We start from the raw sequence: 276,203 nt of genomic DNA, 5'->3' as shown, positions 1-276,203 counted from the left end.
GTGAAAAGAAAAGTGCCCCGATGAGTCAACGGGTGCTGGAATGTGTGTGGTGTGTCTCTGACGGGCGTCCGAGTTTACCCGAGAACCAGAGCAAGAACTGCTCGACCAGGGTGTTGTACAAGAATTAGACCATTCATCAAGCGTCGGGAGAAGCGTCCTGCATCGAAGTCACCCGCCGGAATGCACCGGTCAACGGCAACGGAGGTCGTCCTCGAGCCCACTTTACCATTCCCGTTCGCGGTCGATCGCGGCGCAAGTAAGATATCACTATCAGAAAGCTATAAATATGGTCCGAAGCGGCGAGTGGACGATCGCTCTTAAATGCGTCCTCGCATCCTCGGGGACACGCGTGTTATCTAACCAATTTTACATGGGTTTTTGTGCGCCCCGGAGTCCGGAGCGTGTAATTCCGAGGAAGTGGCCTTTTTTCTTTTTTTTGGTGGGCAGTTTTCCACCGACCTTGTTAAAGACATGGTTTGAGAGGGCGCCATGGGCAGATGCGCGATCCGTGTTACGCGTGTTTGTCCGAGATGGCAGGTGCTCGAGATGCGAGAGTGGTCGAAAAGTGAACCTTCTTGTCACCAAAAACTGACGCAACGACACGGCAAATTAAGCACGGCGGTAGAGCAAAGAAAAGCTGGCACATCTTTCCAACGTTCCTGAGCGTTTCATTCGTCAAACGCACGGAACAAAGCCGGTGTTTAGTGGGCAAATTGCGCTTCATTTAACGCTAAATTGCATCCGAAACCAGCTCAATGTTCCCTAATTGTGGCTGTAAACGCCACCAGCTTCATTCTGCTCCAATTCCGCTCTCATTTCTCGGCTCAAGACTCGGGCCGGGAGAAAAACCAAAAAAAAAGGCCCCAGGGAAAAAAAGTATCCTTCCACCCTCGACGCAACCTTGACCGTGGCTGGCGCAATAAACCTGGCCACCTTGCGCGTCCAGCCAATCCTTCCTGGGTTCGGGAAGGATCAACCGCCCGTAAGGCGCCACCATTATGGTTATTGCGTCTTTCTGGTGCCATCGTACCCGAGCTTGACCTCGAACCTGTAGGTTTTTTTTTGCGCCCTCACCCTTACAGGACTTTGGGCCAAAAGCTGGGCACAATTTCAAACACACACACACATTCCCACTGAGCCATTCACGTGTTCATTCGGTGGTGATTTATGGCGCAGCTAAGTGGCAAGATGGCGCAACATCGAAGGTTAGCTCAAAGGAACGGTTCTTTCACCGCACGATGCACGTCGTTAGTTTTCCCGAAACTTCCTGTGCCCGTTTTTCCGGCGTCCGGAGTCGGTTTTTCGCAGTTCCATCAGTGCCCCAGTGCCGAAAGCAAAACAAACGCACCACAACATATCGGCGAGTTTTATCGTTTTCACTACACACACACACACACACCACATTCAGGACTCCTTTTCGAAGATTACCCAATCCCGGCGATAGGGCTATCGATGCACACCCACGATAACCATCTGCCGGCCGGAGGCCCCGTGGGATCGGCCGATAAAACAGCAAAAAAAAAGCAGCGCGGTTCTTTTTTTATCTCCTCCCAGCACCCGGTGGGAAGCTGCTGATACCGAGTCCTATCACGCCTATCGCTGAGACACACGCTGGCGTGGTGTACCTTCGCGATGCGTACCTTAAGCGTAGCATCACCGGACGCATCCTCGCTGGTTTCTGGCCGCGGGAGTGACACGGGCATCGTGGAGGTACCGGTGGTGACCACGGCCGAACCCTGCACCGTACCCGTCAGGGGTCCACTCACCGCGACTCCGACGTTTTTCGCCTCCGACGACACCACCATCCTTCACCTGAGGTGAGTTTTTCTTTTTTTGGGTGTGTGTGTTCCTTTTTTGCTCCTGATTGCGCTGACACGCGGTGCGCACAAACAAACGAAATGTCCTAACCGCTAGAGGGCGCTTTTCACCACACTGCACCCGGCACGCACTGATCGAACGCCTCGCACAAAGCGACAATGATGACGACGACCGATTGGCGATTGACGACAACGTACGAACGACCGATCACACCAGAAGGAGCATCTCGATGCGACTGCGAAGGACGCGGTACCGTGCGACATGTGGCGACTACCGCACCGCACAAATTATGTACATATTGCACGAAATTGATGGAGAAAAATCGAGCGCGCGGTGTGAACCACACACGTACATGCGTGTGTGTGTGTGTGTATATAGGTGTATCGAAGCCCCATCGACCGGGGCTCCCGATCCCTTTCGCTGGGAGTCGCTCCCAGGACCGTGCTTATCTTATCACAACTCCGATGTTGCGCTGCTAACAGTAAAATCTCGCACCGCCCTGTGCTACTCTGGAGCCGCCAACTCGCGCACATAAACGCACGCAACGCGAGCGCATCACCAGCGCCTACTCCGGTGGCTGATGATGATGGTTGACGTGTGTTGATCGCCCAGCCACAACAGCCCATCAATCAACCGCAGCAGCAGGCAGGCTCTGTCTCTCACTCACCGGACCATTTCCCGCCCAAAACCACACTAAACGGGCCGATTCGAGCGTACTTACCGTAGACCGATCCGACCGATCCGACCGGACAGATTCACGGGCTGGCCTGGCCCGCGCAAGTTCCGGCGCAACACACCCCCGTCGGCCAACGTTCGCCTGCAAATGCTCCGTGGAACCGCACCGAAGGGCGAGAACGTACCACAATGCACACACACGCACGCACACACACACACGAGTGTGGAACCCAAAGTCAACACCGGCCGTCGTTCCGTCCATCCGGCGACCGGGGAAGGAAATAAGCCCTCGTCGCCGGTCTGTTGCTCTGTTTGTCCTCGAGGGTGCCGAGATCGCCAAAGCCGCCCCATTGCCCCGAGGGGTTGACTCTCGTGGTGACGTACGTGCCCGCGGGTCCGCCATAAACCCGCGCGTGTGTGTGTGTGTGGGTGTGTGTGGTTTTTTTTTTCTGCCTCCTCCCGACTGTTCTGTTTGTCCATGGGGCGTTTAGGTTTCGGGCTATTTCGGCGTTTTTTTTCCTATAATTTTTTTTTGACTCAACTACAAAAATCCGGAACCAGCGCATCGCGACGAAGCAAAGAGAGCCAAAAAAAACCATCCCGAAGCATCCCAAAAGCTGCCAAAAATGGCACGGCATCCACCAGCCCAAAGCAGCCGTCTTGTTTTGTCTTTATGCTTTTATTTTTTTTGCTTGCCTTCTTCCAACTGCCTTTGTTTGCTGGCCGCGTCCTTTCCGGTCACAGGTTTCGGCTCGTGCCAGCTGCGACAAATTTGTTATTTGCTCGTAAATTGCTCACCACCCCGTGGGCTCGATCGGCGTGCCAGCGATCGACCACCTCAGTGATCATCACGATCTGCAGCGGCATATTCGGCTAGCGGAAAAGCGCCCAAAGTGGGAGCGAACCTTTTTTTTTTTTGGGCACAAAAACCCCCTCCAAATACACACACACACACACCGCACGTACAGCGATCGATTTTTCGGCAGGTTGTGTTCGGTGGTTCGCTTATCTTATCTCTAGAGAGCGAGCGAGACACCACCACCAGGTAGGTGCAGGACATCCAAAAGCGTAACACGGTGGTTTTACTAGCCCTCTAAACCCTAAAAAAAACTAGCCACCTAGGCGTAAACACCCCCATGGCGGTTGAGCGCCATAAACGAGCCGGGTTTGATCGCAAAATAAGCACACACCAAAAAACGGACGAAAAACACCCCAAATCTGAGGCGCCCCCGTTTTTTTATCAGGCGCAGTTTTTCCGGCTGATTGATTAGTCACGTTAATCCACTCTTCGAGCCCGGCGGTGCGATGGCAGGATTAGCATCTCCTCTAACTTTTTTTTTGGGGCAAATACAGTGGCCATTGTGAGGCACCCCAACCCCGAAACAATTGCAACCAACTGTCGCCACTCACGCGGAACTGTTGATCGATTGTCTGATCGAATTCGCGCGAATTTCAATCTCGCTCGTGGCATCGACAAAAAACCGCAAGCGCATCAATTAGCACAAAAGCCCGTCCACCTTGGGGGGGACAGGTGCATGGTGCGAAACCGAAACCAAAAACCCATGCCCTGCTGAGGGGTGGTTATGTCCCCCCCCCACCCCTTGAGGGAGATTAAATTCTCTTCAACCATCCCCCCCAGGCACCACCTGCAGAAACTGCGCAACTTGTTTGTGCTGCCAGGCCCGGGGGATGTTTTGCTACAATTGCTTCATTTAAGGTGTCCCCCGTCGGGTGCCTTATCGCGGCTTCGGGCTTCCATTGCAACACATGCAAGGTGCTGGATGCACACACACGCACACGCACACACACACACGTACGCTCATTAGGAAGGGTAAACAGACGATAAAATGGCGGTACCTGGGAGGGTTTGGAATGATGGGGCTCTCGCTTGAAACCGTGATAACGCGCGCCGCGCGATATTACCTGTGCCGTACGGTGTGCGCTTTTTCGTTCTTCTTCTTTTTCGTGTTGCTTTTTTTTCCCCCTCTCTCTCTCTCCCGACCAGGGACAGCTCCACTTATCGGGCGGTTTCATCGCAGAACTCCAGGCCGTGACTCGACATAAGTGCTCCAATTCCAAATGGCCACAGCGACGTTTCTTCCCTGATTTGATCACTCCCTCCCGAGGGGGGGGGGGGGGAGGTGGGAAGGTAGTGGGGAGGAAGGCCCCTTGTCCCACCCACTCACCCACCGGGCAATCAATCGAACTCAGTGGGCATCGAGCGATAAGGCAACCAACACCGTCGAAGGACACCGGGAGGAGGACCTTTTGGGAGTCACACAGAAGGGGGTACACGGAGCACACACACGCATACACATACACACCTGCACACGGGTTCCACGTCACCAAACGTTGGCCACAAATGGAAGGGTGAAGGGCACCAGGGAGCCCGACGTGGCGCGTTATACGACACCGTCATAAATTTCGATCCTCGCAGGCAGGCGATTCCGCAAGACCACATCATGGCACGTCTATCGGCGGACGCCATCTTGGGCCGGATCTTTCCAGTGGCTGGCCCCATTTTGTGGCCATATGGACACGTACGATCACGTGGCTACCTGACCGCCTTCCGGTTCACGAATTTTCCACACTACTTTTTTCCCCATTTTTTGTTTGTTTGTCACTTAATTCACCACAAGAAAGGACACGCTCACGAACACCCACCCACACACATGCACACGTGCACTTTTCCAAAGGAGCCACGGGTGCGCACTTGCGCGAGGTTCGGCGCGATCGACGCAAGCCCGCCCGCGGTCGAGTGATGCCTCAAATATTGTGATAATATAATATAATATTAAATTTTTGCACTCGCCCGGTGGGTTTCGTTTCGTTTCGAAAACGTTATATCGCACCGCAGATAGTGAAGCGTGGCGTTGGTGATAAGTTAACATATCAATTTGCTGCACGTTTGATTTGCACGCGCGCGCGCGCGCGCCCCCAGTTGGGTCGACCATTTTCCGGGTGGCCTGGGCGGCGGGCCGTTTCGGCCGGTTTTTCACTCGCGTACGGATCGCCCCCATTCGGGAGAGAATGTGTCCCGGGAATGTCGCACAAAATGGCCCCTAGGCAGCACGGGGCCCGAACGCAATGAGCCAAACCATTCGAAAGCGATACCTTCCTCCGGCCTCCGGCCAGTTATCTCCTATCGTACTAACCTTATTATTTCTTACATGCAAAAGGATGATAACTCCCTATCTCTGACAACAGTTTTATCAACCTATATCTGGGTGGGCGAAGTGGCCAGATAGGCGGAATAACTATATATGCTGCCCTTCGAATGCGCCCAACGCCCACGCTAGTGCATCGGTCGAGCCGGCCCGGGCCGCAACAGGATGCGGAAGTGGGTGAGCACCCGGCGTGCAGCGTGGGATAAAGACCCACCCGAGGTGATCCCATCATGCTTTTGCTGTCGGTACACGCCGGAAGAAGTACACGTCTTCGTCGGCAACTCGAAGGGACCGAACGGCACACAGTGAAGGGCAATCATCATCGATCAGGAGTGAGGTTTTGTTTGCTAAAAGAAGTGAATCCTTTCATCAATCATGTAAGGCTCTAGGTGCTGATGAAATGAATGTTCATGAGCTGTGTGAATGAGGTACACACAGGTTCCACCTACAATGGTGGGCAATTTCGAACAAACAATCTACTTGGCATCCCCGGTATCAAACGTACCAAGGCAAGCTGCCGTAAGCTCCTTATTTAATAATTAATATTCTCATTAATCGTTATTGCTTCTATTTTTTTTAAATATGCAGCTTTATACCCCAATGGCATGCTATTCAAATGCAGCTTGCGAGACACAATCAAATCTTTTTTCCGTTGCGGGGAAGAGAGCTCTACTACGATGTAGGAACATGAAGTGTACTATCTCGTACACTCACAGGTTATCACAGACATAAACTTCTCTTCTTTAGGTTTTCTACTTCCTTTCTTATTCTTCTACTTTATTAGCCATTTTATTTTCCTCCAATTTTCCTCTTTTTCTATAGGCTTTCTATTTTTAACACATGGTGTTCAAGCCCGGTATATCACATAAGCCAAAAAACAATACGAAAATTGCTTGCTAAGCCAAATATGCATATTCCGACCAATTCAGAAAAGAGAATTGATCCTTTTGTATCAGTAGAGTGGCCAGGACAAAATATAACAGCTCATATCGCGGTTGACACGGGATATAGCACAACGTATTTAAACAACAATTAGCTGCTTTACTAGAGCACGATCTGTTCAGCATTATGATCGCCTCACAAATCAAAAGCACCCAACACTTGTAAGCAATGCTAGCATAATTTGACGATCAATAAACAAATAACAAACAACCAATTGCAGAGATTTCGTAAAGGTTTTAAAGAACGAAATCGAAAATTATTAGCAAAGAGTATCGTGCTAAACAGATCGTTTACAGATACCAAGTGATCAGAGAGATGATCGTATTTTTTTAGGCTAGTAAATATGAAACATCGGTTCATAAAAAAGCGTACCAACAGTTAATAGCTTTGTTATCGGTTTAAAAACAAAAACAAGCTTCTTATTAGCTCTAGAAGAATAATTGAAGAAATTAAAACACATTGTGCAGGGCATGGATGTAAACTAAATCATTTACTCTAAGTTGCACAGCCAATTAACCAAACGATCCCTTCCAATTATCAATCGCTTCAATTTCTGAGTTTATCTGATTGTTTGTTCAATTTTTTTCTGATATTGATCTATCGAAAAAGCTTCTAGTGCGTCTCTCATTTTCCGTCCATTCACTTGGCAGGCGAATTGAGTGAAATAGGCTTAGAAATCTGCATTGCCCGCGCCATCCTTTGAATTTCTTTGAGATTCACAACTGCCTGCAACTATGAAACAACAATCAACACGAATTTCATTTAAAAATGTGCAACATTCCATAGGCACCATTATGCTTGTGCTTATGGAAAATCAATAGAATAATTCATAGTGTATTTGAGAACCCTTTGATACTTTCTCTCTACAGCGATATAATTTCATTTCCTCGCAAAGCCATACATAAAGCAAGAAACAGCACGGCAAGCCGCCGTTTTTCGGTTGATTACCATTCTCGGAATAACGTGGAATTGCATGTGTAATTCTTATCTCCCCCACAGTAATCTCACCTAACGAATCTCACCCACCGAGAAACACCAGTGATATTGTACCATGCATACGCTGCCTTCTATTTCAGGCACATTTGCAGCATTTTTCGTAATAAAAACCAACAACCAACCCCAAAACGGCAAAGTACGAAAACAAATTAATCATACCGTTTTTCATCGCTGTAAGATCACGAAACGTCGCTCGCGCCGTTTGGCCTCCAATTTAGAGCGACTTTTTTTCTTCCTTACGACGCCCAAGTACGTGCCCTCGCGTTTGTGTGCGCAGCGCGTGAAAATATGAGCTTGCATCCGAGCTCCGGTTCGGCGTGGTGTAATCTGAGTTCAAATATTTATCGTGCCGGAATGGAAGGCTGGTTATTTTTTTCCAAACCCCCGACAACCCTCGGTTTGCTCGAGAAGAACCTCGAGCCTCGGAGCAAGGAGTTAGTCAACATAAACGCGCACGATAAACCGTGCCTGATGCACGTTCAAACCGGGTCCCCGCTCAAATGTCGAACGGATTCATCCCTTTGGACGCGATCGCTGGGGGTGTTTTCCCGCCGAAAAGCCTCGCCGGCCTTTCTTCGCAACAACCCAGAACGCTGTGCTCTTTCACTCGTCACCTTAACCCGCGAGATATAGACAATCAGTACGATTGTGCCAGATAACCTGGCAGATAGAAACTTTCATATCTGGCAGATACGGCACCCGGCCCAAAGGAAACTCCCGGCGGGCCCACTCGAGGCATTTTGTCGCCTGTGCAAACAGATAAAATCGCACGCGGACACCCGGCCGGCCGGCTAAGACGCGGGCGCGGGTTAGTTTCAGCCCTGGCCGCGGTGCAGCCTGCGGCCAAGGTATGCTATAGTAAATAACATTATCAAACTTATTATCTTATAATATGATTATCGCAGATATTCATTACATTTTCCTACACCTACTTCCTGGGGGCCTATCGGGCTGGAGGCCCTTTTTAGTATCTGGCCATCCGATTTGAGCCGCGCGTGTCAGTTCGATCACGGCGAGAGACCCAGGAAGATCGCGCGCCTCTACGTGTGCTGGAATTCGGTCCAATCCGGTCACAGCGCACATTTTCTAAGTTTCCCACCTCCATGTGAAGTGTCCACCGCCAGTGCCGGCCAGCGTTGGAACCACGCAGCATGGCAACATGCGGGCGCGCGCGTGTCTGAAAATGCGCAGGGAGAGTAGTGCATACGTGACAAATTCATGGTTCGCCCAGGTGTGGGAGAGCAATGGTTTTTGTGTGTGATTTATTGCGGTTCCACCGGCGTACGGGACGGGCTGGAAGAATGTTTTTTAAGCACTCCAAATCGGGCTGAAAATCGATCTCAAATCGACCCCGCTCGATCGGACGTTCAATAAAGCGAACACAAGAGCAACAACACCAACAACAAAAAAACACATCCCCCCTGCTTTATTGAGCCTTCAGGCTTCAGAGTGATTACACCACCGTCACCGGGGCGGTTGGGTCTTGCGAGAGCAAGGGTTTTTTTTTTGGTCTGGCCGTTGGCAGTTGATGGAAAAGAAAAATGGAAGAATGCCCCGTACATAAGCGTTATCTATATCACGCCCCATATCAAAAACGCCTTTACACGAACGGGTGTGTAATTCGGGCTCACGAACACCACCGCCTGATGATGATGATGATGATTCAGGGAAAAACGGCCGATGATGGTGTGGTGACGAATGTAGTGATGATTAATAATGCGCGGAGGTCAAACAAAACATTACAAAACTGCAGCTACCCTCGCGTGTGGGGTTATGAGTTGGCAGCATAAGCATTTCGTCGGCGAAAAACCCTGCAATGATGGAAAACTAGCCTTCGCCATAAGCGTGAACAGACACGTGTCTGCAGTGTAAAACCATCCCCTAGACTTCGAGGCAGGCGTTGGGTTTTAGTCTCGTTGATCGAGACAAAAAGGACGAAGAAAAGCATGCCATGCGATGTCGCAGTAAAACTTACGTTTATTCATATCTAGTTCAAAAAAAAAATTTGTAATCCTAATTGTCGAGTTGTCAACATTTCCTAACCAAGAAAAACGGCGCGATACGTTTACGTTTTTTTTTAAAAGCCCAATCAAACATATATGATACAATTTTCCACTTTCCCGCCGAAATGTGGGGTACCAGATTTGGTGTCTGCGTCCAAATCCGGTACAACTGCTATCTCTCTCTCTCTCTCTCTCTCTCTCTCTCTCTCTCTCTCTCTCTCTCTCTCTCTCTCTCTCTCTCTCTCTAGCCTAGATGCTTAAAAAATTTGGAACGATTGCGAAGTATGCAGAGAGCTGATCGAGTCTGTACATTTGATACACCATCTCTTTCCCTTAGCCTAAAACCTTTCCCTTACAAATGTACTATGTTGCTTTGTATGTTGTCGTGTTCTTTTTTTTTTTTTTTGTTCGCATTAACATTATTTACAACTAATGCTCTGGCGGGCGGTAGCCTGCGAACAGATCCGAGATATGTTACATTACCGCTGATGGAGGCAAAACGTTTGCCCAACACCTACACTCTACGGTCGATTTCGCGTGATTAGATGATACACTCGTTCCATCTTTCCTTATCCCTTAATCGAACAAAATTAGCGTCCAAACTGCCACGTTTGGCTAGCTGGTGGTTTCACCCAGCTGAGTGAGATGGCTGAATTTGGAGATTCGCTAGGTTTTATTCTTTTACCAGCAGAATAAGCGATCCAGCGATGTGCTCCAGCGCTTGGCGTGTGAAACGTACGTGCTCAAAAACTACGACCTAAAATCTACATCCTTAACGTGTTAAACATTCGAATCGAGTCTTTTGCGTAAATCAGTTCATTTTGGTATCATAAGCTTCCTCGGAAAATGCGACCGCCCAAGGAAAGTCGTATGAGATTCGTGCATGCTGCAGCAGTGGCCGAAACCGTCCACACCACCGTCAACAGCTCCATTCCATTCCCGTCTATCGAGACAAGGACACCACCGTGGGACGGTTGATGTTGTGCTTGCTCTCGATGATGTCCTGTTGCGCGTGAGCCACCGCCACCGATTCGTTCTCATCGTCCGCCACCGAAGGACTGCGGCTGTGATGATGTGCTCCACCTGCTGCTCCGTGCTGGTTATGCATCAACCCTCCAACAATACCACCCTCCGAGTGGTGCAAACCTTGCTGATACGCACCGTAGTGATTTCCGCCCAGTGGTTCCATTTTCACGATCGTCGCCAAAGGATGCTGATCTACGCCACCGTGCACGTCGGCGGGCAGCATATCGTAGTACAGCATGTCCTCGGGTGACTGTGGGGGGCTTTGTTGGTACTTCGAGCCCCCGTTGTTGGCCCCATGGCCACCACCAACCCCCGGCAACCCATAACCTACGGGACTGAGCGGTCCGCCCGAAGATTGATGGTGATGGTTCTGTCCCGAAACGCCTCCCGTAGGGCTTCCGCTGAACATGTTCATCGGTGTCGGTGATGAGAGCATGTACGAGTTGCTCTTCGGTTGCTGATTGTACTTGCTGTTGCTGACGATGGCCCCGCTGGTTGGCGTGCTGGTGATCGGTGAAGGTACCTGCTGCGTGTAGCAGATCGGTGACATGTGGCTGTGATGCGATGGGGACTGATTGCTGCCCTCGCTCGATGGAGACGACGGCAGTAGCTTCTCAAAGCTCGAGCTATCGCCAACGTTCATCAGCTTGATTCCTGCTAGCGTGGGGGAGGAAAAAATCACAATAAATGTCTCGTTCGATCAACAAAACTTGCGCCGGACACATTGCGCGCCTAAATGTATGCAATCTGCGTACCATCTGCTTTCTTCGGTGTCTCGGATACGCTGTTACTGCTCGAATTGTTCTGCCGATTGCTCGCAGCGTTACTGTTCTTGCCCGTCGTGCCGTCACTGTTTTTGCTTCCCTTTGGTTTGCGCTTGCGGGACTGCAAAAATAAAACCATTTACAAAACGATGCTTCGCGTGCTGCAGTCGCTGCCAAAACCGCTGCGGTGGCACAACACTTACCTGTATGTTATCTTTCTTCATCGCCAGCGGACGGTTCACGTTGTGCAGCTTGTAGTACAAACCGCAGGCATTGCACACCGGTTCACCGACCTGGTTGCGGCGCCAGAGCGATGTGTTGGTCGTGTTGCAGTTCGAGCACTGCAAGCCCACGCGCCTTGCCGAGCTCTGGAGAACAGAAAACAGGCATTAGTTTCTCGGTGTCATTGCGAACCTATCACGCGTAATGTACCAGGCCTAACTACGGGGCTAGCTTGAAGTCGATAGAGTATTAGCCGGATGAAGTATTAGCCGAGAAAGCGTTAGTGCAACGGGGTGTGTAGCTGGATGCTGACGGTGTTAGAGCAAGCGTATCGAAATCGAGCAAGCGATTAGGTATGAGGTGGTATTTTGGGGGTGGAAAGGGTCTACCAGAGTCGGAAGCAACACAGCACCAGGCAAAACTCTATGAAATCCGTTCCAAAGGAAAAGTCAGAAGAAAAAAACCTACCATCCGTCGACTTTGCTTCTCCTCGGTGGTGCGAGTGGTCAAGTTACTGAAGGCATAGTTGTTCTTATAGAGATCCCCGCCCTGTTCTGCGGCCACTGGAATTACAATTTTGGATATGGTAGACTTTGATTAGTTCCTCACGAAATGGGACGAGGTGTGGGACACGGAGTTTGGGGGCGTGTGGAGGTGGGGGGGCAGTATGCACAACAAAAAAAAAACACCCATTCGAAACAGCGGCAAGAGCAAGAGCAGCAACATCATGAGAGATCGAAACGTCATGAGCTGTAAGCTTGGCGAAGCCTGGAAATTAAGCAAACTTCGCCTACGGTTTTGCTAAGGTTGGCCGGGGGAGGGCGGGGGGGCGGGGTACATTTGAATGGGTGTTCCTACAGCAGTGGCGATGCATCCGATCACCCGGAAAAAAAAAAGAAAAACAACAAAAACTTTCGACGACGAGCCTTTCTGAACCTTCCTAATACCTTTCCCGTTTTGGAATGGATTTCATCGAGAGCGCAGGATGCGATGCCTTTCGCGTAACCCCTGGCAACCCCAAACACTCGTAAGCGCACACACACATGGATACACATGGACACACAGGACAATGCGAATGTTGTTAACGCTCAGCCAACTGAGTCAACCGCCGAGCACGAGCATGATGAACACCGTTTTGAAAAGGGATACTGCTGCCGTACTGTGCTGATCGTCCTCGAACCCGAGCCTCGGCGACCTTATGAGAGTGGGCTTGAACTGGAGGGTGTTTTGGAGGGGTGGGTGGTTGGAACCGGGAACAAATGACGGGGGAGAGAGGTGTGTGTATGTGTGTGTGTGTGTTACAGTAAGGTAGCGTAGAGTAGAGTGAGAAAAAGCTCTGGTTTACAGGATCTTTTACCAAGCGTCTTGGCTGTTTCACCAGGGGACGATTCATGCCGTTCATCTTGTGATAGAGTCCGCACGCGTTACACAAATAGTGGCCAGTTCCGTCGCGGCGCCACAGAGGCGTCTGAATTGCGCCACAGTTGACGCACTCTCGTCCCTCCGTAAACAGGTCCGCATCGAGCCCGACTGAGGGGTGAATCGAAACACAGAGTTACTTTCACAGTTGAGTGTAGAATTGGGTACGGATCGCGCCGCTTGTGTGTGTGTGTGTGTGTGTTTATTTGTGTGTGTGCATGTTCGCCACCTGCATGCTGCAGTTCTTCGTGCACGTTGCACCTAATCAATAGAGAGAGAGAGAGAGAGAAAGAGAGAGAGAGAGAAAGAGAGAGAGACGGATGCGGTTTGCCACACGCCAGAAAACGTTAGCGTTACACGCAATTGCCGCCCTCTCCGGAGAACCCACCCCATTGGTTTATGGTTTATTATAGAAAGGAGAAGAAAACTAAAACACGTTGATTCGTTCGACAACCCCGGGCACGTTTTCCGCAGCATAAATTACGTCAAACTCCTTCAGCGCCACCATATGCCACCCATTGCGCCCATGGGCCCACATCTTCGCTTTCCCGCCAGGCGGACATGCTCTCTGTCCGGGACGCTTTTTCCGCCCCCATAGCACCCGGTTCCAGGTTGAGTAATTGGAACCACACGCAAGAACTCACCCAAACCCGTCATGCTCCACAGCGAACGCCGGTCTTCCGACTCACGCGGGTTGACAAAAAGGCGTCACCACCGTCGCGGTCAAGTCGCAGTTCCCAAACGGCCCCTCTTTTTTTTCCACTGCTTAGCCCATTTCCGATAAAGTCGCACCGCGCAAGGAAGCGCGACCGGAACCGGAAGTCCACCGAGCGCGCACGGGACGTAAGTAAGCGGCTGGGACGGCGCTTCCGGTTGCCAACTTTTGCGAGAGTGCCCCACCGGCTGGGGGTGGGTCAATTTTCCGGTGCGATTCGTTAGGCGACAAAAAAACAGGGGGCACAGCCCGCATTGTGCTGTAACGTGAGACGACACCCGCGATCACATATCGGTGCCAGGTCGAAAGGAATGCCACCGCCTCGACGTGCCAGATACGGGAACCCGAAAGAGGGGGCGTATGAATCTGTCGCTTCGTGATCTAGCTCCCTCGGTTGCATAGGCGCGAATGTGCGTGTGTTTGTGGGGCTGCTTTTACAATTATCGTGAGTTAACATTACGGCTCGAGCCGTACGTGCAGAATGCCACAAATACGGTTCATGCAACCACGTAGAGCCCTCCCGTAAGTCATGGTGACAAAACGATGCCCAAGCATGTAGTGGGACTGCTATTTTTCCCACCTGCAAGTTAGAGACGATCAAGTGGCCAAACGTAAGCCAGCTTCATGTATGCTCTGACATTCATTTTCATGGAGGATCCGATCAACCCATCCAAAACCCCCATCGGGAAGCTGAACCCAAAACAGTGTACAGACAATCCCACGGAAAGGAACGCGTCCAATGTAGCTGCGTAAACCTCCTCGAAGCAGGGGGCTTGATCCACAAGCAGCACGAAAAACACACAAGAAAATAACACTTCCGTTGGCAGTAACCGCGAACGGAGCGCGAAGCGAAACCGCGGCTATTACGTGATGATTAAGTATCGAGCGAAATTCAGGTTTCGCGGCTTATCACACGGCCAAAATCATAATAATAAAAAAAAGTGTCCCACCCATGGGGAGGGGGTTTCAAGAGTGTGTGTTTTTGTTTGGGGTCAGGAAGAGAAAAAAAAACGAAACATAAACACGTACACGCACCGCATCGCATTCCGTGTGCACGTAACAACCTGCGCTGGGAAGGTGGTCGTGTGAAATTGACGCTTTTGGAAAAGGGATACGCCACGCCAAACTGCAAGCTTTGGGGAAAATGCAACATTCACACGCAATCCCAACTCCCGGTTTGAAAGGGTACCTGGCGATATGTGACGCTTGTGATAAGGAAAATCCCATTCTCTCTCTCTCTCTCTCGCGGTCGTTTTCCCCACACACACACACTCACACGTATCCTTCTGATAGAGACCGAAAGAAGGACGATGGGTTCGTTTGTCCTTTAAATGACCTTGAGATCGTTGGGCTTGTCCCGTGCAGAGGATCGCACCGCTCTCGCCGAGATACACTAAAGGTTTGGTATGCTTACGTGCTGTGAGTGATGCCGCAGCCGGAAAATGCGTTGTGGCGGTTGTGGCCACCGTCGCGCGCCTATTCACCGTCACCGGGGTCGTGCTGGACGTGGCCACACTATACGCGATGCTGCTGGAGTCGTAATGCTGCGGCCAAGTGTCACTCTGCGTGAAGAGAGAGAGAGAGAGAGAGAAAAGGACACGTTTCGCCGTTACACAGGCTGACTGGAAACCGAGTCGATCGATCGATCTGTGGCAATCGAACCCTACCTGCTGGGCGTAGGACGTCGAAACGGCACTGTAGGGATTGGCACGCGTCGGGTTCGTACCGGAAACGATCCGCTGGAAACCGGGCAGGGCACCCTTCATGTAATCGCTATCGAGACCGGAAACACCGCTCGACCAGAGGTGGTCCGTCGAGCTTCCGTTGAAGTACTGCATGCTCGGGAACGAGCAGCGACCGTACGAAGGGCTGATGGAGAGACAAATAAACGCATGCATTAAACTAAGGACCATGGACCAGGGATCGCTCATCCGCATTCCGGTAGGCTTGTGGGCTTGGAAGAAGTACTGCTGCTGTCGTTCGCCCATTCCATTTGATCTCCCAATTCCCGGTTCGCTCCCGCCTTTAGGGCCCCTATTCTCATTCACAAACTGTGCCTTATTTGTTTGTTCTTTGCCGTCGCCGATCCCCAAGTCAACGCGATGGTTTGGGGCAGAAGCAAAAATTGCTGAATAAAGCAAAACACTCCCCGAACCGAAGCATCCTCCACTCGGCGAGTGCACTGGGATATGGGAGCACATCTTGGTGGACAAAATTCTCCTCCACGGTGTAATAAACTTCATCTCAGGCGTAGATCGATTCGACCTGTTTCCACGAACCATTCGTCACCACCGCAACAATAGCAGCAGCAACAACAAAAATAGGCTGCGTTTGCCTTTGCACTGAGCCCGGTTCCCGGTTTTGCGCGTGTTTACAAAATTCCTAAACGTTTACACTCCCCCTCACAAAGGGCTCGGTTTCTTTAGCTTCTCTCTTTTTTTTTTTGCGGAAGCTCGGCGACATGCCTGCCTATCTCTGCGCCGCAAAAGAATCCAAAGAATGCGGTCGTTGAGGTATTGTCCGCTCACGGCCAAGGTGTGTATGTGTTGTTTTCCACTTGAAGCCCCTATCGAGTGAGGTTTCGAATTTCTCCACGATCAACATCGACCCTGGAAATCGATCGGAAAAACCCTGCCTCGATCACACATCCACCCGAACGAGCTCGTGCTCGTGCGGGCTGTTTATTTAAGACCCCGCTAATGAGTGCAACAAATCGCCTCACCACCCACAAAGCAGCTCCCCACAGACCTACAGACTCGACTTACATGCGGTAGTTCATCTCGCCTCGTCGTTGAAGGATCACGTTCGTCTTCAACACTGCTTTCGGCCCACCATGCCGTGCTCACTAAACACGCTCCAAAAATGGTAAAACACTGCACGTTGGGAAAGCGATCACACCAAAGCGATCCCCATCTACGTCTTCGTCCTTTGGCAATTCGCACACACAAACACACACACACACACGCCACCTGGCTTTTTACACCGTGAAAAGGGCTGTCCGTCCGAAGAGCCCCACCACCTATCGAAGTCGAACGTCGGCGAGTGAATATCAAGCCAACGGCCGGTTTCACTGAACAAAACTCGCTCGACTCACTCGACTCAGACCAGGCAGGGGCATTGTTTTGTGATACGAAAAATGAAAAAAAAAAGAAATACGCTAGAGCTGACCACGGACGGACTTTCGCCGGACGGGCGCGCGATAAAGCGCCCTTAAGCGGTGGGACGAGCGTGACCGAACGCCCGTTTCTTTGTACCCATGCACCAGGTGGTTGGGTGGGTGGTGTAATTTGCGTAAGGGATGGCTCGAGAACCACCCCTCGGAAGCGCACCCCCTTATGGGGGGGGTGGGGGTTGGGAATCGCTGGTGCACCGATACGGCACGGGTGGCATCGCGTAACGATTACACGCGCGGTGTAACGCACGAATTTTGCGAGCCAAGCTCTTCTAGAGCCCGCTTTTCTAGAGGTTCTTCCCGCACCTGCGTTAGGGTGACGCTGATGAAGAAGAAGAAGAAGAAGAAGAAGAAGCAAAAACACAAGCCCCCACCCCGGCCATGGGGTGCGCTACCCCTAAAAACGCACCACGCGAAACGGGGCAACTCAGTAACACACGTCCGAACCAAAACAGAGCGACCGTGACATTAAATAACCCGCGACAAGGCGACTCCCGGGGAACCGGGCGTATCTTACTTAACCGCCATTGCGCGAGCACGTGACCTGTGGGACGGACGAGCGAAGTTCTTGAAGTTCCCAATGCGCGGGCTTTTGGAGAAAAAATCGAGCCACCTTGCTTGGGGCACCCTTGGAGAGGTGCATTTTTTCACATTTTTGTAGGCATCGGCGAAATCCGTTTTGGAAAAGGGAGTAAACGTACACATCTGTCACCGATCGATCGAGGTTCTGCCATGACATTTGCAGGTTCTCTCTCTCTCTCATTCTCTTTCTCGATCTCTATTTCCAACCCATCGATTTGACCGATCTCCTTAATGCGCCTAGATTTGATCCCAATATGATCGCTCTTCTGATTTGACCTTTTTATTCCTTTCTATCACTCTCTTTTTCTCTCTCTCTCACTCTCTTTTTCTCTCTCGCTCTCACTCACTCGCTCACAAATCCATCGATATGAACGATCTCCTAATGGGCATCGATAAAATCTAATCCAATCCAATTGATCTCCTGATGAGCCTGTTTTGTTTCTTTTGCTCACTCTATCAATCTTTCTTGCTTTCTATCCCTCTCGCTTTCCCTCTATCTTTCTCTTTTTCTCTTTCTTCCTGTTCTTTCCACCTAACCTCCAAACCAACGATCAGATCGATCTCTTGATATCCATCGATCCGATCCAATTCATTCCTATCGATCTGCGATCAATCCGATCTGCCCTTTTTTCCATTCTCTCTCTCTCTCTCTCTCTCCTGCACTCCGATTCTCTCACCCACCCACCTGCCCACGGGTGGTTACGTAATCGCTAGTACACCCCATCACCGGACCCTTAGACCCCCGGCAAACACCGCACAAAAGGCACGATCGCGAATCCATCGCGGTTCGAAGTCGTGCTCGAGCAGAGCCCAATTTTTGCCACACAAAACCAAACCCTCCCCAGACGAGCCGGAACGCATCATCGCGTCACCGACCGGATGGAAGGGCACCACGAGAAAAAAACCGGATGGGCAGCAAGAGTGGCAGGGTGAGGAGAGAACGGCCCCCAACCGGCCAACACACACGTGTCGCCAGCAAGAGCGGGTTTGGTTTTGCCTCGCGAAATGTCCCAAGGCACGTTTGTGGCGTGTTTCGTTTTGCAGCCCTGCCGTATATTTTCCGTTGTTGGCTCTCGCGCTGTTGACAGTAGAGGATCGAGTAGGGCAAGGAGAGAGGGAGGAAGGGGGGGGGGAAGTGGAAATGCTTACCCTACACTGACATCCCCCCCCGATTCGTTAAGGGAGGTGTTTTTTTGCTTCAGCTCCCCACTTTTCATTTTGTGCACCATTTCGAAGCGATAAAGCAAGCAGAAGCGCTGACTTTTTTCGCCGGGAAGAAAGTGACACACGCCTAATGATACCGGTATGGTGGGATCGTGTGACTAAGCGATCGCGATATGTCGCGATCGAGTTCGATTCGAACACCACCACAAGAGGGTTGATGCCCACACCGGCATTCGAAGCCGTGCTTCATATTCATACCCACGCAACGATGATTGCGCACACATTTTGCTACAAAGCCTGTAACTTAGAACCGCAACGTGTGCGGACGTTTCTTGTACGCAAAAGCTCAATCTTCACCTTGCACGTCCGTCAGCAAATTTTGAGCGCGATAAGCGCCTGGTCCTGATTGTGTCTATTTATGCACCGCGATTTGCGCCCGTTGAGCAATCGGGATCAACTCCACGATCGACCTCCAAACCGGCGTACTGTCGTCGTTATCAAATTCGGCACAAGTCCCGTGGTTGCGTCTACGATGGGTGATGGGTGGCCATCGCTAACGATCAAGAACAGAGATCGGCTAGGACGGTCACGTACGCAACAAAACGTCCCGCAACGTGGATCCTGTGGCGCAATCATCCAACCAAACACGCACCGGGAGATGGTGATTTTTGCCTCTAAAGACATTCAATCAACGTTGACGATCAGCTGAATTTGAAGAACGTCTGCAACATGACCATACGCCGGTTTTCTGGACGTCTGCGTAATGTTGCTCAAGCGCTCCCTCGCGAAACCAACAAAGAGGCGCATTGTTTGCGCTGATCTGTCACCCGCGAATCGAGCGAGTTGTCAACTCTTCGCGATTTTCGAGTCCCCCAAAGATCTAGACGCAGTCGCAGACAAGATCTTGTTACACGATCTCCCGGTCCCACGCAGCTCATTTCCGGCAGTGAACTTACCCGCTCGAGAGAACACCCGACTGCAGCGTGTCGTAGAGAGACAGCCCGCCATCGGGAACACCCGGTCCAACGCCTGCTTCAGCGTGCAGCGCACTTCCGGCGGATGGAACACCGCCAAGGCTCAGGTGCTCCGAGGGTCCTGGCGAGGACGTCGTTGTGGTCGGTGTTTGAGCGCCGTTTGGCGCTGTTGCGGACGCCGTACCAGCCACCACGGCTGCTGCAGCTTCGGCCGACATCTGGTGACGGTGGTACATCGCCTGCGCCGTATCACTCGCTCGAGGCACATTCAGCAACTGAGTGAAGCTCTGCAGCCCGCTATCGTACTCATCGTGCGCGTGCGAATACTCCGGACTGCGCGATTCACTGCTCGTGGTGTGCGTGTGGTGGTTGGTGTGTTGCTGTTGGTGCTGCTGTTGCTGCTGGTGGTGATGATGCGCCGCATGGTTGTAGTTGATGACGCTCTTGTCGTTGTTGTTATGATAAATGCCGGTGTATTCCTTCGACTCGTGCAACCCACCGTGTCCGTGTTGCAGTCCATGATGTTGTCCTAGCGGCTGTTGCTGGTGTGTCGGCGAGTCCCCCAGCTGGTGATGGTGGTGGTGGTGATGATGATGATGATCGGACACCAGCGTGGGTGTAAGGTAGCTCTCCACGATCGCACACTGCTCGTCCTTGAGCGTATCGGCGATCATTTCGTCGATGCTGTGTTGCTGCCCAACCTGCTGCACCTCGTGGTGGTGTTGCTGCTGGTGATGGTGCTGCTGCTGTTGCTGCTGCTGCTGCTGTTGGTGTTGAGCCTGCTGATGCAGGTGATGGTGGATGGCAGACAGTTCGTCCTCTGCGCGCAAATGTGCGTCCTGTGCCTGCACGTGATGTTGCAAAGCTGCCGCCTCGTCCAGGTGATCGTGATGATGTGAACCTCCTCCACCTGTGTACGAGGAGTACATCGGAAGCAGGCTTCCACGCATGCTGCTGATCAATGCAGGATCGTTTGAGCTCACCAGCGGGTTTAGGTGGCTGACCACGGTTAGGTGACTGGAACCGGACGGTGGATGATCACCGATGTACACGGCCCTAGGTGGGGTCGGTTGTTGGCGCGATAGCTCACCCACGGAAGAGGGCTCACTCGAGGGTGAGGTGGCCCGGTGCTCTACAGGTTTGTAGGTCAGATCGCACGGCCACTGGTGGTGATGGTGCTGGTACGGTGCGTACCCACCACTGCTGTTGATCACGGTCTGGAGCGTTGAAAAGCGCGGCGGTGATGCGGAACCCGAGCCCGGATCCTGCAACCCGTACGAGGGCACCTTCACCGGGTCCGATCCTAGTAGGGCCTTCGAGCAGGACGTTATCACCGATGGGGTGTTGCCACTGGATGGCGTCCCGGCGTCTGACGATGATCTTGCCGTGGCACGATCGATATCAACTCCACTATCACGCCCGTCACTATCACCGATCTCGCGCCCTTCACGATCGCCACTGTCACTTTCTGCGCGCTCCACTCGAAATCGATCGCTCACTGGCACTGGTGCGGTCTCTAAGGACGTGGTGTCTTGATCACGCGAACAGGACTCCTGCTTTGCGCCGTTATCGATCCCGTGCTGCTGCTGCTGCTGATGGTGTTGTTGCTCCGGTTGCTGATGCGGTTGCGCACTCGCTTGCGGTGACACGACAAATGGCGACTTGTATGCACCCACGATCGCACCACAACTCGTCTCGGCTGGGCAAGAGTTGGTGGCAGGGCGAGAGCAAAAGGGAGAGAAAATATCATGAACACAAATCAGCGGGTATTGCCTTGCCTGGGGGTATGCATGCCAGCAGAGGGAGAAAGAGAGAGAGCGAGAGTAAGGAAAAAGCGAACGCGTGCGAAAGAGCGCTAGCGACCAGGAAGATCGATCATGAACGATCGCGTCTCAGTTAGAGCGAGAGACAAACAACAACAACAAAGCGGAACACGGTGGAAAAGGGAACCGACTGGAACGGCTCGAATCGAACGAATACGAGAAGCATGGTGAGAGAAAGCGAAAGAGCATTAAATTAATGGGTTTATTGGCGGTAGCTGAGGCGACTGCGACAGAGAAAGGAGGCAAGCGATCGTACGCAGCGGGTGAAACGAGACAGCGCAACGATCGTGATCGAAAGGAACGACAAAACACGATAAAGTAAATAAAGCAACAACAGCTCGATTCGCGCTTCGATGCTGCCCTTTTGCATGCTTCGCTGGGCTACCAGTCCGGGTAGAAGAAATGAAAGGGCAACATCATCTCCTTGCGAGCTACCGACCGATAGGCAGGCTGTGACAAGAGCAAACAAGTGTGCCACAAAGGGTAGAGAAATTTCACTACCCCCGTTTCGAGCAGTCGAACCACTCGAAAACTGGCTACCCTGGGTGGCATGAATCATCGCTACCGAACGGGATCGATGCCTCCTGCCGTAGTATCGCTATCAGTGTCATCTTGACGTTGCGATTGTCAGTGATAAAAACAACCGTGAGTAAACGTTCAACCCATGCGGAGCGAATTTATAACCGAACGACACCAAACAGCCCGTACAAATCCCCGGGCGCTGGAAATCTACTCGAATTCAACCGCCTTAGCTCCGCCCCTTTATAATGGACTCTTGATTAAATTACACGTATTAAATGGCGCCGGCTGGCTCTTTCCATCTCCGTTCGCACTGGAACGCGGGCATTACATCGCTGTTATTGCTGCTGTTGCTGCTGCCGTCGGTTTGTGTTCGATGCTCATTCAAAATAGTTTTCCACGATCACGAGCGCTATTCGCGTATCAATTTTACGGTTTCTATCAGCGAAACGGGCCGTGCCACGATTCACCACGCGTCCAATTTGGCTATAAAATGGGTGTCCTTTTAGCGAACAGGATCTGCACCAGCTTCGTTTGTGCACGATCTTCCAAACGTAAGGTTATCTAGGATCATCCGTAACGTGAGCGTGTGGTTTCCAGCACCGAATTTATTGCTTTTTCGGTACCGGTGCATTTTGATTTCTTTTTGCATAACAACCTTTCGCCATCGCCATCGTACATCTCATGGGTTGTTGAAATTTTAACCTCTGACCAGCCGATCGTTACCATGCTTGTCAGCAATATGCTGCATATTGCAAATCATCCCCCTCCTAGTGTTGAGAAGCATTTCTTTTATTTCCCTGCTCGCACCCAGCTTGAGTTATAGTATCACCTCGCGTTATGCTTTCATTGCTGTATATTTCATGCACATGTGTGTGTATTTTTCGTAGTCCTGCCGTCGATCATTCACGAGCCGACAGGAGCCACTACATGAAAATTGTCTAATAACTACTTCATTTATTTTTCTCGAACGAATCGGTCCACGAACATGAAGCGTTCCGCTTTGCTACCTCAATACAAGTCAACAACCTCTCGAACCGTCCGACTCGGCGTAAGTGTTCTTGCCAACTTGTGTAGAGCACGATAAGCGTGAAAGAAAATGCAGCCCCAACACCTTGTGGAAGAACAAAGTTTCTAACCGGTTTTATAATGGAGTGATTTTCATGCTCCACTTACATAAATTACGGTATGGTACAAGCCGTTTGCTCACAACTGCTACCACAGGTGCTGGTGACCCCCCAGCAAGAAAATTCACCCTCCCCAGCTCAAAACGGGGAAACGACTAACAAGCTACCCCATTAGGTTTGCCAGAACCCAGCCTAGTCGGTGGAGAACCCCATCCCTATCGAGCGGACCTTAATTCGGTTCGCGCGAATGGGTCGTGCAAAATAATGACTAGGAGTGAAGGCAGAACGCACTCGATCGGTGAAAGTGTGTGCCAGCAGTAGCACCTCAGCGAAACCACGCACAATGCTAATGCTTTAACGACGACAGGCAAACAGCCTGGGTAGAATGGGTAGGCCGGCAACATGCAATAACACCCCTGAGAACCGGTGATCGTCATTACATTAACAGGGAGTAAGTTATGGGAACAAATTTTTCAATCCCACAACAAGCGCACCAACTGTGGCAATTTGTAGCTGCCTGCACCGTGCACGATCACACGGCAATACAACCCGAACAGTGCATTTAGGATGCAATTTATCAAACCAAGTCCCACCGGAGCGATGGAGTGCTTATGCCAAACAAAAAAAAAAGAAGGGCCAATTTATGTAAACCACACGACAAAAAACATACCACGTTGTGTAGCGACCGTACAACTTTCACACCAGCCACCATCGGTTTGGGCGCAAGTCCTCGCAAGTCCGTTCTTCTGCCTTCCGAATGTCAACGTACTATGCCCGGAGTGGGTCGAATTACACTCCCAAACGTAAAACAAGCGGTCGCGAGAGCCGGAGGCCAGGACTTTCTCCCGAAGATCCTGAAGATCATGTCATGTGGCTCTTGGACCGCAAAGGATTCGATTTTTTTTTGTGTTCTTTACTTTCTTTACAGAAGAAAGGCGAGCAGAAGAAAAAAATACTACGAGCGCACACAAAAAACGTGCGATCGCATTCACACGCACCACAGGAAGGATAACTAACGAAATATTTACGAGCACAATTTTTGGCGGCTTACGACAAGTGTTTCTCGTGTTTTGGGCGGTCCTTGCTTTCACACTCTTCCGCTCGCAAGCGCACAGACGAAATAAGAGACGACCCAGTACGGCTGCGATCGCCTTCCGTCAGGACGAGAGATTTATTTCCCCGGGAAGTGATAATTTTCTGGATGAATTGGGTTCTGTTGCGCATCACCGTAAGCTCAGATTAAGTGATCGTAATGCGACGTGTACGGACACCGGCGGGATGTTGCTGGTGCCGTCATAATTGACCATAAAATGCGTGCTTAACTTTTTACAGCTCTGCTACAAAAAGTCTCACTTCGTTTCGTTCGACCGATCGGGCAATTAAATGTGCCACGAAAACTTGTTCTACGACGTTCCGTGTTCCGTGTTACTTGAAGGGTTTTTTTTATGGCAGACGATAGAGAAAGTTCTGTGCTGCGCTAGTACAACCGCTCGGTTTTGCCGTCGCAATATTCTCCAAACCCAAAGCCGGTATCACCGACAAACGCGTAATTTACGACGGATCTTAGGGTCAAGATCGTCCGTCGCTGGAAAAGCATTAAAATATATTCTCGCATTTCAAAAGCTGCCACTTCGTTACACTAACCAGTGACGCCCTAAAGGGAACATAAACACGCGAACACGGTGATGTCACACTGTTTTACGCACGTTAAGAAATGTGCAACCTAAGCACTGCGCGATCGCTGTTGAGGAAAATGCGCGTTAAGGAAAATTGAGAGGAAATGGGATCGTTTTGCGTCGTTCCAACGATACGCATCATTTGGTGGTCAAAACAAATAAAAACCCAAACACCACCAGCCTTCTCGAGCGGGTTATTGATCGCCAGTTCGTAGTGGCCACCAGGGATCGAAGAAAAACAGTGCTGCGCTGTTTTATGCTGCACGGGAAAGAGTTACGGATCGGTCCCAAAGGAGTATAATCTTGCTCAAAACCATTGCCAGCGATAGTATGGGCGAACGTGATAAGAACGTAGAAGATTTACGATCATTAGATGCGATCGTACGGAGAAGCATAGCTCAGCGGCAAACGCTAATCACTTTTGAGCTTGTAATTTTTTCAACAAGTGTTCTGCTATGTGTCCTGCCTTATCACACATTAATGACGTTCGTTGACTAATTAAGAGGCAACGTATCCCGCGGTCGAATTTCACTGCCGAAGATTCCGTTTTCGTGTAATCCTTTTTTTTGTCATTAACCACACTAACGCGAGAATTAATTCCCTCCAAGTGCTCGGTAAGATTACATCGTTCGTACAGTACTTTTACCACCAGTGTTGCATCTGGTACGAACTCGTTCAATGTTTCTCACTCGCAGCCCTATGATTCACGACCCAGCGGGACAAACGATAAGAAATTTGGTTGTTTTATCACCAGCCAAAGTTTCTTCAAGGACCGCCTGCCTTTGTTTTGGCAAACTCTTACCACCCGAAAGCCCGTTAACCTGTGTACGAGTGACCCTTAACCGGCTACCCGTAAGGAAGCGGTTCAGCCTCCGGCTAAGAGTCCTTTCACCAACGCGACCCACGTGAGTCACGTTTTGGTAGGCACGAATGGTTGCGCTTTTCTCAAAAATTTCCCTACCCCGATAACGCGTTCCGAAATGTGGGTAAACTCGAGAAAAATGTGGCCCAACACGAAACCCTATCAGACGGACGATAAGCGACGAAAGGAACAAAAAACTGCGCCGGTTTATCAGGATGCTGCAGCCAATTCCGACATCTGGACAGGAATGGAACGAGAACCATTTTGGGGGGCGTACAACGGATGGCTCCACGTAAGCGCCTGACCACGCCGGACCGGAATCCCGATACATCCGCAAGCTCATTTGCATTCCCCCTTGCAGATCGTCGGTGTCCTGCTGTTTCGCTCCACCCATTCAACCACGCTCGTATCACATTTCGAGTACAGCTGGTTGACGCCAGCACGCCAGGATCGTAGCAAACCCCGGGACCGTTTCTGTCAGCGATACGCGGACCAAAACTCACGCTGTGAGCGGTTCGATCATCGCCTTGTCGAGTTACATATCCGCAAGAGGTTGCAGTAGGAAGTCACCCAACGGACGCCCTCGGTTGCCTTTCATCATTCGTTATGTTTTGTGCCCAATTTTCTAGAGGCGTTTTTCGTGTGCGAATCGTTTGGCGTCGCTGGGTTCGAGAGTTAAGCCACTTTGAATAATCCACAGAACGGATGTTTTGGCAAACCACACGTTACCCTACGCCCACGGGATGTGTTAACATGCGTGTTGGCAGTTCCAACCCCGCCAGGTTGGCATAACACACACACATCACACGGTACGGGCACAGTGAGCTATAAATCATTGTAGCTGCAGACGGTGATTATTATGTTTACGGCGGCGCATGTGCAACAGGCTCCGTTGAATACTCCATACGAAAAGGCCCGAACTGGAGGTTCTCCTAACTCACGCTTCTAAGCGAGTGCACCGATTAGTAGAAATTAAATCGAATCGAATCATTACATTACATTCGTGTGTTTTCTACACGCCATAAAACAAGCTAGGAGCTCGCAGAAAACCGATGCTAGAGGTGATGAAAAAAAAACGCTAAATTCTTTTCCATACTTCTGGCAATGTGTGGCTAAATCTTTTCCCGAAACTTTACACTTTTTGGCCTTTCAGACACACGCCGCCCTTTTTTGAGGATTGAGTACACTACTTTTCGATCGAGAAGGGCTTCCACTTGAGGCTGTGTTTGCTCGATCGAAGACGATCGAGTTTCCTCTCATGTCCCGACGCGTTGCCCGCTGGGCTGAGAATGTTTATTTTGCGCTGAAGTGAGTGCACAGTTTGATTTCATTTCAACTGTTGCACAAACCTTCAGCCAAAGCAAAAGCACGTGTCAATTTCATGACTTTTTCGTGAATGCTGTGATTTTTCACGGGTACGTGTCTATATGGTTCCGTGAGCTAATGGATCATTTGTTTCAGAGATCACTAGCTATTGCCAGTAAGCGAAAAGCAGAGCATGCGTAACAACCGCAAAATATCGCCAATAGCCTCAGCATGCCATGCAGCTATAGCTTTTAGAAGCTCCATAAAATATGACGCACTTTCACCGTGTGCCGGTAAAAACTTCCCAAACTAGCCTCAGACCAAAAACGAAGGTGAAGCATCCGTGACAAATCGCTGTCGCAAATCGACGGCAAGAAGGAGACAAGCTCGATATTCGTACACAAAAAAAAACGAGCCAAAACAGGAAGTTGCTGACCGGTAATGTGCATCGCGTGTTTCTTTCTTTCCGTTCCTTCGCGTGTACCTTTCCGGCCTCGAAAGGTCCGGAGCTTCTTTGGCTTTATTGCCCGTTTATTGCAACTATTTGCGTGTCCATCCCAGCGGGGAATGCACGGCGCACGAAGAATTCCTTACGCTTTGTTGCTGTTCAAGTTCCCAGTCGAGACCCAAACTAAACAAAAAAACTAAGTTCAAGTCCCGCTTGGCAAACCAACAAATGGCTTACAAATTTTAATACGCTTTTGCGCCCATTTTTGAACCGCTTCTCTACCTGCGTGGCTCATCTAATATTTGCTCCCTGTCCATTCGTCCTGTGTCAACACGGATCGAGCTTCAAACTCTCGATGTTTGCTTCATCGGGCACAGTTTCGCAGCACAGCCACCACACGGTTTTAACACAACGTGTCCTAAAAAGTGTCGCGTGGCTGTTTGATCGTAAATGCCTTCCTACGATCGAGATCAACTCCTGAGAGCCACTCGATCGATGGCTTTATGCTTTAAACAAGCAGCGTGCTTTTCTTTCATTCATTCAGCGTTCTTTTTTTTACACCAAAAAACACCAAAACAGCCCCGGGAATGTAACATTTCGATGCTGCGTAACGTTCAACAGCAACGCAATAAGCACGGCGTAGAAAGTGAGAACACAAGCCGTGCACATCTACCGGCCAAATCCCCCGACAAATCCTGCCCCGCAAAACGTCTGGATCTGGCGGCTTTGGAGGCTGGAAAATCGCATGATGCATAACAACAAAAAAATGCATACCAAACGCTTGGATGCGTCTCATTGCGTCGTCATCGTCGTTTAGCTGTTCTTTGCTTCTTGGACGTTTTTTTTTGTCTATTCTCACATCTCGTCACTCGCCACATGAGCCACCATCACATTTTTATGACCCCACCAACGGCTAAAACAGCCCGCCACCCCAGCCGGTCAGGTTTCGTGCCGTCTCGAACATCGGCTTTGCGGAGGAAAGCCTTCCGTTTCCGCCACATCTTGCCAACTTCCAGACCGACCGTCACCGACCAAAAAGAGCCAAACCGTGACGGTCAACTCGGCATTTATGGCGGTTCCCCGTGTGCCACCCTACTGAGGGGGGGGGGGGGAAACCCTTCCAACAAGCAGCAGCAGCAGCAGCAACAGGAGTACTCTCCACCATACATCAACAAAACGAGCTGGCCTCTGAGGGAACCTGTGAGGCCTGCATGGCTGTGAACTTTTTCGATTCGACACACCGCACCCGGAACCGTTGCCAATCGCGCTTAGTGCGGCTCTAATTGCTGCCCTGCGCAAACATCGTTCCAGCGAAGGGAAAAACGTCCTCCACCACAGCAACTACTCCCGGCGCAACCGGCTCTTTATCCCCCAGGTTGGGCTTGGGTGGTTAATTCTCGAGCCCTTCGAACACTCCGCTCGATTGAATCACCGGCACTTGGAGCAACGGAAAAACGAAAAAAAAAATATAATTCGCACCTTAATCCACACAAAAAAACGATTCCGATATATGCCTGGCCAAAACAAATAAAACCGGAGGGTGTAAGATCACCCCACGGATCGTGAGACCGCACCGGGGCACGTTGAGATCGTCACTGGTCACCGGCAGCAGGGTTTTTGGGTACGGTTAGTGGCCGGTTTTCTGTTTTTGCTGATATCAACCGCCGGTGTTATCAGGCAACCGGTGGCGCATAATCGGAAGGAATTCCCTTTTTTTTCCACCCCGAGATACGAAACCGTCATCGCCGGTCGTCATCGGGTCCGTTTTGGCGCGTATCATACGTACCATAACAATCCTTTCCCGGCATTTTTTGTTACTGTCGTTGTTGTTATCCCTCCCTGAGCAGCCACAGGTGGCACGGTGTTGATCTACACACGATCACTGAGGCGTTGCGAGCACTGCAGCACACAAAATGTTCACGCAATCCACACGAACACGAGGTTGTTCCTGGTCGTAAGGATAGCAACCGACACCACAGAGAACAAAACGATCGCCGCAGGAAAGCTCTCACTCACGGATCACCCTAATCGTACACTAACGGAACTGATCAACACGGCCGGTAGTGCCAGCTTGAATCGACTGTACGAGGCGATCGTTTCCAATGTACACAACACCCTGGCTCACCAACAACGACGTCGACAACGACGACGACGACAACCGCGAACGGAACAGCCACGACGACTACGACGAATCGCGTGTGCTCGAATAGCACGCATGCTCCCCACCCTCGGCCTCAAGCTGACCGCTGTCCTGCTCTCGCTCTCACCAGTACGATCGGTTGGTTATGTCTGGGCAACGTGCTCTCTCTCTCGCTCTCGCTTGCTCCACCGTCTGGGGGAGCATGACCGAGTGCGCGTCACTCGGTCCGGCTTCAAGGACTTCCAACCGCTCAGCAAGGAGCTTAAGCCTTGTGTGGTTCTGTCGAGCTCGAGCAGGTTCTTGGTGGGAAGATCGTTGAGCTTGGGGGACTGTAAGGGGTGACTAGGACTGGCAGGACGAACAGGATGAACAAGTTCAAACCATGCAGCTTGGCGAGCAACCGTTTCAAGGACACCGAGTTCCGATTTTGAACCAAGCCGTTTGGCTGCTGCTGCTGCTGCGATCGAACCGACGACAAGGTGGATTTTTATGCAACGAGAAGCATTTTATGTTTTCGACCAAAATCACCAACTCAACCGATGAGTAATGAGTTACATGATGCGCGATCTGCGGCTCGAAAAACGGAGTGCTCCCGTGATAGGAGCAACACAGCGAGAAGAAGAAAACATATCACCGAACGATGTCAAGCGAGAGAGAGAGAGAAAGAGAGAAAGAAGAAAAAAAATCCGATCATTTGAAATGAAAAACTCTCAGCCACAACAGTGCACTGAAGCAGATTGATAAGCGATTTAATGGTTTCAAATTTCGACATCCACGAGCGCGTGATTTTCTTGTTTTCGTGCCGCGTGTTTCGTTTCCCTTTTTTTTTTCATTTATTTCCGTTTTATTTTTGTTGCTCCCCTCAACTCATCGGGCGACCTTTCCATAAACCTTCGCCTATCGCCACCACCCGAGCGGTTCGACGGTGGTTTGAATATTTAAACACAAAATCCCTCCGTCTAGCCATGGAGGTCCATGCGTCCAATTAACGTGCTTCCAGGACCGCTGCTGCTGCTGCTGCTGCATGCTGTTCACAAGCCGCTGGTCATTAAGATAGGCCGTATGATCCACGCGGGATGGGTTCCTTTTTTCATTCTCTCCCAACCACCCACCGCCACCGCCCTGGAATAAAACAACCGCAACGAATGTTTTGAAAATCATCGACCCCTCTCTCTCTTTCTCCTTCGCGGTAAGATCAGATTCGGTTTGATCAGAACGCATCCTTGGCGGAGCTGCCAACATGGCCGACCGGATTCAAATCCAACGTCAGCCATCTTGTTTTTGAAATTAAAATGCGTTACGCAGCGAAACAAATCGAACAGTGATGGATCGCCTAATCGAAGACACAATAACCGGCCATCGAAGCAGGCGCACGGGGGGCAGCTCTGACCTGCAAACAATGGCCTACTATTCGCACACTACTACCTTCCCCGTACCATGTATGTGTTTTTTTTTTCGTTGGTTTGTATACTCCCCGCGGGAGTTGTTTGATACGACCCACGCTGCTGATAGCGGCAAAACAGGTGTGATAAGCTATCGGTTGCATAACCGGCCGGCCAACCGCCGGTCGTATGATAATAGTCAAATGTTGAACTTGAGCCTAGTGCCCTGATAACTCGCAACCCGACCAGGCCCTCCTGCTCCCCCTCAAGGCTGCCTAGAGGTCGCAACAACCCGGTAGCAGGCGAACCGGGTTGACAGAATCGATAACCACCCTGGTTAGAGGTGGCGAATTTTCCTCACTCACACACACACACGCGGACACGTGTGTGCATCCCGGTACGTCACCGAACAGCTGGTTGGTTGATAGCCGACATTCCTGGTCCTGGTGATACCGCCCTATCATTCGGTTCGGTCGGTGCATCGTCCTAGCCCGAGCGTCCCCAAAGTCCAGGGTACAGGAAACCGGTACCGGGTTTGGTCCGTGTGGCTGATTAGTAACCGGGCGGGTGTATGCGTCCGCGGACATGACCAAGCGCGCGCGCGTGTGTGTGTGTGTGGCTGGGTGGTGGTGTGGACGCGCGAAAGGGAAAAGCGTGTCCGCGTGCACTGATAAGATAAAATATTTAATTTACAAACTAATTTGATAGTACCGCCTCAATTCAACCAGCTATCAACCGGAGGGGGCGCCAGTTTTGTCGGCGGCTCTTGTGCAGTTCAGTCTTGCGCCGTTCGCAGAAACGACAGGATCTGGACAGGAGTCTCGTCGGTGGGAAGCAACGCGTGAATGCCTTAGGACATGGCCAGCAGCGAACCTTCGGTGGGTGTGCTCCTGGCGCACCGGGAGGATGTTATCGTGCGAGCAACACGCAAGGACGACCTACCGGAAGTGATCGCCATGATACAGGTACGCGAGCGGTGTGACGTCCTTAAGCGCCGTACTAAGCACGTCTCGTTCTCGTCCTGCGATAGGAGCTGGCAGACTTCGAGAAGATGCCCGACGGTCCGCGGCTTACCGTCGACGACCTGATACGGGATGGTGGCTTCGACGAGCGGCACTCGCAGGATGGTGCGCCAGTGTTCCACAGCTTTGTGCTGGAAGCGCAACTCGACCCACAGGGTGACGCTAATCAGCACCAGTCCACGTCAATGCGAGCAGAAGGACCTCTGACCCGGTAAGACGTTATTTATAAATACGCTAGCGGTGGCAGCTCATTCGCAGTGGTGGCTTCATTTCATTCCTCGATCGGTCCTCGGTGGCATGGGCTGGTTGCCAGTGTTCCAAGCTGGCATCTTTCATTCGTTTTTTTTATTTTTTACATTTATTTATGAGCCTCCAAACAACGAGCTCCAGATCGCGGATTCTCGCGATGCCCAAAGCAAAAAACCCTCAGTCTCGGCCCGTTCCGCGCCCAATGAAGCTGAGACCACACTGATAAGGACCCTCCCCTTCATCCTCACCCGGTTCACCCACCGCCGGCGACCGGCGTCTCGGACCGTTTGCGATGGTGTTTTGATTTCCGAGCTTCAGCCGCTGTTTCTTCCTCGAGATTCACATCTTTCACATGTCGGGCACACAGTCAGCACAAACCCCGAGGGGCTTCTCGGTTTCTCGCCCCGGTCAAGCACCACTATCAGTTGGGCGCGTTTGTTTATTTTCTATTTTGTCCCTTCTACCCGAGCGCGATCAGCGCAACCTTCGATCCTTACGGAACACCAACCACCACGCATGGACGGATGTTCGGATGTTCGGACGCTGAAGCGCAGTGAAGCATCAGCGCCAGAAGTATATGCTCCTATGTACACAATCGCGCGACCGTAGCGTTAGTGGACCGTGTTCCGCGTGTTTGCCCAACGGCCGGCCGGTTGCGCCAACGATCCGCCTTTCGGGCTTCTGGCAACGGCATTCTCCGGCTCCAGGGAAACCGCACAGCTGTAGATAACAAGTTTGCCCGAGCTTGGGCGTTTTGGGGCGTCACAGGGTGTCTCAGCATATGCTCACCCCACGCAGAATGGTACGGGCATGGTACGGAGCGGGTTGCACTTCTTATCTTATCGCTAAACATATTTAACCGCGATTCCCGCCCATTATTCATGTTCTCGCATATAAAATGCGTGAGTTTCCGATCGGCCCCCGGCGATGGCAGGGTTGCAGTTGGAATGTCAATCATGGCCGCTGAGGGATGATTTCATCATTCGACAGATTCATATGACATCCCATAATTGCCCCGCTTCACAGCGCGGACATGCTGCGTTTATGCGAACACGAATGCGTTCCTTGTGGGCCTATCAAGTTATGCACTTTGTTGCTTTGTTGCACTTCTTTTCGCGCAGGAAACTGATCGGATACGCTATCTGCTACTACTCGTACTCAACGTGGAGGGGTAAATCGCTCGCTCTGGAGGATATTTATATCCGACCGGAGTTCCGTGGCAACGGGTACGGGGAGCTGTTCTTTCGTGCCTTAGCGCGACATGCCCGCGAAAGCCGCTGCTCAAGGATTGATTTTCACGTGCTCAGTTGGAACCCGGCCACAAGATTCTACCATCGTATGGGGGCGCAGGACCTAACGCAAGCGGAAAGCTGGCATTTCTTCAGGCTACAGCAAGACGCCATCGATCGTTTGATAGAGGAGTGAGACTGTAATGCGTATCCGTGGGAGAGCGATTGCACGGCAACTTACAGAAGAGTATTAACAAACAACTAGGTGAAACGTGTTTATTGATTAAACTATTGGCTGCGATCGAGGCTCAACGGTGTGTTCTTTGACTCACTAATATATTGGCATCTAGTAAAAAGCAATACCTTTGTATCCGAGTTTTATTTGAGTATCAATCTATTTACATGGTCTACTTATGGATGGGTTGGCAAAATTTGAAACAATGCATTCATATATTGGCAAAGAAATCGCGTTTCGATTGAAATACTGCATGCTCACAATTCAATATCAGCTGTTTATTTTATGATCCATTTTCTACACCTTGAGGATGTTGTGGTGAATCCGTTGCGAAGGACATAAACGATCTGCTATGTTCCAACATAAGTTGGCACTTATTTTCTGCTTCCTTTAGCATCAGCACATTCCCGATAAGGTTTACGAGGTAAACGAGAACGACCATGAACATGGAAGCGTTGTACAAAAAATTAAAACAGCCAACGGGCAGAGGCTTGCTGCATCGTAGTCTTCCACACAGCCCCATAATTCCGTGCAAAAACTACAAATATACAGTGTTGTACGTCACGGCTACTTGAATACTTACAATATAACATACTTACCAGCAATATGAGCGACGCTCCAAACAGTCCCAGCAAAAAATAATACAACCATCCCATTGCAGGACCGACCTTAAGGATGTAGCATATTTGGCAAAAGTTAATCGTTATTAGCGTCATGTCGAACATGCTCTGCACGAACATGTTTCCCTGAGAGCGCCTTGGTCTGGCCTCCACGTTTGGTGACGCATTTTCCTTGATCTGGCGCAAACAAAATCGATCCATCATTGGTGCAACTATTCGACAGCTGTTTGATTAAGGTTGACTCTCACCTCGGCTTGTTCCATTTGTGGAACCGTACGGTACAGCTCCGAATTCCACTCGTTATCCATGTCGTTGCTATTACTCATTTACCACGCCCTATAGACAAGATGCACTTGCGACTTTCGCACATCGAGGTTTCTGCCGAACTACCGAGAATCGACATAACCTTGTAAACTTATCGGTGATGATTAGAAAGATAACACCGCTGAATGGAGAGATAACATATTGTTTTATTCACATCGCGCGCTTACGATATGAAGGTAGAGTTTAGTTTATTTGTCAGCTTTATTTTGCGATATTTCATAGTACTTTCCATACTAGGTTAAAGCTCGAAGACATTAATTTCTTTTTGTTCACAATACTGGAAGGCCATGCTTTTCCGTCAAGTGTTTTACTAAAACTATTTTCTGTTTGAATACTTGATCGCATTCGGTGCATTGGTAAGATCGCATCACACGCCGCACGACTCCTTGGTGTACTTTTAAATGTTGAACCATATTATACCTGAATGCGCGATAAAAGAAAACAAGATACATTCTGATCGAGATTCTGGGGTTCATCATGGAAACGGATCAGTTGAACATACCTTTGAGAAAATGTTTGTCCGCATTCCGGGCACGAGAAGGGTCTTTCCCCGGAGTGGGTCTAGAAGAGATGAAACGAAATTTTCGATTACAAACATCCAATTCCAAGGACCTTGGTTTGCGATCTCAACACTTACCCGCATGTGACGCTTTAGATGTGATGTTGACCGCAACGAATACCCGCAAAGTTCGCACTTCTTTGCACGAATGTTTTTGTGCGCCAGTTGGTGCATGTAATAGGACGAATAATGCACGTACTGTTTTCCGCACAAATGGCACTGGTACGCCTTTTCGCCCGTATGCATTGCGATGTGTCGCAACATGGCGCTTTTATGAATAAACGACTTGTTGCAATACTGGCATTTTAGTTGAGATTCCCGAGTGTGCTTACCAAAATGGCTAGCTAGAGCAGCGCGAGTCTTCGCAACGAAGCCACAGATTTTGCACCTGTGCACAGTCGGATGCACTGTATGCTTCTTGTGTAGATGTTCCTGTAACAATAGGCAGCTGTTAAAGGTCAAACCAGTGTACTCATGTGTGCAATCATGCCCAACGACCAATTTTACTACGTATTTACTCTACCTTAAAGAGCACTCTGTCTCCAAAGCTTTCTTCACAGTAAAAACATTCTGACAGCGTAACAGATTTTTCTTCCAGTACTTTTTCGTCCGCCTTGGGTGCAATATATTTGTCCACCCATTCTTCTTCTTCGCCGTTATGGTACGATTCATCTAAAGATTCTACACAATGTTCGCTAACATCTATGTGGCTAACATCTTCATCAGCACTGGGCACATAATTTTTGACGGGTTCGATAAAAAGATTAGACGTTGCAACACGTAATTGTTCGGGCTGTGTTTGAGAGCGTAACGGGAACTTTTTTGATTTCTTATGCGAATGTTGCCTCATTTCCTTAATGTTGTTAAATATGGCCTCGCATAAGTTACATTTCATGGAAACTTTGACAGTGGACAGATCCTCGAAGGACATCGAGGACGTCTTGATGTCTGATAGCTTTGCTTCACCCTTTTCATGTACATAGGGCGTCCAACTAATTACATCTTCCTTGCACTCGGTTTCGTTCTCCTCGTTTTGTTCAGCGTTCTGCTGCTGTTTAGCGTTCAATATACACAAAGTGCCTTTCTCCAACAAGTCCGTCAATTCCTGTTGAATGATGATTGCCTTCGTATGTGCTGCATCATAGTCATTAAACTTAACTAAACAATCGCCACAACAGCTGGACTTCTCGAACTCGGAGGACTGATCGGAGAGTTCCCGCTCCAAAAAACGTTCAAGCAATTCAAACACAGGTGTGCTTGAAAATTTTGTTTTAAGCTTCATCAGATTGCGATGGTATCTATCTGCCTCTTGACCACAAATTCCACACTCAGTTACTATTGACGAATCCATTGTGTACAGTGTTCTCTTTTTGCCAATTAAAACACCAAGAAACTAGCGTGGATATAAAGCTTCCAATTGAGTCTCTATAACGTCACGAACTTCCATCCATCTGAAGAAATAAAACATTGATTGTTTTATAAATACGCCAATGTTACGATGATCTTTCGATTTCTCAGTTAATTTGCAAGATAGTATGAAAAAGATTTTAATTTTAATTTTCATCGAAAATATATACACAATACCTTCCGGCGTTGATCTGTTGTGAATAACAATCCCAAAAACAGTTTGTTACAATGACGCCATATTGAATTCAGTTTTGACAGCTATCATAACAAACTTTAACTCGTTTCCATACATTATTTTCTTTATGTTGTTAGCTTCCAGACAAAAAACAGAAAAATAAGTAAAAATCAAACAAGCATTTTCAAACACTAGGTATTCACTATTCATAAAAAAATGCAGCTTTCTGGTAACAATTTTGCATTCATTGTAACGCTTCCACTGTCCTTCAATGCGCTCTTCGGCATCTGTCAAAACAAACTTCTGGTTGAACCTGGCGTCTCATCTAAACCCTGGTGAAAGCAATGCAGTTTGTTGGTGGTTTATTTACATCTGCAAATATTAAAAATAGTGAAAGTGGATTAAAGATGCTTGAGCAACTGTGTTGTTAATATTGTTTAACTGATTGCGCTTGTAGAAAAGTTTTGTTTCTCTGTGGGAAACGAATAAAGGCGCATTAAATAGGTAGCACAATATGAACTGCAAACCAATTTTGACGTGTAAGTTCGACGATACATTGCATTTGACCACGTAAACAGTACAGAGAATCGTATCGTTAACAACAATGTTATCTTCTGTTTCCACCCACCAAAGATTCTGGCGATGTGCGAATGTTCAAAACGCTCGAGCCCCACATAGTAGCTGCTCTTCCTGCCGACACTGCAGAATGGAAACGATCCTACGGGCGACCGGTGAAAAATGTTCGTGTCGAGGCTACATTTCAACCATTCGAACAGAATGCCCTTGAAAAGTACAAGGATGGCAGGTGGAACATCGTTGAGCACCCGGTGCTGCATATATATGTTACGGAATGCAGTGACATAGAAGCATACAGGGCCTCAGTAAAGGAGGAAATAGACCAATGGCTCAAGGTGCTAAACAATTTCAACGTGACCGACTGGATGATATTGCTGGTAGAGACGCTAGATGTAAAAAAATCGAAAAATATCTTACCGCGCACGACGGTACTAGATAAGATACGACTTGATTTTGCATCGAAAAATGGTGATCGTTGTCTATCGATTTTGAATTCTGCTAAATTCGAGATGAAAACGACTGAATCCTTTCGCTGCTTGCTGCAACGCATTCGCCACCTGATGCTAACGGGCTACAACAAGACAATAGTAAAGTACGAAGAACTTATTCGTACTAACAGGGAAAACCGTATACAGGAGAACTGGAGCTTTATCGACTATTTCGTGCTACAAGAGCAGCTGGCGTTTGTTCTGGAAATGCTCGGCCAATACCCAGAAGCATTGGTGCAGTACGACGAACTGGACGCAATGTTCTCCCAGTTCATCCTTAACTCCGTGTTCGGCGAAAAGCAAAAATGGCTTCTCATTTTCGACCAGCCCCTGTACGCGTTTCACGGCATATCACTAAACCATGCAAAAATGATGGAAACACGTGAAAAGATCATCTGCGGTAAAGTGACGCTACTGGAGTTTCGCAGCTACCTCTTCGAACGCCAATGCGTTCTTCTAGATGCAGCCCAAAAACCATGGGAAATCGCCGAGAGATTGCTTCCTTTTCTGTTTTCAACGCTTCGAGAAATCGAGGCTCTGAAGCTTGACACGCCCCAAGGAGCCCTTGCATGTTGGGAGTTTGTTTGCGCTCTTGAGGTGCTCAATTTATGCGATACGGTGCAGGAATCGAAAGATATCTACAAATGCTCGCAATTTTCTGCCCCCATCTGGAATTTGGCCAAAGAGAAACTATACCTCCTCGGGAAGCAGTGCGGGTTGCTGCCCGGTTTTGTACCCACGTCGGAGCAGCTGCATACGGTCGTGCACTTGTCGGCGGGCATGGGAGACAGTTTGCCAGAAATGACCACCAACGGAACATCACGAAGGCTTGAAACAGAGAAAAGCGATCGTGGTAATAAATCGGCCAATTCGCCAGCGAGGAAGCCGAAGAAATCAGCCACCGACACATTGAAGGAAGCGCTGGGCTCGAATCAGGCATTCACGAAGCTTTACCTCGAGCTAAGCGAACTTGCTATCAGCACGTACAAGCACGTATCGCGCTTGCGATCGGCCCGGTTAGTGGGGCTGGATCTCGGTAACTTCTACATCACATTGAATGAACCGCAAAAGGCAGTGAATTTCTTCACGGACGTGCTGCGTGAACTGAAGAACGAAAACTGGCACTATCTCGCGAGCCAAACGCTACTGGATTTGGCCTCGTGTTACCGGAAGATGGAGGATAACGTGAACTACACAAAAACCTGTAGCACGATCGCATGCTGCCACGATCTAGAGTTGCTTGTGCGGACATTTTACTTCGACGAATTTATGAAATCACTCAAAACACTCCAATCGATCCGCAATGTGGATATTAATGCGCTTAATGTGATCAGCACGCTCGAAGATCATTTCAGCGTAGTGAACGTCGTCCTGGACAGTACGTCGATCGTGCAAGATGACTACATCACCGTACTGCTCGAGCTGGATAGTAACTTTCCGCGTGAGCTGCTCGTAGAACAAGTGTTGCTTTCGTTTGAAATGAACGCAAAGCAGACCCTGGATCCCGTGGCTTCTGGAAATGTCGCGACCAAGGAAGTCGGATCACAATTGCCGATAATACTCCACCTAGACTACAAGCAGGATAATACTCTGGCCGGTTCCTCGGTAGCGTGTGATAATCGCGCAAAGCAACCGGTGCGCCGCAGCAGCAGCACGCGACGCAAGATTTCTCCGACACAGCGGTCAGACTTTACCAACTGCGTGAGTAGTGAGTCAAGACTCGTGTTACAGCCGGGCCTCAACGTGATCGCGCTTAAAACCAAAGCCACCCGTGTCGGCACCTGGAGCTTTCGGCAACTGTCGGTTCAGGTTGAAACGGTAGAATTTTTATCGGAATCCCTCCCAGTGAAGACGATGAACTTTGAAACGATAACAAAAGCGTCTGTGGCATCGTTAAATTTCGTCAATCTCGTCGCTGGTGTCGAGCAGCCAGTCGAGCTGGTAATTTCAGCCGGAAGTTTCCGTTTCCCAAAGGATGCCACTGCCACGATACGGTGCTCAAAGAATCTCAAAATGAGAATATCAGGATCTGAGGAGCAGAAACAACCGTTTGAAAGAGAGCTGGTTGTACAGTTGGCCGACTTTACACCATTCGAAAAACGAACCATTGCTTTAGAAGCGATTTGTGACCTTCCCGGCAAACGAGAGGAACGTGCTATCGAGCAAAAGGTCTCCCTGCAGGTCCCCTGGAGTCGAAACGAGATCTCGATTCCGTTACACTTCATGCCTGCGTTAATAGCGTCCTGTCGATTGCACTCCTCCGGAGCACGAAAGTTTCTGCAAGTTGTTCTCAAGGGTGTAAGCGACTATCGTCTCATGTTACGAGACGCCCGCATGACCTGTTCGGCCGAGGGCGTCACAATAATCGATATTAATCCGACAGAACAGCGGGAAACAGTGATGAGCAAATCACTTTCAATATCTTATCTGTACGAGTTTCAAGTGGAAGCGCTGAAGGCCGAAACTGAGCTACCGGTTGTGCATGTGGATTTTCGCATGCGCTTCGCGGATGTCACCGTGCCAGAAGACCAGCGGTCCTACCTGCCGTACAGTGTTACGTTCGACGTAATGGACTATACGACCCTGTTCACGATCTGCGCCAAAGTGGAACCGCAGGAATTGTGTCGTGTTAACTCCGTCTGCCATCTTAACTTACGCATCTCGAAAGTTCATGACAATCCGTATGCGGACCTAATGTACGAGGTGCTCGCGGACCAAAATATGTGGGCAGTTGTGGGTCGTACCGCAGGTAAACAGCTGAATGACAACAAGCTTTTAGACGATCTCTTTAATGTTATGTTTCTTTGCTCCACTCTCCACAGGAGTCATATCGATGGAAGAAGTTGAAAGTCACAGCATCACGCTTGACGTGCTCCCGCTTACGGCTGGTTTTCTGCCTCTGCCAAACATCCGTCTGTCGAAGTATATCTCGGCGAATAAGCTGAAAAATGACACCCACTCACGACTGCAACCGTTCCCGCCGGGACAGATTTATAACTCAACCAAAAGCATGCAAATCCATGTCCTTGCCAGCACAAATAACGATCAGCCACAGTAGGCGAGTGAACACGCGTTAAGATCCGCTGGTCGCGCCGTATCGCGACATGCTGCATAACTAATAGCGATTTGAAAAGCTCAACATGACGCATTCCATTCAGCTCAGTTTGTTAAATGTGTTGCTATTTATTTTCAGTCAAATGTTTGGGCTTTTTTTAGCATAAATACCATGTTGATCGAGAAAATAAATGAAGCATTTTTTTTGCGAAAGAACAGAAAATCAGTGGCTTTTTCGAATTTGAAAAAGTATCGTTGGTGGGGGCCTCATGAGTCAATCCGCAACAAATATATCTGAGCTGCGATAAGGAATTACCCGCCATGAAATAATGACCTTAGGTTGGTTTGGTTTAAAACCTAAATGGCGAACATCAAAGGGTTCCGAAAATGAGCAATTCTCAAGAACTGTTACGTTTCATTCAATTAGAATCGTCGCAAAGGGTCTATAATATTATGCCATGTGGGCATCGTGATCGGTATATCTGCATTCCACTATAAGATGGCAGAAACAATGGGCAAGATAATCTTTATTGCTAATTTACTGGTCGGAGCAATTGTTTTTCTCATATTACTCCAATTTAAACCTGCATCGCGCTACGTAAATCATCAGCAATCTGCTTAGGCTGTGATAAAACGTTGCGTTTTGAATTGGAGATCTGTCAAAATCTCGGTTGATAGGAGCTGTCACTTTTGCTCGTGATAGCCGTAAAAACGGTGATTGTGTTTTCTCATTCGCCACTAACGAGTGTGTGCCTCATAAATCTAACCATGTTATTATGGTGAATCCGGCACTCTAGTGTAAATATTCGCTTTAGCTGCCTTCTTTTGTTCCATCGGTATCGGATCTACGCCACATCATCCCTACACAACAGGAAACTAGCGCTGTCTCATTGTGTACTGAAACGCCGAAACGATGGGTAAGCGGAATGTACCAACTGAACTGATTTGTAGACTACTTATGGTTGATGACCAGTATTCCAGTTGCATTCCTCCTAGTGCATAGAATGTCAGTGTTCCCAACCAAAGTGAACAATGCCCTAAAGGTAACCTTGCATACTTCACTGGTTCTGGCTGTGTATCCAAATTCCAGTAAAACAGATCATTGCACAGCAAATGCATGTATTGATGTAAAATAGCGTCATGGTATCATCCGCTAATCATTTTTCCAATTGGCGATGTGGCAGAGAAGAAGCAAATCGCAATCAACAAGCATAGCCTTACCAATTTTCGATTGTGTCCATACTCATCAAGGTTCTTCAGAGGTGAAGGAACATGAGGGGGGAGTAATAAGGGCGTTAGAGCAGCCAAATTAACCCCGACGATCACTTGGTGTTATCAAATGAATAAACAAATGAAGAAAGCGCCACGGGCGGATGTATGTGCAACTACTGTGATATGAGCGATCTCCACTTTTGAATTTAGGGAACTTGTTGGCAAGAAATTCAATTTTGACCAAACACATGCACCACAATTATATACTGGTCTCGGTTTCTTCCATTACAGCTGCCAATAGTGAAACTGTTAAGCTGGAGAAACATCTTAAGCTGCTGAAAGAAGAGTACACCAAACTTCAAAGGAGTTACGCTGAACTTGAGCGTAAGTACAGCCAGGCTGCCGCGACGAACGAAGACCATGATCTGTCCGGGGAGTTTAGCAGTTTCATATCCCGGTTGGTCATGACCGTGGCTACTCTTTACGGTAGAACGACGTATTCGGACATCACGATCCGGCTGAAGGATAAATCCATGCCTGCTCACAAGTTTGTGTTAAATGCTCGAAGCGAGGAATGGCGCGAGGAGGTTTTGATGGACAAAAGTGAACTAGGTATGCATTCGAACTTTCTCTGCCCATATGCACGCACAACGTACAATGTACATCGGTAATAATGGGTGATTTTTTCTTATGCTTTTCGTTGTAGATTGGTCCGATATGGATGCAGATGTTGGATATGCCTTGATTCGGTGGATTTACACCGATGTGGTTGATCTGCAACATGATTCGCTCGCACTTGAGCTTCTGAAAACCTCACATCGTTTCAAGCTACCCGGCCTAATGGGGCTCTGCGAACGCGCACTCGTTTCATCTGTATCAGTGCGTTCCTGTGTACGGTTCTACTGCGTGGCGGAGGAGGTCGGTGCCGCCAACCTGTTAGAATACTGTTCCGGTCTCATTTCTACACACTGGGACGATCTAACACCGCAAGATTTCGAGCACATGTCCGGAGCGCTGCTATATAAAATGCTCAAAAGCAAAACCAAATATCCACTCCATGCCGCCGTCCGATTGCTGCGTGAAGACGTCGTGTTCTTATGCCTGGTTGAAAACAACGGTGCGGTAAGTGTTTCCACTTTTGTCTCAGACGTTCATTTGTACAATACCCACACGATCATTTCTTTCACCAACGAATGGAAGAGTAATTGTTTGACTCCACATTTAGAAAACTGCTGATAACAGTAGAAAAACGCGATTTATTTTTGCCGCACTTAAAATCAAAAAGCATTTTCTTTTTCGAAGAGTATCGCTTTGGACAGCACTTCAATATCACATTCAGATCAGATCTTGAAACCTGTCGATTACTTGCTATGGTGTCGACCCCGCACAAAGCTCAATGCTCCATGCAGCGGATGTACTTCATCACGTTGAACACGAAGATGACCGCCATCGCGTCCGCATGGTAGTTGCTTCTGTCCGTGGTTTTCGTAGCCGAGTTGCACAGGGATCCCCGGCAGAAACAATACGTAGAATCGTCTATCGTTTGGCATCCCTCCGAGTACGGTTCCTCGATGTTGTGCTGTGGCGTCCAGGCACCAGATTTGTAGACCTTTCGGGAGAAAGTTATGTTTACTTCGAGCAGTCTTTCTATGTTAAGTTCGGCCATGCTGCAAGCATACCTGTTCTGTGTTCTTTTGTTGGGCACAACCGCGACTTACGGTCTCCTGTTCGCCCTTGAGCAACTGCAGCTTAAAGATGCGTTTCATACACATGGTGGACCATGGACAATCCACCTCATAATAGCTTGATTCGTCAAATTTGGAGCATAGTTGCGTTTTGGTGTTGTTCTGATGCCGACTCGGTGGTGCTACCGTGCAGTGATAACATTTTAGCGCCGAAGCATTGTGTATTTCTAAGGACGAAATTAGGTGCAATAGACAGTTTATTTGTGAACGTTATGTCGGACGTTATGGCGAAATATCCGCCGAACCAATAAACTCAAATAATTTGAGTTATCATTTGTTACTGGCACAGATTTCTTCCTTTTTTATTTTCATAACGTACGTACTCTTACAATACGTAAATAGCGTAATTTACTCTCTGCACATAAATAACGAAAAATATTCTCGACATTCAAAGATAACATGTCCAAACCAAATTCAGTTGACCCGTTTTTGAAATTCCTCTCTTATCACTCTTAACCAGAACTCGTAACTTGAAACATACGCCCCACTACGTACAATCCGTTATAAGAGCTGTCTGATTTGACTGGCTCACTTGAGTTTAGTGAAAACGAAAAAAAAAATAGATTGAAAATTGTTGTACTTGATTACATGGGACACAAGTACAAGCGGGTAGGCACGACCGGCAAACCCTTTGTGGTTCCATCGACGATACGTTGTCTGTCACGTGCTTGATCGTGCATGAAGCAGCTTTAACCGTGGTTTGGGCGGAAGATGGTCCAAAAATCACTTCACCACAAAAAGGGAGTGCCGACGAGAAGTGCGTCTGAGCGTGAATGGGGAATAAAAATTCACTGAATGACGATTGCATTCACTTCTCTGTCACGCACCCAACACAACGACCATCGCAACCATGCTACAGCTGATTTTTTGGCTCTATTACACCGAGAACATTGGGAGAGCACATGTCGCTCCGCTTAGCTGTGATAATATCAACATTTCCGCCCGTAGCACTTTGGTCGTTTAGCATAGCTCAAGTGTTTCCAGCACGTTCGCGTTCCCCGGTCGATTTGCCTGTGGCTTGGGCCACGTATTCGATTCATTCATGGACTTCTGACGCAAATGCGCTATTCGTCATCTTTATGCATGCGGTTAGTGCATTACTGCAGCAAAAAAAAAGAATAGAAAAGAAATGGTTACATCCATTCTCTCGTGCCAATAAAGACACTGCTCTCGTTACGACTACTCCGGGGAGTACTCCTAACATTTCCGGTCTCACAAAGAGAAGAGACGGGGACTCCTTCTTGTTCCTCATCGCGTGTGCAGCATAGCACTTTCTCAGTCGGCGACAGCACACGGACCTGCTGCTGGAGTGCAATCAAGGATAAAGCACGCAACATAGCCAGACAGGCGACACAAAAAGCACTTTGCCGTTCCGACGGTTATTAAATGTAGCCGTGACGTCATTGGTGGGCGCCCGCTCTCCCAAAAATAGGCAGGTACCATTGGGTGGTGGTTAACCAAACGAAGCCATATGGCGATAGAGCAACAGTGAAATTTTGTGTGATCACGAACGTTAAAAGCCCGACTTTAAGTAGTTGAACTACTGGGCTAACTTTTAAACAATTCCCCCTGGATATGACGGACCACACAGTGATTTTTTTGTATTTAATTAAGTTTCATACCATACTGTTGAGTGTGATCGACCAATTTGGATATACAAACTAAACAAAATAGTACGTTATCGTTAAGAACTAACTTAAATTGACGGCGTGCTCGGTGCTCATGCGTTGATCTAGGTCGTCACTAAGCTTGCTTGCCAGGAAAATTTCTATTTTAAGCGTTCCTCCGTTTTTTAAACGCATACAAGATGCAATTCTACGCGCGTTCAGCAAATGTTCGCGCATATGAGAACGAGCAGTTTCGCGTTGCTGTAACAAATATGTGCCAAACTAAAACAAGATTCGTGTCAGTACTGCGCCATTTTTTTCAATTAATATCAATTTCTAGCACTGCTGTTAATAAACAGCGTGTCTTCGCCAGTTACCAAACTCACAAATGAAGCTGATGCTAAAGGCAATGCAATGTGACGTGACGTTGACCATTCTGGACTCGCACGCCCTTTAGCAACGAAGGGTTTGCTCGATTGGAGGCACTTTCACCATGGGATGATGGTTGGGCCTGTTCCCGGGTCTTGCATTTGTCCTAATCGTGGCGGCGCCTGAATATAAACATTGAACTAGGTAATGGGTCACAAATAACCCGGGCACCTCCTCGACACCGCAATCCCAATCTTTGTTGCCCTAGTCCACTGAGCCTAGCCGCACACAAACAGGTTATGACCCAGTTCCCTAATTGTCCCAGTTGAAGCATGCCAACTAAGGAAGAATGCACCCAGCCAAGCCAAATGGGATCGTCTTTGCGATCTCATGGTGCCTTCAAATAGTTCTACGTCCAGGAATATCGAATCAAGTGTAGCTCAGTGTTCGCTTTATGCGTGAAAACATTTATTATACCCAGGGTCATCGTCCACTTCATCGTGACAAGCGTAAATGGGGTCGTGTGAGAAAGAATGCATTTCTTTTCAAGTACTGATAACTTGTAAAGCTGTGAAACGTTCGTAGCGTTCTCAATCACTGCAATAACACGGCGGAGAGTCGAATCGCAGAAAAAAAAACCTGTTTCCATGAGGCGGAGAAAATTGAATTTCTTTTCGCGGCTGTTTGTTAATTTCATATATTGATTATGCAGCAGCATGCCCTCTAACAGTGTCAATCGAACTTTCTTCCAAAAAATCATTCAGAATGATTCTCGTTTGGTAGTGTTGGCTCGTTTGAGCACCAAATCCATAGCTTATGGGAAGCGAATGAGTAGCTGGGGTTGAGTGAGACTATGTCTTTTTATGGAAGCAGGTCTTCCCACGGGCACATTTGAATTTGCTTCGGTTTGAGCCATATGACACATCCCACATCCCTCAAAATATTGGTTGACTCATGAGAAACCAGTAATTATCGTGTGCGAATATTACCACCATGGTCATTATTTTGTTTGTCGTACTATATTCGAGTATTTAAACTTTTTGCTAAAGCGTCATGTGTAAAAGTTACTCCTCGAAGCGTTTGTTCCCAAGTGTCGTCTAGTAGATGTTGAAACAATTATTTCCAGTAACTCGAACTGATTGGTCCCGGGTGACTCATCGTGTTGTATTTCTTTGTATTTCAAATGTGGATCTAGAAATCACGCTCGCCCCCGGAAGCTTTCTTACCAACAGTCTGACCAACAGTGGGTTTGTCCGATAGAGTTTTACGATTATTCTGATTGTTTGTTTTTTTTTGCTGTTGCTGTTGTTACTCTCCAACAATTATGACTCGAAACCTCACACATGCGATAGAGGGAACACGCACGAACGAGCATCGGAAAATGCTCTCGCTGGTGGCCACATGGTTAAATAGGTCTTTTTTGCACACCAACTTTGAACTCGCTCCGGTACGTGTTTGTTTCTTCTTTATCGCCTCGTGCCGTCAGCGTTTGGGTGTTTTGTTAGGACACGCAAATGACTGGATGGTTCATTAATTATTGGCCACTCCTCGGTGCACATGGACTTGGTTTGCCAAGAATGACCTCAACCGAAGTTCTCAAAGCAAATGTTTAGCGTTATCCTTTTGGAGATATGATAACGATAACTTTACTACAAACCCGATCAATCGCTACACACTTTGAACCACAAACCTCGCGTTAGGTGCGTTTGCTTTTGAGAACATTGAACGAGAAACGTTCGAGAAAAGATGACGATACCGTGCGAAAAGAGGGAATGAAAATTACCTGCAATTAATAATAGAAGCAACACTATTACAACCACCATTCGACTGCTGCTATTGCTGCTCAGCCAGTCCATTTGGAGTTCTTGCTTTGATCGCGAAAACGCTCGTTTCAACTGGAACCTGCTGCTGGAACGTGTGAGATTCTCTCAAGTGCCCTCACGAACTGCAACGACCGAGTAAGAAGCAGATTCCTTGGAGTCCGGTCAATGATCATCCGTAGCTTAGAATGGGACGACTCCCCTGTAGATCTGCACCTTTGGGGGTTTGCCTTCTCGGTGAGCAGAGCACTGCGAAAGCACCCAACCGTCAGAAAGAGCCGCTGTAGAAGCGCAAGTAAAGCAGCTGGGCGGATCTGTTGGGTGGTGGGTTAACGCTTTCCTCAGTTCCCGCAAAAGGCGAACCACCCCAGGGATGAAAGTGTGTGGTGTGGACCGAACAAGAAGTCCCCCTCTCCGTATTCCCGTTACATCGATCGCGCAAAGGCAGTGCAGGCTAACCGGTAAAACAAAGCTGCATACTGTATTTCCCGAGAGCTGGTCCAATTTTCTTCCTTTCCTTTCTCTTTGTGCGCGCTTGAAAGTGTGTATATTTTTTTACTTTCCGCAACGAAGTTTGCGTTGTGCAACGAACGGCGAAGGTTTTCCAGCCGGACGGGATACGGTTTTTCGGTGAAACTCCAACCGGACGCCAACGTCTCGCAGCAGATCCTGCTTCTCTTGCGGCCGTGCGTTTTGCGAGGCGAACTTTCTAAACTCGGCGGCGACGATAAGTTCCGTCAAATTTCGTTCGAATATTCGCGGCAAAGGTCATCAGTTTGGGGCACCCCAAATTCCTGCTCCAATTGAGCGCGCTGCAACGTTGACACACACCGATGAAGAAATCGACTTTCGCGGGGGGTTTCGAGGAAGACCCCCGTGTGTGTGTGTGTGTGAGTGTTTGTGCGAGGGAAATGGGGAAAACATACGCCTGAACAAGGTCACGGTCGCTGTGCCCCGACTCGTCGTCGTTGTCGTCGGATGGGCGATAGACTAAAACACAAACGACCAAATAACAACCACTTGGCGAAGTTGTTGGTTGGAAGTCGTGGTTTTTTTTTTGCGCTTTTGGTTTTTTTAATTTTAGATCCGCATCATCCGACACGCCGCACTAGCGTGCTCAAAAAATTGGGCTGATTTTTTTTTTAAACAGAACAAAAAAGCATGACACTAATCGTTGCTGCTGCTGCCCTTAGTTCAATATGCACTGAAATCAGTCACGCTTCGAGCTATCGCCGGACTTTCTATCACGTAAACACAACGATCTGCATGGGAAGGAACTGAGTAATGACTGCTGATCGACCGCGATTCGGTTCCACTTCGTTCCGATGCCGCGATCCAACCGACACGAGAGGCAACAAGAAACTGTCGGCCGGTATGCCGGTTGGTATCCGCGGTGTAGAGCACCGGCCACACACACATTCGAGGTCCACGGAGAGTCTGTTTCTGGTTTCGTCCGACGTTACGAGGAGCGCACGGTTCCCGAGAGCATTCGTATGCTCTGGAAACCGAGCATGCGATAGTGCCAATGAACACATCAAAACCCCTGTTCGGTTGGGATGTTGGGAAGCCGGCAAATGCATCACTCCGACGATGGGTGTGGAATGCTGCTGAGAAAGCTCTCTTATTTTCTTCTGGCTCAGCTTCAGCTCGACCCATGTGCAGTGCAGTTTTAGAGCTTGAACGGCACTGAAGCCTCCGTTTTGGTGATGTTATGCTGTGTTTGTTCCTGTTTCCCGAAGATCGCATCATGGCTCGCTTCAAGGCACCGTTAGGCGGGTCACCGTGAATCTCCTTGACCCTATGTTGCCTTCCGGTAGAAAGCCATTATGCAAATGACGATAGCGCCGGCCTTGTAATCGAGAAAAAAAAATCGTTCCTATGCCGCAGTTTTCATGATTTTGTATTATTTTTTTCTCTCACAATTTATTTGATATCAATAATACCACCAATATTGTTTTAGTAATAACATTTGTTGACGCGTATACGCCTAGTACGGCAGGTCGCAAACTTCCTCTCGTGTGTGGCGTTTTATGCTAATGAACGTAAATTGATCGCTTTCGTGATATTCAAACGCAGTGCGATCGACCGCTTTGTCGCGAATAACCGGATCTGGTCGAATGAATAGGAAATAGAAATCTGTTTTCAGATGCTGTTGATTTCCGCACAAAAAACAGATTAGTGTGATGCATTATGTGATTTTATTACATGTTTGTTGGTGATGAAAGTCACATGCATATTTATGCGGGAAACCGGCCCGTTAGCCTTTTAAAGAAAGGCCAACAGTTTATGTACACATTAGAATCCATCGAAATTTGAGCGTGGTTTTGACCCTTTTCCTTACACGTGCATAAAAAAAAGCGAACCCATTTCACGCCACGAGCACGTGTGAAAGCGTAACGCACGCTTTCGAATAAACGAGCGTGCGTGATGTTACAATAGTTCCCGCTCATTATTTAGCGCTCAATTGGAAAATCTATCCCCCAATGCTCGGGATGCGTACATGCGTCACCAAGGAAAATGCATAAGCATGCGGGGGAGACACTTGCTTGTGGCGTAAGCGTCCCATTCGTATCTTCGTCTACTTTCTTCTATTATATCTTATTTTATTAAATGAAAACGAATGTTTGTATATATATGTTCACATATATTTGCGACCGTAATCGCGTATCACTCGAAACGAAGCTAACCGATTTATATCAAATTTGGCACATCGTTCTGCGATGGGGGTCGGGTTAGAAACTTGGATTTTTACATTTTATTTGTGATCCCCATAACGATAAGGGCTCCTATAGAACTCCAATGAGCAAATATCTACCAAAAAAAATTCAAGTCCTTTATGCAATTTGCACCATAGCATAATTTTGAGTGCGAAATATAAAGAGTGTTGATGTTTCAACTCGCTAGGTAAGGCAACAATGGGTGGCTTTGATATACTTTCTACCTCTTTTATATAATATCAAAAAATGCAGTACAAAAACACAAATGACGTCTGGTTTAATTTAATTAATGCACAGAAGCTTTTTCTTTCTTCATATCAATAACGGCGAGATTTCAGAGCTACTGATGGGGAGCAAATATGGGGACTCTCAGACAACCCCCCCTGAATGAAAAAACGAAAAAATGTTCAAAAGTACAATTCACAGCCGTTTCAATTGGAATTTTACACATATTCTTCTTCTTATGCAATTCATAAAGTGCGTTTTTCAAGTTTCACCTCTTGATAATAAGTAAAGGGGGGCTCGTATGCACACTCCCGAAAGTTCAATAAATATATCGCATAACGCTCCGCAACATTTTAGGTGAAATTTGAAAACTATCTTGAAAGCGGTCAATAAAACCCAAGGGGTGGTTCGTCAGCAGTAAGATTTTTTTAAAAAAAGTACTGGAGAATTTCTAAATTAAGATGTAGCAAGTGGTTTATCCTATTCGGAAAACCTTGAAATAAAACATCGGTTGTGTGCAAATAATCACAGCATAACAATTGCAAAAAACAGATCAGCTAAATTATAAAAGATTGGAACAATCGTTCCTGAATACATGATTCATGGAAGGAAGAAACAATAATTTGCTAAAACAACATCAACGCGAATGAAATCGGGTAAATCAGCTCGTTATGAATATGAATGAGAAGTTCATGTTCCACGTGCTCGAAGTGAAACGTTACATTAAATATATATATATATATATATTCATCAACTTTTTTTCTTCTTTAAATTTACAGCTTCAAGAAATTGTGAACAGTCTCTCGCCTCAAGGGCAACTACCGCTAGGATTAGCCCTAATGGGACGCAGCACGGCCATTGCACAGACGCTGCTGGAAACTGGCGGTGCCGACATAAATGCGTACACCACAGAGGTACTAATGGGCGCCCAGATTGCTCCAGAGCTGTGCTCGATCGAATCACAATTTCCAATGGTTTTCTTTTCGACCAGGGAAACACACTACTCATCGATGCGATTAAACGCGGCGACAGCTTTTCGGCACAGTTTTTGCTGGAAAAAGGCACCAACGTCGATCTGGTGACAAGGGACACATCCGATACGGCATTGCATCTCGTGTGCACGTACTCGGAGCGAAGCACGGACGCGGAAACGCATCGTGAAATGTTCAGTATCGGTCAGCAGCTACTGAAGCAGAACGCCGATCCAAACATGCAAAACAGCAAGGGCTAGTAAGGGGAAAAAAGCTTTCTTTTCTATCTTTTCTTCGGTACCAGTTTTTAATACGGTATTTTCTTTTGCGTACCCCTTTTCGGTACATTTTAGTACATCGCTGCACGTGGCCATCATGTCCCAGCACACGGAAATGATCGACGAGTTGTTGGGTGAAGCTGACGGTCTGGACGTAGATACAAACGTGCGGACGAAGGATGAAAAATGTGCCTTACAGTTGGCACTCACGCCACCGCATACCGATGGGCCACCGTTCGAGTTAGCCCGCAGACTGTTGGACCGTGGTGCACGCCCGAATGTCATCCATCCGGAAACAGGGGATAGCTTGCTGCATTGCCTCGCGAAACAGCAGCTAGAGGATGCGGCCGTCTTTCTCTCCGATCACTGCAACCTTAGTCATATCAACCGTTCCGGATTGACCGTGCTGCATGTCGCTGCGTCGCAAGGATTAGCGAACCTAACGCGTGCCTTGCTGGAAAAAGGAGCACCGCCAAACGTGCAGTCGGGTGTGACAGAGCTGAAGTCGGCGCTGCACTATGCCGTCGAAGAGGATCACACCCAGGTCGTGGATGCTTTCATCGAGTACAAAGAGGCGAATCCCTCTGCGGCAGTAGATTTCAATATGAAGAACGCATTTGGCGATTCGCCGCTCAGTTTAGCGCTCAGCCTCGGCTACAACGAGCTTGTGCCGATGCTTATCAAAGGTGGAGCGGATGTGAACGCACGCAACGGCCAGGACATGACGCTGCTCCATCAGGCGATTCTGAAGGAGGACGCGAAGACGGCCGTCTTTCTGTTGAACCAGGGTGCCGACATGAATGCTCTGACGGCGGATCAGGAATCACCGTTGCAGCTGTCCATACACTGCCGCCTGGTGGATGTCGTGGACGCTCTCTGCTCGCGTGGAGTGTCGCTAAGTGCACCCGATAATAAGGGAGATTGTCCGCTCTGGAGCGCTCTGGAGTCGGAACAGTTGGAAATAGCGTCCGTACTAGTGCGCCACGGTGTGGACACAGATTGCTGGGGCTCGGGACCGGACGGTTGTCTACAAACTCTGCTGCATCGGGCGATTGATGAGAACAAGGAACAAGCGGCCGCGTTTCTCATCAAGAGCGGTTGCGATCTGGACTCTCCGCGCCAACCGGGACCGCAGGGACAGGGCGGAGACGAGGCGAAGGACAAAGCGTCACCTCTGCACCTGTGCTGCCAGTGGGGTCTTCGAAACGTGCTGCACACCCTCATCGGCCACGGGGCCAACGTGAATGCGGTCGATTGTGACCTAAAGACGCCATTGCACATTGCGATCGAGAATCAGCACGAAGAGATCATCGGCATACTGTTGTGTCACCCGGGTATTGACCTAAAGATTCGTGACAAAACCGGAAACACACCGTTTGCCGCAGCACTGCAGGTGCGCAACAACAAAGCCGCACAGAACATCCTTGAACGGTTGCCGAACGCGGCCGAGCAGATCGATCAACGGGGGCGCAATTTTCTGCATCTTGCGATCATGCGCGATGATCTGGAATCGGTGCTGTTCCTGCTATCGATCCAGGTGGACGTTAACTCGCGTGTGCACGACGTCAATCAGACGCCACCGCTCCATCTGGCCGCCGCATCGGAGAAGGAGATGCTTATTCGCAACCTCATCTTGGCCGGTGCTCGGTTAAACGATCGAGATGCCACACAAAAGACGGCGCTTCACGTAGCAGCGGAGCGGGGCACGGTCGGTGCGGTGTCGGCCCTCCTACAGAACGGCGCCGACTTCGACGCGGTCGATGGGGACGGCAATAACGCGTTACATATAGCGGTTCGCGAGGGACATATTGCGGTCGTGCGGGAGCTGCTAACGGAGTCCGAGCTAAACGCAGAGATCGCCAACATGAAGGGACGCAATCCACTGCATGAGCTGTGTCGCTGCGGGAAGGACAATACGGCAGCCACCATTCTCGAGCTGTTCATCGAATGTATGCCAAGGTATCCGATTAACAATCCTGACCTGCAGGGCAACACGCCACTGCTGCTGGCGTACATGCGTGGGCAGGCGCAACTGTGCCGGATTTTGGTGAAAAACGGCGCCTGTCTGGGAGCCGAGAATAAAGAAGGCTTAACGATATTCAATTTCAAGCTGGCAACGAACCAGCTGCTGCATCGTTTGCTAGACGAACTGCCACAAGAATCACCGTGGGCTTCGTCGGAGTTATGCCAAGAGTGTGGCACCAAATTTACCATAACCATGCGGAAACACCACTGGTAAGCGATGGAACGCACGATGGACTTTGTGCAGGTGCTGGGTCTTGAACGAAGTGCTTTTTTTCTTTCGTTTTCTTTTTAGCCGTCACTGTGGGCGAAATCTGTGCAGTCGATGCTCGAACAACGATGTGCCAATAATTAAATTTGGCATCAACAAACCAGTTCGCGTTTGTTCGGTATGCTTTGAGGTTCTACAGATCGGTAGCGGGATCGTGTAGAATCTTCCGAACGTTATTGGTGGTTATTGGATCGATGCTAGAGGTCCGTTTCAAAAGAAACGTGCAGTTAAAATTCGTTTTCGAATCGAGCTCATTACCGTCATCTCGTGGACCATTCTTCAAGCGTATTCTAATTCACCTCATTTGTAAAATACTGAACGTAACGCTGGCAAGGACACAGGATGTTCCCCTCCAGAGTATTTGATGTGGTGATTCAAATTCCAGAACATTCGTTTTTTGCTTTTCTTCTATTAGTTAGCTTACATTTATTTTTTTCGTTATTATTATGAAAAGAAGATTATTTATATACATGTAACGAACAAGAATGGATACGTTCCAACCATTGAAAGCAACTAAAACTTGATCACTACGGTGTGTTTACTTGCTATCCCATGATGACACTCCACAAGGAAATCGTCAACATGAATAAAGGTTTACAAGAGGTTGAACTACAATGAAAACTTTTAAATCCCATCTATTTTCGTGTCATTCAACTAGCGTATCTTACCAAAACACGAGAGAGCTGGGAAACACTGTGGTCAGTTTTTAAAACACAATTTTATTTACTAATTGCCTTTCTTCGAACATCGTTTGACGAGGCCTTAGCGAATGCGTGCGATCTTGGTTGCATACAGAAGTACAGAGCAGTCGATTATGTGGCAGAAACGCAGGATGCACAGGACAATAACCTTCATACATATCGGCACATGATTGAGACTGTGCGGTACTGCTCGTTAATGGTACGTCTCATCGTAAATTTGTTTCTCTATGTAACAACGCACGTGTTACTTCAGCTTCGAAAACAGAGTCTTTGTGACGCAGTGATCCAGCTCGTGTAGGTAATCGAACAGCTCTTCGACACAGGTCTCCGTAGTTTGGGAGCGGCCACTGACGCGTTCATTGCACGCCTGGTACTTGTCCCACAGTTGGGTGGTGTGACCCTGCTGAGCACACTTTTCCTGTAACATAATCATAACAATCATTGGAATGAATTTGGTCTGTCGTTCTTTTCTCATCACACGCTGACGCGTATGCTACACGTACCCGTAGCACGGTTTGTGGGTCAACGATATCTTCCTCTTCCTGAGCCTTCACCGATGGGAAAAAGGACGAGAACCATTTGCGGGCAGCCATCGTCGGTTTTTCGATCGTGTGCGGAGGGTTCGCTACGATGTCACCGGGAGAATCTGGGAAGGACAAACAAACCGATTCTCAGTCTTGGAATGTTTCAACAACCCGCTTATAAAAATCTTGTAAGCAAGTTGTTTAACAGGGATATGGCACTGATTAAATGATTCGTCAAATTTATTATAAAATCGCGATATTTACCAAAAATTGCCCGTGAAAGCTACTATCTGGCGATGATATAACTTTTGACAAACTTTTGACAACTGACTTAAGGTCAATAGAAAAAGAAGGATTCAAAGAAGTAGAACAAACGGCAAGTATTTAGACATTTAGAGTTCATTTTGAGTCAGAGGGGTTAGCTCATAGCTGTTTTTGCCACAAAATGGATTACGCATCTTCAATTTAGTAGAAATAATCTATCTATTACTCTATTGTTCACTATGTTTTCTGTAAAACAGCTTAGTTTTTTGCCATAACATATCATTAGCAGATGTCAATAATAATTCCATCCAGTAGAGCTTTCGAATTCATTCTATTCAAACCATAATCACTTCATACCCGTTGGTTCGTCATAAGGTTGCATAAATTAATATACGCTCATGTTATTAATCTATCTCAAGCTTATTTATTATACGACTTCATTTTCAATTTTAATGTGATATAAGATGTCCAAATTAAGCAATTACGTCACATTTTTATAAGTCAAAAAGTCTTATGGATATCGGATCGGATCCATTGTTCCGAAGCGTACACCACTAGTGCAAAAAAAAAATTGACGTACCTAAAGCGAGTGTGTAAATATTTCGGATTTCAAGAAGTACTTGTGCGTTTTGTTCACGTAAAATTTTGCCGTTTTAATCGGTAAAACATCTTTCAGTGAGTATCGTTAAAGAACAGCTGGTTATAGCAATAAACAGGGCTAATATTTGTCAGTCAATTTTCTTATTTTCAGCACTGCAAAATGGTTGTTTTGATATGGAGCATGTTTGCTCGATGCTGAATCGGGTTTCCGTATTAACGGCTAATCGCAGTACATTGCTGGTGTAATCCGGTACTAGGGAACAAAAAATCCACGTCGTTTCGAGTTCTGATAGGTTGTAAGGTAAAATTGAGCAAAATATTAAGGATTGTTGGCAAACATTTTGTGGGCAGTACCTTGGGGTTGATATGCTTAGGCTCATTTTGACATTTGCTCTTTTGAGGTTATGAGGCGGATGGTGTTTGCAATGTATATGCTCGAAGGGTGGTTGTCAATGAATGTTATTCGCGCGTTTCGTTGTAGCAAGGTGTCACTGGGGGATAAAACCATAAACAAATCGCCCTTCACTGTCGGTTGAATTTTGCTGTGCTAATGAGTGCATTTTATCGCAGCAATGAATGGAACGGTGGAAAACAATCCCATGGCAAATGCCCCGCCAGTTCCAGGAGCATCGGCTACGCCCAACAACTCCGTACAACAAAAAGCAGTGCGGAACTTCAAGCTGCTAGTCGATCCATTTCTGCACAGGGGCGCCCCGAAAGTGTATCGCTACGATGGAGTCGTACCGGGAGATCCCAACCATCCCACGGTTATTCCGCGAGATCCCCGAAACCCGCTAGCTCGCATACGATCCCGCGTAGAACCGTTGGATATTCCCGTGCCAAGGTAACATGGCTTGTTATGACGAAAGCTTTGGTTTCGAAGCAGCTCTTAAAGTGCATTTTGTTGTTTTTTCTCACCATAGGTTTAAAATCGATCAGCACTATGTCGGCGAGCCACCGGCTATAGAAATCACAATAACGAATCTAAACGATAATATCGATAAGCCATTCCTGTCGGACATGCTAACAAAGTGCGGAATCTTCACCGAGCTATACATTTACTACCACCCGGTCTCAAACAAACACCTCGGATTGGCGCGAATTGTATTCGAGCAGGTTCGCTCTGCGCTGCTGTGTGTGGAGAAACTGAACGGGACCTCCGTTATGGGTAAAGTGTTGAATGTGTTTAAGGATCCCTTTGGGGAGCAGTGTAAACGGTTGCTTGAAGAAAAAACGTCCGAGAAGAAACCCCCACTGCCACAGCCCCCTGCGCCATCGTTACCACCAGCTAGTTCAAATCATCATTCCCTGGCAAGCTTACCACCTTCTGCAAACGAACGCCATCCGTTGAAGACATACCGAAAAGCACCTCCCGAACCGGATCACCCCCCAGAGCCATGGGAGAAGAAAGCAGCCTCAGCGATTGGAGAAGATTCGGAGCTCTGGGATGGCGATGAATTTTCAGGAAGTGCAGGGAATAGCCAGGATTCGAGTTACTACGGCAAAGAAAAAAGCATCAATCGCAATCATTTCAGCGGCGAGTGGGAGGACGATGGACGCAGCCACGATCCCAAGTACTACGAGGACAAGGATCGTAAGCATCACCGTCATCATCACAAGAGTGAACGTGCGCGAGACCGAGAACACGAGAAAGACCGCGATAGGTATCGCGACCGGGATAAAGATCGGGAACGAGAACGCGATCGAGATCGGGATCGTGATCGGACACGTGAAAGACACCGGGATCGAGAGAGAACGCGCGATCGTGACCGGGAACGCGTTCGGGATCGCGAGTATCGTGAACGTGAATGGGACGCGAAAAAGAGAGGGGGGAAAGGCTACCGGGATGCGTGGTATGGTGAATCCGAAGCCTACACCGCAGCTAGTCGGTACGATGGTGGTTATGAGTACTATTCTTCGTCGTACACGGGAAACTCGGAGTACGGTTCGTTTGGTTATCAGTCGTCCGAGAGCAGCTACGGAACTGCTTCATCCTCCTCTAAATGGGCTCCCACACATCCGGCACCGCCGCCTCCACCTCCTCCACCAGAAGACAGTTGGGATGGTAGTTCCAAACCTCCAGCACCACCACCGGTTCCGAGTAGCAGCAACAGCAGCAGTACTACTCGCCCTATAATAGATGATGGTGATCTGTGGGATACTGATTCGAATCCAATGGCTCCGGGAACGAATACGGTGCCCACAGTGACTGCCTCGTCCAGCTCGCCCAAGGAACCAAAAGCAACGAAAGTACCGGCCGCAAATGATGACGACAGTGGCAGCATACTCGATCTAGACACACGAATAGCGATGCTCTTCAAAGAAAAAACGTTTGGTGGAGCCTTTCTGCAGCTGAGCGACGACGACGAAGAAGATCGTAAGCCTGATCATGTTACTGCTGTCGCCGCTGCTTCTGGCTCTGCTGATGGTTCTCCCACCGTTGACTCTAGTCGGCTGAAGGAAGAAGATATGGATATCGAGATGGAAGAGATGGTGAGCGTGCGACGACCGCCAAGTCCTCCACCACCGGTTGAAGCTGTCCAGCCGCCTCCACCACTGTTACCACCGGATGAGGAATCAAACGAAGCGAAGCCACCGAAACGGGAGCCTAAAATTGAGTGCTTGAAGGAGGAAGGAGCTAGTGATATTTCTTCCAGTGATGATGAGATTCTCGCGAAAGACGAAGAAGCAAGCCGTAGTTCACTGCTTCTGGACGACATCAAGCGTGAACCGATTGAAAAGCCGTCTCTCTCTGGCTCGGATGACTCGAAGCAGCTGGGCGGTCACAAGCCAGAAGCACCGCCATTACCCAGTGAACCTGCGCCTCCGATCCCTCCGCCACCTGAACCGACGGAAGGAGGCAATTTCTCCTTCCTCTATCCTACCAGTGGCTACTACAACTATGGCCCACAAACGTCCACGGGCGCTGGGTATTACCATGGGTATCCTACGGGTTTCCCGGGTGCGCCCATCTTCAATGCGTATGGAATGCCCACGTCCACGGGGCTACCGTACTATCCTTCGGGAAAAAAACCGGGCTCGTACGGGCCTGACGATGGGCAGGGCCACATCTTAGAGGTTAGCGGCAGCACGAGCATGAAAGATCGCGCCCGTGGAGCGAAGCGGAATCGCTACGAAATAGCCATCGATTCCGTCGTGGAGCGCGTGGTGGCGGAACTGAAGCAAATTTTGAAGAAAGATTTCAACAAAAAAATGATAGAAAACACCGCCTTCAAGAAGTACGAGGCGTGGTGGGACGAAGAAGAGCGCAAGAGCAAAGGTGGTGAACAGAAAGGTGCCGCGTTTGGGGCCGAAATAGCGAATCAGGCCGGTCCAAGTAGTGCTGCGGTCAGTGGGACAGCATTGAAGGTTGACAAAGCTCCCGATATAAACCATTTGCTGAATCAGACCTACGACAACCTGGACGCCAGCGGGGGAAGCTTTGTGGGGTTGGGTTTACGGGCTACCATCCCGAAGATGCCCAGTTTTCGGCGCATCCGCAAGCAACCTAGTCCGGTGCCGCAAGACGAAGATTCCCGCAAAAGTGACCAAGATGACATGGTCCGTGGGTCGGATTCGGAGAAGGAGTCATCCAGCGGTCCGACAACGAGCTCCTCCACTGCTGCCGGGCCAGTGTCGTCTTCCAGTAAAGGCGATGCAGAAGTATCGTCGCCCTCTACCGTTGCCGTCAGCAGGACACCAGGCGGATCGACAGGTTTGGCCGGAATCACGGCCCATCCCACTCGAACGAGCGAGAAACGAATGCCCAGCGTGTCCTCGTTTACGTCCAGCAGTGAAGACGACGAATCCAGCGCGAGTGAATCGGATGACAGCTTGGAATCGGGTTCGCTGTCGGATGTGGACGCGGTGGCTGGTTACACTGCGAAACGGGTGCGCGATCGCCGCGAACGGGATAACCGTATTTACTCCGATTCCGACAGTGACGCCGTCGAGCATCCGGTCAAGCAACGTGCCAGCGGTAGCTTTGGTGCGCGCCGCATCAAGGAAGCAGGAAAAGTTGGCAAGATTTACTCGGATTCGGATTCGGACGACGCGCATTTGCCACCGCGCAAAGAAGTGCTCCCGTCGGTGTCGACGGAGAGACGGAAAAGCCGAAGCCGCAGTCGCAGCCCGCTCGGTGGCACATCCACCGACAAGGTGCCGGTGCCGGGAGTCACTAAAAAAGCGGTCGTCGATCCATCGCAACTGCCCCAGCTCTCGCTGGAGGAACTGCACGAAGATTTCTCTGCCAGTTCCGGGGACGAAATGTTGCTGGTGGAGGATGACCAAGACGCAAAACCACCGCGGACACCGGGCCGAGAATCGCCAAAGAAGGCGGCTAACAATACGGCCGTCAGTAGCAGCGCGGCCGACACCAGCGACAGTACACAGCAAAATCACCAACCATCCTTGTACGGCGTCTCGGACAGGATTTACAGTGACTCGGACGAGGAGCGCGAGTACCAGGAAAAGCGGCGCCGCAAGGCCGAATACCTACAGCAGATCGAGCTCGAGTTTCAGGAAGAGTTGGAGCGGATGGCCAAGGAGAAAGCCGCCCGGAAACCGTCCGAACGGGGGACACCGCTGGGTGGCCACAAGAAACTGGCAACGCTGGACGACAAGAAAGCGGTACCGTTGGCATTCACGAGCGGGAAAATGTCTAGTCTGGATGAGCCGCTTACACCGAGCCTCTCGCAACCACCGCCCACTCCGGGTGCAAGTTTGGGCGATTTGCGCAAGAACCCTCTGGGTGCGCTGTTTCCGATGGGCGATGGGTCCAGGGATACCACATCCGGCAGTAGCTCGACTCAGGAGATCCTGCGAGACGACCAACCAACCGAATCGTCGACGACGACGGCTTCGAAGAAAAGGAAGAATTCCGCTGGCACCGGTAAGGGAGCTTCATCGGCCAAGGTTCCGAAGGCGAGTCGGAAGTCCGAATCCAAAGACGGACTCAACGGGTCGGAACATGAAACCGAACACACAGCGGTCCACACCGATCAGCCGGTACGGACCGGTTTGTCGGGAGAACCCGTTCGGCCTTCGTTGGCTTCCGGCGGGTCAGAAGACTTTTTCCTCGGAGTGGACGAAAACGTCCGAAGATCCTCCAAAGCATCACCGGCGTCGTCAGATGGTGGCTCGAGTCAAGCCAGTCAGGTGGCCCTGGATCACTGCTACTCGTTACCACCATCCGCTTCCCCATCGTCCTCGTCACCCCACCAGCAGTCGGATTCGTCGACAGCCAACGCGCAAACCATCAAATATGCTCCCTCGTCCGAGAATGTGCTCGCGCACGATCACGGTTACACCAACAATAAAAACAGCACTACCAACAACGTCGAAAGCCAACGGACAGGTGCTGCGATCGCTGGTAATGGTGTCCTTGCGGGTGTTAGCAACGCGATGCCCGCCAACATCTCCGCCGTTGCCAGCAACAGTGTACCTGGCAAGGATGTCGCTATGATGAAGCCACCGTTGCAGATGAAGCAACGGAACGATCGCAAACGGGTTGATAAGCTGCCGTACGGGATTGTCGAGTCCACGCCGGAGAGTGGTGTGCTGGAGCGGTTCGTACCGGTGCCAAAGTATCGACCGCGCGAACTGTCCTACGAGATGGGCATACTGTTCGATTTCCTGACGCGTGGCATCGACAACGAGGACATCCGGTACATCCAGCAGAGCTACGAGTTGCTGTTGCTCGATGACGCCAGCAGCTACTGGCTGAACGCGACGCACTGGGTCGACCATTGTGCGACGGATCGCAGCTTCGAACCGGCGCTGTTAGCCGTCCCACCTGGGAAGAGGCGAAAGAAGGACAAACTGGGCGGCGGTGGCAGCTCGCTGGCCGACATCAAGCTGCACCGTACGGGGAGCGCGCGCACGGAAGGTTACTACAAGATTGACCCGCGCGAAAAAGCCAAATACAAGTACCATCATCTGAAGGGTACGGCGGCCGCGAACCATCTGAGCAATCTAGAGCTGGCCAAGGCGGTCACCAAGATGCAGGGCATATCGCGGGAGGCCCGCTCGAACCAGCGCCGGTTGCTGAATGCGTTCGGAGCGAGCACGGAATCGGAGCTGCTCAAGTTTAACCAGCTCAAGTTCCGCAAAAAGCAGCTCAAGTTTGCCAAATCGGCCATCCACGATTGGGGTCTGTTCGCGATGGAACCGATCGCGGCCGACGAGATGGTGATCGAGTACGTTGGCCAGATGGTGCGACCGTCGGTTGCCGATTTGCGCGAGACGAAGTACGAAGCGATCGGCATCGGTAGCTCCTATCTGTTCCGCATCGACATGGAAACGATCATCGATGCGACCAAGTGCGGCAACTTGGCGCGATTCATCAACCACAGCTGCAACGTAAGTAGCTCCGCACCGTCCACCGGTCGCACGTGTAACGATTTGTTTGCATCCTTTTTATTTTTATTTTTTTTTGCATTGTAGCCCAACTGCTATGCGAAGGTGATAACAATCGAATCGGAAAAGAAGATTGTCATATACTCAAAGCAACCGATCGGCGTGAACGAGGAGATTACGTACGACTATAAATTCCCGCTCGAGGACGAGAAAATCCCTTGTCTGTGCGGTGCTCCCGGGTGTCGTGGCACTCTTAACTAAATTCTGGCAACTGGCTAACACGTTGCTTTGTTTGCTATTGTACATTACGACGGCTGTATATATATATGTTTGATTAGAGAAAATGCTCATCGGATAGTTTCGGAAACTGCACTGCTCCAGCTGTGCCGTGCTTTTCTTCCTCTCAGCAAGCGTGTTTCTGCCTATTGTTTCAGTTCCACGGACGCACGATAACGGTGTATCTTTTAGTTAATTTTATCGCTGTTGTGTCTTGTTTTCTATTTTTTTATTTTCACGCGCTTTACACGGCTGCAAATCCGGCAACAAAATTGAAGAATTATTGTGTGCCGCAAAGAGAGAAAGAGGGGCGATTGGACAGTTAGTTTGTAACAACATAATACGTAGGAGAAGATAATGCATACTAACAGGAGATTTAATCTTGATTCTAGTTTAGGTAACGAAAGGTAAGATTAGTGAATTATTATTAAAACATCAGGAACAAACACACACACACGACGACTAGTACGTATGTTGAGTTGGCTCGTTTATCTTTTATAATTTGAGAAATATGGCCATGAGGCTGAGTATGCAATTGAAAGACAAAGCTTTGACGGCAAAGCGAGCGGCTGGAAACGTGAAAACCCACAGCACGGTTTTGAAACAAGCTTTGGGTTTCGTAGCGGTTTATCTATGCGTGGCATCATGAGAAGAGTTTGCAGGTTCAGCTAGTGTTCGTATAAAAGCTGTACCATCCAACTCCTGCTGATTTCTGCGAACTCATTTCTTGAAGCGCAATACTCTGTACATCCTTTCTATCTATCTGTATAGCTCATCTTGAAAGGTTGTTCTTGATTTGTAAAAAAAGTCGCTACTATCGCTGAAATAGATAACACTGGGATTAGTGTAGTAGACGTGTACTTTCGCGCTTGCCTGTCATCGATATTTGTAACAGCGCCAGTTCCTGCATATCATACTCAACGAGTCCGTTTCACCATAGGCACCTTCAGTAGATGCAACGGGACGCGGTCTATAGCAATATTGTCCAACCATTTACAAAGTAGGGGTTCCAATTATCCTCCAATAAACATGATAACGGTGATTGGATATAATTCCCAAGCGAAAAACGATGATAACGATTATAAATATAATGGGTTTGCTTATTTTATTTATATGATAAAAAAACAGACAGAAACAAGGTTGTAAAACCTGCCGTGTTTTACGAAACTTTTGGTGGCTGCACTTAGCTTGAGCGTGTTGCTTTTCACTGAGGTTCGCCGTCGAAAGGGGCAGGTGGTTCTATTTTCAACACAGAAACGACGACGGGCCTAAACGGCTTTTTCCCCCCCACAACGCCCTGTGGGGTGCACTGTATTTTGGCACCCTTTCTGATCATTCTGCCGCAGTCCACTCGCAAAACCGAGTGAGAGAGATGGTAACTGGCACGACGGTGTATTTACGACGAATACTGCATGTCCAGCTGGGACTGCGCTATATCACTGAGGGCTGCTTGAATTTTCTCCAGCAACAGTTCGCCCTTGCGGACGATTTCTTCCAGCTTTTCGGCTGACTCTTTGTTTTCGGTTTCGAGCCGTTGCAGCGACTGCACTTGCAGCTCGATGGAGCTTTCCTCGCTGGGTAGAGATTCGATAAGGGTATCGATGTCTTTGGCACATCGAGAGATCAGGGTTGAGAATAGCTGTGGGTAGTCCTCCTGCTGCTGTTGCTGCACCTGCTGTTGAGGCGTTTGGGATCCGGTACGCTCAAAACCGGCAAACTTGCTCGGAACCGAGCACTGCTGTAGGATACCGATGCTGTTACAAAAGTGTTCCGCTTGCTGCCGAAAGATCAAAGCACGGAATTGTTGCATTAGCAGGGGGAAGGGTTGTGTTAAGAGGGTTTTTTTGCAATGGGCAGCCACTTACTTGGTTCACCGTGTCCTGTAGCTGAGTTAGTCGGTCAGCCATCGCTTCGAAGACTATTGAATAATCCAGCTTTCCGACGGTTTTGAAGAAAAGAAAAAGGGGAAAAAGAAAAAAAACCAAAGGAGGCACACAACACAACACCAGCGAGGAGAACGGCAGCACCCAGATCTTCGATGGTAGTTTTCAGGGGGTGAAATGTGAGAAGCCACTCAGGACTAAGTTCGTCTTAACGTTGGTGCCGTGAGTTCAGGCAGCAGAAGATTGAGCAGGGAACGTGCAATCAATCACGTTGGGGCGAAACGAAATCAGCCTTCTTGTTTCCTCGGTGTCGCCTGGTAGGGGGGGCTGGCTCTCGTAGGGCCGTGGTATCACTGTTCAACGACAGCCGAGCCTACCACGGTTGCCTCACCATAACTTGGCTTACGGTCTCGGATGGTGCGAATGCGGACGGATCCCGCAACGCCAAGCGAGATAGGTGATCAAAGAACACTTTGTGGTTCGTTATAGATGGGAATGAAGCACGAGCAATATGTTTTGCGTCCACACACAACAAATCTGGTTTGCTTCTAGTTCTTCCTCGTCCTCTTTTGCGAGGTTGTACGACAATCGGATAGAGGATCCCGCCTTCCTGGATTTTTCCTCCGTTATCCGGGGATCTCTACTGGTATGAAGGCCGGCAAAAGCAGGCCATACTTTCTGCTGTTAAGCCGCAGATGGGTGTTTGCAACTATAATTTATAGTTTAATATAATCCCAATCTGTAAGTTTGTTTGGAATCCTGGAACATTGTCATTCTGTCAACTGACGTTTACTTTTTTTTCACCAATGTCAGTCGTAAAGTGTACAGGACGAAAGTGTTCAATATTCGTTTGATGCTCGTTTAGGTACAACTTTTCCCCATTGCATTATTTAAAACATCGACATTATCGCTTTACTAGTGTGGATTGGTAGTAACTGCGCTCTTTTATGTACGAGTTTTGTGATTCTATTCGAAGTTTTTTCCTGCACCTCCGGATTGAGACGTTTAATGAAATATTTCATCGGTTCCAAATTGTTTTCGTTTCGAGCAGATGGCGTCATGGTTAGCTCGACTTTTACGAGTACCGTTCAAAACGTAACTGAAACTGCGCTTATTTTAGTGTCAAAGACGTTGAAAACAAACGCAGCAAGCACCAACGAACGTTAGCGTACTGATAAGTGTTGCGGTGTGAAAAACGAATAATAATACCTATTCTCTTGGCGATTTCTCCATTCACTCGCCTGATTTTATTTTTCTGCTCAAAATCCAGTCATCGAAAGTATAAAAAAAAGAAAGCAATCCGAATGTTCGACATGGAATCGAAAATACCGAAACCATCGTTCCTTAAGAAACCTACAGGACCGCTCAGTTTACCGGGCAATGCTCGTCTACCGTTAAGCAGAGATCTGCTAAATCTTCCGTCAGCAAATTCAACGATGTTTGTGAAAATGCGTGCCAACTCGCCGGTCACCAAAAGCAATGCAGGTGCCCTGAATCGAACCAAACTTCGCCGCAGCCGATCGGCAACCGATCTGAACCGGCCAGATTTTCACCGTCCCAAATACGTGTCAACTCTGGCGGGAATTCCTTCGAAGGGAGAAAACATTAATGCCGCCACGATAGCGATGATGGCAAACAGCGACCTCATTAAACCACTGACCATCACAAACGGTGCTCGATCTGGAATGCACCATCTCCGGAGAAGTCGGTCGGCTTGCGACATCGCCGTGAAATCGAATGTCTCTACCGTGTCGTCGACAAACTCATCCTCGGCTAGTGGGATATCATCGCTGGCCGGAACTAAACGGCAACCGCTACCGGTACCCGTAGTCTCCCGTACCGGTGTACCAGCAAAAGTTGCCAAGATGACTTCCGTGCCTCCGAAACTGAAGGCTGGAACGTTTCCCAAACCGTTATCACAGAAGGCGGCCAGCAACACCATATCTGTTGCTATGACTGCATCGAAGAAGGCAGTTCCAAGTGCAAAAACCACCACTGGCGCCAAAACCGGTAGTGCTGCGTCGATTGTTAAAACGACTGGCTCGGATGCATCGAAAGTTGGCGGGGTCGGAGCGAAATTGGCTGGTAAAACGATGAACAAACGCATCCCACCGTACGATTATAAGGCGCGTTTTGCTAACCTTCAAGAAAAGCACAAGGCGTTGGTTGAGAAGCACGAGAAACTACTGAACACAAATGCCAGCCGGGAAACGCTACAGGAGCTGTACGATCAGTGCAGCAGAGAGCTCCAGGTATTGAAACAGCAACACGTGGAGGTACAGGCGGATTTGCGTGCGTCTCGTGAGAGTTGCGATGAACTAAAGCAAAGCACTTTGACGCTTTCCACCGCCCTAGAGCAAACGGAAACAGATTTGAGGAATTATCGGGAAAAATTCACTGTCACAAATCAGGAAAATGTTGAACTCCGGAAGCAGTTGAAAGAAATTGAGGAACGGGCAGCCTTTCTGGAGGAGGAAAACGTTACGTTGCAGGACGTGAACCAGCGCAATGCCGAGCTGCTGTTCCAAGCCAATATCGAGCGGAAAGACCTTCACAACATGGTCATGGATCTGCGTGGTAACATACGCGTGTTTTGTCGCGTGAGGCCTCCGCTGCCCTCGGAGAGTCACAGAATCGAGTGTGGCTGGAAGTATCTGGACGAGCAGTCGATCGAGCTAATTGCGATGGACAATTCCAGCAAGCGGATGGACTTTAGCTTCGACCATGTGTTCCATCCACGTACGACCCAGCAAGACATTTTCGACAACGTGTCGCCCCTGATACAGTCGGCCCTGGACGGGTACAATGTTTGCATATTTGCCTATGGCCAGACAGGAAGTGGTAAGACATACACCATGGATGGTGTCTCGGATAGTTTGGGAGTCATCCCGCGCACCATCGATCTAATCTTCAATGCTGTGAACGATTACAAGCGTTTCGGATGGGAGTACGAGGTACGGCCGCATGGTCTGTTGGAGTGAATGTGCCCTTACCTTACCAATGTGCCCTTTCCTTTTCAGATTCGAGTGACATTCCTAGAGATCTATAATGAGATACTGTACGATCTGCTGGACACATCCGGAACAACGAAAGATTTGGAGATTCGCATGGCCAATGCCAAGAACAAAACGGAGGTGTACGTGTCGAACATAATCGAGGAAACGGTCGAATCCACCGGTCGATTACACCAGTTGATGAACATTGCAAAAATGAACCGTGCCACGGCTGCTACGGCTGGGAACGAGCGGTCCTCGCGGTCACATGCGGTGACGAAAATAACACTGCTTGGAACGCATGCAGAAAAGTGTGAAACGTGCATCGGTTCGGTGAATCTAGTCGATCTGGCCGGATCCGAGAGTCCAAAAACGAGCACACGGATGGACGAGACTAAGAACATAAACCGATCGCTGAGCGAGCTGAGTAACGTCATACTAGCGCTGGTGCAACGAAATGAGCACATTCCGTACCGAAATTCGAAGCTGACTCACCTGCTGATGCCCAGTCTCGGAGGGAACTCGAAAACACTGATGTTCGTCAATGTGGCTCCGTTTCAGGATTGCTTTACGGAAACGGTAAAATCCCTTCGCTTCGCATCGCAAGTGAACTCGTGTAAAATGCAGAAAGTGAAGAAAAATAAGGTTCTCAACAGCTTCGCGGGTGTTTAATGGCCTGAACGTCGTCCTGAGCTATAGGGTGTTATATGTAACATGCTTTTTTCTTTCTAACAACTAACATACGCGTGATCGTTTGGAATTATGCATTTATTTTAAAGATAAATCAGGCTCCATGAATTCATGTAACGTCGAAGCATATCATAAGGACACAACGCAATCTATACGGATCACTATTGCGCATACTATGACCAATTACGATGAAGTGCGCCAAATAACAAGGTTTAGATAATATTTTAAATAGCGGACAATAAATGCATGTGTTTTGTCTATATTAGGTCTCTACTTTTTGCATGCAAACGAAAACTATATGGCCAAAAGCAACTCACATAACAGTGAGGTATTTTCGAAAACTTTAATGATTAGGTTGAGCAAGAACAGTACGAATTGCAACTCCAGACTGTTCGTAATCCAATCGAGCGTACGAACTTGCCAGATCTGGTTGCTTCGTTGCCGCCATAATTGCATTACGTTTGCCACCACCAACAATCCAGCAAGTACGATCGACAACACAACAAATATGAACATTGCGACAAGAACATTTGGAACAGTGCCGCTCGCGTTGGAGGTTTTCACATAAGTAATCAATTGCGCTATGTTGATCGTAAGTATGGTCGAAAACTTCCCGATAAAGAAAAACGGCGTAGGTTTTTGAGAAGAAGAAGGTATAGAATTTTTATCAACGCTACGGGCGCTGTGTACAGTCGTCATCGCAAACGAGTAAACCGATTAATTTTAAATGTTGAGCAGGTTCGAGTTAGATGTGAATTCACTGCTCCGTCGCTTTGCAGAGCAATTTGCATACGATTGTGATTAAATAGGCGGAAGTGGCTGATTCATAAGAACTGTGCACTGGCCCTTCAGATCGGTAGTAATCTGCAGTGCCAGATTCGACAAGAATACGAAAAAGATTAACACCCCAATCACCCAATCTCTGTATGAGCCGAAACAATTGCTACGCTCTCCTGTTTTCGGTGGAAGGTGTTTGAGGAAGATTAGTGCACACTGTGGAGAAAAAAAAACGGCTATCATTCGTACATGGCTCATCGTCAGATGGGAACCAATCACACTTACCGCAAAACAAATCGAAACGCTCACGAAAACAATATTCAAATAAAATTTATAGCCCAGATCCGGTCCGACGTTGATAAGCGTTTCCAACTGGTGAAAATTGACCGTTAGGATCGTAATTAAACCTGATAGGCTGTTCACGTCTATCGACGATGTAGGACCCTCGAATGGATCCTCACGCCTAGTTTGCTGCTCTTCGTTATTTTGTCCTATTCTGTTCAGTGGGATGCCTTCGTCTCCCGCCATAATAAAATGAAATCTCGTGTCGAGCTACACTAACCGGGTGCAAATTACGCAGGATTCATTCACAACTTCAGCCACACCCTAGAACTTAGCTCAACGGACGATAATAGACTAAACTTAGAGCTTGAATTAATCAAAAAGGTGCATTTGTGCAATGCAACAGGTGCAGTTGTAACGAATTTTGGCAATGATAAGATAAAGGCTTTACCTGCCCCGCGTATAGACTATATCTAAATAAAATGCATTTGGGGAGATAACAATATCAATAGTATTGATGTTGAAATATGCGCTTATATGCAGGTCATACTACAGCCGGTGGAAACATCTACATTTAAGTCACCTGTCGCGATGGCTCAAGCTAGAATTTGACAAAACATTCACAGTTCCAGTACCCCTACACATATGCTCCTGTGAGATCGATGATTTTAAAAGCTCACGAGAGCCTCTTAGTCGCGTTCGTGAGAAGAATATTTTGAAGAATATTTTAAGCGCCCGTTTGTGTGGAGGGACGATGGAGGCGCCCTTACCATGAGGCGCTTTTTGAGCTGTACGAGATCAGAAGTACTAGGTCGGAACACGTCCGTTACCCCCGATGACCGAGCTAAGAGACTCTTTCTCTCTCTAGAGGGACCACTAATCCGTCCTCTATCCAAGGACCCGATCGGTCACTCAGGTGTGTCGCACTCACAGTCGACATGAACGATGAACCGGCTGCGTCCGTTGATATTGAAGTCGGCTGCGTGCTCACAATAATGACCGTTGCACAAATATAAAGTGACATGCTAACTGACTCAAGAAAAACAATATATCTATGTTACTACATAAGCTGGATATATCAAACTATATTTAAGCATAAATAAAGTCAATCTTAACCTGTGCAGATGCTGAAGACGGGTAGAAAAAGAACGCGCTAGACCATATGGCTAATCTAACTCTTGGAGTTTTCAATTCAAAAGGTAATGCCTCAAAGTCTCCCAGGTTCCAGTAAGGGAAATCTTTTCTAGATTTCCAAAGCTCGCCTGGACGATCAAACCCTCCGGTATAAGAAATGTGCCCTTCTCAGTGACTGGCCTACACGAGACCGCGAAAGTATGCTTGAACAGAGTACAGTTGCATTTTTATATTACAATATCTTCCAAATGCTATGGGTGCTGTATACATGATGGCGCTACTATTTTCGTGGTAAAAATGGGAATGAGGTGGCTTATTTTGCGTTTTTACCGAAATATCAAATACATTTGTTTATCACGCACAACAATTTTAACGGCAGCCAATATTTCATATAGACAACAGTTTGAAAGATAATAACACAACGCGTTTGACGTTTGCAAATCCATAGCATATTGCGTTGTTTGAGCACATTGTGTTGTTTCGCATTGTTGTTGATGGCGGTAAACGTTGTGAAATACCTAAAAAGTGAACGTCGTTACAGTGTTTAACAAAACAAGGGTTAAATCCTTAAGCAAAAGAAATGTGTGTTGTGATTTCAAACTGCAAATTTGCCATGCACGCCAATATTTAGCATCACTAAATGCACAATTTCACGGCGCTTACTGAATCATGCTGGCTAGTGGCTATTCAAAAGTAAATTCGCGATTAAAACTGTTTGTTGCGCCTCATAAAGTGTAAAAATGAGTGATGAATACATGTCGGAAAGTGAAGCTGAGGACTTTTCAGTTAGCGAAGATGAATGGTTACCGGGTAAAAAGAAAGGCCAATCGAAACAAAATGGATCGGAGGATAGTGATGTTTCAAATGATTCCGAATCCCTTTCCGAGGAAGAAAGCAATAATCGAAGAGGCAAACACCGAATGATCCCGAAGAACGTTGATCCAAAAAAGTAACTAAATAAGCACATGCTCACATGGTGCTACAATTGATTTTAGTTCATGCTTTTAGTTTCCCGCCTACCTCATCCTTTGAGAAAGAATCTCATATCGTTCATGCTGAAGAATGTATTTTCTTAAATGTTCTTCCACAGAATTATAAAAAAGACACTGAAAACAACCCAGAGAACGAGTAAAAATAACGCAGTATTCAAAGGCGAGCCGTTGAAACGACCGCGTGTAGATTCTGAGAGTAGCGGCGATGAATACCTTGTCGATCCGAACAATCTAGACCTCGGTTCGAAATTTTTCGATGCCGTTGCTTCTAACCCATCCATAAGCAGTTCGCTGAGAAAAGATGCTCCATTATTTGATTGTAATGCTGGATTGGGACAACTTTCCGATAGCTCCGACGACGAGAACAAAACCATAGAAGCAGGCGACATCACTGTGAAACAGAACATTGCAAAAAGTAACGATGGAAAAAGGTTGGTTACAAAGCTTAACGAAATGTCGCAGGCGTACGTAAATTTTCAGGACTATACAAAAACACTCGAGAAAGCCAAGGATCAGCTGAATAGCATCACAAAAAAACCACAACCCCCTGACAATGGGGAAACGCTAGATGTTTCGCATCTTTTAGCTTTGGGTGAGACGGTCTCTAGTGCAGACAAAAAGCATGCGAATGTTTCCTCCAAACTGTCTGCTAAACAGTCCCGAAAAGGTGCGGTAAAACCAGTTGACTCCGATTCTGATTGGGAAGAAGTAGAGGAGACCGCTAGGTCCGGCCCTTCTGGTGGCCAATCAGTGCAGATAACGTTGAAACCGGAATTGACGGCACAGAAGAAGAAAAAGAAATGTACTGAATTTGACGTCGAAGCGTGTATAAAGCGCATGATCAACAGGGAGAAGCGGGACGCACAGTTAGTTCTGCATCAGATGACGATCATCATGGGTATAGCGCATGGTAACTACACGAATGGGGTACTAAACCATCCTTCCTTGCTTAAAATTGCAAATGGTCTCATACCGTCCAACCGATGCTATCCCAAGGGGAGAACTAATCTACAATATTTTGAACAGATCATGAAATATTTCCGCGAAATTGTAGACCTCAAGGATAGGCGTATGTTCGTGCACAGTTGGAAGCGGTTATCGTTGGAAATGGTTCTTGGGCTACAATTTCTTTCTCAGATGGCAAACTGCAAGCGGGATTACATTTTACTCTTCATCGTGCTGCTTCGTTCTATCGGCATCCCGTGTCGCATGGTAATGTCTCTGCAAGTGGTTCCAAAGGAGGTGCCGAATTCAGAGCTACTGAAAGTGGTACCTTCCACTGGAAAAATGAAGGTAGGCGAGGATAAGAAGGAGAACGTTAAACAAGACCATGATTATGGTGTGGGCGAATCGAAAACTACCTCATCAAACAGAAAGCGAAAAAGTACCCACACCGCAATTCCACAGCTAGATGGAGCGGACGACGATACAAAGGGGAAAAAACGGCTCAAACAGGAAAAACCAACTACTGTTTTCGCGGTGGAAGGAACAATCACACAAAAGAAAAGGACTCACAGAGAGAATAGTGGTGATTTAAAATCTCAACCTATTATTAGTATTTCTCCTAGAAAGACACGCAATCAGCGGTTAAACGATCAAGCACAGTCCAATGCTAAATGCAAAAAAGAGGTATTTAACTGCAAAAACGAGGATAAAGCACGAGTGAAAGCTAATAAATCTTCAAATAATTGCTCAGAATCGCCGAGCACGTCAAAAATGATTCGGAAAGACTACGGTGACAAGAAAAAAATGGCTATTGCAAGCACCAAAACGAAGTCATCGTCGACCAAAGATGATCAAAATAGTCTCAATATCAGCAGCAGCGCTTCTTCGAGTAAAAAAATCGTGAAAATAGAGAGATTCGGTCCTAAAACAAGAAACGTTCTGGATCGTCGCGTTTTGTCGACAGATGATGAAGGCCAATCCAAGAAGGGTGCTTCCTCAGATAGTGCCAAACCTAAACCGGACAAAAAGGTTAACCTTTGGATCGAAGTATTCTCCGAGGAAGAAGAACAATGGCTGCCATTAGATGTAACGCGCGGAATGATGGGATGTGTTGAACAAATCGTTCAACAGGCGTCCAGCCCGATGTTATACGTGCTGGCGTGGAATAATGACGGGTCAATAAAGGATGTTTCTGCTCGCTACATTGCGGAATACTTAACTGTAACCCAGAAACTTCGTATCATGCAACAGTGGATGGACAACACATTGCTTCAGTTCCGCGGGGACCGCACTGCGAGGGATATTGCTGAGGATCGCGAGTTGAACCGGATCCTTGAAGAACGACCATTACCGAGAACGATCTCAGAGTACAAAAACCATCCATACTTTGCACTAAAAAGACACCTGCTAAAATTCGAAGCCATTTATCCACCCGACGCACCGACGCTGGGGTTCACACCCGGTAAAGAACCGGTATACGCTCGAGAATGTGTGCATACGTTGCACGCGCGAGAAGTGTGGCTAAAGCAAGCTCGGACCGTCAAGTTGTACGAAACGGCGTATAAAATTGTTTCTGGACGTCCAAAGTACGATAGAGTGAGTGCGCAATGATCCTTGAAATGATTGCTCTTGTTAATTTAAACTTTTTTTAAGGCTTCCGGTCAAATGTTACCCTCACAACCGCTGGAGTTATTTGGTCATTGGCAAACGGAAGAGTACGATCCACCGACAGCGGAAGGAGGAATCGTACCTCGTAACGCATACGGCAACGTTGAGCTTTTTAAACCATGCATGTTACCCAAGAAAACGGTTCATTTACGATGTAGGTGTACATTGGCCAGCAAGCTATGGCAAAAAACGGAATTGCTTATACGCATATTTTTCTCTTCCTAAAGTGCCAGCGCTTAACAGGATCTGTAAAAAATTGCACATTGACTGTGCCCATGCTGTCACCGGGTTTGACTTTCACGGGGGCAGCAGCCACCCGGTGTACGACGGGTTTGTGGTTTGCGAAGAGTTCCGCGACGTGGTCGTCGATGCATGGCACGAGGAGCAGGCGGCAGAGGCGCAAAGGGCGCGTGAAAAGTACGAAAAACGTGTGTACGGCAACTGGAAGCGGCTGATCAAGGGACTTTTGATACGTCGCAAGCTTCAACACAAGTACAACTTCGATAATCTCACCCAGTAGCAGTAACACCGTAAATCGCGAGGTCCCTGTATTCGCTCATTTTGATTGTTCGGTTCGGTTGATCAATATATTTGAGGCTCTTTTTTTCTAAAATAAAAGCTCGTAGCTTGTGTGATTTATTTATATTCTTTTTTGCATCTGATATAGCACATGAGCTAGTCACTGAAGATAGAATGGAGTAAAAATGCAGAACGTAGACTATAGAAATGGGACAATGTCTGGTTTATATTATTGTTTTCATCTATGCAAGTGGTTTAAAATCAATCCAAATGCTTCCCTTGGGACTCAACATGAACTGAGCCGGATCCATTTCAAATGGTTCGATGGTTTTTCCGCTAACAGAAAGCGAAAAGTGATCCACGATCTCTATGATGGCACGTTTTACTTGTGCCAGAGCGAACCGCATGCCCAAACACATGCGTGGGCCCTCACCGAATGGAAAATAAACCCCTCGTTCGCGGTATGCTTTGCTTCCTCCATTTTCTGCGGAAAATCGCGTAGGATCGTACTTGTGCGGCTCGGCGAAATGGTTTGGATCAAAGCTGATCGAATAGTAGGGCAGCACAACCGTAGTGCCCGTCTTGACAACGAATTTACGATCCTTTGGACCAACCAACGTCGTATCGGATGTGCAGCGCTTAGCCATGACGGCAATAAGGGGATGAATGCGCATCGATTCGCAAATAATCTGCTCAAGCAAAGCCATCTCCATCAGCTGTTCGTACGATATAGCACCATTTTCTTTCGCTTTGTGGATGTCAGTTCGCAGAGTCGCTTGAATTTCTGGATTTTTTGCCAGATCATACAGGCAGTATGTCAGCACGATGCTGGACGTTTCGAAACCGTCAGCGAAAAAAGATACACCGTGTCCTGCGATGTCGATGTCCGTGATTTGCTTGCGATCCTGCAACTGCAACAAGTGGTCTAGATAGTCGGTCCGAACGATGTTGTTCTCCTTGCGATAGCGGATCGCGTCCTGCATAATGCGAATGAAAAATTGTTCCGCATCCTTCGGGATAAAGTTAAACTTATAGAATTTTTTCACTGATGGAAAGAAAGTCGTAATCAACAGAACGAGTTGGACGACGAAGTTGAAGTTCATGATGCGCTTGCCCATGGCGCGGATTTCAGGATTTTCTTTTACAAACGATTGAGCATCGATGGCAAAAATACAGCTGGCTACTACATCCGTCGTATACTTCGCCATTAGCTTTGAAATGAGAACGAACGCATGGATTTGTAAATGCTGTTAGTTCAAAAAGTGTGTGAACAAAATTTACCTCTTTTGCGTCGAGAGTTGCAGTACCGGCTTTTGAATCAACATTTTCCTTTACATATTTAGTCATTCGATCACAGACTTCATCCATCAGAAAGGTCATTGCTTTAATCTATTACAGAATTATAAAAAATAATGCGCCCGTTAAGAAAGCTGATCAATGAATATGTAAAGTTTGTATTGTACCCGATTATTAGTAAACGCTGGAGTAATTTCTGCTCGTCTTTTTTTCCATTTTTCACCACTCAAGCTGAACGGATTACGGGCTAGCAGTGGATCGGATTTTTCATCCACGGTGTCGGAAAAATCATTTGCAGCAAAATTTTGAAAACCCTTGATAAGTACTTCTTTGATTAGGTCTGGATCCCTTATCATCAGTTGAGGAGTTCTAACGCTGTAATATCCAACGACTGGCTCGTTATTGTAGTCACTGAAATATAAATCAAATATAGTTTTAAATTAAGTTTATTGATATATTTTATATATAAATATTATTTTACTATTTTTCGTGGTCGGCATTAAAGTTATTTCTGTAACGGATTTTCAATCTGAACAATTTTCAAATATTTACGCTGTTGTCATTCGATTGCCGACTCGTTCAGAGATGTCATATAGTTGCGGTATTGTCACATTTAGCCAAAACAAGCCGGACCCGCTCGTTCACGATGTTTAAGAAGTAAGTAATAAAAATTGTGTTTGCAGTGAATTTAAGGCGAACTTTGAATTGAAACGTTGAATTTACGTAGGTTTGATGAAAAGGAAAGCGTCTCAGGAGTACAGCAGCTGAAATCATCGGTCCAAAAGGGTATTCGAGCGAAGCTGATCGAGCAGTTTCCGACCATCGAAAGCCATATCGACTTAGTTTTACCGAAAAAAGATGCATTTCGGATAGTGAAATGGTTAGTAGTAATACATTTCCATTGTTTCATGACCGTTGTGTCGATGTGTGCCATATGACGCAACTATATTCTATACTTTCTGTTCCTTAATCAAGCCACGACCACATTGAAATTCTCATCAACGGTGCCGGAGAACAGGTGTTTTTCCGACATAGGGACGGTCAATGGATGCCGACCCTGAAATTGTTCCACCGGTTTCCTTTTTTTCTGCCAATGGAACAGGTGGACAAAGGCGCCATCCGATTTGTGTTGAGTGGAGCTAACATAATGTGCCCTGGATTAACTTCGCCGGGAGCATGCATGACCAAGGTTGAAAAGGGAACGGTGGTTGCGATAATGGCCGAAGGAAAACAACACGCTTTGGCTATTGGATTGACATCCTTATCCACGGATGATATGTAAGAGAACCTACGTTTAATCGCCGTTGAATGGTGTTTGTACTAATTCATGCTTTTCTTCCGTCAACAGTGCCAAAGTGAACAAGGGTGTTGGAGTGGAAAATTGCCATTATCTCAACGATGGACTATGGCAAATGAAACCTATAAAATAAACTACGTCTGATTGGACGTTCACTCTTCGTGGTGTACTACACTATTTATGGTGAGTTTTTCAGGAAAACACACGTTTTATCAGAATTTTGAAAGAAAATTCTATTAACATCATATTCCGTTCTCTCGTAATACTGTAACCGAGGTAGCACATACAACAAATCTTGTCTAAAGAAGCAAATTCTCTTAACCTAAAGAAAATACACGTCTTTCTGATATACGAACCCCTTGATTTTGGTTCAGGGGTGAACACATTTTATAGTGTAGGATTGTCCTTATCACATAAATACTCACTTATAAATTTGATCATAGTTGTATACCATGTGTCGCTTCTGTGTAAGCAAATAAGGTATGTTGCCTAGAAGAAGCTTCGGTTTCGGTCCTTTTACGCCTTGTTTCACCCAGAAATTAAATTCCCACGTTAGAAACAGATACACAACAGCGAGGGTGACCGCCACGGAGCCTAACAAAATGAGTAACATCTTTGCTGGTTTGTCTTCACGTCCGTTAATTACTGTAAAGTTTGCTACTTTCGATCACAAGGAACCGTTCGCAATCAAATGCTTCCGATCGACGCAATCGTCTGATCAGAACTGATCATGTTAGACGCATTCGCAGTGCTGACAAATTTTGAAACGCAGCTATATATGAAATCCTCTTACTGATCGGTTCCATCTCATGCAGCCAGCTTGTCCAATTCTGGGTAAGTGATAACATTGTGTGGGCCTTCTGCGATGCCATGTGTTAGTGAAATAACTCTAACCAAGGGTAATGTGCAAATAGTACTTTTATGAGATGCATTTGTCAAGTGGCAAATAGAATGCATTTACGCTTGAGTTTGAGCGAAAATCTGCATTTCATTCGCTTGCAATATTCTCTTCCCTTGAATTCAATCGGGATCCGATTCGCAGAATCTAAAAGGTCAAATATGATTGAGAAAATTTGCAAAATCATACGGTGGAAACTATAGGAGCACACTTTGATCAATTTACTTAGACATTTTTCATATGATTATCATATGTTGGATGAAGAGTAAACGCTTTATTCAAACTTACTAAATGAACTTTGCCTTTATTGCGACTTGGTTTAAAAAACCTTTGACTTTAGTCAATTTGATGTGGTGTTGATGCGTGATAATAAAGCGCGCCACATGGTAAAGGTGATAAATTACCTCATTTTTAGATGGTATTTTTCCCATTGACATTCACCCTTATCGCGAGAGTCCATCGTCTCCCAACGCGTCCCATCGTCTCTGATATGCTTTCGATCCAAGGTCATATTCATATGAGCGATTCTCGCCACAAGCGACGCTGCGGAACAGCAGCTGCTGGACCGAACTTAAAATCAGCGAATTATCAACGCACCCTTCGTTCTCTGCAGTGTTTGTTTAAGTCATGCGTGTATTCGATTTCTTTTCTAATATTCGATCATTGAGTATGGTTCTCTTCTTGCACCAGTTGGTGGATTTAATTGTATGCTAGTTTGTGGATTTTTCGTGTAGATTTAGCGTAGTTATCATCAGCCCAAGCTGGCATGATCGAAAGCAAACGTGTCTAATAGGCATTCAACCGATTGGGAAGTTTTTTTGTTTTACAGCAAACAATCGCCATTTGATGCGAATTCCACCAGACTTAATTATTCTAGAAAGTTTATTTGAATACCGATGATCGATTAAACTATAATACCTTTCGGTAGTATTCTTTAATTTGAGGGCTCATAGATGATATACACTAAGAACGGCGTAAAATGAAACAAACAGCCTTTTTTAAAGCTAAATCCTTGCTCGATCCTCCTTGTTTGAGGAAATGTTTGCAATGCAGAAAAACTAAAAAGAAACGTATACTCTTCGGCTCTCGTAACTATATCTAAATTACGGCAGAAAATTGCAACATCATCACAAGCAGCTCAATTGAGTTCAATTAATGCGACACCATAGCTGTGGTTGCTGATCAAACAGTAAGCTGAAGGGAAAGTCCCTCACTGACTGCATTGGGTATACCTGACAAGTAAGTTCATACCATGCCTGATGTTCTATTTTAGACATTTAAATCCTATTATATTTTTTAAAAATATAATATATATAAGCTTTTCTCGCGACAAGTACGATCATCAACCACACGCAATTACCGTCTTTACCATTGTTACCTGAAGTTTGCATAATGCGTAAACTGGTTGCGTCAGAACCCTCGGTAAAAATATCGTTATTCAAAAATTTGGAACGATGTTCTAACAAGTATATTTTTGAACACCAGGGATACACTAATACGGTGAGGATGTGTGTTTACTTGAACGTAAAGCTTTTTTTTAATTGTGGCCTCTAAATTGTTACCTCATTTTGATAGTAACGTTCATTACAAATCAAACCCATGCACATTTCACAATGAACAAAACGAAATGAATCTCAATTTGGTTGCTAAGCGATGATAAGTAGATATGATTTTTGTTCATTTTAATCTCGCGTGATACTAATAGCATATCGATAAGAAAAAAATCAATTCCAGATTACATTTTTCACGGTTCCTTTTTATAGATAACCCTGCAAAAGTGTGACAAACTGGGTTCGTATTGATCTTACACTACTCCCATTTATCTTACGTGTGGATTGGTTTATAGTCTAGCCAGATACCCCCTAGTGGACAAATGATGAATGCCTTTGGATCCAGCTGGAGCGGTTGCATGGTCTTGGAGTTAAGCGAGATTTCGTACTTGGTGATAACTTCGAAAATACCGCGTTTAACCTGCATTAGCGCGAACCGCATGCCAAGGCACTGGCGTGGTCCTTCGCCAAATGGCAAGAAGCATCCCTTGTCTCGGTACTGTTTAGTACCACCGACTTCTGGGGCGAAGCGGTCCGGATTGAACAGCTCTGGTTCTTCGAAATTTTCCGGATCGTGGTGTGCGTCCCAGACAGGGATCATCACCGGAATGCCGCGCTCGACCAGTACTGTCTTGCCGTTTGTCACTTCCAATTCCGTCGGTACGGTGCAAACCTTGGAGAGGAATGCTGCCGGTGGCCATAGTCGCAAGGATTCTACGAGAGAGTATCAAGATCCGTTCTTGTTAAGGTACGTTCCGCAACGAGTCGAGTAACACCACCACTTACCATAGAGCACCTGATCGAGGAAGGATAGCTCAAGCAGAGCATCGTAATTGATCGAACCGTCCTCGTTACATGCGCCCATCAGTTCATCCCTCAGCGTCTTCTGATGTACCGGATGTCGTGCCAGCTCGTACAGCGCGTAACACATTGCTAGGCTGGACGTTTCGAAGCCGTCGATGAAGAAGGTTACACCGTGTGCGGCCATATCGAGCGACGTTAGATGTTTCTTGTCTCTCAGGCTGATCAGATGATCCAGGTAGTCGACACGTTTTACTTTGTTCTGCTCCCGGATTGCCACCGCGTTCTCCATGAGACTGGTAAAGAACTCTTCGATCGGTTTCGGCACGAACGCGATTGGAATGAACTTTTTGAGAGCGGGCACCAACCCGATCAGCATGAACATGATCACGACTTTGAAGTTAGGTTCCAGCAGCTTCCGGCCCATCTCGCGTATTTCGGCCTTTTCCTTGGTGAACGATTGTGCGTCCGCCGCGAAAATACAACTCGACACGACATCGGTCGTGTACTTTGCGCAGAGCTCACGTGTTTCTAGTGGTCCCGCGTTGGAGTTCTGCGATATATACTGCTTCATGCGCTGCGATACATCCTCCACGAACGGAAACAGTGCCTTCATCTGCGGATCGTGGAAAACAAACAATGATTCAACAACACGTGCAACCGGAGAGGCACCAATTTTGAACTATACCCGGGACGTAGTGAAGGCCGGCGTCACCTCGGCGCGTTTTTCCTTCCACTCCTCGCCTTTCAACATGAATGGATTGCGGCCAAAGATTGGGTCGTTTTCCTTGTTGATCGAGTCGGCGAACTCGTTGTCCTGGAACTGCTTGAAGTTCTTGATCAGCACATCCTTGATGAGCTCCGGTTTCATTACCATAATCGCCGGCTGGCGACCGTTAAAGACTCCCACCAGATTGGCTTGAGGGCGATACTTGCTATGGAAACGAAAAACGCATCAATACTATGTCGTTGTTTGGGATTATTGCTGAAATGCAGGCGAAACTCACTCGTAGATTGCTTTAAAGTCCTCAATGAACGGTCGATTACGCAGGATGAAGCTGGGGAAGTTGCCGAACAGTAGACGCGGGGCAGGTCCCGGCACACCCCGTTTCGTCCAGTAGTCACCGTACCATCCGAGGTAGACGTACACAAACGTGAGCACTGCCACCAGCAGGCTGATGGTAACGAACATGATGCCAGACGATCGTTACTTTGCGTCAGGTGTCGGTTGATGTTATCGCGTTGAACTGTCCCAGGCGAGGGTGCGAATGCGTATGAACGCTTCGGGTGATGTACGGAAAGAATCTGGCGCGCACCACCACGCACGCTTTCAAATATCATGCCGCCGAGCTCTCGAGACTCTACCAACAATGGCGTCATCGTCTAACGCGTTTCGCGGCGTATTGGTGCGAGCACGTTAAACCACTCGAGATAATGCTTTTTTTCATTTTTCATAGCCGAAATTTAAGATTTCGTCGACTGTTTCAGTGCTATCTTGCTACGGAAGCCAAAACCATTCCATACCCGGCTTGTAATTTCGATCTGCATAAATGCGCATTATGATTGAGGCTAACTTATTTGGCTATCTTGCTTACAGGCATTTTTTATGGATCTGAATTTGAAAAGATGTGATAACGTACCGTTGGCTTCCGACTCGAGGACAGCACTTGATTTGATTTGTGTCACACTCTTATATGGCTATCACTTCCTGGTGTATCTCGATAACGCTACCATGATATTTATAGCTGGGTGTGTGAGGCACATATGTTGATTCCATTCTGTTCAGCAATGGATTTTGGAACCAGCACAATTTTCGATTCTTTCTCTTCGATTGAAACGATCGGTTCGTTCGGAAAACACCGACACATTTATTTACGTATAAAAACATGAGTATAAAAACTTTAAACACTATTTCAAAAGGTACATATTGTTTGTAAGGTAAAACAGTTTTACGTTTAATACTACTGTGCCAAATTATCGAAATTGTACTTGTTCTGCAGCTTGCGTCGAACTAGCAACCCTTTGATCAAACGCTTCCAATTGCCGTAGATGCGCTTTTCCAGCTTTTCTTGCTCCCGGCGCTCTTCTTCCTCCATCTCCTTGTACCACTCCTCGACCAGCTGATCGGCAAACTCCTGGCACACGACAAATCCATCGTAAACCGGAATCATGCGCATTTTTGCCATTTCGAACCCGGTCACTGCCGATGCACAATCGATTTGAAGCCGTTTGCATACTTTATTGAGCCCCGGCACTGCAAAGGAGGAAAACCGATGGAAAATTAGATATTAGAAACTGAAAAAAAAAATATAACCTGAGCGTAGATACGTACGTTTAAGATGGACTGTGCCCTTAGGGAGCATCTTGTCGGTGAAGAGCTCCACATTGCCGTACTCGTTCCGGGGCACGAGCCCATTCTCAGCCGTCGGAGGATCGTATTCGTCGGTCTGCCAGTGGCCGAATAACTCGCACCGCTGGTCCTTCAGCCATGTGTTATTTGGGCGATCGTACTTCCAGCATTTTACTACTTTGTATGTTGTTTCGAATGGACGCACGACTCGGCCCTGCTTGTACCACTTCTCACGTGTCTGCAGCGTGTGGACGCACTCACGAGGATAAATGGCTTCACCCCGGACGAAACCGAATGTTAGCGGTTCTGCCGGATAGAGCGCTTCGAACTTGAGCAAGTGTCGGCGCAGCGCGTACAGCGGATGATTCTTAAGCTCTCCGATTGTTTGCGGGACCGGTTTTTCGGTGTCCAGCAGCTTGTCCAGTTCTTTCTCTTCGAGGAGGTCCCGCTCCGTAGGTTCATGGGCAAATGGCCGTAGAGCCTTATCTAGCCAGCTCTGCTCGACGCGCAGCATCCGGCAGGTAGTGTTCCATTTTTTGACGTAACGAGCGGTAACGTCCTTCAGGCGTGCCTCGTTATCCCAGGCAAAGACGTAAGATATGGGATTAGTTGCGTTTCGCTGCAAGAGAGAACAATAGTTCGTTTAAGTCGTAGATATTTCAAACACGAAGAAATATCCTTACCACAATGAGGTCTACACAGTCGGTGAGGCCTCGGGCTAGGTCGAATGTAATCCATCGTTTCTCCTTTTGGCTGAAAAACTCTATCCAAAGATCGACCTTTTTATCAACGTTTTGTTCCCCAGCCTTTCTGCGTCCGGCGTGTGGAGATTTATTTGCTTTCGACACAGAGCTGCTTGCCTTTTTGGCCGTTTTCTTACGATTACTAGAGGTTGCTTCCGATTTGTGTAGCTCAAAATCACTGTCGCTGTCGTCACTGGTGTCAGTGATCGGGCGAGTTTTCTTCTGCAAAGTCGCCTTTGGCTGCTTCCTTCGCACTGGTGTCGCTTTTTTCGAGCTTGAAGGGATGGAAGATTTTTCATTATCCTTCTCGTATGTCTTCAAATTAATTTTGTTGACTAAAACAATCGGAACTTGGGTCTTCATAACAGCATTCGATTGTTTCGCATGTTTGGGAGCTTCAAAAGCATCATCATCGTCTGTCGGTGGATCTGGCCGAAGAGTTCTTCGTTTCACCTTAGGTTCTTTCGTTTCGGTCGTCATTTTACGTCTAGTTTGTTTTTGTTCCACTGGTTTCATTGTCGTCGTTGAGCGCCGAGTAACAGGAGCCGTTTGTGTCTCGGTCGATGCTGCAAAAAGTTTTCTCTTACGAGCTGCATTGGTTAGGGATTTTGCTGGAATCTTATCAACCACAGTAGGGGTGGTATTTGATTGTCGTTTTGCAAATGGCGACACATCGGACGTCACTGCTTTGGTCTTGGCCGTGGACCGCAGAACACGTCTCAAGGGAATTATTTTTTTTGTCGCGCAATCGTTTTCGAGCTGGTCGTCTCCACCATCAAGTTGTGGAATATTCAGTGTGGTTAAGGCTCTCCGGGTTACCCGTTCGGTGTGGACTTTTGGCGCCGTGCTGCTTCGAAGAGATCTTCTGACAGATTCCGCCGGGTTCTCCTTGGTGGCTGCAGATTTTGGAGTTTTTTCATCCGGTATTTTACCCACAGGTACATTGGGAATGTTTTGTTTTGGCGGCGGTAGTTTTTTCTTTAGATCTTCGTTATGATTTTGTACAATTTTGGCGGTTGTTTTATCGAAGGAATCCCGCTTGACAGGTTCATTGCTTGTTACATGCTTCTCGTGATTTTCCTTTATCTTGCGTTCGGTTATGGGACAGAGGTCGCTCATAGCTGGCCTTTTGGGTGGTACATTAGCGGATAACACGAGCCGTGCCTGAACGCCGGCCAATCGAAGGCATACCAAAAACAACAGAATATAATCTCTCTGGCAGGCCACCTTTCGTGTGTACAAGGCAAGCGAAAGCATAAAGTTTAAGCTACATCCTGTGGGGGGAGCTAAGAAATCGGAAGTTTTCAATGTAAACTCTGCCTTAAACCAATCGACCAATTTTTGCATTTTCTTGTTGTCCCAGTTGGCATTAGCCCTAGTGCTGCAAAAGTTGTTCTGCATAATCGACATCATCTGTGCCCGGATACGGTCGAAGTTGATAATGCGATTCAAATGCTGGCCGATACTAATTGCACACAGAATGCTAGTTTTGTGATAGTTGAGCTGATTATGACGCTTTACCTTGTTGATTTGTCGCTTAATGAACAGCTCCATTTCGAGCTCTTCCCTACGCTTTCTCCTGCTTTGTGCGGTATCCATCTCAATCGTAACCTGCCAATTGGCAGAGTCTGCAGGTGGTTTAGAATTTGTTTCTTGTTGCTCATCATTCTGGTTGTCGCCTGTGTGCACTTCTTCCCATTCCGAGTCTGAACTTGCTTCTGTACAAACATTGTGCTCCTTATTTCCAGGCGAGGTTCCTGCATCCATCTCTCCCTTCGCCAACAAACTAGATACGCTTTCCACGAGCGCACTGGATGAAGCAGCATTATCACCCGACGACTCATTAGCGTTGGTTGCCTTTTGCTGGTAGTTTTTGAGTACCCTTTTCGCTTCCTCCACCTTCGCCGTGAACTGATCGAGATTGGTAAAATTCATGTATTCACTCGATTGCTGATTGATATGGCAGATTAACTTGGCAGCGGCCTGCTTCGGAATCGAGGCCGGCAAATATTCCTCACCGATATGTTGTTCCTCTTCGCCGTCCGAGCTGTCGGAAAGACGCATTCCAGCATTAACGTCGAATTCAGGCGGCCCATCTGCACTTCCGGATGCTTTAGGTTCACTTTTGCTGAAGAATGTGGCTCCCAAATCCAACTTTTCCGGGTCAATCAAATGATCGTCACCGCTGCTATCAGAATCAACAGCTGTGCTTTTGCTAGCTGTTGATGTTTTTCGTTGGAATTTACATTTTTCCAAGATATCCGCAACGCTAGTGTTTAGCGGAGTCCTAGCTGGAGCTCTTTCTTTCAGCAAATCTTTTTTGTACTGTTGATACAGCCTGTCTCGTAGCCCTGGAGACAGACGTTTCCTTTTTCCCGATTGTTTTTCCTGCTTTGGTGATGCTTTGGGTGCTGATCTGAAAGTACCAGATACATGTACGTACACGTACGCTCGGATTACGTGCGGTTTCATAGAATCTTTTTTGATGACACAAACCTTTTGCGAGCCGCTTTATTTCCTTTATTTTTGATAGCTCTCCTTTCGAAGTCTTCCAAATCATCGCTATCTATCTCCGAAACCGATCCGGCATCATCACCAGAACTGCTTCCTAGCTTCGACTTTCTGTTGCCTTTTTTCTTGGATTTCTTTTCAGGCAGCCATTCTTCCTCACTAACCGAAAAATCATCCTCCTCTTTTTCACTCTCTGATTTAAAATCCTCTTCATCGCTCATCGTTGTAAAACGAAAATAATAAACCCACGAAACACACGCTTTCAATGGAAACCAGAAAGCAAGTGACGAAATTTCACAACACACGCGGTTCGTAACTCCCGCCAAAGTTTGACAGTTCAGTACGCAAATAAATGCAACCCAAGAAGCATTAGTTTTCATTGTTTTTTAATCTGATTTTTCTTGAGTGCCAGTAATATAATTTTAAAACCACACTTGTCACGCAATTAGCATTGTTTTTAGTAATTTTTGGTGGAATATAATTCCATTTAGAAATATTAAAGAGCAGCATTATGAGGCATAAACGAAAACAGCATGAAAAGATACAATCTGAACGAATAGCGCGATAGGTAAAGTTGTTTGAAACAATAAATTGTACGAAACAATAGTTTAGTAATAAAGATCAACATAAGACATCTAATAATTAGATTCAAAATTTTACTTTGCAATATTATTAAAACACATCGATTTTCATTGAATATCTGTGTGACTCTTTTCAACATACTAGTATAGACACAACTGCGAAGGGGGTGATCCTGTTGTCAAAGAAGAAGAGGTCGAGCGGCTTTCGTTCTCTCTCTCGCGCTTGCTTAATATTCCGTCAACTTTTTCATGACTTCGGACGCGTTTGTTGTCGCCCGCGCTGTTTTGAGCATTTTCCAGTGTGAATTTTTCTATTGTGTATGCGATAAGCTGTGTCTGGTAAGCTCGCAAAACATAGCATACTCGTGTGGCTGTTTATTTAAATGTTCGCTCTCGTAGAAACGAATAGGGTATTGTTGATAAATTAGTTCCACCTGTGTAGCTTTGGGTGTGTGTTAAATCGAATGTGCGGAATGTTGTTACCAGACTCCCACTCGCGTGTTCACTAGTGCCATAGGAAGTGAGTTGCAATCCAAACAGATTTGTATTCAATTTTCTTATGTCTATGCGATTTCATAAAACAGGATCTTGTGAATGATTCCACACCTAGAAGTAATACTACCGCAGTACTATACTTAAAACATCTTTGTTAATCGTGGATCAACTTAATTCTAATCAGTGCAAATGGAGCACAACTCCATATCCAGACATCGTCGATAACACAAAACTCCACAGGAAGTGTTGGTAAATTGTTAACCTTATAGTAGCTGTGCCGTCCGTCATGTTCTTCGAACAGTGCGATTCCAATAAATTATTATTGGAATGCCAAACTCACCCCTTACTGGTTGTGTAAGGTATGCTAGTGGTACTTTTACCCTGCACTGACGAGTCGCACTCGTTAGTAACCTATAATAGGTGACAAGCGAAATTCAATCTCGTAACCGTACCAATAAGGTCGAACTATTGGCCAGCAAATCGTGCGATTGGTTGAACAGAGCGTCAATTTGCATAACCGGAATTTCGACATTACGTACGTTCCATCTGCGTTGTAATCGCCATCCTTACAACAGCTGCCGGTCAGAGACATAGATGACGTAGACATTATTTTATCCTTCCACCACCGCGTCGGTTCCGCATTCATGGTCGTTCATTAGCTTGTGTTGTTTGTTAACGTTAATGCGAGAACAACAAGCCAGATAAGATAAACAGGATTGGTGTTGCCACAACGAACGGACGAGCATGGTAGAGTTCGGCAGCCTGAATTGCTATTGAATGGCCAATGTCGCCAACAAAATAGTACCACCGGAGTAAAATTGCCTGATATCTACAGCTGTTGCAGAGACCGTACTGAGGGGGATGATACGTGAGCTAAACCTAGCAAGGCAGGTTCGCCACAAAAAAATCGCTGTGCCACTAATGATCATCACATATCATCATCGTTCGTGTGTGTGACCAAGAGGATATTTCGGGGCGAATACTTGTTTAAGACTTACTATCATGCCACATGATTCGTCAGAGTCGCCAAGGTGTAGTATGGAGTATGTTTCATTTCAATCAAGGATACCACCTGCTTGCATCCTGACCGGCATTTATGGTTTGTCGAGCAAACGAATGGTGTGCAGCACCCGTAGCGCTTGTTTTTCAACCATGGAAGCGTGTGGAAACTTTCACGCATCTCGCCTTGGACATCTGTTGGTTGACCGAACCGAGTCTTGGTACATACGCCCTGGAAATATGAGGTTTGCGACCCTTCAAGATGATGGATGTGATTGGTTATGCTACGGTTCGTCTGCCTGGCTGGTCGTGCAATCGCCCGAGGCGCTGCTCTGTCGCCATCGTTTGCTGATTTTCTGGTTCAATGAGATATATAAGTGTGTAATTAATGGCTTTGAAAATTAAACGTACACAAGCCTTTACAGGTAACATTAAAGAGATAACAGATGATATGTATACCTGCTTAGTGCAAGCAAGGCGATTTAAATGTACGTTATCGCCCACACACTCTTTCCTAATCCTTTTCTTTTATCCTAATTTCATTGCAATGTTAATCAACCCATTGCATAATGGATATGACCGGTTCAGTTACTAGGTTTTTTTCTTGCCAACCGTCTGCGATTTATTTTTTCCGCATCGTGGCAGTCAAGGTTACTACTGCATGATAATGCTGCAGACTACACGCTGGACGTATGGTTAACCAATTTCAAACTCGGCCACATTGCAGTCGGTCATGTACGACGCCAGTTTGGCATACGTGGGTAACTCTCACGGTCCGGCGACTTAGTGTAAGACAACAATAAAATCGAAATGAATGGAAGAAACGTGCGAATCGCGCCAAACCGAGGCAGTAAATAACTTCGGCACCGCTTTGTTGATACGGAAGCGAAAGTGCTGCCGTGCGGCGTTGTGTCACGCCATGCCGTTGGCACAGTGCCATATGCCTCGGCAGTTTTGACCGCTTACCAGCATCCGTCAAACCGGGAATCTCATTTCAGCATGAGAAACAAGGAGGACACTTTTAACTCCCAAAATATCCCATGATCGCTTGGAGCAGGGAACGAGTTACGCTACAGCAATGCACTAAATTACATTTTGCTTTCGGAGAGCGTAGATGGCAAGCGAAAATTACATTACAAAATCCTTGGTCAGAAACGATAACGTCGGTCACGCAACTCTTTTGGCTCTGGCAACTTGCAAATGGTAGATAAAGCGACAAACGGAAGAGAGAACGGTTGTTCACACGGAGTGGAAATAATTTACGCCCCCTGCTTGAAACAAATGTCGCCTAATACATGAATAATGAATGGGTTTTTATCCATCTGGAATCGAGTCTTTAACAAATTCCAGTCTCGGCTCGACGTATCATACCATTTTCCACGTATGCAGCAGCATCATGCAGTATATTGAATTACAATCCATTCCGCTGTAATAAAGTATATCGGTTTAATGTTTTTTTCTGTTAATATAGGTATGAAGTGAATAAGAATACCTAATCCGTACACGGCTAAAATTCATCAAAAATAATTAACAATCAACATCTACCTCGGATTAATCGTTTTGTAGGAAGGAAAAATGTTTCGAAATGTGCAAAAGTGCAGAGTGAACAATGTTTCCAATTTTGATGAAATTTTTGTTTCTTTTTAGATTGTGGTAGGCATTTTCAATCCCGTTTCCCCAGTACTACCTCTTCCGGTGGTTCCATTTTCCACCGAGTGCGCAAAAAGGCCCATTCGGTGGTCCTGGAGGCGCTCTCTGGTATCCCTGGTTGGATGGGAAAATGTACCAGCGAGCGATGCTGACGAATCCTGCGAAAGCCACGACAGAATTCCTTTCAACCTGCGTCATTTTAGTACCTAAGCAACTAAAGCAACTAGTGGGCCGCGACTGCCCATGCTCGTCCGTCCATGACCAGATACGATCGATACAAAGTGTCCTCGGAGCAGCAGCAGGAGCAGCAGAAGCCCACAGTTGTGATCGAAGTGCAACGACAGGAGCAGAAAGACGCGGCCACCCGTGGTGTGACGATGATTGACGAGGAGTCGCTGCTGCTGGAGCGGGCCAACTCCGAGAGAGATGAGATCTTCCTACGGTACGATCAGGGTCGCAAGAGTGAAAACATTGATGCCTGGGAGGATCCCTCTTCCAAGGAGTACACACAGAATGATCGATACGGATTTTTACACCCCGTTGGACCGAACCCTCCCGTTGCACCGTCCCACGATGCCAAGAATATACAGAGCAAGCTGGAAATAGAGCGGTCGAAGAAATGGGTCAAAATGCACAAAAACTGGAACAGCACTGCAACGAAGGAGAATCTCCGAAGGCGCATAATGAAGGGCATTCCGAATCACATGCGAATGGCGATCTGGAAAAATCTGCTCGACCTCGATCGACTGGTGAAGGAAAATGTGGGAGTGTATAAGCGGATGCTGCAATGTGCCCGGCAACGTAGTCCAGACATACGGCAAATCGATTTTGACGTGAACCGACAGTTTCGGAATCATGTGTTTTACCGAGAGCGATATAGCGTAAAACAACAGAGTCTTTTTCGTGTGCTAGCCGCTTATAGTATGTTCAACACCGAAATAGGTTACTGCCAGGGTATGTCCACTGTTGCCGCAGTTTTACTGATGTATTTAGATGAAGAGGAAACGTTTTGGGCTTTGGATGTACTGATGATAAATCCTCGCTACGCTATGCATGGCCTGTACATTGTGGGCTTCCCGAAACTGATGCGCTTTCTGGCGCACCACGACAAGATCCTGTCCCGGTGCTTGCCCAAGCTAAAGAAACACCTAGACAAGCACGAGGTACATTCCGTGCTATATTCGTTGAAGTGGTTTTTTGTTATCTTCCTCGAACGGGTAAGTAATGAAGCGCTGTGTGTCCAGAACAAAACTAAACTATGTATTGCTAACCTTCCCAATTCGTTGCCTATGTACCATAGATACCATTTAGCTTGTGCCTACGAGTGTGGGACATTTATTTGATGTTTGGTGAGCGTGTACTTACAGCAATGGCTTATACAATACTTAAGATCCATAAATCGAAGCTCTGTCGTATGAAGGATATGGACCAGGTAACAGATTTCCTGCAGGTTAGTATGGCGCTTGAAGGGAACTGCTAGCTCTTGATAATAATTGTTAGCTATGGAGCATATGTCTGATGGTTCACACTCTGTTATCCTGTTTCTCATCTTCGTAGACCTCGCTGCACAAACATTTTGGTAAAGAAGACGATTATGTGATAAAAGCTCTTCAGAGTTCGATGGACGAACTGAAGAAACTGAAGCTGCTTAACTTACCACCTGCTGCAGCCAACGAACTGCCTACCTTGCCTAGGGGACAATTGGTCGAGCCATCGACAAAAACTAGGGTATGTCTATTATTCCGACATTTAGAGAGTGAATATGTATATCAATATACGACTTTGTGTTTTTCAGATCGGTCATCGGAATGATGAGTTTTCAGAGCGGGAGATAGTATTGAAAGAAAAGGTGTTGTTTCGCAGTGAATCGAAGGAGTGTGAGGATGAACAGTACAATAATGGTGACGCTCAAGAACGGACTGCAGCTGGTGAGGATGAAGATGATGAGCGTACGGAAAAAGATTACGATGATATTACGGAAGATACAATCAGCCAACTGCATACAGGTTCGTTTGTTATTGATTGTTTCATTTGATTTGATAATTCATTTTAATGAACCGAAGTAGTAAACAATTCGGCTAGCTTTCCATTATTAATCGTAGACTCATTTACATTATTGCTTTTGGTGGTTTAATTACAAAATCATATTTTTCGCTGTTCATGTGCCTTGCGCTTGCTTGTTGCGTTATGTAGATATGATCGTTTATTGCTAGATTAGATACGAAAATTCTTTGAATTAAATTATTCTTGATTGTAAAATCTTGATAACTAATCTTAGATTCGTTTCGAAAAAGCCGTGTTGTGCAAGCACTTCATAAATTTATCATCAGCCTTTTAAATTGTGTATAACATAAGGTCATCGCAAAGCTAGAGGTGTTACTTGTAATGGTTTGAACTAATGAATGTATTTATCTTCTAATGTTGCGGAAACTCTAATTTGGCTGATGCTGGGCAAACTGTACAGGCTTAATAAGGTTGCCAAAGAATTCGCGTATGGTCAAAGGTAACGGTTAACCCATTTTCCATGCAAAAAAATTGATGATTGAATCACCTGCATTCCGCGATTTCCATCCGACTACATGCGTATTTTTGTTTCTGTTATTTATTTTTATGTTTTATCTCTTACCTCGACGTGCTGTGAATACCCCTGAACCAACCAACTATATTCTCAACGACTTCAATCATCACTGGCAATCGCCATCCCATTCCGTCCACAACGTGTACGCAAACATGTTTTTACACGACCTGCCAGGTGTTAGTACCAGTTCGCTGAGAACGATCCAGAGCTTCACTACATTCGATACCGGCACCTCCCTGGCCACCAGCCTTAATTCCCTCGTCATCATCGACTCGTTTGATGATTATTGTGATAACGATAGAATTATCGAAGAAAGCACTCGTTTGTAAGAATTTAGCGTTAAAAGAACAACTATTTCACAATTCCCTTCCCACAGTTTAGTATGCTAAACGGAAGGCTTCGAAGCTGTGCGATGCAAATACTCAAAATAAACTGCTCGAAATACATCTTGCGCAAAATTTATCAATTGTGCTCAGTTGTGTTTTCTCTATCCTAGTAATCATCGGTTCTTAGCCAGTATAGATCTGCGCTGCTTAAATCATTTGATCTTGGCCTATCGTTCAGGACGGAAGTAAAATTTGAAGTTAACGCTAAATTTTCGAAAAAATTACCTGTGAGGAACAATTCTTAGTCGAACAATATCAAGAATAAAATGCATCGTTTCGTTAAGGAAGCCGTCGGTCACTTCGCAATGCTGCCCAAGCCACGGCCGATGTCTGCCAAGAGCACCCAAAATCGGCCCGGTAGCTCAAACAACTGCAAGCAGAAAATTTGCGAAGACAAAGCGCGTGATCTGGGAATGTTCGAAGGAGCCGTACCGGGAAGGCTTCAGGTCGCGAGCCCGCAGATGTGGCGCCCATGTCCGGATCCTCCAAAGCCCCGCGAGTTTTCCTGCGAAGATGCGGGTCTGTTGAATATTGCACGCCGCAGGCGCGAACCGGTGCTGAAAAAGACGAGCTGCACGAGCCCCGCTCCTAGTGTTGAAGCACCGGAGTGCATCAAAATTAAGGAAGACCTTTGCATGCGCGTACAGGTGCCAGGATGCGGCAAGGTAAAGTTTCCACCGAAATGCGAGATTCCGGTGCCGATACGAGATTGTGTCAAGACGAAGGCACCAGTGCCATCATTTTCCGAAGCATATAAAAACCCATTTCCGCCGCTACCGATTTCGGAATGCTTGTGCTATGAGTCTACGAAAATATGCTGATATGTTGGAATACATGACTGGAGTGGTTTTACAACATTATTAATCCCGGCTGAACTAGTGGAAGAAGTCACTGATTTTTGTTCAATATTCTTTGCATTTCTTTAATTTGTGGAATGCAAATTAAAAGAAAAATTAAACGTTGTTTAAAAAATTAAAATATTTGTTAAATATTTATGGATTGCTTTTTTTATGCAAATTATTGTAGTTTTATAGTTTAAAATAGTAGTGCATGTTTTTTCCCCATAGCTTACAGATAACTAATTGAAAGCCACACGTAGTTCATTTTTTTGTTTAATAATATAACTATTTCAAAGTAACTGTTCATATTTTTCCTTTCGAGAATTTAGCGATTTGAGCTTGTTGTGCATTTGAATTGTTATCCTGTAAATCTAATTGCTGGGCTTGTGAAGGATTAATCGTAATATGGTTTCACACAGTTTCGGACATCGATGGGGGAAGCATAACGAAGCATTCGTTGACGGGAACATCGATTACATCAACGAACGACATCAGTTTAACCTCGTACGATCGAACAAGTGATATCTTTCGGCTGCCAGCATCTGGGCAGCATCAAATTAATTGCGATAGTCCAGCAACTTCTTCGGCGGTTCGTTTGCTCGATCAGTTGGCCGCGCAGCTGTCGGACGAAGAGCTGTCCTCTTACGGGGTAACCGTGGATTTAATACTCGACGATGACAATATCGGCAAGTCTACGATGGCAAAAGTAGCCGACTTCGACAAGGATAACGTAGAAAACCTACCTGCGGTTCACGAGCAAGCAATGGAAGAGTTTAAATGGGTGTCACAGAGCCGTGCCGATCATGAGACTAACGATACGATCATGCAGACAACTCCAGCAGACTCGATTATTGTACAATCATCAACGCAACAAGATAATGACGAAGAGGAGGAAGATGAACTGACCGAAAAGCAGTTATCATTTTAGGCGCACGTACGCAATGAGGTCCTATTGAGGCTCACTTTGCGAAAGTGCGGATGATCAACTGCTTACATTGCTCACTGCCGAAAGTACTGCAGGAGGGAACGTACACGTACTTTTTCAGGGTTTTCACAATTATCTGTTGCTCAGTTTTAAAATCGACCTAGTGTAAGGGGGTCTAGAAAGGCGTAGGGTTTGTATTGTAAGATAACTTGCTGATCATTTCAACCTTTACAAAATGTGAGCAAACAAGTTTTTGTGAATAAAAATAAATACCAATAAATGTGGTAAAACATTTGAATCATACAGCAGATGAGTTGACCGGATATGGTGCACTTATTTCCCCAACAAATCTTTAACAGCTTAAGTATTACACAATTTTCTCTTTTTTTATTTCAAAATCTATAATTCCAAAAAACTTTTCCAAATCACACATTCACACAATTTGTTTATGAGTCGTTCATTGCGATTCCAACCAAAAAACTATTTACTGTCCTATTAAGAAATCTGATTTGTGAGAGTTGCTTCGAGATCGATGTGTGCCAGAAGTTGTTCCCAGTTGACTAGCTTGCCGGTCACACGGTACGGTGTAAAATTGCACACATCATGTTTAATGTTCAGTGGTTGTATCGGTTTGCTTGGCAAAGCAGAAGGATCTAGCATTGTCAAGAAGTCCTCCATCGAAATTAGGCCTTGGTCATTTTTAGCCAACCTGCAGAAAAGAGAAATCACAAAACATGCTTATGAACTGCTCTCTCTCTCTCTCGTTCGAATGACGGTATCCTTACACTTGTAACATTTTGTCTACCAGCGCATAGTCCAGCGGTATCCGACAGGCTTTCGCGATGGTGCGGAGCCGCTGTGGAGTTAGCCACGCTGGGTTGGTCGGTTCCAGGTGATAAATATGTTCTTTAGTGCGTTCCAGATCGCTCCACAAGGCGCGGTTCAGCTCGGCATGCACGGCCGACCGAACCAGCTCTTTGTCGCATTGATCCGGTTGTTCCGATTCGGCCGAAAACAACCGACACAGGGTCACAATCTCTTGATCAACGATACGATCACCGAGCAGTTCGACGAGCATTTCTCGCAAGGCTTCGTACGTGACGGTGCTGACCGTGCGACCATCGATTTTGGATTGCGTCACCTTGGCCATGTGCTTCGCAACGTACTCCTTGTACTGAGGTCGCAAGGCGTCCCGTAGCTTTTGTACGATCTTGCCTACGTTCGAAAGCGGGAACTCTTCGCAGTGCAGCTCCATGAAGCGCAGCGCGTAAATGTCGGCATTTGTCACGTGAAACCGGTGGTCCTGCAAGCGTACGCTTGCACCGAGATAAAAATGCTCGGGTCCGTAACATACAGGCTTTTCCGCCCCGAACGGATCCTGTCGGGGCAGTGGCAATTTGCGCCGCTTAATGAACTCGCCGCCCTGGAAGCCGGAATTGCGTATCGGTATCTCGTACACCGACACCGTGTCATCGCTGAGATAGTAGCTGATGACGAAAAAGCGGTCATTGTTCTCGCGAATGTTCGAGATCATCCTCGCTCCGAATCGAAGGTTGCACCGGTCGTACACGACAAATTTGCGGAAGTTAATCTTGGGTGGTTTCGGTTCCAGCGTCAAACAGTTTCCTTCGGAATCTTCGTGAGTACCCCAGCCGTTGAAAGGCGGCAATTCCCGCTCAGGCCGTCTGCCATGCACAAACTGCTCCTGAGACGCGGTGTATCCGTGGAGGGACGTAAAGTCCTCCAGGCCATACACCGCGCGATAGTAATCCTCGGTGAAGCGATCACACCCCGTCAGGAGTACCATCCGGCCGTACACGTTGATTCGGGCACCGATGCGCAAATCACCGTCGCGGTAATAATTCTCGTTCGATTTGCCAATGCCCACGCAGTCCGTAAGGTAGCGACCTCCCTTTAGGCCACCGCCGATGACGTTCAGTACGGTCACCGGAGTGCTTTCGCCCATCGTTGGCAGATGGTCGAACGTTTTGGGCAACCGGCCGCGACGAAGGAACATTCCATTTGAATCGCGCCCCGAATTAACCGGCAGCTTCTCCTTAACTTCGAACGAATCGTCGCTGAGATGATACAGGATCTCGAGCTCGTGGACGTCACCGAACACGCTGGTGCGATCATCCCAGACACCCTTGAACCGGAGCACCTTCCGATCGTACTGCAGAAACTTACCCAACGTGTCGATTTTGTAAGCGGGCCGTTTGGCCATTTTGGCGGAATCCTGTTGCTTGCGTAGTTCCGTGGCTGGATCGCTGCGAACGGGAAGCAGTAACGAACATCACGTGTGGCGCAATTAGGGATCTTTCACGTTCCCATACCTCGGTTGGTCACTCGATCCTGGAACGGACACTCCCAAACGATTAAGAAAGCGGCGCGTGAAATCGTCACACCCGGTAACGGTGTAGACTCGATCGAACAGCTGCACCGTGTGGTTGATATTTAAATCCAGCAGTGAGGTAAATTCACCGTCGTACGGTGCTGGCCGTGGGATTCGTTGTCGCGTTACCAAACAACCCTGGGGAATGCCGGAGTTGAGCGTGCGTGGCTCGCTCACTTGCATGGTATCGTCCTCCAGATAGTACAGTATACGCACCTTCCGGATTTGATACGGTATGCGGTCGACGTCGGTGAGCGATTCCTGAAAGAAACCGTAGAAACAAAGCACCTGCCGGTCGTATTCTAGCCACGATGGGCGGCTCGGGCCATATTTGGGAGGATACAGCGAAGGAAGCGTGTACTCGGGACTGTCGGTCGGCAGCAATGGCTTGCCTCCGATACCGGGACGTTTGGTATCGACCAGCATGCATACTTGGTTGCGCTGATCAAAATGGTGCGATTTATGGAACTTCCATCGACCGATCTTTTGGTGCCAGGGGAGGAAAGAAACAGTATTGGCAGGATTAGGAAAGCATCGGCACCAAACTTAGGTAAACAACTTAAATCGTTTTCTCTCAAGGATAAGCAAAAAAACTCACATCTTGAAATGTGTTACCGGGCAGGAATGGCAAACCAGAACACCGCAACATTGTGAAAATATTACTATAAAACTCGGGCCAATGTGGAAAGGTACAAAATATATATATATATATGCATATGCTTCACGAGACGACAGGACGACTAAATGGATGTACAAGCATTTCTATCGGTAAACAGCGTAACCCGTAGTAACGGGTAAGCATCCTGGTTACTAGGTTTTGCGCAGACATGCGTGTGGCAGTCTATAAGGTGGAATTGGTGCAAAATCAGACAACTCAGTAGTAACTGTGTTTCTTAAAACACGCAACCTTTCAAGTGCTCGTTTTTCCGTATATTTGTCGTTCGTTATTCGTAAAATAAAATCGTTTCACCTGGTGTTTCTCTTACTGAAAATAATAAAATCGATCACTGTACATCACAATGCCTACTATAGAGGAGAAATGGTATTTTCGTGGCGTTGGACCACAAAACCAATGCACACTTTGTTTTGTCACACATCTTCCAATTTGTCTTATAGAGTCATTTTTAACATGTATTTCGCACGAACAGATGGGATTTGAGGATGCCAAAAACCTGCGTAAGCCGCCATGTAAATATACAATTACCTAGCAGCCTACAATATATTGTTCATGGTCAAACTCGCATCACAAATGTATGTGCGTTAGTGTAGTACGTTCGTGTCGCTCGTTTTTAAAACACTAGATCATTAGGATGCCTTTTTCTTTGTCAGTTTCCCAATTAAATTTTCGATCATATTCGCATCGACGAGACCGATGAATTTGTCTACTACCACACCATTTCGGAAGGCAAGTATTGCAGGCACTGCTTTCACTTCGAACGTTTGCACCAACTCGGCATTATCGTCCACGTCCACGATCGCCAGATCGATCTCTTCGGACGGTTCCAGCAGTTCCGTCATCTTGGGTGTAAGGATTTTGCATGGATCGCACCATTCGGCGTGGAAATTTACGATCACCGGGTTGTCGCTGTTTATGACCTGCAACAAACAAAGTTTTCGTGACATTCGTCCTATAATCAAAGGTCGTACGAAAAGGTACATGAACCGCACAAGGCTGTTCTAGCCTGTTCATCAGCTGTTCTACCCAGTGGCCTTCAAAATGAGCCGTTGTTTACCTTCTGATCGAACTCGTAGTGGTCTTTTATGACAAAGCGCTTCGCCGCCACAGCCGAGAAGGAAAACGTCTTGCGTATGATACGTTTGTCCAAAATGAATTTGCGGAAGATACCGAGCATTGTGTGTTATCTCGCTGCGGGATAGTGAGACACATAAGATAGATAGTAAATGTTATGGCACATGCGTTGTACCGCACAGTCTCATTTGGTGACCGCGATGCGATTCCTTTTTTACTACTTCTATATTATATAAAGGCATGCAATAACAGATATATAGCTTTGTTCTATAGTATGACATTATTAAAAATCTCAATGCAGAGAATTGATAACGTACCTTTTCTATATGGCGGCTGTTTTTTTTTTGTAGATCGTATGAATAGCTTAACACTGACACCAAATGAAAGGGTTTTTAACAGAAAACAAACAACGGAGAAAACGACTTATCGAGTAAATAACAACAGGTAGATGCAACTTATAAAAACGCAATTAGGATAGAAAGCTTACGGTAGCCAAAACATTAACACACAAATTTGAGCAGCGAACAATTTTAGCTACTATTTTTGCTGCTTGAGCACTGTTTTTTGTTGTTTTTATTGGGGTTTGAGGTTGCGTGTTTGACAATTCTTGGGCCGAGAAAATTTCAAATGTCAACTCATGTGAGTTCAAAGTATAATTTTAAATTATTTGAAATATATAATAAATTAGGATTTGGGAATTATCCGGTTAATCGTAATTAGCTGTTGATAAGTGCATTTTTTTGTCATTTTTCAAACCATTTAGCATAAATTAAACATTTTTGAAAAGAAAAAAAGAATGGATGACAAAATAAGTGAAGGGAGCATTGCAGATGTTCTGGCCGGCCGGTACTCCCAGTAGGGCGAATTATAATGTCAAATGATTTGGCTATTTGTAAATAGAATGTTTCCTTAGGAAATCAGCTGTTCTCGCGTTATCATGTAATCTGATAAGCGCTGCATTCTTTCTACAATACTTTGAGTTGTGAAACAATCGTTATTTTTTTTCAGACATACTATATTTATTACTGTTGTTACATAGTTCTTAAATAAGTACAATTTGGCGCTACATCTTCTAAGTTAGATATATTATTTTAGAAAAATAGCTTAGGTTGGTATTATTTAAATTGCTAATTATATTATACGCTGATAAAAATAAGTGTAGATGCGTGAAACAACAAGTTACAAAGAAACATTATTTGGTTTTTTCAATTCCTTTGCTGTTTTACGCAACTAAGGATTAGCTATGATTTTTTGTCTATCTTAAATTTTCTTATCTCCCTTTTGATGCCTGAAATGTAATGTAGAACCATGATAAACGTATGATTTTCGACCACATTCAATAAGTAACGACATGTGCATTGGATGTTTGTGGTGGTCCATTCAGCAACGAAATCAATTTTTTATTTTACTTTTCGTTTAGCGTTTCGTCTATCATGAAGCAGCTCATCGACGGGCTGCGACGAGCATCAGTCTTGCTGATAATTCCATACAGGGCAAGTTTTCCTAAGCGCTCGATCGCTAACAGTGTAGCAGCGTACATAAAGACAAACACAACCTGTTCTATCTTGCAAACATCAGTGACCTCGCGGTGTGTGAAAATGTTGGATCAAAGGAAGATCTTTACTGCTGATTTCTTCTTCAGGCAGGTATGTTGACCTACAGATTTTGTTGTGATCTGCATATCCAAAATGCCCAAAATCTCAATTATCCGTTTAGTTGGCGGGATTAGAGGCATGAGGTAGAGAGAGCTAAAATTTTGTTTTATTGCGAAATTCATATAGATGTTGAATATTGGATGTCAAATGGGACTGTAAGATTTGTCACATGAGTTTTTGTTGACTCATTTGTAGTAATTACTAAAGTGGCCTTAGCTATAAACGGTGATCAAAAAGCAAAAAAAAAATCCTCGAAATCACAGACTCATCTTTTAAAAACAGATTATATGTAACATAAATCCCTATCACAAATTACTTGCATAGATTGCATAGATGTAAATGCATCGTGAAACCGTACTGATCAAAAAATATAAATTTCTTGCTATGTAATAACTTTTTTTCAGCTGTTTGATGAACAATCGCATACCTACTCGTACCTGCTAGCGGATATTGATACGAAACAGGCCATTTTGATTGATCCAGTTTTGGAACAAGCAAAGAGGGATGCCCAGTTGATTGAGGAGCTTGGATTCACGTTAAAATATGCATGTAAGCCATGGTTCAAAGACATCAGTATATGAATAAGGAAACCATACAAAATTCATCCTCAACCTACTTACAGTGAACACCCACATGCACGCGGATCATGTCACCGGCACGGGTTACTTGAAGCAACTGCTCCCGGGCACTGTCAGTGTAATATCGCAAAACAGCGGAGCGAAGGCCGACAAACATTTGGAAGACAATGAAACGATCATGTTTGGGCGGCATGAGCTACGTGCTTTGTGCACACCCGGTCATACTAATGGCTGCATGACGTTCGTGATCGACGAGCAGGGCATCGCTTTTACTGGAGATACACTACTCATACGCGGCTGTGGACGAACGGACTTTCAAGAGGGTGATTCAAGAACGCTCTATCATTCCGTACATGACCGTATTTTTGCACTTCCGGATAATTATCGACTCTTCCCTGCTCATGATTATAAGTGAGTAGAGACTCCCGAAAAGGGTGTCGTTGTACGCGGATAGAACAGTTCTAATTGAATTTGTTATTACTGTTATTCCTCTAGAGGCAACATGGAAACAACAGTCGCTGAAGAAAAAAAGTTCAATCCACGACTGACAAAGGATGTTGACGCATTTGTAGAATTGATGAACAATCTGAACTTGCCTTATCCCAAAATGATCGGTAAGCATCCGTTAAAGTTGGCCTATAATTCATCCTAATTGTCTGTTTTGACTTTCACTTCGATTTAGATAAAGCGGTACCTGCAAATCGTGAATGCGGCTTGTACGATATACCGAAGGCAGTTTAAAATGTCTATGAATGCGGCCATTGCTGTGTCCGTTTGAAAGATAAACGTATTAGAAGAACAAGCATGGAAATGGGTTACATCGAGAATATTTTATTTTGCTACAATGTATTTGAATATTATACGATTGTTTGTTATCATAATGTACACACAAATTTTCCTAAATACGGCCTGGCCGTCCCTCAATAAATAATAATAAAAATACACACAAATTTGGTTTATTATGAGTTTTATTTTTCTCACATAGAACAAAATCAGTAGCAATACGACAGGAAAGGTTACGTGTTTTTTCCCTATGCACAGGAAGCTGTGGCAACCTCATAATAAGCGTTTAACAAAATCCACCATTTATCACATTTGCTGCCCGCGTCATTGTTTTGCATTTTGATTGAAGTTTATCGAATACGAGCCCGTCTGGGGGTCCTGTTGCATCTGGAAGTTCTGCGTCGATAATCCGAAAGGTCGCAAGATCATGTTACCCAAGTCCTTAAGCTTGCCCATCATCTCATCCTTTAGACGCTCGTTGCGTTCTGCTATTTTAGGAGGCAGCCTGATTTGAGCTGCCTTGGCTTCGATATTCGAGGAATCCAATTCGAGCACTTTGCGAAAATCTTCTAGACTTTCGTCCATTTTATCAGTCTCTTCATACAGACTAGCTCGTCTGGAAATAAAAATAAAAGTTATTATCATGCGAACCGCAGCAGTTTTCTCTTATTTACCTTAGTAACGCTTTCAGATATTTTGGATTATACTCTAACGCTTTAGAACAGTCGTCAATAGCGGAAGGTTTCAAATCTAGCTTAGCCTTGGCTGCTGCACGGTTTGCGTACAGTATAGCTCGATTTTCCGCATAATCTAATGGGCACAGCCTTAGAGCACTCGTGTAAATTTCCACCGAACGACGATGTTCGCCCTGTTTGAAAAATTCATTGCCTTGCTGCTTCAGTTCGTTGGATTCGGCTTTATTGGCTTCCTTTTCCTGCTCTGTTAGGTTGCTTTCGTAGTCCCGTTGCGAGTCTTCGTCTATCACGTCATCATTGAATGGGTCATCGTTAGACTGGCTGGTGGTAGGTTTATCTTCTGGATTTCGTGCAATGTTGTTATCGGATCCGTCGACAGGCAGGTCGTTTACGCAATCAACAAACTCTTCCGGTTCCGTTTTGCAGATTCGTTCCATGGGCATTCCGGTGAACTTTTCGATGATTTCATCAACAGAACGTTCGTTAAAATCCTCCTTTGAAAGTGCATCCTCAAACTGTTCATCGTCACTTTTGGAAGTGTCAGGAAAAGTCGGATCACTCATTTGGCTGATGCCGCGATAAACGTGTAGAATCGAAATGTGTGCTGCAACAACTTCTTGTGATTTTTAATAAGCTACACGGGACTTTTTTGCTTGAAACAGGGTAGGGATACTTTCAAGTTTGAACAGTACAACAATGTTATCTTTATTGAATTATAGAAATCAACCAAATTTGCACCATTGCTTGCTTTGTGAAGAAAGTAAACAAACATTGGCTCGTGTTTATTGACTTGACAGATACTTCGGCATCAACACGTCATTTGTAAAGCGTCAAATCAATTTTCAAATATGTTGCTTGAAATTTTCGCCCGTATGTGAAAATTTATTGGATTTAATTAGCCAGTTGCCACTAGAAAAATCGTCGCTTTTTCTTATAGGTAGTAGATTGGCTAAGCTAAGCAACCGAATGTATCCATTTACCCAATTGGTTCGAACCCAATTGGTTCGAAGTAGATAGATAAAAGCGCAAACACATGGTCTCGAACTGCGTTTAGCTCTGATTATTTTTCCTTGAGTTGGGTCTCAACGACTGCAAAAAGCTGATAATATACAATATAAAATTGTAAGTAGAATCAATATTTGCATAAAGATTTTATGAGTTGTATTGTTAATTAATGGACCTAACATCTATTTTTTCAATTTTATTATTCTTACTTTTTGAAATTGATCTGTTGCATGAACATTCAAAATTATGCTTTTAAATACATAGAGAAAGACTTTAACATTTGTGGCAAGAGTTAAACGCAAGTAACAAGCGACGTGAACACTTCCAGCAATAATACAAAACTTCAAATAAATGTTTAAAAAACAAATCTCAACATTACAAACGAGCCGAACGAAAGCTTCTGCTAACATAAGATTCTCGTTGCAATAGAAAACTATAACAACAGCCGCGTGGGCTGATATCCAAAGTAAAATTTTAAATTTTTTTTTTCTCTTTTTATTGTTCATTTTTGTATTACATTTATAAACATGTTCCGTTCCATATCGATGCGGGTGCACGCTACGTACGGTACTCCTATTCGTCTTCACAATATGCATTCGCTTGTTCACTTCAAATCCAGTCCGACAGTTAAGTGTCGGAAATAACCGCCATCGAACCAACCCACGGAAGGCTTCAATCTCGACTTCGATGCAATTCTTATGCATTTGTATTGCATCACGTGCTTTTCTAACCACGGATCTTGCAGCACGTGCTCCGAATGTAGCACTTTCCGTTAACTCATTACCTGCACACATTTTTGGTTTCTTCTACGGTTCTTTGTGATCATTTGCCAAGCCATTTTTCAGGCGCTAACTCCCATCCCATACACTCTCCCTCGAGTATTCTGATGCTTCCATCTATCGTCTATAGAACAGCCAATGGCACCCAAATTCTTGTCGCAATCTTTATTGTACGAAGTACATTATATTATTGATAATCTCAAAAACCGTACCTTTTCCTTGCGTGCTGTTAGCGAAACTGTGAAAGAAAAATAATACAAAAAAAAACATAACGGAAACCAGATCCAACTGGGCCCTCAAATATGCTGCGTAGCCTCCTCCCCTGTTCTGTCTAGCAATCAGTCTAATGTGTGGACACGTCCTTGCGCGGTGATAGTGTTCGGTTTCGTTGTTCCTTGCTACCGTGCTCGATTCAACCCTCACTCGGATCTGATCCCTTTGCCATCACCGATCCTGACCAGCACCTTGATATAGTACATGTGTGTATGTGTGGTTGTATATTTGTTTTTACTTTTATTTAAATAACTGGCTCGAATATGATATAGATCGGTTTGCTGCAGGCATGTTGCACTGGTTGCACGTTGGTACACTTGTATCGAGTAAACATTCAAATTTCTTCCAACGTCCAAGTAACTTCACCCAACCACGCATCGATGCAGCTTCGCCACCATCTCTGCTGTAATACTCGCTATGCACCAGCGATCCCTGGCCGGCCACGTGCACGCTTCACGATCGAAACTCGAGTTTTGCTGCTTTGTTTGTACACTGTTTGTGGTTACCGTCATGCAGGAGATTATGCGTGATGTGTAGATAAGTTATGTTCGCGAAGCCATCCATTGTGGTTCGCTTTTTTTTTTTTACATTGCTTAGTTCAAATCCAACTGGCACGATGCTGAACGTACGCGCACTGAGCGGCACGGAGTCTCTCGCGCAGCACAAATAAGGACACGCGTCCTCGCTGGTCCGCGTGTCCACTACCTCGAGAAGCTCGCTAATATTCTGCCCATGGTATGCAATTGCGCTCTACCTGCTCCAGCCCAAATATCCTTCCAATGGTGCGCTTCTAACTTTCTGTTCTAATGCTGCTCGCTTTATCAATACACACTAACACACGAGTACACACCTAAACATACGTACAAATGCCATGCAAACGTAACGAAAAACGTACGAAATGAAGCATTTTATCTCCCGCGTACTTTGTAAATACGAATGTAGCAACATAACGTAAGCGCTAGCGATGGATAACTACTGATAAAAGCGCCTACGCTATGGTTTGGTTTATTGTTTCAATGCTTGTGCTTGCATTTGTCCCCACCTAACCACCAGCAGCGCACATCCAAAATGCACAGACACACACGCACACACATTCGCAAAGGAATATTTATCGATAGGATCGTTTGATTTGATAGTGTGTTGGTAGCCCGGCCGACCATTCGCGGTAGTGCACCGGAAATGGTCGTCCTGTTGCCGGTGGGAACACGCCTGAGGGGCGTTAGAAGTGGAGTCGTGAGCTTTCGAATGGTCACCGGGGGCTACACCCCGACCCGGCATGATCTATTGATATCAGAGAGACACACACACACACGCGCACACTCACACATGCAGGCGCACATAATCGCACATGCTCACTCCTTGCATGCACTCCTTACATTACATGACAGAAAGACACACAGCACTCGCAAGGATGGGAGATGGGACGAATGTACACACATACAAACGGTACAATACAACGATGCAATGGATTATGGCGTATGGTCGGCGCTATGGGTTTTTCTATTCATTGTTTAATATATGCGCCTATGTTTATGTATGTATGTATGTATATGTTCACGGCTATGCTACGGCTATGCTCGCTGGGTCGTTTAGGGCCCGTTTGGGGTCGTGGCTTAACGACCGTGGCTAGAAATCGGTTTTGTCGGCCTCCATTGCCGGTAAGGACACGTTCGTGTCCCCCACTGGCACAGGGTATAGAAGGGATGGGGAACAGTGGATAGGGATAGACAGCGGAAGGTGAGGATGAGAGAAGTGGTGGTTTGAATTTAGATTTGTACAGTGCGCGATTATTGCATTATTTTCCTCTCCCAACTGAGCGGGGTTATTGTGATGTCACCGCAGCGAACACTTGCACTGGGCTCTATGGGGATCCGTTCATCAGAAATCATCTTTCTTGCTCACTCATGCGCGCATACACACACAAACACACACATACAAACACTCACAAAAAAGAACGTCCTTTTTGGGAGGCTACTGGGTGTTCAATGAATGAGCGAGCATGGACCTAGCGTTCCGTCGCTACCGCATTACTAGCTTGCCCGTGTCCTTGTGTCAGGAAGAGAAGTCCGAGCACAAGCGTTGCTTAGCAACCTGTCTCTACGATGCTGAGGTTTTGAGATAGTTTGAGCGAACTACTGCGATTACTACCGGGGACTGTCGTGCTGTCCATCGTTTTCGAATGGTGCGACAAATCCCCTGCTCGACTACAGCGTAGTGTCTGCAACGGTGGATCGTAGCGACCCACGGATGTGGTTTGCTTCGTACCCTCCGGCTGCAGCTTACCTACCATTTCCCGTACTGTTCCTATTTGTGTTTCTGTTTTTTTTCTGTTTATAGTACACTGTTTATGCGGGCGTAATATGTTCAATGTGGGAGGGTGGTTTGTTCTAGCGTATTTAGCAGCTTTTCAATCACCGCGGTAATAGTTATGCTATCGTATATTCTCTACTTTGTAGCAGTGGTAATTTGTGTATGACGGAGCTTTCTCTATCCCAGTGATAAGGATCGACTAAGCTGGAGAGCATTCTGTCCCCAACGTCGGCAGATACCCGGCCGATGCGATCTGCCAGTCGAAGGAAGGATATTTTGTTTTAGCTCGTGCAATTTCTGAGCAGTGAGAATGTTCCTTTCTTTATCAATCCCTCCTTATGCTAGGGTCCAAACAATTTCACTTCTTGCCCGAAGATTCCCTGGAAGTTCCCTTCCGTGGATGTTTCGGTAAATATGCTCTTGAACAATATTTTTTGTCTGTTGGACATTTAACTACTGTGGTACACCTTTACGCTGGACACCGAAAACTATTTCCCGCCGTTCTATTTCGGTGTGGACAAACACGGTAGGTAAAATGATTAAAATTAGCTAAGCATGTGTGTGGCAGATGCTGCAACACTCACTGGATTATTGTTATCAACAGGTTTGTTTGCTTTGCTCAAATATTACACATCGATTCCATACACTACGCTAATGTCAATGTTTCCACGTCGTTCGTGTTTCGATTATTCTAGAATATTTGCCGCTTGCGCACAACCTAACGTTAAACCCTCACCGAACAACTAGCGCCTTAATGGCTTCCTGTTCCCTGATTAAAACTAGTGCTAACGCTCACCCAAATTGCAATAATTGGTAAGCAATTAGCTCGACTAAGAAAACCTTTTAAAAACACATTGCACCGCGATCGAGCGAGATCAGCTGACGCTACACAAAACGTGCCCAGGACAATGCGTTGTATTGCTTTATTCTGCTTTACTTATTTGCGTTGGTTAGATTTTTTTGATAAAAATTTGGGTCTTCAGAGCCATGCCAGAAGTGGTAGCAGGTTGAAATAGCAGAACAGCAAAACGATTGCCATTAGCAGAAGTAGCCAATGGGCGTTTAGTTATCACACGGTATACTTTGGAGACATGCAATTGCGATATTGACGAACCAATTTTTATTGCTTTTCGCAATGCAGCAAAACCGCAGCATATAAACAAGTTCATGGAGTAATGGAATGTGAAACATTCGATACGAATTTTCCCAGGTGTCACGGTATAAGTGCAATCCCACCAAAGAGTCGCGCGCGCCCTTATACGAAGCAACATAACGGAGGAACCACAGAGGAAGCTAAACGAAAGACTTCATAAGCGACGAACCCCACGCGGAGCTCTAAAGTGGCAATCAGGTTGGGATTTTTTATCAGTACCAAGCGTATATCTGCCTAAAACCGTTGTGCCAATACTACTATTGCCAATACAAGTCCAATGTGTCGCCACGGAAGCGCGTGAGTAATTTTGCCGGGACACAATATGCGTCGATTGTTAGCACTCAATTCTTCCGCTAGGATAAATTCTACAATTTATTGTATTTATTATAGAACTGGCTCATAGGCACCAGTCGCGAATTGCTGTGGACCCCCAGCACAATCGCTGTGCGGGGAGAGAAAACCTTCCTGTTTGCGGGCTGCTTTTGGGGCCAAGTCCGTATTGCTTTTACATTTATTTGACAGCTTGAAATAGGCAAGGCCTGCTTTACCGATCCACATTCTGTGGATGCGGTGACGGTGGAAAAACTCATTCTAAAATCCACGAAGAAAGTGCATGTGAAAAATTGGTTGATTTTAGCCTGTTTCAAATTGGACCGTGCTTCTCACAGGACACTCCGTAGTAGCGTGCTACGCTACCTGGGTTCACTGTCCTGTACTAGCCCCCATTTCCCGGAACATCTGGGCTTGGGTGTGTGTGTGTGTGGGGGTGCGATGGCAACATCGCATTATCGTCTTCTTGGCAGCAAATTTCGTTGACAACTTGTGGTTTTGTGGTTCGTGTGGTGCAACTATGTGTTTATATAATATATATCTTACATCCCTGTTGAACGGCATTATCGCTTCGAATAAAACTGTACCGAAGCATGGTTTAATAAACAAATGAAACGTGTACCGCGTAAGGACCTGCCTTGTGCTCTCCAAGCGAGAATAAACATGCCATGCTGGGGATGACGCCCGCTGCAGTCGGTATAAATGTTAAAACCTGTATTATTTCCATCTGACGGCTGTACATGCATAATGGACAATTATTGGTTTGCGGTTAAAGTATTTCGTTCATGATATATCTGGTACGAGAGCACTAAACACCGTAACTTCGACGCACCGGTCGACCGGGTTTGTATAATGTTTTGTATTAAGTGTAAGATTATTGGTATTATTGGTGGCCCGTACAGTGGCGTCTTCGTAACACGTTGGTAATAGAAGCGCAAATAATCGCAGGTTATCTGCGATCGGGTTGTCATTGGTTTACCGGTGTTATCGTTTAAAAAATAAAACGCCCTCACACACAATGGATGCTGACGCGTCCATCGATTCCAAAGATTGCTTAGCGATTCTTAGCTCTACGAATAAGTTGCGAGTTAAAATACTTTCCAGGATTTCGTTCACTATGCTCTTGCGTCGTTCCCTTGCGCTAGTACATCTGGGTATCTAGCGTGTTTGCCGGCTACTAGTAGTATTAATGGTCTATTCTTATCACAATTATGAGTTGCTCGTTCATTTGTGTTTCAGTTTGCTCACATAACGGTTACAACAGAATAAGAAACGATAATCATAATTACGGTTAACCTTAGGCTACGACTTTATCCTTACCAACAATTTTCTACGCCTCGTGTGTCTGTATGTGAGTGTGTGTGTGTTTGAGATGTATTAATCTCTCCAATAAGTCAGTTTGGTTATGTTTATTCTTCCTTAAATCGTCCTACACGCTCGCTATGCTGCCATCGCATCAGGTTTTGCAAGACATTTTATAGAACCGTCTTCGCTTGTTCTACTTAAAGGTATCTGTTATTTTGTTACTTTTGTTTCATCAATTCAAACATTAAGTGTAGCATGTTGTGCTGTTTTACTTTTTTTTTCAGTTACATTTAGGGTTAGCTCGATAAAAAATATGTATATAAGAATACGTCCATCCACCATCTATGTTTCAGTTTGCGGTTTTGTTCGGCTTCAATTTACCATTCGCTTTCAAATCGGTTCCCTTTCTCACTACGGCACCACCGTGTATTTTGTATGTGTTTTGTTTAATACGTTCACATTGAGTGTAGAAATAAACGATCCTCACTTTGTGAGTAGCTTTTACCGGATAGACAGTGAAACATTAAACAAAACATTCACAATGAAAACCACATCGTTTGGATGGTGCGAATTTTCGCTCACCTTGATATTTTGTTTGCTTACTTTTGTTATCTCTCTAACACTGGTCCTTTGGATTTGGGGTCTTTTTTTTCATTACGGATGTTGATTTTAATTTATATTGTGTTGTTTACTGTTTTGTTAATTTTTAGCATTATGAATAAGCGTACGTAGAAGATCGTGTCGAGTCGCGTCTCGTGATAAGTTTTTTTGTTGTTGCTGCAAAAGTCTACGATGTTATCATCAGCTGCTATCATCTATATGGATTTTGGATCTCGCAAACCGTTTGATATTGTTTGCGCGTGTGTCACGTTTCCGCGAGCAAGGAAAAATGTGTTAAAATATGTCTAGCTTCATTATACTATATCTGAATAAATTAGTTCCCCCCTTTAAATTTGGAAATAACGTTTGTATGCATTCCGCTAAAACAGCCATCGTCATCGTCATTATGCGTTTGTGCTTCTTGTTATTGCCTCCTCTTTCTCTTATTCACCGCCCCTTCCTCTTTGTATGTATATAATATAATCTGATATATGTATATAATGACTATGTTTAGTTTGCTTTTGTATGCTTGGCCGATGCCAAATGTGTTTTGGGTTTTTTTTACTTCAAATTTCTCAGGGTTAAAAAGATGCCGCTCTACGCCATTCTTGCGCTGCTAAATAAGTCCGCAAAAAAGTGATAGTTTGTGTCCGTCCAAAATCACGCACGAGCTACCCATCCGCTAACGGCGGACGTTTGTTCCGTTTTGTAAGCTCCACCAGCACCGATAGCACCATGTAAAGTGGACCTCCTCTGAGGAGGTTCCTCGAAGCGAACTCCAAACACGCTGAATTTTTGCACCTGCCGGTTGAACCGAGAGCGGGCAACGGAGACGGTGCAGGAGACACGTAGGAGGCAGGACAGGGCTCCAGAAATAAATCTTGGATTTATGATTTAAGGACACTTTCAACGATGAAGTAGGAGAGAATATCCTGCCGGATATCGCATAGTCTGGTTTTGCGGATCGTGGCAATAATCGGGGCAATAAACACGCAAATCGTACAATGTGCCTCTGAGTGTGGGTTATTTACTACCGGAGGTTTGTTTCCTGTCGGTAGCGGAAGCTATCGCAACCGGAATTCCTGTCTCATTTCCGTTTGACTGCTCTAAATTGCAAATGAGAGCTATGAGTGGGGTATTTGTCGCGGCGCCAAGTAACGATTTGTTGCCCGCTAAGGTACAACGTCTAAGTGCATTGAGAGGTGCGAATAAAACGACCACATAACAACAAAAAAAAACAGTAATGCCACATCGGCAAATGAGGCTTTTACTGTGGGAAAACGGTTAAAATAATGCTTCCAATAATTGCAAAGCAGCAACCTCAAACCAAACCAGCCCATTGGCTCAATTCCCGCGCGTCCTGTTCTAAGTATTCTACTCTGCTCGGTAAACACAGCCACCGGGAAGCAGGTGTGCGCAAGGACACGAAAGGACGCGCAATTGCTGGCTTCCGTGGGTTGTTGCAAATAAAAAAAAACGCAAAACAAAAATAACATGCCAGCGCCTTTTCGGGAGGCTGGCGCCTTGGTTATTCTCGGGACTCGAGCCCACCATCCTGCCACACACACACACACACACTCTCTCACTTTCACACACATAAACATGCACACACTCTAGCCGTCGAAGAAGCCAATGTTTTTGCGCACCGGCGACGCGGAACTGCACTGCGAGTCGGTCTTCTTGAGGATGGAGGAAATGTACGGTCCCTCCCCGTTGCCCGCCCGATGGATGGTGGTGACGGAGTCCTGCTTGGTCAGGCTGCCACCCCGCTTCTGGTCGGCGAACGATATGACGGAGTGTTGCTTGACGAGCTGGTGCCGCTTGAACGGGGCCGGTGTGGCACTTTCGTACACTACAATAAGCAAAAACAACAAGGGATGCCGTTGATTAGTGGCGCTCGCAAGGCTGGCCACCCCCGGTGGGTGCGGGGTGCGATCGCGATCGCGCCCCACCCCGAAGGGAAACCAGCGGCGCTGGCGTACGCGTGGCATGATCGCAGGATCACGGCCGCTCGTGGGTGCGCTGGAGCTACTACCACTACGTGCACAAACATTCACATTCGCGTCCAGCGTGGTGGTGAACGTGCTGCTGGCATCCAGCGTGGTGGGAAATGCCGTGGAAGGATGCGGGCATGCGTGCGTGCGTGCAGGATGCCGGGCGGCCATGATGGGGATGCAACCGGCACTAGCTGAGGGCGAACAGGGCGTACAGGGCGTGCAGGGTGTGGTACGTGCAGGAGTTGATGAGGGGTGATCGGTGGCCCAAACCGGGCGACCGGCGAGCCGGCCGAGGTGGTGGCGACGGCGGCGGCAGCGACGGTGTGGGCCACAGGGCGGCTTACCTGATTTGGGCTCGTTGAAGGAAAAGATCGAGTCCTGCTTGACGAGCTTGTGGCGCTTGTGCTCGATGATCGAGAGGACGCTGTCCTGCGAGGAGAGCGACGCCGAGTACTTCTTGCCCCCGGGCGTACCCCCGCCCGATGTGTGCTCGATGTACGAGATCTGCGTGTCCTGCTTGCAAAGGATGCCCTTGCGCGGTGGTTCGATGTACGAGATCTGCGAGTCCTGGCGCGAGATCGAGTCCGACGCTGAGCACTGCTTCGAGAGTCCTGCGTCCCGCGAACCGTTGCTGTCCTGCTTCAGCAGCATCTGGCGCGAGTTGTCGCTGTCCTGCCGGTACAGGATCGCTACGAGTGCGGGTAGAAGAGCGGCATCGTTAAGTGTGCGCACGGTTCCGGTTCCGATCGCGGCAGGCGGATCTCCCGGTGGCTTACCCGACCGCGAGGCGACGCTGTCCTGCTTCAGCAGCAGCGATTGGCGCGATATGCTGCTGTCCTGCTTCAGCAGCATGTGCCGCGATAGGTCGCTGTTCTGCTTCGAGATGGCGTGATGCTTGCGGCCACTCTTCTCCTCGTAGATGTACGACACCACGTCGGTGGACTTGACCGAAGGGCTGCCACCCGTTCGCTTCGAGCTGTTGTGGTAGTGCGACGATTTGCGTGTGCTGGTCGAGGAGGACGCGATCGCCACCGTTTCGTAGTACCTGCAACAAAGGAGCACGAGATCAGAGGCACATTAAGGACCTTCGTCGAGGACGAGCACATTTAGGACCTGTTTAAGGACCCTCGTCGACGACGGAACACGCGATCACGCGATCACACGAGCTTACCGCAGTCTGCCGCAACACTTGCGCGAGCGGATGATCGCCGCGAAGCCCTTGCGGTACTTCTTGTTGAAGAACGCGTACAGGATCGGGTTGATGCAGGAGTTGGACGCCCCGAGCCACTGGGCGATGGGGGTCGCGATCTGCAGCAGCTCCTCCTCGCTGCTCTCGAGCGTCCCGCCCAGCTTGATGCGGGCGAAGATAACATACAGAGGTAACCAGGAAAGGACAAACAGTATAACAACGACAACAAGCATTTTAACAACTTTGATTTTCGACTTCTGCTGCATCCGGTCCATCTGCGCATCCTTCGAGTCGCCCGGTATCGAGCGGCGCCAGACCTGAAAATCGAGAACGAAGCGAACGTTACGCGAGCCCAAGGACACGTGGGGGGGGGATCCTGCGGTCGTCACGTGCGGCCTACCTTGATCCAGATCAGGATGTAGCAGATGGTGATAAGCGTCATCGGCAACAGGTAACAGGCAACAAGATTCGCTAGCAGAAAGTAGAGCGCACCGTCCGTGCCCCGGGGCCAAACTTCGACGCACAGCTGAACGTCGGGCTCCTCGGGCGTGATCGGGACGAGCTCGAAGAACAGCGCCCACGGTATGGTTGAGCTGAGGGCGATGATCCAGATGCACACGATCATGAACCGGGCGCGCCGTTTCGTGATCTGCAGCTTCAGGGGCCACCAGATCGCGAGGAACCTAGGGAAATGACGAACGGGTGTGCGTGTTTAGTGCGCGAGCTTAAAGCGAACAAAAAAGCCAGGGGGTTTTGAAGGCGATGGGAAAACCTCCCAAGGGTGGCCGTGGAAATGCCATTCGAAAAATCACACTCCATGCGAACACGCATTACATGAAACGGGTTTGTACGCCGCGTAACTTCGCACGATGTCGAAGGCAGAAAGAGGATGCTTTCTAATTCACGGTGAAAGGACACCACTTTAATGGTTCGCCCATACACTCGAAACGTGCTTATTTGCTGACATTCCATACTCGCCGAAACCATTAGTGATTTTCATCGGTTTCCTCTTTTCATGGTGTTGACGCACCCATCAGCTATGGCTACAATCCTTGGGAGGATTGCAGCCTTAAGCGAGCCTTGTTCATTCAGCCTGTGGCTTACGATTGGTGTCGTCTAATGGCGTCTAATGGCGTTCGAGGGTGCCACTTTCGGACGTGCCTGTACGTTTCGCGAGTAGTTTCCATCAGCGAATTCGGGAGGTGCCTTTTATCCTTTCGTTAACTCGAACTTAGCTGCAGGCAGACACAGGCAGCTAGCTATTGTAAATGAACCCATTTTGGGTGCAATTTGAATGCATATTTTAAAGGTTTAAATCAAGTTGAAACGCATTGGTGCATGTGTCAGCTCAAAGGCGCACAAAACAGCATCAAACCCTGCAAGCGGATCTAGTTGCGGATAGAAAGCACAACCGCTTACAGCCGGATTCGAGAAGGAGCGTTAGTATCCTGCAAGCGGAAGTTTTGCGCTACCGAAAGACACGCTGCGGCGGATGGATGGTGAACCAAGCAAACCGAGATGCAACTGCACTCGCTGCTCTCGAAGCGCACCAGGAAGATCCTGGTGAGAGAAGCAGTTCACCACTAACAATGCGGTCCGATTGCGGGCCAGCCGTTTCGCCGGTTCGGGTTTTGGGTAGGGTTTGGCCATGGAAAACTAACTAGTAACTTTTCTAAAATTCCACCACCGGATCGGAAAAACGGTGCTCCGATCGGGCCCATGGCCGGCCGCATCCTGTTTGTGGATGTGTCTAACGGTCACAGGTTTGCGTCTGGCGAAGACAGACTCGTTACACTTGCGGCCGGTTTCATGTGGGAATGTTGGCTAACGGCGCAAATATGCACTGGCAGACGGGCAGCCGATAAATGCCGTGCCGTGCCCACGTTAGGGGTTCTCGGGAGGGATGGCTTTTTTTTGCTGCCTCGCTTGCCGGGGGTGAGTTTTGCTCGAGTTCGGCTGTGATGGTTGTGTAAAACCATGCTCGAAATAGTGCAAAAAAAAGATATTTGATAAAGATATTTGATAAGAAAAAAAAGATATTTGATAAAAAGATAAAGATGCCCATATTTTGTTCAATTACAATTAATTAAATAACCATGCAAAGACGCGTTAATTGCGGCACGCTTTAAGCATACCATTTTCTGTTACCATTTTTCCCGTCTTGAAGATACGTTTTACTTAATCGAGATGGACCGCTTTTTGCTTCCATTCTTCTTCGCTACCACGGTGTGATTGAACCGACAACCGGTGTTATGTGGCAGTAAACAAGAAATAATGACACCATCCATAACCTACGGTCGTACAAAAGGCGCACCCAGAACATGCCGTAGCAAGTGTCGAACCAATGCCAACGTCGCAAGGATATTTATTTGCATCCCCAATAACGCCATATCGAGCGCGATTTAGCTCCCCGTTCGATCGTTGCCCCCGCTTCGAGGACATAATCCACCATTCCTCGGTCCTTTCGGAGGAGTGATTGCACCGACTGGCTGGTGATAAACCATGTTTATAAACGCTTCGGCACGTCCCGGTCCCAGCAGGCCATGAAAAAAACGCAGCTCTCGCTCCGCGATGGTGGGGCCAATTTCGCACACCCTCGCAAGGATGCTGGAATGCACGCGCGTGCATGATGGTGGTCCCGAATCATTCGTCCTCGTCAACGGCATCGTTCTCGTGCGCGTGTTATGCGAGAAAGGATGCATTATGCGAATGGGCGAACAGGGCGAGCGGTTAGCGAGCTGCATAAAATATGTTTATTGAACTTGATTTGTTCGCCCGATCTCGCGCCATTGTTTATCGCTCGACCGAGAACCGTGTCCGCTTTACAGCGTGGCCGTAAAATTTTGCTCAGCGACAGTAAAGTCAGCCCCAGCGAGTCCTGGGATTCCGCGAATAGTCATCACCCAGGACGACGGTGTAATAATGCGGGCTGTGGTTCCGGTCGGCACCGTCGCTAGGCAACACCATTCCACTGGAAACAAAGCCAGCTTAGATGGTTCGGTTCGGATGGTACCTTTCGGTGCTGTGCGCAAGGACAACACGATGGAAGCCCGTTCATCATCCCGTTGGGCGTAGCGCTTCAGGATACCGGGAAAGCCACACCACAACGGCATGGAATTCAGCGAACTCAGCTCACCTTTGAAGTCCGTGTGCCGTCGGCCCCGTTTCATCCGAAACCGAATCGAGATGCCGCGAGAAACGCAACCCAACAAAAGGACCCCCCGTGAAGGACGAGAAATAAAGCGCAACATACGCAGGTGGCGGGTAACTTTTTCAACAAAGTTGTATTGATTCGTTCATAGCTCTTGCGATCGACTCAAATTTGTTCGTCTGATGAAGTTCCACTGCCCACGGGTGGCCAGTGGCGGGTGTGTTGATGCACGCTATTTACATGACCGCATGGTCGCGATGGAAAAGGACGACGGCTGCGGATGGTGGGCGTGTGGATGGGCGGTGTCGAAAAAGTTACACGATCAACTGCCGCCGGTATCGGTGTGTGGGTGTGTGTGTGCGCGATGCAACACGGTGCTTTAGTGGTGCAGGACGACCGGGCTGGCGACGACGCTCTTGACAACCGGAACCGGGTGCACGGAGTGAACAACCGGGGAAGAGTGAACCGAGACGGTCTTCACCAGCGGAGCGTGGTGGACGAGCGGGGCATGGTGGACGAGCGGGGCATGGTGGACAACCGGGAGGGCCTTCACGACCGGAGCGTGGTGGACGGCAACAACCGGGGCCGAGTGGACCGCAACCGTCTTCACGACCGGGGCGTGGTGGACGACGTGCCTGTGGGGTGACGTGGAGAGGAGAGAAAAGGCGCCATTTTAGCAAAGGAGAGTGGAGTGTGGAGTGTGTAACGTTGTTTTCCGGAAGAAGAAAAAAAAACAAAAAAAAAACACCGCAAGACACTTACGACGACGAGTGGCTCACGGCAACGGGAGCGGCGTGGACAACCGGGGCGGCATGCACGACGGCCGGAGCAACGACGAGTCCTGGGGCGGCGGCGGCAACGGCCAGAACGCTAGCGAGAACGAACTGTGGCGGAAAGAAAAGGACACCCCCACCGTCAGTACAAAACGTGCCCAGGAGAGCGTTATTTGTTTACCAGCTACGCACCAGCTTGAACATGTTGGCGAGTTGTTTTTTATCTCAGTTGGACTGGGAAAATTGGCGAAACGAAGCGTTGGCTTGCGATTGTACACGTGAAGCTGCAGCACACACTGAGTTGAATGACGATCGTTTCGATGCTGCGGGCCGCTTTTATAGCGCGCCGCGCTAAATGATCGAGTGCCGAGCTCCGATCGGGCATCTCGTACGCTAATACAGCGATACCGGCGCTGGCTTCGGGTTCTCAGGCGCTCACCGATCGCGATCGGATCTCGGGGCAGCTGGCGAGCCTTGGAGTGGCAATCGTTGCACCGTTGCCTGGGTCAAGCAGCCATCTCGCACTTGTGCCCCTTCTACCCTTTGACTTGTGGCTGCCTGTGCCTCCCCCTCCCCCCAATCCCCCATCGCTCCCCTTTCGATCGCTTCTCCGCGAGGCTCCTTCGAACCGCGATCGTGATCAGAGATCTCAGCATCTCGGCTCAAGTTCGCCCTCGATTCCACGCGCGGGTGACCAGGTAAAGGTGGTGGGATTGAAGCAGGAGGCTCTAGACCTGTGCGCGACATATCCGCAACATCATAAACCTCCCATTCCCCCCCCCCTCTCCCCCCCGATCCCAAGCCACCCTCTTTGCCCTCTTTGGGGTAGTTTAGGGTCGCTTGCTCAATGTTTTCGTGCCGTCTCGTTCGTCTTACGCACCCCTTCAAAAGGGGAGTGGTGGGAGGGATGAGGGGGAAGGAGTGAGGGTGGGAGGCTCGGTTTGCGGAAAGGACCGCATCGTTCTCAGGCCCGTGCCTTGGGTACCACTCCCCCCCCCCTCCCCCACGCTCCTTGCACGTCGCTTGTCGTCCCTTTCGAAGGGGTGTGTTTTTTTTCCAGTTTGTTTGAGGCTAAGCGACTCGTACTCGTGCCTCGCTGCGTGTTTCATGGTTGTACGCGAGCATGATCGATGCACCCCGCCGCGGGCAGGTGGTTAAGGCTGTGTGTGTGAGTGTGTGTGTGTCACGCAATCAAGGAACAAGCCTAGAACCTCGTCACGATTGGTTGAACCATGGACGCGAACGCAAACGCGACCGGTGCGGGATGCGACGACGAAATTGGCTTTAAAATGTTGTTTTTTTGTTACCCTACTCTCTCTCTCTCTCTCTCTCTCTCTCTCTTGCGTCACCTCCAAAACCCCAAGCCACAAGCTGGCCACAAGCAGGGGTGGTCAAATTCCACCAACACCGGTCACGCGTGAGCAAATGTCCGCCAGCGGCAGTTCCGCGTTCTTGGCGCGAATCATGATTTTTTGGTTTATTTCGCTAGAACGCTAGGCGCGTCGAGTTAATTGATATCGTAAAACGCACACACACAATTAAAGTTTGAAAGCATAATAGCTCTGGTGCGAGGAATGGCGTCTTGGTGCGTTGCTGGCGGCTAATAAGGCTTCTCCCCGAAGGGTCCGTGTGCGTTTGCGAGTCAGTTTGGCACGACCTTTCAAGGACGATCTCGCGCCTAACGAAGGCAGCAAAAAAAAAGGCAGCCTGCTTGGATCATAATAATCAACGTACCCCACAAAGCCGACTCATTACCCAGGGCTCGGAAGGGCCCGCATCGATGGCGTCACACCGCAGGAAGGGAAATTAGAAAAATACGAAGAAAGACTCCATCGACCGTTTGAAATACGAATTAAACAAACCAGTCCCCTTTGGCGGAGGCCGGGTTGATCCATCAGCACCGCCAGCTGATTGATTGCGAGCGACTCGGAACGGGTTTTTGTGCGATCGCGACGAGGTTTATAATTTTTATTGCTTCTGACACCCATTTCGGTGGCCATGCTGGGCTGCTTGCAGGGGCCACCCGCCAAGGGGGGTCTCCCTCCGTTAGAGACCCTCAAGAGGTCCGGGTTTCGGTTCAATGTCACCCACGACCAGTCCTCATAGGCCTCGCAGAGCACTGTGGGTTTTTCACGCGCCTTATGTTGACCCCACTGAGGCTCGAATTCTCCAGGGAGAAAGGATTTGGTGATATTTTTGGAACCCCTGCAATATGGGCTTCTTGTCGCTTCTTTTCCTTTGCTTTGCTGAAAAAAACGACTTGACAAATGACGATCTTGGCCTCAGCTACGGCTAGAAGCGGACCTTCGCGAAACGGCACATGGCATTGACGCGTAAATTCCCTTCCTTGGAGGAAGCTATCAAGAGACCGATGTGAGACGTGGAGTGGTTGTTTTTTGTGTGTGTGTGCCTCCGCTATGAGATCGTTTTTGGCAAGCCCCGAGGAAGTGGAGATCGATCGTGAGACGGGTTTTATGGTGATCATTTCGAGCCGAGGAAGTAAACTTTGACAGCAACAAAAAAGAGCCATATCATTGAACTCCTCTTCGATCAGTTTCAAGATCGCCCATGAGAGTAGAGCTAATTCCAGCTGTTCGAGTGGTGTTCCGATCGCGTTCCGTCTGCAAACTCGCTGAAATCTTCCTTACCATCTGCAGGAGAAGCTGCAGAAGTCTGAGGACCTTGAGGAATTAAAGTCCGATGAGCGCGAATTTTGTGATGACGAGGGTGATGATCATTTTGCTACCTGATGCCTGAACCTTATCATACAGCGAAACCACCACGTGATGTCCTTTTTGCATCCTCTAACCGCTTATCGTACGCGCGCTGATAGAACGATGCACCACATTTTTTGCCCTGACTGGCGAGCCCTTCGTGATCGAGACCGCGTGATCCTTCCGGAGCGATCTTGAACTATGGTAATTTTACGTGCTCCAGCCAATTACCGTAGCTCGAAAGCACCTCTATAAAGCTTCTCGCTTGCTTCGGACCCGCGTCAAGCCCCACGTGACCTTCTTCTTGGCCGCGATGAGAAGGGCATTCGCGTCCACTCGAGCCGCGTCTTCTCGCGGGGTCATCACGTGGGTCAGCATGTTTGAGGTCACGGCTGGCGGGCTGTAATTGAAATTGATATTGAACCACGCGTTACATAGCGACGAGGCGGAAGCATGACTGCCGGCCTGATGCTGAGCCAAACGGATGGGCCTAGCAATAGGGGCGAACGAACGAAGGCGCCGAGGAGCGCGAACGTTTCAATGCTTTCCTCTTGTCAAATCGGGCCAACGCAGTACGCACCGAGGGTGATCCGGTGTCGGGACGGGTTTCGTTACTTTTTTTTTCACGCTCGCTTTATGCTGCTTCGCTGATCGCCTATTCCTACTTCTGCGGGGTTGCCAAGCTTGCGCCCGGCTGGACCCGCGTTTGATGGCCACGTTTCGACACGAATGCCATGCTTGCTAACACCGCGTGGTCCACCTCGTCGTGGGGTTTGATTGACTCCCCATGGTTCTTGGGCATTGATGCTGCCTTTTTCGGGGCACCGAGTCTGTACAGGTGGCTAGCTGTCGGGTGTGGGGTTATGTTTGCAGCACGGCAGCGGAAACACATGCACAATGCCCAAATCTATCAACATTCGGCAGTCGCATCTTGTCTTTTAGAACCAAAAGGCTCTACTTTACCTGTCGTTACTGTTAAGAAACGGCTATTTAGGAATCCAAAAAAAACAGAATCCTCTGCGGCATCATGGCGATATTATGCGATCCATTCTTACTTCATTTTATCGTCCATTTTCCACACGAACAGCAAGTCCAATGCCAGTCATTTTAAATCTACATACGCCATCGATAGCATGAATCCATAGATCGAGAACCATGTTGTGGCTTCTCCAATGCTAAAACAAAAACTGTGTCACCACAAAAGCAAAAAAAAAACCCACCCACTGTCGCAACGTGCTTCTGGCGGGTTCTGGCAGTTGAGCCCTCCAGCGATCGATCTTCATTCGCAAATGCAACACGAGCCACCGTCCCCCAGTAAAATGCCACCGCATCTCGAGGCCGTACGAGCTCCGGCTTTTTGCGCCACCTGACCAGCCAGATCGCAATCGGCCCGGTTCACGTCCTGTGCTCGGATTACACCACGGCCGTGTGGCAAAGGACGCGATCTCCATTACATGCGAGCGCCAGGATCGATCGCGAACCACTTCCCGTCCAATTCGGTCGCCTTTAGCGGCACGACATCTTGTGACCCCTGTGACCTTGAGCGCTAGCCGACCGTTGTTGGGCCCTTCCGAACGTGGCCGTCTTCCCTGATCCACATGTACGGCAGGTTGCTCCTCGAGGGCAACCGCAATTTTTATCACACATTCGAGCGTCCACGGTCAAAGCTCCAAAACAGTGACAAACCATGGCGATGGCGCCACCACTGTCGTCCTGCACCTGCACGCGACCGTGTAATGGAAAGCGCGTGCGGTCGCAAATCAGCTCAACGAGATTATTATTACAGCAATAATCGTAAAGCAGCTCGCTGCCGTCTCAGGCCGTCTTCGATCGCCAGACGAGATGCATCGTCTCGTGCCGGAGGTTGCAACCGGTCTGGGGTTATGCAATCGGCGCAGTTGCTTTCGCTTTCGTTTGACATCTCGCTCGCCATCTAGTGCTGGGTCGTGAGTTGGACCGTGTTCAAGATCACGCTCGGGGTTTGTAAGTTCATGAGCGCCGGACACCGTGTCCAGGTGGATGGGGATTGATTTAGAGGCTAGAGCAAAAGCGCACCTAATGGACATTAGAATTTTAAATTCAATTAAGCCGGACGTAATGCCGGCGTTGGGCTCTTAAGCCACCTTTGAGCCACCAGTCAATCGTGGGCCGGCTCGCAATGACACTTTGCAAAGGGACGATCGATGCGAAAAAGTGGGTGCTTTTCAGCTTTGTCGACCTCCCTTTTCGTGCGCTGGTTTAAAGCCGTCGTTGGAGATATTTATTTCGTCTGTCGTCGCCTGCTGAGATCGTCCTGCTCGCAGCACGGTCCATATGTCCTTCGTCACGTTCGGTTCGTGGGTAAGCATGTCCCTTTTTTTGCGCTGATGTTGCGCTCACCGACCGTGTAAACACGTGTAAGTGTGCCATGATGCTGCCGGATCGATCCTTTGCCGGATGATTCATGCTGGCCGGGAGCTCGAGCCTGGACGTGCAGCGTGCAGCCATTACACGGACGGACGGATGCGACTGACAGAAGCATGTGTTCGGGTGCAACGATGCCAAATTGGGGTGTTTACGTGGGCGTGCGTGTTTCTAGCTTTGTACACAAGGCTGTCGGGTAGCATCAGCAAGGAAGAAACCAACCCAGGAGTGGGATTTACGGTTTGGTGTTTCACATCACGCTGAGTGATGTCGAAAGATTGCATAGCGCGTCTTGAGGTGTGTTTTCTTTTCATTCTCAAGCTTCAGTTAATCTATAAAAATGTTTCATTTATTTAATTGTCGGAATAAAAGTTTGCATCGTAACAATCCTCGTGGGGAGACTTTTATTATGCTGTTATCAATTCCAAATGCCGTTGTTTAACGTCCACGTGTTACGTTACAAATGCCACCATGCGGTTAAAATCACGAATCGACCGTCATCGTGATTTGACGGATAAGCAGCATTTTTAGACGTACAACACGAGCTGTTGAATATTTATCAAAATGCTTCAAAAACAAAGCCACCAGGTGCTGGTGGAAAAATAACACCACCCTACTATCGAAAAACAAACCCAACACCATTAACGAATCAGGTACCACCGATAGCAGCACATTAACCGGAACATAATCAACCGAAACTGGCTGCGAACCAGGCCACCGAATTCGGCCCAAAAAAAAACGGGTGGTGAACCCATTTTCGAACCATTTCTGTGACAAGCAAAACCCAGCGTCCGGCCCTGACGCAGTTCAACCAACTCGAACGGATCGGTCTCTCGAAGTGGGGGCCCAATTAAAACCAGCGTCAGCGCCATCGTCACCCAAAGGAGCGACCCAGAACAGTGCGAACACGCGTGAAGGTCTGCCACCCCACGGTGGTTCACCATCACCATCTCGCCCGAAAACCCACAGAAGCCACGGAAGTCAACCCCTCCTAAACGCGCCGATGATGGGTAGGCTATTTTTGGTGGCCACACACCACCAGGTGCGACCTTGGTGGGAACGCCAAGTTTGCGCTTTTGTTTTGATCGCCTCCAAGCACCCCCGAAGCGATGATTGAAGACTCGGTCCATCGGTTCGCTTTTCCGTCTGCTTTGTGTTTGGGGTAGGCTGTAGGCTTGAAGCCCACTGCGAGATGCTGATGCCATCGTGCGTATCGCATGTTGGAGGCGTTTTCCCGAAATAACTCCTTCAATTAATCAACGAAACACGCGTGATACGCCATCGGGCGTGTTATGATGGGTTGTGTGTAATGGTCTGGCCCTTGGTTCGTTGTGGCCAATTTTGGCAGGCGAAACAAAGTGAATTTTTCAAACCAACCATCGCGCTTCAGCTCCTCGCGGAAGCACAGCCAAAGCCTCATGTTTGTTGGTAGTTTTACCGGAGTTTTGAGGGTTCGTACCGATCATTCCTGAAACGGTACGGTTCAAAGGGACAGTTTGTTTCAATCGAACCCCGGCAGGATGATCGAGAAGTTTCGCAATACTTCGATATGCAAACAAACCCCGAACGCGCAAACGTATTGTTAAAGTTGGAACAAACTTCCAGAATACTTTGCGGGCCCGTTCGAAGGCGAATGGTGGCCAACTGTGTGTGGGGTTGCAATGGGCGCTTCAACTCGTCCTGTGAGGTTAAATGTACAAGCGTAAAGTATGTGTGTGTGAAAAAGCAGCACAAGTTGGGCTGGATTCGTTTTATTATCGAAACATTATGTTTTCACACACAATTTCGCTCTACACCTCCAGTGTGGCCTTCTGCACAGTTCATCCATCGCGAATGTGACCCGCACTTTAAAGACTCGACCGCAGCGTGGTACACAAACAAAAATAAAAAAAACCACTGTCTCCGTACGCCTTTTGTGCTGGGGGGGGGGGGGGGGTGGGCTGGTGAGGCTGGCAGTTGCAACCGTTTACCGATGCAAGTTCCGATGGGCAACCACTGCACGGTGGTTTATCTGCTCACCGTAACACCGATGACAAATCGAATGCATAACGAGCGCACTCCCTCGAGCAGCGAACGAACGAATCGTCGACCCAACGGGGCAAACGGGGTACCGAGCAAACGAGCTTTTCCTTATCCACCCTCCCACGACCGGGTAAAACGGGGTCGGGGATGGAATGGTGATGGAGGCGACGGGAATCCGCTAGGCATCCGGGTGGTGGAAAATCGTCCCTACATACAACCATACACAGTATATCTATAATTCTTTTTAGCTGCCTCGGTTCGGTTAACGATAAACCGGAGTACGGTGGAGGTTGGCATCCGTGATGGTGGGCTGACGGGGAGGGTGGGGGGGGGAAGCAATTTTCCTTGTCATAAAAGTCCACCGACGGACGGTTGGCGTGAGGCACGTGGAATGATATTGAACTTGAAATCCGAACCAAAGTGGATACAGTTGCAAGCAAACGGTAGGGTGTGGGAAAAGATAAAAAAAGGACCAAAAAAAAAAGCGAGAGAAAAACTCCTGCACCAGCGTGTGCCAGGGCATGCAGCGGGTTGCGTGGGCATGTCGAGAAAGGGGAGCATTTTCCGCGCCACAAGGTCGCCGGTGATCAATCGGTGCCGGATACCGGAGATGAAGCGGGCGCATTTTGTAGGCGAGAAAAGGATCCCCGCGGGCAGTGCACTTTTCACACGCCTTGCGAAGCGTTCGGTGGAAAATTATCCGCTTTCTGGATAATGCGGCTCGGATGACAGCTGGAAGTGGGTCTTTGCCGGGGTTTTTTTTGCTGCCCGAAACGCCCATGGAGCGCAGGTGTAGAAAGGCAAAAACGCATCCCGTTCAACCGGGCTGACCGTGGCAAACAGCCCGCAGAAGGCGAAGGCTCGTTTGAAGCAATTATGCCACCGTCGACCGAACAGCCCACCCGTGGTGCACCGGGAATGCCTGCAGCGAACTTGCAAGAGCCTTTTTGAACCAGCAGCCAGGGTGTGAATCATTGTTTCACGTCGTGTTTGGTTGTGCGAAGGAAGTGCACTGTCTTGTTAATTTGCCGCAAAGAGTATTTTGTTTGATTTGCTTTTTCCCCCGGGGTTTCTTTGGACAGTTGGGTTGGGAGGTTTTTTTTTTACCCCCTTAACCATAGCATAGTTGTGCTTTCAGAAAAGGAGTGTCCTTTTTGTAGCACGGTTGCTTTGATGTTCGAGTCCCAGCGAAGCGAGTGATAAGCATTTAAATCAGAAACATCTTGGTTCCAAGTTTGCAGCCAATGCAACGAGTCCTCAGCAGGCGGTACGTCATTTTGGCGTAGTGTGATCGCACTGGTATATAGCTTGCTGAGTACATTTAGTACATTACAGTTCGATCGATCAGCACTCGACCAGAGGTTGATCGATGTGTTGCATGATAACAACGATCGAAAAACATCGCTCGACCACCGAGGGATTTTGAAGTTATTTCGCCTTATAAACTGCAGGAAAAGAAACGTCTTTGGAGTGTATTTTATCACTAAACAATCTTTAATACCGCAGCAAAACTATGTAGCCTTCAAAAATGGCAAAAAACTTCCATATGAGAACATTCTTATTTACGATGGCTCAATTCGCACTGTTCTGTGTTTTTTTTAACCGACCCAAACATGTTTCTAATGATCATGTTTCTGGGGGTATGGATGCAAGAATTAAAACTCAGAGAACGCAATCAGGTGACGAAAACGCACGGATAAATGGCTTATTAAAAGGTGTAATTTGAAAACCATTCTATTGCACCCTCCCACCCTTATGAAGCGTTTCACATTGAAGCCGATTCGTTGAATCAACACAAATCAGCGAAGCTTTATGGCCCAACGCTATCACATCGGCAACCCCATAAAATTAGCGCACCCATTAGAAGGGGCCGTGACTTTTGCAACCGGTCGATCCTTCGCGATCAGCCTCGGGTGCGTTTCCTGGCGTGTCAAACGATCGTACTGGCGTGTATGTATGTGTATCTCATGTCATTTTACGCCGATCCTATCATTGGATCGTTTCCGGTGTGTAATTAAACGCAATACGCAAAACGAGCGCACAAAAAAAAGGCTCCGTTCAAAGCATCAGAACCGATCGGCACCGGACATTTTATGGACCCCATCCATTCTTAAGCGTGACGGCCACGCAACAAGAGTGCGCGGTTTCATCAGATTAGGAAGTGTGCCTTTTGCGCAAACAGCTCTTCCCGCGAAACCACTATTTTGCTTGTTTGTGCAAGCGAACGGGGAAGGAGCCAGGCACGAACCGCGGGGGTGGGCTATTAATTTGCAAAACGATCTAATTAAAACGGCATAACACTTTGCCGTAGCCCGCGCTCGCGCGCTCGTTCGCTCTTCGAGCTCGAACGGTTGCGCTTTCGCGCCAGTCCTTGAACTTTGTCACCAAATGAGCCAAGTGCTGGTTGGCAGATACGATGGCGCAGATACGTTGCGGCAAACGTAGCTCACCGCCATTTTCCCGGTGGATGTAATTTAACGCGACCATGCGCGCGCGCGTGTGTGTGCGAACGACAGGGAGTTTGTTTGCAGGCTGAAAATTGCCTCCGCGTACGTCAACTGCACATCGACTGCATCGTGGTGAATCCTCGAGGTTGGTTTCGTCGTGGCCGGGGGATGGTGGGAAAGAGACGGACGCCAACTAATGAAGATGTAACCATTTCTCGTTGGCAGAAAGGTCCTGTGGCGGAAAGAGTGGTTACATAATTCCGCCATTATGTAACCGACGTATTGCTAGGAGAGCGCATTTTGCGATACTTTCTCGCTTGATCGACGCGTTCTCGGTCGGTGTGGGAGGAGGCCTGGAGGATGGTGGGGTGGCTTATTGGGTTGATAGGGTTGGGTTTCCACCAGATTTGCGCCGTCGTGCAATTGCTCTTGGTAAATTTTCCGAACCTGCTACAAGGGCTGTTGGGATCGCGCAGATGGTGAGTGATGTTCATGTTTCATTGGGCATAAAGCTCGGTGCGAATAATAATTGTCTTGATGAGCTTTATCCACTCGGTGATTGTTTGTTTCCTTTGTTTGTTCCCCGCAGCCAAGTTTCAGTTACTCAAAAGCTGCTTTCGAAAATATGTCCTTTGGTGAAAAACGCATTGGATTGTAATACATAAATTACGTTATGCAAATGAACACCTCCGACATGTATGACCCAGCGTTTCGCTGTGTTGTTTTCCATGTGTATTTGTCAATTATTTTTTACCGTATGTTTGTTTTTCGCATAACCAACAAACAAATGAAATATTCATGAGAAACAATTAAAGTGTCACCATTGTCTTTACTGGATCGTTTGTTTACATAATATGAAGCTTTTGGTTTTGGTTGAAAGGAACTGGTTGGAATTGATTATGCAAGTTTGCGTCCTGATAAATAAGCGAAAATGACTTTACGTGTACATTTTATTTTCCTGCTACATTTTCCGATAATAAGTAGGCTATACATTTAAGCAAAAAAGTACAGGTTTTTATTACAAAACAGGAAGAAGAAACCCTCGCATCATTGCATAAAGCATTGAAGACGAAACGCGTCGCCTACTAAGACTGTAGCACCGAATGCGGAGAGCTCGAAATGAGATCTTCGAGAAAAATAATATTCAACTTGATACGACGTATCAATTTGCGTGCCAAATTGATTTGCGTCCATTAAAACCGCACGTACATATTCGTTAAAAAAAAATCTTCCAATTGCACACTCACTGGTTGTTTGAGGAAAAAAAAAACGTGCCCCATCATTTGCCCTCCCTCGCGTATATCGAGTTTCGCCGGGAGCGGAAAAAAAGATCCACCATAATGCAACGGTAGAATAAATCGAGCGGAACCTGCCAGCAAACATGCCTTCGGTGCATTCCCGGGCAAACACCGGCGCGGCGGGTGATGTAATTGAAAATGTCCACCCAACTGTTTGGTTGGGTATTGGAAAACTTCCCGGAAAACGGGGCAAAAAAAAAAAACAAAAAGAAAAAACGCCCACGTGGGGATGGAAAAGAAAACAGAAATCCCCTGCGGTCACGTCCCACGGACGAACCAAGGCGCCGCAAAGCAAGGACGCGAATTCTGGCGAGTAACTTTAAAACATTGTGATCGCCCAGCTGGAGGCGTGGACACTTGGCGAAAAGAAGCGACCGCTTCCCGAACCGGTCGGTCGCACCGGTGCATGACAGGCATGATAGAGTGATTTCTTGATTGCATCCCGCTGCATCAAACTGGAGAATCGTTCCTGGGCCACCGGTGCGGAGCGTCTGGATGGATGGATGGATGCCCGCGGAAAGTGCCCTTGCCGGGAAAGGAGAACCCTTCCTTTCTTTCTCAAATAGAGTATAATAACAATAATAATAATAATACGGATGGTAGAACAAAAAAAAAACAGACAATAACTTCTCTTGCTTGAGACAACCGTGTGGCCAAGTTCTTTGCTTGCACAAAGCCTTACCAACTGCACGAAGTCCAGCAAGCCGTCGCTGTCCAAGCGCGTGCTGAAGATTTTTTTCTTCACTGTATACGACTGTGTGTGTGTGTAGGTGGCTGTCCTCATCTCTCACCGACCCTGCTCTTTCGCTATACCAATTCCCCCAAGGATTTGTGGGACGCTTGCATCGGTCGTTGCCGTCGGTACTGGGCTCCGTTCGACATCATCGAGCAGGAATTTCCTCGAACAGGATTTTCCACGAAACATTATGATACGCCATCCGGCGCGGAACAAAACGACGACCGAAAAAATGCCCCCCTCCCCCGGAAAAAAGCATCAACAAACCCCCGAGGGCCGACAAATTCCAGTGGGGGTGGCATACCGAAACATAATGCTCTTCGGGTGGAACGGCTGCTTTGGTTCGCGCCGCGGCTGGCAGTGATGAGCAAACAAGAGTGTCTCATAAAAAAGAAAGACGAGAATGCAACGCGAGAGAGAGAGAGAAAAATGATATAAAATAAACAGTGCCAGCCCGCGTGCTGCTGCTGCTGCTTCTGCCGTCGTGTGCAACAGTTTGCTCAGAATCGCCAATCCAATTAGAAAGTCGCGAAAAGTCGCCACGAAGATGTGGCGTTTTTTGAGGAACCGGCCGCTCAGGGCCGCTGGCACCGTAAGGGATGCTAGGGATGTCCTTTTTTTCCCCCACCGTGCGTGGGACTGGCCGAAGGTTTTGTATGATTTCACGATCACCGCAATCAACGGTGGGACTTGGGCAGACATTCGACGCGTGTACTCATGCAGGGCGTTGGTACCGACAAAAAGGGCTGCGTGGGTTGGGCCCTTGGATGCAATCAATCTTATTCACGTCCGGCAGATTGATTCTGCCACGTGGAACGTTGCGAAAGCGTGGAGCCGTTGCGGGAAATCGACCAAAATCAACATGCGCCCCATGTCGCGAGATGTCGAATTTTCTTTTTTCACCGTTACGATACGGTGGCTAGGAAAATGGTTCTTGGACGGACACGATGCACCGAAGTCACGTTGGTTCTCGTCGTCAGATGGCTCGCTTTCTTTGTTCAAACAGGGCGCTCCCGAAATGGTGAGCTTTTAAGACGAAAGCGAGAAGCAGCGAGTCGAAGGTTTTCAACAAGACGCGCCTAACTTTGTCATTTATTTCTTTGCGCCTTTTTTTGAAAACCAACGTTGATGTGTGCAGGAGAAGTTTTCCAGCCAAACGGGTGGAAAAACTCTTAAATCATGAGATCCGTATTCAGTCTAAGAAAACTACACACACGATATATAACGATCATATCGCACTAGAGTATTATAGTTATTCATCACGAATTTATCATAGATGGAATTCGAAAAATAGCGCCTCTCAGTATCCGCCACGGAAAATGGTAATTTCCACAAGCAACGGCCATCCCAATCCATCCTCAAACGATAGTTAGACGTCTCCCTAATAAACCTACTTCGAGCATAAATGTAAATGGCCTCACCAAGTGGCTGGACAGAGTGTTTCATTCAGTCTCTGCCCTCCCATTTGCTGCAGCGTGCACCCGCCGTCCCAACATGCAATAATGAAGGCATCGTGGCTCAATGGTGCAGAAACTCGTGCATTTCCCAAAAAAAAGCAAAAAAAAAATAGAAAAAGAAAAGTGAATCCTCCCCCGCGGTAGACACCGATAAGGACGGATAAAATATGTGTGCTTTTCCTCTTGAAAATTCCACTCGTTAATACGCCCGGACGAGATTATCGCGCGGCCACTAAATTATGCCACGAAGTAAGTGATTTCGCTCGAACGACCGAGAAATCTCCGCCCTTTCGCAGCCTCTTTTTCCGTCGCCGTTTCCCGTTCTCCGGGATTCCGAGAGCGCGCACACTTCCAATAATCACGACCAGGCGGGAAATGTGAGCCCGCGCACCGTGCGCTGCGGGGCGAAAATGTGAGCAATTTCCACCGGGCATTTTCAACCGATTGTCGTTCGACCGGCGGCTGACCTTGCCACCTTGTTCGACCGGGGAAAATAGATTATTGAGCAAATCGCCGGCTGCAGCGGACGCGAAGCGGTGCCTCGGCGCGGTCAGGACGTCTTCGCGCGGATGCTGCGTGACTTGCGTGGCGCGGGACATAAATAATGTGCTTATCGGCTCGCGCCATCAGCCGGTCGGCCCCGGAAGTGGGAAAATTGATGTCCGTCGTCTGGGCCCGGTTGGAAAGAAGTGGCCGTCTCCGGTGTCACGGGTCGCCGGTAGCAATTTGCTGCTGGCCTTGACGAGCGGTGCGTCCGCGGAGAGACACACACACAAATACACCCACACCGTGGGGTTTGGAATGCCGGGCACGGTCGGGATATTGAATTTCTTGAGCTCGGATTTTTTTTCCGTTGTTACCCACACCCGACACGAATGCGTGTCGCACGCTGCCGGGATTTGAAAAATGCGCGAGACGCGTTCGGTCCACAGGTCCTGTAACGTTCCGCTCACCACGGCGCGTGGGCGGGCAAGTTCAAGGTTCCCGCCGGTGAAGCGTGCTATCGTCCGGTGCAGCTGCAGTCGTCGAAATTGCGCTTTGATTACGCCACCGCGCCCCATCGGAAAGGCGGAACGTGGCGCGTTTTGTAAGTGGCGTTGATTCGATTTCCTTAATTGTCCGGTGGCGGTCCTGGCCGGGAACTGTGCAGGTTTCTAGCTGCGTTCCGCGGTGATTCGCAGCATAATAGGATCGTTGCCATCCGGATGCCATCAGCGGATGGTGGCCGGTTCGATGCGGTCGTTTTATCTGCACGGTTTGTGCGCGGGTTCGATTCGATTTTAATTTATTGAAGTGTCTCAAAATGGCCCCCGCCGAGGACGTTCGCAGCTGGTGGGCGAGGAAACAACTTTACAAAAACCAACTGCGCCGATAATCTAATACGCAGCGCCACTATTCACCGTGGGCTGGTTATAGTTTTTCCATTTATTTGCGCCGTTTGTGTGTGCTTTTGGCTTTGTTTTGTGGAAAGCTCGTAGAAGAAGCTACGATTTAGCATCTGCAGGATTTCACGATTTTATCTACCACCAAGGGAGTACATTTTTGAGTTGTTTTAGTACACGAAAAAAACAACGGTTTCTTAAATTAACCCCCTTTACCCTTTCAATTTCAATTTTGAAAAAAAAAGAGTCAAAATTATGTCACTCTTTTGTATTTCTGTTTTAGAAAGAACGTGCTCTAAAATTCATAAAATTGAAAGTTTTTATTCTTTTTGTTGAGATTTTATGCTAATAAAAGATAATTGGTTCAGTGTTTCAGAAAATTAGTTAAAAACTGCTTGATTGTTTTCAATATCAATAAATTCTATTTTCTTAATTATAACATAATTTAAATTTCATCGTAGTTTTCTTTTGCCTGGAGCAAGGAGTTCTATTCAGAGTCTTATAATAATATTTAGTTTCTTTGCGTAGCTTTTTACCACACTTGCTTCTGCACGAACAACTAACTTTGCTCTCTCGTGACTTGAGTTAAAAATTTCAATTTTTTTATATTTTAATGACGACCTAGCCGTATTGTTCACATAACTAAATTTCTAGTTCATAAATACATGATTCATTCATTCCTATTCTATAATTTCTATTCTATAATATTCTATAATTTATAATAATTTTACGATTTAAACATAAAAGTGAAAAATCACAACACAATATATTCATGGAGAATCTATGCATACTCATAAAAAGTGAAGAAATAAGAGTGCACAAAGCAAATGAGGAAGAATAAAGTTTAATCAATCTGTGAAGGGGTTAAAGTACAATAAAACCTTTCCAAACCTCCCTCAAAAGGCACACGAATCCGTCAATCTGATAGTTTTCAGTCATGCCCAAACGCCGGCCGAGTTGCAACAAATGCAAAAAAATCAAGCCCACATGGCTCTCGTCGCTAAGCGGCATCGTTTCGATGACGGATTTTGAACGCCAAAATCGGCAAGTTTGAATTCGCGAGTAACAAGAGATCACGCGTCGAAGAGGATACATGTACCAGCTGAAATCCGTTTCGAACATCACTTGTCACTCAAGGGCTACCAAATTTAATGGACTTCCCCTCGTAATGTTATCAGTACATATCGTCGATCCTTCCGGCGCATGATAATCAGCATCCCATCTCGTTTGCTCTCGTTTGCTATCGATCGCATCGTTCTAAGCACACTGTAGGATCTTATTGAGCGTCTTATCTTACTGGTCATAATTCGGTCGCAGCAATTTGCCGTTCGTAATAAATTATCCGGCTGCATACATTAAATCCTTCTTTGAAACAAAACAAAGCAGAAAAAGGTATGCGAAAAATTTCTGTTGCTAAAACCACTGTTCTCCATATCATTGGGCATCTTTTTACCACAAAACTATATGAAAATAGTGGGTTTATCGAACACGGTGACCAACTAGCACGCATCACTCCATAGTGCAGCCAATGGTCACCTCCTACGCTCGCCTGGTACAAAATATAGTACCTTTGTCCTTGTTGCACTCACGTGCTGCTTCTGCTATCGGAAATAGTAATCTTTAAGCCCATGGCGCACGTTTTTTATCAGCAGTGCCAAATCTAGCGTCGTTGCGCATGTTTCTGGCACATGTGGATTCCACAAAATTCTATCGATAAGCCACCATGACAAAATCCACGTGACGCACAATCGGGAGGATTTTGAGGACGGATTTTGAACACCAAAAGCGACAAATTTGATGTCGTGAGTAACAAGAGATCATGCGTCGAGGAGGTTGCGTGTACCAGCTGGATTATCACACAGAATTTAATGGAATTCCCCTCGTTTTGTTATCAGTACATATCGTCGCTCTTTCTGGCACATGATAATCAGCATCCCATCTCGTTTGCTATCGATCACACTGCTCTACGCACACTGTAGGATCTTATTGAACGTCGTATCTTGCTGGTCATAATTTGGTCGCAATATTTTACCAGTCATAATAAATTGAGTGATTGCAAAAATAAAATGCTTTTTAATACAAAACATAGCAGAAAACTGTGTGCGATAAATTTCTGTTACTTAAATAACAGTTATCCATATTATTGAGTATATTTATTATGACCGGCAAAATACTGCGACCGAATTATGACCCATAAGATAAGACGCTCAATAAGATCCTACAGTGTGCTTAGAACGTTGTGATCGATAGCAAACGAGAGCAAACGAGATGGGATGCTGATTATCATGCGTCGGAAAGATCGACGATATGTACTGATAACATTAGGAGGGGAATTCCATTAAATTTGTCAACCCTTGAGTGACAAGTGATGTTCGAAACGGATTTCAGCTGGTACATGCATCCTCTTCGACGCATGATCTCTTGTTACTCGCGAATTCAAACTTGCCGATTTTGGCGTTCAAAATCCGTCGTCGAAACGATGCCGCTTAGCGACGAGAGCCATGTGGGCTTGATTTTTTTGCATTTGTTGCAACTCGGCCGGCGTTTGGGCATGACTGAAAACTATCAGATAAACGGATTCGTGTGCCTTTTGAGGGAGGTTTGGAAAGGTTTTATTGTACTTTAACCCCTTCACAGATTGATTAAACTTTATTCTTCCTCATTTGCTTTGTGCACTCTTATTTCTTCACTTTTTATGAGTATGCATAGATTCTCCATGAATATATTGTGTTGTGATTTTCCACTTTTATGTTTAAATCGTAAAATTGTTATAAATTATAGAATATTATAGTATAGTAATTATAGAATAAGAATGAATCAATCATGTATTTATGAACTAGAAATTTAGTTTTATGAACAATACGGCCAGGACGTCATTTAAATATAAAAAATTGAATCAATTATCATTTTTTAGCATAAACTCTCATCAAGAAAGAATAAATACTATTAATATTATGAATTTTAGAGCATGTTTTTTCCAAAACAGAACTAAAAAAGGGTGACAATGTTTTGGCCTTTTTTTTCAAAATTGAAGGACTTTGAAGGGGTTAAAAAAACGTTATTTAACAGCTTGAACATAATTTGGATCCGTGAAATCTTGAATGAGGCAATCAAAAAAAATGTTCGTTTAATAACCTACCACATCATTTTCCAAGATTTCAGTAACAAAACGAAACAAAATTGGCCGCAAACGGAGATTTCTCCGCAATTCAGTATTTTGTAGATTTTTCATCGCGATTCTTGTTGGTGCATGATTTTACCGTTCCATTTCTCGTTACTAGTTATCGGGAGTAATATGCATTGCGAATATGAATCGAGAAGTATTTCCAGACTCTAGCATATCATATTTCGCAGAAAATGACAGTATTTTTCGTTTACAATTTACAGTTTACAGTGATTTTCTCGGAACTGAAAGCTGTTGGTGCATGATTGTAATTTTATTTTATCCATTTTGAATGGAATGGAATGGAGCGTTATGCTAGCTCATGATAAGGTTCGATTACATCTTGCCATAGCTGCAGTAAAAAATAGAAAACAAATTTAAAACATGGACCATGTGACGAATAGCGCTTGGATTTTTAGATGGAATGGTACGATTACGGTTTAAAGTCATACGATTGGGAGAGATGTAGTGAACTACATCGATGCAAATTTGTATCCTAGCTAACGCGAACAAGTGGAAGGAGATCTCCTCCTGCTGGTCATGTTAGCATTCGTCACTATTAACTCCCTCTTTGGCGAGGTCCGGTGATCCAGTACCTGCCCGGATGTAGCCAGCTGGCAGGATAATGTGACCGGGGTGCGTGCCCAGGACGTGGGACAAACTTTATTACAGATTTAATATTGAAACTAAATTTAATCCGCCCTAGTGCACCGGCTTCGCTGCACTGCCTGTGCGCACGTCAACCTGCAACGTCCAAACGGAATGCCCCGGTGCGACTGATGCAAGATCCTGCCTCTGAGGAGGTTGAACTGGCTGACGATAGGAGGAGACAAATTTCTTTGGCAAAAAAAAAACAACCCCAAAGAATGTAAGGACGATGCGGTGTGGGTGTGGAGCGAAGAGCACATCGCATCCTTAGCGTCCAACTACGTTTTCCGGTTCGAATTGCATTTCGTGGAATCGGAACGGGATTACTTGTGCTTTTCGGCTTGATTTAATATGAAATCCGATTTTCCGGAAACGCTACCGCGGTTTGAAACTGGAAAATTGTTTGCTTTCTCGCTGTCTCTCTCACTCTCTCTCTCTCTCAATCTTTTCGATTGTGTATTTTTGAGTATTTACCTTATCTTCCATACGCTTGTGGTCGATTTTCATCTGAATCGTATCGGAACGCATTCGCATCATGCTGACCGCATTTTGCTTGTTCCTGGAATTTGCTTCGCGATTTTATCCCTCGAATTTATGCTAATACTATATCCGGTTTTGGGAGCTCTCTGCTCAAGCCACCAGTCCAAACAACAATCGCGCACAATAAAAGCCAGTGGCGAGCCATTTCAACCGCATCGGGTGGTTTTCCACGCAGCCGTTTTCTTCCATGGAAAGATGAAGCAATCGACGGCCGGATCTATCGTCCGTGATGGAAGATTTTCGCCTTCGGTTTTACACCGCCCAGGAGCCGCATTTGGATTGCGCAAGTTTCGTGTTCTCAACGTACTTGGTTGGTGTGGCTTGGAAGGATCATAAATCTTGGCCAGTGTCTTCAGCAAACCCCGCTAGCGTGCAATTGCACCTGCCGATGGGTTCGGCGATGCTCAGATGGGCGGTTCACGGCCTTCGAAGGTGGCAGAAGGACGGTGACAAGTGAAAGGTGTTTGTTTAATTAATTACACTTCATAAGGATGGGCACAAATAATAATTGAGACAATTTTGCACTGCCATTGGCGTGGTATGGTCGTGACGCGGCGAGATGGATTGTGTTGCAGTTTCGCAAGGATGATACTCTTCTGTTCAAGTGAGGCAAGTCATCATTACGAGAACCATTTTTCAGCACTCGAGAATCATTTTCGTTCCACTGTTCACTTCACTGCGTCTCGGTAAAAGTCAAACAGGGCTTATTGTGCCATTAGTTGAAGCCGACCATCACCCGCAGAGTTTTGCTTTTATTTTGATAATTTCAGAGTCGTTTTTTTATCGCTTATGCGTGTTTTGAGTTTTGAATGAATCGTGTTTGATTTTCGCGATCGCTGGCTTCTTTGATCGGTGGTGCATGCCAAAAGGAACACATGTAACTGAACTACTCGAACGATGGGTTTGTACGTTAATTTGTACCGTTGTTAAATTACGTATTATGCTTCTTATAGCGAACGATAAATCTTCATTCTAAAGAGGAAAGGGAAGCTTATATCTTTGGATGAATAATTTCAGTTAACTGTATTATTGTTTTGTGACCTACACATGCTTTGGTAAAATGCGATTGTATCATAAAAGTGTTAAGGTGTGTGCAATTAACGTGTATTTCAAAAGTAAAACATGTTTATTACAGATTACATCTAATGGTATTGAACACCAGGGCTGATTTATTCTTCATTGTTTAGCACCAGGCTATTAAAAAAGGAAAGCTATTGAGCTAAGTTGCTCTCTGCTGATGGGAATTTGGTATGCTTTATTTGTGCAATCCCGTCCTAGTTTGTCCAGTAGACGAAGTTCACCGTATTCTACAGCTACCCGAATAAGAAACACTGAAATCTAACGAGCCTGTCTCTTTTTTCGTCCCTCAGATTACAGCTACAATTCTCTTTCACCCTCATGTAGGCCATACAGCTTAGCTTTTTTAATGAAACCCCACTGAACGGCGTTACGGCTGTTGCGACTCCGCGAACAAATGGTACGTGTGATTCAAAATGGCTTCATTTCACACCTCGATTCCGAAATGCTACAGCTTAATTATTGTTCCGAATAAAATTCTATTCATGCCCTGCACGCAGCCCATGCCCCCACGGCTCCCCGAAGCCGGACAAAGATCTCGTAAAGCAGTGCACTTGAAAATTTGTTTATTCATCAGCACTCCTTTCGCAGGATGTTCCGGGCTGTGGGACCGGCACCACTTGATGGATATAATTTTACCCGCCCGGGTTGCAATTGCCTTGCTCCACCTTGGACCATTACCCAGCCGCTTGCTCCACGATGCTGAGTGTCAGATGGTGACTTTCGCACGTCCACGTGCGTCTTCCCTGGCCGGCCGCACTGGTGGCGAAAGGACTCTATCTCAAGGCTAGCAGCACTGCCGGTTGCTGCTGTCGAACCGACCGGGGAAATGAAAATGTCACATCTCATCCCAATGGCAGCGGGTTGTGTGCAGCGCCACGAGAAGCTCAGAAATAAGTCGCAACTAAGCCAATCCTTCCACCAGGCACCAGGACGAGCGGCAGCTCTTGGCGTTGCTTGTAGCACTTTCTTGGCACCGAGCAGCCCCTGGTGGCTTCTTCCGCGAAGACCGAACTCAAGGCCAACCTGCTGGTGCCGGATGCTGGAGCACCCTCTCGAGTTCCCGCTGCGAGTGTTAGAATACTCCGGATAGAACAGATAAGGGATGATGCGACGGTACGAGCCAGAAAACCAGAGGCGACCTCTCGAACTCTCGATTGGACGCAAAGTGACGGGCCCGTTGTGCTGGGCAACAAACGGCGAAAGCCAGGCGCTAAACAATGGCCGGTGACACTCTCCATCACGCCAGATCCCAGCGTATCCTGGTGGCTTGTTCTGGGTGCTTTTTTTCTTTTCTTTTTGCTTTTTTCAAAACGCAGCTTCGCTCGGTTTTGATGATGCAGCTGCCCCACCGCGTCCCGAATGATGCATATTCATAGTCATGGCCGGTTCATTATGCCAGCCAGCCGTAGCTTTTCAATTATGCTTATTCTGTCGCGCAATTCCGGGACTTTACGCTTTGTACCTTTTTTTTCTACACCTTTTGCCTTGTCTCTTTCTCTCTTTTTCTCTCTCTTTCAGCTTTACATGTAATCACATCTTGGCTCACTCGTGCCAAGTTTTCGTGGTGTCGGCACGAGGATATCTTTGTGATTTTGCATGAGCTTGGCAAATAACCGCGCTCACGTGCCTTAAGATGGTGCAGCAGCAAACGCGACTGCACAGAGAGAGAAAAAAATGAAACAAAAAACTAGCAAATAAACAGTTGGCACCGAGCCCGGTGGCTTAAATAACGGCGTAATAAAGCCACCGGTCTATTAACACCCTGATACCGTCGACTAACTCGTGCGACAGGCATTATAAACGCTCTGTCAGGACGAGCCAGCTCGCATAGGTAAAGCGTGTGTTGCTAATGGCAACCGGGATGTCGAAAGTTTTAGCGTTTCGAAGCAGATGAGCAGCGTCCTTTCATCTGCATCGTGAGTCAATTGAAGTTGGCCGTTGTTCCATTGGCGAATGCAGCATTTACCAGCAAAGGCTCTGTGTGTAAGCGTCCATTTAAATTCCGCTTAAAAGCTGTAATTAATTAGCGTTGCTGTGAACCTGCCGCAGCGCGCATTTACAATGCGAAATTCTTTTCACGGCAAAACGGAACCCAAGAAAAGACGATCGGTAAGAAAAGCATCACTGGACCGTCTGACCACGGTCGTTGGCTAGCTTCCAGCTGGATCCGTCAATTAATCTGCTGCTAAAGCTAGCATTCAAGTGGAGTTGCGTTTGTGTTAAACTGCAAAAGCTTCTCGGGTACTGCAGGTAGCGTAAGCTCGACCAAAAAAATCGTTTACAATTTAGCGCTCACATTTTCGCTTTTGACTAATAATCTTCGTACTTTGATTGATGACGAAGCCGGTATGCTGCACCTTCGCCTTGCCGGCAAGATCGTCGCGGCCGCGGCTTTCAAACGGTAGTTCGACCTTCGACGTTATTTTGAGCGAGCTTAAAAAGCGAGATAGACACTGCCAACGCACGCAGTTAGCGTGGACATTGATTGGGCTCGAAATCCGACACTGATCCGTCACTCACGCGATCAGCTCGGGCCCTTTGCTAGAGCTCCCATCCGCACGGCCCACGTGGTCGCAGGCGCCCAAAACGCTCGACCTATTTTCACGTTTCGCCCTTGCGCACCGCACTCACACCAAACGCGATCTTCACCCCCCCATTTTGAAGGGCCCCTGCGAGGGTCTAACGCACCATCAACAGGGCTAGTCGTGAGTCATTTTTCATCTCAACACCATCATCTCCATTGGCCCTTTTGGTGGAGAGCAAGTGGACCCGCGCGCGTTCAGGTGTCGAAATATGGCCCTGTTGACAACGGACCGCAACAGCAATGAAAGGGAACGGCTTTACCATCGCCAGGCGGCTTTACCATTGCCAACCATTGGAGCACCCTGATCGGAGGATAAGGAGGCCGAAGGTTCTCGAGGTTGCGTGGTATTGCTAAAGCTTACCGCCCACCAGCCATGCACCATCACGGAACGAACCGGTCCTCGAGCTGCCGGTCAGGGGCTTGCCGAGCTCAGCAAAAATTGCGCGTAACGATCGATTCATCCTCCATGTGTCGGCTGGGCAGGGCTTTAAGATATCTGCTTTTTGGGATCTTTAAACCAACCAGCCAGACTCATCCGGAGGGCAAATACTTGCCCGGTGCAAACAGCGATGGGGCCGTGTAGCTCTGCAACCAGCCGTCAAGACGATGAGTAGCGCGTCAACATGAGCTTTACGGTTGATATTTATCCAAAACATGCAACCCACGTTAGCTGCATTCTGTGGCAAGCTTTTCACCTGTCTTCGAGCTGTTTGCATATCCTGGGAGATCCTTGTCTTGTCAGTTTAGCCACGGGCACAGTGAATGTCCGGTACGATGCATGCGACCATAATCGCTACTGACAAAAATTATATTCGCCTACTTGCGAATTGTGTTCCAATCTGCTGTCGATTTGTGGGAAGATGCATTCGTCTTACTTATTACGCAAGTTTTAAGTTGCTAGGCAACGCAACTAAGATTTTTCCCAGAAGTTGACTTCTAGCAGCATCCGTGATATTAATATTCTATCCTTCCTTGTGTCTCCCAGCGATGGCTCGTTTATTGGAATTAAATTTATTCAATTATGAATGCTTGAAAAAATTTATTCAATTAATATAAAACGCATTTGTATGGCATTTATTCTATACAATTATAGCCCGCAACAAACACATAATCGTTTGAAGCTTATACTAAGAACCAATAGCAGCCATGTATGCAGTCTGACAAACTACCAGTCGAGAAAAAAGAAGTAATAACGACTGCAATACGAGTACCTCTTGAGGGATTGTCTTTCGTTGCAGGGCGTTGTTGGCGTTATTTCAAAGGAAGATGATAATGAAGAGAATGTGTTGCCGCAAATACCACGAATCAATTTTCAGACGAAAAAGATGCATCCGGAATGACGCATTCGCCGAAGCGACAGTTGGTGCAGTGCGCGTGGTGTCTAATGAGACATGATCAACTGGCAAATAATTTCCGGAATGATGAGATATATTACATGCAGAAAAAACATTCCCCCACCCACCAAGATCGTCCCGGCAACCCGGCAGAACTAATTGTTGGTCCCGGTGCATCTTCGCACACGCTGTAAGCATCTCGGTGCAGCGAAGCCACATACAAACGGAGCGACGGCAAGCATGCAACCGAATCCATCTCATTTGGTTGGCTGCCGGGCTGGAACGAGCACCAGCGATCGAGAAGCTGCATTTCTAAGCACGCAAGGATGCTGAGCATACCGCATTGGGTAGAAAGTGTACCATCATCAACCGCTGCACGCCCCGAGCCGACAATCCGGAACGTTGCCATGCGGGAAATGCGATACCAGCCGGGCTACGTTGGGTGAAATGCTGTGCGAAAATACGTACGTCAGGTGGAACGTCCCGAACGACGGTGGCAGTGGATCAGCATCGTTTTAAGCTGGTTATTTTATGACTCACTGTTCTGCCTACAAAACGTGCATCGCATTGGTCGCATTGATCGGCCAGCAACCCGTGCAGCAACCCGTTGACGGTGCTGCAAGCGATGCATTTTGACATTTCGTTGCGTAACTCGACCTGCTCGAGTCATTAGGAGTGGAAACTGCTTTACCCAACCGAACACGAGATGCTCGTTTTACATCCACTAAAGCAAATACGGGGTGTAAAAAGTTGGTTGTGAACAAAAACGTACGATTTCGTACGTAATTTCAGCTGTTTGATCGGAAAAGGTACACGCAATACCAGCTTTCTAGGATGTGCATAATCCTAATAACGCAATTCGGGGTAAACAGCTCCAGCCCATTGTTTCACGGAACATGTGTGTGTATGCCGTAACGTGGTGTGGTGCAAAGGAAAGGTTTATACTTTTTTTTCTAATTCAAATTCATCAGAAACCTTTTGAACATGGTATAATGTGACAAATCAGCTCTACCATTCAAATATTCAAACGTTGTAACATGTGAGAGCTTTTTAAGCATTACAGAGGCTTCATACCCTTAGAGCTTATGTTTGAAAATACTCTCAAAGCTGCCTTTCAGGTGAACCTTTCCCCATAAAATATGAGGGGTTTAAAAGCAATAAAACTTTTATGTAGCCTACAGGATAATATGGAGCTCTATCGTTACCCGTTAGTTGTGCCATGTTTGAAAATCACATTTACAAATACCACAGCCTGTTTGTTTGAAAAAAAAAAACACACACACACACTTATTTGAAAACCACAGCGTGCCAATTTTTTTCCTTGGAAATCATTTTAGGGAAGGATAAAATCTGAAAATAGCTCGAGGTCGAGCAAAACCTAATTATAAGGATCCTAAGGTGTTCCCACTGGTCCTCACTGCAGCTAGGTTGTAATTGGTTTTCGGTTACCCCGTCTTATTTCGCGTGAGGCACATTCGGGTGGATTTTTCATCACCCTCCCGACTCCCGCCAGCCCTTCCAAACCCTGGCAACGGACTCGATCATAGTGCATATGCCAAGCTGAACCAGCCCGACTTGGGAGGGCATACGGAAAATTTAATTTTCCAACCAAGCTACACCGATCGCGGCCACCTAACGGGCCTGCACTGAGCCGATCGATTAATATCCCGTAATTGGCGTAATGTCGCGCAGCACCACTTCGACGGTAGCCCACCTCTGCCAGCGTTTTGCAATTCGAGCGCGCGCTCGCGTTGGAATCGATTGGCGCTGATTGAATTCCGCTCGATAACGGTTGGGCCTCGGCTCGGGCCGGGAATTACACCAATTAGCCGGTTAAATGGCAGATTGATAACATTTGCGTGGCGACGTGCTGGTCCTTGGCCGCAACGGCTAAGCCGCGCGTTATGCAGCCGGGTGGATTTCGCCAGCAAAATATGATTAAACTGCATACGTGTCGTGTTTGCGCGTGGCACCTTCGGAATGCGCATGCTAGCCACGTGGGCTGCGTGGGTTATTTCAAACGCTTTATGGTTATTTATGCCGTCAATCGGGTGCTTTCTGTTTTTTTCCTTTTTCGACATTGAAACAAAGCATTTTCCAAACCCCTTTTCATGTTGCAGCTAGGCCTATTTACGGGTGCATTTTGGGAGGTCGTTTATGGCCGCTTTTAAAGTGTAAGTGCAGTGTTATGATGCATGCATGACGGATCTGTCAAAAATGATAGCTTAACTTGCTTCAATCAAAGACAAGCGGCCACCCCACGGCCCATAGTACCCGTTAATCAACGCCCAGGTGCAATCAACCGTGTAATTGGTTCGCCGTAATCGATTACAAGCCCGACAATGCACGCATCCCTCTCACGCATTCGTGCGCACTGGTGCGAGGGCACGAGTATCGGCACCGCAATTACACAAATAAAGCATAATTTAGTAAGTGGAAGGCAAATAGGTCAGCGAAGCGTCCCATGTGACGGCGTGAGTTAGCTGCCGGTGCCGAGCTGTCGACAGATGGGAAAGCGAACTCCTCACGTGCTCACCTGTTTGGGTGAAACCTAACCCATTGTTTAGGAAGGTGATCGATGCATCGGCCTCGGATCGTTCCACGGGGCGCAATAATGGCTAACCGTTGTGATGCGTCGGATCGGAATCGGATCGGATGCAAGCAAATGTTGCCAATTTATGTAGGATAGTTCCGCGTAGCAGTGCATATTAACGGCAAGGCTTCGCTAGACGAGTCAACAATTCGACAATTGATTGCACTCCGTTCTTTAAGCTATTCTTGCAGGCTACTATCAGCTGTGTCACACCGCGTCGCATTACCGCATAGAAACACTGTACAAACTTGGAATGGCTTCTCAACATCATCTAGAAATGCTCATTTAAAAATCATTAAAAAACAAAAATAAAACCCTTAAGAAACCCTTAAGAAATACACCAAATACTTTAAAGATTGGAAGCTAAAACTAAACGGCTCTAAATCTTAAGCAATTTTCTTCTCAAGACGAACTAGCCCTCGAAAGCTTCCTCACAGAAGTTTAATTGTGGAAAACATTCCATGGAAACATTCCTTCGAAAACTCTATTGAATATCTGGGTTTATTCCTCGAAAAAAGGCTGACATTCAAAACACATATTGAGTAGCTTATTATTAAGTGTGAAAAAATTCTCTATTCCTTCTTAAATAGAAAATCCAAGCTTAATTAAAAAAATACAAATCACTAATGTATAAAGCACTAGTAAGACCCGTTTTTACATACGCTTCACCCGTTTGAAACTACTGCGTCAATTTTCTCAAGGAAAAATTACAAAGAACTCAAAACAAACTTTTAAAAGCATCGCTAAAAGTCTCTCCTTGGCATACAAACTTGGATTACATAAGGATTACATCTAGAAGATACACAGAATTTAGCAAATCATGTAGAAATATAAAGTAATGTATGATGGTATATGTAAAGCCAGTAATTATCCTTTGATAAGAAATCTTCCATATCTTATAGTTCCAATATCTAATAGTTCCATATCTTATAGTTTTTCTATGTTCATTCTTAGTTCTTAAGTTAGAGTAAAACTGGAAAATACTATAAAACATTAGGCTTAAATCGCTCTGAGTTGCGGGTTTTTTCCAATTCCAGTTACATTTTTCCCTCAAAAGCATAAAATAAGGACACACTCGATGTCGAATCACGAACACATTTGTTTCATTAGCCACGATAGCTACAATTACTGTAATTCATTCAATGAGGAAAGATGATTTAGTTGAACTCATTAGTACTACTTTACATTCAACAATTGTTAAATTGAAATCTACGCAATTGGAAATAAATTTAACTAACTAAACAAAAAACTGTACACATTTCTAATGAAATAAAAAATAGAAAAAATGCAGCAATTCACTAGGGCGTTAGTAAACGCACTCAAATGGTGCTGGGGTTGGTGGGGCAACGTTGGGCATCCCTTTTTTTTCTTAATCGCACCAAATGCGTGCTCACACCACCTGAAAATGAATTGCGGCCTGCAAATGCATATTTACCCCCGATAAACGAGAGTTGCATTTTCCAGCAGTCAACGATACCGTTACGGACCCGACGAGTTCATCCGACCTGCTAGCGTTGCCTGGCAACGGAACGTTGAGCAATGCACGATTGCTGCGCCTAACCGTGCCACGGGGTGGCTTTAGGTGCCTAAATTTGATAGCACCGGTAGGTAATATTGTTGATGGCTCTCTCCCTCTATTATGCCTACCCGTTATGGCGAAAATACGTTTCCATGAAATGAATATGTATGATATCTGGTGCGCTGAAGCAGAAGCACTCGCCTGTCTGCTTCCCACCGCCCTGAAAACCCCGGTGAGATCTCGATTGTTTCGCAAAGGCAGTGATGTTACATCCGGTCGGTTGGTTTCGTCGGAATCGAGCACCATCGAATTAGCATTCATCTCGGCGCATCCGAGTGGCGATAATTCGTTCGATACATTCCGGAAGCGAGCTTCTTCTGTTTGTGTGTCAGTGCGCCTTTGACTGCGCGTCCCTTCCTTGGGGGGTTTTGACCCATCTCCCTTCCCGAGTATGGAATCAATTTTCGAAATGTTGGCCCCCCACCCCACCATCCACGAGACTGCCTTATCTCGTGTCCGATTGTCACCTGGCGTTGCACCGGGACGACGCTACGGAGCACGATGGAGCAGCCTGGTGGCTGACGGATAGCGACGATATGACGATGCGGCTACTTACCGATCCAGCGAAACGGCTATCAAACTGTAGACGGATGCGGCCACGGAAACGCCTTGTATGTACGGTACGGTTTTGCACATCAACCATCCGAGCACCCACGCTGGGGAAGAACAGCAAAAGAAGGATGGAAGAAACACGTTAGAAATGCGTGCGGTAAAGGACTGTGACAAGCGTCACCATCGAGCGAGAGTTTGATAAGACATTCGTATCGTTTCCGGCAGCGCTTATAATGGTTTCGAAACATCGCTGGAACAGCTCCCGGAACGGACCGAGATGTGCGAAGTCGGTTATGGTTTCATTAGCACGGGTGTTGGTGTTGCTATTGATGGTGGTGGTTCTAAATTTATTTCCGTACCTCCCTAAAACCCATAAAGGTGCTTGGAAAGGGTAAATATGAACACCGCATGTATGAGTTTGAGAAAGAGCGAGAGAGCGAGAGCGAGAGAGAGTGCAAATATTTACAAAAAAAAAACCACGCAACCCGGAGCGCAAGAACGCAGGAACGATTTCGCGCGAATCGTGAACCTGAACCGGGAAACTCTCAACGATTACATAACTGCATCTTCTGACCTTTACGAGCCCACAAAGCACCACCGACGGTACGATGGAAACCATGCTGAAAACCAGAATTCAGCAAAAGCGGCCAGGCAGGTAGAAGCAATTCAAAGTTCAAAAAGGTTGATCTGTACGGGTTGCCCTTGACCTGGGCTGAGAGCTGAGGCGTCGTCGGGAAAATGTCACGGGGTTACGCGGGTCCATGAAGCCACCGTAGCGTGGTGCATCCATGCACTCAGCTGCACCGTGCATTCGTGCGATTCGCTTTTGCACGCCCATCCACCATTGCCTAGCTCGAGTGGGCCGAGATCTCATTAGCGCACTCGGATGCAACGGAAAAGCTGCGAAAAGTCGCGGTCGCTCGGTGCATCATGAGTCCCGCAGGACACCGGAACACATCCGAAAACTCTGTCAAGTATTGTGCTGCCGGTTGATGTGCTTGAGGTTCCGCGCGTAAACACACCAAACGGGGTCGTTTTCGCTGACAACGGCTACTTTCGGTTTCTCGAAACGTCTGCATAGCTCCGGTAAAGCCCATTTCTCGAACATGCTTCACTCGGTGTGTTTTAATTACAGCTCGAGATGTGCTTGGAGGCAAATCGATGCAAACTTTCCCGGCTCATCCAGCACCAGAAGCTCAACCGTGTTGTGGTGAATTCCCGCGCTACACCAATCTAAAAAGTCCCCAGAGATGGTCCTATTTCCAAGCGCATATCCTTGCACACCCAATGGCGACTGCTTTTACGCAAATTACACCGAGCGTACCCTGTTCCCAGTCGGCCCAGTCTTTTTCGGGCAAAATATCCGCCCCATTGTTTGCCGCTCGCACGTTGTTCACGAACAAAAACACAATGGAAAACTCAACCATAGGCTAGGTAGCACAGTAGGCGGATAAATGTGACCGAATCGCAGTAGGCTCACCGGCGAGAATGTGGGCCAACTTGTTGCTTGGTCTCCAAAAGGCGGCCCACCCCGAAGGGAGTCCATCTGAAGACACCCAAGAAGGTGATTAATCAATCCGGCGCTGCCGGTTGACAATAAATTAAATTTTACACGCGCAAAAGTGCAGCAATTACAATTATCGTCCTTTTCTCGCGACCATGGCGTCTCCATACAAAATCGTCCCATTATGGTCGTCGTGCTGGTGCTTCCGTTCTCCGCTGGGCACGTGTAGGCTCGTAGGGCATTAAATTAATGGCGTTTACAGGCCGAGCGGCGCATGCACAATGCAACCGGACCTTCTCGCCGGCACCGCCTTGCCTGGTAAAGGAGCGGACGAGATGCGATTACATCTTCAAGGATAAGGAGCGCCCGCTTCTATTGTTTCGCTCACGTACGGGACGTGGTCCTGCATCGTTTATGGAGCGCCCTGCGGAGTGATCTGGAACGCTTTCTAGCACGCTGCTGGATGGCCCTTGGACCCGGAGACCCGACCCGAATGCGGCCCGGTTTCCCCGGTTACCGGACTTATCAATCCGCGCGATGGAACTGGCGCGTGTTGGGTGTCGTCCGTGCGGATGGATGGTTCTTGAGAAAATTGTTTCCGTCATCCGCCATGGCGGATTTCTGCGGCAGCGCTTATTATGAACCATCCGGATGGAACCGCTGCATTCGCGCTGCCCAGGAGGGAAAAGCCTGCCGGTGGCGTTTAGGCTTGCCCTTTTGGTGTTACATTTTTTCTTTCTGAAACCAGCGCCGCGAGGGTTTGAGTTTGCAGCTTGCAGGAGCCGGATGTTCGCAGTTGTTGCGATGTTTCGTTTTTCCTGCGCTGGCGGAGGATACCGAGAATCGTACGGCTAGGGATGGCAGCTTTTTGCCGTCGCGATTAAAGCACGATTTGGGCGGCAGTTGTGTTGGTTGCTTGGTGCACTTGGTCGCACAAATAAACAAGTGAACTTTTTCACGGAACTATGTACTAATTTTCTATTGGCTCAAATTCAAGGGCTCCTTGTGGTGAAGCATTGCTTTTGAATCGTTTTTAGTTTTAGTAATTCATCTCCATCGCATGTCAGTGATTCCAGGATGAGCAAAGCATCGCCACAGCAAAAGGGAAACAATGAATGAAGCTTACTGAATTGGCCAATCAATGGTATGGTCGACTAGACGTTTTTCCTTAAAAAGCGCACATTTATGGGAGAAGCCGTCATTTCTTCAACTACAGCCCCGCCAGTGCACTTCCAAAATTGAGCTCGATTGTTATGATGATTAAAGTAAGTTTCGCCATCTCGCCAGTTGCCTCAGAAAAAACATCTCCTGCCGCACGCCATGGTCCCTGGACGTCGAAGCGTTGGGAAAAGCTCAACCCCGGTTGGCATAAAATCATCATCTGCGCTGTAAAGGCACTTCTTTTGTGTGCCAGAAAAATGGGCCCAAATAAAATAGCGACTACACACGACCAAACGCAAGGAATTCGTGCGCCGTTTCGGAGGGAAATGCCCATAAAGGTGACCGGAAAGGCCGTTGTCGTCCCATGTCGGCCTTGGGAATTTCTCCTTCCTGCAGCACCTCATGGCACGACTTCTAGGGTGGGCCATGAATATTCATTACATTTTTCCGACCTCCCTCCGGGTGCGCCCGTCCGGGCGGGATCTGTGCTTAGCCACCTGTCCGCGAGGCCACCTCGTTTTTCGGGAGCGCTAAGAGCAACCCTGCTCAAGGATAATCAATTCCAATTAGAACAATTCCCGGCCACTTATTTTATGTAACGCCCGTGAGTAGGTAGCACCGGAAGAAGGTCATTTTGGGTGGCATTTTTTTGTTGTAAACCACCATCCACGCTTCTCTTTTCACCCTCTTAAAAGGTCGCGACCCTGGTGGGTGATGGGAGGCAATGAAAACGGCCGCATTTCAAGGGGTGCATCTCCGCTGCATATTAGCAAATGATGGGATTTAATCAAATTACGTTCATTCGAACGTTTGTTCTTTTTTCTGCTGTTCCATTTCTCTCGACATCGTCGCAGTTGCATTGCGAAGGTTTTTGGATAGCTAGCAATCGCTTTTAAGCATGGCGTTTTTCCTGCACTCCTGATATCCTGAGGGTTTTTCTTTTATCCCATGGCTTTAGAGAAATTGAACCGCGGAAGGTCCACGTTTTCTTCAATTCCACCGATACGTTGCAGCTATTTTTCCAAAACACCTTCAGCAAGTCGTTTAAATTCAACATCGTTAGCTAAAGCGCAATACCTTCACCGAAGCTTTTATGGCGATTGTGTGTGTGTTTGTTTTCTCGTCCCGATTTGCTCTCCTTCCGGCGATGTTTGCCCCCTCCCGCAAAAACCATGGCCCTCTCGGGACGTCGGCTTTCCAGTGCGGATTAAAGCTTAATGCTTTCCGGCCCGTGTGCACTCTCCCACACATGCGTCTTATGCAGTCGTGTACACCATCCACAGCCTCAAAACCTCACCGGGTGGAGTTGATGAATCGTCCACGTCTTCCAAGTCCACAGCATCCAAGTGTGACCTTGAGCGATGCACCCGACCCGATTCCCATGGTGGCGGTTCTATTAAGAGCCCCGGGTCGCATATTTGCCGAGCATTTGCCGATGCAGGACCCTAGGGACGTCTGATAATCTGCCGGCAGCACGGAGCGTGTGTGCGTGGTAATGATGACGACAAGCCGCTTGCACCGGGGCAAGCAGCAAATGCACCAAACCGCCAGGGGGGAAATCTTTTTGACGGCGATGGAAGCTACGACTAAACCGAGCGTCGCTTTGATAAGGAGCCGTCGCTGTACGGCGAAGGATAATCGAGAAACGTGAAGTGTGGTGGGAGGTCATAAATCGAACAGCTAACCGAATCGTTCACCCGTAGGACGAGGCATTCTTTCAATTTCTCGAGAGCTCGAGTTCTCCATCAGCTTGTGCCGTACATATGTGTCCTTCCGCTGTCGAAGGATGAGCGCTTTCCGAGTGCATCCTTGAGTGGGGCTTGGGAGAAATTAAACTTGGCCACCAATTGCGGCGAGGACGCGTTGAATGTGCCGCACGACCGCACGAGTGAGCCCGCATCTTGACACACTTGCGACACCGGTTACAATGGCGAATGGGACGGGCAGAAAAAATGGCGGAAATATGGAGGAACAAAAGCGCCGTTCACGTTGGCGTTCTTTACCTCATCGCAACCGCTCGCCGTGTGGCGCATTTCGTGTAAACTCATTTGCGACGGATTAGGTGGCGATAACGATCGTTTGTAATCGCCTCCAGTGCAAACTTGGGAAACTATTAATATTGGGTGATTTGGGGGTGTTTGCAAAAAAAAAAACAAAGAACATATCGCAATCCACGTTCGAAACCACACGTGAGTGGGTGCAGAAAATGCATGAAAATTTCCATCGTCAAACCCTGAACCATGTTTGCTATTGAGGCTGAATGTATAGGTAGTTATGCTCTTCTGTCACATTTACCGGGAATTTTGCAGCAATGTTAGAAAATTCTCACGAACCCAAGCACTTAAACACGCAACGATCGAAAGAGATGGTATCTCTCAACAAATGTATTCGGTGTGCAGATGAATTTTGGAGAAATTTTCAAGTTTTGATTGAAAAATAACAAGTTTGTGAACAGGGTTTGATCGAAAGAGTTGCTACCTCGCATTGCGTTCTAGAGCAATTTGTAGAAATTTCATTAGTTTTCCCACGAAAACTGCTTGAAATGTCAAGCTCGTGAACACGGATTGATCGTAAGAAGCTTGTATGCTCTCTTCGTATTTTTGGGAGAGAAAAACAATCAAAAAATGTCGTTTTTTCCACGAAAGCTTCTTTAAATTCAAATCTGGCGAATACGGTTTGGACGGTAGAGATGTTTGGTAGAAAAACAATAACCATGTATGATGCCCTGTTATTTTTGTCGGAAAAAATGAAATAAAATCGAAGTTTTTCCACCAAAGCCTATTACAGATCCAAGCTCATGAACGCAGATCGACTGAAATGCTAGCAGGTGTGCTAGTTGATGTTACGAACAAACTTCTTTAAATAGCGGAAATGTTGCATCGAAAGCTTTTTTATAAACCGGAGCTCACGGACGCAGATCGTTCAGAAAAAATGCAACCTATGAGCAGATATTCCTAAAACAAATTTCCCGACAACCACCTCGCAGTAGCCAACCAGTCAGTTTTACAGAAAATAGAAAACATCAAAGCATCTGACATTTCTTGAAAATTTTCTGCTTAAATAACAGAAGGGCATACTTGCGGAGTTCATTTGTTTTACTCCGTTGATGGAGTTGCATGAGCTTCGCTTCATCGTATTCAGAGACAAAGCATTTTGTTTTGATTTGCAACTGAAAGTTCATCGTCGTATAATCCTAGTTAATCTTAACGTAAAACATATTTCGTTTAAATTGACCCTCGAAGTTCAATCATGGGTATCAATGATTAAATTTACTGGAAAGATGTATATTGACTTGTTGGAATGTATTGCTCACTAATTGGGATAAATTGCATCACAAGCAACATTGCACATCGGTTAGTTATGTGTAATGTCCCATGGTCACCAGCATTCGATTGGAGAGTGCAATATCAATTACATATCCTTTGGGGTTTTTTTCTTTCGAAGAATCCTTTCAGTTGCATCTAGTACAAGAAATGAACGAAGCATTCACAGGAACTTTGATTAACAGCACGGAAAAAATGAAAAAAAACAAGAATCTATGTAATTACTCTTACAACGTTGTTCCGATAGATTCAAAGAGGATATCTTGGACCGAGCAAACAATAACAAAAACCAATCACTGAACCTCAATAAGCAGATTCCAGTGGCTGGGCGTATTCCAGGAATATGAACCGTTTGAAAGCGATGTCAGCTTCCACTTGGCCATGGTTGCGAAATTAAGCGAAACAGACAGCGAAAGCGAACACCTAAGCCATGCCATACGTTTGGTTCGTGTTTTGAGAAAACCCCACCGGCGGGTCAGGGCAAAACAGAAAAACGGGTCAAAAACCTGACCCGCGCTCATTTTCCCCCCTATTTTTTTTTGTATTTCCTCTCCCGGAAGTGCTGCTCCGTGCGTGGTGGTTGTGCCGAATCGGAACCGGATAGGAAGTGATTTCCATTCGCTGAAACAGGAAGCACCTCGCCACGGCCACGAAAAAGGGTTCGAGCTTTCGGTTCGATGGTACCACGCTCGACGCCTGTTCGTGCTTTCGAACATTAGGTGTAAACATCTCGCTGCGATGGTCGTGTATTTTTCCCCTCCAAGCGTGGGGAAAACTTAGGGGAAAATTTATCCCACCGAACACGCCTCGGTTGTCGTGGTTCAGCTGTGCCACGGACGATGTGCATATTTTCCGAACGCATACAGACTGCAACCGACACCGGTTTCAGCCGAACGAGCTGGTCGACTGACCCACACAACGCGCAGGTTGCTGTGTGTGTGTGTGTGTGTGTGTGTGTGCGTTTGGCCTGGTTTTTCGCGTCTCGGTTCGCCTGTCTCGGCCGTCTAGGCTGGAAAATTTATGGGTTCAACCGCTCGACCGGGCGTACACTGCTGCTGCGTCTGCAGACGGGCCCGGGTACGGCTGCTCCGAGGAAGCACAGATCCGCCGGGTACGGGCACGGATATGCACTTGGGAAGTGTTTGAAAAATCTCCCAATTTCTCTCTCTCTCTCTCTCTCTCGCCGAAGTGGGTATGGGGTTGAAAAACGTGTTGAGGCTGCTAATCTCGCGCTCCCATCCGTTTTCCACCGTTTTGGACCGGTTTCCATGGTACAACCCGGAGATTGACCCATCCCCGGTTCAGCCGTGCCGTCCTCCGGTCGCGCGGGTACATTTGGTCACGTTTCGGCGCAAAACCATCCTGAGTACGGGCAACACCGAACCGAGCTGCCGGGGATGCGTACGTGAGCCGTTTATGGATGGCGACTCGAACTCGCCGGTGCGGCACGTAAATCCGTAAACCATTGTCCGATTGGTGCGACAATGGTTTTGCACGGCTCGCTGTCCCTGGCTCGCTGGAAAATGAAATTAAGCTGGCACGCCGTGGCCGTGTGGAATGGACCACTGGATCGAGTGTTCCCGGGTGGATCGGGCGGGATTAAAGAGTGGATCGGTAAAACGGTAGTTTGTTGCACTCAACCGGAGCCGGTGGGATTTGTTTCCTAAATCTCGACTCGCCAATTTTCAACTGGCTCGTCGCCGTTCGTAGCGACAAACGATCCACGAAGGCAAGCTGTCGTAACAAAAGCAGCTCGCCAGCGGAGTGTTCTTTTGCGTTGTTGAAGGACACGCAGTTGAAGTACAATAGGATGTGTTGTTGACGCATCTCGAGAAACAACAAAAAGAAAGGAAAATCTATTACGGTGAGAGGTAAAAAAGTTGTATGGGTTTCCTTTCGCACAATGGAGCGTAGCTGTTACGATCATTTTATGGTGTTTTAGCTTAATGTTTTCATTTTTCTATAACTGTACATATTACAACATACATTCCTTCGATTGTTCTTATCATTAATAGGAAAAAAACTGTGCATATTATCTGTAAAGGACAACTCAGTAACGTAAGGACGTACAGATACGTAGAAAGCTCTTAATACTACTTCAGAATTTTCTCTTGTTGGCGCTGTTTGGGATGAAAAACGCTTTTATTATTGCTTACTCTTAAACGTGAGAAAATATCATAAACATTTAAGTTAAGGATGCAGGCTGCTATGCCGATCCCGCAATACATCCCAAATACCTTGCTACTCCCGCCAAGAATCCGCTTCTACAGCTGCATGGCTAGCAAAAAGGAAACACGATGCTTAAGATAATATCAACAATGGTTGGAAATCAGTAAAGGGCCGAAGCTACCCTTAGTGAAATGTGCAAACATCTTCTAAGGCTTTGTGGAACCATATTTTAATGCAATGAATACTTGCGTTTTAGCTGAAAAAATACGTGCGGTCGATTCATACACTGGCAAAAGCCTTCTAAGCAAAGAAACGCATATCCATTTTCCACATGGATGCCCGCATGTCACATCACCGTAAACATTAAACACAAAATGTACGACGTTACAGCGCCAAAGCTTTTAGCCAGCGCGAAAGTAATGCCGTTTGACGGCTACATTTTGGTACGTCAAAAGCGTGTCGCAACACTTGCGACTTGTCCTGGGAATGAGGGTCCTGGTTTAATGCTGGCCATAACCAAAACAAAAATCAGGACACTTCGAAAGGACACAGCCGTAGCCGTAGTGTGTGGAATTTCCATTGTTCGGCAAAAAGCTGTAAAGCCGTAACGTGGCGCTAGATGCCTTCCGGCAAAATTGACTTTTCATGCCGATTTTTCATTTATCGGACGGCCCTCCCGTACCAAATACGGGGGACCCTTGAAACCCTTTTCCAGCCCGTGACATTCGCGATCACACACGCGGGCGCTGTAATTATGGGCACCTCGCGTACGTGTTTTGTGGGCCCAATTCTCGGAACGCGGCCTCAGCGGAAAATTCCCCTGACGGTACGGCTTGCGGGCTGTGTATTGGGAAGAGATAAATGAAATGGGCCGTTACGCAGCGCTTTATAACCAACCTGTTACCGGGGCACACTGTGGGCGAGGCGAGGCGAAATGCGCGTATCCTTCGATGCTGTTGAGCTTCCGAGGCTGGAAAATGATGCCGCAGAAGGAAAAAAAAAGAAGCACGCACCTACTCGAATCATCCGAAAGGGCCGAGAAGGGCCTCGAGCCAGCACTCGACGGGCTGCCAGAGCTGCCTCCTTTCGGCAGACCATTCTAATGGAATTTATTCTACTCTAGCATACACACAAACACACACACACACATACATATCAGCCCACAAACCGCTCCACGTAGCTTCTTCGCCCTGCTTTCAACCCAGCATAATGCTGCGCGTGGAGAAAGTTCATTCTCCCGGCGCTCATTTGGGTGGGCGCGCTCTCAACGTGGGGCGCTGGGTTTTTCGAGTGTGCCTGTGTGCGTCGGGGAAGGCTCCCGGTTTCCCGGTGACCCGGCGGCCCGGCGGTTTGTGCGGGCTTATGTACAAGCGCCGAGGCCTGGCGATGACCTATTTATTTTATTCCCACTTATATCCGAATTGATTTTCCTCGGTTCCGCGGATGGCACGCGGGGATGCTTTAAGGGCGGTAAGGGTCTTAGGGCATGGAGGAGTATAGAGAGGGGTGGAGGGGGGGGGGGGAACAGGATGTTTTTGTCGACCCATCTTGCGCCCATCGTATAGGCCTTTTTCACGGTCCGTTGGGTGCATCGATGAAAAATGAAGAAAATGCCATTTTAAGAGATACGCGCCCGTGGTAAGGCGGGCGACAAAAAAAGACAAAAACACACACACACTCACCGAAATTGCCACCATTCCGAAAAGGGCCACAGCGGATGGTGACCCACAGGAAAAAAACAGGAAAATCCCGGGCAAGAACAAACAATGACGACGGTATTAAACGCATTCGCACGCATGGTTCGCGAACGATACGCGCTCCCGGGATGGTTTCATTTCCCGCGTGAAAAGGACACGCACACACCCACACGGACAAGAGCAACGACTTTGCTCAACAAACAAAAAAGCAAACTCGGATTATCTTCGCAGTGAAAGAAAACGGAGGGGGGTTGTTTTTCCTGTTTCCGGGAACATCGGTTGACCTTCTGCTTGCCTTATCGCATCCATTCGACTGAGACCGCAACCGCGTCGCGTAAGGTTCCAGCCCTTTCCAGCTCCGCTCGAATTGTCACGGCTTTGGGGGCTCGTGAAATCGGCGCGAATCCGGTCCACTCTACGCGGATTGCCTTCATCTTTTGGCTGGCAAGAGTCGCCTGGCGAACGGGGCTCGTTTGGCAGATGCACCGGAGCGCGTTTGCCCGACTTGCTTTGGTAGACTTGCTTTTCACTAGGTCCCTTTTACTGCACCCTTGACAAGCCGGGCGGAGAATTTGATGGAATAAAACTGACACTTTAGCCTGCTGGCAAAGTGAATTTCGGGTTCGTTCGCTGAAAGCGGGTCGTAAGGAAGGGCACATAATTTTCCCGCCCGGGGTCCGTTGCCCCTTTTTTTGGCGAGAGTTTTTCCACAGGGTAGCATTTTGAATGGAGAGCTACAGAAAACAACTCTTTTTTGAGGTAGCGAATTCCTGTGATATAGAAAAGTAGTCGCATTGCTTTCATGTTTTTTTTAACTTATACCAAAACCCTTGTACCTAAATCAGCTGAAAAACAGACAAGTAAATAGCTAACCAAAGTTTTGCTTAACATTTATGTTTTTAGCTGAATAAAAAGATGGTAATTGGCTAAAATCTTAAAAACTGCTTGATTGTTTTCAATATCAATAAATTCTTAATTATAACATAATGTAAATTTCATCGTAGTTTTCTTTTGTCCGGAGCAAGGAGTTCTATTCAGAGTTTTATTTATTATGTTTAGTTTCTTTGCGTAGCTTTTTACCACACTTGCTTCTGCACGAACAACTTGAGTTAAAAATTTCAATTTTTTTATATTTTAATGACGACCTAGCCGTATTGTTCTCAAAAGTAATTTACTAGTTCATAAATACATGCTTGATTCATTCTTATTCTATAATTACTATACTATAATATTCTATAATTTATAATAATTTTACGATGTAAACATAAAAGTAAAGAATCGCAACACAATATATTCATGGAGAATCTATGCATACTCATAAAAAGTGAAGAAATAAGAGTGCACAAAGCAAATGAGGAAGAATAAAATTTAATCAATCTGTGAAGGGGTTAAAGTACAATAAAACCTTTCCAAACCTCCCTCAAAAGGCACACGAATCCGTTTATCTGATAGTTTTCAGTCATGCCAAACGCCGGCGGAGTTGCAACAAATGCACAAAAATCAAGCCCACATGGCTCTCGTCGCTAAGCGGCATCGATTCGACAACGGATTTTGAACGCCAAAATCGGCAAGTTTGAATTCGCTAGTACCGAGAGATCATGCGTCGAAGAGGATGCATGTACCAGCTGAAATCCATTTCGAACATCACTTGTCACTCAAGGGTTACCAAATGTAATGGAATTCCCCTCCTAATGTTATCAGTACATATCGTCGATCTTTCCGGCGCATGATAATCAGCATTCCATCTCATTCGCTCTCGTTTGCTATCGATCACAACGTTCTAAGCACACTGTAGGATCTTATTGAGCGTCATATCTTACTGGTCATAATTCGGTCGCAGCAATTTGCCGTTCGTAATAAATTATCCGGCTGCATACATTAAATCCTTCTTTGATACAAAACAAAGCAGAAAAAGGTATGCGAAAAATTTCTGTTGCTAAAACCACTGTTCTCCATATCATTGAGCATCTTTTTACCACAAAACTATATGAAAATCGTGGGTTTATCGAACACGGTGACCAACTAGCACGCATCACTCCATAGTGCAGCCAATGGTCACCTCCTACGCTCGCCTGGTACAAAATATAGTACCTTTGTCCTTGTTGCACTCACGTGCTGCTTCTGCTATCGGAAATAGTAATCTTTAAGCCCATGGCGCACGATTTTTATCAGCAGTGCCGAATCTGGTGTCGTTGCGCGTAGTTTCTGCGCACGTGAATTTCAGATTACGTGGCGCACGCGGCAATCGGGAGAATTTCGACGACGGATTTTGCACGCCAAAAGCGACAAATTTGATATTGCGAGTAACAGGAAATAATGCGTCGAGGAGGATACAGCTTCCAACCGGATTACCACACTAGATTTAATGGATTTTCCCCTCCCAATGTTATCAGTACATATCGTCGTTCTTTCTGGCACATGATAATCAGCATCCCATCTCGTTTGCAATCCTTTGCTATCGATCCCGCTATTCTACGCACACTGTAAGATCTTGTTGAGCAGTTCCTTACTGGTCATAATTCGGTCACAGTATTTTGCTGATTAAAATAAATAATGTGGCAGCATACATTAAATCCTTTTTGGCTACAAAACAAAGCAGAAAACTGTGTGCGATAAATTTCTGTTTATTAAACCTCTGCTCCCAATATTATTGAGCATCTTTTTATTACAAAACTATATGAAATAGCGGGATGGTCAAACACGGTGTCTAACTAGCACGCATTACTCCATAGTGCAGACAATGGCCTCCTCCGAAGCACGCCTGGTACAAAATATAGTAGCTTGTCCTTGTTGCGCTCACGTGTTGCTCCTGTTGTCCGAAATACTAATGTTTAAGCCCATGGCGCACGATTTTTATCAGCAGTGCCAAATCTAGCGTCGTTGCGCATGTTTCTGGCACATGTGGATTCCACAAAATTGTATCGATAAGCCACCACGACAAATTCCACGTGACGCACAATCGGGAGGATTTCGAGGACGGATTTTGAACGCGAAAAGCGACAAATTTGATGTCGTGACTAACAAGAGATCATGCGTCGAGGAGGTTGCGTGAACCAGCTGGATTTCGGTCCGAACATTTCCCCTCTTTTTGTTATCAGTACATATCGTCGATCTTTCTGGCGCATGATAATCAGCATCCCATCTCGTTTACTTTCGTTTGCTATCGATCGCATCGTTCTACGCACATTGTAGGATGTTGTTGAGCGTCGTATCTTACTGGTCATAATTCGGTCGCAGTATTTTACTGGTTGTAACAAATTATTAAACTGCATAAATTAAATCCTTTTTTGATATAAAACAAAGCAGCAAACTGTGTTCGATAAAATTATGTTACTTTAACCTCTGCTCCCCATATCATTGAGCATCTTTTTACGACAAAACTATATGAAAATAGTGGGTTTATCGAACACGGTGACCAACTAGCACGCTTCACTCCATAGTGCAGCCAATGGTCTGTTACTTAAATAACAGTTATCCATATTATTGAGCATATTTTTTACGACCGTCAAAATACTGTGACCGAGTTATGACCAGTAGGATAAGACGCTCAACAACATCCTACAGTGTGCGTAGAACGATGTGATCGATAGCAAACGAGAGCGAATGAAATGGGATACTGATTATCATGCGCCGGAAAGAGAGACGATATGTACTGATAACATTAGGAGGGGAAATCCATTAAATTCTGTGTGATAATCCAGCTGGTACACGCAACCTCCTCGACGCATGATCTCTTGTTACTCACGACATCATATTTGCCGCTTTTGACGTTCAAAATCCGTCCTTAAAATCCTCCCGATTGTTCGTCACGTGGATTTTGTCGTGGTGGCTTATCGATACAATTTTGTGGAATCCACATGTGCCAGAAACATGCGCAACGACGCTAGATTTGGCACTGCTGATAAAAAACGTGCGCCTTGGGCTTAAAGATTACTATTTCCGATAGCAGAAGCAGCACGTGAGCGCAACAAAGACAAAGGTACTATATTTTGTACCAGGCGAGCGTAGGAGGTGACCATTGGCTGCACTATGGAGTGATGCGTGCTAGTTGGTCACCGTGTTCGATAAACCCACTATTTTCATATAGTTTTGTGGTAAAAAGATGCTCAATGATATGGAGAACAGTGGTTTTAGCAACAGAAATTTTTCGCATACCTTTTTCTGCTTTGTTTTGTATCAAAGAAGGATTTAATGTATGCAGCCGGATAATTTATTACGAACGGCAAATTGCTGCGACCGAATTATGACCAGTAAGATAAGACGCTCAATAAGATCCTACAGTGTGCTTAGAACGTTGTGATCGATAGCAAACGAGAGCGAATGAGATGGAATGCTGATTATCATGCGCCGGAAAGATCGACGATATGTACTGATAACATTAGGAGGGGAAATCCATTAAATTTGGTAACCCTTGAGTGACAAGTGATGTTCGAAATGGATTTCAGCTGGTACATGCATCCTCTTCGACGCATGATCTCTTGTTACTCGCGAATTCAACCTTGCCGATTTTGGCGTTCAAAATCCGTCGTCGAATCGATGCCGCTTAGCGACGAGAGCCATGTGGGCTTGATTTTTGTGCATTTGTTGCAACTCCGCCGGCGTTTGGCATGACTGAAAAGTATCAGATAAACGGATTCGTGTGCCTTTTGAGGGAGGTTTGGAAAGGTTTTATTGTACTTTAACCCCTTCACAGATTGATTAAATTTTATTCTTCCTCATTTGCTTTGTGCGCGATTATTTCTTCACTTTTTATGAGCATGCATAGATTCTCCATGAATATATTGTGTTGTGATTTTTCACCTTTATTTTATTTTATTTTAAATTATAGAATATTATAGAACAGAATTTATAGAATAAGAATGAATGAATCAGGTCTTTATGAACTAGAAATTTAGTTATGTGAACGATACGGAAAAGACGTAATTAAAATATAAAAAATATTGAACCAATTATCAGTTTTTAGCATAAAATCTCAACAAGAAAGAATAAAAACTTTGAGTTTTATGAATTTTAGAGCATGCTTTTTCCAAACAACAAATTAAAAAAGGTGGCAAATTTTTGACCCCTTTTATAAAATTGAAGGACTGTGAAGCGATTAATAAGTACATCAAATTGGTATGAATTTTCGTAAGAATAACTGTCCTTGCAACCTGCTTTTTCGATTGTCGCCTCAGAAAAGCAACATCGCGCTCTGACGATTATGAAACACGCCGAGCCACACGAAACGACGATCTCATCTATATTATTCTAGTCCATCAGCTAGCAAAATTGTCGTTACGAAATCCGTCTCAAAATGTGTATGATAACAATCAATCGGATCCCTACCCAAATCGGATCTTACGACGTAAGAAAAGGGACTGCAAATTTGCAACCGTAGCGCTGGTGCTCCTCTCGGTTGGCCGACGGAGAATGCTTTATTCCCTTTTATTCCGATAAAGAAGCAAAAAGAAAAAAAAAACACATCGCGTACATAAGCGGATAACATAATACAGCCGAACACGATGCGGCAAGGATGGTGGCGCTGAGGTTGCAAATCGCAACCAACCGGGAATTTCCGCTTTCATCGCGCCCAGTCTCGTGCCCCATCTTCGCAATTGCGTTTCTTTTTGCTCCTCTCGGACGGGAGATTCGATCCCCAACAGGTTGCCCGGTGGAACGTCGTCGCAGGCAGTACTTTTCCCAACGCCATTCCTGTCTCGGGTGAGACGCCGACGGTCGGAAGTGAATGGTGGAAGTCAACACGAAAGAAAAACTACAAATATTTCTTGTCGTGGTGTCTCGCTGATGGAGGCGCCTGGTAGCTCGTGGAAGGCGAAGCACATAACAAGGATAAACACTGTTTACTGCACGTAACGCGTTACCACCGGCGCTCCGCGATGGTACCAGTGATCGGAAGCTGCGAAGAGTACCGGAAGCTTTTAGCAAACGAACGGGCTGGTGTCGACAGTGTCTTTTTTTTCTACCATCTTTGCTCGACATGGCGGCTGAATTAATCTCGGCACGGTGTAGCTCTTGTTTATTCGGACCAATAAACCTGGCTAAGGGTGGGTTCTCGGCATGTTGCGCAACGTAAAAGGGAGCTTTTTTACCAAACCACGACAATTTTTCGTAATGATTTAGGGATTGAGATTACACGGGCAGTACAAGATCGGTATCGATTCAATCAAGGGCAGCTTCAATCGTTTCACAATCCATGTAGTGTCCGGCAGTGTCTCTTCACTTAACGGTTGGAAGGATGCCTCAATTATTGAGCAAATAGCATGCAGAAGTAAGCTGTGCGTCAGCTTCTTAACCGTGAACGTTACTGTAAGATTCCCCATGTCACCATGTACGGGTGAGAATCTGCAACATAGCTCGAGCAATGAGCTACTTGAACCGGAACAAAGAGGGAACACACATTAGATTTATCAGTCAATCAAAGTAGGCCAGCGGGCCGGGTTCGATAAACGGACGCTTGACTGAACGGGATAATATAAAACCGTCCCGGAATCGGAACTTTTGCTCGAGAAAATATTCGTTCGTACGCCATTTCTTGTTGCTCTGTGTAGATCGTGATGAGTCGTGGTGTACCGGACAGTAGAGTTAAAATTTGTATTTTCCGTACGTCATACTCATCTTTCAAGCCACACTTTTATCTACAGCTGACGGGGATCCCATATACAAGGCAAGGTGTTTATGTTTTCGTATCAATTGTTAGCCAATATCCATATAAAATCGACACGCATAGTGCGAACGTCGCACATTCGATTAATCGGATCGTTTCTTTGATTTAGAGTTTAAAACGAAGAGTTTAAAATGAAGTTTAACGAAGTCCTCTTTATCATGTTTCTTTTAAAAACATATAGACGCCAATTCAATCCAAAGAATAGTAAAAACAAAGACATTTCCTTGCAAAATACACTAAATATCGAATACATGCATGGTAAATTTTCTGGCCAATGAATATAACGATTTCTCCATTCATACTTAGAAGTGGATTACTTATAATATGCTAATAATAATAACGAAAGCATTTACTAATAGCAATCTCATATAACACAGCTTTTACTGGAGTGACTTAGTTTTCTTACAACAGTCCACCAGAACAGAGGGTATTATGACTGAGAGAAATCCGTTGAAAATCGAATATATGCATCTGAATATCAATTCTAATATTTACGATGATATATGAGCTGAATTTCCTAACAAATTATGCATCGATTGTCTTGAATACAGCCAAATCGGCTTATGATAAAATCTCTTGTCTAATCTAAGCTGAAAAACTTGAGCTTTGTGTAGTTATAGTTTTCTTTGATAATTTACTACTTCCATTGGGGTTTTTATCTACGAAATTATCAAAAAAATATATCAACACCGTTGTCCCATGAAATGTTCTAGCGAATGATCTCGTACAAAGCGAATAAAGGCTACAAAAGGGGCATCATTTTCTCGCAATGTTAAAACAGAACTATCGCCTACCCTCTCGACCGCGCACACACGTGATCGACACGATTCTGCGTTGAACCACGACACAATATCCGGGGGGCATAGACGATTGACGATGAGCAAAATGCTCGAAACCCGCACGGTACCATCAGCATGGCACCAAACCATGGCAGCGAAACCCTTAATCACCGACGATAGCTGCATGTTTCCACTGTGGCTGCCATTTCCGGTGGAGTGAACCACTCGACCGACCCCGTGTATGTGTGCATGTTCAAAGGAAAAGTTATCATTCCCCATAAACACCTCGCTCGCCGGTTGGTGTGGATGGTGAATAGTGTGGTTATTTTTTTTTTTTTGGTTCATTCTTCTTCTTCAACGCTCACTTTCACGATCGCAATCGACCGTCAAGATGACCGTCCATGCCCTCTTTCGCACACGGCTAGCGCAAAGATGATGGATGCACTGTGGAAAGTATCACCGAGGCAACGTTACGGTTCCGCTGAATTCGCTCTTGCTTCTTTTCGTCCTGCAATTTCTCCCGCCACGAAAAAAAGGATTCACGATTTATTGCACCAGCACTTGGCACGCCTGCGTGGCGAATATTTTGATAAATAGGCAAATATTTCAGGCTTCCGGTTACTGCTTGAAGGGCTTTCGCATCCCCTCCCACGGTGGTGGTGGTTTGCGTGAAGTCTCGGTGATGATGTACCGATTGGCACAGTTCCGAACGAGCTCCCCGGCAATCAGCAGTCCGGTTGGGGCAGGTAAGGGCCCCATCCTATCCCACCTGCCAGCCAGCTCTTGGTGCAGCTGCAAGAAATAACCGTGTCAAGGTTGCTGGAATGAGCAACCCCGGGGTGGGGGTGTTTAAAAATGGCGCTCCTACCCACATGGGCCTCATTCTCGGGCTGGAGTGCTCCACCTGTACATGCACACACACACACACACACACATGCTCGAATGGGGTGTACACTTTTCCTCGTGGTCGTGCGAAGTGGGCAATAAAATCAAGTCGTTTTATGCCCCAACGAATGCTGCCAACGGAAGCGGCCTTTCGTCGAGTAGTGATAAATTCATAGTATAGCACCTTTGCGGGAATCTCTTCCTTGGTAGACCAAGGGTGGTCTTCTCCGAAGCGAAAGTTTCCCTGTGTGAAAGATCAGGTTGATTTCCCAGTGTGCAAGCCCATTTTTCCTCCTGCTATTTTTTTGGATATCTTAATGGCTTGTGTGTTCTGTTTCGGGTGCGTAATTTCCGAAAACGCAGTCTCAATCAGCGCTCATTAAGAACATCATCCAAGCAGTTCAACGGGCACAAACTGAAAGATGCTCCACGCAATCCATGTCACGTAAATGCACATAATTTGAACGCTAGTAATGCTCAAATTCGTTTCCGTAACATTTGATCAATCTGCTGTACTTTTTTTCGATTTTGGGAATCAATCTATCGGCTGATAACTGATTTATTGCCCTAAAAAACATATACTGCATATTAGCTTTTGCTTTCATGTGACAAAAGCTTCAAGCGAACAGCTTGGTCTATCACACAGGGCTTGCTTTAAAGGCTAGGATAAAATAACCATAAAATGACATAACATTTGCTCTCACTCACTCTGATGCCTACATTATTGCGTTTTTGAGAATGCCCAGAGCATTGATGGCACTAACTATAAACCGACCGAGAGCAAATATGTTCAAGAAATTGGTTTGAACATACATTATTGATTCAATAGTTCAATGTCTAGCAGACATTAGTAGCAATAAATAATCTCCAATACTTGAGTTAAGCTAAGATAATTGTTAATTTTATAATCTCTAGAACCTATACAATCTAACGAGTTTCAAATTGTTCAACGTAAAAGAAATACTTTCTACCTTTACTCAACGTGCCTGTTGAAATGAGTGGCCAAAGATACGAGGAGTTGGCTTCGAAATCCAATTTTAAGGATATCAAAACCCGAACAGAAACGACGTACGAATCGCTGAAAAACTATTGAGCGTACAATTCGTTAAACAAGCTCTTGCGACTGTTTATCAACAATCTAGATCGTCACGTATCGCCTGCTTCCTCCTGCCAGCAATTGGCATTGCCGAGGGTTTTGCAAGTAGTATTCACCGTCACGATTAAGGCCTTCGTTGTCCGCGAATCGCCCGCGTAGGGGTCGTCGTACACCACGGGGGGGTGGATTATCGATTGCGTTTGCCGTAGGTGCGCTCTTTACCCCAGTTTACCCGACTTAACAGACGTGCCAGTTCCGCATCCGTGTCACGCTGCACATCGGCTGCGTACGTGCCCCAGGTCGCTTGGTAAGCGAGATGGCCGATATCTTTTGCTAATACCGATGTCCGGGTCGTTGGCCACGCCACACCTGCGAGACGCTTGGGCACCCGCCGGTCCTGCCGTGGCCCCGTTTTCGTACGTCAGTAAAAGTTCCGCAGCTCCTCGAAGCCTTGCTCGAATGGCAAACGGCTGGTGCTGAAAAATACCTGCCGCGTGGTATGACGTGCCGAGCAGCGAAAAAGAAGGATACTAACAAATATCGATCGCGGAAATGGCAAAATAAGGAAGGGTGAATTGCCACCCACAAAACCCACACACCCACACGCACACCGTGTACGTTTCGCGTCGGATAGTTTCGTCCCGTTTCGTCGGGTGGCGAACCTGGCCGGGAGGGAATCTGGGAACCACAACCGGGCAACCACCCTTCGCAGGCTGAAGCCTGCAGGTTTGCACCTTGCACGGTTCCGGGAACGTTCCGTGCACGCCCACACCATTTCGCGCACCCAGCCTGGACGGCCATGACCAGGTGGAGCCTCGTAGTACATGGTTTATTGACCGTTCGACCTAGTTTACAGGCGGGCCGAACCTCGGTGCAAGAACCTCGGCTGCTTCCGCAAAATACACACCATCGCAACGGACATGCGACTCGCTCTGGCTCTTTCGTTCGCCATTCGTTCGCCTCGCCTCAGTTTCGCCAATTTTCGCTCGCAACGCACCGGCAGCGGTCCAGTTTTCCACGCTCATTTTCCGCTCTCCCAGTTTGGCGTCGGGGATGCGATTCGCACGGCCGCTCACAGCGAGCAGTTGGTTGTCGTTGCGCGAACCAACCGCATGTCGGTGCACGCCGTTGCATCGAAATGCATCCGCTCGAATGCAACGTCCCTGTTCGATAGCCCGGAATGGCCGGGATGGAACGGATCGCTTTGGTGGCGTGAAGCGCTACAATGATTGGAGCTCGTTAAACCCAAACCCGGGTACGCGATCAAAATCAATGGCGGAGAATCCGCCCAACACCGTGCACGATGCATAATTGGTGATGGAGAGGTGATTGAATTAAAGCCCACAACAGATCCCCAAATTGCATTTTGGAAGTTGTTGGTTTGATGCATTAGAACCGAAAGCAACCGAAACGCGATCCTGCAACAGTTATAAAGCATCGTTTTTCAATGCAAATTATTCACGTTTGGGATGTCTATCGCTGCTGCGGCAAATCAGGAATGGAAATTTTAAACTTAAAGCCATACTAAAACTGCATCTGTTTCATTCTCTTGTGGTGCAATTTCTATACACATTTACAAAGTGCGTTTGTAATGAACCTGTGGGGCATTTACTAGATAATAGTTGAATAAATTATTGATATGGCAATTTCGGATTACATAAGCAGTGTGTTTCGTACCGCTTACGCATGCGGCCAGTTGCGAGTTTCACACGTTGGAAAATTTTTTGAGAAAGGAAGAAAATTAACTCAACCCAAGCTTCCGCAATCAGCCAATTAATTCTCGGTATTAGTTGCAGTTACGACGACCACCAGCACAGCGGTGGCCATCATCAATCACGCTGCAGCTGCCGGTCGCCAGGATTTCAATCACTCGCAAACAACTCATTTCTTCGCCCCGTCCGGCCAGCCAACATCGAAGCGCCGTGTTGCCACTTCAGCGAGATGTTGACAATAATTTGTTTCTGTTTCCAGTGCACCCTCGACATCGCCCCCACAACGGAAGTGCAACGGTCACGGCACACACACACACACACACGCACGCGCGCACACTGACCACTCCCAGCTCAAGTGGCTCGGCTGTGCAGAAACCGTGTGTCTCCCGGTGGCCACAATCGGTCTCGTATCGTCGTATCTGCATGTAGTGCAATCGAATCGAGTGCAGGCACACTCGATGTAAAAATTCCTCCCCACACTCGAGCTGGCCGTGTGGACAGTTGCTCAGATTGTGGTTTCGTTCGCACGGCATCAAGGATCCTGCCAGCGAAAGGACCTCCGCCAGGGTGAACGGTGCCAACAACGGTGCCCGATTGAAGTACGTCCGGCAAACGGAGAACCGACGGAAGCAGACGGCAACCGAACACAATCGTGATCATTTACGGGTGTCACAAATCAAAGCTCGCCTTGCACAAGATCCTTGAGCCACCTGGCCGCGGGACGATAGCAGGGGAGAGTTGTTTTTCCCCCATTTTCCGCGTCACGGGTTGGTCCGTGTCCTTATCCCGGTGCGGGTGTTTCTCGGTTGGGCATTCGGCCGGGCGTGACCACTCGACCGGTCATCCTCCGGACGATTGAATCTGTCGCGAGTCCTTTTGCGAACCAGCCAACGGTAGCACGTTGCAATGTCCGGTCGGTCGGGCCACGGAAAAGGGCACGTGCCAACGCTCGATGACAGCTGTCGTCGAGGGCGAACGCTCGAACGGCATGGGAAACGTGCAAAATTGTAGCAAAACATTATAACATCGTGTTCGCTGATCCGGAGCGTTCCGGTTGGTTTTCTAATTTACATCCGCATACCCTTGCCTTGGCAACTACTTACAGTCGGGTTTGAAACTTTTGCTCCGACACGGTTGCGGCTGGGAAGCTGGGATGCCGAGAGCGAGTAATGATTGGTGGTCTTTTGTTGCGAGAGCGGCATTATGCTGGTGCACGATCGTGCATTCGAGTGCACTTACGCTCCCAGACGGTCCCCCGCAGCTTTGCACTTTTGTTTTGGTTGCGTTTTGGTTTGGAGTAAAGTTTTCCACCATTGGCGCCTCGCCGGACATCTAATGGCTTCATAAACAGTTTGCGCAACAACGCTAATTGTGCACGGGGATTACGCGCTCAGCCGGTACATGTTCATGATCAATTATGGGTACATGATGGGATGCGACCACGTTCATTTAATTACGGCTCAGCATTGGTGTGAATCGGTCTCATTTTTTTTTGCGTTTTTGCGTAACACTCCAACGGCCACTCGAACGCTTGAAATGTGCCCTCAAGTTTCATGCTCAAGCTACCAAAAAAAACAGCCTACTTTACCGTCCAAATGACAGTTCGGCACACCGCGACACCCAACGTACAAAAAAAAGCCCCTGCAAATATGCAACCCTGCACAGCATGCTTGACAGCACCGATGGGCACCGGTGATGCTATCCGTAAATCATACTTTGTTCCAGCTTAATCTAATAGATCCAACAGTTTGCCGGCCAGGCAGCACATAAACGCCAACTGGAGCCCGAGCGCGCGTGATCCTTGCGCTAGGCGACAGCAAAAACGCTCCCTCATCATCGCCGGTTCACAGTATTTTTTTTGCTTCCTCAAACTCGAACCCACCGCCCAAAGTGAAGTCCACCCTGCAGTTGCTCCCCCAGGCTCCCCATTCCGATTTGGGCTCCGAAGAGGGCCTAAAAATGGTCGAAAAACGCTAAGGATACCGCCTGGTGCAAGTGCAGCAACATTTGCCTTCCAGCGATGGCGGATCGTCACTGGGCCGAAAAACAAGGACAGCAAAAATGGCGACCTTTACCATCCTTCGGCACCGTACGCCGAACCGATAAAGGTTTCGTGTGTTTCGGCGGAGCGGCATGCAGAAATAAGCCTGCTAGTGACATCGCTAAGCTAAACCTGGCAGATAGCTTAGAGGGACGGCGCGAGTAAAATGAGGCGAAGAAGAGGAAGAAAAAAAGGATAGCCCGAACGACACGCTAAATGGTATCATAAAACGTTGGCGCACGTCCGATCCTGAAAATGGACCGGGTGCATCGAGGTTCGGTTGCATTTTTTGTGTTTATTTTTTGCTTTCGTTTTTGCCGCCACCTGCCCAGGATGGCTTGGGGTATCAGCGTCGCGAGGACGATAGCCGAAATAATTCACAGCGACATTACGGCGTATCGGAACAGCTTTTGCTATTCTGCGAAAAAATGTGTGCGCTGGTAGCCGCTTGAACGTAAATACTGCATGACGTCATTATACTCTAGCTGTGCCGCCGAGTACCATCGATTCGATGTGCTCCTGGTAATGGGTTTCAAATTCGCGTACAATGCCTGTTCGCCGGAATGCTTGCCCCGCTTTGGCTTGCCTTCCTTGGAAAACCACTCATCTCATGCCGTGGCTGAGGCCCTCACATGCCAGCGCGAGTGCACTTTAACTGCACTTGACAGCCTTGAATCCTGCGACACTTTGACAGGCGTCTTCGGTTCGCTTCACCGTAAACTGAGCGCATGTTTTCCTCCCACATCGCACATCGCAATTCGCGTCCAAAAATAACGTCCTGGCGCGTTATTTCCGGATGCTCTTCCAATTTCGGAGTCAGTCGAGCACTTCATTAATGGTTACTTTATGTTTGGGCAGTGTGTTTTTTTCCCGCGAAAACCACAGTTGAGTGGGGCTGTGTAGTTTTTCAGAAAAAAAATCGAAAAGGGGAAAACATCACCAGTAGTATCGGTGTGTCTGTGTGTGCAGCTTCGCTTGGAGTATTTTATTTTTATTGTTTTGGATACCTACCAAATGAATGGAGGCTACCAAAAACAGCCGAAGGTTTGCACCTTAAAAGCTCAATAAAGCACCATACAACGTGCAGAGAACTTGTCTATACTTCTAAATTAAGAAACGTCACGTGCACTTTTTGTACAGCTCTGTTGACTTGCATCTGTTATTGCAATACCAGCACAAATTGCAACCTCAAACGAGAGCAAGCCTCCCAAATGTCGCTGAATGTACAGTACAAATGACGAGATGAAACACAAACAACCGCCTCGGTTGGATCGCGACCGAGGGTTTGGTGTAATTAATTCCAATCCATATCGACAGCATGGCCAACCCGGGAACATCGTACAATGTCGTGCAGTCCATCAATCCGCTCGAATGAATATATTCATATGTCGATTTTGACATCGCTGCAGGTGACCCGGCTAGCCACGGCGCAGATCCTCACCGCACCAATACGCGCATTATCCGGCTCGAAATAAATTACATATTTTGCTCGTGACCTTTCCCAACCCCCCCCCCCCCCTATTCGGGGGGAGTGATGGGGTCATCCACCTGCGCCTTTCCTTGCGCCGCCACTGGGCCGATGGTTTTGCGCTGACCGGAAAATGATTTCCATATTTACCTGCCCTGTGGAGCATGAGTGAGCTTTCAAAAAAAAAATGGTTGAGCTCAAAAAAAAAAGAAAGAAAAACCATACAAAAAACAGTCCAAATAAAACCTCCATCATCCTGCAGTGGACAAAAACCGCAAACGCACGGTGCACCGGTGTGCCGGGCGAGCGGAAAACCAGCTGGTTCACCGAGCAATCCGCTTACATGATTAGTGCATAGTTCGGTGCCTTGTTTGCGCTTTGTGCGGTTCCGGTTTGGGTGCACGGTGCCAGGACAGTAGCCAGGACGCTGGTCACCGCTGGGAAGCTATCGATCGTTGATTCGACGAAATTCGACCCGTTTCTGTTGGCGCGCGGCTTTGGCAATATCAATCAGTGCGCATCACGGTGCGCTCGTTAATTGTGTCCGGTGAAGTCGAGTTTACTCTTCACGAACCAGCTCGTCCCGTTGCCGGGTTCATTCCCGTTTCCGGGACGGTTCTTGCACCAGCACCAAGGACACAAACGCGCGTGATCGTACCATCGTTCGGGGCTAACCAACACCACCGCATCCGACCGGCATCGTAATGAGCGCCTGCAAATCATGGGGCGGCAAGGATTGCACACCAAAATGGCGCTGTTGGGAGAAAAGCGACGCTATCGTGGATCACGGAATGTGAAGGGAAAACATAGCATAGCTCTAAGTGGATAGTGGATTGAAACACACCCACAGCAGCTGGTGGAAAACAAGGGAAAAATGCCTCACACGGGCGAACCCCCAAAACGGGGGTGGAAAATAATGATGCGAAGGAGGCTCTGAAAAATCACTCGCTTTGTGGTGGAAAGTTTTCAAATTAATTTCATCGTCTATCGAGTGGCCGGTCTTACAGCGGCACATCGTCGAATCGAACGATTTGAAGCGATGCAACAAATGCTACGTCCGGCGCTAGGGCAGCTGAAATTCGAGCCAACATGAATCGAAAGGACTCGTGCTAGGGGATCGATCACATCACGAGTCCATCAAACACGAAAATCCCACCGTTCCATCGCTCGGGGATCGGGGATACCGACTTCGATCGATCGGCGCCACATTGCGATGCGGCTAATTACTGTTTCGAACTTGTTTTGGAACGAGTTTCTAATTAACCTTCCGACGGGGGCCGTCCCACCCACCGGAACAACGAACAGAAGTGGTTGGGATTAATGTGAACATTGTCTCAGCATTCATCAGCTGCGAGTTTATCGTTAAAAATCTTTAATGGCTCCAATTTACGCGGTTAGCTCGGGTGAAGCGGTACACGCGAGCAGCTTCATGCTTTCGTAAAGCTTCGTGCAATAATGAGAGTTGTAAATTGCAATTGCCACTCGATTGCTCTGGCTATGGCGATCACGAAACTTACCGTGAAAGCACGTTCGATAATACCCAATTCGTGCAGGTTGCTTCCGAAGGTACTCGTGAAGTGAAAAAGCAAACTCGTAACCGGATTGGGCTAATGCGCAAATTTGAGCCCCACAAGTTAATGAGTAATCGACGAAGTAGACCAAATCCTTCGAGTTGAGACGCTCAAAGAAGCTTGTGTTTGTGTAGCTGCGTAAGTGCATACGCGCTGAAATGGAGATCTGCTTCCGGAGTGTAGCAAGAAAAGCATAATTGACGTGCGCTGGACAGAACAGGCTTTGAGGCGGATCTTTGTCGCGGTGGCCAAGCACTGCGTTGTCCTTTTAATGGCCACAAACAAACGGTGACCATCATCGCACGTGCTACGCTACTTCGAGTTTGCGTGAAACACACTTGCTGCAAACAGTTCAGGGTACGATATTCCCATCCCTTGGCAGCTGCTCGCCATAATTGAATTTACAATTCATCATCTTGCGCACCGAGCACAAGCACACCGGGAAAAGTGCACGGACGAAAAGGAGAATAAGAAGAGGGAAAAAAAAACGAAAACCCACCCGTCCGTGTGCCACCGGAGATGAAGAAAACGCCCAACGTTTACAACGTTGCAGGCTGCAGAAAACACACATACGACACCATGTCCCGGCGGCTGTTACCACCGGCCGAAACAGGGGTATGCATTGCACAATGCACCTTCGCAGGGCAGGACAAAGGGGTCCAATAACCGATCACCCATGGCCCGTGCGCACGTGAACGATATTTGACATATTCGCGGCGCGTGTGTGCCTCACCGTCTCCGACGATCGATTTTGATTTGGACGGGCGCGATGCGATTGCATCACCACCGGATTGGGAGTAGCGAGATACAATGGAAGGGACAGAATTGAGCCACACTTAAATCGTGTGCACTTGCACAACCCCTCATGTGCTGGCTTCCATGTCGGCTGCTGCTTGAGAGCACGCTCTCGCGCACACAATAAAGCCATCCGAGCGTGTGTGTTTGTGCATGGATTCTTTCCCATTTCGCTGTTACTTCCCTGGTTCTTTTCTTCCTTTTACTTTTCACTGCACTCAACGCCCCACAGCTCGATGGCTTGGGAAGTGATCGGACTGCCCTTGCTCGGGGGCTGCCACTGGACGGATGATTTTTGTTCGCTACAACTTCGAGTGGTGTCGATTCGATTCGTCAGAGTGTCGATTTGGAGCCATCTTCAGACGACCTGGTGTGGGTGGTTTGTTGCCGAGCTTCACCCGATTTGGTAGACGTGGAAACGGTGCAGTGTCGTCTGTTTAAAGGACGATTTTTATTTATCGTTGTCCCTGCCAAAACGACACACACACACATCCAGCGGGACACCGTTTAGACGCCGTTGGCCTTGGAGCATGGCCATGGACGGTTTACCGGCGCTCCCAGGAACGGTGGTTATTTATTGGTGCATTTTGGGCATAAATACTCACGATCGGCTCCACTCGGGCTCTTTATTTTCTGGCTGAAAATTTACGACAAAGCGTGCGAGATGGGAGACTGTCAGTGGTTTCTGGCCCCGGCCAGCTGGACGTAAAAGAAGGAAGCCAACATGAAGCGACCTTCCACGCTGCCATCAGACAGGACACTGATTTATAGAATTTAATTAGTTTTTGTTTAGCCCATCGTGCGGATCGGTGCGAGCATTTGGTTAGTAAAAGGGTAAGGTTTCGGTTTTTTGTTTTTTCTCGTTTCACCCAGCAAACACAAACTTCCACGTCACTGATCCGGTTTACCCCACCCGTTCCTGGGTTCACGCTTTGCCCCCCCCCCCCCCCCCCCCGGTGTGGGTTGACCAGTGCATTTAATGTCTTTTTAATTGGATGCAGTGTCAGCGTTGAAATTGTTTCCCAACGCCCACGTGTTGTCCACAAAAATCATCAACACAGCACCTCCAGCATGGACGCCAGTGTTCTACGTATTGTCCTCTGCCACAGGCAACCATCCGTTACTGCTGGCATGCCGGTCAAATGTTGAAAAAGTTTGGTGCCAAACCGTTTGCGAAAGTTTTTTGCCGCCCTGTGCACAAATGAAGCCGATGGATGCATTTTGTTTTTTTATAGTATGCTTTTTTGTGTTTGCTTATAGTCATCTTTCTTTTTTCACCAAAACCTAGTTCAATTGCTTCCGTTCCAGCTTCCGTGTGCAAAGCCACAAGCTGAGCAGGATTGAGGCTTTTTGGTCTGTATTTTGCTTTCACAATATGGAAAAACCTTACGGAGGTGCTGGATTTATCCGATCTTTGCAAACAAGAAACACGCTGAACATTACTTTTCCGTTTAGTATAGCATTTTTAACTGTCTTCTTTAACTAGATAATTCATCGCACAACAAATCGAGGATGGAACGGCATTTTAAGGACATTCAGAATATAAAGAAAAAAAACCACCATATAGCATGCGTTATCCTGTTGTGGTTAACCTGCGATGGAAATTGTTTGCAGAATGTTTCGAAATCCGCGAATAAAACGATGCTGGAGAGTGTAATGTGCAAAGTTTCAATATTTTAAAAATCAGAAAAAGAGCAAGCAAGACCATAGATAGAGAGAGAGAGAGAGACAAAAAACATCCGTTGAAAGCTTCACGAAGCGCGCTGTAAATAAACACTATCCTCGCCGACGTGATCCCATCCGATCGAATAAACATGAGCGACCAGGCGCCTCCATCGAAGCTTTCAAAAATTATTGCGACCCGACGCGCGCACGCGGGGGTGATGTTCTTGGCGGTGGTGTCTTCGAATCTTTTCCATTCCAACGATAGCCTGCTGGCTTACCTGTGCGATAAATCTAGCAGATGGAAATTTTATCCCTTCGTAAGCCTCCTCCGTACATTGCATCGCCGGCGTGATTATTGAAACGCCTTCACCAGCAGCAGTGGCACGCTACAAGCGAGGATGTGTAAAACAAACAAACAACCCGGGGAAAAAGCATATTCACCCTGTCTGCCGCTAAATTGAAAACTTCTCTGGGTGCCTTGGCCGCACCGAAACCAACGTATCCTTTTTTGGCTGCACGCGGACATCGAGCGGCACAAAACACAACCCAAGCATCGACGGCAGCAAAGCCTCGTGCCCTTCATCGATCGATCAACACTGGCGGATCAATATCGGTTTGCGAACAGAAAAAGCGAACATCCAGCAGAACGACACGGAAACCAATTAGACGCGATGCGACGAGCCATTAGCGTTCAGCCTTTACAAAAGGTTTCCCATCATTTTTTGTGTTCTCATTTTAGTTTTTGTTTTTTTTTTCTTGCCGCCACAATTTCTTTTTCCAGCGAGCACCAGCTTCGGCGCAGGGGTGCGATCAAATAGGCAACCCGATCAGTGAGCGTTAATTAAATAAGCCTCACCACCAGTGAGCCTACGATCGTTTGGAACCGAGCACTCGTGCCATTGCATTAATGCCCGCTTTGCATCGGTGCAGTCCTGAAAGCTCCCTTTTTGTCCTGCAGCCCACGCGAATACTCACGCACAAAGATGTTGCTCATCAGCGTCGCGGGCAGGCAGAACACTATCACGAGCACGTCGGCCACCGCCAGGTTGACGATGAAAAAGTTCGTAACCGTGCGCATCCGGGGCGCCCGGAAGACGACCGCAATGACGAAGCTGTTGCCGACCAGGCCCACAATGAAGACGATGAAGTACGCGACACAGTACACGGCGGTCATCGTGTACGAGTGCCGGTAGGTCCGCTCGTACTCCTCGAACGGGCGCGTCGTCGCGTTGCCCACATCATCCGTGCTCTGTTGGGAAGAGAGAGAGAGAGAGAGAGAGAGAGAGAGAGAGAAAGAGTGAGATAGAGAAGAAAAGGGTGAAAAACGGAACCACAAGCACAGACCATGGTGCGGGTGAAAATACGATTGGTGGATGAAAAAAAACAGTGCAAATGCTAAAATTAGATTTCCAAATCCGGATGATTAAAAAACTCTCACACACACACACATGCGCAGCATCACATGCACACATACGAGCGCGCGGAAATGAGGGCTAAGCCGGAAAGGCCGTTTTTGGCAACAATCCCATAAATCATTTACTGTCCGAATCCGAATCCGGGCCGCGCTGTTGCCCTGTCTTTGTTTCTTGCTTCTTTTGTCCCATCCGCTTCCCCCCCCCCCCCCCCCCGTTTGGTGCTCCGGCAAGCCCTCCCCCTCCCAACCCACTCCCTGAAACACGGTGATTCCATTTTTAGCGCTTTCCACTTTGCTGACTTCTTTCAGCGAGCGTCCAAGTGGAAACTGTGGCGGCATCGCGTTCGGCTGCGAAAAACTTTGTGCCACATTCTAACTCGCAGAAAAATGCTGGCAGAAAAGAGCCGGATTGGGTAACGGGCCAACGGGGAAGGTTTTCCCGGATGGATGGAAAAGCGGAACCAGTTGTCCATGCCGTCCCACGCCGGAGCCGGAGTTTAGTCCGCTTGGTGATGGATTAAAAGCGGCCCTTCACGATCGTGGCGATCGTGCGCCATCGGATGGAGCCACACGGGAAATGGATAAGGCAACCCTAAGGGTATGGGTAAGTTACAATTTCGCAGCCAAGGTCAGCCACCATCCAGAGGAGGGCGAGGTTTTCTGGCTGAAGGCGACGGCGGAAAAAGTCGTTTCGAAGTAAGCATAACCGAATGCGCGATTCCACGCTCGTGTTTGCTGGCAGCGGAACACGATGGAGGGTGGAAAAAAAAGCCGGACGCAACTGCACACACGCACACACCCACCCGCGGCAACTCAAATAACAAAAAAAATACACAAGCTACTCTTTGATTCACTCCACCGGGGCTGGGAAAAGTTGCAGTCACAGGGATGCTTTTACTTTATTTTTTCCTTATTTCTTTCCCTTTTTGCTCTCGCTGCTAGCAACCGTCGCTAGGATGCTTAGGGCAGGTCGGGGACAGCGTGGCAGGGCAGCCTATCCCGTAGATTGGATCAAAAACTTTCGCTGGGTGAAGCCGGCGTTTCAGCTCTCCGCTAAATGATCAATCCCGAACGAATGGCTGGCTGTAATTTAAATGTTGTCCGCAGCTCGTCCATCGTTATTGCGTCAGCTTCAGCTTGCAGCGGTTTTCGACGAGAAAGTCAGTGCGGAAAATCATCCATCGATCTGTTTCTCGTTTTCTCACTCTTTCTCTTTCTCTCACTCTCTCTCACACAAGCTGTCGTGCTTGCTCTGATGGTGGAAAAGCGATTTTGAATGAGAGATCGGCTTCCATTACTTGATTTGCATGCTTGTGATAAGCTTAAGCAAACAATTGTCAGGATATACTGTCAACGTAACTTAACGCATTCTCTTCTGAGCACGAGATATTAGCGCTTTGCAACTTGTTTTTGTACTACCCTTTTTTTCAGCGCCCTTTGTTTAAATGGAGAAATGTACGATTAGTGTGAATGTTATCGAAGCTATCTCTTGTTTCAGTAAGTAATAAGCTTCTTTATTTATCGGAGATCGAGTTTCTTCCGAACGACTTTAAAGTGAAATCTCTTCCGATAAAGCATCCGAAGAATTTATTGCGATAAAACGTACAATTTCTAATGCTGATCAAACCCATTTTTTATGACAACAAAATCAACGTCCCAAATCTTTGTGCAACCTAAGCAACTTTCGTATGTTTCGCTCCACCGAAGCTTAATGAGATTTTGCCAGCAATAACGCTCGAAAGCGCAGTTAAGCAAATGGCAATAATTATCCGAGAGCGTTGCTAACCAACGCCAGCGCGTCGTCGGAAACAGTTTCGCGTTCAAGAAATGGTTACTTTTTGATAGTTCCCGGAGCACCCGACCAAACGGGAACCATATAAACCCACCGCGGATGGAAAATTAAAGGTCGGATAAGAAAACAAAACTTATGACACAAACCGCCCGTACCGTTCCACCGTGCTGGGCGGGTTGTGTCCCGAAAAGTACACCCCATTACAACCCCCAAAACCGAGGCTGCTAGCGCAAACGGCACTTATCGCGCGCAAATTATCTCCACTACCGGCCGCGACTCCATCGCTTCGATTGCAATCTCGATTTCGATTTACTCGGTCAAAGGGTCGAACTGAAGGGAACGTACGGCACATACCTTCATTCCAGCACGATGGTACGCCGGACTGGTACGCCACACCGTCGGTCCGAAACAAATGACTTACGAGCTGCACTGACCCACGCATTCCAACCGAGGATCGATAAAGCGTATTCGATCAGCCCTTGCGCGATGATACGCGATGCAGATGAGGCAAGGTAAAAAAAAAGCGAAAAACAAGAAGCCCAGTGCGGTGGGTAAAAAATCGTTCCCCTTCCTTTGCAAGTCGGTACACGAGAGTTCCGCCCGTCCGAGCGTCAGTTCGGAGTAGTCCGCAATGCGAATGATGCCGCATAAATTTTGCATAATTCTCCCATCAATCCCACCTTCCCACCTTTTGGCTTCGCTCCGGGCTCGCATCCAGTATGTTGAGATCGGATCGCACTCGTTTCCGGGCTTCGATTCCGACACCGATCCGAATTCTTCTCGACAGCGCCCGTCTTCGCCAGTCGTTTTGGCTGAGGGAGGTTCGAAAAAAAATCACCAAACGATCGATCCAGGATGCCCTTTGTGGGTGTGGGGCGATGAGTGGTGAATTTTAAAATTCAATAGCCACCGTGCACGGCGGGATTTATCGGTCGGTTCCGGTGGATTAAGGTATAATTAAGGCAATACTGGGGTTTGCTTGGCGAGAAAATGATAAATTCATAACCATCATTAGAACAAACCGCCACTGCGCAGAGCTGTAAGCGAAACGAGGTCCTTCCGTTCCGGAGCCAAAATTCGGAACCGAAAATGGAGTGCAGTTTTTTTTTCTGTCAGGCGTGTATTGCTCTCGATAGGGGACCGTTTAAAAACGGTCGAATGATGAGTTGCAATCCTGTCGCTGGATAAAAGATCTTGCTGTCATTCGTTCGAGATGAGTCATCAATCAGTTAATGAGTTGTAAATAATCGTTGATAGGCGTGATATTCAATATCAAAACGATAAACACTTTCACACCTTCGAAACCATCGCGTTAGTTAATGTTATTAACTAATTTCTTTGTCAAATAGTTACAGCAACCGCATCAGAATTAAAATCTCATCGGGTTAAAAAAGTTCACCTAAAAATTTAGACGTTCTTTTATTTACTGCATCAAACTAACACCTAAACTAACAACGATTCATTTATCGGTAATTATCGTGCTATGGTATCGTTTGATGCTAAAAAACGCAAGAAATTTGTTTTGCAGTTAAAATTTGAAACGATTTCACGTGTGCAATGTTACACAACGATCCTCTTTTCAAAAAACAAAAGGATGCCACCCGAGATGGCGGTCATGGTCATGTCCAAAACGCTCGTCATACGCCGCTTCCATCCACTGCATCACTTTCGGAAACTCAAAACACATCGCATTAAGATCAAAGTAATCAAGTACCATGTAAAGATTGTAAAACCATCTTCCTGCCCGGCCGGCCGGGTCGGAAATAGAAATTGTGGAAAGCTCACACGGAAGAACAACGCCAACGCCAGATAAGAGAAGCACTCCCCGACCCGTTGCCATTTCCACTCGTCCGGCACCACCGATAAGTGCATACATAATCGCGCCACGAGACCCGCCACGAAATGCCGCCGGTAAATACGTGCGGTGTGCACTTTTCGGTCCTAGTTCTGGCCCGCGACCGCCGCGCGGGTTCGTGCAGTTGCATAAAGAATCATTATTTAATCGTTAGCTTCACCTCGTCGGTCTGCATTTCCGGTAATTGACAGAGCGCCACCGTCGGTGCATGTGCAACGGTGTGCAGGGCCATAATGCACCGACCATGGTTCAACCTGTCGGCGGTGCCAACAGCACGAGCCAAACCCGAGCCTGCCAGTAAATGATGAATAAATGGTGGCGGTTGCCATGATGGTGAGTTGACGCGCTTTGACGTTTGCCACGAACGGTTTTGCCTGTTATGTAACCCGCTCGTGAGCTCGGGCTCCTGTGTGGTACGGACGGGCCAGCACAGTTATCCTTGTCCCGCGTACCGGGCGCAATTTTGCGTGGCATTTCAGGGGGCACGAAACGTGCGCGAGCAAAATCTCAAACATGTCACTGCGCGAAGCATGCACATGTCGGAAAGTTGGCACACAGTTCGGTTCTTCGAGGCTTCGATGGATGGTTTTGGTAATTATTTGACGGCCTGTTCACGGCACACTACGTGGCATTACTTTTTGGTGCCGCATGGCGCCATTTTCTACGACCTGGCTGCCTCTACCAAAAAGGCGCTTCATCAAATGGCGAGTGGCGCAAAAAAACCCGACCATCATTTCTCGACATCTCTTTTGACGGTTGCTGTGAGTTTTCGCATTTTGCAAGCCCTCTCGGAGCCCTCTTGATCTTGATGACCTGACCTGAGTTACTGTTAGTTTTCGCTAAAGCTTCGCTAATCCCGCACGTTCAAGGGACAAATCAAGAACATCATCATACAGCGTGGTTAGCTAATTGATTGTCGTTTGCTCCTGACACGAGCGCGTATGTGTGTGTGGAAAAATCCATCTTCTTCGTTCATTAATTGCAAAACCACCAGTATAAATGTACCATAAAATCGACGATATAACCCGCTGCGCCATAAGCCGCTTCCACGTACGACTTTCCTTCTCTGCCCGTCGGGGAAGGAAATAATAATCGTTTCCCAACGAAAACAACTTCAATCCGCTGCCCGTTCCGTTGCCGCCGTTTCCGGACCAACTGCCGGTGCCATTTGCCCAACCACACCACACCCACCCGGTGCCGTTTTTCCAGGCTCGCTTCCTGTAGTCTTCGCCCACCCCCCATGATGGTTTTTACGACATTTACAGTGCGAGCATTCCACGCCATATACACGCGCGAGCGAGCAGACAAGCGGCCACATCCTGTGGGCTAGAATGGGAAGGATCACGGGCACGGGCGGAAATCACAGCCGAATGTCCTTCAAGACGGAAAACTACATTCCAATTAGTGGTGACCTAATTTCACGTTTGGGCTCCACGTTCTGGAGTGGCCCTATGGGGAGCGGCCAAAGGACGAGTTCGCTTGCGTAGGGTTGTCTCCGGCTTCCGATAGACGTTCGAATAAATTTATCACCCGACGGTGACGAGGGCCACCCCCGGAACGGGATGACTTCACACATCGGACGCGTGTGGGCTCAGGTATAACTGAACTGTTCTTTCTGAGTTGCGAGTCGGTCAACCGGACAGGTTGCGCGTAACGAACGCTTTAAAGGGTCGTTTTCGCTGTCTTTAGCGGCATTCTTGCGACTTTGCGCGGCTGTCGGTAGGGCATCTCGATGGAGAAAGGGGGAGATTCATCAGGAGCAAAATTATAGACAACATCCCGCAACAACAAAGGGCCCGTGCTGTAGCTTCACCTATCAGCGTGTCTCGTGTATGTAAATTTCCCGATTATTACATTTTCCAACCCCCGGACGGAATATCGATTATGGGAAGGCACGCACCGAGCCTTAACCACATCCTGCGCGTTCGATTCGATTTGCCTCTATGGCTTTATGGTAATTTTTAGTCCTTCGGAGCGGCCGCTCATTCAATAGATTTATCGAATCATTACTTGGCTAACAAGAGAATTACGTTACAAGAGATCATTACCGGTTGATTACGGTTCAAAGAACGAGCCTTCATCGGTATACGAAAACCCCCATCGTTGGGTACTTCAAAGCGCTTTTTATAGAGTGCAACGTTTATGTGGTGTTTCACATGGCAAAGTCTTGCAAAATATACCCGCACAAAGTATAAGGATGAACATGCATAGAATACCCCGGATCCTTTAGTCGGTATGGAGCCGAAAATATTCGCCCCGTTCCGCGAAATGTATTGTGCAGCGTGAGGGCAGTGGTCTGCCCACAAAACAAAACGTCCAGTTCGTTCTGATGCAACCGCATTCGCACGATTGCTAGCTGCCCGAAGCCACACGCAACCGACGTGCAGGACTACAAAAGCAACTCGGTGCTGCCTCGCGTGTTGCATACATTCGGGCGCATACGCTCGGTGCGGTGTAATTACCATGCCGCGCGGAGAGAAATCACAAAGGGAACCGGGCAATTGAATCCGGTACCGGTTCCGCCTGACACGCGGACAATTTCCTTTGATTTTCGGTCCCGAAACGGGATCACCCTACCATCGCACAGGATCTCTTCGCGTGGACGTTTGCGAAACAACAGCTCGTTTGGGGGCGCTGGCTGCCCGAAAGCATCACGAATTGATCGGGTTTCGGCACCCTCCTTTCTGCCCGGCGGTGTAACAAGAGTCCGGGGGGGGGGGAGGGGGAGCACGAAAAAAAATGGCTCCATACCGACCCGCCCGGTCGTTCATTACGGCCATCGCGCCACACTTTTCCTGTCGGAATGGAGCCGCGGGCACGTTTAAATCCGAACGACACTGGGTCCGCCACACATTTATCAACATCACCTGGCGTGTTTCGCGCGGTCCCAGTACACTACTGGGTTGCGCGTGCTGATGGTGATGGTGGGTTCGCACACAACGAACGAACGCATTTGATGAGCCCGGACCCACCCCAAAAAAAAAAACACCACAGGGTGGTGAGTATCGCAACGTGATGGCGAGTTTTCCACGCTCGCACGCAAATAGACGCACGCGGTTGAACGCAGGACGCAGGCGGACGCGGACGAGGACCCGTAGAGCTCGATAATGATTCGATTCAATCGATAGACCGATAATAATGCATGAACCATCGGTCTGGTTTGGGTTGTTTGGGCCTTTCCGAAACCACCGCAATTCCTACGTAACCTCGTGCAAGAAACGCTACCAGGATACGACGTCCCCAGCTCGTACGTTCTTAGCGCAAAGCACACACACACACACACGCACACACACACACACACACACACACTCACCTGCAGACTGTCCCAGTCGCTGAGGAAGGCGGTAGTGTTGTAGTTTTCCCGGCGAAGCTCGCTAAAGTCGACCGTCGATCCCGGGGACACCTTCTGCAGCTTGAGGGCGAGCCCCATCGTAAACAACTCCCCTCCCAGCTCCATCGGGGCGGGCAGCAAGGGCACTTTATGTCTCATGCAGCGAGGCACCTCCACCACCACCACCACCACCACGGGAAGTACGCGGACGCGGGGCCAGGCACGGCTGCGACCGCATCCGATTTTCAAACCGTGAATCCGGTGGATGGCAAATGAGCCCAAACCGGTACGCCGAAGGCCCTACGGTGGGTGTTTTTTTTTGGGGTATGTACGGGTTTCTTCTTCTTCTTCTTCTTGCTCTTGTTGGCGGAAAGTAACACGAAGGTCCTTACGGGCGCCCTACGGACCGCCTAATGCCACCGAAAGCTTGCCCGCGCGAAAGGGTTTGATGCGATCACCCAGCCAGCCAGCTGAGCCAGGCACAATGGCCGATCTACACGGGTCCATTTTCACTTCCCCGGGCTTTCCTGGCAAACGATCGCACTTTACACCAGCAAAAAGGGGCACACGTACACGCACACACACTGGACGTTGGAGTTCACAAAAAGGTGGCGCCGGAAACGAACGTTGCGCTTGCTTAGGGTCGCTGGAAAAATTCGACACACCGTACACCTGTAAGGGCACCCACTCGAGCCCTTAAGCCCAACGAAAGGACAACCCTTTGCCGTCCCCAAACGGAAAGCTCAAGCTGACCCAGATTCGTCGGCCCACGGCGACGGAACCGGAACCGAGAGTAAGGGGCGCGTGGCTTTACGCGCGGAAAGCCAGCCAGGTTTTGGCAAGATGGCGCACAGGTCGCACGGTGATCGAGCGCACACGAGATGGCCACCCTCGCAGCCGTCCGCAGACGTAGTGATGTTCCGACGTCCGCAGGTTGTGGTGAAGTTGCTGGCGACTCAACCGCGCAATCGGTATATGGCGGACCCGATCCGGACCCGATCCCGAGTGGGCCTCGGGATCCCTCCGGACACGCTTTTCCCGGGAGGGTTCTTTTCTTTTTTTTCTCTTCTCTCCCCCTCCCGCCCGCCAGGGGGTGACACTGGTGTGAGTGTGTGGGTGGGTGTGTGTGGGTGTCCTCTTTCCTCCCACACCCGGCCCAGGTCTGCACAAAAAATGGCCGATGCAACTGCACCGCTGCACGATCTAGGGCTATCGTTGGTTTTGGAGCTGCCAAAGGGAGTGCAAGGGCTCTTTTTCGCTCTTTTTCACTTGACACCTTCCTCGCCCCTCACACACACACACACACCCTGGGTCCGTGGGTGGGTTCACCCGCGCTCTGGTCCCCGGTTTCCGAAACGACCGGATCGGGTTAACGAACGGTTGCGGCAACACGCTCGCTCCACGGTTTATCCTCGGCGATGTTGCTGTTGCGTCTGGCTCCTGGCTTTTTGCACCGTTTGCACCAGCTGCTGGCACCATGGTGGCTTCCTGTTCCGGGTCCCCCCCCCCGCCCACCGAAGGGCTCCATCGCTTGCTCCCTCACTCCTTGTCTCTCTCTCTCTTTCGCTCGTTCTCTTCCCAAACTCACTCGTGGGCTTCTCCTGGCGCCAGGCTCCTGCATGCATGCTTTTTGTCCCACGGCAGCTTCGGCCCGAAACCTGCCCCCCTCCCTCCCTTCCCCCCCCCCTTCACACCCCCTCCCCACCCACCACCCAACGCTGGTGGTAGACGAAGAGTTCAAAAACCTACAACTGCGTGCGCAATTTTCGAATTTCGAACTTCCGTCCCGACTGTTCCCTTTTTTGTCTCGCTCGCGCACTCGCACCGCTCGAGGGAAGCTTCCGCTTGCTATCTCTCTCTCTCTCTCTCTCTCTCTCTCTCTCTCTCTATGCCTCTCTCTCATAAATTGGGGATAAACTTCCCTACTGACCGACTGGGCGACATTCGCGGTCGTTATCCCTGTCGTTATCCGTCTCACTCGCGGACCCCGAACCCGGCCCGACGTCCTGGCACGTACATCCTGTGGAAACCGGAACGAAAAGAAGAAGAAGAAGAGGAGGAGAAAAAAAGCACGCGGGCACTCGATCGAGCCCGATTTTGCCGTTTTTCCCGCGGCAAAAGCTTCCTGCACTCCCTTTCGAAGGCTTTCGGTCTCGCTTCTGCTGGTGTCCCACGTCTGTCGCTCTCTCTCTCTCTCTCTCTCTCTCTCTCTCTTTCTGCCTGCTTGGATCGGGAATGGTTTGGTCCTGGCGAACGAACGGATTGTTTGCTATCCTTGGTCGCTCACCTGCTCGTCCCCATAATGTTTGTAAGAGGGTTTTCCTTCCTTTTTACTCCCATTTAAACGCCACTCTCACTTCCGGTCACACACACACACACACAGGGGGGGAGGAGTGGGAGCTTTCCGAAGGGCACAAGGGGGAGAGACGTGGAGCCAGCCCGTGAGAAACGCGACCAGAAATTAGGTGAAGGTGAAAACACACCACCGAACCCAAAACGTGAGGCTCGCTTGCTGGCTGAAGGGGGGCTGGCTGAACCGGACCTAAAGGGGGAGGCCTGTAATTCAGCGACATCCGCGAAGACCGCATTACCTACCACCCACCACCCTCCCACAACGCCAGCGCGGTAGGAATCCAACTCCCAGCGCGTCCTTGAACTGATCAGCCAAAATGTTTTGAAATGGAAATTTCGTACGGTTCGTTTCCATCGACCCCGCGAGTGGTGCGCCTTTATTAGCACACGCTTCCGTGTGGCCATGTCCTGTCTGAGGTGCGGGGAAGGATCTTACTTACGAGCGGTGGCAGGCACACTCCCTCATAGCACGGGGCACATATTTTCCGCACGAAATTGGCTCATGGCTGGTTGGGTGGAACGAACGAACGAACGAGCAAAAACGAAAAAACAAAAAACGCCGAACCGCGGGAACGTGATTGCAGGAATCCGTAACAGCTAGGAATCCTTCCGCGCTATGTTCGCCACCACCGGCACCACCGCGCCTCCACTGAATTAGTAAACAAACTCGGTGTTAGTTTCGCTGTCGCTGCGGTGAAATCGATAGAATGCTTAAATTTTCAAGGCTTCAAGGCTCATTACAGCCCCCTGGTGGGACCGAAAAGGGGAACCATGTAAGAAGAAGGTGAAGACAAAAAAAAGCGCCAGAAAAACGGGCGGACCATAAAGTTCACTTCCAGCGTGCCGAGTAGATGGCATTCGCATCGGTCGTAATTTAATTCCCATTCTTCGCCCGTCCGGCGGGCGCCCACCCTTCGATTTGGTCAGAAAATCGTAAGGACCTCGGGTGTAGTAAACCGTATCTGGCTTGTCGCGTGTGTGTGTGTGCGCGCTTTTTGTTTGATTTCCCTACATCCGCGGCACGCGGGGCTAATCGATAAGCCCGTGAGCCCGCCCAGGTACACACGTTGGTGAAGAAAACGCGGGAAAGCTAGCAAAGGGGTGCCAGCGTCGACGAGTCCTCGTCCGAAGTCTGCTGTCCGGCTTTTCCCGAACCAGGCTTTGCAGGAACCGAACCGGGTCGGATTTCCCCACGTGAAAGCTCACCATCGCGCCGAGCTCGAGAATGGGACGAAAAGCTCCAGCTCGGCCCGAACCAGGACGTCGGGGGAGAAATAAATGGTCCTACCTCCCCCGTTTTACACCTCCGTGGGGGGGGCGGTTTCCCACCCCCACACCGTACGTCGTCATCGTCGTCGTCGTCGTCGTCGTCGTTGGTAGGTCACGAGACACAGTGCACACGGTTGGTGCTAGACTTCGGCACGACGGATGCACTTTTGGCCTACATATACCAACGCAATGGCAACGAAAAGTGGCCCGTACGTGGCCGCCTGGCCGTCTGGCGCAACCGTGAAGCCGAGCGCGTGGTGAAAAACAAAAACAAACGAACGACGCGAAACGCCCGAACGGAGCCACATCGTTTTCGTCGTGTTGCGCGACGCAGGTGAAAGGGATGCGTAACGGTGTGTGCGTGGGTGGGTGGGTGGATTTGGGGGTGAATGTTTTCCTCCACCTAAGGGTCCCGCTTGGAAGCAACAAAAAAAGGGAGTGGGGGGAGGGAGGGGAGCGCCACCATGTGCTGTGGGATTTTCCGCCACGAGGGATCCTGTCGGGAAACGACGCACCAGTGTTTACATATTTCATGGCATCGCAACCACCCCCGTGCGGGTGGGAAGGAGAAGCGTTTTCGCTTTTTTTTTTCTTCCACCCACGGTTCCAGAATTCTTTTCCGGAACTGATTCCGCCCCCGTGCCCCTCGAATCCGCTCCAAGAGCTTATGGCTTCATTCCAGGTGCTTGCGTTAGAGGCGACCGTAAACTTCATTCCTTACATTCCAAGCCTACACACGCGGGTGGGAAAAGCATGTTCCAACCCGTTCCCTTCACAACCCCGGCAGGGTCGCTCAGCACAGAAGGCTTAGAAAAAGGTGGCCTTGCAGAGGGGGTAAAACCAACCCCAAATGGAGCTAAAGCCGACGGTCTCGAGGGTGGGGTGAAAAATTCCACCCCCCCCCCCCACACCCAATCGTGCCGTTGTACGGCGTGTGTACGCTTTTGGAAGTACCGACGCCGCAAGTAGTACCGACCAGGACGATAATCACGCGTGCGAGCAACTTCCGCTTCTCGACGAAAACTTCCCAAAAACCCACCGACGGCAAGGACGGCTAGGGACTAGGGCGGGCCAAGGCCACCCGGTAAAAAGAAAAACGCGGAAACAACAGCACCGTCAAAACTTTGACCTGCCAGTTGTTTTGGGTTTGGGGGTTTTTTTCGTCGTCGTTGTTGTTGTTGTTCTCTCTCTCTCTCGCTCTCTCTCTCTCTCTCTCTCTTTCTCTCTCCGGCTCTCTTTCTCGCTGTCCACTAGGGATTACTTTCGGCATGGGTATGGAGCACCGATGCTCGCTTTCCGCAGACGGATCATCAAATACAAACTCCACCGGGGCACAAATTCGAAAAAAGGGCGAAAACACGAACCAAAACCGGACACACCCGGTCCCACATCCAATTATCTTATCGTGACCTCCGCGGACGCGGGCCCGAGTGTGGGGATTTTCTTATCGAAACCACAGCCGCAGCTCGGAAGAATCGCAGACGGCTCTAAAGGGCTCTGTGGGCTTGGAGGGCTTTCGGTCGCTCGTGCCAATGCCGAATCCAGATCGATATAACGCTTCTGCACTACACACCCGGGAGCTACGCTACCCGGGGCAAAAGGGCAACCAAGATAGTATGCACATCTCTTGAGGCCGGGATTATGATGGGCTTGGGATGGTCAAAGTTTGGCCGAACGATGGCCGCATAACGTGAGGTCGATCAAACCCATTCTCGACCCCCACCCGGAGGTGGGCAGATGTATTTCGGGAGATTTATTTTTAGCATGCTACGTGCATGCAGCGAATAATTGATGGCGCTATTGGCGATGCATGGGAGGATGTATTTTTATCCAGCAAAGATGGCGAATTCATTATTCATCGTCTCTCGTACAGCCGCCACGTGCTTTGGTGGTGGCCTTTTTTAACCGTTTATCAAGGTTAGCAGGGGCATGAGTGTTTCGATTAGGCTCTCCGAAAACAGGGGCTTAAAAATCACTTTTGACCAATGTTACTGTTAATATTGTTTTTATTATTTTATGTCAGCATTATAGATGTTTCACTATAGATATATAATGATAGATAGTGATTGGAAAGCGACGGACAGGCCGAGACTGCCATGTGGATGCAAAACCTAACGAATAAATTAGTGCACATATGCCTTAATTATTGGAATCAAATACAATAAGCAAATCCTTATACAACGATAAAGTTTAATATTGTGCTACTGCACAAAAATGCTACATAAAAAAAATAAAAGAGCTAAATGAATAATGACGCTACTGTTCAAAGTCCACTGTAAATCTTTATCCTCGTTAGATCCTATCGATGGCCAGAGAAAGATAAACATCCTTTGCCGGCTCGTTATCTAGCACGAACGCTTGTCGACAACACGACGTAACGCCTCACCCGTACGTTTGAACGCGCCCATGCCAGCAACGCTCTCCGATGACGTGCCGCGTTATCTCACCAGCCACGCTTCACTTACATTCCGCTAGAGGGCGCTCACCAGATCACATAAATATCACCTCCAGCAGTCAGAACGCGATATTAACACTTCAGTGTCGAATAGGTAGCGCGTGGCGGTCGGATCATCCTCGGTCGGTTTCATCTTTGGTCTTGCGAAAACCCAGCACCTTTTACTATCATCACAATGGCCGTTTTCGAAGGAAAGAAGTACAAGATGGAGAAGTCGGAGGGATTCGACGATTACATGAAGGCACTCGGTGAGTATGGTGTTGTTTTTCCCGTGTTCCCGAGCTGAACTGTTCTACCAAAACGCCGGTCATTCGCCAAACGCACCGGCCTATCAGTCTGATAAGTCCAGGAAGGTTAATCGTGTGGTGCATGTGGCCTCATAGATTCCACCGAGTGCTTCCCAACACCTATGGCTCTGTAGAAAATCCATTTCTGACGTGGTCGTCTGGTCAATTGCATCCTAAATACACTTATTTGCGGTCAGCGTGTGGAAAATTGCCGGTAGATCGAACCGCGTGATAAAGCTCCATATCGCTCTCGCTGACGCCATTCGTGATGTTGTCTCTTTTCGGCCGGGAGGGCTCGTCTCGTGGCCGGAAACATGCCACAGCGTCGTCCCACATCGTACGATAAAAGCGCGTTTGCGCTGACGTGATTCCATCCGGAAGGGATGGACCGCTTTTAGGGGTTGAAGAAACCAGAGACAGGGGGAGAGATTCGAACACGCCACCCTCCGTACGATGCTGTGCGTTAATTTGTTGATTTGCACTGCGGAGAGTAAATTCCTGGAACGCAGCGTTGCAAAATTCCTCAGTCAAAGGCATCCTGCCAGAGCTGCAATAGCGCTTGTATTTTTAAACTTTTGCACATTCCAGTTCGACAACTTGCAACACACGTTCTTTTTTTGCACTTACTGCATCTCGCGTGCAACACACTGCCCCTCTTTTTCTAACGCTCTCTTTTCATCTGCGGATCTGCTTTTCGTTCGTTCTTATTTCCCTCGACGGATTTTCTTACAATTGGATACACGGTCCATGCGTCCATGTGGCCGGCAATGATAGGGTTTCTTTCCAATAAGAAGTGGCAGTCAAACAATTGTGTAATGGCGAGTAGACGAACCGGGGTCGATGACCTCTTGCTCTACGCTGTACGCGCGTGTTTGCTTTGCGTTTGACAGTGCCTTACTTTTCTCGCCGTGTCACTGGTTCATGACATACTTTTAAGGGTACTATTTTTACATAAACAATAAGTCTCCATCATTCGTTTTTTGAGATAAACTCACGATGCTTTTGTATCCATATTGAAAGCACGTGTTTGCGCAGTATGCACATGTTATGCTGCCAGATGAAATGAAGAATATCTTGGGAATAATAGCACTATTCAAAATAATGATCGCGACGAATTCACCAGTAACATCAGATCCGTATCGAGTATACAAACGTCTCGTAGGATTATCACGATCCCTGCCAGTTGGTTCAATTAACGCAGCTCTTATTGAGGAATTTTACTGCAATGACCCGAATGCATTGCCAGACAGTCGCATCCGGAGGTGACAAACCATCTTCTTCAGGTCCATAGTTCCCGTCTCATAGGAAGACGGAACTTCCCGTTCTGGTCCGGTATCGTAAAATACCCTAATCAAATCATTCCTTAGACTCATGGCCCCTTGTGATCTTCCTTTTTAGCGCATATGGGATGCTCCACGGGGTGGAGAGGCTATTGTGAATCAATTAATATCAATCCAATTGGCGACGAACGACGGCGAGTCTGTTTTCTTGTGTCTCTTTTCGCCACTCTACTTGATCATTCTGTTTATCAACTACCAGACTACGCAGGGTGCAGGGATGAAACATTTTCCCATGGCAAAACTTCACGGGGTAACATCATTTATCGCCTTTGCTTTTGAACTACGGTTAACGTTGAGGAATCTCTGCTCGGACGAAGCACGTTATTCGACCCGCAGGCCAGTGTACCCGATGTTGAAGGCTTAAGAGGTTCAATTGGTTAAAGAAGAGGGCAACATAATTGAATCAAGAATCCATTATATTATCTCATTTACACCGCCTCTCGATGCCTCTTGGGACAAGACACCGGCATGGAATGGTGCCTTCGAGGACTGATAAGACGCCGAAAGATAGCCGATCAAAACTTTAAAGCTCACCTCAGAAAGATTATTTTACGGCCTTGAAATTCGGCGAAAACATAGATTAAGCGAACCGCATGCATGATTAACATCATAGAGTGCCTCAAATTTGCGAAAGACGCGTAATTACAAGCAACGTAACTCTTCCAATGAATCTAAACATTCCTCGAACTATCTTTTCTTTCTACGGAGGCAAAATCATCTCTTCTACTCGAATAATTCCCCCAACAAATGCCGGGAACAGATGGCTAGCGTTATTGCTGTTCGCTAACCTGTTGCTAACGCATTCAACTTGGGCGACACGCATCGTCTGTTGCATAATTTCGGTTCACTTAAGCGTCATTTGAAATTACGGAACTAAATCGAACAAACGGTTCGACCTTTGACGGCAAGAGCTAGTAATCGAACTGGAATTAATGTGTTCCGTCGTTCATCGGCACTTGGTTAGGTGGTTGAAAAGTCAAAAGTATCGAAGGAAGGAGTTTTATGCAGACAAAAACGAAAGTACATTGCTATCACATGGCACAAAGAGTGTCCCATCCAACCGAGAGTTTGATGGATTAAATCGACTGTAAGCAGGCAGATAAGGCCTCTCTGTGTGTTATCCGTGTTAATCGCATGTTACTCTACCAGGGTTTCTGGTCGGGACATTCATTACAAAACTCGCTATCGATAAGGCACCAAAATGGCCCTTCTTCTTGAAGCCCTTTCTTGCCAGCTACTTATCAAGTCCCGATAAAAGACTTTGAACGTTAGGAACCCTCGTAAATTACCTTCGAGGAATTAGCCACCCAAAGATTGCATGAAATCTACTCTGCACGATGGAGGATTCGAGCATAAGCCAAGCTGTAATGTGGATGGATGTACACCTTTGAACTTACATCGTGTAGCTCCTAATCGGTACGCTCAAGATTTGCTTGGTGGAATCAGTTCGAAATAAACAATCTTGTGTGTTGATAATTACCCAAACCAAATGCATCGACTGTTCGTGGGGTATCGCACGTTATCAGCTGGGAGTTCGTGACAAAGCCAAACGTATGTTGTGTAATGGAGGATTATCCGCTTGGGTGCAGTTTTCATTGGCGTATGAACCTACGAGAACGAGAGAACGATTGCATGTCTCTTACAATTTTGTTTGCTGCCTATTCATGGCTGCCAATTTCAGCAAACGCTGGTTGAATACTGAACAAACAATACCATAAGGATATAGAGAACGTGGAATAGCTTTATGGCAATGGTTATGGCCAAGCATTTGCCTTTTAGGTATAGCTGCATTCATTTCTAGAACTCACCCTCGTCTAGATTGCTAGCTTTGCATAGAGCAGCTATGTCGTTGGTCTGTGTTGACTTCCGCAAATCACACACTTCTTCGTTTGTGGACTTCGATTCATGCACTTTGGACTGCATTGGCAAAACTTAAAGGCGATAGCGCAAACCTTCACCACCTGCTACGTACCTCGTTGGTTGTGTCGTCGTTATCACGGAAGCAATGAGACTGTTTTGTTTTGAATAGTAATCCCTAAACAACCAGCCTTGGTAGAATGTTTAGTTGACTGACGGCCTAATGGCACATTAGGAAGTTTGTACCGCTGATGTAACCCTTTTGCTACGCTTTTCTTCTTTTAGGTGTCGGCATTGTGCTGCGTAAGCTCGGCAACAGCATCTCGCCAACGGTGGAACTGGTGAAGAACGGTGACGAGTACACGTTCAACACCCTGTCCACCTTCAAGAACACGACGATCAAGTTCAAGCTTGGCGAGGAGTTCGACGAAGAAACCGTCGATGGCCGCATGGTCAAGTCCGTCTGCACCCTGGACGGTAACAAGCTGATCCACGAGCAGAAGGGCGAGAAGCCGACGACGATCGTGCGGGAGTTCACCGCCACCGACCTGACCGCCACCATGACCGCCGGCAATGCCAAGTGCGTCCGCTACTACAAGGTCGCCTAAGGAAAGGGCGTCGAGCTCCGCGGTGACTTCCTCCGAGTTCCTGGCATTCGATCTGTGATCGAACAAGAAGGACACATCTGTGCGATTGTTCTCGGAGATGTTTGCTGCGGACCACGCCACGCTGCAAAAGGCGTACTTGCTTGACCCATCAGGATTCAGGACATCACATTTCCAGCATCATTCGCATTTATACTCTTACCGGTTAAGACGAAAAGAGGTGACTTCGCGTAACGGTTGTACGCGTGTACGAGCGCGCGTAGGATGAACATTAACGATAATATATAGATTATGCTCGTTTTGATGAAGGTGTATATATGCATATACATTTCGAATGAATTGTTATGGTTTAATAATAATTCTCTATTATTTTGTTGCTGCAAACGAAATCCCACAAATAAAGAGACCAAGCGTTAGCGATTTATTTAAAAAAAAAACATCTTGTGTTATTACTAATTTTTAGAAATTATAAAGAAGACATATCTGTAGCTTTTATGCATACTCCTTTTCGTTTATATACTGTCCGGCGGTCGTTTTCTGTGATAGGTGTCGAAATAAGCTTTCTATTGTATATTCGGTTGAAAAGCAGTCTCAATATTCGGGTCATTCAAGTAAAAGAAATAAATTCATAGACGAAATAACGAATAAGTGAAAATCAGCATAAAAGTAAATAAAAAACACACTTTTATAAACACATTAAAAGGTGACTGTGTTAGAGTCTTTGCTTTATCTCTAGATCGATTTGAAATCCAGCCAAACTCCACCACGTGGAGTAATAAGAAATGCCTTTGGGTCTAGCTGCAACGGTTGCATCGTTTTGCAGTTGAGCGAGATCTCGTACTTGCTAATAACCTCAAAAATTCCACGCTTAACCTGCATCAACGCAAACCGCATACCAAGGCACTGACGTGGACCTTCACCAAACGGCAGAAAGCATCCCTTTTCCCGATACAGCTTGGTGCCGCCGACTTCCGGGGCGAATCGGTCTGGATTGAAACGGTTCGGTTCCTCAAAGTTATCCTCATCACGATGCATACTCCAGATAGGCACCATCACCGGGATACCGCGCTCAATCAGCACTGTCTTACCGTTAGTCACTTCGAGTTCCGTGGGTATCGTACACAGTTTCGATAGATAAGGAGCCGGTGGCCATAGCCGCAAGGTTTCTGTAAGAAAAACCTGTTGCTTCTTAATCACGTTGGAAAGGCTTGCCAAAACCAGAAAACAGTTCTTACCGTAGAACACTTGATCGAGGAATGAAAGCTCTAGTAGAACGTCGTAATCGATCGATCCGTCCTTGTTCCGTGCGGCTATTAGTTCATCCCTTAGCGTCTTCTGATGTTCGGGATGCCGTGCCAGTTCGTAAAGCGCGAAACACATCGCCAGGCTGGACGTTTCGAAACCGTCGATGAAGAAAGTTACACCGTGTGCGGCCATATCGAGCGATGTTAAATGCTTTTTGTCTCTCAGGCTGATCAGATGATCGAGGTAATCGAGACGTTTGACGTTGTTCTGCTCCCGGTATGCTATCGCGTTCTCCATGAGCCTGGTGAAGAATTGCTCGGTAGCTTTCGGAACAAAGCGTATTGGAATGATCTTCTTGAGCGGAGGAACCAACAAGGTCAACAGGAACGTGATTATGTACAGAAATTTTGGCTCCATTAGCTTCCGGCCCATCTCGCGTATTTCAGCCCTTTCGTTGGTGAACGATTGAGCGTCCGTTGCAAAGATGCAGCTCGATACGACATCGGTCGTGTACTTTGCACACAGTTCACGAGTTTCTATCGGGCATTCGACGGAGTTTAGTGAGATGTACTGCTTCATTCGTTGCGACACGTGCTCCACAATGGGGAAAAGTGCTTTCATCTGAAGGTAGAGACAAAGACAAAGTAGAGCTAGATCCTAAAGTGAATGCATCGTGACTACATACCCGTGAAGACGTGAATCCCGGCGTTATTTCAGCACGTTTTTCCTTCCATTCATCGCCCTGCAGCAGAAATGGATTGCGACCGAAGATTGGATCATTTTCTTTATTAAACGTGTCGGAAAACTCGTTGTCGTGGAAGTGTTTAAAGTTGTTGAATAACATATCTTTTATCATCGCGACGTTCATCACCAGCAATGAAGGTTGGCAGAAGTTGAAAACGCCAACCATGTTGCTTTGACTACGGTATTTACTGGTAAATATAAGAATCAAATATTGCTATTTTCATCCAACCATACCATAGTATACAACATTATATACTTACTCGTAAATTGCATGAAAATCCTCTACAATTGGTCGATGTTGTAAGACGAAACTGGGAAAGTTTCCTAGCAGCAACCAAGGAGTTGGTCCTGGTACACCTCTTTTCGTCCAGTAGTTTCTATTCCTGCCCAAATAGAAGTAGATGCACATAAGCGCCGTTAGAAGTAGAGTTATGAAGAGCAACATTCTTCCAATTTTGTCGGCAGTTTGTCTCAGCAGAATGTCTATAACGATTGGTACGCGTTAGTCGAGTACAGGCCAGCCACTGACCCGAACTAAGTGATAACGCTGTTGTTTTAGGCAACTTGATCGTGCTGGACGTTACGGTTTCAAATATAATTTGCATCAATCGAGCTTCATTAGTACGCATGACGTTCAACATAAATGAAGATGGTGTCTTCTGAACGCCAAATGTGAACAAAAGTGTAAGTAAATACGTTTAATAATCGACTCCGGGAACGAAGCAGAAGTCGAATATATACGACCCGAAGAAATATTAGAGTTAGGGGAAAAAAAAATAAAATGTATGTGGCATTTTTTAAAAGAACTTGCGCACAAGGTAAAAAACGCTAGCTACTGATATTGTTGTAAACTTTAGTTGCAGTTTTCACATCACCACGTAGATTAACTTAACTGTCGTACTTTTATTGCATACGCGATATTTTTTAAGGCGAACAGGTTTGTAGACCTCTGCTATATAATTAAGAAAGTTGTATTCTACACTGCAGCGGTAAAAGTACGAGAAAAAAATCAACATTCGGAAATCCAATCAATGCTGTCATTGTTTTATTATCTTAGCCTTTATTTTGTAGATCCGCAGTGCTCTTACTGTTTTGTTATTTTTGTATTATAACCAAAACCAAACCACAACATGAACTCATAAAAAGCAACAAAGGCTAATCATTATATAATACCAGAAACAAATGTAACACAAGATGAAATATATTTTTATAATAAATCGCTAACGCTTGGTCTCTTTATTTGTGGGATTTCGTTTGCAGCAACAAAATAATAGAGAATTATTATTAAACCATAACAATTCATTCGAAATGTATATGCATATATACACCTTCATCAAAACGAGCATAATCTATATATTATCGTTAATGTTCATCCTACGCGCGCTCGTACACGCGTACAACCGTCACGCGAAGTCACCTCTTTTCGTCTTAACCGGTAAGAGTATAAATGCGAATGATGCTGGAAATGTGATGTCCTGAATCCTGATGGGTCAAGCAAGTACGCCTTTTGCAGCGTGGCGTGGTCCGCAGCAAACATCTCCGAGAACAATCGCACAGATGTGTCCTTCTTGTTCGATCACAGATCGAATGCCAGGAACTCGGAGGAAGTCACCGCGGAGCTCGACGCCCTTTCCTTAGGCGACCTTGTAGTAGCGGACGCACTTGGCATTGCCGGCGGTCATGGTGGCGGTCAGGTCGGTGGCGGTGAACTCCCGCACGATCGTCGTCGGCTTCTCGCCCTTCTGCTCGTGGATCAGCTTGTTACCGTCCAGGGTGCAGACGGACTTGACCATGCGGCCATCGACGGTTTCTTCGTCGAACTCCTCGCCAAGCTTGAACTTGATCGTCGTGTTCTTGAAGGTGGACAGGGTGTTGAACGTGTACTCGTCACCGTTCTTCACCAGTTCCACCGTTGGCGAGATGCTGTTGCCGAGCTTACGCAGCACAATGCCGACACCTAAAAGAAGAAAAGCGTAGCAAAAAGGTTACATCAGCGGTACAAACTTCCTAATGTGCCATTAGGCCGTCAGTCAACTAAACATTCTACCAAGGCTGGTTGTTTAGGGATTACTATTCAAAACAAAACAGTCTCATTGCTTCCGTGATAACGACGACACAACCAACGAGGTACGTAGCAGGTGGTGAAGGTTTGCGCTATCGCCTTTAAGTTTTGCCAATGCAGTCCAAAGTGCATGAATCGAAGTCCACAAACGAAGAAGTGTGTGATTTGCGGAAGTCAACACAGACCAACGACATAGCTGCTCTATGCAAAGCTAGCAATCTAGACGAGGGTGAGTTCTAGAAAAGAATGCAGCTATACCTAAAAGGCAAATGCTTGGCCATAACCATTGCCATAAAGCTATTCCACGTTCTCTATATCCTTATGGTATTGTTTGTTCAGTATTCAACCAGCGTTTGCTGAAATTGGCAGCCATGAATAGGCAGCAAACAAAATTGTAAGAGACATGCAATCGTTCTCTCGTTCTCGTAGGTTCATACGCCAATGAAAACTGCACCCAAGCGGATAATCCTCCATTACACAACATACGTTTGGCTTTGTCACGAACTCCCAGCTGATAACGTGCGATACCCCACAAACAGTCGATGCATTTGGTTTGGGTAATTATCAACACACAAGATTGTTTATTTCGAACTGATTCCACCAAGCAAATCTTGAGCGTACCGATTAGGAGCTACACGATGAAAGTTCAAAGGTGTACATCCATCCACATTACAGCTTGGCTTATGCTCGAATCCTCCATCGTGCAGAGTAGATTTCATGCAATCTTTGGGTGGCTAATTCCTCGAAGGTAATTTACGAGGGTTCCTAACGTTCAAAGTCTTTTATCGGGACTTGATAAGTAGCTGGCAAGAAAGGGCTTCAAGAAGAAGGGCCATTTTGGTGCCTTATCGATAGCGAGTTTTGTAATGAATGTCCCGACCAGAAACCCTGGTAGAGTAACATGCGATTAATACGGATAACACACAGAGAAGTCTTATCTGCTTGCTTACAGTCGATTTAATCCATGAAACTCTCGGTTGGATGGGACACTCTTTGTGCCATGTGATAGCAATGTACTTTCGTTTTCGTCTGCATAAAACTCCTTCCTTCGATACTTTTGACTTTTCAACCACCTAACCAAGTGCCGATGAACGACGGAACACATTAATTCCAGTTCGATTACCAGCTACTGCCGTCAAAGGTCGAACCGTTTGTTCGATTTAGTTCCGTAATTTCAAATGACGCTTAAGTGAACCGAAATTATGCAACAGACGATGCGTGTCGCCCAAGTTGAATGCGTTAGCAACAGGTTAGCGAACAGCAATAACGCTAGCCATCTGTTCCCGGCATTTGTTGGGGGAATTATTCGAGTAGAAGAGATGATTTTGCCTCCGTAAAAAGAAAAGATAGTTCGAGGAATCTTCTGATTCATTGGAAGGGGCCTAACACGTGCGCTGCTTGTAATTACGCGTTTTACGCAAATTTGAGACACTGTATGATGTTAATCATGCATGAGGTTCGCTTAATCTACGTTTGCGCCGTTTGCGGTCAAGGCCGTAAAATAATTTTTCTGAGGTGAGCTTTAAAGGTTTGATCGGCTATCTTACAGCCACTTGAAGGTCCTCGAAGGCACCATTTCATGCCGGTGCCTTGTCCCAAGCAGACCAAGAGGCATCGAGAGGCGGTGTAAATGAGATAATATAATGGATTCTTGATTCAATTATGTTGCCCTCTTCTTTAACCAATTGAACCTCTTAAGCCTTCAACATCGGGTACACTGGCCTGCGGGTCGAATAACGTGCTTCGTCCGAGCAGAGATTCCTCAACGTTAACTGTAGTTCAAAAGCAAAGGCGATAAATGATGTTACCCCGTGAAGTTTTGCCATGGGAAAATGTTTCATCCCTGCACCCTGCGTAGTCTGGTAGTTGATAAACGGAATGATCAAGTACAGTGGCAAAAAGAGACACAAGAAAACAGACTCGCCGCCGTTCGTCGCCAATTGGATTGATATTAATTGATTCACAATAGCCTCTCCACCTCGTGAAGCATGCCATATGCGCTGGAAATGCGCTAAAAAGGAAGATCACAAGGGGCCATGCGTCTAAGGAATGATTTGATTAGGGTATTTTACAATTCCGGACCAGAACGGGGAGTTCCGTCTTCCTATGAGACGGGAACTATGGACCTGAAGATGTTTTGTCACCTCCGGATGCGACTGTCTGGCAATGCATTCGGGTCATTGCAGTAAAATTCCTCAATAAGAGCTGCGTTAATTGAACCAACAGGCAGGGATCGTGATAATCCTACGAGACGTTTGTATACTCGATACGGATCTGATGTTACTGGTGAATTCGTCGCGATCATTATTTTGAATAGTGCTATTATTCCCAAGATATTCTTCATTTCATCTGACAGCATAACATGTGCATACTGCGCAAACACGTGCTTTCAATATGGATACAAAAGCATCGTGAGTTTATCTCAAAAAACGAATGATGGAGACTTATTGTTTATGTAAAAATAGTACCCTTAAAAGTATGTCATGAACCAGTGACACGGCGTGAAAAGTAAGGCACTGTCAAACGCAAAGCAAACACGCGCGTACAGCGTAGAGCAAGAGGTCATCGACCCCCGTTCGTCTACTCGCCATTACACAATTGTTTGACTGCCACTTCTTATTGGAAAGAAACCCTATCATTGCCGGCCACATGGACGCATGGACCGTGTAGCCAATTGTAAGAAAATCCGTCGAGGGAAATAAGAACGAACGAAAAGCAGATCCGCAGATGAAAAGAGAGCGTTAGAAAAAGAGGGGCAGTGTGTTGCACGCGAGATGCAGTAAGTGCAAAAAAAAAGAACGTGTGTTGCAAGTTGTCGAACTGGAATGTGCAAAAGTTTAAAAATACAAGCGCTATTGCAGCTCTGGCAGGATGCCTTTGACTGAGGAATTTTGCAACGCTGCGTTCCAGGAATTTACTCTCCGCAGTGCAAATCAACAAATTAACGCACAGCATCGTACGGAGGGTGGCGTGTTCGAATCTCTCCCCCTGTCTCTGGTTTCTTCAACCCCTAAAAGCGGTCCATCCCTTCCGGATGGAATCACGTCAGCGCAAACGCGCTTTTATCGTACGATGTGGGACGACGCTGTGGCATGTTTCCGGCCACGAGACGAGCCCTCCCGGCCGAAAAGAGACAATATCACGAATGGCGTCAGCGAGAGCGATATGGAGCATTATCACGCGGTTCGATCTACCGGCAATTTTCCACACGCTGGCCGCAAATGAGTGTATTTAGAATGCAATTGACCAGAGAACCACGTCAAAAATGGATTGTCTACTGAGCCATAGATGTTGGGAAGCACTCGGTGGAATCTATGAGGCCACATGCACCACACGATTAACCTTCCTGGACTTATCAGACTGATAGGCCGGCGCGTTTGGCGAATGACCGGCGTTTTGGTAGAACAGTTCAGCTCGGGAACACGGGAAAAACAACACCATACTCACCGAGTGCCTTCATGTAATCGTCGAATCCCTCCGACTTCTCCATCTTGTACTTCTTTCCTTCGAAAACGGCCATTGTGATGATTGTAAAAGGTGCTGGGTTTTCGCAAGACCAAAGATGAAACCGACCGAGGATGTTCCGACCGCCACGCGCTGCCTATTCGACACTGAAGTGTTAATATCGCGTTCTGACTGCTGGAGGTGATATTTATGTGATCTGACGAACGCCCTCTAGCGGAATGTAAGTGAATCGTGGCTGGTGAGATAACGCGGCACGTCATCGGAGAGCGTTGCTGGCATGGGCGCGTTCAAACGTACGGGTGAGGCGTTACGTCGTGTTGCCGACAAGCGTTCGTGCTAGATAACGAGCCGGCAAAGGATGTTTATCTTTCTCTGGCCATCGATACCAACGTGCGAGGATAAAATTAACTTCACGCTTATCAATGAGGATAAATTTTACAACCATTGTCGCTAAGGTGATCAACTTCTGTGGACTTTGAGCATTGCATTAAAATATAAAAAATCATATGTTTCACCTTATATATAAATTCAAAAGATTCATATTAATAACATAAAAATTGATAGAAATAAAATAGGCTTTTTACCGGGCTTTTTCTCAGTCTGGAATAGTTGATGTCACAAGTATCGATGTACTTATTCACAGTTTATCGATAACTAACTATTGTTTTTCTTTGTTAATTGTTAATAATTATTTGTGATGCAAAATCAAGCAAAAAATTCCTTGAAAATCTACCAGTTGCGATACTTCTTATTTTCTAGTACGTTTTGGTGAAATGATGTAATGTTAATATATATTAATTCAGTTTTATTTTTAAATATCTGTGCAATGCAATTGAGTAATTGCATATGGTTTCCATTTGTTGGACAACTTTGGTGTCAAAGTCAGTTGTAAAACCACATTCATTTCACTACTATCGGCCAAGCATTTGCGCCTGTATACGTACAAACCTTTATGTTTGTTTTGAAATAGCGCTTCTCACATTTCTCACATTTCTCACTTTCTTTACGCTCTGTCTCATTCGCTCACATTTCTCACTATTAATCCTTGATACTCTCCCCAAAAACACGAATATGTCCTTTTGCGAAGATTGACAAGTGCATAAATTAAGTAATATTTGTTTTGTTTTCGCTCAGTCGAATCAGATTTGCGTCAGGAGGTAGTGAATAGTGCGTGCGTGTCGTTTAAAGATTGTCATTAGCAGCTTCCAGTAACAACGTAAATATATTTTATTTTCACCTTTTCGCTTCGCTTTCACTAGCTTTACTTTTTGTGTTATTTTCTTTCAAATTTACGGTAACAGATAAACAGAACGAGAAATAGCTTTTCAATACTCTTCAATGTAACGTCTGGTAGTTTGTAAATCTCTCAGGGCAAGTGAAACTGATTTTGACACGTTGCTGTTATCGAGCCTCCATCAAGAGTTTAATCCTTAGTTGCCCGACTATGGCCATTGCATGCACAAACGTTGGGCTCTTGCCGGAGCTGTTATATAACGATGGGCTCGAACTTTATCAATAGTTTCGCGAGAAGTCATTTAAGTGATCCGTTTCAAGTGCCACCTTCCTGCGCCCAGGATACAAGAAAGTAATTTGTCCAGTCTCGAGAGCAACTACTAGTCGTGTAGATTGGAAGATTATCCAGCGTATATCGCCAAAGAATACATTCCATTTGTGAGTGAGTGCATCGAAAACACGACGAATAGATTTGCGCTGTAAGCTGCTTCGGTAAGGAAGTACTCTCAATTGCTCGGGAGGTAAGCATGAATTGGCTGCTAGCAGTTTACACTATAACCGATGTATTAAACAAAGTATATAATCCCATTATCGCAAATATGCAATTACTGTCGCGCCGAAAAGACAGCGCGAGATGGAAAATCGATTTTAATACCGTGTTGAAATGCAGCCGGTTTTTTGGTGTGAGTAGGTGTGGCAAGCAGATGTGGTGAAGAGAAAAGGTGCGACGCAATGTTTTGGTGGCAGGTTTGTTGTTGTCTATGGAACCCTACAAATGTCGACATACTAGGGGAGCCCGGAGTGTATGATCAATGAAAGATCTAAGTTGCCCGTTTTCCGATGCACAAGGACTACTAAGTCGTATTTTACTTAACATCAATAAAGTTTATTAATTCGTTACAATAATGTAATAACGGTTGCGGAGTACGTTGTCCCATTAGCCACGGTAAACCCTGTCCAGGGTGTGGTCGGTAAAGATGTACTTTTATAAATTTTCTGAAAAAAATGATGAATACCGCTTTTTCAAAACCAAATCTAATACTCTGTAATGATATTACGGTGCACTAGTTCATGCTTAAGAGATAATGTCACTATTATCAAGCGCTATTTGATGCTTTACATCGTTATCTGACCCAGCTGCCAGAGTCATGATGAAGTGGAAAGTGAAAATGTCCAACATCGAACGACAACGCCTTATCGGAAACCAGTGTGCTGGATTTTCTAACTCACAGCTAAACGCCTGGAGTCCGCATTACAGCTGGAGCACCTTATAGTTAGAAATATACGACCGTTTTGTGTTGTTGCATTTGACTTGCCTTCAAACACTCAAATGGTGTTACCCCAGACAATGTACAGTAATGTGCGAGAGGTCATTTCGCTGCATCTGGCACGTGCACTCCACGCATAATCCATTTGCGACAGCACTGGAAGGGAGCGCAAAACCTGAAGCAAACGCAAGCCCTTCTCGTAGGTGCTGCCCCCTGCCTACCTTAAGCCCTAACTCCCGCCTAACGCCCTCGAAGCGCTTGCCATCGCGACCGCGCTCCAGGCATTTCATTTCAGTTTCTCGCCGAACTTCGAACCGCTCGCGCGCGCGCGCATCGTCTCTGCGCGCTGCTGAAGTGTGTGTCTCGCGTTTCTCACACGCTGTCGTCTGCGTTGGTTAGTAGCGGGCTGAGGCGTGTAAGCGCGCAAAAGCCGCATTACGCGAACGATCCACGCTTGGATCCAAACAGTGCATCCAAGCAAGCAATCGTTAAATAGAGTGGGGCTTTTTTTGTTTTTTTGTTCTGTTTCACCACACAGCCTGAACTGAGCAGGCCGCGGGGTTTCTGATGCGATGCCGATTTTGGTGCGTGAAAGTGTGCCGCGAGAGCTACAACCGCCGCCAACAAAGCTCGCACACAAACGTTGCGTAATGTAAAGCTGGCGGCCAATGGGGTGATGGTTGCGAATGAAAACTCACCCTCCTCCAAAAAGCAGTGCGTTGCGGGACGGGAAACGATGAACGCAGCAAGTTTGGATCTGACGTCACTTCGGTGGTGTTCGAGCAAAGACCAAAGATCGTTCGATTTTGTAGCACCACCGACGACGTGGAGGTTTTGTTTGTATTACTGATGCTCTCGTTGAACGAATCTGACCCTGCTGTTGGTAACAGCGGTCAGGAGATCTAATCCCACCGACCAAAAGGTGGGCAAAAAGTGCAAGTCAAGGTCAGGGGGAGATCAAATCGCATCCCACCCCTAAGTGCCCTTCCGCACTCACGCAACTCTCAGCTGTTTCGTGACCTTTTTTTTTCATTCGCCCTATCAATGTTCTAATCGCCGGCTGCATCATCCGAGCGAACCACTCACACACCAACTGATAAGGGTTTCCCGCCACCATCAGTGCGCCCCGTTCCGGCTGTCAGGCGAAAAAGGGACGATCGACTGTGGCTGGTTTGCGAAAAACTCGTAGGGTTTCTCTAACCCACCCAGTTACAGTGCCTGGTTGCGAACAGAGTCAGCATTATATAATTGTGTGCCCGCCGCAAGGAACCGGTTTAGGTTTCGATAGTACCGGTCCCGGGAAAAGGAGAGCGCTTTCTCGGTTTTGGTCAATGTTGCGATTGGGCCCTTTTTTCGGCGTTTTCTCTCGATCGGTGCTTTCGCTCACGCACCACAGTAATGGCGGAGAATGGTATGCGAGAGGGCACGCCAAGTTCAAGGGTGCCGCAGTTGATTGACTTTTCGTTCGCCAATTATGGTGATCTGCGAGCCGAACTCGGTACCCACCCTAGCAACGGAAATCGCCCATCCCATCCGTTGGTGTGAGCTAGCGCAGGGATGAAGGGAGAAAGCTCATTAAAAAGGGTGCATTTGTTGTTGCTTACCACCGGGTGGGGAAGGACCGGTTGATCTCGAAGGGAAAGCGATCACATTAGGCAACGGCTAGAAATCACTTGCCTGCTCGAAACCACGATAAGAACAAGCTCAAGCGGACATTATTGGAATGCGGGAAATATCGAGAAGAGCCGGTGAATTATGTGCCAGTCATGCGACATAAGCTTTGGAGGACGAGGACACGTGTTTGTTTGCCATTGCACTGCAAACAGGGAAATTACACGTCCATTTGTTTTTCAGTTATATTTAGAAATGAATTTGGCTCCGTTGCACATCTTTTAGCAGGATGACTTCAGAACAATCTCCGCTATCTTACCTCCACTCAGTGTACTGGCGTGTTTGCAAGTTTTATTTGTTCCATTTTTTACAACAAACCGGCCATATCTACTGTCCAAACTGTGCTGTACGAATGCGGTGGGATGTGCTGCTAAATTCGGTTGCTACGTTACTGGGAGCTTGATTGTAAACTCTCTAAAGATGAAGGTCGACTGCTGGGATTTTTTGAATCTATTCACGTCATTGACGGCTTCACAGCAAAGGGTCCTAATTTATGTTGTTTTATTCATTCCAGTAAAGCACACAACACCCAAGAAACCACACATTCCTGGTAGGAAATCAACGGCATTTTTTTTCGCAACTACATACCCTACCCAACGATGGATCGGTTAGGGCTAGGATCGGCATTTGGCCAGCCACCAAGGCACACTAGTCAGTTCCGCAACCCATTCGGCAGACGACCGTGGATGGAACAAAGCGGTGCGGCGGCGGCTGCCCCCGGAGCCAAAGGACTAAAAGGGATCGTGGCGGGCGGCATCACGGGTGGCATCGAGATCTGCATCACCTTTCCGACCGAGTACGTGAAGACGCAGTTGCAGTTGGACGAAAAAGGCGCAACCAAGCGGTACAACGGCATCATGGACTGCGTAAAGCAAACGGTCAAAACGAACGGCGTGTTGGGGCTGTACCGTGGCCTCAGCGTGCTGCTATACGGTTCGATCCCGAAGTCCGCCGTTAGGTAAGCATTCCCACGTGGTGTGCCCCCAAAGACGATGCTTTAATTGTTCTTTTTGGTGTCATTGTCCTTTCCACCGTAGGTTCGGTGCATTCGAAAGCCTGAAGGGACGGCTGATGGACACGAATGGGCAGCTAAGTACGTCCGGGAAGTTGTTGGCCGGTCTCGGAGCAGGTGTCGCTGAAGCCATCCTGGCCGTGACACCGATGGAGACGGTGAAGGTGAAGTTTATCAACGATCAGCGTAGCGCAACACCCAAGTTCCGAGGCTTTTTCCACGGTGTGGGCATGATCGTGCGACAGGAAGGTCTGTCCGGAGTTTACAAAGGCCTCACGGCGACCATCTTGAAACAGGGATCGAACCAAGCCATCCGGTTCTACGTAATGGAGACGCTGAAGGACATGTACAAGGGTGACGATCCTTCCCGTCCGGTACCGAAGATGGTGGTCGGTGCATTCGGTGCCGTTGCTGGAGCCGCTTCCGTCTTCGGTAACACGCCGATCGATGTGGTGAAGACGCGCATGCAAGGACTTGAGGCGGCCAAGTACCGGAACACGGCTGACTGTGCGCTTCAGATCTGGAAGAACGAGGGCCCAATGGCGTTCTATAAGGGCACGGTACCGCGGTTGAGCCGCGTCTGTCTGGATGTCGCGATCACGTTCATGATCTACGACTCGTTTATGGATCTGTTCAACAAGTTCTGGCGCTAAACGGTCCGTTTTCGCTGCGTCGCACGAATTACATGACAGTGACAGCAAGCGGAAGGATTCAGGATTAGCGTAGGAGCAAAGAGCTAATGGGGGGAAGGGCCATTCGTCAAGACGGTTTCTTACGGATAATATTGCCGATCGACATTCCGAAGCACATTCAGGGAATTTATTTAATAGTGTTAGGACACGGCGGGTTTTAAGCGCGCCCCCAATTCGTTCCCATGCCAAACGGCAATTGTATCGTGTAGTTTTTTTTGAAGCACGAAGCAGTAGGTTTAAGACAATACACAACATACCCCTTTAAAAGGCGTAGGGGCCGAGAAACCTAGTGCACACACATCAATGTTAGGGGTTTTTGAGTAGCAAAACGCACTAGTCGTTAAATACACTTCCCTTGGCCCATAGTAGCATCATTTTTTGCTACACGACGAGTTGAAGTACGTTGATAGAATCGCAACATCCGGAAGGTCCTTCAAGTTGGCCTTCAGGGGCATCGATCCTTCACAGGGGGCACAAAACACAATTTACATCAAAACGAGAGGCGCATATTAACGGCCATATCTGTCTAACAGAATTACCGCACTAGTTTGTCCTGACGACGTCCAAAAAGAAAATCCGTATATTGTTTTAACAGCGGTTTCGTGAGCAAAGTACTTTAATTATACGCTTAAGGCAAGGGTTAACCGTACGCATTCCGTTTTTTTTTCTTTGGTTGTCTGCTAATATATCCTCTGCGCGCTAGTAAACGCACTTTCCATGAAAACGCTTCGTTCCCGTTGCTTTTATATTGTTATTTCGTTTGGCTTGTTCATCAACGTCTGTGTTCCGGTTGCATTTAGCTTTTGGGACATGCATAAACGCCTTTACGATTCCCGATTCGTATTTATGTATACACAGTCCTACATGTACGCACGTTTATACAACGTTCTAGCGTAAATGCCGTGTTCTTTGTAGAGTCAACAATGTTTAGTCTGTATCTATTGCAGAAATAAAATTATATGTCGAGCGATAGAAGAATCTACGCCTAACGAAGCAAATTCAAATGTCCGTTTGAGTTCAGCAAGTAGTTTAACTATTCTTTCATTTTGTAAGGGTTTCATCAGAAAAACACCTGTTTTTATGTCGTCCATTTTTCACCGTTTTATATATCTCTTTGTATTTGTTTTTTCTTTTGCTACAACATTATCACTCTTGTTATCCGCCTATTAATTCATCGTACCATCATCGTGAACCTAATGATAAAGTATACCGCTGCAAGCGCGTTATCGCCCGTATTATTTCTATCAAGGATTTCGCTTTGCTCCCGCCAACAAAGTATTTTACACTCAACATACACAACTATACTGCCAGCTCCTACGAGTATCAGTCATCATTCCGTCGGCGAATAAAGACAGCTATCCAAAATTGGCAGCATCCATCAGTGCGTGGGCAAAAGGCGCGCTTATATCCGTTGCAGATGTACACATCTTTATCTCAGTCTAAGCATTCGCTCTACATTTGGCGCAAGCCATTTATCTTCGACACGTGCATAGTACCATGTAATATGTTCACCATAGTTCCGCATATATTATTTACATTCGTAGTAAGGATACAATGAGAGTACGTAACGTTCGATAATTTCAAGCGCGCACTGATTTACGCGTATTGTTATTATTGTTTTTTTTTTTTAACTTTTTACTAGTCCTTGTCGGGGACATCCTCAAATTAATTGTTCGCGTTTGCAAGACTAGGACGTGATATTAATGAAGTTAAATAGCTTTCCCCTTGTAGCATAACTCTCTAACGAAAAAATATAGGGAAAGGAAACGCGAGAACTTATTTTGCACGTCGCCAACGAAATTGCTACTCTCAGCCATGCGGCATACATAAGAAAACTAAAATTCTACTCTAATCTGCAACCTAAAAAGACTGAATCCAGTGGGAGCTATTAGCAGAAGCAAGTGCAACAACATAATCAATAACACAAATTAATCTTTGGAATATACTACCACTTGTTCGAACATTATTCCTACCCACAGTTCCGTATCCTACTCTCCCAGCATAGTCTGGCATTGGTTACAAGTTGCAACAATGACTGGATGGAAGATACTCTTACCCGACTATTAACAGTGTACAGTGCAGAGTTCCAATGTTTGCCCTTTGGCAAGTTACTGCATGAACCTGATTAGCATCATTCTCGTTCGGTTCATAATAACAGCAACAGAACCGTCCTCTACCTATCGGCTTTTCAGCAAATTTGACAGCGAACGAATGTGCGTGACCAGCTCCGAGTCCATCTTGTACGCCTCCTCGTTTATAAGCCGGCGAAGATCGGACAAACTCGGCATGTGATCGATGTCCTTGATATTGAGCAGCTTTTGGAACACCTCCGTCCAGACATGCTTTTTTAAATATCTAAAATCGAATAACCAGCAAATAGTTAGGTAACTCGTACTAACGGTGACTACCGTACACTCACCTCGGCAGTTTCTGCTTGATGTCCCAACCACACTCGTACTTCTTCACCAGCTGCATGTACTCGCCAAATAACATCACGTGAATTGTACCGGCCACACAGAACAGATCCGTCTGAAATGACCACGGACGGCCCTCCTGCATTTCTATGCATGTGAATCCGTCGGTCTGGATAACCTGGATAGCAAAGATTGAATTGGCATTACAGGACTGCCACTACTTAATTACAAACTTCATTCTCAACCTTTTTGAACTGATGCTTGGCTTCGAAAAAGTTCATATCAATGGCACAGCCGAAGTCGATAAGTCGTAGCGTAGGCTCCTCCAAATCTCGGGATGGACTGACCGAAAAATAAACAAAAAAAACACATTAACAATGACAAGAAACGACGAAAAGCGGAGCCACGATGGGGGAAACTTACATTTTCATCAACAAGAAATTATCCGGCTTAATATCTGCATGAATAATGTTGCAACCGTGCAGATATTCCACAATCGACAGTATCTGGCAGCTGAAGTGCATCACGAGAGATTCATGCATCACCTTTTACAATAAATAGAGAAAATGGACACCAAAGGAGTGGAGAGAGTTATCAGATATTAGTGCTCGTAGGTCATCGATTGCGCCAATTTCAGGATGTTTACCTTTCTTGTCGCCGCCGTGCGAATCTTATTGTTGATGTCCAGCAAAGAACCGTACTGTGAGAACTCCGATACCAACACGCTTGCATTGGGTGCTATCACCGCCCCACTGATGTCCATGAAGCCAGCCAGCTAAAAAAAAGGATAACGCCAAAGCAGCGATAAATAAAGCGCATCTGCTGGCGGAAACGTAAGGAACATACCATCTTAACATTAGTCAGTCGTTTCTTCACCTCCGTACAGATGTACAGTTCCCACGTGTTGGCTGGCTTTTGGTACTTGATCGCCACAACCGAACCAGTCTGCGTGTTGATCGCTCGAAACACGGATCCGTACGATCCACGGCCCACCTCCTTCTCGATGCTGTACATCGTCCCGCCGAGATTCGTCGTCTGTCCCTTCAGCAGCTTCGGAAGGTTCGTTTCGGTGAGCCGGTAGTTCTCGGTCGGTTCACAGTTGCGTGATGGAAAATCCACCTTCGTCAGGAACGCCCTGCACAGCTCACCGTTGAACGGATCAACGAACGAACGACTCAAATGCGTCTCAATGGTCGCCAGAGCCTTTTCAAATCGACGCTTTTTGGCGTCTTCGTCGTGTTCTCCAGCCTGGAAGAAGCTACTTTCGACCACGGTCGAGTTCATGGAGTCTTCATTTTGGCCGAGATTGGAGAGGTATGTCTCCTGCTTACGAAGGTACCGGAACGATCCTACAGGGGTGGAAGTCTTTGAAAACGCACCACCACCAACAGACGTCTGCGTCCGGCGAGCTGGGGTCGAACAGTTGCTGCCACCGTAATTGAACGGACCATTGCTGTTGTCCCCGGCGAAGGATATATTGCTGAACGAAGTGTTGAACTCCGAATTTGATTGGTAGGACGAATCGTCCTCATCAGGACGAATTATGCGTTTCCTCTCAGCTCTGTTGCCTGCGATGGCTTGTTGTTGTGTTGCTTCCTGGCTTGTGTCCTCCTCGCCGTAATATTCCTCCTCATCGTCGTCGTCATCGTTTCTAACCACCCGGTTGCCTTCAGTATCCCCCTCGCCTTCTTCCTCTTCAGCATCGTAAAACTCGTCCAGCATACCGTCGTCTTCGTCCTCGTCCCCGTAAGTACCGGCAGCAGTGGTCTCGGAATACCTTTTGCTCAAGGTATCCTGCGCATCCGACTCATCATCGTTCGTCTCCTCCACCCTTGGGAAGTCGTCATCCACATCGTACCGATGCTTTCGTCGTTTTTCCTTGTTCGCCGATTTGGAACGTTTCGATTTTTTCTTCTTTTTAGATCCCGCCGTCAGCTCGGCCGACGATTGCACCGAAAGGGACGAATCTTCGTCCTTTTCTCCGCCCGGTCGAGAGAGCGACAGCAGAAGGTTTGCATCTTCCATATGATTGACAACCAGGCGGGAACCGTCCAGTTCCGATGTTGATGGTGGCTTCTTCTTCGAATGCTTTCCTTTCGATGATCTACTCTTGGCTCCTGCATCATTTCCCGCGACTGATCGCCCCTTCGAACGATTTCCATTGTTTTCATCCGTGGCGAGTTTTTTATGCTTTTTCGTAGTATCCGGTAATGCCCGCGTGGTTTCTTGAGTTTCGTACTGCTCTTTCGAACCGGAAGATTGGGAGTAGGAGTATTGGCACGCCGCACCATCGTTCGCTTCCACGAACGGAGTCGAATTGACCCCAGATCCGATAGCAGTCGGCGAATGTTGGTTCGCCGTTGTGTAGGAAGAAGCGAGGCCGGTTTTCTCCTTCTTAAATTTGATCGTAATAGTTTGTTTTCGGCTTGTGCCATTCTCACTTGGCGTGGAAAAGCGTATCGTCGAAGCCTCGATTTGTTCCTCGACATCATCACAGTTGGCGTTGTACTTTCCATGGTTATTATTAATGTTGTATTGATTCTGTTCTTGCTGTACCCGTTGAAGTTCTTGTTGCTGCATATTCAGATGCTGATGATCGTGCTGATGCTGCTGCAACTTATGGTGAGACTGTTGTTGGTACTGCTGCTGCTGTTCTTGATGGATCTGTGCATGTTTCTGTAGCAAATGATGATTTTGATATTCATTTTCTTGCTGCAGTTGTTGCTGATGCTGTTCTATATGTTGTTGTTGTTGCTGTTGCTGATACTGGTAATGAGGCAGATGCTGATGCAGCTGCTGCACCTGTCCCTGCACCATCTGTGCTCTCATCACCCCATTAACAGTCGCCGATTCGAGTGGTTCAGCCACAGCGGTAACATGCTTATAACTATTAGGAGCTGAATGTTGTTTCGATTGATCCTGCGCGTATCCTTGCTGTGCGTTACATTCCGCCACTGCAGTCGCCTGTGCCTTCGCAAGCGACTGCTGCTCCTTCGCGTGACTATACGGGTGATACGAATGATGCTGCTGTAGATGATTCTGCTGTTGCTGATACTGGTGCTGTTGTTTGTGTTGTTCCTGCTGCTGAAACAAGTTTCCTCGATTATGCACCGAATGCTGAGGAACGATTGCGCCAATATGCTGCTGATGTGGGTGATGGTGTTGGGTGCCAGCAGCATTCGCGTACACCTGAGACGTCTGTGGCGTTTGTGGTGTAATGGCGTAAGGAACGTGAGTGATGGGCACTATCGTTTCCTGTTGTCCCACCGGCTGCGCAGGACTATGCGAACCATAGGGAGTCACGACGTTCGTCATGCTCTGATATGTCCGATGGGGAGACGCTTCCTGTTGTGCCCGTACGGTCGGTGCCGTTTGCTGGTTTCCTGTGTAACTGTGATGACTATATCCGTCGTATGGAACATGTTGTTGCTGTTGGTGCTGGTGCGGATGCTGATAGCCTTGTGGCGAATGGAGATGAGAATGTATAGCTTGCGCATACTGTTGTTGCGGATACTGTGGTACTGTTGCCGGAGCTGGGGAATGCGAGTGTGTTGTTGGTACCGGCGAATGATGCTGATGGTGAGTCGCACCGTGAACGGAATGAAGCTGCTGTTGCTGCTGATGGTGGTGTTGATGATGGTTCTGTATTACCGTCGACGATGCGTTTGTGTGCTGATAGTTGTGATTCGAAAGCATCTGTGGAGCTTGTTGCTGGGCCTGGTGTACTATCTGTCCACCAACCGCTGGGTATCCATTGCTATACCCGTGGTAAGGACCGTGAGGTTGCTGCTGTTGTTGATGATAAAAGTTGCTAGTATGCTGAATCGATCCTTGCCGCATTTGATGCGACTGGAAATTATTTGGCTGCTGTTGTGGCGTGTGTCCAGGGGAATTTAAATATTGCTGAGAAGGATACATTCGATGTTGTTGCTGCTGTTGTTGCTGTTGTTGCTGCTGTTGTTGCTGCTGCTCATGCTGTAGCTGTTGTTGCTGTTGGTGGTATTTCATCTGAATCTGTCGCATTTGTTTCTCCTTTTCCAATTGAGCCAACTTTGCCTGCCGTTGAGCCTCTTGCTCTTGCTGTTGAAGCTTACGAGCCTGCCAGCGCTGAGCGAGGATCTCTTCTAGCGAGAACTCCTTCGTGGGTCGCTCAACGTGCAGATCTGGATAAACCAGATGCTTTGGATAACAGCACCGCCGGTTCGGATCGTAGGGCTCCTCCAGGCACAAGGGTACGTCCCATGTTTCATGATTGGATCGCGATTCCCGAACAAAGTTTGGTGGCAACCGAATTTGATCACTATCGACAGCATACTCTTGCTCCGCTGTCGGTTGCGAATTTGGCGATACAGCTGGCTCGGATGACTCTTGGGACGAGTGAACCTCCTCCGCGAGAGGGTATTGGGTTGAGAGATCGGGATCGTCGTAGACGTAGCTCAGCGAAGATGAGATCACGTACGCTGAGTTGTTGAGATTACATTCGATAACGCTTTCCTCTTGGGTTTGGTATTGCGTTGCCACCGACGAATTCGGAACAGGGCCGCCAGCTTCCACTCTGTGTCTTTGCTGTTGCACCAAATCGGACTGTATGCGGGTGTCGTCGGTGGAAACCTGTTGCAGGTTGGTATGGCCAATCGGTGCGGAAACAGAAGAAACAGGTACTGTTGTGCCGATGTCGCTTGGTGCGAACGAATCAGCGTGTTGATATGGCTCATGCTGACCATTGCCCGAATAGTACGTACTATTTGAATGGTTATCCGGCAAATAGTAGCTACTTGATTCTGTGGAAGGTGTCTCGGCAGGCATATGCGCATGGTTCGGCGTCATCAAGTCTTGCTGCCCGGACCGATGCTGATGATAGTAAGCCAGCTGGTGTCTATGTGGCCCTACCACGGCTGTAGACGCTAAAGCCGGACCTTCCTGCACTGCGCCTCCGTTCACGGGAGGAACACTCGCGTCATGATGATGGCCAGCCGGTACCTGATGTATGTAGTTTCCTAGCGCTTCGTGTTTAATTTTTTTCTGCGGTGGACTCAAGGGTGCGACGGGTTGCCTCGGTTCGATCATCGTGTTGGCGGATCGTTTCTTTGCAAGCGAATCATTGTGCTGCCCTCTACCAACATGAGAAAGCCGAAAATTTCTATGCATCTCCTGCAGATCTTCTATCGGCTGTTCTCGCATTTGGCAATGCGTGCCGTTGCTCTTTTTGTACATAATTTGATAGCAACTGGGATTCGACTGTTGCAGCTCCACCTGCAAAACAAAAAAAGTGGCTAAATTATATCCACCTCATATTTGACATCTCAATTCGGTTGATACTTACCAGCTTCATCCTCAGCTTGACCATACGGGTGTCTTGCGAATAACCTTCGTTATCCTGATATAATGACAAGCATCTTTCCAGGATCGGCCGAAGGTTGTTCGATCGATCGAAGGATCGATTTTGCTCGTACCAGCCAACATAGTTAAACCACAGGTCGAGCGGATCGTTTCCACTGTATCCCCGGATCGCATCCTCCCAGGCTTGTTTGTCGGCTTCGAACCGGTGGTTGATAGCCCCACCAACGCCACCAACATCCGCGCCGCTACCCTCGACCATGGTTGGAGACTGCAACGCCGAACCGTGGCCGTGCGGCAGCGGGCGGTGAGGATGCATAGCTATGCCCTATGTCCTAGAAAAGAGGGCTTGATCCTCGACGCAGCTCACCGTCACTTCCAACGTGTGGGCGCGTTACTACCCACTCGCTTGAACACTCACGCGTAACGTTCACGATCGCACTTGACACCCAAACAGTCATGCACGGTTTCCCCAAAGCACGCACCCTTCCGCTCACTCACTCTCGCACGTTTCCCCAAAACCTCCCAGATGGGGATGCTGCTACAGCATTCCAGGTTCAAGATCCCGAAGCGGGTCGGTCGACGGTAGTGCACAATCAAAACAAAAACATTGCTCCCATCGTACACACGTTCAAGGGCACAACACACGGTCCATCGAGTCGGTATTGCACTGGAATCGGCAGGTTGTCAGTTTTTCTTTCGTTTGCCGTCGATGCACGCTGCAGGTAGTAGATTACAGTTGTGCAATTTAGCCCTACCGTGTCGCGGGGCCCAGTCGCTTCGAGCCAAATCACATCGGCTGGCCCTTTTCCCTTCGGTAGTATTGGTCACGAGGCACACGGTGGTTTGCGAAATTGGGGCGCAAAACATATGGGTCCGAGTAGGACCGATGCAGTTTCGATTGGTTTGGTCTTTGTTGCGCTTATCCAACCTTTTGCTCAATTCCTGGAACTGCCGTGGGGAGTGCGGGCCTAAAGGGGGCGGGGGCGATGCGGGGGCAAATTCTTCCGTGGAAAACTCTGGGCGCTACGATGCACGGTCCAAACTTGGAACTACAAAAGTTGACCGCGAACAGGCGATGCGGCTCGCGACGGCCCGCAATACTCCAAAATCACCGAATTGCGGTAGAACTATTGTCTACGTTCCTGTGCGGGGCTACCCAGAGCTTCGAACGAATTCAATAAATGCACGCAACGAAACTCTGCCCATTTGACGGAGGGAGTGAGAAAGATAGAGGCATTTGCTTCAATTCCCGAGCCTTACTGTCAAATGCATGACGCTTTCCAAGGTAAGTAAAATGGATGAACATCCAGAAAATATAATAGAAAACACATTTTTTAATCAATTTATTGTGGATTAATAGTATAAAATAAAATAAAATCAATTCATGGTACCGATAAATAAACCCCTTAAATTTTTAAATCAACAGATAGATTCACCAATTGGATAATATCATTAGTAAAAAAAATATAAATGAAGTAATATACTCGTAAACTGTTCAATCTAGCACAATACCAAATAAAAATCAGATGAATATTCGTGGTAATTACAGCAGTTATAAGATACTACTCGATAGATAGAAATTATTTTTTGTTGAGCCATCCTCATGCCTGAGGATTGGTCAGGAGGACTGTATACATTCGTTAAGTGTTTCAAAAACGAGAGTACAGTTCCTTGTTCTTTAAATCATATAGTGAGATACCAACGACAACAGTGTAATATATTTAAACTTAGATCAATGCAAAATGCTGCTAGGGTAAACGATCGAGTCCTTTTTGCGCAATGGCAGTCACCGTGACATTTCTCCTTGCGCAATGTACGTCGTGTAACGTCAAACATAATTGTCAAAACACATTAGCAAAAAGATAGCAAAAAGTTAGTGATAAAACTGGTACGAGAATACGAAAAGTTATAGAGGCATAGATTTTACACCAAAGTTAAGTGAAAACTAACGTGGAGCGGGGGAAGAACAGGTCTATATTGTTTTTACTAATTCAATAGTATGGTGGCAAATTGAAAACGGTTAAACAGATTTTCACTTTTGGTGAAATCGAGTATTCTTCGTGCTACGATAAAATCAGAAGTGCAACTAATTAGTCCACAGTGAAGGAAAACCTACTCGTTACGAGTTGTTAAGGTAAGTGGGACCGTTCCATCACAGTGTAATGTAATAGAATTTATATTGTATTACCAACATATTAAGCATTTTCTACTTGAAGAAAAAAATGCAACCGTTTGCAATGTGGTGCAATTATGCAATGCAATCGGCGCTAACATATGGATAAGTCCACGATAATGACCATGCGTTGAAATCGAATGTTCGAACCTTTAGCATGAGATGAAATCTCACATCACGATACTGACTGGATTGCATAATGTTTTGAACATGAGCCAACAATCACTTAACAAAGTTTAAATTTAGCATTGTCTGCCCACATCGTGAACCTTAATCGTCAAGCGAATATCTTCAGAATGCTTTCGGAACGGAGACAATTAGGATTGCACGAAAAAAAGATAATCGGTGCTGGGGAATTGCATAAATAGCACGTGACCGTAAGTTATGCTGTCATACATACTATGGGGCGCACGGTACTGACATATTTTGTTTACTGTACTCTCGATGACCTCACTCAAGTCTGTCCTTCATGCAAGAGCATATGTATTGTTAGTTGATAGTTCGCACTCAACTCATATCCTGTTGAAACTAGTTTCTGTCGTCAAGCGATTGACTGTCGGTTGGCCCCGAAATTTACGACCATCTCCCTTTCCGCCCATTCCATCCTTTCGATTGGGGCTGAGATTCTGTCGACAGTAAAATTTTTTGCTTTCACAAGAGAATGACTTTGCAAAACTTTGATGATAATTTAGCTCCATGTGTAAGCGTTCTATGTTTCACTGCAATTAGTTGCTAGAGCCACGCATTCGATACAATTTCTCTTATTAGTTGTAAAATTGCTATCGGAGTGTCCGCCCTAAACAAAAGTCCTCATCTGATGTAATCCATGTCACAAGTAGTTGCGTGCGGTTTACGGCGAGTCGCGATCAAATCAGTGTATCTTGGTCGCTTATCACACGCGGTCTTTCTACGTGACCGGTTCCCGATCGGAAAACCTCAACACATGCAACCAAAAATGGAAAGTTTCGCACTTTTTATTTTATGTACACCAGTTTCGAGGTTTTTTTATTTGTTCATTTCTAGCGGAAATATCCTCTCGAACAGCTCGTAAGCGCTCATACCACTAGAGGAGATCGTAATATCAGAGCTTTGATTTATACTAAGTCATGTTGAGTGAGCAGAAGCTTAAACCGTTTGCACTGGGGTATTAAAAGAGGTGATAGAGAATAATTTTACGGCAGCTTAACTAAACTAAGCGCTAGGCGGTGCCTCGACAAATTTCAAACCCACATTTTTTTCCACCACATACGACCGAAACAACTGATTAGGACACACGGCGCAACGTGCGTTGTACAAAACAAGAAAGAAAAACAACAATAAAATAACGACGACTAATAGCAACGGCTAACACAAGCACGGTGAAACATGCTGGCATTTCGTAATGGTAGATTTAAGTGCTTTATCAATGCCACGCGGTTGTAGCAAAACCGCCACTCGCACTCCGGTTTGGTTTTCGCATTTCCCACCAACTCCCCCCCTCCACCCGGACGGGTCTTAACCCTACCACCACACAAACACTGCCACCAAAGGCCATCAAAAGTGGAAGGGAATCGACTGACCGTACACCGTACCAGACTCGTCCAGTCACGGCAGTACGATTTGAACCTCCAGCCGCGGAAGTGTCGAAGGCGAGATTTCTTTTCCCCACGTGGCGTTTCCATAGCAACAGTGCGTACAAAGTCGCACCAAAAGTAGGTTGTCGTCGGGTTTCGAACGCTTTCGTTTCTATTTCACGTTCTCCTTGTAACGGCCAGGCTTCGCGCTAGTCGAGAAATTTGTTGGCGGGCCCCACCCTGCAAGAGGAGTGCTCGAAGGGAAGATTGGGAAATTCCCGATATTACCCCGACTGTGTACCTGCTCGAAGACAGGTTTTTGACGATCAAGTGTAAGTATCTAAAACAGAGTAGGGTGTGTTTTGCATGTTTGTGTTAAGAACGCTTAGGATAAATTTTTTTTGAAACCAAACACCGCTCATTGTCCATCCGGACACGTTTGGTGTACGGTGATGTAATGCTGTGCCAATGATTAATAACTGTTGGCCGATGTGAACGGTCCTGTGAAGAAGTGAGCAAAAGGTAGACATCGTCAATTAGCAAGCAACTCGATAAGGACTCGACCGATTGGAAAAAGGCATCAAGTCGTTTCAAGTTGAGGTAGCAGCAAACCTATCTAGTGGCCGACCCTGGGTGACTCCTGTCAGACGGTGATAATCCGTGGCGTATTTTTGAAACCTCAAAAGTCTGCAACACGAATCACCTTGCACTGCACTGCTCCGGTGTTTGGAAGATTGCTTCAAATTTCCTTTCCTGCGTTCACAGGGGCGCTTACACCGAGAGGAAAACTATCCCTGAAATCAGGTTCCATATGAAACCTTATCGGTGATCGGTTTTTACTTTGTATAGGCTCAACTCTTTCCACATCTAAGTCTTGAGACAAACACAGGCTTTTGAAGAAATAAGAAAAATTCAGAATTTTCTCATAAGAAGCCCCCACTTTTTTGATCCTGTTCCATAGCTGACTACGCTAAGGAAACTACATCTCAAAAGCATTGCAGCTATAAGCATATAGTTCTCATATCTCCTTATTCCATCGCTGACCTTGGCGTTTAAAGAGACATCCGTCGTCCGGTCTAGAGTAGAACATGCCTCTTTAGTGTAGTGCCGTCCGATCAAACGCCTTGAAGTGCATGACTTGGCAAATCGCACGAGTAATCATTCATGGGCATTCTTTTTTTTCTGCTTCTTCCCCGCTGAATCGCAAAACTGGAAATCACAAACATTTGTTTTTTTTTACGGTCCACTTATCTATTCACTGCCCAGCGCCGAAGGCAATCGCGCGCGAGAGAGGTGATTTGACAAAATAGCACTTCTCGCTTGCGGAAATATGCGTCGAAAAAACAAAACAGGGACTACTTTCGATCATGAAATGCATCCATTGATCTCCGTTCGATCACTCAACCTACTGATCATTTCGGTTTCATTGAGCTGCCACTGTTTTGCGAACAAGCGACCTGCCTCTTCTCGTTTGGGAAGCAAATAAACACGGAGTATACTAAACTGCCAATCAATTTGTGCGCCATTAGAAACGACATCTTTCTTCCGTTGACTTTGACGCATATTTTGGGCATACTGTTCTTTGTACAGGTGTAATTCATACACCCCGGGACCTTTGGGGACCCCTTTTGTGTGTCTTATCGTCCGGGTGGATAAAGTTTTTACGACCTACCAGCGACTGCCGTGGCACGAATACCGATTGTGCAGTTCGATAAGAGACATTAGCTATTGACATGAAACCAACAAACTTGTGCTTCTTCGCGTGGAATTAATCACCGATCCCGAGTGGTGGAGGTGAAGCAAAAAAAAAGCAATTTAAAATTCATCATCACGCTCACCTCTGGCGAACTGAACCTTTAAACCTCCCGGCGTGACCTCGTCCAGTTTCTCCACTCCAACCGGCGCTTCCAACGTGGCGCGCATGTGGTGGATCCTTTTCCCTTGCAGCTCTCGCAGATACTCTTGCGCCACTCTGCACCTTATCGTCCTGCCGGTGAAGGTGAATTTTTCCACCACAAACCAGGCCCTGCCGTAACCAGACCAGATTAAGCCCTATCAGGACCAGATTAAGGAGCATCCCTCCGAGCACGAGAATCGCCGTCGAAATCCGGGAAAAACAAAAACCTTCCAAAAGAGCGGCTCTCTCACACAGCAGCAAGATTGTGATCCTCGCAACGGAGCAACGGACTCCCTTCGATACGTTCGGCTTACGTTGGCCGCCTGTGGCACGGGGTGGTGTATAAAAAGGGCCGCCACGCCGTACGGTGAACCACACAGTTGCCGATCTCGTGCGCGGATCGAGGATCTAGTGCTGTATGTGCCGCTGGGTTTTCCATCAGTTCGAGAGTGTGTGTTGTGTCCGACCGTTGAAACGCGGACCCCCGTTTGGTTGTGGCACCGTTTTAGTGTCCGTATTGATCCATTTGCCAACCAAGTAGTCGGAGTGGGTAGCAAGTTCGCGTCTAGACCGTTGGTGCTCTCGTGCACGGTTTCGAAAGTTTCTGAGCCCTCCAGATACCCGGGGGGAAGTTGGTGGGGACAAATTGGCCTGCGCCTTCGTGACTTCGTGGTCACCGGAGGGTGCACAAGGGTGTGGGATAAGACTCGTTTCGAACGGACGTTGTGCGATAGATTTTCAACTCACTTCAGTAGGTCGAGCTGTTCCACGGGTTTGTGAGAGTGTTGTTAGGTGTAGCGAAGTTGCACAAAACAAGGATCTATCGGCTGGGACGTGCCTATTCGAATTTTCACCATAAGGCCAGACATCCTGACGTCCTCAAAATGATACAGGTTCGTGAGAACTCGCTGTGGTGGTTCTTTTTTGTTTCTTTATTTAATTCTTTGCTCCTAAAGTATGTGGCGAGTATACAGGCAAACGGAAGGCCTTTTAAGGCTGGAATTTATTATACAAGAATGAATAATCATCGCGTGAGTTGGGGTTCTTCAAGTAGGGTTAATTTGATCGATTTTTAATTTTGATCGTCGTTGTACCTATTTACGTTTGATGTTGATCCTCATGGAGTCTTCAAAGCCGTTACCGTCGGTTGGGGCAAAACAAAAAAACCACAGCAAATAAATGAAAGTCTTTGAATTGTCCCTCTGTCACCCCCACGTTGCGAGACAGAGCCCTGTGGTTGGTTATTCTCAAAACGAAAGGGGGTTTGTGGAGGGCCATAAGGGCTCCCCTACCTGTTGTCTGGCGTCTCCATCCCACCTCACGTGACGTGCGCGACAGCGCGGTCGCAAAAAAAGGGTGCTTTTCTTTTCTGCCCCCACAACCCCGACCAAGCCATTTGCAATTCGAATGTTTTGCTTGGCTTTTGCTCAACCGCAATGAATTTCGCGATAAATGTGCGCACCGTTGGAGGTCATTTTTAAGCGATTTGTGTGGTACGATTTTAGAACGAACGTTGAACGCTGGAACGTGGAAGGGGCAGCTGAAAGTTGGCGTTTGAAAATTAATTTTTGTTTTTCCCCATTCCCATTTGCAGCTCTTCAACCTCAACACCTCGCTGTTCGTTGCGCGCACGGTAAGCAGCATTAAGAAGATGCCTTGCCCGTTCCTGACCCGTCTCAGCACGAACTACGTGCGCCATTATGCTCCGGTCCTGCTGAAGACCTACGGTGCCCAGTGTCCGGTGGTGCAACGCACGATTTCCACCCTGCAGGGTTCGCAAGCTGCTGGCACGGGTGGTGTAACGGCCGCCACCGAACCGGTCACACCGAAAAAGGAGTCCACGAACGAGACGAACACGGTGCAATCACGCCGCAACCTGAGCTCACTTCAGCAACCGAAGCCGGAAACTACTGGCTTGGCCGCCGAGGAGCAGCACGTGGGTGGGAAAAAGTGTCCCTTCCTGAGTACGGCGGCCCCGCACGTAAAGGAACTCGGGGTGGAAAGCGTGGAGATGCCGGTGGAGCGCAAGTTCCAGTACGAGGACTTCTTCCACGAGCAGATCCTGCGCAAGAAGCAGGACCACTCGTACCGGGTATTCAAGAAGGTGAACCGGTTGGCAGCCGAGGGCCAGTTTCCGCGTGCCCTCGAGTACTCGTGGGGCGAGAAACCGATTACGGTGTGGTGCTCGAACGATTACCTTGGCATGTCGTGCCATCCGGAGGTGAAACGTGCCGTGGCGGAGGCACTCGAGCGGTACGGTACGGGTGCCGGCGGTACGCGCAACATCTCCGGCAACTCGATGAACCACGAGAACCTGGAACGGCGGTTGGCGGAGTTGCACCAGAAGGAGAGCGCTCTCCTGTTCACGTCCTGCTTCGTGGCGAACGATTCGACGTTGTTCACGCTGGCGAAGGCACTGCCCGGGTGTCACATCTTTTCCGACGCCGGCAATCACGCCTCGATGATCCAGGGCATCCGGAACAGTGGCGTGCCGAAGCACATCTTCCGGCACAATGATCCGCGCCATCTGCGGGAGTTGCTGGAGCGCGTGGATCGATCGCTACCGAAGATCGTTGCATTTGAGACGGTCCATTCCATGACGGGTGCGGTCTGTCCGCTTGAGGAGCTGTGTGACATCGCGCACGAGTACGGTGCGCTTACGTTCGTGGACGAGGTGCACGCGGTTGGGTTGTACGGGGAGCACGGTGCCGGTATCGGGGAGCGCGAGGATCAGCTGCACAACATGGACATCATCTCGGGTACGCTTGGGAAGGCGTTCGGGAATGTTGGCGGGTACATTGCCGGTACGGCGCTGCTGGTGGACATGATCCGCTCGTATGCGGCCGGGTTCATCTTTACCACATCGCTGCCACCGACGGTGCTGTGCGGGGCGTTGAAGGCGGTCGAGATCCTGGCGTCGGAGGAAGGCCGTCAGTTGCGAGCGCGTCATCAGGAGAATGTGCGTTATTTGCGCACGCGGTTGCAGCAGGAAGGTTTCCCGGTGGAGCATACGCCCAGCCACATCATTCCGGTGAAGATTGGCAATCCGCGCCAGTGCACGGAGGTGTCGGACAGGATGATCCAGCGCTTTGGGCATTACGTGCAGGCGATCAACTACCCGACGGTGGCACGGGGTGAGGAGAAGCTGCGGTTGGCTCCGACACCGCACCACACGCGCCCCATGATCGATGAGATGGTGCGGGACATGAAGGTGGTGTGGCAGGATCTGGGCATGCCGCTGGATGGCCAGCAGTGTCCGGAGGAGTGCGCCTTTTGCCGGAAACCGTTGCTGTTCGATCGGTTCGAGGCGCGCACGAAGATCGCGGCCGGATGTGCGAGTGAGTCGATCTGCCAGATACCGAACTGCCCGCAGATTGCTGCCATGGCAAACTGAGCTGCCTGAGAACATCATTCGGCACCGTAAATTGAAATCCGTTTCCTCCCCCCCTCGGCCCAACGGCGGCAACATATCGAGCGAGACAGCAAAAAAAACTAGTAGTATTTGGTAATCCTCCGCTTTATAGGCCGCTTTGAGCAACCATTGAGCGTTGATTTGTTGTATTAGAAAATCTGTTGTTTCTTCGGTGGCAGTGCAGGGCATTTCAGGTCCACTTTCTTTTTTTGGTCTCTTAAGGCTTTTTCTCCTCGCCTTTCCGGCTTCCCTTGCATTCCTCCAGTCGTAGTTACTGAAATTGTTATTTGGTGTTTAAGTTTTAAATCGGCTTTACAGCGACTATCGGGCACGCGATAGCTATTGGTTGGTAATACGACGCGGGTTAAAATCATTTGCAAGCATTGCACGTATTCGTCGATATGTTGTTGACAATAATACTATTATAGATCAAATGTCTATTCCACAAAATACAAACGTATATTCTCGTCTACCAATAAATGTGTACACATTGCATAGGAAAAAAAAACTCCGCGAATTTTCTGTTAACTCCGAAAGGTATTTTTCAAAAACCACACCATCCGAAACCACAGTAGTGATAACTATGAGTGGCAGCATTGATTGTTACAAAACTCATATACATCTCTGAGACATGGTCTCTAATCAAAGCTGATGATACACCCTCAGAAAGGGTTTGGGGCTCAATGTATCTGGAAGGACAATGAAGGACACGTTCCAAGAACAGGCTCTATGAACTTTACGATAATATCCTCACTGTGGTGTAGTGACTTAGCTTTGCCAGGATCCGGTAGGCTAATCATGTATTTACAATATTATTTTATGACTATGGTAAATATAGGATAAAAATATGTTTTAAAATACAAAAGACAAATTTCATCCAAAATTTTACACATATGCTTCTTCTCATTCAATAGCATACTTTAGCCCCAAAAAGCATCGTACCGCAAGCACACGAATCGAAAGACCTTGCGGCGCGCCGTTGAGCGGAAAAGATTTTCAACGTCAAATTTTGCTATCCAAAACCGACCATAATACCAGGAGAACATGACTCAAAAGGGCTACATCTCGCCTGGTTCCCATACACTATCAGTGCTCTCCCTCCAATGTTATTGTCACTCTTTCTAGCGCGTTCTTCACGGTTGATCGTATGCTATCTTTTACGCTATCGATCGCTCAACGTTCTCAACGCACTGCCGAATCTTTGTGGTCACAAGTCAGCAAATCATAATCGGGTTAAAAATTATTTAGTTGCATATGCAAGTTTGTTTTTGAAAACAAAATAATGAATAAAATTTAATGCTTTTAGTTTCTAAGATATAATTCCATGTTCCGCATAGCACTGAGTGGCTTTGTTTTACGCAACCAAATGAAATTAAAGTGATGAATAAAAACGATGTCTGTTTATCACACATTCCTCCTTAGTATGCAATGGTCGATTAGTCTAATCATGTCCCCATATTCTGGAAGGAGAGAAAGTACCATTAATCTCGTTTTGATTCGAATCTTGTTCCACCCTCGAACACGTGTTAGCCGTGTTCTTTCAAGCGTACTTGCTTAAAATAAGCATTTTTAAATGTTTTTAGGTGCCTTCGCAGTGGCTGATTTTCTCGCGCAGATTTAATCTGCACACTTGCTGATGGTTCTGCGATATTCGTGAGGATTTTAAGACCATGGATAATGATATTAACAGGATACCCTGCAGCAAAAAGAGTGCAAGCGTTCGAGCATATGATTGTACTGTCCCTTCACTAATCAGCTAGTATCTATTGCACCGATAAGCCAAACAACTATTCTTTTAATGATTTTCAGCACATTCTAGCGCATTTAAAGAAAAACGTGTTGACTTATTAACATAAATAAGTTATTTTGAATTTGTCTTCCGTGCGGTCGAACAAAATGTCATGCTATCGTACACAGCCATGCTGTCGCTTTACGGCAGCAGAAACTGACAGCAGTGTGTTTTGCTCCACGTCAAATGGTTGTGTTAATCGAAAATACGCTAAAAACGCACCCACAGGAAAAGGTTTATTTTGCATTTATTAGTTCAATTTTCTCTTCAAAATGGTATCAGTGCTAAACACCATTGACACCGGTCACGAAGACATGATCCACTGTGCCGATGTGGACTATTACGGGTTGCGGCTGGCCACTTGTTCATCGGATAATTTAGTCAAAATATTCGACATCAAAAACGGTGCGCAAACACTCGCCGCCGACCTGAAGGGCCACGGTGGACCGGTGTGGCAAGTCGCTTGGGGCCATCCCCGGTATGGCAACGTGCTAGCTTCATGCTCGTACGACCGCAAGGTGATCGTGTGGAAGGAAGCCGGCCCGGGCGACTGGACCAAATGGTACGAGTACAGCAATCACGATTCCTCCGTAAATTCCGTGGCCTGGGCACCGGCCGAGTATGGACTGGTGCTGGCGTGCGGCAGCTCGGACGGTTCGATTTCAATCCTTACGGCGAACGTGGAGGCCGGAACGTGGGATTGCAAGAAGATCCCCAACGCGCACACGATAGGCTGCAACACGGTCAGCTGGTGTCCGGCAACCGTCCCAGAACCAGCCTTCGACCAGCGTCCCAGCAAGGCGAACGTTTCCGTGAAGCGGCTTGTATCGGGTGGTTGCGATAATGCCGTTAAAATCTGGAAAGAGGAAGGCGACCGCTGGGAGGAAGAGAAACGGCTCGAACTACACTCGGACTGGGTGCGGGATGTTGCGTGGGCCCCGAGCATCGGCATGCCGAGACATCAAGTGGCCAGCTGCTCACAGGACCGACGTGTTGTGATTTGGACGAGCGACGATCTCGTCAGCTGGCAACCGACCGTTCTGCATAACTTTGATGATGTCGTGTGGAACGTAAGCTGGTCGCTGACCGGCAACATTCTGGGAGTGTCCGGCGGAGATAACAAAGTCAGCCTTTGGAAGGAGACCAACGAGGGCCAGTGGATATGCATCAGTGAAGATACCAATAGCGCAGCCGGGGCAGGACAGAACAATTTCATACCGGAACAGAGAACACTCTAGACATCTAGACGCAATGCATCGGGGCGGTATGAATATATCATTTTGGTTGGCTTGTATTCCATTATTTCTGTATAATCAATAAAGTAATTTTAAAATATTATCGAAACCGTACATCTTACCGTTTTCGATGGCGTAAGTTCGGCAGGGAGTGAAGTAGCAAAATAATCCACTTACCGCGGGATTTGATAAAAATCCGTTTTATTGCATTTCATCCATTCACGCTACACATCGGCGATAACGATAGGCGTACTGGAGATGTACAAGCTTGCCGCAAATACAATGTCCCGTTTGATCGTGTTCGATGCTTCCTCCATTTTGCTATGCAGCACTGGATCACCAATGATGCGGGCGACATCCTTCACATTGCAGAGCGTCTCGTTGAGCTGCTGGATGCAGCGCACGATGATGCCCTCCTTGATATCGGTCAGCGTCATGATCTCGGCGAACGGTTTGTTGCAGGCCCACTCGTATACCACCTCCACCAGGCCAAAGTTCAGTTCCTCCTTCTTTGGCCCATCCGTAACCATAAACTGTTGCTCGACGCGCCGGATGTCGTTTTCTACCTCCATAAATTGCTTCACGGCCTGTGGTGATAAAAGATGAAACGGATAACGCAATGTATGCACGAAACAAAAACAAACTGTGGTACCTTTTGCAGAGTTTCGGTGAGCGTTGGCGTGACATCGGTTTTGGCCTGAAATACCAAGCTCGAGAGCAGGGCAGCAATTTCAGCTGGTTGCAGATCAGTCAAGATGTTGCGCATCACCAGCTCCGTAATCATCAGCTCGTTCTGGCCCATCTCGCAAGCAACGCGTCCCTTCATAGCCACTAGAAAAAGCAGGGAAAACATAGTTCAGAATGCCTTTCAGCGCGGTACTCGTGCATCATACCTTGCTGCATGTCGTCAATGTACTTGAGCTCCTGCAGCACCTGCAACTTCCGGCAGTAATCAGGGTACAATGACATGCTTTCGTAGGACACCTGGAACTTCAGCTCTTCCAGCTTCCGCTCGAGCTGCTTGCGATCGTAAACAAGTGCGAATTCCTGCTCGAAATTGGCTATGTTTGTGTACGGGAGCCATTGCGTCATCCGGCCCAAAGCCACCTTAAGCTGTTCCGTTAGGGTTAGGTTTTCAAGATCCCGCGGGAAGCGCACACATTCCAGCGTACCGGTGGCTGAACCGGTCTGTATTACGGACGCGTTCAGCTCGGCCAAACTGGCCACCGCCTCGATAGTCGTTTGAGACGGAGGTGAATCGTAAAAACGCGGAATGAGCCGTGTTTCCCAGCTACGAATTATGCTGCTGGTATCGCATTTTATCACATGCTTCGTTACTTCGAGCACATTAGCGGGTTGCAACGTCAACACGCAATGCCCACCAACACCCTCTGGTGAGAAGGTTGCGTAGGGTAGTGCGAGTGACAACATCCGGTGCCATAGCGGGCCGCGATCAAGCGTATCGGCAGGAGCGTACGGAACCGCGGATTCGTGATCCAACACGAGTACGGTGAGCTTCATCTCTTTGTGTGACTGCGTGGATACCGAGAGCAGTATGCCCAACTTGTTGTAGTGGTTTCGATCCGTAACCAGCAACACGCGTCCCAGTTTAAGCTCGTTTATCGCCTTCGGTTGGCAGAGTTGTTTAGGCTGATAAAAGCAATTGAACAAAGAAACAATATTAGCGACAGAAGGACTCATTATGACTATGAACATTTCTCGGACATGAACAGAAAGGGAACTTTTACTTACGAGCAGTTCATCCCACAGCTTAATGTACTCATACGCGGCATCATAGAATCCGCCCAACGGTGCCAGATGGTCACCAAGCTTACTCAAAGACGACACCTTCTCTTGCACTTTGCTGAGCTCGAGTTTGCTCTTCGGTAGCTCCTGTCGCTTCCCAAACTCCCTGAAGCTGTGCAGCATCATGTTCTCGACCGTGACCAACTCTACCCGCAACAGGTACAGCATCATAGCATACGTAAGGCGGAACTGCGACTCCAATCGAATCGGTTTGCCCAATATCATCGTGTTCAGTTCGGCGTCGGTCGGGATGTTTTGTTTGCATATTATGATCACTGTACCGGTTTTGTCGAGACCACGCCGACCGGCACGACCCGCCATCTGCGTGTACTCCGACGTTTGCAGTGTGCGTACGGCTAGCCCATCGAACTTCCGCGTACTATCGAAAACGACCGTCCGCGCGGGCATGTTCACGCCCATCGCGAACGTTTCCGTGGCGAACAAAATTTTCACCAACCCACGTGCGAACAGCATCTCGACGATCTCCTTAAGGATCGGCAGAATACCGCTGTGATGAATGCCGATGCCCCGCTCGAGGCAGCTCTGCATTTGCAGCACCTGCGGTAGTGCACGGTCGGGCGGGATCAGTCGCTGCAGGCACTGCTGGAAAAAGGAAGTAACGGCGTACTTTTCCCGTGCCGTCGTCAAATCACAGGACATCAGTGCTTCCGCGTTGTTGTCACAACGGTTGCGCGATAACGTGAACGCCACCACCGGCAGTTTATCTTTCTTCTGTAGGTAATCGATCAATCCGACCCAAAGTGTCTGCTCTTGTCGCTGGCTGTACGGACCGGAACGGCGACCCGCCGGACCTTTCACTTGCCGCGCTTCGCAGCTTTCCTTTGCCTTTCGATATCCTTCCTGGAGAAACTTGCTGTGTTCGTTCACGATCAGGAACGAATCGTTCTTCGTCTTGCCACCGAAACCGGTGTACAGGTAGTGCTCCAGTGGTACAGGCCGCTTTGCCGTGCTCACCACATAGACGCGCTTTTTCTTCGTCTTACCCACCCAGTTCGCGAATTCGATCGTGTTCGGAACGGTCGCACTCAGCATCACGATGCACACGTGGTCGGGAAGCAGGATAAGTACCTCCTCCCACACGTGCCCCCGGTCCGAGTCGGTAATGTAATGCACTTCATCGAAGATCACATACTCAAGATCACGCGTTATGTCGCTGCCACAGTACAGCATCGAGCGCAGGATTTCGGTTGTCATGATCAGACAGGAGGCGGTTGGATCGACCTGGATGTCGCCCGTTATTAAACCGACGTCTTGAAACGTGGTTTTGAAGTCACGATACTTCTGATTCGATAGCGCCTTTATCGGCGACGTGTAGATGGTTTTGGTCATGTGCTTCTTCGACAGGGCGATCGCGTACTCCGCCACCACAGTCTTGCCAGCGGAGGTGTGCGCCGCCACAAACACGTGGCTGTGTTCTTCGAGTTTAAGGATTGCCTGTTTCTGGAAAATGTCCAGCTCGAAGGGGAATCGGTGCGCCATAACGGGAATTTTGACGTAGAAATCATCCACTGGTTTCGATATATCGAGCATTTCGGCCCATTCGGCCGAATGTACGGCGGTATTACTGACGGTTGAGATGTTCAGCACTTGCCCACTGGGTAGCTCCTTATCCATCGCCAGTAGATCCTCGTCGACAATGTCGACAGATTTTTTACCATCCATTGTATCGTCCGACTTTACTTCGGTGGTCTCTTTTTGTTGCACTACCGGCTCCAACTCGAAACCGTCGTCGTCAGCAATCGCTGACAGAAGATCGACCACACTGCCCTCGGCCGTGTGACCCGTTTGGTCATCGACGGAGGTTACAGATGGAAAATCAACTCCGGAGATGAACCCAGGTGGACAGGTTTTTAGGTTTGTCTCAAACATCGGACTGCTCGGTATACCGGCAAGTACGGTTTCCGGCTCGTCGAATCCGCCTGGCCAGAATGGAAAGTAAGAAGCCGATCCTCGCGCTGAATCGAGAGACTCGGTGGGCTCACGTTGCAGCGACATGGAGTTTTTGGCGGTTGAACCCGCATTCTGCACCATCGTCTCGATGAAGTCTAACACCTTGCCGGTTTCCGGGCACCGGTCCGGTACGATACGTGTGATGATTGGTGCGTGTGGTATATCGTACAGCTGCTCTACGGCTGGAGTACGTGGCATAAAATAGGGCTTCGGTTCGTGTGTCGGTATTTTGGGCTCGAGAATGAACGCCCGCAGCACATCGTCTGTATCGTCCAAAACTGGGGGAGGTTTTGTCAACCATTCCGGCTGGAAAACAAAGGAGCGCTCTTAGCGAACTATAGAAAATACGCACACCGGGTAACTTTGCAGGGGCAACCTTACGTTGAATGCCATCTCGTACGATTTCGTTATCAAATGTTCGTTGAAACGCTTATGCTAATTTGTAGCACTCCTCCACGTTTGAGTATTTTTATGTTCTTGTTTTTAAATTTGCTTGTTTTGATCGAGCATTTCTGTTTCAATCATGCCGGCTCGGTTTATGCTCCACAGCCAAATACTTCATTTACACCACAAGGGTTAACGGTTGCAAATTCATGTACTATTTTTTCATTAGCTTTTTAAATAGCTTCAGTTATATCAGATAAAAGCGTCGAACAATCTTGTAGAATTCTTGGCAAAATTTATAGCTTCCCATTACATTTTACGACATGCGTTCCACGTGAGTAGCGAATATTTCAAATGCTAAATCGGCAACAGAAGTATTTTGCAATACAATGTGCAGCAGTCCACATTGCAAACATTCCATAGATTAAGTATAAAATGTTGACAATTCGTTTCTCTTTTTAAATCTTTGTTTAATGATAAAAAAGATTTTTTTAACAATTGAGCTGATTGAGACCTTGCATGATTTCGGCAATTTATTATATTTATTCAGCTCAAACAACACGGCAAAGATGTTTCACATATACCATACTGAATACGGATATAATCTTATTGGTATTAAAATGCAACCGCTTATTACTGGTAAATAGTTGGTATAGGAAGAAAAAAATTGAACCAAAAATCAGCAGCTACAATACGATTCACAGCTTAGTAATCCTTTATTTAAAACACAAATCAGTCATTCGTGGATAAAGATTTTCATTTTTCTTTTGTTTCGTTTGTTTTTTTTTTGTTAAACATTTCACTTACGTTCACTTTTTAAAATCACAGCTAAAGAAATAATCCTCATCGAAAACTGCATCATAGTTTAGGCTCGTTAACACATCCAATAAAACGGACCTTTTGAACCGACCTTCCCCGGCGGTAGTTTCCCAGCAGCTCGCAAGGAGAAACGCAACCGACCGGATCGGCACAAATAGGCGTGCATCGTTTCGCGACCAAAAACAGGTTATCGCGGATTTCCGGCTTGCTCTACATATCCCGCCTTCGCCTTTTCCACCTTTTCCACCTTGTATCGCTCTCTTCGCGCGCATTATTATGATGATGGCGTTCGCGAGCAAAACGTGCCATCGAAAAGTTAACTAATACTTAATGAATAATCAAAATATTTCATATTTAAATCGTTTTCTTCCTCTGCTGCTGCTCTTTTTTCTTTCTCTCTCTCTCTCTCTCTCTCATTGCTAGCATAGGACTTTGATTGGAACAAACCCGACCGTATGCCCGTCCTGCCATACCGGAAGACATTCAGCGACCCACAACGACGGACATTGGATTGGCGCTGGTTAGTGACGGAACTTGACTTTCCTCCATCACAACACTCCTCCACGTGGGGATCTTCACCGAAAGCCTAGAAAGTCCGTTAGCCGATCGTTCAGCGCGTCCAACCAGTGAACGGTGCCTTTTTGCTTGCTGTTGACCTTAAGCTCGTTTGTCGTATTAGCCGGTAAATATTCCTCGGTACGTATACAGAAGTAGCTGGTAATTGTGGCACGACACATGGGACACCGGTCCAGTTTGGCTGTGGAGAGGAAAGACGTCCAAAGAAAAAAAACACCCCTTAAATTAGGTGGCCATTTATCCATCTTGTGCTCTTAACTAACGATCCCGCGTTGGCGAGAGTGGTTTGCAAAGAAAACCCCGCCACTCAATTCCAGCTACGGATACTTACAGAAACAAACCGCACAGATGCACGTGTGTCGGCACGGTAAAAGCGCCCGGGAAAGCGGAAAATAATGGCACACGACGCACAGCTGCTCCCCGACCGGGCAATCGCGCGGGGCCGAATCGGAACAGAGCAGCGGCTCATTGTTGCCGGCGCAGGCTACGGGTTCGGCGAGGGATAGGGTACCGGTCGGGACGGAAGATCCGGTGCCACCAGCGCCTCCACTAGCGGTCGATCCACCATTGCTACCGATTCCCGCCGCCGCTTCATCCGCCGTCATTGGATCCCCTGTGGCCAGGTACAGTTGCTTGGAATGAGAAGAAGATCAAGGAAAGAAACGTCATTAAAACCGTGACCGAAATGTGACGGGAAACCGATATGAGGACCTTCCCTCCCCCGGTCCGGACGGTCGAAGAGTTAAACAAAACGGAATGGAAAATGGAAAAGTCGTGTTTTTGTGTGCAATGCAATGGCATTCACGCAATGAAAATCAAATATCAAAAACTATATTATTCTAAAACATAGTGCCTGCCTTTCGTAACGCAAACCATTTGGACAGGCGCCAAACCCTTCGACGGTCCCCGGTTCGGAGGTGATTGTAGCCTTCCTTATAGCACCCCCGACGACCCCCTCCTGCACATTTAAATTTAGTGCGATTTTTTATCCGCACATATCCGCCGTTTCGCCTGTGCTGTGACCTTCACCATCGCAAAATCACCAACCAGCCAGAACCCAACGGTCGATGTGTTTAACAGTCGTTCTGCCAAAAGCTACAGGCCAACCCTCCGAACCCCCTCCCCCACCCCACCTAGAGCACGGGAATTCGAATGTTATTCGAATTGCGCGCGCCAACGACTGTTACACGAAACGCGTTCGCCGGTTGTTGTTGATTTCTTGATTTTTTTTCCTTTCATCTGTCAGCGGCCAAAATATGGGCACACGACCCACACGCCCAAGCGCTAGGCCAACTAGAGTCAACGGCTAAACACGCGCATACCCGAAAAACCCAGCCTCCCTGCGGCCCAAGCTTGGTAAACCGGTATTCCCGCGTGGATCCGCCACGGCTGAGCAATGAGTTCATTTATCTGCCACCATCGGCGGGACGATCGAGGCGGCTCAAGGTGCAGCTGGAAACCGGAGCCGGAGTGTTAGCTACCCCTCTCCACCTCGCCTGCGTTTCTCCCCCCAAGAAGGCAGTAGTGGGGTGGGCGAGTCTTGGTGCAGTTTCATTACTACCGTGGGGCTTTTCGTCGCTCGATTGCCACATGTTGCCCATGAAAAAGAAAACTGCACAAGGGGCGTACAAGACATGGGGAGGGGGGGTGGGGGGTGGGGAGCGGGAGTGTGAAAAGAAAAACGAAACCTTCCTCCGTTGCCTTAACCTGCCAACACTGGCCAACGGTGGTTGGCGGGAAACTAACGACACACTGGCAGCACAAAGTCTTGTCTTGCTCGGGACGGAGTTGTGGCTGTTCCGCCGATGCCGGTGCGGTTGTGTTTGCATTCTCGATCTCAATACAGCCACCCAGAGCCACCCAGATGGGGTGAATTGAACTGTGAAGGTCGCGTCACACTCGCGGTAGCGTACAGTTCGAGTTCTTGCGTACATGTACTGGTCACGATGTTCGGTTGCGCAACGTCGCGCATCCATCAAAACTGCGTGCCGTGCTGTGTGTTTGTTCTAAGCCCGCTGCGTTTAAGCCACAAATTCCGTTTGCCAATTAACGTCACACGACGTCGCTCGAAATGGATGTTTGGCGGGCGGGTTCAGGTTTAACCGATGGATCGTTTTACCTGTCCCTGCGTATAGAGACGATCGGAGCGCGGTTGATGCCAAGCCTGGCCGCGGGTTGTTGCGGCATTGCTACTCACCTTTAAGCAGGACAGTTGACCACTCGCTTGCTTTAAATATTGGGCCAGAATCGACGTCGGCAGCGGGCAGACGGGATCCCGCAGATGGACGACATTGACCAGAATGACCTGCGAAAATAGTGCGCGGGGTGAAAATTGATTAGAAAACGGATAAAGATTGCTACGAGTTATTGTTAACTAATTTTGAAACCAGCCTAACGTCTTGATTTATCGTATCCACACATTCACTGATTATCCAGTTATGAGTTCAAGCACGAACAGTGTCAAACGTATGAGCGACAAGCTGGGGCAATAATGAAGCATTGCAAGTCTTAAGCAATATTCACTCTCTAGACATCTTAAGACACATACATTTTTTAGTAAAAAGTTACGGTTTTTTTAACCTCTTCAAGTGAGTTTTACCTCGGTGAAACCGCTGCAACAAGCAGCAGCAGCCTCCGCAAGGCCACCGAGTAGTTGGATTAAAAATGAATAAATCAATCCGCGGTTAGTTTACCGATAGATCGCTGTTAGCTGAGTCGATGGATTTTCCCGTGAGCCACGGGAGCATTCTTATACCCCTTTTGCTTTGAGACGAACCGAGAAGAACGAAGCAAACCAACGTTCCCGCATTCCTTCTGATTTACGTCAAAGAATGTGTCGCTTTGATCGATATTCGGTTAGCCGACAGTTCACATCACATCGTGATCAGATCCTTAGTGTGACATTCGAAAGAACCGGCGTGCGATAGATTCGACAACGAACCGGCTTCACGAGCTGGCCAAATGTGAGAGACCCACTTAGTCGTCGTTATTCGGCACTCAATTCCGTGTCCATTTGGGACCCCGCATACACCTCCTCCACGCTGTGCGACTGTTCCCGGTGGAATCGTCGGAATGCATGTGTGCTGACCAGCCACCGCCCCACCCCCTCTCCTTCCTCTCCCCTCACCCAAAAGGCCTGCAGACAAAAACAAAACGCCAACCGGCCACCAGAGATGAAAAGGAAGGATGAACTCGACGGCAGGGACGCAACGCAAAACGCGTGTTGTAAGATCACTTCCAAACCGGTTCGTGGGTCTTGCGTTGTGCGATCGTAACCGTTGAACGGAAAGGAAAAGGACACATATGGGTATTATGACATTAGGTTGCTATCGTCCCCGGTCCCGTCGTGGTGACATTGGAGAAATTTGTCCACCAACCCAACCCGTTAGGTGAGTGGCCAGGGAAGGCAACTAACTTCCGCAAAGGCTAACTCACTACAGAACCTGGCGCTTCGGGTTTAACAGAAATAATAAAAAAGGCCTACTATGGTACTTTGCACCGAACGCCGCTGCAATGAGCCGCTGTACGAAAGGTTCCGGCTTTCTTCGGTGGTTGCGCTTGCGATTTTGGAGGCAAACAAGTGCCCTAAACGTACCCCGATTACACAACCATAACTGGGTGGGGTACAAAAAAACGGTAGAGCAAAACAGAAAAAAAAATCCCAAAAAGTGCGTCTCTGCTCGCTGGTGTGCTTGGGGAAAGCACTGGAAAGAGGGAAGCACTCTTAAAAAGAAAGTGAAAAGCTGCGCGCATAAACGAAGCATAAGCCAAGGCGTTTCGGAATGCACGTGGATCCAGCCGATACAGATAGTAAGAAGATGAATATGTGTCCCCACCATCAGGTGTCGACGCAGGCTCAGTGAAAGTATGCCCTTTCGTGCATGCCTAGATGATAGACTTCCCCCCCCCCCACACACACACACACACACGCGGATGCCAACCCTAAGGTCCAGACTAACCGGTGGGTTTCCTTCTCATCGCCATCTTCCGATTTAGTTCGTGGCCAACTAAAGTTGTATCACCTCTCTCTCTGTTTTCTCTCTCTACGAAATGAGCATGACACTTGCTTTGACGGAACGGGATCCGCATCACCGCGAGACGAACTACGCTTTCCCTCAGGGAAAGGGAAACTTTCACGCTGGTTTTTTCAAGATGGCCCCCCTGTGGTGAGAGCGCCTCATGATGAATAACCGTTTGTGGATATATTTTTTTGTAGTTGTTTTGTTTTGAGTCGTTTGTTGGCCTATTTCGGGTGATTAATGCTTAGCCGAACTGATGACCGGACGATTGATTGAACGGACGATCATGCCACACCAAGGAATCTGCGACCCACCCCTTCTGAAACGGTGAAGGACAATTCCTTTCTTATCGACCTACTGGCGGCACAGCGTGGAGAAAGCGCTCGACAAATAGTACCGGCCAAGTAACAGCAACATGGTTGTAACAAGGATAACGGCGTTCCGTGGCTCGCGAGAAAAGAAACCAAACCAAACAAGCTACAGCGCGTAATTACGCAAGAATGAGAACCCGTGTTTGCCTTTCTCCGTTTCGACCCCTTTTCTCCGGCCGGTTCCGCACAGCTGCAGAATCAACACCGGCTCTTGACGCGGGCGCCACTTTTCGGCCCCCATTTGCACGACCAATTACCGTGTGTCCGCGGCTTGAGTTTCGGCGTGTTTGTACAAAAAACCCACTTCTCCGAACGTTGCGAACAACCGACGGAAAGCCCCAGCGCATCACATTGGGAGTCATTGTAGAAGCCACGCAAAGGTCTCCGGCCGGAACGACAGGGTGCCTCGCGAATTCGGTTGTTTGCATATGGAAACGAGGAAACGAACGCGGGGCGTTATTTTTATGTAATCCGTTTGCTCTCTCCGGGATCTCCATACAGCGTCACCTTCGATGGGGCGAAGCAACAACAAAAAAATGATCGGGAATGTGGGACAATCTCGAAACGGGGGTTTATTGATTTTAGCATTCACGGACCGAGGTGAGATAGGAGAAAGAGAGAAAAAAAAGAAGAATATATCGTATTGCCAGCGAACATATTACTTAACACCCAATTTATGCATACACGCGGGCAACTTCCAGACGAGCGAAGTGCGGATGGCAAAAGGAAATGCAAAAATCAATAGTTAACAGCAGAGGGAAGGGAAGTTATCATCCCACAAGCTTGAAGAAGTGACCGCTCTCGTAACACCAATCGGTGACGTACAGGCTACGACTTCCTTTTTCGGAGGAGGTCATCTTTTGGGCCAGAGAAAGTGATCCATCGTAACGCGTAATGGCGATGTTGCTTTTCTCCCTGTTGCTCCTCGAAAAGAGCAACCTGCTGAGCGAAGGTTCTGTACGTTTTCTGTGCAGAACATCTCTGCCACTTGCCATGCATTTTCCGGTGGGAAGTTTTACTCAAACTGCTAGGAGACGTTAAGTGCGAACTTCTCGTCTCTTTTTACTTACTGTTTCATCTGGATGCAGCAACTCATCTGGTTCGGTTTCGCGTATCATAAACACCACTAGCGGGTACGCTAATCGAGGAGGAGCTCCAAGGATCAGCGGTGGTTTCGGTGACTGTAGAGCAATCACGTGCTCTGAATGTGGTTGGCGGCATCTGTATAAAAAAATACATTACAACCGTTAATAATAGTTGCACGTAGTGGACACGAGGATCAACATGAAACACATTCTATGCCGTGTCGACGCCCATTTTCCAAATCATAAATCATAATGCTTTAGCTCCTACTGTGCAAATCAAAGAATACCGTTATATGGCATGAAAATTCATGAAATTCAACGACGACGACTACGGCGTCATGTGATTCCGTAAAACAAGCAGTGAAGTCCGACCTTACGTTAGTTGCCAGTTGCTGACAATAGCTGGAGTCCACGATGTGCGAGCTTGATGCGTCCCTTAGATCGTTCCACGTTCTCCACAGCGACACGTGCAGCTCTCGTATCGAAACACCCCAAAATGCTTGCAGCGAGTACCTCACCTGACTGGACACCGCTAAACGCACCTCTGAAATGAGAGAAATGGTATGGTGGTTGTTTATTGAGTTATGAGTTTATTGAACAAGAGGTTAAGTCTAGGCTTGCGAGACATTTACGCATAAACTGTACACCACCGGCTGTTTTGTCCAAGGGCAAATAAATAAGAGTGCCGTTAAACTCGTTTCCAAGTCCTGGTGCACTGTTTAGAAAGTGAAAATAGTCGAAAGGTTGACATGTACCGTGCCCCAACGATTGTTCCTCATTCTGTCCAACTGCTCGAGCTAAACCTATGCGGTAGTAAAAAGTCAGCCACTTCAGCCTGTGCCACAAACTCTCGCGATCCCAAGCGAAGGGCGAAACACGGTGATCACCCATGATCATCTAGTACCACGGGAAAAAAAACACTCCAGCGCTCACAATCTGAGGTAGCGATCGTCAACAGGTACCGTACGGTAGAACTTCCTCACGTGACACCGGTCACGTAGGTCACCACAGCCACAGAGTATTCAGGGAACTGGTATAACCACTTCACATGGCATGGGTTGCGATCGACACTAATCACCAATCTACAGGCAGTTAGAAGGTGGCATACAACGGAGGTGGAGTTCTAGGCGTAGATCACGGTACAACGATGCAGGAGATCGATCGTTTGCCGGGCATGCGGATGACTCAATGGAGCACTGGCGAAGTTGGTTCCGCGTGCCGTCCCGGGGAGACTTTAAAATGCGCAAGGTGGTTTACGAGGCTATTTCTAGCCGAACTAATTCTAGGTAAGCACATGCCTCAATCAGAAGGTGGCCGTTGAAAATCTCGAACCAAATCACGGTAATTTGTGAACCGCGTGCCATTTTGCATTTTGCATTTTTACAGCCCACAAACCGGTGGGAGATCCGTCCCTGTCGGTCTTCTGTATGATGCGTATGAGCTGACGGTGTAAAATAACTGAAAAAGGTGCCTCATTTGAACGAATCCGTTAATTGCTCAGGCAAATGAAAACAAAAACTTATTAGATCCAATGCCTTTTAACTACCTTGTGTTTGGAGGCGTATTTACAATGGAACTCTCACGTTCAGGCATGTTCCGTTCAATACCCTACCGTTCAACCACAAACGTGGTTCACGTGCATTTAGAGACTATCGTACAGCAAGATCCCGTGCGTCACGGCTAGTGTAAAGGCTCGTTTATTTCCTACGAAAGGCGGTATCAATTTCAACGAACATTTGAAAGCACTTGGTACGATGTAACGATATAATCTATTTTTACAGCCTAATAATAACAATGGTTAATCAAAAAAAGCAATAAAACCAACCAAAAATTAAAAAGAACCAACATCAATAGCGTAAAAATGACCAAAAATCAAAAGGCGTTAATTAGTGGGCATTGGTAAAGACAATGATTTTGAAGTTAATAGTAAGATTGAACAGAACTGCGAAAAGCAATCTCTAAATTAAACTTATGAGCAGGAAGCACTTTAGATCTAGTTCTAGAGAATAAATTTTTTGCATCATTTTAATTTTTAATGCACATCCGTTTGAGTCAACGTCCTTGAGGTGCTCGTAAACCTATGTCATATGTATCCTCTCTTGCAAGCTCTCAGAGATCTCAGCGTTCTTGGACATTTTTATTGCTTAAGCGAGCCGTACGGTTTCCTGCACCGCGATCATATTGGTTCTATATAAAAGCATCCCCGACCTCTCTCCCTATTGCGATCGGAAGGTCTACTGTGTGTGTGTGTATGTGTGTGTGTGGCTGGCTTGTCGATCATCGGATCGTTGCCACCTCACGTTGCAACACCGGATCGGAAGAATTCGATCGGGCACTCTCCGAATCCGTCACGCGTGTAGTGCGCGTCACGGCGTGCTTCTTATGTCACACCAGAATGGTGGCCCATCCGGCGGCATCCTCCCACTTACCATCGAATGAATTGTTTCCCGCGTCGTGTAGCCGAAATGTGAACGGTATGTGGACCCGGGTCATTTTCAGGCGTGGTACGTGCACGTTATGGTTCTGCTGCGTTACATTCGATGGCCTCAAAACGTCATCGGCCTGTACTCGAAGTATCACGGCGGCCCTGGAAGTAAACGAGCGTATGTGAGCTTTTTTTTCTTTTCTTCTGCAGTTCGCATTGGACGCGTGTGAAAGTGTGTGTGTGTGTGTGTGTGTGTGTGTTTTTTTTTACATATTTTCCACACCGTAACGGCGTTGAGACTTGGAGTGCGAAAAGCGATGGAAAAAGACGGCATAGGAAAGAACAGAAGGAAAGAAGCGAAACGAGCCTCCACACCGAAGGACTAACGAACCAGAGAGCCGGGCATTGAAGAAATGCATCTTGGGCCGTGCGAGTTGAGAGTGGCTTTCGTTCACAAATACTCCAAATGGTAAAGGTAGCGAGATCATTTGTGGGGATTCAGATGGTCATGCAGTTGAAGAACCGTTAACTGAAGACACTTAGGGTCTGCCCTCATCAGAGATGCTGCGACCTCCAGCAAACCGTCTTTCCATACAACGGCGACTCCTTGAGCTGGTGCGTTCAGGGTTGTTTCTCTCGTGCGTTTGTTCCCAGGGCCCTTCGCAAGACGTCCTCGATACCGGTCGGTGGCCGTTGTTTGACCTCTGCGCAGGCGTGCCCGTCTCCGAACCGGTCAGTCGGTTTTAGCCAGCACACTTGGCGTCAAATAATTATCCAAACACGTGTGCACGTGGTGGGTACGTACTTGAACGAAATCGAAAAGGATCTCGCCAGTACTACGGGACAAAGAGCGCATTGCCTCATCTCATCATCAGCTGCGGGTCGTTTACAAAACCAGCAAATCATTCGATGCGACAAGTGGCCAGAAGACTTACCACCGGTTCTAGGGCAGTGGTGCGAAAAGCCGGCAGCAACTATCCACCATACTAACTGGATATCGGAGTCCATCGGCCGATGAGTCTCACGCAATGTGACGAAACACCGCCATGGAATAATACCACATGGGCATGTGGTGCAGCATTGCGAGAAGCTCATTGCAAATGCCGATCGCCGGCAGCAACATCCTTCAGGGTGGGAGGGTTTTGCAAATTCAGCCGGCAGCAGCAAACCACAAACGAACGAGAACGAGAAATCAGTCCACTGGAAGCTGAGCCCTACCCTCGTGGGGCTCTTCCGCGCCTGTGTGCCAATGATTCACGACAGATCGTCCTGAGCCGGCTGCAACACACGGTTGTTCGATCGCGACACACACACACGCACACACGGATCGATCACCGCGGTTGAAGTTGGCGACGTGTGTCTGCGAAATCGCTCGGTTCGTGCAAAGTGACAGCAGACCAAACCAAACACACGATGCTTGGTGGGCATCGAACAGGCCGGCAAACACCGGTTTAAAACCAAGTCAAGGCCGATCGCCTGCCCGCTCGTTAAGGTGTATGCGTCGACGGTTCCTTTTTTTTCTTTTTGCTTATTTCACTCCGCTCTTGACTTCTCGACAACGGTTCGACCGGTGGTGGGCTCGTGACGCTTGGAGCATATTGTGATGACAGCGCCTGCCGTTGCAGACACTGGTCCAGCGTGGAGATCGTGGAGATCGACATTCGACGCTGCCAGGCTCCCAGGCTGCAACATGTGCACGAGAGCATCGCATTCCATTTTGCGGCCGGTGTCAGTAGAAAAAAAAATCGCGAGTGCAATAAAAAATGGCTCTCTTGAGGCACGCAAGAATTCAAGCGATAGAGGATTTGAGAGCCTTTAGATGTTGCGCAACAGCGATCATGATCATGATCGATATTTTCTCCACTTGACTCGCAGCGAAATATGTGACCGATTGGTGGCATTTGCTTTATTTGAGACAGCGACGCTTTCGATCATCGATGCGGTACGGTAGGTGAGATGTCTCATCCGTGTGAGATGATTACATCTCATCAGAGAAGTTGCCGGTGCTAGATGATCCTACGATAGCTCGGAAGAAGCACATTTTTTCCACCGATCTCATGCTCCCAGAATGCAAATATGAAGTAACGTCAAATTGTTCCATGCTCATTGTTCCATTCCGTTGCTTCCGCTGTGTCGGAAACGAAATTTACTTCTCGATAGTTGCCCACCCGAACGTAAATTCCTGACTCCACGAATACTTTGTGTGGCGAGAGACGTTAAAGCTTGAGTTAAACTAGCCTCCCGCACCTTAGCATCCGAAACCCCACCATTGGCGCCATCGGTTTAAAATCCTCACCGCCAACGACTTCCAGACTCATCGCGAAGAGGGTTGCGGCTCGATGGTTTTAGAACACCGGGCGATGCGCGTCGTTATGCGGAAGACAACCGCTGGACCATTTTATGGTTACGTGCGGTACACCTTCGCTACCAACACACATGCGCGCGCGCCCGCACATCTGCTGCCCCTGCTGTCAATTTATGGCCACGTTCAAACCACGGATGAGCGGCACGCACGCACGCACGCGAAAACCCTTTGGGTGGGGGTGGTAGAATGGACGGCCTAGTGTCTCCCTTGGTACTGGGTACGGCCATTACGGTTAGCTTCACCGGCCCAGGCTTGATAATGAAATCATAATAATGCCGGCACAACAACGGCTCTGACGTGTGAGGCGACAACACCCTTTTCCACCCACCGGGTATTTGGATGGGTGGTGTGTCATGATGATGATCGTTAATTTATGCTACCCACGGTCTTGCCCGCAACCCGGCCGGCTGATTCGGACCCGGACTGGAACGAGCTTCGAGGGTGCCGTGGATGGTTGCAATCGGGAGTCCGGCAAACGGCAACCCCAACGGACGTAGTAACAGACGACGGCAGACTCGAAGAAGCATTGCCAGTTTTGGACAATTTTTTTTGCCTCTTTTTCGCTTTTGGTTCGTTTTGCTTTCAAGGACGCGAACGTTGGTGGTAACACGCCAGGCACGAACATGGCCACGCTTTGGTCAACGTTCTTATCGTCCGGTTTGAGCGTTTTGCACACTACGCTCGTTTTCTTCGATCGTGCGTTCTCTATCGGTGCTGTTCTTTATTTTTTTTTTTGAATACATTTCTGCAGGCATTCCACGGGAGGTGGGATTTTTTTTGTTTGGAAATTAATCACAAAACGTTTGCTTGGACTCGAGATGTTTTTGAGATGGAGAATCACCATGCACGATTGCACGTGGGTGCAAAGGTGTTGGAACATTGGTCGACAAAAGGTAACGGCGGATGGTATTTTTCGGCTGTTATCTAATTAATGATTATTGCGTTGAAAATAAACCGAATTGTGATCGCTTTTGAGGCAGTGTAGTCCTGTTATCTTTAAAAGAGCCTTGTTTATTTTTAGATTTCGATTAAATCCCTCACGATCGCGTTGCTTGCAAGATGAATATATGCTTTGGTAGATGTTTTTGTTTGCACGTTCTTGTTGCTCAGAACGAAACAATATCAGGCACCGATGTTGAAAGCACTGACGAATCAAGCATCAGACGAAAAATGGTAATGGAAACCATCGAAAGTCACCAGGACACTTTTGCATTCGAGCGAGCTTCTAACGCAAACGAAAGGTCAGAACTGGCAATCGACATTTTCATCGTTCTCGTTCACTAATTAAGTTGCCTTAAGTTGCGCCCATCAGCCGAGCTAATCTCGGCGCAATGGCCTACAGAGAAACGGTGCCTTCTTTGTGCTAGACTGTGGTTTGGAAAATTGTTTAACCATTCTTCGATACGATTTAGCACAGCTGCTCACTTAAATGGAAACCCCAAGCGCCTAAACCGGTTGAGGTACATGTGATCGATACGCTCCTATCGAGTGCCGGAAACCCAGCGATGGAATCGCGATCGTATTGGCGAAGGAACCGAAAAATGTCGCTGCTACGATAAAGCGTCCTTGAAAATTCCGTTCCTAACCCCGGAAGTGAACCGGAGCATCGGGGCCCTATCAATTTACGTGTAAAAAAGACCACGTGGTGGATCGTAAAACTAGTTCCTCCTTTTTTTTATGGTGATCTACTGAGTTTTTCGTCGGAAAGACAACTTCTCAAATATCGTTCAAAAAAAAGCTCGCAATCTCGTCAAAAATTCGAATAAAGACTAAATGAGGTGGAAATTTACCTTGCCTCCTTTAAGCGAATCATTAAATACCCTACTTAACACGCTCTCTTTTGATCTCAATCAACTTCCCCCCCCCCCCCCGCTCTCTCACTCTCTCTTCCGCTGTTTTGCACTCGTTCGCATTTCTCGTCGTTTCGGTGTGGAAAAGTGAAAATCATGAATGTGATCTCCGCAAAATTGTGTTCTCTTTTGTTCGATGTAGAGAAAGGTACTTACTTGATGAGAAACATGATCGTGGCTCCGATGCACACGATCACAGCCGTGAGCGGTAGCAGGTTGGTGATTTCCGCGGCGGAAAAGGCTAATGAACTGAACGCACTCATCCTGACTCCACCGGGTATCCTTCGCCGCACAGCTAGACTTTCTCTTCGAGCAGTTGTTCCAACACTGGGATGTCTCTCGTTTTGCTGCTAGCAAGCTTAACTTATTGATTCGCTTCTGTATCTGGCCGAGACGTGATCGCTTTTCCATGCACACTGGTTCGCATCCGGCGCTGCGTTGCCACAAATCAACCAACGCACCCGTGCATCCAAAAACGCACACTCAAATTCGCATCGGCGCGCGCGCGCACACACTAAACGAGCACTAAAACAATAAACGAAACGAAACCAAGCTGCCGTGCGATGAAAACAAACAAACGCGCAAATGCGACGAAATAACCACGCGACAACACGATGCAGATCCCACGCTCTCGGTTCATCTGCCCGCGCACAACCCAACGGAACGTTATTGATGGCTGCCGACTCGCATCTGCCGCGGATCACAACAACGATCGCTCGGGTGACGCGACGCTCGGGTTTCGAACGGTCGGAAAAGAGAAAGTAGCCCGAATTCAGACCGTGTGTCGATCGCACCGACCAACAACAGTAGCCCGTGCTACGGCGCTTTGGCTGTGTTTTTTTTCTCCTATCTTCGCGCTCTGATCTGCTTCGCAAGATGACTCCGCGGCCAGCGCTTTCTTTCCTGCAGCGCAGAGAGCAGCGAAGGCGATCGGAACTGGACTGGTGGGGAGTGCACGCGTGACCTTCCTTCTGTGCCGCTGGCTACCCGACCGGGATGATGTTTTCCCGTTTTCCGCTCCTGCGAATGGCGCGCAATTTCCAATCGGTTGAACTTTCGCGCGACGCGTTGGTGGTGTTCACCGTGAGCTTCGGCCTGCAGCACGCTCGTGGATGATGTTTTTTTGTTTCTGCTGTTCTCGCTACGTAGAAATGTCTCCGGTCGGTCACCCCCGTGGATGCAACGCCACGATCGCTTCACCTTTAGCGTGTATTAGAGCCAACCAACACGCGCCGTTGCGATCGCCTAACTGACACAGCGACTGTTTGCGATGAAACTGAACCGCGGGTTTTCTTCGGACGTACAAACCGACACCGCGCGGGTTTGTGACGCGTTACGCACTCAAAAACAGCACCGTTTGCGGTTCTGGGGTGGTTTGCTGCAAGATCGTCGACTGGAGGCCCGATGCTGCTGCGCGAGTGCAGTTCAAGGGAAATACGTTAGACCAACGAGGCCAACGGCTGCAACTACTAAAACGAAGCCTGCCAGCGTAATCGGTACATCGCTTGTGGCTCTCACCAGCGCTGAAACATAACTGAACTGCGTGTGCGTGCGTACCGGCCCGGTCGAGCTGGCGGATTGTGCTCCCCCGTTGGGGCTGGTCCGGCCTTCCCAGCCCCCGACTCCGTACTGTCTCCTACTTTTTCTCTCTCTCTTTCTCTCTCTCTCCCTCGCTCGCACTCTTTCTCTCTTACTCTGCGCCCGCGCGATCACTAAGGAGTCTGTTCTCGATCGGATGAACGAACGCGAGTGAGCGAGCTATCCCACGAATGATCGAGTGCAGCAACCAGGGGGCCCAGTCGGTAGAAGAGCTCACAGGCAACAAGCTCCGTTTTCGAACAGGATCAAACAACCGACCGGACTGGGCATCAAAGGGTTCGCTTTTGTACTGCCGCTGCTTAATGCGCTTTTCTTTTCGATTTTCTAATGCTTTCAAAACGATGGTCGATGCATTATCAACTGCATCCAGGTGAGGTGCATCGATGCATCGAGGAGTCTGGTGATTGCGATATTTAATTCACTCCACAAGACAATTTACCGATGAACCGGATACCGATGAGTGCATTGTTTTGCGAGGCATCAGCGTTCAAACAACCTGAAACACATTGCAGAATAACATAATTAAATTTATCTACGAAGCGATCATCTGCCTTTCTTTCAAGGCATCTGTATTTCGGCAATGATTGGAAAACATTATCCGATCACAGCCATCAGCTCTCTCTCTCTCTCTCTCTCTCTCTCTCTAGATCGTCGATAAAATAAGCCATTTCTATATTTTTCTCTACTGCGTAGAATTTCACCGTACATAGCCCCCCCTCGGTTGGTGTGCCAGCATTTTTTTCTTTTTGTGTGTTCAGCGTTTGTTTACGCGCTGCTATTATTTCGGGATCGAATTTTCGCGAGATTAAATTTCCGTGCAAGCCAGCGCTCGTCACAGTCACAGCTTGGCGACTGGAAAAAAAACAGGACCCTTCCAACCGACACCGGCAGTGGAACAATGCTCAAACTAAAAATGAAATAAATGCTGGGCTCTCGCACATCCCATGTTCTGACCGCAACCATGGAATAGCATTTTTAAGCGCCAACACATTACATCATGCGGTTGGAATGTTTTTTTGCTTCCTCTTCCCTTTCCTGTAGGTTGCGTCGCTCACCAAGGCATTTTTCTTCGTTCTTGTGCCGGTCGTTCACGCTGTGCGTTAACAATATCAGCACCTTATCATCCAACCGACGAACGATGCGTGTTTGGAATTGTTGTCTTTCTTCGGCCACGTGTTTGGTGGTAATGTTTTTTTTGTGCCGTCGTCGTTCGAAACACCAACGAACCAGCTTACGGAACGGAACAGCTAACTAAATTGCACTTCAACTTCTTCCACCATGATCGGTACGACGGCGACAGCAAACCACAGGAAGGACGTTTATGTTTGTCAAGAAGTTCATTGATGCGTACACAGTGTCTGTGTTCGTTTGCTGGTTCTCTTTCGCTCGGTCTCCTTCTATCTCAGTTAGCCTTCCTCCTTCGAGTTGCGTTGCACAAGTACAGGGCCCCTTGCGAAGGGCATGCCGGCTGGAGGGTGCCCAACAGGGTACCCCGTTGAGTGTCCTTCAGCAGACTGATTGTTGTTTATTTTTTTTACATCGATACGTTTTCCCTTTTTGGAGGAGGTTCAGACTCCAGTAGCTCCCCCGGTGCGGCACATTAAAAACGCGTGAAAAATGAACCTGAACATCGAGCGTAAAACGGGCCGCAGCAAATGACGGGCAATTGCTTAGTGAGATCAAATCTCGATGGCGCAAAAAATAAGCCACGAATCCATCAACCTTTTCGGCTCCCTTGTGGCCTTATTTCGGCGCCCCGGACGCCTCCCTATGGGAAGGAAATACCGTTGCCACCGTTCAAAGTTGCCACTTCATCGTCGATCCGGAGGTGGTTCCGTTTCGATCTGGAAAGTCGCATTTTTACCGCTTATTTGGCTCCGCCATTCATCCCGCTTGGACGCTGAAGATTAGATTAACAGGCTAACGGCGTATAGGCAGCATCGGAGGTTGTGGGAAAAATACAATTCAAAAATGTAGGGCACAGCTGTGATTGCTTTCGTAGGTAGCCATTGTTCGATCAAGATCACCGGGCAGGATTTGCTACCGGGCGAAACAAAATTAAGGGGGCTGCAAATAAAACGGGCGCGAGAATAAACGTGTTTGTAGTTTCATTTAGACGGCATTTCGTGATCGTCAATATTTCTTTCCACAAGAGATGGAAAAGGAACACAAAGGTATGCCCGAAAATTGCACAAAGCTAGAGTTGCGAAGTTCATGCAATACACTAGCATGGGGTAGTGTACAATAAATGCACCATTTTTTAGCAACTAAACGTGGAAGCCAAACTGGAACAACTATTAAAAATCAACGACAAACTCATGTTTATGCATTTTGAGCAAACTGCAACACATTGAAAAGCAGCCAGTTACCTCGTTGAGCCTCACTTAACTCGATAGCCGAATGTTTTCCTAAAGGTCACCGAATCGCTTCACCTAGTTTATCGGTTTTCTGTCGAAACGGGCTCCATCAAAAATTCCTCCGTAGCGTACCATCTTCAAACGGATGTCGTTGCTTGCTTTTCATATATATATTTTTGTTCGAATGGCATTTTATCTGGTAGACAACCGATGGTCCTCACGTAACCCGGCTCGTGCGCAACAAACTACGCTCGTTTTCCATATTTTGCGTTTGTTATGCACCAAGGGAGTATATAGCTTTCAAATTTTGAGCAATATGTGGCTAATGTACTATACAATAAAAAAACGTACATTTTCTTCACTGATCGTTTGTATGATTCAGAGACTTTAATACGTCTGCAACAATGCCGTGTGATGTTTGCTAGCCTTTTACCGTCTCAGCCAATATTATTGAATGAATGCATTGATTCATAGCCTAGAATATCTATATCCAACACCACATACCGGATTAAAGTTCTAAAGGAAGTTGTTAGCCAGCATACGAAATACAACAATTTGAACACAAGAAAACGTGGTTGAAACTGAAACTTAAGGTTAACGCGACAAAAACTATTTGTTACTACCAACGTAAATAGAGGAGTAATATCAATCCACCTTCTTCACTTTCCTCAGCTATAAATTCTACATTGTTAAAGGATTGTAAGGATTTTTGGTTTTCTGCAAGAGTTTAAACTAAAAAGAATATACTTTACAACCCAAAACACAAGATTATTCGATTTTTTTAACATAAAATGCTTACCAAACTATTCGCGAACAACAATATTATCTAAAATAGCAAAACACACGCATTCGCTTTGACACACAACTTGACATAACAAAGTCAGATGTTTTATGTCAACCGGCTTTCAAATCGGTGGCCGTTTGAAGAAGTTGCAATTAATTACGCACAGTACACTCGGTTGGTGAATAAAATTTAAAACCCATTTGGCTCACGTCTTAAAAAGTTCATTTTTAAGCTACTCACTGAATTACTGTCATGTGCAATACATTTTTAACACGACAAAATCCGTGGTTCCATTTTCCCGCTGTTCAAAAATGTCAAAAGAAGCAAGAGAGAACGAGAAGCAAGATCGGTTGTTTATAAGTTGCTTTTCTGCACGAACTGCATCAGCTACACTAGCATTCATATGAATAAGTGTTTTTTTTAATTTTGGTAATTAGTACAATAAATGAAAGTTATACATCCATCTTTGTTAGTCTTTCCGACCCTAAGAGAAGGTTTACATTCCTGTAAATATTATAAAAACAAAGATACTAATAAAAATACTATTCGTCGATTCGAGCAATAGCCCAATATTTGTTGTACCACGTGGAATATTTGTTGTAAAGTATATTATAAACATTATATCGTTATGTATAGTATACAATAATTACAGATATGTATGATACGTTTTCTCTTTCTGGACACGCGAATGATATAAAATAGTAGATATAAAAAAATATTAAGATTTATCTTTCTATTGAACATTCATCTCTCTCTTATGGAAGCACACATTTAATATATGTATGGCATGTATAACACACATTTAACATGCCTAGAATATGTACAAATCATGACACAGCTTTCCCTGAACCAACCAGGGCTCGGTAACGGATATCCGACATCCCATCCACATTGTGCGGGCTATTGATCGTATCGATCCATAGCTTGACGATAGATTGACAATACAAATAGTAATAATACGAAAAAAAAATATGCCCACCAGCTCCCGGGGAGGCATGAGACATCGTCCCATCGTGTCGCAGAACGGGTCACGAACATTATTTACAGCTGCTGGCCAATCCTCGTCCCATCTCGTCCTTTACCACCCTCACCCAACCCCCTGGAACACACGCGCGCACCCAGCAGACCCAACCAAACAAAACGGTCGCTAGAACGTATCGGTGCCAGTTTGTTTTGTTTTTCACCGTTACCATGGTGACGAGCCCCCCGCGACCAGGTGCGCGGCTTTCCTTCACGGATTCTCCGGGCGATCCCGCAAGGAGTAGTGGTGTCCTTTCTGGTGTGCTGGCGAGCGTGCAGCGACGGCCTATTCGAGCAGTCGAGAAACGGTCGCGCTCGGTACGCAAACGCACCCCAGAGACGTGTGACGGTTCCGTTGCCAGCGAGCCGCGGTCTCAGCGGTCACAAAAGTCGCAAAAACAAATCCCATCTACCACGACGACGTTACGGGTTCGTCACGTGGTGCGTGTGTGGTGATCAACCACCCGGTCGGTCGGAAGTTCCCCCAAAAACGGTGTCCCGCGGCAGGTTGGAAAAATCGAACATAATTCCGGTCGTGGTCGCACCAAACGACGATCGATTTTCACTCTCCCAGTGCTTGCGGGTTCTTCGTCTTTTCGAGTGGCGCTTAGATGTGCTGCCAACTAGCGCACCGCAACAGGAATCCTTCGAATGGAAGCAGCGGCCAAATCCGAGCGATGCTCTAGAGCAGCACGTTGCCGGGTTGAACAACGTGAATAAGAGTCCTGCTGAGAGGACCTTTTTGCAAAACGGTGTCATTGGAGTGTGGTGCGTGTGTGTTTGTGCGCGCGCACGCGTCTGTGCGTGTGGTGAGTGTGTGTGTGCGTGTGCAAGAAAGTGCACGTGTGAATTATCAAAAATTGCGCCATCCAAAGCCGTCCGCCGAAGATCGTTCCACCGAACGGAATTGGGACGTCCTGGGAACGCCGAGCATTTGCCACGGTGACGACTCCTGCTGCATCAAGGCCGGATACTGGAAGTCACACACAACGCGAACCGTACACCACCACAACCGGAAACCGATACCAACGTGGCGGTCCGCATGGACAAATGGTTCGGGGAGAAACGGTTGTGGTTGTTTGGTAATCATTTGCCGCTACTACCACGCAGGTACTACTATGCTGGGTGCTACTTCTTCCTTTTTTCCACCCCACTCCCCCTCCCCCTTCATTTCTCGATTACCCCCACCCCCGGGAGGGAATGAAGTTGGTCAGAACCGATCGATGCGTGTGTAAAAGGACACGTCACCTTCCTCGAACGCGTCGAGGGGCCTTTCGAATTTTTCTCAACTTTCGACTTTAATTGATCTTGTTTCGCCCGGGTGGAGCACGGTAAAGGTTTATGACGGGGGCCATAGAAAGTTCTGCCATCCTGGATAGCTGACAGCCCGCCATTTTCCTGTAGCCTGTGGGGGTGGATAATGAGGACGCGGTGCAGTGCTTTGAACCCTTGCCGGTTTCGCCGCCTGGTACCCAGACCATGTGGATGAGTTTTCTCCAGAAGGAGAGAAAGCAAAGCAAAGGGTGGAAAGGAAGCGGAGGCGAGAGGCATAGAATGTTTCGAAGAGACGCCCACGTGAACAGGGCTCCATTTATGGCGCTATTTCCAAGTTCGTCCTGTGACAAATGCAAACCAAAAGCAAATACAAAAAAAAAGGACGAAATCCTTTCGACTCCGATTGGCAATTCCATGATCGATTTGCCCGCGATATTGTAGGTGGATTGGGAGATTGCCCAGCGTTGAAAGCGAAACTATGAATGGCAATGTAAATCACCCTCCCACATCACCTCGCCACATGCCGTGCACGTGGAAATGAAGCTCGTTTGTTTTGGTGGGTTGTTTCATCGTTTCATTGCCTTTTTTTTGTTGTATTCTTCACTTTATTTTCGGATTGCTTTTGCACACATCAATCAGTCTGTGATTGCACGCGAACTACGCGGCGAACTACGCAAGCACGGTTTCCGGTATCGATCCTGCCACACGCGGGTGCCACAAGGGGTGCTTACTTCCGCCCGGGAAAGGTGGGCGGTGTAATGATGGGACCACCGGTCGGATTGGTTGGCCCGGGTGTACCAGTCGAGAGGGTCGGCAACGTGGTGAACGGCGGGGGCAGCGTTGTCGAAGGGTTTTCCGGTGCGACCGTACCATCGGACATAATGTACACCGTGTCCGCGAACACAATCGACAGATGGTTGATCGTTTCCGCCGTTACCGAGGTGGCGCCCTCTGGCAGATGAATGTCCATGTTTTTCTGTGCACCCAGCTCGGTTTGCATGCCCACCGGGAATGCTTTCAGTGGGACGCTAGCCGTGGGGGGGATGACCACCACGAGGAGTGCGGAAGCCAGTACGAAGGCCAGGAGTACGCGCATCTTGAGGTTGGGCGTTGGAGTGGGTCCTTTTTGATTGGAACGTTTCGAAAACAAAAACGACACTAAAACTGCGAGCCGCTTCGTTGGCAACTGCGAGGAACTGTCTGACGGTTTTGCTTGTCTGTAGTGGACCATTTATATTACGGATGAGGTTTCCATCGGGATATTCGGTCGGTCTTATCGCCTAAACGGTGGATGTAGCTGATTGCTAACGAAGCTGTTTCGATAGCAGGAACATGATGCATTGCGCAGGGCAATCTGACACCGGATATTGTCGATTTTTTTTATCAAGTGGACAAGAAGCCCAGGATGGATCCCTGACATTATTCAGTGCATTCATGGGGATAAGTATCATCTAATTGTGGACATGGTGTAGATTGAAAAATGGCGCTTCTAATGCATAGAAAAAATCAATCTGCATGCACCATTAGTATCCTTTAACGTTAAGCACGCTGTCGGTTTATAGGCTATGGATGAAGGTAAAAATTTCGAAAAAAAAAAACTAGCCCGTATTTTAACCTTCTTCTTGTATATCCATCTGGATGTAGCTACTCCAACGCGTCATCCGGTCAGCAATGTTCGTCTCCGTTACCAGCTCGTGTTTAGCGATTGATTGATGAGTGTCGTCCAGAATTAATGACCTACATTAGTGCTACATAAACAACCGCGCACGAAGCTAGGCCCCCCAAGAATCCTTCTCCCACGCTGGTGATCGTGTCGCAGTTTCAATGTCATAAAAAAGGAAAATGCGGTACGATGCGGAACATCTACGGTGTACACAACAACAAAAAAAGAGCTGTAATCGGAAGCGTAATTGTCGATGGTACCGATAAGTGCGCCGGTATCTAAGTCAAATACTACCACCACAGGGAATCGATATCATTAATTGACGATATTTATCGACTTAATCTGTTCTGAATCATCGTCAAAATTATTTAATCGAATTGTTAAGATAAGTTGGTATTATTGCTAACTTTCGATTGATAGAACATTAAATTTAAAACCATACGTTGCAGAATGGGTTGGAATAATACCGCACGTAATTCAGTAATTTAATCCAAATTACTGTCAATTAGCACAATTTCCGTACCATGTTGAGCATACGCCATAACGATCAATTCAAAAGTTATCTTTGAAGCGTTTCTCAAAAGCATGGCCTTCTGGACTGTTCCTGCCGTCACGATCCACCAAACGATGCAACAGCAGCACGGCAAAGAATCTATATGCCACAGGCGGGAGTGGGTTCTAGCGATTGTTTCAACTTTTGACCTTAAAACAACGATTACATATACATGGCACGGAAAAGTTTTCTTACTGCTGAAATCGATTCGAGGCTCTTGCATGAAAAGGTCAACCGCAACCCCTACTAGCCCAGTAGCGAGCGACGAGAAAGAAAAAAAAAACGGACGCTCTAACGCGTAGAACCGGAGGTCCCTTTTTGGCGCGATAATTATTGCCGATAAAAATCACCTCCGCCGGGGGAAAACTGGAAACCCCAAAGCCCTTTTTTTTCTAAAAGCATAGCCTTCGAAGCAACATGGGAGGCGTGGAAAAGTGTTTAGTCAGGCATTATCCTTAATGGGTTGGCGTTCAAATTTCACGTTTGTCGAACGAGATACGTGATGGTTCAACGCAAATTATACGACGTCATACTTCCATTGCTTCCATTATAAGACGTTGCTTCCATTACAAGCTGACCTTGTTGCATTTTGGAAGAACGGGAACCGTATACCTTTGACAAATCTTCAATTCAGTTTTAATATGCTCAATTTCGTGATAGCAAATACGATCAAAAATGTAATAAATTTATTTGCTTTTTTTTGCTCTCTCTTTTCCTGTTGAATAAATGATTTTCCATTTCCACCCCGACAGCAATCTACCCTTCAGATGGACATCAGGCGAGTCAAAAGCAGAAGGAGTTATCAAAGCCATACAGGAAAGGTAAGACAAATGCCGGCTCGTGTGCTTCCTGGATATCATTTCGAAAGGGTTCGGTCGCTTAGTGAAACGACACCCTCACTACGTTGGGTCCTTTTTACGAGCGTGTTGTAGACAAAATGCCACAACCGGTACCGGTAAGGCACCCCCGTCCAGCTACAAAGAAACCTCGGGTCCAGTAGTAACAGCAAACCACCCAAGGCACCGAGGAATATCGATTTTCGTTTTTCCCAATCTACCACGTCATGAGAACCACTTTTTCTTTTGTTTTCTGACCGCCAGTAGGCAAACCGTTTAAGTAACCACAAAGCCAAGTACTTCATCGATCGTAGGCAAGCAAGAGAGAGAGAGAGAGAGAGAGAGAGAGAGAGAGCGAGAGCAAGACTGATGAAGCGACGTAAAAGGACTCAAGTTGTACACACTCCCTGACATTGAGTGGGTCCAACGGCCTGTGAATTCGCCCTTCCCCATATTGACTCCTGCCAAGGCTAGCGCACAAACATTTGCGTTCGAACCGAAGGACTCTCGCAGGACGCGAAGGATTCATGTCCGAAACTGCGGCCACTAGCGGTGTGGTCAGTACGACGAATCAGAAGAGGGCCAATAACGTGCTCCCATTCACTCTCTCTCTCTCTCTCGTCCTTTATCGAAAGGAGCTGTAGATTTCCACCGCAGATTTCCTCACTAGGGTGGTTTCGGACCCCATTCGGCGGGTGTGTGCGAAAGAAAGGAATGCTCACGTTCGGGCAGAGGGTTTTACTGGTCAGGCGATTTTCCCATTTAGCGACTCGCTCGATCGGACCTTTTTGTGCCCAACGGGGAGTCAAAACTGTGGTCAGTCAGTTCGCGTTGGAGAATGTTCCAGGGTACATTCGCGCTCGTTCGCTCGCGTACGATCTTCCACGGTGCACTCGAGCAGGATCCCGGCTGTTCCGTGTCCAGTTCCTGTGTCCCGCAACCGGCCACCGGTACCCTCACTTACGGCGCCATGTTCGTCCTGTCGACGCTCTTTTCCAGATCCCGCGGCAGCAGTAGAATGGACCGGTACGAGAAGCTCAGCCGGCTCGGTGAAGGCTCGTACGGGGTGGTGTACAAGTGCCGTGACCGCGAAACGGGCTCACTCGTCGCGGTCAAGCGGTTCGTCGAGTCCGAGGACGATCCGGCCATACGCAAGATAGCGCTGCGCGAGATACGCCTGCTGAAGAACCTGAAGCACCCGAACCTCGTCTGTCTGCTGGAGGTGTTCCGACGAAAGCGCCGCCTGCATTTAGTGTTTGAATTTTGCGAGCACACGGTTCTGCACGAGCTGGAGCGACACCCAGAGGTAAGCGGGAAACGTGAAAAGAATGGGAACATGGGAAGAAGAAAAATTGCTACAATCCCGAATGGGGGTTGGTTTTTCCTGCTCTTGCTTCTACGTGTACAGGGATGTCCCGATAATCTGACGAAGCAGATAACATACCAGACGATCCAGGGCGTTGCCTACTGTCACAAACAAGGCTGCCTGCATCGGGATATCAAGCCGGAAAACATTCTCCTAACCGCCCAGGGTCAGGTGAAGCTGTGTGACTTTGGCTTTGCCCGCATGCTCAGTAAGTGCCGCCAAGTGAGGGATTGCGCCAAGCGAAAGGTCCTTTGTAATCACGTTTGTTCTTTCTTCGTTCACCCGACTGCTCCAGGTCCTGGTGAAAATTACACAGACTACGTCGCCACACGGTGGTACCGAGCACCGGAATTGCTGGTCGGAGATACCCAGTATGGAACACCGGTGGACGTGTGGGCCATTGGGTGCGTGTTTGCGGAGTTGGTGCGTGGTGATGCTCTCTGGCCTGGTCGCAGTGATGTCGATCAGCTTTACCTGATACGGCGAACTCTCGGTGATCTTCTACCTCGGCATCTAGCTATATTCAATCAGAATGAGTTTTTTAAGGTAAGCGTGTTGAGAACCGGTCAGAGCGGTTGGAGCAGAGCAGAGTCACATAACCACCACTAATCGTACCTATCACCGTAGGGTATCACTCTGCCCGTGCCTCCTACTTTGGAAACATTGGAAGCCAAGATGCCCTCACGTACCTTAGCAAATCCTTTGATGATGGATTTCCTGAAAGTAGGTCCCATTCTACCATCGGAACGTACCAGCCTGTCTGAGCGTCTGATCTCTATCTCTCTGTCTCTCTCTCTTTTCGTGCGACAGAAATGCCTGGACAAGGATCCGGCCAAACGTTGGTCCTGTGAGCGCTTAGGAGCGCACCCGTACTTTGAGGACTACATCACCAAGCAGAAGGAGATCGAGCAGACGATCACGCTCGAGCAGAAGCAACTCGGCAATCGGGAGCTGAAGCCGAAAACTTCCAACACCTCGTTGCCGCAGCTGCCCGGCACGCAGGAGTCACGGGTACCGCAAAAGAACCTGTTCCTGCGATCGGATCATCACCTGCCAACCATATAAAGGGACAGGGATCTTGGCACGCTAATTTCAGCACACGTGAGCTAACGTGGGGAAGATTGTGGTGTGATTGCGGCATGAAAGCCATCGAGCACGACACGTCGTACGCCCAACAGAGTTCTTAATTTTGTGTTTGCGCAGCTGCTAGACATGTGTGCATTCTAAGTGTCCGTAAGCACAAAGAACCATTTCCTGCAATATTCGAGCGAGTTGGCATTCCATCGGTTTTGTTTTGTCGCCATATTTTTTTTATGTTCAACGCAAAATTTTTACAGGACTGATAATACCACAACCGCAAGAAAACGTTGAATAAAAGTATCTCAATTATATTACTGAAATTGTCGCGCAATTTTTTTTATTTGAACAATCCGACAAAAGGCGCAAATCATCCAAAAATGTTTTTGAAAAAAAAAAATAAACCAAGAGTTTTGGTACAAAAATGCCTTGTTAGAAATGATTTTTAATAAATTTTATGTTGCTTTGCCTTTATTATTTTAGATTTCACGTTACAATAATATAGCATTATTTACATTATATTTTTTTTCGCAATAATTATCCACGTCCTGCGGGTGTATCGTTCTTGGTGCGTTCATTGACGCTATTTGTTTTGTTAAACATTCCTCCGTAAATCCATTACGTTTTCTCTACCTTTTTCGATAATTTTCCTCCAACGATTTAGCACGTTCGCGTCGAATCCTTTCCGCATTCGAATCCTGCGGGACTGCATCTTGTATCACGCGCGCTAGCTATCAGCCCTCCCTTCCCTTAGCATAAACAGAAAAAAACCGAGATGGTTGCTTCAAGAGCATGATTCTGTACATTGTTTCAGTACACATTCACTTACAATGAAATGCTTACAAGCTGTTGTGTGCTTTTTTTTACTCTCCTTTTTTCAGTCACTCTTGCACGCGGCCAAATTCTATATAATTTTCTTTAAGTTTTATAGCTATGTACTGCTAATAAATTTATCGTTTCACATACATGAATCGGTTTGATTTTCGCTAGCGTACCATTCGCGATTTTTAAATTTCTTTGGGGCCGGTGTAATTACATCAAACGAGTAATATCTGCGCTACAACGAACCAAAGACGAGAACAGTTTACAAATGCAGCATGTAAAAATAATACAAACATACAACAAGTAAATAGCAAATACATAACAAACGCAGCACGGGTATGCTTTTCGAAAGAAAATGGAAAACTCATGATTAAAAAAAATAGACAACGATTACATCCTTTTCACTGTGAAGCAGGACGTTTTCTGGGCGCTGGAATATGAAAGGAGGACATCTATGGACGTTTTCTGCGGTACTGTAGAAAGGCGGACTTAAAAACGCCAAAATAAAGTGTAGTACGATAAAGAAAAGTCGCAATAAGATTGATTAGCCCGACATGTAATCATAATGTGCAATGTTGAAAATGATCCGGCTGACTAACATGTCTCATTAGGGGTTTGTTGCAAAATTACGTTTAGAGCCGACGTTCTCTAGAACTGGAAGTGGAATTGCTTACAATATTCCTGGGAACGTTTTTCGTTTCTTCCTTTATGTCAATCAATATCGGATCGCAGATTCACTGACAGGACACCATCTTTACACCCAAGCCTAACGGAGTGTTCCAGCCACGCTAAACTCTACTGCAAGCAGCAAAGATTTCATCCTGTCTCCTTTCTACTACTGCTGGCTTTCCGCCGATCCTGGTGACGCTGGGGAGCCAAATTTTTCCAACCTTCGACGGCGCAGTTCACTCATGGCGGAACTTTCTGGTCGCTTTAAGCCGCCATCACTGCTGTCCCCGTTGACCGTTGGCGACTTTGACGGCATCGAGGGGGTCTCAGTTGACACCTCATCTTGCAACTGGTCGGGCGTGATAAGGAATGCCTTGCTGGAGCTCGGTAAGGGCTCCTTTTTTAGTTTCACTGACGACTCATCCTCGTCGCTGCTAATTGGTCCTAGATCTTCCAACTTCGGTTGACTGAATCCCGAATCACCAGAGGACTTGCTTACATTACTTTTATCCTTATCACTAACATTAGTGTTATGTTTACTACTGCTACTATTGATGCTGCTACCGTTGTTGTTGCTGGTGCTGCTGCTACCGCTATCAACACCAGCACAAGTAGTGGTTGATGAATCAGAAGATTCCTTCGCCGGTGTCGTTGTTGGTAACGTTGTTGCTGTCGCCTCACCTGAAGGCAAATCGGCGGTTTGTGTATTTGGCTGCTGCTGCAGATGAGCGACAGCTTCCGGTGGCAGACGGGCAGTAATCGCCGCGTATTGATTCATCAACGCAACGGACGCATCAAGCAGAGTGCGTATGTTCTGCAGGTGTTTGATACGCTCTTCAATATGTCGTCTTTCATTTCCTTCCATCGCACGTACTTCCTCGTCGGATAACGTCTCTAGCGAAGGTGGTGCGGGCGGTAAAGGCATTGTGTACGAGGGCATACCGACAAAGGGAAACGGAGGAAGTACCAATGGAGCCGGAGGAAACATTGGTAAAGCATTTGTCGCTGGCGTTGCAAGACCTGCGGTAGAAAATGAAACAATTGATAAAACACAATGCACTTTTACTGTAGCAAAACGATGAAAAAATAAAGTGAATATAGGCGCAACATTAGATACTATTACATAAAAACATATATATCAGATAATTTGCCCAATTTTGAAACTGAATTAAAAATGAGCTCCTTATCACTAAAGATAACGGATTAAAAAATTGATAATGTAATGGACGATCGTTCACCGATACCGGCATCCACCGTTGTAAGATTCGGAACGTTATAATTAGGCTCCACTTACCATTAGAAGTACCAGCAGGCAAAGTACCACCAGCACCAGCGGTCATTGTTGGACGACTGTTGTCTGCATTACCCGCGGTGGCACCTGTAGCCGTTTCGTTTGCATTATTGTTTGGCACCGGATTGGCAGCCGCAGTAGCGGCAGTGATGGGCGTGCGCAGAATGTTTAACCGACAGGTTGGGCACGTCTGTTGTCGCTGGAACCAGGAGCGCAGGCACGCCGTGTGGAATATGTGGCCGCACGGCAGCTTCTTTGAGTTGCTCACCATATCTTCACGGCAAATGATGCAAATGTTATCCGACATTTGCAGCTCCTCAGGTGTTGCATCAGGATAGAGCGTGTTCATGTTGCGAATGGCGCGCCGAGATAGAATTACATCGTTCAGCGCCTTTTTGAAATTGCTGCAGAGATTTATGACGAAACGGTAATGGATAATAAGTTACAATGCCATGAACAAGCAGGCTTCGTGAGGGGTTGAATTGGTCACACGCGTTACTTACCGCATCGTATAGTACATTGGCCGGAAGGCAAACATCGGAAGAGTGAATATTTTTACCATCAGGATGACAAACACCACATACAGCACGACACGCGTGAAACCAATGATTAGCTCAGTATAAAGGAGAAATACCGCCTTATTCTCCCAGGGTGTATCCGAGCGTAACTCGGCAGCATGGAAAATGTATTTGATGGCCGTGTTGATGACCATCGTCATCAGAATAGCGTACTCAAAGCCAAACACCAACTGCACCGTCACGCCCTTGGCGATGGTGGACTGATACGCGTACGAAATAAGTTCATAATCGAACAATCCGAGTGAGAGCAACAATCCTGCCACCCGGACGTGAAATAACCATCCGATTACTGGACTTCGTTCCATCTAAGAAATCATAAATAGACAAACAAATGTTAAAGCATGGTAAAGGTGTGTTCAAAGAACGAATGGAATGATTGCTCACATAATCGACACGATCTTCAGCCAACCAGTGGAAGGACTTCAGGAAAAGCAGCACCGTAAACAGTGCTACAAACTTTGGATTGAAATCGTCTCGAAATACGGTAAACGCCAAACAGGTCTCTGTTAAAGCGTACCAGAATCGCTCCATCAGATGTTCAAACTCAGCTGCTCGCAATGTTCCGAGAAAGATTTTTTTCATCAGTTTCCCTAGCATTAGCACCAGTACTAGTGATTGTATGTAAATAACCTTTGAAAGAAAGCGACAGAAAGCGCATGTTTAGCAATTGTTCATTATACTTTTACGCGTGACGAAACCGCAAAAAACTAATGCTAGTTACAAATACTTACGGCCATGCTCGGGTTGGATTTGGTGATATACACAACCGACGGGTAGAATTGTTTCTTTTGGAAGTATGCATTACCGATTACCAACCCGGTCAGTAGCATACTGATCACCGATAGTCCAAGGGTGCGCATTTTGATGCAGTTTTCAGCCAGCTGGCTGATAGTTTCAAAGAATATGTTAATCTTGCAAACCCAGCGAGCGATTTTACTCGTACCGACGTGTCTGTTTTGCCACTATGTTTGCTAACTCGCAAGCTGCTAGCAGCCGATCGTCCTCGAAAAATCTTCACCAATGGAACTACCCTGCTTCTGCTGTTGTTGCTCTCTACTGTCTCGCTGGATGCAGAACATTCGATTTGGATCTGCAGGTCCTTCCGGTGCCAGAATTAGCTCCCATTAAACTAGAATAACCAGTGCCGTACCCACGTACGGGTGTTAGTTTGTGGGTAATGATGAATATTTCGTAAGGGCTGTAATTCCTGTTTTTATACTATACTTTTAAAGTACACGTAAACACCACTATTTTCCTACATCTGTCAGAAACGCAAAATATGTCAAAAGTAACGACATTGTGTCAAAAGCTCATCCAAAGCTCGATTCGCAAGGTTACTATAGTGGATAAACTATGGCTGGTAATTTAAATTTATATCATTATAAGTAGTTTTCCATATACTTCATACAAAACTTTCATATATATTTTGGTTCACATCATATTGATATCAGAAAACCTTATGTAAAAAGAATCATTTGTTGTAAGAGTTTCAGAAATAATGAATGAAACTAGAATAGATTCATGATAACTGAAAATGCAACTTTTAATGCGATATTCATTAATATTATATAAAGGACATGTACAATTTGAGTTTTTCAGCAAGATCACCGATAGCAAAAATTTCATTAATTGATATTTTAAAGACTATTGAAAACATAAAATTGCAGCCCATTTTGACGTAAAACATCTGATTTTGTTTTGCCGTGCCGTGCGTTAGAAAGCAAATGTTGATTCGAATCTCTCGTCTATATCGTTAGAAGTTTTTTTTAGTTTCAAATCATAAGACTCGATTGGTAAATTGTTTAATTGTATGCGAATCGGTAAAACGAATAAAAAGACAATAGCTTTATCTCATTACAATTTATGTATGGTGGTATCGGTATAGTCTGCTTTACATTTGTGTATTGTGGAAGAAGAAAAAATACTATAATTGATAGCACGGTTATCTTACCAGATTTCGCTATAGCTTGTAATAGTAATTACAGATAGCTGTTGTGTCCTCTTATAGATACGGTAACAAATTAATCAGTCAGAAACGGGAGGCATACGAGACATATTTGTTAGCTTTTATTCAACGTGCATTCTATCATGGCGAAAAAGCATTATGTTGCCGGTTACGATGCATTCATTGCATTTATGAAAGATTTTAAGGGAAACGGAGAACCAGTTAATCTACTCTTCACGGGTGCTAAGCTCGACAACGGCCAAAGCTGGTGTGGAGATTGCGTCGAAGGTATGGCAACAAACACGATCGATTGTAATTATCACACTTCCATGCTTTGAATTTACATTTTACGTATTTTGCAATCTGCAGCGGCACCTTTTATTGAAAAAGCAGTAGAGGAGCATGCTCCCGCAAACTCGCACTTTATCTACGTTGATGTTGGCGATCGATCTACGTAAGTAAATGGCTTTACACATGAGCCCATCTACGACGTAATGATTGAATATTGACTCCATTTTTTGGTTTCATTCAATGTAGCTGGAAAGACATGAACAATCCCTTTCGAAAGGATACCAATACGCATCTTTCGGTAATTCCAACAATGATACGCTGGAAAAATCCCCAGCGTCTGGAAGGAGAACAATGCGCCAAGGCTGATCTGTTGGAATTGTTCTTTTCGGAGGACGATTAACAAGAGCGCTTAAAAAATTGTTCGATCGATAATGAGTTAGAATATGCAACTATATTTTTCCAAATTATAAAATATCATTTTTAGGCACGACATATTTGTCATCTGTCCAAGTGTTTTCTTTCAACGCTGTATCTTGTCCGTATGACGGAACTGGCACTATGTAGTCACGGATGCAGATGCTGCTAACGAACGTTTGTTGTACGGGTGTGAGGTGTTCTTTCAGGACTATTTTCAAAACCAGGTGTAGTGCAGAGCGCATAGCGGGATAGTGGAGTCGCCTTCATTGGCGTTTGATATCGTTCGCCACCACCACCACCATGCGGCAAGCGATTGTCCCGACCGGGTGTTGTCGCCAGTATACGCCGGGGCGAGTTTCGGAGCAATTGCTTACGAATATGCGGTGTCGACATCGAACTCGAGCGATTCATGTTTGGAGAAAGACAAACAATGTTTCCGTTTCCAGCGTTAAGATGCTCCTGTACATTTTCCTGCAACCGGCGTAAAATACGCGGAGAACTTAGTAAATCATTCGATGAAACAGATGTCATGGAAGGCACACTACACGTAACGCCCTTGGACGCGTGTCGTAGCTTTTCACGCCGATTAATTCCACCATTTTGCGTCGTTTTGGTGAAAGCACGCTTTCTAGGCGTCAACTTTCTAGGGCTACGGTGCGCATTAACGGAATGTGCCGAAGACGATCGCAGCTTTTGTATCTGGCGTATGTGCAACGAAGATTCGCGGGGAGTATCAACATCTCTGGTGGAAGATGATCCAACTGCTGCTGAACGATGTTTTGCACTCTGACTACGATTCACCACTAAAGCAGCTGAAGAGGCTGCAGTACGTTTCGACGAACCGCTTCCTCCCACCGCTGACTGCTGATCAAGTCCCGCATTAGTTACAAGCCCGTCGAACAGCTTAGCCTTTGCCATCACCATACCCGCATTTTGACTACGGATGCGCGCGATTGAAGCTCGACCGCTTTGGGCGTCCTGCTGCAGAGGAGTAATGTGGGATTTAAGCAAGCTTGCCGATTCCGGTTGTCTGATCGCACTGGTCGGTGTGCGGGGTGGCAATTTGGGCGTCCGGGCAGGAGTCTTGGTTCGCGGCGGTATGACCGGTGGAAGCATAGGGGTTTTAACACCTTGGGAGTTGATATCAATTCTGGTCACGAATGGAGAAAGCGTACAATATGGTTGTGATTGCAGCTGAGCTTTCGTGGCGGAGCGTAACGACACTCTCCTGGAGCTATTCTCGGGAGTTTTGAAATAATCTGCCGCTAGAACCTTGCAGGGAGTCAGAAATTCGGCAGTTGTTTCCATCATGCTAGTGCTGGAATCCTCCGCGACGTTGTGAGTCTCAAAGTAACTTTCCGCATTTATCCATTTCTCTTCTTTTTCTTCATCAGTATAGTTGTTGCCGTTTTGAGGCGTTTTTACTAACTTTTCGTCACCCGTGGGAACCGACCGTTCCTCCGAAGATGCGGGCACTGCAGACGTTGCTTCCGGTGCCTTTAATCCACTCTGAACAGTATTTGGTCGGCCACGTTTCAAAATGCCGGGCTTGGGATAAAATGATAGATCCACCGTTCCATTTATGGCCGACAACGGCACCTCTCGACTGTTGTTGCTGCTTCCTATATGCCAAGATTGATTGCGTGACAATCGCACTGCTTCCCGGCTGCGTCTACGAATTGTACCAATTTTTCTTGCACTAGGCGAACGCATCACCTTGTGCTCTCCACTTTGGCGAATTTTGAGCTCGCGACTAAGCCTTTTTGCCAAATGGTCAGTCGTCGCACAAGTCGCCTCGATGGGTTCGGTTTGCTCCAGTGTTTGTCGGTACTTGTCTTCTACATTATCAAGCAGGACATCCTCTCGGCCCACTAGTGCTGTGAATTCATTGGAAATTTTCGATTCGATGTCCGACATACGTTTCTTGATCGCCTCATATTCACTACGAGGAATCTTGAGAAAATCGTCGTCGTGCGCCATATCTTTATCCTCTGTTGCAGACTTTGGATCGATGTTGGTCATATCGACGGATGTGGAAAGTGCCTCCGCACTAACAAGACAAGGCATCGACACAACAGGAGACATACGACCTCCGGCAAGTAGTAATGAGTTCCGGACCACTGATTGCTCCTCAAATTCATCTTCAGCCTTACCGTCCGTTACTTCGTCTACTTTACTTTCCGCCTGATGTTTGGAACGATTCTGCTTTTTTCGTCCCCATGGGGCCCCGACAACGCTCCAACGCCGTTCCATTGGCTTCCCTTCGGCAATTGACGGTATTGACCCGGTCGGTAGTAATCGATGCACACCTTTGCTGGATTTTTTACCTCCACCTAAGCTCAATCGGCTTTTTTTAGGCTCCCTAAATAAAACGAATGAAAAGGCGTCAGTCATATCCTAAACACAACTTACAGCTGGTGTTATTTTAAATTACTTCATGGCCATTATCGGTGTGCAAGGTAGCAGGTCTTGCCTATCCGGCAAAAATGCAGTCACTTCCTTTCTGTTCGACCGGATAAGTGAACAAAGAATTAAAAAGTTAGCTTTAGTACGTGAAAAAACGAGGATCGATGCGTCGAACAGGAACTTGTGACTTACTTTTTCTTAGCACTAAACGCAATACCCTCCGTCACTTTACGCTTTTTTGCAGATTTGCTTAAGCACGGGGTACCAATGGCTAAGGCTCCCTCGTTGTCACACTTTTCATCGGTTTTGTCCAGATTCTCTGATGATCCGATGGCGCTGACCATCTTTTTGAATCCGTTAAACATACGCGTCAAGGATCCGCTGCGTCGCTTTTTTTTCCTTTTTTCCGCAACACTTCCCGCCAGTATGCTCACGTTGCCCACAGTCGTGTCATCTTTCAGCTGGCACAAAATACTCTCCGGGATGAGACCTATCTGCTGGGAATGTTCTATTAGCAAGTGCATCACCTTAACATGGCTGTTGAAGCGCTGCTGTATCGTTTCCGTAATGGGCATAACGCTCGGAGTTAGAATAATGGCCAGATTTTCCACAGTCATTTTGTTTTGATCCGCATGTTTGGAAACGGTATGCAGGAATTGCATGAAGTATGCCAGCGTATTAAGTGTTAAGGGAGGCAACAGAAGGCAAGTCATCATCAACTTGTGCACACGATCGTCACTCCCTCCGAGCAAACAACGAATAAGAGCCTCTTGTACATTTCCGCATGGCAAAAGCGCTTCGGGCAGATCTCGGAAAAACGTTTTAATTATGTTGGCAACGTCAATCACATGGTGAGACTTTCCCAACGGTATACCAGATTCTAAAGCCATCTGAATGAAGAAACAGAAAAAAATTATTACAAAACGAACTATTGCTTAATAATCGCGTGAAAATGACACGGAATCGCACCTTGATTTGCTGTTGTCTTTTTGTAGAGCCAGCTTTTCGAAACAATCCTTCTGTATCGACGTTCTCCAAAATAAATTGGCAGGCATTCGACACAAACAAAGGAATCTGCACAATTCCCCCATTCGCCAGCAACACGTCGGTTAGTTCTAGCGCGTGCAACGGTGTCTTAAAGATTCGTTTACATTTTGATTTTTCCTGAAACACCGTAACCAAGCAGTTAACACGTTAGTTTTAAGACCATGCCATACCGCAAACCGTAGCAATTACGATTAAAAGCCACTTACCTGGGACGCTTTGGAATTTTTTTCTTTGCGGTACTTGATTCCACCCCTGCGTAACTCTTCGAGTATGACCATATACAAATCTTCTTTGTTTTCGAGGTCGTTTATCAACACTCTAGATGTCGGAATAGCCATTTTTGAATCTGCTAGATTTTTAACAAATAGCGGACATCATCTACGCGCAAAGTTTTGTAGAAATATTCAATTTTTCAGCTCTTGTCTGATGCGTTTGCTTAGATTTCGTTCCGTTGTTGTAAGCGTTCTTTCCTTGTTTTCTCCGTTACGAAAAATTGACAGCGATTCAAATGAACGTACAGCGACGTGAGCGAAAACGAGCTCACGCACACTTGCTAAATGATATCTCACTATAGTGAGAACATGGTTAGTGCTACCCAACGCGCAAGGATGCGCTGTCTCACTAGTTATCCTTCAAATTTCAAATTTACTGTTAAAAAAAAGAATTTTGTGTTATTCGGTTTACCTTTCCAAAAGATGTTTTTAAATCATCAGATTTAAAAAAAATCAGAGTTTTGCATAGCTATAAATTTTATATTTTAGAGTGTCTTATGTAAAATTGATTATTAAAAAAACATTGGAGAATTGTTTTCTGTGAGGAAAATATATAGGAATTATTAATTCATTTATCTTTCATTTGAGTCCAGTAACGACTACAATTAGATTATTTTATTCCATACAGTTGTTTGCGAGATTTGGCCACAACTGTTAGACTTTTATTCAGTAATGCTAATTTGAGTTTGTGAAAGGCTAAGGTGGTCATTTGTTCTTATTTTCATTCAGCAATATATACGCGGAAATGACTTCACTACTTATTTATCCAGGCAAAATCAAACCACCAGATGCACATTGCAATTACTTCACGTTAAATACAGCGTTTGAGAATTCTACAAAAAGAAGGCCAAGAATTCTCTGATAGGCTCGTTTTATGGTACGGTATCAACAGAACTGGTTTGAATTATGAACAACCTATAATATACGGGCATTAAAGCTTTATACTTAATGCCAGTTTTTTTGTGAATCCAGTAATAAGAGCAGCAACATTGCAGACGACGGGAACTTGTCGAAGCTTTCGTCCCGCCGTAGTCAGACTACCAATGGGCGACTAGCGAGTGATTCAGTATATGACCAGCATCAGTTACATGAGAGTTTTCCCACAGCATACAGGGAGCGCGTTATTTGATTATAACCAACGGGTTAAAGATGACATTTAGCAGATACTTTACACCACGTAACAGATCTCGCATTCTTCCATTTATCTTGAGCCCTTCATTCAAATGGACGGCTGACAGCAAACTATTACGGCACTGACGGCAGCCGATCGTATGCAGCTCAATTATAGGATGCTTCCGTCCCAGCCGCATACTTTGCACACCAAGGATGCTCGACGGTCCGCCTGGATTTAGATTCAATCCGCTCGTCGTGTCCCACGATTGATGTTCAGTGACACCGGTTGAAGAGAGCTGGGACTGGGCCGAATCCCGTAACACTCCAACGAACCATATGCGATCGGAATAGTTGAGGCTTTGCGTGAAGTTGCCGAACGTGTGCTGTGCCTTCAAAATGACCTCAGCAGGCTTTGTCAGTAGTCCAGTAGACATTCGAACTTTAATCTCGTACTCATATCTGATATGAAACAGATTATAATTTGTATTAAAAAAAATCGAAAGTGATGCACGAGATCCACGTCCACATCTTCTTTTTTCAGTACTTACGTGTTCCATTTGTTAAGGTGGCATGTGCGTTGTCTTTGCATAAAACGCCTTAAGTTGTCACATTCACCCTCGGTTGATTCGTTTGGATTGCCGCAGTCCGGCTCGATAGCCTCACCGTAAAAGCAGTTAATACGATCGGCCAAAAACTTAGGTAGATACCCTTCAATAAGCTGAGCTCGCACATTGCGTCGGCTTGAAATGGCCATATCCATCACGGTTCCCTCCCAGCGGACGAACGTTCCGTCGAGGTTGGTGCAGCGAAGTTGCGTCTTCACCTTATTCTCAGTATCCCAGGCCGGTTGGTGGCAAAACTTGTAATACAAATCCCAGCTTAGACTCACGGGCAGTGCATCACCGCCACCTGTTTGTTCTTGGTGTTCATCAATTGGATCGGTCGACTGCGATTCAAACAGACGGTTTTCATTCGCATTGATTGTCTCAAAGTTAGACATCATATGAGGAAGTGTAAGAAAAATTGTTCCTATGACACAAATTGCAATCTGCAGAAAGGTAATGTACCTCTCCGTACGCCGTGAAGTGGCCATATAGCCGGAGATGGCCACGGCAGTCACTGCAGCAGAGATTGACGACCACAACCGCACGGTAGAGTCAGTCAGCGAAAGCCATTCGATAACGGCAAACACAGGTATTAGTAAAGTTACGATGCCAAAGAGCGGTAGGAACAAAAGTAAACCAGATAATCCTAATGCACCGCGCACCAGGCCAAACATCGTAGCCGACTGGGAGCTTATTATGCATATTTGCAGCCAAGCGAGCGTTACACAGTGTGGGATGAGATACTGATAAATGCCACGCCAGTTGTTGCGTCGCGCAATGTATAGCAAAAAACCCGGTATCATGAGATAGAGCATAGCACGGCAGTTTAGACAAAACTCGATCCCATTACCAATGACAAAGGTTGAAAAGCCGGGCACCTTAAGATCCAAAAAGCGCCACCCGGTTGTCACAACATCATCCATCTCGTAAGGATACTTGGCAAGCACATTTAGCCCAAAGGAAAACAGAATCAAATAGTCCGGAAAAGGATCGCCCAGCGTGTATATAAAGGCAAACATTGTCAGAAAAGTGAGTGCAAAGGCTAGCACCGTGATCTCGGAAAAGGGCAACCACTGATCGTTCATATTGGGCTGCAGCACCATGTTGATAAAAAATGCCGTAAAAAAATAAAAATATGGCTTTAGATTATTTCGGAGGTACTGGTTCTCGGAATCGTTCGTGTTGAGATGTTCGTCTCCGTAACGAATAAAGAGACCAGACCACATGCGAAAATCAATAAACTCATGTTTTGATTTCAGCATTCGAAAGCTGCACAGCACCATTACGGCTAGGCTGGCATAGTAACCGCCAACAGGGACGAGGGCGAGCAGGTTGTCATTCGCAAAGTACCAGTAAGCGACGAGCACAAAGGACAACTGAAACCATGTGCTACTGCTCGTGGCGGGAAATGTTGACAAAAGCGAAATAAACCGATGGTACAGCAATTGGAAGAACATTAGCGGGTGGAAAAAGGGACGGTGAAAGCACGGCACGTGATTCAGACTGTGTGGATCCGGTACGGACAACATTAGTGCATCACTCACAGCCGGCAAATGTCCGTTGGAGTAGTTGACGGCTGCCGCTAGCAAGTTTGCTTCGGAAATGTGATTGACGGTGGCGCTGCGATGCAACCGATGGCTGCTATTTGAGCTACTACCGACGGATGAAGGTGCTTGATGCTCGTCCGAAGATCCACCTTGTGAACTATGCTCCATGCTGCCCTCCGCCTCGGCACCATCCGGCTGGGTGCGTTTGCGTTTTTTGTCCATTTTGTAGATTTCGCGCATCCGTTTTTCGAGCTGCGCTGCAGTGACATATTCCTGCCCATTTGAAAGACTAGCAAATAGTTCCTGTGCCGCGCGACGTGCAGACCGTTCACCTGGACTCATTGCAAGGATCGTTCGTACATCATCCTCATTTGCCTCGGTGATGCCACGTCCAGTTTCGTAGCATTGCTTTAGCAGTTCGATAGATGCTTCATGGCCTTGTTGGGCAGCACGTAGTAGCCATTGGACTCCTTGTGCCGGGTCAGTCTCCGAATTATCTTCTAGAAGTTGCTTTGCTAGCGTAAATTGCACCTCTGAACAACCGTCTTCCGCAAAGTGGTATTTTAAATTACGCAGCGACTTTTTATCTGCAAGCGAAAAATACGATACAGAAAATGCTTTAGACGATGGTATATGACGCACGGTGCCGTGTGCTACTATGGCAAGGACGGATTCCGGGCTTACCTTCCAAATTCCATTTCTTGCGCGATGAAGACGGACCGCCGTTATTTTCGATGGGTGGACGATTTGCCCAGCTGGCCATTGCGAGGAAACGGTAGGAATTGACCAGATAGTAGATATACACTCGTATGCACGAAAAATCAAAACAGCCGTTGTGCAAGGAGGCATCACAAGCAAACAAACGAAGTGTACACAATAACTGACATGTAGAATGAACGACAAGAAATTGTAAAGAAGAAATATGTGTCAAATTTTCGTCTAAATCCACATTATGGAATACTTGGTCAAATTATCAGTAGTTCAATAACGCAGGAAAATAGGAAAGGCATTCTTTTAATAAACGAGCATTCCAAATATCTTTACACTAAGCCAAAATACTTAGATTATTTGTAAATTTAGGACTAATTTGAATGTTTAGAGAACTACTCGTTTGAACTACGTAACATAAACATGCAAGCTGTAAACGGTTTGCGCGCGAAAATGCCGCTGGTGGTTCACATTGCGTAGCTTCAAACCATTTGGAGAGGTCCAACTTATGTTTGTTGTTTCGTTGGTGTTGAATTTGAGAATTTTTATTGTTTTCAACTACTTTTAAAGAAACTTTACTTATTTGATTGTAAAATAATCGTGATCGAGTGATAAACATGGACGGATTTGACGATGTTGGCGTTTTCTTCTCGGATAATTTCGACGGTGATCAGCAACAAAACACGAACCAGATCAACTTGCAGCTAGTGAAGAAAAAGTACCGCGAGTTCATACGGACGTTTTGCGAGGCCAACTTTTCCTACAAGTACCGGTAAGTACTGCTTCCAGTTATGTGGTTCGTAACTTAGGGTAATTAACATCTTTTTTAATCGCTTTTGTTATCACGTTTGATAGGGACAACTTAAAACGTAATTATCTGCTTGGTCGTTATTACCTGGAGGTCGAGATTGAAGACCTTGCCGGATTCGACGAATCGCTGGCTGACAAACTGTACAAACAGCCGACGGAGCATTTGCAAATTTTCGAAGAGGCCGCCCGGGAAGTGGCCGATGAGATTACTTCCCCGCGACCAGAGGGAGAAGAGGTGGTGCACGACATCCAGGTCCTGCTTGGCTCTGGCTCGAACCCGACGAACATCCGTAACCTTAAATCTGATAGCGTTTCCAAGTTGGTAAAGGTGGCTGGTATTATAATTGCTGCATCTGGTATCAAGGCCAAAGCGACGAGCATCTCGATTCAGTGCCGTACGTGCAGCAATGTTATCCCGAACCTGCCCGTCAATCCGGGCTTGGAAGGGTACCAGCTGCCGCGGAAGTGTAACACCGAGCAAGCGGGTCGACCAAAGTGTCCTCTTGACCCGTACTTTATTATGCCCGATAAGTGTCGGTGTGTCGACTTCCAAGTGCTGAAGCTGCAAGAGCTGCCAGATTTCATCCCGCAGGGCGAAATTCCACGCCATATGCAACTATTTTGTGATCGAAGCCTTTGCGAACGGGTAGTACCGGGAAATCGGGTGCTGATTCATGGGATATTTTCAATCCGTAAGATCGGTAATCAAAGCAAACGGGATGGTCGCGAGAAAGCGATTGTGGGTGTTCGCGCTCCGTACATGCGGGTGGTTGGGATTATGGTCGATGCTGAAGGAGCAGGTGCCATTTCGCGCTTCAACAACATTACAACTGAGGAAGAATCAACGTTTCGCAAGCTTGCTGCCAATCCAAACATATACGACTCTCTGGCGGAAAGTTTGGCTCCGAGCATTTTTGGATCGCAGGATATAAAAAAGGCGATCACATGTTTGTTGTTTGGTGGTTCTCGGAAGCGCATGCCCGATGGCTTAACTCGTCGAGGTGATATCAACATCCTACTGCTTGGCGATCCTGGAACAGCCAAATCGCAGCTCTTGAAATTCGTGGAAAAGGTTTCACCGATCGCGGTCTATACGTCGGGAAAAGGCTCGAGTGCGGCTGGTTTGACGGCATCGGTAATTCGTGATGCGTCCACGCGAAATTTCATTATGGAGGGTGGCGCAATGGTCCTGGCGGACGGTGGTGTAGTTTGCATTGACGAGTTTGATAAAATGAAGGAAGACGACCGTGTCGCTATTCACGAGGCCATGGAGCAGCAGACAATTTCGATCGCCAAGGCGGGCATTACGACGACGCTAAATTCGCGCTGCTCGGTATTGGCGGCGGCCAACTCCATCTTCGGTCGGTGGGATGATACCAAGGGGGATGAAAATATCGATTTCATGCCCACCATATTGTCTCGTTTCGACATGATTTTTATCGTAAAAGACGAGCACGATCAACGACGCGACATTACGCTTGCCAAACACGTCATGAGTGTGCACTTGAATGCGTCGAAAGCTGCTGTGGAACAGGAAGGCGAAATACCACTAGCAACGCTTAAAAAGTACATTCACTACTGTCGCACGCACTGTGGGCCCCGCTTGAACGAGGCGGCTGCGGAAAAGCTGAAAAGCCAATACGTCCGGCTGCGGGCCGGTGTCGGCGAGCACGAGCGTGCTACCGATAAACGTCTGTCCATTCCTATCACCGTGCGTCAGCTGGAGGCAATCATTCGTATTTCGGAATCCCTGGCCAAGATGCAGCTTCAACCGTTTGCGACCGAGACGCACGTTACGGAAGCCCTGCGGTTGTTCGCCGTGTCTACGATGGCCGCCGCTAGCAGTGGTTCCCTTGCTGGCGCTGAAGGATTTACGAGCGAGGAAGACACGGAGATTTTGAATCGCATCGAGAAGCAGCTGAAGCGTCGGTTCGCCATCGGCTCACAAGTGTCTGAGCAGAGCATAATTCAGGATTTTGCGCGCCAAAAGTACTCGGAAGCATCGGTCCGTAAAGTAATCCATACGATGATTCGGCGTGGAGAGCTGCAGCATCGCTTACAGCGAAAAATGTTGTACCGTTTATCATAAAGCAAATTTTCTTGTGTGTTTTCTATTTGTTTAAATTATACCGCTTCGCACAAATTTAATCTTTAGTTATCTGAAATATACATCCATAAAGTGTCTGTCCATCTATTTACAATGTGTAACATTATTAGAAAGAACATGCGTTAAAAAAGTTAGACTCAGAGTCAGATTATGAGATTTTTTTCAAATTTATTTTCGTTTGATCGATTAAATAAATTTTCGTATACCTTTGATTTCTTTTCTAATTCCTCGACTTCACAAATGAGCTACAATTGCAACCCAGAGAAATTCATTCAGTTTATATCTTCAGTATTATTAATCCCAACCTTGCTTTAAGGAAGAAAATGTTACCGAAAAAATATTTTCCCAATATAAAGAAAATTTCAGTATTACACAACATCACACAATGAAATAGCAAGAAAAGAAAGAAAAATTTACAGTAGACCTATTAACCCTTCAGTCATGGAAACAAATTGTAGTCATATACAGTAGGGATAGGTTAAAATGGTGATGGTGATTCTAAATAAACAAATTCATTCGTATTACTTCACTGCTAGAATTTAATAAATCCTCTTACAAGGATCCTTAGAATTAGTTGCAGACGCCTAATCCTTCGGTATTCGTTACATGCAACTAAATCCTGCAGGTTATTCTATGTTTGGTCTTTTTACTCGAGTGTATACGATTTGGCCGCTTGCAGCACAATCGATCGTTTGCTTCACTAGTAGAATCGTTTTCGGGCGTTTTCTTTATGCTTCTGATAGAACATGATTCCAATCACCACCAGTACCACGACAATCAGCATCGTTAGGAGGATGAGGAAGAAAATTTTCACGTTCGACATTCCCGGTTTGGGATCGTCTTTGTGTTGGCGAGGCTGCTCGAAAGTGGCTGCTGAAGGCACTATCTGACGGCGATCTTCTGCCAAAAGCGAGGGTGCTTCGAGCTCATAAAACTTGATTGATATAATGTCGTGATTATCAGAAAGGTCGCCTGTGGTTGCCGAAGCACCAAAGTAGTACCCCGTAGGCAACTTGATTCCTTCCACTCGGAAACACTCTTTCCAGGCAGCCTTGTTTTCAAGATCCGTAAAAACGGTTAGCACATCGTTCTCGTAGCGAATGTTAATTTGTGTGTCAAACTCTGCGTTTCGGAATTTTGCCTCACACCCTGCCACTTGTGTGTGCGTACCGTCGCGATCATGATCGTACGTGAGGCTACCATTGTTTATCATCGCACTAATGTATGGATGATGATGGTTATGTGGTCCATTATGATTACTGTACGTATCTAGGATGATGGCTAATCCCATGAAGTTGTCCTTACTGCCAAAGACCGGACCCGCTTGGAGTCGATCGCGGGCGTACCAAAGCGCAAAACCGTCACCGTAAAGGTCTTTCCCTTTGCCGTGAACCTTGAAATTGACTTGGAGCTCCCAATTTATCGAGGTGCATGGCTATTAATAAACAAAATGAGATGTAGAGTGTGTATTCAATCACTGTACATTCTAAGCTTTACCGCATTATACTTTACGTACCACGTGATTCCAAATGGCACCATTTTTGGACTGCTGATCCGGCGTTAAGCGAACATAAGAATTTGTCACAAAAGTAGTTCCTATAAAGTCCCAGTATGGTATTGTCATACCCGATCCTACAAAAAAAATGAGAAAATCCATTCATGGAAACATCATCAGTGACTCATTATCGATACAATCAAAGATTAAATTTATGAAGAAAAACGTGCACGGCGACACTTACCTTGATACGGTTTGAACAAGGAATGTTCTCGTTTCATATAATCATTAAAATCACCTTGTTGGGAACTGTGCTGCACAAACAACAAAAACAAAAAGCCGGGGAGCAGATATAATGGGTAGGATGTGGCTTTTGTGTTTCTGCCCATGGATTGAAGCATTTTTGATTGTTTTGTTGATACTCAATTGTTCCTCAACTAACAGCCGTATTTCTTTGTCCGTTTCTAGCCTTTAAAACTGGTATGAGAACTGTGTCAGATGTATTTACTAGCTGATTAGCGGTCCTGGATGCACTGAAATAGTAATAGAAATGTTTTCCGACGCAACTAGTAATGTCTCAAATCTTCATTGCGTGATGTAAAAAAATTTGATGTTGTGTTGCTACATTACCTGTGCTTAGGTAAGCCTCTCCAAAGGGGATACTTAACAGCACCTTACGCCAAAACAAAATAGGTAGCTTTATTCACAAATTTAACGTTTAATTTCCACTTCAAGCGATGATAAGATGATTTGCTACTTCTTCTTTGTTTTCTTCTATCACTTCTTGGTGCTTGCAATCGAGATGTACGGTGCTATGTAGGAAACATAGAATATTTACGCATCGTCCCCAAAATGTGTCACTGTTTCCCAAGATGTTTTGCGGGGAATTCCAAAAACAATTTCATATTTAACTTGGTGCCGAAATTCCCACAAATTCTGAGTTACTATAATTCCAAAACAATACCGATGTAATATACACGCTAGGTTTGACTTAAACGTCAACTTCATTATGTCAGTTGGTCCGTGAAGGTATCATCACCAGAAAAGAAATATTTGAATTTTAAATTCTTTTAAATAAACTAAAATAAGTATCGTGCAAAAAATTAAACGATGAATTTTTTTTATTTTTATCAATGTAATAAAATAAGACATAAAAACTATTATCAAAAGATTTTATGAGGATTAGGATTAGGGAATTAGGATATAGCATTCATGAATTCTGTTTGATATGTTCAGTATTGTGCAAGATATAGGTTTGAATTAACTAAGCTTGACAAATAATGTTAACAAAGTATAAAAGTAAAAATATATTATCATAATCGTCATCCATACAGCTATTGACGGTATGCCGCTCCGTGACAAATGCCAGATCCCGTAGCATATCAAGTGCTGCTCGAACGAGCGGCGTTCCGAAATATTCTCCGAAAGTCATCCATAAGTCGAGCAGCTGCCTTTCTTTGCTGTACATTTTCGTGTGTTGTAAATTTCCCGACAAAAATTTGCGAAATATATCTGCCGCGCAATCCCTTCTCGTGTTGTTTTCCAGCCGCAAGACAAATAGTTCGGGCGGGTGCTTGCCGTTTGTAGTCACGTTTGCGGAAAAGGTAATGTACGCATTGGACGGCGTGTGACTAGGGCAAGCGGGTGCGTATTAGGTGCACCCCGCGAGACCCTGATCTTTTCCCATTTCCGTGCCTTTGAGAGGAGCAGCAGAACAATTTTCTTCGGGATCTTTTG

At 47.2% G+C, this 276,203-nt stretch overlaps 41 protein-coding genes across 42 annotated transcripts in view; 17 read left to right on the top strand and 24 right to left on the bottom strand.

The window, feature by feature from the left end:
- Positions 1–1,827, bottom strand: part of LOC128721258 (uncharacterized) — a 7,782-nt gene extending 5,955 nt beyond the window's left edge. The window contains exon 1 of the mRNA XM_053814992.1: positions 1,641–1,827. Within this exon, the coding sequence (XP_053670967.1) occupies positions 1,641–1,805 (165 nt within the window). The 5' untranslated portion in view covers positions 1,806–1,827. The remainder of the gene's footprint in view (positions 1–1,640) is intronic.
- Positions 1,828–9,557: 7,730 nt separating this feature from the next.
- Positions 9,558–22,073, bottom strand: LOC128721721 (box A-binding factor-like). Its single transcript, XM_053815503.1, has 8 exons — positions 22,028–22,073; positions 19,622–21,338; positions 15,415–15,616; positions 15,162–15,309; positions 12,959–13,143; positions 11,595–11,759; positions 11,383–11,512; positions 9,558–11,281 (listed from the first exon to the last, which is right to left on the bottom strand). Exons 1-8 carry the CDS (start codon positions 22,071–22,073, stop codon positions 10,545–10,547), a joined length of 3,330 nt encoding a protein of 1,109 aa, XP_053671478.1. The 3' UTR covers positions 9,558–10,544.
- Positions 22,074–31,284: 9,211 nt separating this feature from the next.
- LOC128731654 (thialysine N-epsilon-acetyltransferase) lies at positions 31,285–33,775 on the top strand. The gene is made up of 4 exons (XM_053824785.1): positions 31,285–31,318; positions 31,630–31,886; positions 31,952–32,154; positions 33,314–33,775. The coding sequence occupies exons 2-4, from the start codon at positions 31,779–31,781 to the stop codon at positions 33,615–33,617; spliced, it is 615 nt and encodes a 204-aa protein (XP_053680760.1). The 5' UTR covers positions 31,285–31,318; positions 31,630–31,778; the 3' UTR covers positions 33,618–33,775.
- A 137-nt stretch (positions 33,776–33,912) lies between these two features.
- On the bottom strand, positions 33,913–34,653 carry LOC128720909 (uncharacterized). Its single transcript, XM_053814610.1, has 3 exons — positions 34,525–34,653; positions 34,256–34,453; positions 33,913–34,194 (listed from the first exon to the last, which is right to left on the bottom strand). The coding sequence occupies exons 1-3, from the start codon at positions 34,600–34,602 to the stop codon at positions 33,940–33,942; spliced, it is 531 nt and encodes a 176-aa protein (XP_053670585.1). The 5' UTR covers positions 34,603–34,653; the 3' UTR covers positions 33,913–33,939.
- Positions 34,654–37,255: 2,602 nt separating this feature from the next.
- Positions 37,256–41,060, top strand: LOC128720459 (trafficking protein particle complex subunit 10). The gene is made up of 3 exons (XM_053814128.1): positions 37,256–37,280; positions 37,375–40,554; positions 40,628–41,060. The coding sequence occupies exons 1-3, from the start codon at positions 37,256–37,258 to the stop codon at positions 40,861–40,863; spliced, it is 3,441 nt and encodes a 1,146-aa protein (XP_053670103.1). The 3' UTR covers positions 40,864–41,060.
- Positions 41,061–42,604: 1,544 nt separating this feature from the next.
- On the top strand, positions 42,605–54,621 carry LOC128722182 (rabankyrin-5). Its single transcript, XM_053816023.1, is given in 8 exon segments — positions 42,605–42,683; positions 42,778–42,885; positions 42,888–43,021; positions 43,023–43,193; positions 51,334–51,468; positions 51,546–51,784; positions 51,879–54,038; positions 54,121–54,621. Coding segments are annotated over 8 exon segments (3,162 nt in total). The 3' UTR covers positions 54,257–54,621.
- LOC128722183 (uncharacterized) lies at positions 43,343–47,648 on the bottom strand. The gene is made up of 3 exons (XM_053816024.1): positions 47,576–47,648; positions 43,751–43,983; positions 43,343–43,680 (listed from the first exon to the last, which is right to left on the bottom strand). Exons 1-3 carry the CDS (start codon positions 47,646–47,648, stop codon positions 43,465–43,467), a joined length of 522 nt encoding a protein of 173 aa, XP_053671999.1. The 3' UTR covers positions 43,343–43,464.
- A 174-nt stretch (positions 54,622–54,795) lies between the features above and the next one.
- Positions 54,796–63,889, bottom strand: LOC128721383 (cytochrome b-c1 complex subunit 6, mitochondrial). Of its 2 annotated transcripts, none has more exons than XM_053815132.1 (3): positions 63,867–63,889; positions 55,301–55,391; positions 54,796–55,215 (listed from the first exon to the last, which is right to left on the bottom strand). In XM_053815132.1, coding segments are annotated over exons 1-3 (267 nt in total). In that variant the 5' UTR covers positions 63,869–63,889; the 3' UTR covers positions 54,796–55,041. The 2 variants fall into 2 exon arrangements, with proteins under 2 accessions (XP_053671107.1, XP_053671106.1); XM_053815131.1 differs by lacking the exon at positions 63,867–63,889 and adding an exon at positions 55,586–55,635 and having other exon boundaries at positions 55,301–55,443.
- On the top strand, positions 56,758–63,253 carry LOC128721380 (histone-lysine N-methyltransferase SETD1). Its single transcript, XM_053815129.1, has 3 exons — positions 56,758–57,029; positions 57,109–62,545; positions 62,630–63,253. The coding sequence occupies exons 1-3, from the start codon at positions 56,758–56,760 to the stop codon at positions 62,801–62,803; spliced, it is 5,883 nt and encodes a 1,960-aa protein (XP_053671104.1). The 3' UTR covers positions 62,804–63,253.
- LOC128721381 (mediator of RNA polymerase II transcription subunit 21) lies at positions 63,798–65,207 on the bottom strand. The gene is made up of 2 exons (XM_053815130.1): positions 64,684–65,207; positions 63,798–64,595 (listed from the first exon to the last, which is right to left on the bottom strand). The coding sequence occupies exons 1-2, from the start codon at positions 64,723–64,725 to the stop codon at positions 64,215–64,217; spliced, it is 423 nt and encodes a 140-aa protein (XP_053671105.1). The 5' UTR covers positions 64,726–65,207; the 3' UTR covers positions 63,798–64,214.
- A 798-nt stretch (positions 65,208–66,005) lies between these two features.
- LOC128731081 (protein claret segregational) lies at positions 66,006–68,366 on the top strand. Its single transcript, XM_053824176.1, has 2 exons — positions 66,006–67,655; positions 67,722–68,366. The coding sequence occupies exons 1-2, from the start codon at positions 66,006–66,008 to the stop codon at positions 68,364–68,366; spliced, it is 2,295 nt and encodes a 764-aa protein (XP_053680151.1).
- An 819-nt stretch (positions 68,367–69,185) lies between these two features.
- LOC128721700 (uncharacterized) lies at positions 69,186–69,689 on the bottom strand. Its single transcript, XM_053815483.1, has 2 exons — positions 69,447–69,689; positions 69,186–69,377 (listed from the first exon to the last, which is right to left on the bottom strand). Exons 1-2 carry the CDS (start codon positions 69,687–69,689, stop codon positions 69,186–69,188), a joined length of 435 nt encoding a protein of 144 aa, XP_053671458.1.
- A 1,628-nt stretch (positions 69,690–71,317) lies between these two features.
- Positions 71,318–74,804, top strand: LOC128721690 (DNA repair protein complementing XP-C cells homolog). The gene is made up of 4 exons (XM_053815472.1): positions 71,318–71,526; positions 71,668–74,110; positions 74,168–74,336; positions 74,410–74,804. The coding sequence occupies exons 1-4, from the start codon at positions 71,318–71,320 to the stop codon at positions 74,700–74,702; spliced, it is 3,114 nt and encodes a 1,037-aa protein (XP_053671447.1). The 3' UTR covers positions 74,703–74,804.
- A 139-nt stretch (positions 74,805–74,943) lies between these two features.
- LOC128721679 (probable cytochrome P450 28a5) lies at positions 74,944–75,819 on the bottom strand. Its single transcript, XM_053815461.1, has one exon. It carries the CDS (start codon positions 75,817–75,819, stop codon positions 74,944–74,946), a length of 876 nt encoding a protein of 291 aa, XP_053671436.1.
- An 824-nt stretch (positions 75,820–76,643) lies between these two features.
- Positions 76,644–77,470, top strand: LOC128732085 (malignant T-cell-amplified sequence 1 homolog). The gene is made up of 4 exons (XM_053825248.1): positions 76,644–76,654; positions 76,725–76,877; positions 76,973–77,275; positions 77,346–77,470. The coding sequence occupies exons 1-4, from the start codon at positions 76,644–76,646 to the stop codon at positions 77,425–77,427; spliced, it is 549 nt and encodes a 182-aa protein (XP_053681223.1). The 3' UTR covers positions 77,428–77,470.
- A 1,090-nt stretch (positions 77,471–78,560) lies between these two features.
- Positions 78,561–81,787, bottom strand: LOC128732084 (probable cytochrome P450 28d1). The gene is made up of 4 exons (XM_053825247.1): positions 81,551–81,787; positions 81,232–81,478; positions 80,529–81,159; positions 78,561–80,456 (listed from the first exon to the last, which is right to left on the bottom strand). The coding sequence occupies exons 1-4, from the start codon at positions 81,733–81,735 to the stop codon at positions 80,017–80,019; spliced, it is 1,503 nt and encodes a 500-aa protein (XP_053681222.1). The 5' UTR covers positions 81,736–81,787; the 3' UTR covers positions 78,561–80,016.
- Positions 81,788–82,504: 717 nt separating this feature from the next.
- On the bottom strand, positions 82,505–86,368 carry LOC128721668 (DNA repair protein complementing XP-C cells homolog). The gene is made up of 4 exons (XM_053815450.1): positions 86,133–86,368; positions 83,577–86,052; positions 82,876–83,512; positions 82,505–82,797 (listed from the first exon to the last, which is right to left on the bottom strand). The coding sequence occupies exons 1-4, from the start codon at positions 86,366–86,368 to the stop codon at positions 82,505–82,507; spliced, it is 3,642 nt and encodes a 1,213-aa protein (XP_053671425.1).
- A 3,761-nt stretch (positions 86,369–90,129) lies between these two features.
- Positions 90,130–94,836, top strand: LOC128731443 (USP6 N-terminal-like protein). The gene is made up of 5 exons (XM_053824565.1): positions 90,130–91,089; positions 91,173–91,322; positions 91,430–91,600; positions 91,668–91,878; positions 94,095–94,836. Exons 1-5 carry the CDS (start codon positions 90,130–90,132, stop codon positions 94,601–94,603), a joined length of 2,001 nt encoding a protein of 666 aa, XP_053680540.1. The 3' UTR covers positions 94,604–94,836.
- On the top strand, positions 93,099–93,806 carry LOC128731444 (uncharacterized). Its single transcript, XM_053824566.1, has one exon. It carries the CDS (start codon positions 93,103–93,105, stop codon positions 93,655–93,657), a length of 555 nt encoding a protein of 184 aa, XP_053680541.1. The 5' UTR covers positions 93,099–93,102; the 3' UTR covers positions 93,658–93,806.
- A 227-nt stretch (positions 94,837–95,063) lies between the features above and the next one.
- LOC128732014 (EF-hand domain-containing family member C2) lies at positions 95,064–97,644 on the bottom strand. Its single transcript, XM_053825172.1, has 4 exons — positions 97,591–97,644; positions 96,934–97,475; positions 95,386–96,867; positions 95,064–95,309 (listed from the first exon to the last, which is right to left on the bottom strand). Exons 1-4 carry the CDS (start codon positions 97,639–97,641, stop codon positions 95,096–95,098), a joined length of 2,289 nt encoding a protein of 762 aa, XP_053681147.1. The 5' UTR covers positions 97,642–97,644; the 3' UTR covers positions 95,064–95,095.
- A 256-nt stretch (positions 97,645–97,900) lies between these two features.
- LOC128731167 (thioredoxin, mitochondrial) lies at positions 97,901–99,288 on the bottom strand. The gene is made up of 3 exons (XM_053824267.1): positions 99,060–99,288; positions 98,726–98,859; positions 97,901–98,588 (listed from the first exon to the last, which is right to left on the bottom strand). The coding sequence occupies exons 2-3, from the start codon at positions 98,843–98,845 to the stop codon at positions 98,298–98,300; spliced, it is 411 nt and encodes a 136-aa protein (XP_053680242.1). The 5' UTR covers positions 98,846–98,859; positions 99,060–99,288; the 3' UTR covers positions 97,901–98,297.
- An 887-nt stretch (positions 99,289–100,175) lies between these two features.
- On the top strand, positions 100,176–101,833 carry LOC128721650 (persulfide dioxygenase ETHE1, mitochondrial). Its single transcript, XM_053815427.1, has 5 exons — positions 100,176–100,388; positions 100,802–100,946; positions 101,020–101,386; positions 101,471–101,589; positions 101,658–101,833. The coding sequence occupies exons 1-5, from the start codon at positions 100,176–100,178 to the stop codon at positions 101,714–101,716; spliced, it is 903 nt and encodes a 300-aa protein (XP_053671402.1). The 3' UTR covers positions 101,717–101,833.
- A 168-nt stretch (positions 101,834–102,001) lies between these two features.
- LOC128732060 (tetratricopeptide repeat protein 1) lies at positions 102,002–103,114 on the bottom strand. Its single transcript, XM_053825222.1, has 2 exons — positions 102,433–103,114; positions 102,002–102,374 (listed from the first exon to the last, which is right to left on the bottom strand). Exons 1-2 carry the CDS (start codon positions 103,014–103,016, stop codon positions 102,083–102,085), a joined length of 876 nt encoding a protein of 291 aa, XP_053681197.1. The 5' UTR covers positions 103,017–103,114; the 3' UTR covers positions 102,002–102,082.
- Positions 103,115–111,821: 8,707 nt separating this feature from the next.
- Positions 111,822–183,295, bottom strand: LOC128721994 (neuropeptide SIFamide receptor-like). The gene is made up of 8 exons (XM_053815805.1): positions 182,755–183,295; positions 175,356–175,629; positions 145,855–145,954; positions 113,795–114,077; positions 113,377–113,711; positions 112,982–113,250; positions 112,550–112,894; positions 111,822–112,060 (listed from the first exon to the last, which is right to left on the bottom strand). Exons 1-8 carry the CDS (start codon positions 182,929–182,931, stop codon positions 111,822–111,824), a joined length of 2,022 nt encoding a protein of 673 aa, XP_053671780.1. The 5' UTR covers positions 182,932–183,295.
- On the bottom strand, positions 116,670–117,652 carry LOC128721995 (larval/pupal cuticle protein H1C-like). The gene is made up of 3 exons (XM_053815806.1): positions 117,511–117,652; positions 117,308–117,429; positions 116,670–117,180 (listed from the first exon to the last, which is right to left on the bottom strand). The coding sequence occupies exons 1-3, from the start codon at positions 117,520–117,522 to the stop codon at positions 116,925–116,927; spliced, it is 390 nt and encodes a 129-aa protein (XP_053671781.1). The 5' UTR covers positions 117,523–117,652; the 3' UTR covers positions 116,670–116,924.
- Positions 183,296–188,964: 5,669 nt separating the features above from the next.
- On the top strand, positions 188,965–193,357 carry LOC128721820 (probable fatty acid-binding protein). The gene is made up of 2 exons (XM_053815616.1): positions 188,965–189,096; positions 192,618–193,357. The coding sequence occupies exons 1-2, from the start codon at positions 189,024–189,026 to the stop codon at positions 192,938–192,940; spliced, it is 396 nt and encodes a 131-aa protein (XP_053671591.1). The 5' UTR covers positions 188,965–189,023; the 3' UTR covers positions 192,941–193,357.
- Positions 193,358–193,669: 312 nt separating this feature from the next.
- LOC128721640 (probable cytochrome P450 28a5) lies at positions 193,670–195,371 on the bottom strand. Its single transcript, XM_053815416.1, has 4 exons — positions 195,187–195,371; positions 194,868–195,114; positions 194,173–194,803; positions 193,670–194,103 (listed from the first exon to the last, which is right to left on the bottom strand). The coding sequence occupies exons 1-4, from the start codon at positions 195,369–195,371 to the stop codon at positions 193,670–193,672; spliced, it is 1,497 nt and encodes a 498-aa protein (XP_053671391.1).
- A 771-nt stretch (positions 195,372–196,142) lies between these two features.
- Positions 196,143–200,589, bottom strand: LOC128721529 (probable fatty acid-binding protein). Its single transcript, XM_053815290.1, has 2 exons — positions 200,436–200,589; positions 196,143–196,883 (listed from the first exon to the last, which is right to left on the bottom strand). The coding sequence occupies exons 1-2, from the start codon at positions 200,506–200,508 to the stop codon at positions 196,561–196,563; spliced, it is 396 nt and encodes a 131-aa protein (XP_053671265.1). The 5' UTR covers positions 200,509–200,589; the 3' UTR covers positions 196,143–196,560.
- Positions 200,590–205,224: 4,635 nt separating this feature from the next.
- LOC128730381 (putative tricarboxylate transport protein, mitochondrial) lies at positions 205,225–207,327 on the top strand. The gene is made up of 2 exons (XM_053823426.1): positions 205,225–205,583; positions 205,663–207,327. Exons 1-2 carry the CDS (start codon positions 205,225–205,227, stop codon positions 206,288–206,290), a joined length of 987 nt encoding a protein of 328 aa, XP_053679401.1. The 3' UTR covers positions 206,291–207,327.
- An 880-nt stretch (positions 207,328–208,207) lies between these two features.
- On the bottom strand, positions 208,208–214,399 carry LOC128721630 (la-related protein Larp4B). Its single transcript, XM_053815405.1, has 10 exons — positions 214,067–214,399; positions 212,485–213,996; positions 211,546–212,454; positions 211,032–211,419; positions 209,590–210,986; positions 209,390–209,518; positions 209,167–209,288; positions 208,989–209,085; positions 208,749–208,921; positions 208,208–208,684 (listed from the first exon to the last, which is right to left on the bottom strand). The coding sequence occupies exons 1-10, from the start codon at positions 214,397–214,399 to the stop codon at positions 208,507–208,509; spliced, it is 5,238 nt and encodes a 1,745-aa protein (XP_053671380.1). The 3' UTR covers positions 208,208–208,506.
- Positions 214,400–220,586: 6,187 nt separating this feature from the next.
- Positions 220,587–223,601, top strand: LOC128730506 (5-aminolevulinate synthase, erythroid-specific, mitochondrial). Its single transcript, XM_053823555.1, has 2 exons — positions 220,587–220,599; positions 221,301–223,601. The coding sequence occupies exons 1-2, from the start codon at positions 220,591–220,593 to the stop codon at positions 223,098–223,100; spliced, it is 1,809 nt and encodes a 602-aa protein (XP_053679530.1). The 5' UTR covers positions 220,587–220,590; the 3' UTR covers positions 223,101–223,601.
- Positions 223,602–225,179: 1,578 nt separating this feature from the next.
- LOC128731500 (protein SEC13 homolog) lies at positions 225,180–226,231 on the top strand. The gene has a single exon (XM_053824626.1). The coding sequence runs from the start codon at positions 225,180–225,182 to the stop codon at positions 226,143–226,145; it is 966 nt and encodes a 321-aa protein (XP_053680601.1). The 3' UTR covers positions 226,146–226,231.
- A 135-nt stretch (positions 226,232–226,366) lies between these two features.
- Positions 226,367–230,312, bottom strand: LOC128721619 (SKI2 subunit of superkiller complex protein). The gene is made up of 5 exons (XM_053815392.1): positions 230,301–230,312; positions 227,895–230,225; positions 227,036–227,792; positions 226,795–226,973; positions 226,367–226,729 (listed from the first exon to the last, which is right to left on the bottom strand). Exons 1-5 carry the CDS (start codon positions 230,310–230,312, stop codon positions 226,367–226,369), a joined length of 3,642 nt encoding a protein of 1,213 aa, XP_053671367.1.
- A 727-nt stretch (positions 230,313–231,039) lies between these two features.
- Positions 231,040–244,094, bottom strand: LOC128731008 (cell growth regulator with RING finger domain protein 1-like). The gene is made up of 7 exons (XM_053824103.1): positions 243,970–244,094; positions 239,603–239,760; positions 237,546–237,717; positions 237,159–237,309; positions 233,896–234,003; positions 232,030–232,330; positions 231,040–231,879 (listed from the first exon to the last, which is right to left on the bottom strand). Exons 1-7 carry the CDS (start codon positions 244,074–244,076, stop codon positions 231,698–231,700), a joined length of 1,179 nt encoding a protein of 392 aa, XP_053680078.1. The 5' UTR covers positions 244,077–244,094; the 3' UTR covers positions 231,040–231,697.
- Positions 244,095–250,615: 6,521 nt separating this feature from the next.
- On the top strand, positions 250,616–256,530 carry LOC128731975 (cyclin-dependent kinase-like 1). Its single transcript, XM_053825135.1, has 7 exons — positions 250,616–250,683; positions 253,817–253,885; positions 254,900–255,206; positions 255,309–255,474; positions 255,562–255,812; positions 255,894–255,989; positions 256,077–256,530. The coding sequence occupies exons 1-7, from the start codon at positions 250,616–250,618 to the stop codon at positions 256,329–256,331; spliced, it is 1,212 nt and encodes a 403-aa protein (XP_053681110.1). The 3' UTR covers positions 256,332–256,530.
- Positions 256,531–258,000: 1,470 nt separating this feature from the next.
- Positions 258,001–260,563, bottom strand: LOC128721609 (E3 ubiquitin-protein ligase HRD1-like). The gene is made up of 5 exons (XM_053815381.1): positions 260,435–260,563; positions 260,088–260,333; positions 259,629–260,008; positions 259,129–259,529; positions 258,001–258,854 (listed from the first exon to the last, which is right to left on the bottom strand). The coding sequence occupies exons 1-5, from the start codon at positions 260,561–260,563 to the stop codon at positions 258,001–258,003; spliced, it is 2,010 nt and encodes a 669-aa protein (XP_053671356.1).
- A 1,228-nt stretch (positions 260,564–261,791) lies between these two features.
- Positions 261,792–262,419, top strand: LOC128732203 (thioredoxin domain-containing protein 17-like). The gene is made up of 3 exons (XM_053825373.1): positions 261,792–261,936; positions 262,018–262,102; positions 262,186–262,419. Exons 1-3 carry the CDS (start codon positions 261,792–261,794, stop codon positions 262,337–262,339), a joined length of 384 nt encoding a protein of 127 aa, XP_053681348.1. The 3' UTR covers positions 262,340–262,419.
- A 102-nt stretch (positions 262,420–262,521) lies between these two features.
- Positions 262,522–266,147, bottom strand: LOC128731633 (uncharacterized). The gene is made up of 5 exons (XM_053824765.1): positions 266,016–266,147; positions 265,732–265,926; positions 264,955–265,652; positions 264,791–264,859; positions 262,522–264,718 (listed from the first exon to the last, which is right to left on the bottom strand). Exons 1-5 carry the CDS (start codon positions 266,145–266,147, stop codon positions 262,522–262,524), a joined length of 3,291 nt encoding a protein of 1,096 aa, XP_053680740.1.
- A 665-nt stretch (positions 266,148–266,812) lies between these two features.
- On the bottom strand, positions 266,813–270,109 carry LOC128731634 (wolframin). Its single transcript, XM_053824767.1, has 3 exons — positions 270,031–270,109; positions 267,743–269,933; positions 266,813–267,653 (listed from the first exon to the last, which is right to left on the bottom strand). Exons 1-3 carry the CDS (start codon positions 270,107–270,109, stop codon positions 267,203–267,205), a joined length of 2,721 nt encoding a protein of 906 aa, XP_053680742.1. The 3' UTR covers positions 266,813–267,202.
- Positions 270,110–270,671: 562 nt separating this feature from the next.
- On the top strand, positions 270,672–272,953 carry LOC128732009 (DNA replication licensing factor Mcm5). Its single transcript, XM_053825168.1, has 2 exons — positions 270,672–270,826; positions 270,910–272,953. The coding sequence occupies exons 1-2, from the start codon at positions 270,672–270,674 to the stop codon at positions 272,951–272,953; spliced, it is 2,199 nt and encodes a 732-aa protein (XP_053681143.1).
- Positions 272,954–273,144: 191 nt separating this feature from the next.
- On the bottom strand, positions 273,145–274,801 carry LOC128730837 (vesicular integral-membrane protein VIP36; the record flags this gene model as incomplete). Its single annotated transcript, XM_053823917.1, has 3 exons — positions 273,145–274,406; positions 274,488–274,603; positions 274,711–274,801. Coding segments are annotated over 3 exons (942 nt in total), but the record flags the coding sequence as incomplete, so codon positions are not given.
- Positions 274,802–276,203: the final 1,402 nt, after the last annotated feature.

This window comes from Anopheles nili, chromosome 2 (genome assembly GCF_943737925.1).
Source record: "Anopheles nili chromosome 2, idAnoNiliSN_F5_01, whole genome shotgun sequence".
Taxonomy (NCBI): Eukaryota; Metazoa; Arthropoda; class Insecta; order Diptera; family Culicidae; genus Anopheles; species Anopheles nili.
The sequence above is the reverse complement of the archived record's forward strand: the minus strand, read 5'-3'. Positions and strand labels throughout refer to the sequence as shown.

Coding starts and splice junctions, on each gene's coding strand:
- LOC128722183 (XM_053816024.1), bottom strand. CDS start 47,648: ATGGACTGGCTGAGCAGCAATAGCAGCAGTCGAATGGTGGTTGTAATA. Junction 43,984..47,575: donor GCTTCTATTATTAATTGCAG/GTAATTTTCATT, acceptor TTTCGTCCTTAG/AAATACACAATGCTTCGGCG. Junction 43,681..43,750: donor AACAAAAGAACACAGAACAG/GTATGCTTGCAG, acceptor TTCTCCCGAAAG/GTCTACAAATCTGGTGCCTG.
- LOC128732085 (XM_053825248.1), top strand. Junction 76,878..76,972: donor GCATTTCGGATAGTGAAATG/GTTAGTAGTAAT, acceptor TCCTTAATCAAG/CCACGACCACATTGAAATTC. Junction 77,276..77,345: donor TCCTTATCCACGGATGATAT/GTAAGAGAACCT, acceptor TTCCGTCAACAG/TGCCAAAGTGAACAAGGGTG.
- LOC128721529 (XM_053815290.1), bottom strand. CDS start 200,508: ATGGCCGTTTTCGAAGGAAAGAAGTACAAGATGGAGAAGTCGGAGGGA. Junction 196,884..200,435: donor CGATTACATGAAGGCACTCG/GTGAGTATGGTG, acceptor TTCTTCTTTTAG/GTGTCGGCATTGTGCTGCGT.
- LOC128732060 (XM_053825222.1), bottom strand. CDS start 103,016: ATGAGTGATCCGACTTTTCCTGACACTTCCAAAAGTGACGATGAACAG. Junction 102,375..102,432: donor TATCTGAAAGCGTTACTAAG/GTAAATAAGAGA, acceptor TTTTATTTCCAG/ACGAGCTAGTCTGTATGAAG.
- LOC128730381 (XM_053823426.1), top strand. CDS start 205,225: ATGGATCGGTTAGGGCTAGGATCGGCATTTGGCCAGCCACCAAGGCAC. Junction 205,584..205,662: donor ATCCCGAAGTCCGCCGTTAG/GTAAGCATTCCC, acceptor TTTCCACCGTAG/GTTCGGTGCATTCGAAAGCC.
- LOC128721630 (XM_053815405.1), bottom strand. CDS start 214,399: ATGCATCCTCACCGCCCGCTGCCGCACGGCCACGGTTCGGCGTTGCAG. Junction 213,997..214,066: donor TCAAGCTGAGGATGAAGCTG/GTAAGTATCAAC, acceptor TTTGTTTTGCAG/GTGGAGCTGCAACAGTCGAA. Junction 209,289..209,389: donor GCACGGCGGCGACAAGAAAG/GTAAACATCCTG, acceptor TTATTGTAAAAG/GTGATGCATGAATCTCTCGT.
- LOC128721995 (XM_053815806.1), bottom strand. Junction 117,181..117,307: donor GCCGTGAGCCACTCGTCGTC/GTAAGTGTCTTG, acceptor GTCACCCCACAG/GCACGTCGTCCACCACGCCC.
- LOC128720459 (XM_053814128.1), top strand. CDS start 37,256: ATGAACTGCAAACCAATTTTGACGT. Junction 37,281..37,374: donor CTGCAAACCAATTTTGACGT/GTAAGTTCGACG, acceptor CACCCACCAAAG/ATTCTGGCGATGTGCGAATG. Junction 40,555..40,627: donor AGTTGTGGGTCGTACCGCAG/GTAAACAGCTGA, acceptor CACTCTCCACAG/GAGTCATATCGATGGAAGAA.
- LOC128721640 (XM_053815416.1), bottom strand. CDS start 195,371: ATGTTGCTCTTCATAACTCTACTTCTAACGGCGCTTATGTGCATCTAC. Junction 195,115..195,186: donor GATTTTCATGCAATTTACGA/GTAAGTATATAA, acceptor TATATTTACCAG/TAAATACCGTAGTCAAAGCA. Junction 194,104..194,172: donor CCTCGATCAAGTGTTCTACG/GTAAGAACTGTT, acceptor TTTTTCTTACAG/AAACCTTGCGGCTATGGCCA.
- LOC128732084 (XM_053825247.1), bottom strand. CDS start 81,735: ATGTTCGTTACCATCAGCCTGCTGGTGGCAGTGCTCACGTTTGTGTAC. Junction 81,479..81,550: donor GACTTTAAAGCAATCTACGA/GTGAGTTTCGCC, acceptor TCGTTTCCATAG/CAAGTATCGCCCTCAAGCCA. Junction 80,457..80,528: donor CCTCGATCAGGTGCTCTATG/GTAAGTGGTGGT, acceptor ACTCTCTCGTAG/AATCCTTGCGACTATGGCCA.
- LOC128732203 (XM_053825373.1), top strand. CDS start 261,792: ATGGCGAAAAAGCATTATGTTGCCGGTTACGATGCATTCATTGCATTT. Junction 261,937..262,017: donor GTGTGGAGATTGCGTCGAAG/GTATGGCAACAA, acceptor TGCAATCTGCAG/CGGCACCTTTTATTGAAAAA. Junction 262,103..262,185: donor GATGTTGGCGATCGATCTAC/GTAAGTAAATGG, acceptor CATTCAATGTAG/CTGGAAAGACATGAACAATC.
- LOC128731443 (XM_053824565.1), top strand. CDS start 90,130: ATGACCAGATACGATCGATACAAAGTGTCCTCGGAGCAGCAGCAGGAG. Junction 91,090..91,172: donor TTGTTATCTTCCTCGAACGG/GTAAGTAATGAA, acceptor TATGTACCATAG/ATACCATTTAGCTTGTGCCT. Junction 91,879..94,094: donor AATCAGCCAACTGCATACAG/GTTCGTTTGTTA, acceptor GGTTTCACACAG/TTTCGGACATCGATGGGGGA.
- LOC128721383 (XM_053815132.1), bottom strand. Junction 55,216..55,300: donor ACCCACAAACCGTGCTACGG/GTACGTGTAGCA, acceptor ATTATGTTACAG/GAAAAGTGTGCTCAGCAGGG.
- LOC128731975 (XM_053825135.1), top strand. CDS start 250,616: ATGGACAAATGGTTCGGGGAGAAACGGTTGTGGTTGTTTGGTAATCAT. Junction 250,684..253,816: donor TTGCCGCTACTACCACGCAG/GTACTACTATGC, acceptor CCACCCCGACAG/CAATCTACCCTTCAGATGGA. Junction 255,475..255,561: donor TGGCTTTGCCCGCATGCTCA/GTAAGTGCCGCC, acceptor CGACTGCTCCAG/GTCCTGGTGAAAATTACACA.
- LOC128721679 (XM_053815461.1), bottom strand. CDS start 75,819: ATGGGCAAGCGCATCATGAACTTCAACTTCGTCGTCCAACTCGTTCTG.
- LOC128721619 (XM_053815392.1), bottom strand. Junction 227,793..227,894: donor AGCTGTGGGATGAACTGCTC/GTAAGTAAAAGT, acceptor TGCTTTTATCAG/CCTAAACAACTCTGCCAACC. Junction 226,974..227,035: donor CATTGACGACATGCAGCAAG/GTATGATGCACG, acceptor TGCTTTTTCTAG/TGGCTATGAAGGGACGCGTT.
- LOC128721668 (XM_053815450.1), bottom strand. CDS start 86,368: ATGAGCGATGAAGAGGATTTTAAATCAGAGAGTGAAAAAGAGGAGGAT. Junction 86,053..86,132: donor AATAAAGCGGCTCGCAAAAG/GTTTGTGTCATC, acceptor TGGTACTTTCAG/ATCAGCACCCAAAGCATCAC. Junction 83,513..83,576: donor ACTGTGTAGACCTCATTGTG/GTAAGGATATTT, acceptor TCTCTCTTGCAG/CGAAACGCAACTAATCCCAT.
- LOC128721650 (XM_053815427.1), top strand. CDS start 100,176: ATGAAGCAGCTCATCGACGGGCTGCGACGAGCATCAGTCTTGCTGATA. Junction 100,947..101,019: donor ATTCACGTTAAAATATGCAT/GTAAGCCATGGT, acceptor ACCTACTTACAG/TGAACACCCACATGCACGCG. Junction 101,590..101,657: donor GCCTTATCCCAAAATGATCG/GTAAGCATCCGT, acceptor ACTTCGATTTAG/ATAAAGCGGTACCTGCAAAT.
- LOC128731444 (XM_053824566.1), top strand. CDS start 93,103: ATGCATCGTTTCGTTAAGGAAGCCGTCGGTCACTTCGCAATGCTGCCC.
- LOC128731634 (XM_053824767.1), bottom strand. CDS start 270,109: ATGGCCAGCTGGGCAAATCGTCCACCCATCGAAAATAACGGCGGTCCG. Junction 269,934..270,030: donor CAAGAAATGGAATTTGGAAG/GTAAGCCCGGAA, acceptor TTTCGCTTGCAG/ATAAAAAGTCGCTGCGTAAT. Junction 267,654..267,742: donor CACCTTAACAAATGGAACAC/GTAAGTACTGAA, acceptor GTTTCATATCAG/ATATGAGTACGAGATTAAAG.
- LOC128732014 (XM_053825172.1), bottom strand. CDS start 97,641: ATGTTGCGGTGTTCTGGTTTGCCATTCCTGCCCGGTAACACATTTCAA. Junction 96,868..96,933: donor GGATCGAGTGACCAACCGAG/GTATGGGAACGT, acceptor TCCCGTTCGCAG/CGATCCAGCCACGGAACTAC. Junction 95,310..95,385: donor GTAGACAAAATGTTACAAGT/GTAAGGATACCG, acceptor TCTTTTCTGCAG/GTTGGCTAAAAATGACCAAG.
- LOC128721994 (XM_053815805.1), bottom strand. CDS start 182,931: ATGAGACATAAAGTGCCCTTGCTGCCCGCCCCGATGGAGCTGGGAGGG. Junction 113,251..113,376: donor AAGTGTTGCGGCAGACTGCG/GTAAGCTCGTGT, acceptor CCTTTGTTGCAG/GTACTACGAAACGGTGGCGA. Junction 112,895..112,981: donor CAGCGTCGCCTCGCGGTCGG/GTAAGCCACCGG, acceptor CCGCACTCGTAG/CGATCCTGTACCGGCAGGAC.
- LOC128731500 (XM_053824626.1), top strand. CDS start 225,180: ATGGTATCAGTGCTAAACACCATTGACACCGGTCACGAAGACATGATC.
- LOC128720909 (XM_053814610.1), bottom strand. CDS start 34,602: ATGAGTAATAGCAACGACATGGATAACGAGTGGAATTCGGAGCTGTAC. Junction 34,454..34,524: donor CACAAATGGAACAAGCCGAG/GTGAGAGTCAAC, acceptor TGTTTGCGCCAG/ATCAAGGAAAATGCGTCACC. Junction 34,195..34,255: donor GAGCGTCGCTCATATTGCTG/GTAAGTATGTTA, acceptor GTATATTTGTAG/TTTTTGCACGGAATTATGGG.
- LOC128731654 (XM_053824785.1), top strand. CDS start 31,779: ATGGCCAGCAGCGAACCTTCGGTGGGTGTGCTCCTGGCGCACCGGGAG. Junction 31,887..31,951: donor AAGTGATCGCCATGATACAG/GTACGCGAGCGG, acceptor GTCCTGCGATAG/GAGCTGGCAGACTTCGAGAA. Junction 32,155..33,313: donor GCAGAAGGACCTCTGACCCG/GTAAGACGTTAT, acceptor CTTTTCGCGCAG/GAAACTGATCGGATACGCTA.
- LOC128731167 (XM_053824267.1), bottom strand. CDS start 98,845: ATGCTCGGTATCTTCCGCAAATTCATTTTGGACAAACGTATCATACGC. Junction 98,589..98,725: donor ACTACGAGTTCGATCAGAAG/GTAAACAACGGC, acceptor TGTTTGTTGCAG/GTCATAAACAGCGACAACCC.
- LOC128721700 (XM_053815483.1), bottom strand. CDS start 69,689: ATGGCGGGAGACGAAGGCATCCCACTGAACAGAATAGGACAAAATAAC. Junction 69,378..69,446: donor GCGTTTCGATTTGTTTTGCG/GTAAGTGTGATT, acceptor TTTTCTCCACAG/TGTGCACTAATCTTCCTCAA.
- LOC128721609 (XM_053815381.1), bottom strand. CDS start 260,563: ATGCGCACCCTTGGACTATCGGTGATCAGTATGCTACTGACCGGGTTG. Junction 260,334..260,434: donor AATCCAACCCGAGCATGGCC/GTAAGTATTTGT, acceptor TTTCTTTCAAAG/GTTATTTACATACAATCACT. Junction 259,530..259,628: donor CCAATGTACTATACGATGCG/GTAAGTAACGCG, acceptor AAATCTCTGCAG/CAATTTCAAAAAGGCGCTGA.
- LOC128721721 (XM_053815503.1), bottom strand. CDS start 22,073: ATGACACTGATAGCGATACTACGGCAGGAGGCATCGATCCCGTTCG. Junction 21,339..22,027: donor GGAGGCATCGATCCCGTTCG/GTAGCGATGATT, acceptor ACTCTTGCCCAG/CCGAGACGAGTTGTGGTGCG. Junction 11,513..11,594: donor TGAAGAAAGATAACATACAG/GTAAGTGTTGTG, acceptor TTATTTTTGCAG/TCCCGCAAGCGCAAACCAAA.
- LOC128731008 (XM_053824103.1), bottom strand. CDS start 244,076: ATGAGTGCGTTCAGTTCATTAGCCTTTTCCGCCGCGGAAATCACCAAC. Junction 237,310..237,545: donor CAACTGGCAACTAACGTAAG/GTCGGACTTCAC, acceptor TTTTTTATACAG/ATGCCGCCAACCACATTCAG. Junction 234,004..237,158: donor TGCTGCATCCAGATGAAACA/GTAAGTAAAAAG, acceptor CTATTTTCGCAG/GTCATTCTGGTCAATGTCGT.
- LOC128721381 (XM_053815130.1), bottom strand. CDS start 64,725: ATGGCTGACCGACTAACTCAGCTACAGGACACGGTGAACCAA. Junction 64,596..64,683: donor TACAGGACACGGTGAACCAA/GTAAGTGGCTGC, acceptor ATCTTTCGGCAG/CAAGCGGAACACTTTTGTAA.
- LOC128732009 (XM_053825168.1), top strand. CDS start 270,672: ATGGACGGATTTGACGATGTTGGCGTTTTCTTCTCGGATAATTTCGAC. Junction 270,827..270,909: donor AACTTTTCCTACAAGTACCG/GTAAGTACTGCT, acceptor CACGTTTGATAG/GGACAACTTAAAACGTAATT.
- LOC128731633 (XM_053824765.1), bottom strand. CDS start 266,147: ATGGCTATTCCGACATCTAGAGTGTTGATAAACGACCTCGAAAACAAA. Junction 265,653..265,731: donor AAAGACAACAGCAAATCAAG/GTGCGATTCCGT, acceptor TTCTTCATTCAG/ATGGCTTTAGAATCTGGTAT. Junction 264,719..264,790: donor ACACCGATAATGGCCATGAA/GTAATTTAAAAT, acceptor CGTTTTATTTAG/GGAGCCTAAAAAAAGCCGAT.
- LOC128731081 (XM_053824176.1), top strand. CDS start 66,006: ATGTTCGACATGGAATCGAAAATACCGAAACCATCGTTCCTTAAGAAA. Junction 67,656..67,721: donor GTTTCGGATGGGAGTACGAG/GTACGGCCGCAT, acceptor TTTCCTTTTCAG/ATTCGAGTGACATTCCTAGA.
- LOC128721820 (XM_053815616.1), top strand. CDS start 189,024: ATGGCCGTTTTCGAAGGAAAGAAGTACAAGATGGAGAAGTCGGAGGGA. Junction 189,097..192,617: donor CGATTACATGAAGGCACTCG/GTGAGTATGGTG, acceptor TTCTTCTTTTAG/GTGTCGGCATTGTGCTGCGT.
- LOC128721690 (XM_053815472.1), top strand. CDS start 71,318: ATGAGTGATGAATACATGTCGGAAAGTGAAGCTGAGGACTTTTCAGTT. Junction 71,527..71,667: donor AAGAACGTTGATCCAAAAAA/GTAACTAAATAA, acceptor GTTCTTCCACAG/AATTATAAAAAAGACACTGA. Junction 74,337..74,409: donor GAAAACGGTTCATTTACGAT/GTAGGTGTACAT, acceptor CTCTTCCTAAAG/TGCCAGCGCTTAACAGGATC.
- LOC128721380 (XM_053815129.1), top strand. CDS start 56,758: ATGAATGGAACGGTGGAAAACAATCCCATGGCAAATGCCCCGCCAGTT. Junction 57,030..57,108: donor TTGGATATTCCCGTGCCAAG/GTAACATGGCTT, acceptor TTCTCACCATAG/GTTTAAAATCGATCAGCACT. Junction 62,546..62,629: donor TCATCAACCACAGCTGCAAC/GTAAGTAGCTCC, acceptor TTTGCATTGTAG/CCCAACTGCTATGCGAAGGT.